This window comes from Heteronotia binoei, chromosome 6 (genome assembly GCF_032191835.1).
Source record: "Heteronotia binoei isolate CCM8104 ecotype False Entrance Well chromosome 6, APGP_CSIRO_Hbin_v1, whole genome shotgun sequence".
Taxonomy (NCBI): Eukaryota; Metazoa; Chordata; class Lepidosauria; order Squamata; family Gekkonidae; genus Heteronotia; species Heteronotia binoei.
Window position 1 is genome coordinate 60151400 of NC_083228.1, and position 288358 is coordinate 60439757.

The 288358-nt window shown below is 41.2% G+C and overlaps 2 protein-coding genes and 1 long non-coding RNA gene across 7 annotated transcripts; 1 reads left to right on the forward strand and 2 right to left on the reverse strand.

Moving 5' to 3' along the window:
* The first annotated feature begins 6973 nt into the window (after positions 1-6973).
* SHTN1 (shootin 1) lies at positions 6974-179320 on the forward strand. 3 transcript variants are annotated; one of them, XM_060241557.1, is made up of 18 exons: positions 6974-7193; positions 41157-41209; positions 55843-55903; positions 72684-72778; positions 77253-77421; positions 80131-80228; positions 82096-82177; positions 89172-89266; positions 116301-116447; positions 120894-121047; positions 123098-123200; positions 132175-132257; positions 136734-136840; positions 137789-137842; positions 146287-146407; positions 147396-147573; positions 175035-175280; positions 179246-179320. In XM_060241557.1, the coding sequence occupies exons 1-17, from the start codon at positions 7136-7138 to the stop codon at positions 175237-175239; spliced, it is 1863 nt and encodes a 620-aa protein (XP_060097540.1). In that variant the 5' UTR covers positions 6974-7135; the 3' UTR covers positions 175240-175280; positions 179246-179320. The 3 variants fall into 3 exon arrangements, with proteins under 3 accessions (XP_060097540.1, XP_060097538.1, XP_060097541.1); XM_060241555.1 differs by lacking the exon at positions 179246-179320 and having other exon boundaries at positions 175035-175691; XM_060241558.1 differs by lacking the exon at positions 179246-179320 and having other exon boundaries at positions 136737-136840; positions 175035-175691.
* A 4116-nt stretch (positions 179321-183436) lies between these two features.
* On the reverse strand, positions 183437-214913 carry ENO4 (enolase 4). 3 transcript variants are annotated; one of them, XM_060240844.1, is made up of 13 exons: positions 214733-214913; positions 210520-210648; positions 208243-208433; positions 206827-206972; positions 203411-203580; positions 200842-200961; positions 196392-196457; positions 192613-192780; positions 191986-192111; positions 190553-190748; positions 188978-189045; positions 187728-187845; positions 183437-183762 (listed from the first exon to the last, which is right to left on the reverse strand). In XM_060240844.1, the coding sequence occupies exons 1-13, from the start codon at positions 214904-214906 to the stop codon at positions 183650-183652; spliced, it is 1785 nt and encodes a 594-aa protein (XP_060096827.1). In that variant the 5' UTR covers positions 214907-214913; the 3' UTR covers positions 183437-183649. The 3 variants fall into 3 exon arrangements, with proteins under 3 accessions (XP_060096827.1, XP_060096824.1, XP_060096826.1); XM_060240841.1 differs by having other exon boundaries at positions 200842-200973; XM_060240843.1 differs by having other exon boundaries at positions 187728-187841; positions 188974-189045; positions 200842-200973.
* A 30869-nt stretch (positions 214914-245782) lies between these two features.
* LOC132573338 (uncharacterized) lies at positions 245783-276321 on the reverse strand. The gene is made up of 3 exons (XR_009555527.1): positions 276190-276321; positions 248904-248970; positions 245783-246216 (listed from the first exon to the last, which is right to left on the reverse strand). It is a non-coding gene; the product is annotated as an uncharacterized LOC132573338 (long non-coding RNA).
* Between the last annotated feature and the right edge of the window lie 12037 nt (positions 276322-288358).

The following is a 288358-nucleotide window of genomic DNA, read 5'->3' on the forward strand; positions in this document are numbered from 1 at the left end:
ATTGTATCTCACTACATCCACAGAGATGCATCCAGAATCTACTTGCTCGGCAAATGATAACACCTTTACACTTGGTCTGTTGTGTAATATCTCAAACACTGCACTTATGCTACTTGAATGGTTGTCTTCAAAAAAATCTTATTTAGTTTATGACATTTCAACTTTGTAATGGGAAATTAGGTTAAGTATTTTGTGGTACAATTCTTGCCCCTCATTTTGGGAGAGAAATGTAGAAGAGTCCTATTTTTAAATTATTAATTGTCAGGGCATTTTGGATTACTATTCACTTTCTAGATAGCATTGAACTAAGTTTATTAGTCACAGGTACATTCTTGTCCCCTTCCATTTTAAGGGGGCGATATGTCCCCACTCACATTTCTCTGGTAACGCGGATTATTTAGCACATGGGCTGAATGTAAACTAATTAGATGTCAGGAGATCTGTGAAGAGATCTTCCCAGTATTTTTTAAAAGTACATTTCAGATGCCCTGACCTGAATGGCTCAGGCTAGTCTGATCTTGTCAGAAGTGCTAAGAAAGATTGGCCCTGGTTAGTATTTGGATGGGAGACCACCAAGGAAGTCCAGGGTAACTATGCAGAGGCAGGCAATGGCAACCACCTCTGAACACCTCTTGCCTTGAAACCCCTACAGGGTTGCCATAAGCCAGCTTTGTGACGGAATGACTTTCTCTGTGATCCTCCCTAGATCTTTTTGCTTTAGGGAGAAATCTTAACTCAGTCTTCTTAGAATCCTACTGAGATTGATTTAGTGGGGCTTACTTTCAGGAAAATGTTTTTAGGATTGCACTTTTAACATAGAATACAGGCAAAGAGCAGGATCAAAACAGCCATGTCCCATGCGTGATCTACCAAATGGATAAGATCAACAGTTGCTAAGTCAGGCATTGTCTCTTGTGACTTCCACTGGAAGTAATTGCCTGCCTGAGGAGGTGAAGAAGGCTTTCACAATTCTATTGTTCTGCAGAACATATTCAAGAGGAAATTTTTATAAAGTAAAATGGCTTTTATAAAAGGAATAGGGTTGTAATTTATTACATGTATTATATTGTTTTTATTACATTGCATGGCCAACAATTTGGAAGGCTTTAAAAGGGGAGTGGACAAATTTATGGAGGAGTGGTCTGTCAATGGTTACTCATCATGATGGATATCTATTCCCTCCAATACCAGAGGTAGTATGCCTTTAAATCAGCTGCTGGAGAGCACCGAAGAAGAATAATCTTTCACTATCCAAAGGAGCCTCAGATCAGCTTACAATCACCTTCCCTTCCTCTCCTCACAACAGTCTCTCTGTGAAGTAGGCGGGGCTGACAGAGTTCTAAGAGAACTGTGACTGACCCAAAATCACCCAGTTGGCATTATGTGGAAGACTGGGGAATCAGATTAGAGTTTATCACTCTTAACCACTACACCAAACTGGCTGATTCAATGATACTAGAGAAGTAACACTTCTTTGGTGTTATCACCTTGTTTCATAGGTCTCCCAGTAAGCTCTGTAAAACACTTTTCAAATTCAATAACAATTTTCAACTAGTGTTGTTCTAGACATCTCCTGACCGTCTTTAGGACCTCTTTAGGTCATCAAGTTGTGTAGTAAACCGTGGGTCCAGGTTCTGCACAATTATTGGTGAGATTGATATGGAGGATGATAGCCATCTTTCCTCTCCACCCTCCAACAAGGGATTGATGAAGAACTGAATAACAGTGTTGAGTTAATTGAGACAGACATACCGTGTTGAGTTAATTGAGACAGACATACCACATCATTTATTTCAACCAGGTTTCAGTTACTCAAGTCAATTTTCTGTTCTTCCAACAATCTATATAGGAGTTCAGTTTTGCTTCTAACTGAGCTGGTATTGCACAATATTAAAGTGGAGGTGAAGGGAACAGCGACCCTTGCACCTGCATCTCTTGGAATTATATGGATTAGATAATACAAATTTCCAGTCTTTATCCCATCTCAAGGCTTGCTGGTAATGGGAACAGGAATGTGAACCTGTCTCTGACACTGATGTTGTGCAGCACCATTAATAATCCCCACTACACAGCGAAATTAGCACATAAAGTGGATCTAGTATGTGTGACTGAAATCAGGACAAGATAGAGCGAGACAGTTGCTTTGAAAGAACTATCCCCTCCAGGTTTCTCAGTCCTTCACCAGTTCCAGACAGTGGGTTGGGGAGGGGGAGATATTGCAGTCCTCATAAGGGCACTCCCTGTATCAAAGATCTCTGGCACTAACTGTGTTGGCCTGGTGTGCAATTTTCAGTATAGCATCCAGTGCCTCTCCCCAAAATACCCCCAAAGTTTCAAAAAGCTTGGACCAGGGGGTCCAGTTCTATGAGCCCCCAAAGAAAGTGCCCCTATCCTTCATTATTTCCTATGGAGGATGAAAAGGGAGCTCAGATGACTAGAGCAAGCTTGCCAGTGGATTTGGGACATCTTATAGAACATTTATGAAAGCCCATGAGATGGCAGTGAAGACAACAAAGAAGGAATTCTTCACGGCTTCCACTGCATCCACTAGCTCTCGCCCAGCACAATTGTTTAGGGTAATTTGGTCTTCACACACTTAGAGATCTCAAAATGTTAAGGATTTGGACATTAGCTGTGAGCAGGGGTCATTTCGTAGAAAAAAGAGCTGCTGGAGCTCATTAGCACAACACATTTGCATATGCCACACACTCCTGACATCACTAAAAGGTGTACTAAATTATATCAGCTCAGTATCTACCTTAAATTTTTTCTTGAATTATCATTGTCATAATAAAACCTTACTCCAATCCAATACTTCCTCTAAGCTGTGGAGTCTAGTGAGCAAAAATTCTTCTTCGTGAGCTACTGGCCTTAAAGTTGTGAGCTACTGCATAAATTGGTTTGCTCTGGGGCTATTTTTCCTGAGCTAAGACAAAAATGTGTGAGCCAGAGGCTGAAAAACTGTGAGCTAGCACACATTCAGCTTAGAGAGAACACTGCTCCCATCATATTAAATTACTTTTTCCTATGTGGCCACAGTAGTATAATGAAGATCTGTTTGTTTTATATGTTTTGGTTATTTTCCCATTTTTTGTAGGGGAAATATTTGAAAGTTTGTCAAATCTTAAGAGTTCAGCAAAATTCTCACAGGGCATTTAAACACAATAAAATGTAGAGGTCCTGCCCAAAATGAGTCCTGGCTGTGAGACATTTGTGAGCTATTTTGTGGATAGTCTTGTCACTCTGCCACAATCTGCTTGCTAATGTTAATGCAGTAAATGAACAAGAGGCCTCTTGGTCATTTTCAGGTCCAGTTTTGGACTAATTCAATTCATCCTGCTCTCAGAATGAATGCTGGATGCTGTGAAACCCAGCACTTGCCTCTCTTACCCATGTCCATCATGGCTAGTTAAAGTCAGCAGCAATGGAATGCAGGCTCCCTTGGTGGACACTGTAAACCTGTCCCTGAGTTTGGGGGTCTTCCCAGGGAGTTTGAAAGAGGAAGTGGTCAGGCCACTCTTGAAAAAGCCATTTTTAGAACTGAGTGATCTGGCCAACTACTGCCCCATGTTGAATTTGTAGTTTCTGGGAAAGGTAGTTGAGAGAGCGGTAGCGGTGCATCTCCAGGCTTTTTTGGATGAAACCTCAGCCTTAGATCCCTTCCAATCCAACTTCTGCCCTGGCCATGGGACAGAGATGGCTCTGGTCAGTGCTACTGATATTGCTTGACTTATCAGCAGTATTTTACATGGCTGATCATGACCTCTTGACCCACCATTTCACTGATAGGGATATCTGGGGGGGGGGGGCAGCCCTGAAGTGGTTTGCCTCCTTTCTCCAAGGTCAGGGACAAAGAGAGGGTTTAACTGTGATACCCAGTGGTATGCAGTTATTCAGGGGGCTATCCTCTCCTCAATGTTATTGAAAATCTTTATGCACCCCTTTATCTAGCTGGTGTGGGATTATGGGCTGGGGTGTCACCAGTCCTCTGAGGACACCCAGCTCTATTGATGAACCAGGGACCAGAGACTGCCCCAGAACATCTGGCCAGGGGTTTGGAGGCCGGATGGTTAAAACACAGCATAAAGTTGCTAAGTAGTGAGTTCAGCCAGCATAGTGATTCAGCATCTTTATTAATTTACCACATCCTACTTACAAGCACTCAGAACATGCAGCAATATATCCAGTTGGAGCCCCCATGCAGCAGAAAACACCCTGTGATTGCACCCTTTTTGAATCCTTCATTAGATTATGCATAGTCATTGGCAGATCCTAGGATTCCCTGATACTGCCTCCCAATTGGCCAGTTAGAATTATGCAGCCAATTGGAATACAGATCTTTGAATCCTCTCAGTCTACTGTGTTGCGCTTCAAGCTCAAGACAAAACAAAAGTAAAATACTGTGGCTAGGCTAGTGTGGGGCAAGGATGGGTTACCAGCTTCCCTCTCCTGACGGAGTGCTGTTAACAGCTGGGATATCCATAAAGAGTTTGGGAGTGATCCTAGATGCCTCGCTTTCAATGGAGGCCCAGGTCACAAAGGTGGTTCAACTGGTGGTTTATCATCTTTGCCAGGTTAAATGTGATGAATGGAGGAGAATGACTACGTTAGGTCCAAGGAAATAAAAAAATAAACATATTCCTCTTTGATCCTGGCTCTGTAATACTTTCCTGAGAGTAAATACTAGTACATTTGCTGAAACTTAGGAATCGGCTATATGAAGATTGCAATTAAAAACTATTTTATTTGAGCCTATCAAATAGATGAGACTAGGCTGTAAATCTTTCTCTGTTTCCTAGAAACTATGGTTGTTTTAAAAAAAACAGCTTCTGGTGAAAGTTTTTTTTTTGTATGTAGCTTGTGTGTCTTTGGAAATGCTGCAGAATATTTCAGCCAATGAATTTTGATGGAGTACATTAGCAACAGATGGATAAAATGTGGGACAGAAAAATCTTAATCGTAATTGGTCATTATCCACCTTTTTATCATCTGACAAAGGAAAGATGGGGAAGCCTGACAACATTAATTAAATGTGAGGGGTTCTTATAAGAGATTTAACTGCAAAGACACCTAATAAGTCAGTGACCAAAATATTTGTTACACTGTTTCTGACATGGGAGAAAAGCATCAATGAAAACCTTCTATGTTTATGCTGTGTAGGAGTAGACATTGGAACAATAAATCATTACTAAAAGAAACTATTTTTCTTCCAAATTGAACAAGGCATAGCTTTTCCCTGATACTTCTGAACCCCTGACTCGTTACCAATTTTTTTGAAAGAGGAGGGTATTACTATTAAGAAGTAACTCATACACAGTCATTAAAAACTTCCCTGAGGGAAAAAATGTGTGATGGTTGCTTAGCTCCATATTTAAAACTGCTTGTAGATTCAATCCCAGGCCTATAATGTTTATGAATGAAGAGTGATAGGCACCATGCTGCTATGCATTGATTCTTCAGTAGACCGTGTTGCTTAAACATTATCAATCCACTCTCTCTCCTGTGCTCAAGATCAATAAATCACATAACATGGTAAAATGTGTACAAATGACTTTCACTGTTGAATTTATATGAAGTCTGCCTTTTACTGCTCTCTCTGTACATTTTGTAGAAATTGCATTACTATCCATAATCAAGAAGACACAGCTGCAGGGTTATAGATTCCAGCGTCCATATATGCCATTTAATTGGGCTAGCCAATGTGATGAATGGAGAGCTGGATTTGGATCTCTGTCCAGTTTCCATTTTTTGCCAAGGGCTCATTCTATGCAGCACCCTGGGCAAGTCTCTCCTTTTATATGTATGTGTGCACATTTGTGTTAATATACATATAGAGGTGTGTTAATATACATATAGAGGTTTGCTGTGAATGCAAATAAGATTATTAAAACACATTTAAAATTACTGCTGTATAAATTATTAGCCATTAGGTGTTTATCTCCCGAAAATTCAGCTTTGATCAATCCTGATAAAATGAAATTTAATAAGCAGAGCTAGAAAAACAATCCCTGGTAACTGGCGCCTTATAGTAAAAACAATTTTTTTTATGATTACTAGTAGTTTTAAATATTTATTTTCCAGACTAGCTAGGAGGTATTGTGATTGGTGCTTTAATATCCACTGTTATGCTGTTATTAAAGAAGTGTCCCTTTCTTTGCAAATGCAAATGCCCTAAAACATCTTAAACCCTGACAGAAAACGATCCCCAGGGCTTTTTTTTCCCGAGCAGGAACACACAGGAACGCAGTTCTGGCTGGCTTGGTGTCAGGGGGTGTGACCTAATATGCAAATGATTCCAGCTAGGCTTTTCTACAAAAAATGCCTGTGAAACAATGGTGACATCAGGGGGTGTGGCCTAGTATGCAAATGAGTTTCTGCTGGGCCTTTTCTACCCCAAAAGCCCTGGCTACACCAGTTGACACAACTGCACTGTGGCTGAGTTAGGGGAGATTTTCTTTTCGATAAACATATGCAGGACTAGCCTGTACATCCTAAACCTGAACATTTTCGGTGTAACAAAGTACCTGTTTCCCACTACAGGATGCGGTTAGATGGAGAGTCTGTACTTGATAGTAGGATGACCTGCCTGTTTATAGAGATCTGAGTCCAGGAAGAAGCTCAGCGTTAGCACCTTACTTGAGAACAAAAACTTATATGTGAGGAAATGGAATCTTAGCACGCAAGACTCGAGTTTCAAAGGACTTGTTTCCAATATATCGTAGCAATGCTCGCAATTAACATTGCTTCTTCCTTGAAACCCTCCGCTGCTTTTTCCCTCCATGCCCTGGCTTGCGGTTCTCTCCCTCCCTACAATTCCTCCCATCTGCTCTGCTTCACGCCAGCAGCGAGCGTCTTTCCAGCAGCCCGGGCGCCAAGCAAGGCAAAAGCCTCCCCAGCATTACTTCTACTAAGGCGCACCTGCCTCTCTCCGCACATGCTCAGTCGACGCGTCCCAAGGAGGCCGGGCATGTGCAGAAAGCAGCATAACGCCTGCTGGGGGAATCTGCCCTGGCGGACGCCGAGTCCTCACACCTCCCCCTCCAGGTGAAACGGGCGCCTGCCTGACGTGACGCCATCAGAGGTCCTGTTTCCGGGTGGCGGTCCTGGGGCTGAGGCGCGGTGGCGTGGAGGCGTCATGAACAGCTCCGAAGAGCAGCAGCAGTTGGAGCGTCTCAGCAGCCTGAAAGATCAAGGTAAGAAATCAGAAGCAGTCGTCGCCGCCGCCGCCCTTCAGCAGTGCAAGTCTGGCAAGCGCCCGGCAGCGGAGAAGAAGCGAACCCGCGTGTACGGCTGGGAGCGGCTGCTGCTTGGCTCTCTCTTATTCGGAAGCCATTCAGTCCCAAGCAGACAGACAAAAGCATCGCACCAACTTGGAACTGCAGTTTGCCTTCCTGATGCAAACAGCCCTCCGCTAGGAACGGGGCTGGGGGTGCTGAAAGCCGAAGGGGGGGTGGGGGGGTGGGGTGGTAAACTATGAATGTCAAGACGCAGCCAGACGCCGGTGACACAATGTCTGGGGGTGTGGAGGGCACTGAGGCGTGGCCGGCTGTGGAGCTGATCTAAAGGGCCCTTGAGGAAATGTTTATAACAACCAAAGGGCTTGATCGCCGAGGCCTGGATCTTCTCCGTGCCTTGTTCCTTATTGCTTAAGACCCAGAAAGATCCCTGGCTTTCTCCCTCCACCCATACTGTAGGGAAATGTGTGGAATTCCCCCTTCCTTTGACCGACAAACCAGGAAATTAGACCGTTTTAATGATTTAATCAAGTTTCACCAGTCCTCCCATCAGCCACAATAGTATCAGTTGCTGCACCAGCGAGGTCAGCAGCTGGCACCAGAATAACAGAGCCCAGCCAATTTGTGGATTTCAGTGGCTGGGAGGATGAAACAGGGAGCATGTGCATGGATTTACCAAGCTTTCCCTCTCCTGCTTGCCTACAAAGGAGGCTTGTCTCTGTTGTGTGAAACAAATAAGCCTTCAGAGTGGAACCCAAGTAAATGTTTCCAAGAAAATAATTTAAGGGAAACACCCCTTGAACTTAGATACTTTGTCCAAACGGACAAAATAATTTGAAAAAGGAATATTCAACTAGTCAAGGAGCCAATTGGTTCTCAAATCTGGAGCTAACTGTTGTACACAATGTAAATAAAGGGATATGAGAGATTTTCAGCACCCCTGGCTCTACCACCTCTTCTGCTAGGCCTGTATGGACAACCAGATGAATGTTTAGTTACTCTAGTAGCTGGTTTCTGGACCAGGCCCCTGGTTTACTTCAAAATGTGTTACTGCGTAGGGCAGTGAGGAGGAGTCATTGGGAGAACACCAGACAAAACAACAAAGTGTTCACCTGTTTGCAGAAGACAGCAACAGAAGGGGACAGACAAATCTCCATGAGGGTAGAGTTCCATGCTTTTGATGCCGTGACCAAGAAGGCCCTGCTTTCAAGTTGCCTCTAGTCTTAACCTCAAAAAGCAAGGTTACTCACAACAAGATGACAGTTGTGGTTGGGTAGGTTTGTACAAGAGTAGGCAGTCTTGAAAATATTGCTGGCCATATAGTTCTTTTGAGACCATATAGGTTTTTAATGGTCAGTACTAGCACCTTGAATTGTGTGTGGAAACAAATGGGACCTATATAGATGGGCCAAGACTGAGTGATGTGATCGCTACAACCAACTCCAGTCAACCAACTGCTTGAACTGTTTACGAGAGGAGAGGGGTATAACTCAACAGAAATAAATAAACATCCTGACTGCAGCATTCTGTAGCATTGACAGTCTCCAAACACTCCTCAAGGGCAGCTTTACACAGAGTGCATTGCAGTAATCTTGTCTAGATGTTACCAGGGCATGCATCATGGTAGCCAGATATCTTCTGTTCAGGAAAGGCTGCAGCTGGCTAAGTCAAAGTTGGCCCAAGTCCCTCATTGTCACTGCCATCACCTGCATATTCAGCAGTATGGGTTAAGTTCAGCAGTATGGGTTAAGTTTCAGTTTAATATATCCATGTGTTATTATCAATAACTGATATAATCAATTTGGGCCTGTGGCAAATAATGCGTTGGAGATCTTGTCACTGACACATTGTATGAGAACTGGACTCTGGTGTACTTGAGTGAAACTGTGGCAGAGATTGGAAGGTTTAGAAAACTAAATGGGAAAAAATATTAAAACAAAACACCTTTAATGTATTTTCTTTCCTCAAGGTTCTATGGGAAGGGTGGGCTAAAATCAAATCAAATAAATAAAGGTCTGTAATGGATAAATTGACATTTTGGGGGCAGGGATTCTTCCATACATATTCCCTCGTTCAGAATAATGAGTGGGATATATTTTTAAGCAGTGTTTTAAAGTAATATTTTTTCAGCTGATTTACATTGCTTAGATCCACCTATTTCTGGGCACAATTCAAAGCACTGGTTCTTATCCTTATGTCCTTATCCAAATTTCCTGATGATCCCGTAGAAGTCCTAAACTGCTGTCTAGCTGCTGTGGTTGAATGGCTATGAGTAAGCAAACTGAAACTGAACCTGGAAGGACAGAAGTAATGCTGGCTGGGAAAAGCAGTGTCCTTATAGGACATTTGACTCCCCACTGTCAGTGAGGTTAAGCTGACCCTTGCTCACACAGATAAGAGTCTCAGCATTGTACTGGACCCAACATTATTGTCAGAGAAGTAAGTTAATGCAGTTGCAAAAAATTCCAATTCAGCCTAGCTCAAAAAATGTCCCCTTACCTTGAGAAGGCTGATCGGGCAACATGGATACATGTCATGGTAACATCAAGACAGGACTACTGCAGTACACTGTACATTGGTCTCCCCTCAAAATCAGTTTGGAAACTTCAGTTGGTGCAGAATGCTGCAGCTCAGTTATTGGGAGCTAGATGGAGCTTTTATTTTACTCCCATTCTACAATCACTCCACTGGTTGCCCCTCAGTTACTGGGCTCAATTTAAACTGCTGACTGTTACATACAAAGCCCTTCATGGCCCTTGACCTTCGTATCTGCAAGACCTCCTCTCCCCCTATGCCAGAGGTGTCAAACTCATTTATTCTGAGGATTGGAACTGACATAAATATCACTTTGTTGGGCTTGGGCCATGCATGCCATAAAATGTAATGTGAGTAACCTGAGATATAAACTTTATAAAGGTGATTTCAGATGCCAAATGGCAATAGCGGGTGAATGACAATAGCAGGCTGGATTGGATTAGGCGTGATATGCAGAGGGGCAGTGGGTATGGAGATACCAGCATTGGTAATGAGACAGGAAACCTGGGTCTCAGTTCTGTCCAGGAGGATGCAAAGAATAAATGGACATTAGAAATCTGACATTAGAAATCACCACATTCAGTTGGTGCCCTAAGAGCAGCAGTGCTTTTTCAAAGGAATTTCAAAGGGAGGTTAGAAAGAGAGGTTGCTGAACTGCAATTGACAACGAAGTTCAAGACAAGGCATCATCCTGAACTGTTTTCCTATCCCATTACCAGTGTGTGTTATTTTCATTTGGTATCTGAAATCACTCTACTCTCTAAGAACCAATCCAAGTGTTCTAGTTCCTCCAGGGTCTTTTTGAAAGAAAATGAATCCAAATAGGAACAGAAAAATCCATTTAAAACAAACTTTTCAGAACAAGCCAAAATAATTTTCTCATTGTATATTGTGCTTGTCAGAAGAATCCACCTATCCACCCATTCATCTTCCTCCAAAGTAGTGTGCTTGTGCACAAAAAGCTTATACCTGGAACAAAACATTGTTGGTCTTACAGCTGCTATTTCAACTTTGTTTTCACTCTTTCTTCCCCCTCCTTTTCTCCCCGAAAGAGAAGGAAGCCCCAGAGAAGGAAGCAGGAATGCTCTGTGTGTGTGTGTGTGAGAGAGAGAGGCTTGTCTTTGTATCTCTCCCACACCAAGCATACAGCAACCACAGAGCTCTATCTTTGTGTGTGTGTGAGAGAGAGGTTGGGGGGAGGAGGGAGGTAAGATTCAGGAAACAGGACGCAGAGAGCCACTGTGGAAGCTGGGGAAAAAGCAAGTAGGAGCAAGTAGGGGAGGGACGGTGGCTCAGTGGCAGAGCATCTGCTTGGGAAGCAGAAGGTCCCAGGTTCAATCCCTGGCATCTCCAAAAAAGGGTCCAGGCAAATAGGTGTGAAAAACCTCAGCTTGAGACCCTGGAGAGCCGCTGCCAGTCTGAGAAGACAATACTGACTTTGATGGACCAAGGGTCTGATTCAGTAGAAGGCAGCTTCATATGTTCATATGTTCATATGAGCAGCCCTGGAAAAGCAAGCAGGAAAAGGAAGTTGCTTGGGGGACGGATTTGAGCCTTGTGCGGGAGTATGGATATGTTCCACAGGCCACATGTTTGACCCTTGCCCTATGCTATGCCGGAACAGTTCCACTCATTTGAACAGGGTCTTCTTCATGCGTCAACCTGCAAATGGCAAAACCAACAACTGCCCATATGCATGCCTTCTCTGTTGTGGCCCCCATAAGATTGCCAAGTTCCTCTGCCACTGCGATGGGGGACTTGTTCTTCTTGCATGCAGTGTGATGACATCATCTTGCCAGGGACATCATGTTAGGGATACTCTAGGATGCACACTAAAAACTCTATGGTACCATAGAGTGTTTAGTGTGAATTCTAGAGCGTCCCCGGCATGATGACATCACTTCTGGGTGACGTTATCATGTCAGGGACAGTGCACGCCAACGGGGCTCTTTGGGTGTGGGGATTCCCTCAGTGACTTCATCCCTGCTGTCAGGTTGGAACTCTCCAGGGTGGGAGCTTGGCAGTCCTAGGTCCTTACTTTGTGAAATGGCCTACTTGCTGATATTGTGGAGACTTTCACTCTCCTGGCTTTTTGCAAACTATGCAAAATTCAAGAGGGTTTTTCTATGGAGACAATAGAGAGCACTGCATAAAAGGCATCATAAAGTTACTTGGATAAATTATTGAGAACCGCAGTCTGTAGTATTGTGTATAGTTTGCTGTGGGGTGGATCCTATTGTGTAATTTTGTATCATTTAATATGTCATATTAACACTTATGCCTTGCTTGACTTCTGTTTTTAAACTTCTGATTGTTCTGCATCCCAGATCCTGTTTATTGAATGTTTCATCTTGTTGATTGTATTGACTCCTTCTGTGTAGTCTACCTTGAGTCCAAGCAGCTTACAACATTCTCTTCTCCTCCATTTTATCCTCACAACAACACTGTGAGGTAGATTAACCTGAGGGTAGCAAGCCCAATGTCACCAAGCAAGCTTCCATAGTAGAGGGGAGATTTGAACCTGGGTCTCCCAAATCTTAGTTTGACACTCTTAACTGCTACACTACACTGACATTCAGCTTAACCTCCTTTGCTCTCCCTGGCAGCCTCTCCTTGGGAAAAGTCTGGCCAAGCTGCAAAAGTTCTGGCCAAATTGGCAAATTGTGTGAAGGCTTTCACTGGGCCAAGACGAGTTCTATAATATCATGTTGTAGCCACCACCCCACCAGGTGGAAATGGGCTGTTTAGTATGGTGGCCTAGTATGGCGTATATTTGTCATTGGTTTGTCATTCTCATTCATAGTATTTTGGGGTTATTTGGGAGCCATGGGACAGATTAACCTGAGGGTGACAAGCCCAGTGTCACCAAGCAAGCTTCCATAGTAGAAGGGATAATTGATTTAAATCTGTGGTTTAAAAAGGTTCTAATATAATCTGAAAGGCTAGGAAACCTCTGGACAAAGCAAAAACTTTTGAAGTCTAAAGTAGACTGGCAATTATTGGCATTCTTTCTTCTCTGACAAAATATTTTTCCATATTTCTGTATCTCAATATTTGGATTTGTGTTAAATTGGTCCTGAACATCTACAGTTTGCTTTCCGCTCACTGCAAAATAATCCCTTTTTCTTGTTGCATGAAATCTCTTTTCTCCTCCTGGAATTATGAGCAGAAAAAGTTGTCACTGTTATCGGGAAAAGTTATTTACCAAGGCATAATGGTTTACCTCAGAGGTGGCTAATGATAAATAGTGCCAAACACTTTCAGACTGGTAAATAAACATTTCTTTGGCCTCTTTTGTAGGTTGTATTTAGTGATATGATGGGGAAATGTGATGTAGGCCATAGTCCTCAATTAATTCCCAAATCAGTTTGTGTTACTGTTATGAGGAAAGTAGCACTGGGCTGAGTGTGGATTTTAGTGCCTGCATCTGCTGCCCAACCTGTCATAGATGCACTTGCAGCATTCTGGGCAGAAAAGATGGTTCAAAAGTGGTGAGACCCATGAATTACTTATGGTTGTCATTTATAGTGTGACAGGCCTGTTTTGCCAACTAATGTTTTAAGGTTTATTGTATTTATATCTCGCCCTCCCCGCTGAATCATAGAATCATAGAGTGGAAGGGACCTCTAGGGTCATCTAGTCCAACCCCCTGCACAATGCAGGAAACTCACAAACACCTCCCCCCTAAATTCACAGGATCTTCATTGCTGTCAGATGGCCATCTAGCCTCTGTTTAAAAACCTCCAAGGAAGGAGAATCCACCACCTCCCAAGGAAGCCTGTTCCACTAAGGAATCGCACTAAAAGTCAGGAAGTTCTTCCTAATGTTGAGCTGGAAACTCTTTGATTTAATTTCAACTCATTGGTTCTGGCCCTACCTTCCGGGGCCACAAAAAATAATTCCACACCATCCTCTATATGACAGCCTTTCAAGTACTTGAAGATGGTGATCATATCAGCTCTCAGCCATCTCCTTTCCAGGCTAAACATCCCCAGCTCCTTCAACCTTTCCTCATAGGACGTGGTCTCCAGATCCCTCACCATCTTCGTCGCCCTCCTGTGGACTTGTTCTAGCTTGTCTATATCCTTCTTAATATGTGGTGCCCAAAACTGAACACAATACTCCAGGTGAGGTCTTACCAGAGCAGAGTAAAGCGATACCATCACATCACGTGATCTGGACACTATACTTCTGTTGATACAGCCCAAAATTGCATTTGCCTTTTTAGCCCCCACATTACACTGTTGACACATGTTCATCGTATGATCCACTAAAACCCCGAGATCCTTTTCGCACATACTACTGCTAAGACAAGTCTCCCCCATCCTATAACCATGCATTGGATTTTTCCTACCTAAATGCAGAACTTTACATTTATCCCTGTTAAAATTCATTTTATTGATTTTAGCTCAGTTTTCCAGCCTGTCAAGCTCATCCTGTATCCTGTTTCTGTCTTCTTCTGTGTTTGCAACCCTTCCTAATTTAGTATCATCAGCAAATTTAATAAGCATTCCCTCTATTCCTTTATCCAAATCATTGATAAAGATGTTGAACAAAAGAGGTCCCAGGACAGATCCTTGAGTCACTCCACTTGTCACTCCTCTCCAAGAGGATGAGGAACCATTCACAAGCACTCTTTGGGTATGATCTGTCAGCCAGTTATAATCCACCTAACGGTAACAGGATCCAAACCACATTTTACCAACTTGTCAACAAGGATAGTATGTGGAACCTTATCAAAAGCCTTACTGAAATCAAGATAAACGATGTCTACAGCATTCCCCTAATCCAGCAAGGTAGTCACTTTCTAAAAAAAAAGATATCAGGTTACTCTGACATGACTTGTTCTTGAGAAAACCATGCTGGCTCTTAGTAATCACATCCATTCTTTCGAAATGTTCCAGGACTGACTGTTTGATGATTTGTTTTAAAACTTTTCCAGATATAGACGTCAAGCTGATGGGTCGGTAGTTACCCGGATCCTCTTTTTTCTCCTTCTTGAAGATGGGGACAACATTCACCCACCTCCAATCTTCTTTAGGCTTTTCCCATTTTTTTCTTCTCATAGGAATCTTCTGCAATTGCGTTTTCAGTATTTTGCTTTTAAGAAACTCCCACCCCTCCTGAACCCCCTTCCTCCTAAGTATTTCTGACCATGGGATTTTACCCAGCATAGTTCTAAGTTTATCAAAGTTTGCCTTTCTGAAGTTCAACCTATAAGTCTGACTACGTATAGCTTTTCCCTTCCCTAAGACTGTAAATTCCAAAATCACATGGTCACTACTGCCCAGAGTGCCCACTATTTCCACTTCTTCAATCAATTCTTCCTTGTTGGTGAGAATCAAATCCAACATAGCAGATTCCCTTGTTTCTTTCTTCACTTTCTGGAAAAGAAAGTTGTCAGCAAGACAAGTCAGAAATCTATTTGACTTTTCATTTTTAGCAGAGTTGGACTTCCAACAGATGTCCGGGTGATTGAAATCTCCCATTATCACTGTATCCCTTCTCTTGGAGACTTTGCAATCTGCTGTAGAAGTATCTCATCCAAGTCCTCTGACTGACTTGGTGGTCTATAGCAGACTCCCACAGTAATATCACTGTTATTGCTTACTCCTTTTATTTTTACCCAAAGACTCTCAACTGAGCTGCCATGCTCAGATTCACATATTTCCTCACAAAGATATACCTCCTTCACATATACTGCTATGCCTCCACCCTTTCTCATTTGCCTGTCCCTTTTAAATAAGTTGTACCCCTGAATCCTAATATTCCAGTTGTGAGTGTCATCCCACCAAGTTTCAGTAAGGCCTATTATGTCACAGTCTCCTTCTTTTATTAGGACTTCCAGTTCCTCCTGTTTGTTTCCCATACTCTGTGCATTAGTGTAGAGACGTCGGAATCCACATTTTATGCATCCCGAGGGTTTAGTTTCGGTACAAGCCTGCAAGTTAACATTACCTAGCGTATGCACCACTCTTTGCAAATCTTTAATGTTCTTATCCCCAGTTTCTGGCATCATACGAGACTTTGAATGATTGTCTCACTCCCCCATACAATTTAGTTTAAAGCATGCTCAGGGTGGCTCACAACCAGTAAAATCAAAACAATTCACTCACATTACTTACATCATAAATTAAAATTAACAATTAAACAGTTAAAACAGTCTGGTACTAATATAATTTGATATTGTTTCATTTCAGATGGTGTTCATTATATATTAGGTGTTATTCCCTACTACCATATCAGTCATTCCAGATCAACTAAAGGTCAGCTGGAATAGTGTTGTCTTACAGGCCTTGCGGAACTGGGTGAGGTCCCGCAAGGCCCTAACTTCTTCTGGCAGCTGGTTCCACCAATAGGGGGCAGCAATCAAGAAGGCTCTCTCTCTGGTGAACTTCAGTCTTCCTCCATTGGCCCAGGGATCACTAATAGATTTTGCATCCCAGATCTGGGGAACATGTGGGTAGAGACGGTCCCTAAGGTAAACAGGTCCTCAGCCATATAGGGCTTTAAAGGTGACAACCAGCACCTTGTAGCGAATCTGATATACTATTGGGAGCCAGTGCAGTTCCCGCAGCCCTGGCTGTATGTGCTCCCACTTGGGGAGCCCCAGTAGCAGCCTGGTCACTGCATTCTGCACTAGCTGCAGTCCAGATTCGAGACAGGGCAGCTCCGTGTAGAGGACGCTACAGTAGTCCAGTCTCAAAGTGACTGTTGCATGGATCACAGTTGCCAAGTCACAGTGCTTGAGGAAGGGAACCAACTGCCTCACTCGCCTAAGGTGGAAAAAGGCAGATTTGGCAGTGGCTGCTATCTGGGCCTACAGTGTCAGGGAAGGCTCCAGCAGCACCCCCAAGCTCCTGACCCTGGACGCCATTGTCAGTGGTGCCCCATCAAAAGCTGGTAAGAGAATTTCCCTGCCTGGACCACCACGACCCAGGCAAAGGACCTCTGTCTTTGTCGGATTTAGCTTCAGACGGCTCAGCCTAAGTTATCCTTCCACAGCTGGCAACGCCAGGTCCAGATTTTCTGGGACACAGCCAGACTGGTCATCCATCAGTAGATAGAGCTGGGTGTCCTCAGCATACTGATGGCAACCCAGCCCATACCTCCGGGCAATCTGAGCAAGGGGGCGCATATAGATGTTAACCAACATCGGAGAGATCATCACCCTCTGAGGCAAACAATTAATCGTCTCTGGGACGATTGTCCCCTGATTGCCACCCTTTGTCCCCGACCATAAAGGAAAGAGGAGAGCCATTGCAAGACCAACTCCTGAATCCCTGCGTCAACGAGACGGAAGGTCAGCAACCGATGGTCAACCATAACGAACATAGCCAATGGATCTAACAACATCAGTACTGCCGAAGCGCCTTGGTCCAGATGCCGCTGGAGGTCATCCACTAGGGTGACCAGTACTGTCTCCATCCCATGACCTGGGTGGAAACTGGACTGATGGGGATCTAGAATATAAGGGGACCCATACAACCTCCTGTGATTTTTGCGAACCAGGTTGGTTTTAAACTGTGAACCTTATCTTAAGTAACTAGAAGTTCTTAAGGTAGCAAGTGTAAAGGCTTTGTGTTTTCTACTGACTTGTGGTGAGCAAATGGAACATGGAGAGACAGGAGTTGTATATAAACCAAGACTCGATGTTCAAAGGACTTGTGAAAATACCTGTTTCCAATGTATCGTAGCAATGCTCGCAATTAATATTGCTTCTTCCTTGAAACCCTCTGCTCCGATTTTTCCCTCCTTGCGGTTCTCTCCCCCAATTCTCTCCTACAATTCCTCCCATCTGCTCTGCTTCACGCCAGCAGCGAGCATCTTTCCAGCAGCCCGAGCGCCAAGCAAGGCAAAAGCCCCCCAGCATTACTTCTCACAAAGGCAGAAGCCATGTTGATTTGATTTTAGCAGACCTTGTTCTTCTGTGTGCCTAATAATTCTATCTTTGATTTCCATTTCTACTAGTTTGCCTGGCATAGACATTACGCTAAATGGCCTGTAATTTCTGGAGTCTGAGTGAGGAGAGTGGGAGTGAAATAGGAAATGTTGATTCTGCAGCAAGAAGGAATGAGATGGGGGAGAAGTTGTAGTCCACTTTCCTCTCAAACATGACTAAGAAATGAAGCCCGGGGTGCAGACAGATGAGAGCTCCAGTCTACACTGGCTTTTCTGGTCTACAGTTTGCAGGAAGTTGAGGGCAGAAATTGAAAACCTTCCTTCATTTTAGACATTGGAGTCCTCAGCATGCCTTCAACGGTGTTTTTCAAAAGTTTTACTTGTTCTCTCCTGTTGGATTCTGTGGTGCTAAGTACACAAACTCAAAGGGCAGTACACTGGGTAATATCTGGGTAAGCACAGGAATTTTAGTGCAGTGTTGTACTCTGTTAACAGTGCATCCTTTTTGCACACTTCTGCCTTATTCATGTGACTGAATTGATGGAGACAATGTGCAACACAATGATGGGCATTTCACTAGCACTGCAATAAACTTCTTTACATCAGCAAAGCAAATTGCAGTAGTCTTGTTTAAAGCATGGTTGTATATTATATTGGGAATTACAGTATAACGGAGAAAAGCTGGAAGTCACAGGACTCAAGTATACAGGACCTAAAATGTTTAAAAAGGTAAAGGTAGTTCCCTGTGCAAGCACCAGTCATTTCTGACTCTGGGGTAATGTCACATCACAACGTTTTCACAGCAGACTTTTTATGGGGTGGTTTGTCATTGCCTTCCTCAATCATCTACAATTTACCCCCAGCAAGCTGGGTATTCATTTTACCAGCCTCGGAAGGATGAAAGGCTGAGTCAACCTTGAGCCAGCTACCTGAACCCAGTTTCTGCCGGGATCGAATCCAGGTTGTGAGCAGAGCTTAGACTGCACTACTGCAGCTTACCACTCTGCAGGGCTCTGTCCCAAGTTGTTTAAGGCACTGTTAATTAGAAGTATGCCCAGGAATCTATGAATTTCAGGTGTAGACAGATCATCATTGCTGTAATATACAGTATGTCACAGAAGTGAGTACACCCCCTCACATTTTGTAAATATTTAAGTATATCTTTTCATGTGACAACCCTGAAGAAATGACACTTGGCTACAATGTAAAGTAGTGAGTCTACAGCTTGTATAACAGTGTAAATGTGCTGTCCCCTCAAAATTACACAACACCAAGCCATTAATGTCTAAACTGCTGGCAACAAAAGTGAGTACACCTCTAAGTGATAATGCCAAATGGGGCCCAAAGTGTCAATATTTTGTGTGGCCACCATTATTTACCAGCACTGCCTTAACACTCTTGGGCATAGAGTTCACCAGAGCTTCACAGGTTGTCACTGGAGTCCTCTTCCACTCCTCCATGACAACGTCACGTAGCTGGTGGACCTTGCGCACCTCCACCTTCCATTTCAGGATGCCTCACAGATGCTCAATAGGATTTAGGTCTGGAGACATGCTTGGCCAGTCCATCACCTTTACCCTCAGCTTCTTTAGCAAGGCAGTGGTTGTTTTGGAGGTATGTTTGGGGTCATTATCATGTTGGAATACCGCCCTGGGCCCAGTCTCCAAAAGGAGGGGATCATGCTCTGTTTCAGTATGTCACAGTACATGTTGGCATTCATGATTCCCTCAAGGAACTGTAGCTCCCCAGTGCCGGCAGCACTCATGCAGCCCCAGACCATGACATTCCCACCACCATGCTTGACTGTAGGCAAGACACACTTGTCTTTGTAATCCTCACCTGGTTGCCGCCACACACGCTTGACACCATCTGAACCAAATAAGTTTATCTTGGTCTCATCGGACCACAGGACATGGTTACAGAAATCCATGTCCTTAGTCTGCTTGTCTGCAGCAAACCATTTGTGGGCTTTCTTGTGCATCATCTTTAGAAGAGGCTTCCTTCTGGGATGACAGCCCTGCAGACCAATTTGATGCAGCGTGCAGCGTATAGTCTGAGCACTGACAGGCTGACCTAGGGTTCCCAACCCTCCCGCCCTAGCGGGGGACCCCAGGTTTTCCAGCCTCTTCCCCCACTCCCCCAAAAAACGGAAGCGGGGGGAGAAACGGCACGAAGGAGCGTGGCGAGCCGCCCCTTCTCCGCTTCACCATGGCTGCTCCTCTGAGATGGGCTCAGGCTGGGCCCATCTCGGAGGAGCAGCTGGGATGGGGCAGGGAGGGGGCGGCGGCGGTGGGGGGCGGGCCGGGGGGGTGAGCCAGGAGCGTGGTGGGGGGGTGGGGGGGAGAGAGAGTGTGCCGCTCTAGGCTTCGCTGGGAAGTGCCTCCTCCTCTTCCTACTTGGTCTCGGGGGCAACCTAAGTCAGACGCCTTAGCTGCCCGCCCACCTTCTAGCGTGGCCTCCTGGGGTGGGTGGGGGGAGGAAAAGCAAGAGGGCCGCTCCAGGCTGCGTGCGGAAGTGCCTCCCCTTCCTGCTCGGTCTCTGGGGCAACGCCAAGCAGAGGCCTTTGCTACCCGCTCGCTCGCCCGCCACCCAGCAGCTGCTGGCTTGGCCTCCTAGGGGGTGGGAGCGTGGCTCCCAGGGAGGGCGGGTGGGGGTGGCTCCTTGCCTGCCCCCCAGGTCCACTTGGGGCGGGGGGGGAGCCGCTGGTGGGCGGGCTGCTGCCATGGCTGGTCCTGCCGCCACCGCCACCATCCGGATCGGGGACCAGCTCATCTTGGAGGAAGACTACGACGAGACCTACATCCCCAGCGAGCAAGGTATCCCCTCCTCGCCCTGCCCGGGGGGTGGGGATCGCCCGAGGGGGGTCTGGGCCCTCCTCCTCCTCCTGCTATAGGGTTGCCAATCCCCAGGTTTGGAGGCCCTCCCCCCACTTCAGGGTCATCAGAAAGTGGGGGGAGGGGAGGGGAATGTCTGCTGGGAACTTTATTATTCCCTATGGAGATGTATTCCCATAGGAAATAATGGAGAATTGATCCGTGCGTATCTGGGGCTCTGGGGGGGGGCTGTTTTTTGAGATAGAGGCACCAAATGTTCAGTACAGCATCTAATGCCTCTCCCCAAAATACCCCCCAAGTTTCAAAATGATTGGACCAGGGGGTCCAATTCTATGAGCTCCAAAAGAAGGTGCCCCTATCCTTCATTACTTCCTATGGGAGGAAGGAATTGAAAAGGTGTGCCGTCCCTTTAAATGTGATGGCCAGAACTCCCTTTGGAGTCCATGATGCTTGTCACAGCCTTGATCTTGGCTCCGCCCCAATGTCTCCTGGCTCCACCCCCAAAGTCCCCAGATATTTCTTAAATTGGACTTGGCAACCCTAGGCTGACCCCCCACACCTTCAACCTCTGTAGCAGTGCTGGCAGCACTCATACGTCTTTTTCCCAAAGCCAGCCTCTGGATATGACACTGAGCACGGGCACTCAACTTCTTTGGTCGACCATGGCGAGGCCTGTTCTGGGTGGAACCTGTCCTGTTAAACCGCTGTATGGTCTTGGCCACCATGCTGCAGCTCAGTTTCAGGGTCTTGGCAATCTTCTTATAGCCTAGCCTATCTTTATGTAGAGCAACAATTCGTTTTTTCAGATCCTCAGAGAGTTCATTGCCATGAGGTGCCATGTGGAACTTCCAGTGACCAGCTTGAGGGAGTGAGAGCGATAACGTGCTCCCCCTTCACACTGATACCTTGTATCACTAACGAGTCACATGACACCAGGGAGGGAAAAAGGCTACTTGGGCCCCATTTGGACACTACCACTTAGGGGTGTACTCACTTTTGTTGCCAGCAATTTAGATATTAATGGCTGTGTGTTGCATAATTTTGAGGGGACAGCACATTTACACTGCTATACAAGCTGTAGACACACTACTTTACATTGTAGCCAAGTGTCATTTCTTCAGTGTTGTCACATGAAAAGACATACTTCAATATTTACAAAATGTGAGGGGGTGTACTCACTTCTGTGACATACTGTAACTGACTTTCTGTACGCTACATCCTGTGGTCTTCATAGGCTGTAGCTTGTAGGATACATGCTGTGATATATGAAGGTAAAGTTGAACCAAACTTTAGTTAATTGTGCTTTGGATATTTTGCATAATTTTTAACCCAAGAGAGTTATATTTAACACATCTGGATGTCATTTGTTCAGATGTGGCATGTCCTCTAACTTGTCATTTTTTTGTTTTCCTTTTCCCTAGAAAACCCCCAAGTGGCTTTTATATAGAATCTGTGATTTTGGATTTATTTGCTATTTAACAAATTGAGAAAAAGCAAATAAGATGAAACCATCACTAGGAATCAAGCATGTAATTATCACTATTGCTCCTCTAGTAACTTTAAAAGCTCAAGTGATGCTTCTTTTCTCAATAGTTTTATTCTTCAAAGTTGGGAATATGGATTATCTAGATTACAAATTGGGAAACAACCATTTAAAGTTGAATGATAGATCCTGGAAATACACCTATCTGATTAATGTTATCCCTGTGTAGAAAAATGCATATTGATAGATGTTTACCATAGACTAGAACTAGTTATTTTATATATTTATGGCTGTATTCATAGGCAGCTGTCTTCCATTGCTTTGTTCTCTCTGTAACATGAAGTAATGCAAAATGTGAGATATCATGTCATTATCTTGTGAGTGTCCAGCCAGTGAACTGGAGTGAGGAAATTTGCAACACAATGGGATGACTTCACACAGTTTACTTTCTAGATGCTATATAGATGAAAGGTAGATGCTGTAGCTTCTGTTTGCAGCAGCCACACATGTGGCAACATTTCGCTTCAGTCATAGCATGCAGGGTCATCTCATGACGATGTGCCACTTTTCTTACCAACAATAAAATGCATGGTTTTTTCTAAGACTATGCAAATGTTAAGATTTCAACAGGCATATTATGCATTCAATTCATTTTGGTGCCCAAACACAAGAAACTTGGACAATTACTTAGAAGTGATTCAGATTCCCCTGTGTGTTAGTGGAGTGAATGTTCTTCAGGGATGGATGTTTTCCAGAAAATTATGAATTACAAAGCTATATGATGGACTGACATTGAATCCTGCGAAGACAGAGGTCCTTTGTTTGGGCCGTCGGGGGCCGGGGGGGGGGGAAATCCCCCTGCCAGCTTTTGGCGGTGTCCCGCTGAGGCCGGCGGACAGGGTCAAAAGCCTGGGGGTGCTGCTGGAGCCGTCCCTAAATATGGAGGCCCAGATAGCGACCACTGCCAAGTCCGCGTTTTTTCATCTTAGACGGGCAAGGCAGTTGGCCCCCTTCCTGGATCCCGACGACCTAGCAACAGTGATCCATGCTACGGTCACCTCGAGGTTGGATTACTGCAATGCCCTCTACATGGGGCTGCCCCTGTGCCGGACCCGGAAACTGCAGCTGGTGCAGAATGCCGCGGCCCGGCTGTTATTGGGCCTCCCAAGATGGGGGCACATTCGGCCGGGTCTTCGGGCTCTGCACTGGCTTCCAATAATATACCGAGTCCGGTACAAGGTGCTGGTCATTACCTTTAAAGCCCTATATGGCCTGGGACCTGCCTACCTGAGGGACCGTCTCTCCCCACACGTTCCCCAGAGAGTACTGAGGTCTGGGACTCAAAATCTTCTCACCATCCCCGGGCCCAAAAAAGTGCGCCTCAAAATAACTAGGGACAGGGCCTTTTCCACAACGGCCCCTATGTGGTGGAACCAGCTACCGGAAGAGGTGAGGGCCCTGCGGGATCTTACTCAGTTCCGCAGGGCCTGTAAGACGACCCTCTTCCGGTTAGCCTACGCCTGACTAGACAAATGTAGCTTTCTAGATCTTAGATCTTTGTGATTATACTGCACAGTTTTAATGTAAATTGTAAAATTTTAAGGTTTTTAGGTTTTAAATGTTTGAATTTAAATGTATTAATTTGTTCCGATTTTATTGTTTTATTATTTGTTGTAAGCCGCCCTGAGCCACTTGTGGGAAGGGCGGGATATAAGTTACGGAATAAATAAATACGGAATAAATAAATAAATTGTGATCTGATTTGGTATGTTTATTTGATTTTTTTTTAAGTTTGCTATTTTAATTTTATCTAAAAAGTTTTACTAGTAGCCACAAATATGAGTATTAATCATTAAACATAACATTCAAACACGTTTGAAGCTATGTGGAAATTACTTTTATTGAAATATTTGTAAAAGTTTAAAGACTGAATACATGACAGCAAGCATTTCACTTATGTTTAAATTTTAAAGAAGAAAAGTGAAGGCACAACCTATTAATTCCAGTTCACCCATGTGCATGGCATGGCATGTCCCATTTATCTGCATCAACAGAAGTTTCACTCACTCACTCACTGAGGACCTGTTCAGTTTCATGGTCAATTCCAGCAGAAGCATGTGCCGTGGCAAGTGGTTTTGTTAGTTCCTGTTAAAAATTGGGCAAATCTTGTTGAGAACAGCTAGAACTGCATTCTCTGTCATGAAAGGTTTAGGTCTACTAGTGAATCTATGGACAAGAGTGAATCTATCACACTCTTAGCTTTGTTAGGTTTGTGACTGATTCTCCAAGTACAACGGTCAGTGATATTCAAAAAAGGGTTCCTCATATGCATTTAAGCATTATGGCTACCTCAAGAGTATCCAGAAATACCAAAAAGGTAGCATGTTTAATGCAAACATTTCCATAATTTCCTAATTCAGCAAAATAAATGGGATACTCTCAGTGGTGGGATTCAAATAAATTAACAACAGGTTCTATGTCCTAATGACCATTTTAACTATATCAAAAGATATACCGAAAGGTAGTTTAATAATTCACGCATTAAATACTGCAATAAGAACAGTAAAAGAGGTAAAGACAACTAGATTATGTTTAAAGAAAGATTTATTGAAGATATTTCCATATTGGGAGTTCTGGCCCTCACATTTAAAGGGATGGCACACCTTTTCAATGCCTTCCTTTCACAGGAAATAATGAAGGATAAGGGCACCTTCTTTTGGGGCTCATAGAATTGGACCCCCTGGTCCAATCTTTTTGAAACTGGGAGGGTATTTGGGGGAGAGGCACTACCGTCCTCCACTGCGAAGACTGCCCATTTATACTCACTCTCTGTTTCCTATTACTCAGCCAGTTTTTGATCCACAAGAGGACCTGTCCTTTTACTCCATGACTCTCAAGCTTTCTAAGGAGCCTTTGATGAGGAACTTTATCAAAAGCTTTCTGGAAGTCAAGGTAAACAACATCTATTGGGTCCCCTTTGTCCATCCCCTCAAAGAACTGTAACAGGTTAGTGAGGCAAGATCTTCCCTTACAGAACCCATCCTGAGTCTTCCTCAATAACCCGTGTTCATCAATGTGCCTGCTCATTCTGTCCTTGATAATGGTTTCTAACAACTTTCTCGGTATTGAAGTCAGACTGACTGGCCTGTAATTTCCCGGAAATCCTCTGGAACCCTTTATAAAGATGGGGGTGACATTTGCTACCTTCCAGTTTTCAGAAACGGAGGCAGATTTCAATGAAAGATTACATATTTTTGTCAGAAGATCAACAAGTTCAACTTTGAGTTCTTTCAGAACTCTCGGATGTATGCCATCCGGACCTGGTGACTTATTAGTTTTTAATTTGTCTATCAGTTGTAGGACCTCCTCTCTTGTCACCTCAATCTGACTCAGGTCTTTCAACACCCTTTCCAAAATTAGTGGTTCTGGAGCGGGCAAACACTTCTCGTCTTCCACAGTGAAGGCAAAAAATGCATTCAACTTCTCAGCCATTTACCTACCCCTGATGTAGCCCATCTTTGTATTCAGGTACTCATGATGTTATACATGGTTTACTAGCCTTCCCCTTTAAATCCGCACAACCTTGTGCAGTAGGTGGGGCTGACAGACACAGCACCATCCTTAGGAGATCTAACTCAGACTCTCACGCAGGTCTATGCAACTGGGCTGCATAGGGAAATGGCTTTAGGATTGCTTGCACTGATAGTGACTGATTGAAATCAGCCTGTGAGTTTTGCAGGAATCTGACCTTCAGTCTTCCCAGTCCAGAATTCTGATTGCAACAAATCTTGGCTTCTTCTTCTGGCCAATTAAATAAAACACGATTGCTCCTAACCTTGAACAATTTGAACAATTGCTTTGAACAATTTTGAGGAAGAGAAGAAGAAGAAGAAAAAGAAGACCATAGATTTATACCCCACTCTTCTCTCTGAATCAGTCTCAGAGTGGCTTACAATTTCCATTATCTTCTTCCCCCACAACTGACTCCCTGTGAGGTAGGTGGAGCTGAGAGAGCTCTTCCAGAAGCTGCTCTTTCAAAGACAACCTCTGCAAGAACTATAGCTGATCCAAGGCCATTCCAGCAGCTGCAAGTGGAGGAGTGGGGAATAAAACCCAGTTCTTCCAGACAAGAGTCCGCACACTTCACCACCACAACAAACTGGCTCTTGATAGAAAGGATAAACAGGATAGAAACCTGGTAAACTAGTCACTAACTGCTGTTAATACACCTATGTCCTTAGTAATGTTTGATTTTTTCCCTCTTCAGTGTTGGATCCAACCATTTTCTCGCCATAAATACCAACAACTGTCCATAACAATATAATTCCCAGGGTCCTGGGTGGGACGTGCCAAAAAAGTACCTTTTCAGGTTCGGGTATATTGGAATATATTGGTAATTCCAATATTCCTGAATTCCAGATACCTGTATGGTAATTGGATTTGGAGGGTCCCCCCCATTTCCAGTTTTTTCAGGACCATTATTCTGCATGGGGAATGGCTGGGGAAATGGAACAGCTGTTTTGAAAGATTTCCAGGTGGCCGGGGGAGTTGTTTTTAGAAGAAGAAGAAGATATTGGATTTATATCCCGCCCTCCACTCCGAAGAGTCTCAGAGGGGCTTGCAATCTCCTTTCCCTTCCTCCCCCACAAAAAACACCCTGCGAGGTGGGTGGGGCTGGAGAGGGCTCTGCCAGCAGCTGCCCTTTCAAGGACAACCTCTGCCAGAGCTATGGCTGACTGAAGACCATTTCAGCAGGTGCAAGTGGAGGAGTGGGGAATCAAACCCGGTTCTCCCAGATAAGAGTCCGCACACTTAACCACTACACCAAACTGGCTTTTAGAGGCACAAGCACCACAATCGCAGGGAAGCTGCTGGTGCCTGTCCTTTCAATCAGTGGCTCCCAACCTTTTTGGCACCAGGGACCAGTTTTGTAGCAGACAATTTTTCCACGGACTGTGGGGGGTGGTGCAGGGGTTCTTGCTGCCCCAGGCCACCCTGCTCCCATGCCCCTGCCCCCATGGGGGTCTTTAAATACGGGGGAGACTGGGGCTGCTTCTGGCCACCTCCCCTGGAAGGGGAGGCAGCCTCAGAGCGAGGCCACACTGCCTCTTTCGTCCACCACCGTCTTTGGAGTGAGGCTGTGTGGGTGGGCAAAAGGGGTGGTGGAGCAAGCCTGCTCTCCTCTATGCCTGGGAAGCAGGGCTTGGAGGAGAGCACACGCCGCTGATCCATCCCACCGCTCTCAGCTTCCCAGATCTGTGACCCAGGAAGCCAAGAGTGCTGTCCCTGTGCAGCCTGGATGCTAACACACCACGGACCGGGACCGGTCCATGGCCTGGGGGTTGGGGACCCCTGCTTTAAATAACCCCCAAGTTTCAAGTCGATTGGACCAAGGAGTGAGTCCAATTTTATGGGCCTCTGAACATTATTTCCAGTGGAAGGGGGGACAGAAAACCCTGCAAGCTGCTTCCAGGGCAACCCCCCCCCCCCCATGTCTGCAAGTAGGAATCACTGACAGACAGCGAGTTCAGCAGAACTTCTACAGAACTCAGTAATCCCAGAGGAACCACAAGCCAATGTGTCAAGCCAGAGAACCAAAATCAAACCAGAGAATCTTGCAGTGGAACCTGAAGTGGGGTGGGGGTGGGAGGTTCAAGCCCGTTACAACCAGTGTACAGACTGCTATGGAAGTGTCAAACTCATTTTGTTATGAGGGCCGAATCCGACATAAAGGAGACCTTGTCTGGCTGGGCCATGTCAGGCTGGGCCATGTGTGTTCCTATTTAAAGATTAGGTAGCAAAGATACAAACTTTATAAATGACACAAACACAAATATATTTCCTAAAAAACTTAAAACATGCTAAAAGCATTAGCACTTGTTGGTCTTAAAGGTGCTTTCTTTGTATTTCTCCCACGGGATCCAGGGAACTGGGCAAAGGAAGCTCTGGCTCTTTCCTTCCTTCCCCAGGGGACTGGGGGGGGGGGAGCCTCAGCAAATAGAAGGAAGAGAGGCTTCACTCAGTATCTCTGCTGTGCGATTGAGGGAGCCTGGCAAAGCAAGCTATTCCTCCTCCTTCCTCCCCAAGGGAGGAGCCTCAGCCAATGGAGAAAATAGAAGTTTTGCTCTGCAGTTCCTGTGCAATTGAGGGAGCCTTGCAAAGCAAGCTGTTATACAGAAAGGAGAAAGAAGGAAGCAGATGACAGTCAGTTGCTCAGGGCCTGATAGGAGCCCTCCGAGGGCCTGATTCGCCCCCCAGGTCAGATGTTTGACACCCCGGCTTTGCAGAACGAAGTGTCACTCTGGCAATGTGAGCTTAAAAGGCTGGCCTCCCTAAAAAAGCAGTGTGCCAACCAAAGCTGGTTATACAAGCTTGAGCAAACACAGGTGGAGGACTCACATGTCCAGGCAGAGGTTTTTTTTTACCATCACCTGAAAGCTACTACAGTTGGGGCACCCAAACGCATGCCACAGAACCCATCTGAACAGATCAACCGTTGGCTGGGGAAAAGCCCGGCTATCAAGCCTTGTTTTGCATACATGGCAACACGCTCCAATATTTATCTCTCTGCAAAAAGAAAAATCTGTCACCTAATTTGACTGCCATTTGCAAAAAAACCAAACAAGCCCGATGCCCCCACAAGCGTTTGCAGCCCACAGACCTTCGCCTACTCATCCTTCCAGGAATGAAAGTGGGCGGGGCTTCCTGACTCCGCGAGCGCGCACGAGCGAGCGGAGCCCTTCTTTGCCGAGGGGCATGCCGGGTCTGGTAGTCTTTCGAGCCTCCTGCCTGCTGCGCTACCGAGCACAAGGACTACGAGTCCCAGAAGGCGCCGCGGTGGTTAGCTTGAGCTGCTTTTTCCTCGGCGCCTGGGTTTTAATCACACGTGGGAGTGGTGAAGCTGGAAGGGGCTGGAGGGAGTGAGACGCAATTCCTGGCAGGGCGCGCGTCTAACTTGTTCTCTTGGGCTTTTTTGCAGTCTGGTGGGGAAAAGAAACTGGTGAGTTTTAGGCACTTAGAGGGGAAAGTCCCCGTTGATCTGAGGGTGCCCAACCAACAAACGGTTCTATAGAACCGATAGCGCATTAGGTAACGGTTCCATAGAACTGGTGCGAACCTGCTGAATCCCACCACTGGATACTCTTCTCTGTGTTTGTAGGTAGTGAAATTCACTGCCTGTTTGGTTTTGGTTTGACTGGACATCTCAGCCATGTGAATTTATTACTTGATCCCCCCCCCACCCCAAATTTGGATTATAGATCAGTAGGGCTTTGCAAATGTGAGACAGACATGCATGCATGTGTGCATACCAGCAAGCCCTCTCCTCCGTAACTCTTATACTTCTCAGGAATTATTTTTAAAAAGCTAATTACAATTTCAGGCTGCCAAATTTGAATGATATTATATTGGTATCCACTCATTATGGTGCATTGGTTCATCTGTAATAAAGAACGGGTTGTACTTTTATATGTTTGTCCTTTCCACTGATTATCCCCTACTGCTGGATAGGCAGGTGGTGATATTGACTAGGACATCCTTTTACCAACTGCTAAGCCAGCTGCAGCCCTTCCTGGGCAGGAAAGATCCTGCCACCGTAGTGCATGATTTGGTAACATCTAGATTAGATTACTGTAGTGTGCTTTATGTGGGGCAGACCTTGAAAAGTGATTGGAAACTTCAGTTGCTACCAACTTCAGTTGGTATTGAGAGCCAGTTTGGTATAGTGGTTAAGTGTGTGGACTCTTGTCTGGGAGAACTGGATTTGATTCCCCACTCCTCCGCTTGCACCTGCTGGAATGGCCTTGGGTCAGCCATAGCTTTCACAAGAGTTGTCCTTGAAAGGGCAGCTTCTGTGAGAGCTCTCTCAGCCTCACCCACTTCACAGGGTGTTTGTTGTGGGGAAAGAAGATAAAGGAGATTGTAAACCGCTCTGATATTGGAGATAAAGGTGATTGTAAGCCACTCTGAGACTCTGATTCAGAGAGAAGGGTGGGGTATAAATCTACAGTCGTCTTCTTCTTCTTCTTCACTGCAGCCAGGATGTTGACTAGAGTGGGTGGGACCATATCACACTAGTCTTCTAAATACACTGACTCCCAAGGGATATCTGTTTATCACTATCTTCTGCTAGCAGCTGAAGGATTTCCCTCGATGATCCATTCTTCCTGACTTGTTTTAATTGCTGCCTCTGTTTTATATGTGTTTTACTTATGGTTTAAATGAGTTTATGATGTATTTTAATAATGTTTGTTTTAATTGCTAGCTGCCTTAATGGCCCTGATATGCCAGAAAGGTGGAATATAAAATCTGAAATAGTAAAAGAAACAGTAGACAGTGGAAGACAAAAAGCAAAACCAAGAGATATTATAAGTTCTCTGAAAGAAAGCACAATAGTTGCTTTATTAGTGATATGTATATCAATAGCTTCTTTTTTCCAACTTGCATTTTATGCTAAGGTTACACTTATAAATATTTTATAAGATCTGTAAATAATTAATAGGTGTTGTAATCATGAGGTGGATTAGACTGTGGCAGAAGGAGAAGTTTAATGTTTATAAAAAAGCATCAGTAGAAACATCCTTGTCAATCTCGTAAACTGCTGTAAGCATTCATAGAAAATGTTTCTATATAATTTAACAAACAGTATAACTAATATAAAAAGTATGTATCATTTGTAACAGAATATTATCCCATTTACGAGGGAAGTATTTATTTTAAAACAGACTTGCGAAAACCAAGTGTCTCTTTGTTCCAAAGTAGCACATTAACCACTAAACCACAGGGCTCTACTAAGGTGACTGTTCTTTCTGATAGGGGTGTCAAGAGAGAAACCATCTTCTGAGAAAATTCCATTTAACTTTTGTTGTTGTTGTTCTGGTCTGTTAGTAGCAGGTCCCCCCCCCCCCGGCTCCTGGACAATTAGATCCTCGAGGCTTGTTCTCAGGTATACTAATTAGCTCACCAGTTTCAGCTGGGTGAAGTGGGGAAGGAGGAGGGGAAAATCCTGTGTGCTTCTTCCAGAATCTTCCTCAGACAGTCCAGTAACTGGTTGGAGAGGTTCAGGAGATCTATGGCCTGCACTTCTATAATATATAGTATATATTGTTAGGCTGCATTCTTATCCTATCCCAATTCCCTTTTCTCATCCATGATGGCCCTGTTCACTTTCCTCCCTCAGAGGCAAGATTTTCCCTCTTATTTTTTTCTTTATTGAAGAACTCTGACTGTCCCTCCTTGTGATAGTATGATATTTTGACTATTGACTCAGCCCAGGAACCTGAAGGAAGGATCAGGAGCCCACTCTAAGCCCTTAAATGGCACTCAAGGTATTTTGCAATTCAAAAATAACAAAATATTTTATTTAACATAGAGAGGAAATGGCAGGTGAAATCAGGGGTTGAAATTTCTGAGGTACATGCACAGACTTTAGTTCTTATGTTTCAGGCTAATGAGAGTTTATTAAGATATTCACAGTTACTTAAAATCTTTATGTTTGGAGGCTGTTGTTCCAGTGTTTTCCCCAAACACTCCAGTATACTTTCTTTGAGTATTCTTTAACTCTTTTGGCTTTCAGAAGGCTGGTGCAGTTTTTCAGTACCCAAACTCCCTTCCCTTGACATACAGTATTCATCTTAATTTTTAACTAACTCTTAAGGTCTCTAAGGGCAGTTTCTAACCACACTTGACCAAGGATCTCTGCACGCTTCCAAGCTAACTCTGTTTGACCTACTTCCTAAACTTCCTTATCATTTTTCCTTCAGTTCTCCTATCAGTGTTAAGTTGCTCTCAGCTAAGGCTGAAATCAGACTAGTTTCTCAAGGTAGAAATATGACTGTTATCTCTCTTGAGCATGCAGCTCTCGTCTTTCTCTGCTCAGCTGATGCTAACCAATCAGATTGCTTGGAGCAGCCTATCACTCAAGGCTCTCTGTTTCTGTGAAAAAGTAACCTTTCACAGGACTTCAGCTGTTTGTACAGAATTTATAAGCTTTTAAAAAGTCCAGTCCATCATACCTGCTTTGCCTTATGCTGCATCTATATGGAGAGAATCTGGGCCTTTATTGGCATGGTGCAGAACTGAAGAGAATCCACTTGAACTAAGAGAAGTTAAGACCTACAATGCTAAGGCTTTGTAAGTGAATCTAGAGAGCTAGTTTTCTTATTTTCTGTGTACATAGAGTGGTCACTGGAATTGTATTGCCTTTAAAACCTTTTTATTTATGTTTCTTATATAAAGTTTTCTTTTGCTTTCTGGTGTTTTGCTTTGAATTGCTGCACCAACCAAGGATAAATTTGTCTATGTTAGAGGGCTTCACTCCAGGGACTCAGGTTGGAGACAGGGAAACAAATCTCTGAAAGACTGGATAGCCTTGACAACAATCCACTGGATGAAGAGAGGCCAAAGTATATTTATTCCAGGTTACAGGTGAAAACCTTGTGTCCCAGCCAAAGTTCAGTGTTCACTTTTACAATTTTTATTTAAAAGCAATCTAATCACTCTTGGAATGATTAATAATATCAAGGCTCATTTTTAAAAGTACTAAACAGCATACAACCCCCATTGAAATTGCACCATATCAACCCAACCATAGATCAACACTAAATCTTGGGGGAAAGCCTACAGGAGATGAAATATCTCTGGTTTGAGAGGGCTCATCTCAAAGAGATGAAGGGTTAGCTGTTACTTTTCTACTGGGTAATAGATCAGAGTTGTTCACTGAGATGGTGACAAACAGTATGGATTGTCTGCCAAAGTCTTGAGACAGCAGGAGGAAGGTTGCGGGCCTAACTTGCCTGGGAAATTATAGATGTTTGTATACAAGTGCTAGAAGTGTCCAAAGTAGAATTGGTGAGTTGGAATATTTAGTAGGGTTTGTAGAATCTTTCGGGCTCAAGTGCCGTGTTCTACTGGAGAAAGTTTCTCTTCCAGACATTTCGTTCTCAGCTGTGGAGAACATCCTCAGTGGCGTTGCAGCCGGATCAGGCGCTCTGACCTTCTTGGCTGCTGTGCATTGAGTGGGGCCAGGGCTGCTGGAGAGCTGCTATTTCCAGGCCGCAGGGGGTGTGGTGAAAGGGCAATTGGTTTGTGGATGTGTCCATTGTTTGGTGGGGCTTCCTGGAAGGGTAGTGATAAGGAAACTGGCTGTTGAATGTGACCATTGTTCTGTGTTAATTGCTGGGAGGGTTGGAAGGGGTGTGAAGATAAGGAAGATGGTTTTTGACTGTGCTGATTGTTCTGTGGAATGTACTGGTTGTTCTGTGACTTTCTGCAATTTATAGTCTGTAGGGTGTTTTGCAGAACTGGGTACCAAGATTGGTGGATGAAAATGCCTTAACTCACTGAAAATGTCAAGACAGTGCGCTATTGCAATAAAAAAGGCCAATGCCATGCTGGGAATTACGAGGAAGGGAATTTAGAACAAATCAGCCAGTATCATAATGCCCCTGTATAAATCGATGCTGTGGTCTCATTTGGAATACTGTGTGCAATTCTGGTCACGGCACCTCAAAAAGGATATTATAGCAATGGAAAAAGTGCAGAAAAGGGCAACTAGAATGATTAAAGATTTGGAACACTTTCCCTATGAAGAAAGGTTAAAATGCTTGGGGCTCTTTTGCTTGGAGAAACGTCGACTGCAGGGTGACATGATAGAGGTTTACAAGATTATGCATGGGATGGAGAGGGTAGAGAGAGAAGTACTTTTCTCCCTTTCTCACAATACAAGAATTTGTGGGCATTCAATGAAATTGCTGAGCAGTCAGGTTAAAATGGATAAAAGGAAGTACTTCACCCAGAGGGTGATTAACATATGGAATTCACTGCCACAGGAGGTGATGGTGGCTGATCCAACATGGCTTCTCTGTTGGAAGGGATGCTCATTGCTGGTGGAAGTGTCCAAAGAGCAAACTTTTTTGGAAACAAATACGAGAGGAAATAAAAAATTATTACTGGCATAGACATATCATTAAACCCTAAAATAATTCTACTTAATTTATGGGATGATGTTGATATTACAAAAATGAAGATTTAATTTTAGTTATGCTTGTAACTGCCATGACAGCATTTGCTCATCAATGAAAAAATGAAGGCTTACTTTCATTAAATTAATTGTTGATTAAATAATGGGAATCCCTTATTATGGAAAAATTAACTGAGTGTATACAGTGTGCTGATAATATATCAATCAGGGTTGTTGTTGTTTTTAAATAAAAATGGTTTCCATTTCTGAATTATACAAATGCAACAGAATTCCTGAGGCACTTGAAAGTTATAGCTTTATTTTACTATTTCAACCAATGCTGTTGTTATCCACTACTGCCCTATTTTTTAGTAATTATTGTTCGATGTTCATTGTTTATTGTTCATGTTATTGCCAAAATTAAAAAAGTTAAAAATAGAAGAATCACAGTGATATAAAGCACTAGACTATGTCATTGAAATTTGAAATAAAAAGCATATATGTCAACTCTTATTCTAACTAACTTAAATTTAAAAGATAAATTATAATTTGTAATGTGCTTTCAGAAAAGATAAGGTCTGAGGGATTAGGTGGTTTTTATTGTGTGCCTTCTTTATATAGGCCTAATTATGTGAACCTCACATAACTGTATTAAAATCATCTAATTCATTTCCTCTCAAGGTGTGACATAGATATCTCTGAGCATTGACCGAAACATATTCAAGAAATACTTGTTTCAAAACTATCTTCTGCTTGTTTTGCTTACTCTAAGATTTAGTCTGGGCATTAAACCCTTTATATAAACTACCTGTGTTTTCAAAGATGGAACATTAAGAACATTGCTGTAATGGTAAAAAGCATGTACATTTGCAAATTTGAAAACTAAAGGCAATTCTCAGGTTTACTGTTTGAGAATCTATACCAAGGGTGGCCAAACTGTGGCTCTTTCATGCATGTTGTGCAGCTCTCAAAGTCACCATTACCCAGTTGACTGGTTTGGAGAAGGCATTTGTCTCTTTAAATCCCTTCCCCAAGCTAAGGCAGCTTAGAAAACACATTTAAAGTTGCTTTCTTTCCATTTCTTCCTCCCCCTCCCTCCCTCTATTTGCTTTTTCCCACATCTTTCTGTTCACCTTTCTCTCTCTCTCTCTTTCTCCCTCCCTTCCATTCTTTCTTTCTCTGCCTTCTCTCCCTCTCTCTCCCCCATCTATTTTCCCTCTTTCTCTTGTTTCCAATTGAGGTAGCTAGAGAATGCTTGCCAAAATAGATCACTTTCAAGAAAAAAATCAGGGAACAAATAGTTCTAGTTATCTAGTAGTTCAGTTTATTACTCTCAAAGATCAGTTAAAATTGAAATAAATAAGATGTGCCAGCAGCTCAAGGCTGCTTTTATTCTTGCCTGATGTTCTCTCTCTGTGTATTTATAGATATGCACAGTAAATTGCACAGTAAATTGAATCGGGGCATGGTCAGCATCTTGGGATGACCACGTTCATGTTTTACAGCTCTCAAACATCTTATATTTATTCTATGTGGCTCTTACATTAATCCAGTTTGGCCACCACTGAGCTATACCATTAACAATCAGAGACTGTGACAATTGTTTCTGAATTTTTTCAAGATTGTACAAGGAAGGTTTCACACATGCATTTAAATAATTTGATTTCTCTCCGTGATGGCTCACAGCTAAAGATGTGAACTAATCAATTACAACAAAAGATCAGATCCTACCATTGTGTCAGTGGAAGGAAAGTGTACAATGATATCTCTCCGGTTTCCTCCACCCTCCAGCAGATTGACTGACTGATGTTAATTTATTTATGTTAATTTCTAGTCCACCCTATCCCGAGTGGGCTCAGGGTGGCTCACAACAGACTTAAATAATAACAATAGGCAATACAATTAGAAGTAAATAAACAATTAAAACAATCAATCAATCAATCAAAACAATAAAATTACCCCATTTCAGGTGGAAGACAACTAATCAGGCCATAGTGCAAACAAAGCTGGAACCAATGATGTTCCAATAGGCCTAATAGACAATGGAATGCTGTGACAGGGAGGCCAGACTCGATGTACTATGAGTGTCTGCTGCCTCACTTGAAGGCCTGGCAGAACAGATCGGTTTTACAGGCCCTACGAAAAGATAGTAAATCAGGTAGGGCCCTAATCTACAATGGAAGCATGTTCCACCAGGCCGGAGCCAGGGCAGAAAAAGCCCCGGCTCTAGTCAAGGCAAGACAGATGTCCTTCCGGCTGTGGACAACCAACAGATGTTTGCACTTTCAGGAAAGCTTCCTTTTGAGAACTGGGATCCTCATGGACAAAGTGCCATATATGACACTGGGAGTCTTAGCTAGGAGAGATAATTGGGAATATCACCTTCTTCTGCTCTTGTGTGAACACAGAAAAAGTTTATGCATTTGCTGCTTTAACTTAAGCAAAAAAAAAAAGCATTATTGTCCCATTTCCTCTTCTTCACTGCAAACTCCAGTGTTACATAGCGTGTTGTTTTATTTTAAAGCCCTATATGGCTTGGGGTCAGCATACCTTAAGGATTGCCTTCTCCTATATGAACGTACCTGTTCACTCAAGTCATCAGAGGCCCTGCTTTGTGTGTCCCCACCATTTCAGGCAAGATGGATGGCAACCTGAGAAAGGGCCTTCTTCGATATAGTGTCAAACTGTGGAAGGTCCCAAAGAAATTTGTCTTCTTCCTCTGTCATTGTCTTCTGCCAGTAGGTGAAGACTTTTTTTTGTTTTCTTTGGCATATCCACAACAAAATTAGTGAGCCCCCCTTCTTGGTTTTGTTGTTTAAGTATGTTTATATATTTTATTGAATTATTTAAATATTCACCAATTTATGTTCACTGCTTTTGGGACTCTAGTTGGGCAGAAAGGTGAAATGTTTTAAATAAATAATCCATGAAGATCCTCAACTCTCAAGAGAAAGTTTTCAGAGCATGCAATGGGCTACTTGACTGGGTGAGGAGAGGGAGTATGTTACTTAAGCTCCTTCTACCTGCACAGAATCTAACCCATTGTGTGAGATGATATGGAAGTTCTAACAAGTCACCACTAACTATTGCAGTGATCCAGTACACTGATGGAAGGTTCGTTTGGATCAGGGACTCTCAAAGCAATTATGGGATAAATGTATCTGAGAAACAGTCTTTGAGTAAGTGCCAAGTTATAAATTTGGAGTAGAAAAGGAGCATACAGGATTTAAAAATAGGCATAACTTTTACAAACAGCTGCTGAATTTTTAGACATGATGGTATACATGATGGTATACTGGTATACTGACACAATTATTGCCATGACTAGATGAGGGTAGTCAATTTGTTACTCATGGACTTGGAGAGTATATGATTTAGTTTCTAATACAGCACCATTACTAAACAAAAATATATACTCAACATTAGGCTTCCCAAACCCCCCGCCCTGCCGGGGGACCCCTGGATTAGCAGCCTCCTCCCCCGCTCTCCAAAAATGTGGAAGCGGGTGGGGGTGGGGAAACGGCATGGTGTCTCTTTCCCTGCCTCGCAGGCTTTAGGCTTCTCCCTTCCTCCGGGTCACAAAGACCCACCCACCGCTGGCCTGCTATTTGCTCCAGTCCGGCCTCCCTTTGCAAGGTGCATGCTGGGACTCGTAGTCCTTGCGTCCTCTCCGGCTGCCACAGGAGTCTCCTCGGGAAGTCTGGCTGGCGGAGGGGGGGGGAGCTTCGCCCCCAGAGGACCATGTGTGTTTCTACCTACGGAGGCCTCAGTCACTGATTGAAAGGATTCTCATAGGGTATAATGGGAATTGATCTGGAGGTTTCAGGGGCTCTGGGGGGGCTGTTTTTTGAGGTAGATGCACCAAATTTTCAGTATAGTATCTAGTGACTCTCCCCAAAGTATCCCCCAAGTTTCAAAACGATTGGACCATGAGATCCAATTATATGAGCCCCAAAAGAAGGTGACCCTATCCTTCATTATTTCCAATGGAAGGAAGACATTTAAAAAGGTGTGTGGTCCCTTTAAATGTGATGGCCAGAACTCCCTTGGAGTTCAATTATGCTTGTCACACCCTTGTTCCTGGCTCCGCCTCTCCTGGCTCCACCCCCAAAGTCTCTTGGCCCCACCCCCAAAGTCCCCAGATATTTCTTGAATTGGACTTGGCAACCCTACTCAACATAAATAGTATAATAGTATAATAGTGAAGTCTGTTCCCCACCTGTGGATAACTAAATTTACAGATTAGGGCAAGACCAATGCTAAGGAGATTTTTTAATGCAAACCTCTCTAAGAGGGAGAAGACCAAAGTTTTACAAATTTTACAAAAATATATTGGGGGGTTTAAATTGGCCCACAAATTAAAAAAAAGAAAAAGCATTGTCTGTGTATGTGCAGACAATGCTTGAACTCATATAGGCAGTGTCCACCTCAAATAGCTGCTGTGGACCTGACTGCTGCAGTGGGAGAACCTCAGAGAAGCTATGTGCCTGGCTACCATGGCAGGGGACAAACTCTGGGCCTGGCTCTGATGGCAGAGGATGTTGGGAGCAGGCCCAGTCCTAGCTGCAGTAACAAAGGACATTGGGAGATGCTTCAGGCTCTGCCACCATGGAAGAGGACAAACTCTGGTCCTGGCTGCCAGGTGGAAGATGTTGGGAGCTACTCCAGTCCTAGCTGCTACAGCAGAGAACACTGGGAGCTTCTCTGGGCCAAGCTACTATGGCAGAAGATGCCAGGAGAGGCTACCAGGCACCACGTCTGCTGTTGTTCTCAAAGGTGGATGGTAGGCTTGCCAATCCCCAGGTCCCAGTGGGGGTTCTTCTGCTTTCCCAGACTCCTTCCCACCCCCAGTCAACTGGCTGGCAGGGGAAAGCCCCGCCCCCAGAGGATCATGTGCCTTTGCACCTCTGGAGGCTTCAGTCTTCGATTGAAAGGCTTCCTCTTGGGATGGTGTGTGTGTGTTGCTGTGAGGAAGTTGGCAGCAACTCATGAGTAGAGAGACCAGTCCCTCGCTTCAGAGTTGCCAGAAACGGGGTGGTGGTAGGGGGAGGGAGACATCTGCTGAGCACTTCATTATTCCCTATGTGGAGATAGATTCTCATAGGGTATAATGGGGAATTGATCTGGAGGTTTCGGGGGCTCTGGGGGAGCTGTTTTTTGAGGTAGAGGCACCAAATTTTCAGTATTGTATTTAGTGCCTCTCACCAAAGTACTCCCCAAGTTTCAAAACAATTGGACCAGGGGGTCCAATTCTATGAGCCCCAAAAGAAGGTGCCCCTATCCATTATTTCCTATGGAAGGAAGACATTTAAAAAGGTGTGCTGTCCCTTTAAATGTGATGGCCAGAACTCTCTCGGAGTTCAATTGTCACACCCTTGTTCCTGGCTCCACCCCCAAAGTCTCCTGGCTCCACCCCCAGTCTCCTGGCTCCACCCCCAAAGTCCCCAGATATTTCTTGAATTGGACTTGGCAACCCTAGTGGGTGGTGGGGTCTGGAGCTGCCATCAAGCTAGACAGTGTGGGGGGTGGTGGTTAATAAATGTCCCTGTCTGTGTGCCCTTTGAAGTTCAGGAATAAGTTCCTAGTGGAACAAAGTACATATTGTTCATTATTTGTCTGTTCATTTGTTAAAATAATTTATATTCTGCCTGCAAGCGCTGAATTGGGATCAAAGAGCAGGACACACTTTTAAAACAGTATAAAGAAATAGCAATATTGGGAAAAGAAAAAACAGCTGGTGAAAAAACAAAGGCGCTAACAATTCCAGTCAGTAACAACAGGAGTCTCTATACTACTTAAAAACACATTTTGCCAACATCATAAGCAATTTTCCAAAGTAGCCTAGGGCACCGGCCTTCTGGGGGCAGCAAATTGGATGCCCTCCATGTGACTCAGTGACATTATCAGTGCAGGGGGGCACCAGAAGTTAGCCTTGCCTAGAGTGCCAGACAGTCTAGGGCTGGCCGTGGTGGCAGGCAGAATAATAGGGCAGAGCAGAGGTTTTCCATTCATCTCCTGGAAAAGATAAGTGGCAGTACAATCAGGAACCCAAAAGCCATCCTTGGTAGTGCAATGACTGGTAGAAACAGTGCACAGGAAACCTCTTAGTGCAATCCTCTTTGGTGGTAATACCGATACAGTCTGCTATTCAATATGTCTTGTCAGTTATATTATTTGCTGACATGTCTCTCCTCTCCCTGTCCTAATCCCACGGCTTTCATCAAACTGGAACACGATCAATGAGGTACTCAGAATGCTAAGGACTAAAGAGCTTCTCAGATTGTTTCTAAATGTTGTTAATATTTTTTAATCCAGGTTTGTAATTCTGATAAAAGTAGGGTTTATTTTGTTCATGTTCTAAGTATTGATTATCCAACTGTTGTTCTTATTGCTGATTCATAAGACAGTTTTGTTAATACGAAAAATATATAGGTTTAATTTTCAAATCATAGCTCAGAGACTGTAGTTAACCTTTGATCAAAAAGCTACTTTAGATCTTTTGGCTCCATGCAGGTTTTATACATTAACTGCTCTGGCTTCTCCCACAGAATACTAGTGGAAGCTGTAGTTTTGTTGGGGTTCAAAAAGACCACACTTAAAGATCTCCCCCTCTTCCCAGGCCCCCAGTTCCTTCATTTCTAGGATAGAGGGAAGGAGTGTTGAATGGACTTTTTTGTAGTAAGGTTATGCTCCTTGTTATGAATGCTAGAAGAATAAAGGATGTTTAAGTTCTAAAGACCTTTCCCCTCCCCCAAATGATATTTGTCTTCCTTCTTATTGAGTATCTTTTTTATTATCTATTCATTTGCATTTTCATCAGCTGCTTGTACAGTTCATTTCCTTTCGAAGGAAATTCTACTGAATTACTTCTACTGGGATTATTTTTAGCATCTATTTTTTTAATCTTTTAAATTACTTAAAATATATTTGACATTCTTTTAAACACATTGACATTCTGTATAAATGCTAAATATTAATATTACAGCAAACGTGTCATGAATATCAAATTGGGCAGGAAAGTCAGGTTAACTTCAGATACGGTTTGTTAGGTCTCACTGATGTGTTACCAATTGACTTCTATGATGATAATTATAGCTGACATAACAATTTGCAGATGATCCTGTGGGTGTAAAATTTACAAAGTGTGAAAATTAATAGGATTTTTTTTGCAAAGGACATTACTAAGTTAATTTTTAATTCTTTTGTAGTGATTGGTGAATATGAAGATTTAAGAACAGAAAATAAGAAAACAAAACAAGAGGTTGGTATTCCTTTTTTCACATATCCTATAAGATATATAGCCTGTAGTTTTTACATACCCTGTTGCAGTTGGTACAGTATTATTTTATACAATTCTGCCACTGGGTTTTCTCCATGTAAAAATATTTTTCAGCAGCTTTCATGAGAGCAGTGATGATGACTGTGGAAATTACTGAAGTGTGTCTCTGAACATAGCCTTTGTTTCCTACAAGGAGCTCAAGTTTGCAAACAAGGTTCTCCCTTCTGTAAGCCAAAATGCCCTCGAAATGAGGTTGGGGAATTGTCAGGTGGGCACCTGGCTTAGTCAGGATCTTTTACCTGTGCATACAGGATTCCTTGTCCAGAAATTAATGCTTAAAATATTAGGGACTCTAATTAATTAAAACAATTAAAATTTATTAAGAAAAATATAGGCTTCCATACAAGATAAAATACTCATAAAATCATACATACAGTCCTAAGAAAAATAGATAGAGAGATAGGGGAACACAAGGGTAGATGAACAGGGTGATATTTACCGATCGTAGTCTTCAAGGAAGGCTCCAATGGCGATGAGCGAGGAAGTAGGGGTCCTGAAACTCGGCCTTAGAATCGGTGATGGATCTAGGCAGCGGAAATTGGGATACTGCTAGACGCACACATATGGGTAGCTAGTCCACAGGTTATAAGGACTCTCTTGAGCCCTTAGGGTAGGGGAGGTACAAGGGAGGAGGAAGGTGGTCAACTGATGCATGACCTCCTCAAAAGGGGAAGTTTCGCAGTGACCATAAGGGCTGGACTAATACGATAGCCAATAGAAAGTTCATTGGTGGCACCTAATTGGGTGCCCATTGCTGACCAATGGACTTGCTTGGATCCTGGATACCAGAGTGAACTTTCAGGTTGAAATGGACCAGGGGGAGGCTCCAAAATGACAATTGGGGAGAAGAATAGGAAAGGTAGATTGCTTGCAGGCACAGGTGACATTTGGCGAGTATGTGAGCCGTCCGCTTCGCTGGAATGGAGTCAGGCCTGGTAGGAAGATGGCTGCCTGTGGTGTTAGACCTCCACGGTGGATTCCCTGGTCAGTGCTTCAAAACCGTTCGCCTGGACAGCTCCTGGTGGCGCAGTCTGCTCTGTTCCATGGCCAGGATGGACAGTTAATGAGAAGTATATGCAAATAGCGGCAACAGCAGGACAATCAAACTAAGCAAAACAGCAGCAAAATAGCTTGCTTAATCTTATTACTGCAGTCACAGTGGGAAAGGGATGTTCTTTTCAGCAGAGTGGAGACCCTACCTTTTGAGAACAATTCCAGAAAAATAGCCATATTACTCAGCAGTAGTAAAAAATAAACAGGAGTGTTGTGATACTTTAAAGAGCTTAACTGGTGGATCTTAATGTCAACATGACATAAATCGCTAAGCAAAAAGATCACTCTCAGTTAAACCTGCCATTTGTAGTGCACTCATTTCCAGAATAAGAATGTATACTAGTGAGTTGCTTTAACAATTAAAAGATATCGGTTTGTTATGAAATAAAACTTTTATGTTCCTTGATATAAAAAGTGATGCAGCCCACATGCATTTTCTACTGTGCAATTCTATTTGCTTTGAAATCAGGGAGGAACTTGCAACATTAATAGATTCCTGTTTGGTTTAGCATTATTGCATGTGAAAACAAAAGTAAGATCAGTTATTTAAACACATAGATGACTTGGGGTCCCATATTTGAATAGGTCTCTCCTGGTATGTACCTGTGCATCATCTCCTATACTCTTGGAGCTTTCTTCACATAATTTTCAGGGTGCCATAGGTCTGATTTGCCACAGTTCAAATGTTGCTACTTTGATTGTAGTACTTGCTCTTTTGAGCAGCTCCCCCCATTAGCTGGGATGGTTCCCATAAAGGCATTTTCAGAGGCATTGTAAAGCTTTTCTGCTTCAAATGGCATTTGATGGAGGCTAATGTCTCTCTTTCTGCTGCTGGTAGAGTTTGGAGGGTCTTGTGTATTGGATTGTGTATGTATGTGAGTGTTTAATTTTTTGTGACTTTCAAAAATTATTTTGAACAGTGGTTGTGCCACGCTATTTTGTATGCCACCATGAATGGTACAGAGGTGGGACTGTAATAAATAAAAGGAAGACACAGGCCACAGTCTTCAAAGTGTGAAATGTTCTAGATGGTGGGCCAAGGGCAGAGCACTTTCCAGTAGCAAAAAGAATTATTACTGTGCAAAACTGTTTTTGTGTGAGAGAAATTGTTTAGCCATAGTTTGGTTGATGGTCATAAATATTTCTTACTTGCCACAACAATTATTATAATATGTGATCCAGTATGCTTACTTTAGAAATAAAATATTTTCCCCATGATTCCCCCCCTTTTGCCTAAACAATCAGGCTTTAGTTCTATTTTGTGGGTGCAGGAGGTAGGGTTGCCAACCTCCAGGTCCCAGCAGAGGTTCCCCAGCTTTGGTGGGGGAACTCCAATCCACTGTCAACTAGCTAGCTGCTATGGGAAACCCCACCCCCAAACAGGGACATTGTCATGCAACATCCTTGGTGCGATGACATCACTCTGAAGAGACGTCATTGTGACGTGAATGTTGCATGATGACACTCTGGTTTTGGGGCAAACTGTCATTTTGTAGCAAAAACACCACAGTATTTGCTCAAAACCTAGAGCATTGGATGTGATGGTGCGATGATGTCACTTCTGGATGATGTTGTTGCCCCAGGTGCACTTTGAGTGCAACTGAAGACTCCCAGAGCGGCTCCAGGATCCCTTTACCAGCAGCCAGGTAGGATCTGGCAATCCTCGTTGTTTTAACCAGTTTGAGATTAATGTTCAATGTTAATCCAAGTCACTTTAAATTAGTTATATTTAATATGACTGAAATGTGATGTCCTTTCCCACCCTACTGCTAATGGAATGTTGAAATTGTAAATATATAATCTGATGTTATCCATGTTAATCTGATGTTATCCATGTTATCCATGTTACCTAGACCCTTGCCAGTCCAGCTTTCGCCCGGGCTATGGGACGGAGACAGTACTGGTCGCCCTGGTAGACGATCTCCAACGGCATCTGGATCGGGGCGGTGTGGCGGTGCTGATGTTGTTAGACCTGTCGGCCGCGTTCGACACGGTCGACCATCGGCTACTGACCCGCCGCCTCGCCGATATAGGGGTGAGGGGGTCTGCCTTACAATGGCTCTCCTCCTTCCTCGAGGATCGGGGACAAAGGGTGGCAATTGGTGGCGAGCGGTCCCGGAGGCGCACACTGGACTGTGGAGTGCCTCAGGGGGCAGTTCTCTCACCAATATTATTCAATATCTACATGCGCCCTCTTGCCCAGATTGCCAGGAGATACGGACTTGGGTGCCATCAATATGCAGATGACACCCAACTCTATCTGCTAATGGACGGCCGGCCTGACTGCGTCCCTGAGAATCTAGACCGGGCCCTGCAGGATATGGCAATGTGGTTGAGGAGGAGCGGGCTGAAATTGAACCCAGCGAAGACAGAAGTCCTTTGTCTGGGTCGGGGCGCCCGGGAAGGGGAAACACCTCTTCCGGTCTTCGACGGGGCGCCGCTGAAAGCGGCGCACCGGGTTAGGAGTCTGGGAGTTTTACTGGAGCCTTCATTATCAATGGAGGCCCAGATTGCAGCCACTGCCAAGTCAGCCTTCTTCCACCTGAGGCGGGCAAGGCAGTTGGCTCCCTTCCTAGAGCGCCAAGATCTGGCAACGGTACTTCACGCAACGGTCACCTCGAGACTGGATTACTGTAATGCCCTCTACATGGGGCTGCCTCTGTACCGAACCCGGAAGCTGCAGCTGGTGCAGAACGCAGCGGCCAGGCTACTGTTGGGGCTCCCTAAATGGGAGCACATACAGCCTGGGCTGCGCGAGCTGCACTGGCTGCCAGTTATATACCGGGTTCGTTACAAAGTGCTGGTCATTACCTTTAAAGCCCTATATGGTCGAGGACCTGTCTACCTTAGGGACCGTCTCTCCCTATATGAACCCCAGAGAGCACTGAGGTCAGCTGGAAAAAACTTGCTGACTATCCCCGGACCAAGAGAGGTGAAGTTGCAATGCACCCGCAATCGGGCCTTCTCCTCTGTGGCCCCGAGCTTATGGAACCAACTTCCAGAGGAAATGCGGGCCCTGCGGGATCTTGAACAATTCCGCAGGGCCTGCAAGACTTTCCTCTTCCGACTGGCTTTCGATGATGTAGAAAATTAAGTACTAATGATACCGCCATCATAATAAAGAACAAATAGCAATAGCATTAGCACTTTTATAACTGTAATTAATTTTAAATCTATTAGAATTTTAATGTTGAATGTAACCTTGTTTTTATACAATGGAATGTTACTGTTACTGTTAGCCGCCCTGAGCCTGCCCCGGCGGGGAGGGCGGGATATAAATAAAATTATCTAATCTAATCTAATCTAATCTATCTACTTATCAGTCCTCACTGAGAAGGTATTTGGTGATTTGTTCATATTAGGCTTCCCAATCCACAGGTCTGAGCAGGGGATCCCCCGTTTTTACAGGCTTCTCCCTGCCTCCAGCCAACTGGCCGGTGGGGGAAGCCTCCCCCCCCCCCCCCCGCAGCCACATGTAGTTTTAGAGCTCCTGCAGGTTCATTTTTAAAATATGTGCCTTTAAAGCTGAGCAGGAAGCAGGAAACAGGAAGGGCTTCAGAGAACGGCCCCTCCCTTTGTTTTGCTTTCGTTTTCAGATCAAGTAAAGTTCTGCAGGAACAAGACCCAGTAAGTATTTGTGTGTGAGAGAGAGGGAGGTGGCAGGGGATTCCCTGGTTTGGAGGCCCTCCCCCTGCTTTAGAAAGTGTGTGGGGGGGAGGGAAATGTCTACTGGGCACTCTATTATTCCCTATGGAGAACGATTCCCATAGGAAATAATGGGGAATTGATCCGTGGGTATTGGGGGCTCTGGGGGGGGATATATTTTGAGGTAGAGGCACCAAACCTTTAGTATATCATCTAGTGCCTCTCCCCAAAATACCTACCAAGTTTCAAAATGATTGGACCATGGGGTCCAATTCTATGAGCCCCAAAAGATGGTGCCCCTATCCTTCATTATTTCCTATGGAAGAAAGGCATTTAAAAAGGTGTGCTGTCCCTTTAAATGTGATGGCCAGAACTCCCTTGGAGTTCAGTTATGCTTGTCACACCCTTGTTCCTGGCTCCACCCCCAATGTCTCCTGGCTCCAGCCCCAAAGTCTCCTGGCTCTGCCCCCAAAGTCCCCAGATATTTCTTGAATTGGACTTGGCAACCCTAGTTCATATTGTTATGCTATCTATTCTCCATTAACAGGGGACATTCATAAGGAGAAAATAGGTCTTTTGCAAACTGTGTGGTCGCGTGCTGGTATTCCCATGTGCACTATTCAGGGTTAAGATAAAACATAATAAATTGAGTTTTCATCTAAGAGGCACATTGTATTGTTGCTTATAGTTTGAAATTACTGTGTAAATAGTGAAGTTCTGGTGCTACTAGCCATTCCCATAGTTTGTTTGACCAGATAAGCTTCTTATCAGAACTAAATAGTGCCAGGATCAGCTATAATTACAGAGGAAATAGTAGAAGTTTCTCCTCTTACCTTTATAAGCAGTCCAAGAGAAAAAGTACAAATATTCTCTAAGTCTGGGGCGGGGAGGGGGACAGCTTCTCCGTCCTATTGGCTTTCCTTGAAGCTTCAGTAGTGGAGGTGGTAAGCTGCTTTCCTGAAAGAAACTTCTACTGCTAGTAGCAAAATCTGTTCACGCACTAGGACTGTTTCGCTACTCACCCCAGAGAATGCTAAATGGCATATTATATTTAAATAGCAAATGATTTAAATATTTAAATAGCAAGTTATATAAATATTTAAACAGCAAATTATATATAAAAAGCAAATTACGTTGTATAACTTAAGTATTTCCAGAGGGGTAGCTATTTTAGTCTTCTATAGAAAATCTGAAAAGGAATCCAATACCACTTTAAAGACTATCAGACTTGTTATAGTGTGAGCTTTCATAGTTTAGGCCTGTTTAATCAGATGCCCTGTTGGTACAAAGGGGGAATATGATAAACAGTGCAGTGAAATGATGAACATGAAGTATAAATGGTACTGTTTGTAACTTCCTTGTGCAAAAGTCAAAAGAACAAGGTAAGTACATTGAACCTTTCATAATATGGGGACTCTCATCTCCTGCTTTTCCCCCTGGTCTGGGCGTCTAATCTCTGTTTGCACAATGAAAAGTTATTGTTCAGCGATGTCAGTAGGTGAGGCACAGTGGCTGGCACTTCCTCTTCACTTAACTGAAGTTTTCCTGTGTTGGATGTTTGAGGCTGTGCCCTGTTCCTTTCTGTACAGTGCATAATTACCCTCAGTCTTTGTGTGGTATACCCTGCTGCTTCTTGTTAAATGACAGATAATATGGAGAGTGTAGGAGAAGCTTTGTAACTGTAGGTGTCTCATTGCTTGTGGGGGGGCGGGGTGGATGAAAATGTGCAGAAGTCTTGCTTGGTTTTCCTTCATTGTGAACCTATCTCTTCTGCTTACCTGTGTAGAGTTCCTTGTTCTTGCAGCCTCTCAACTGCAGGAATGGAGTTGAGATTTTTGATGGGTGTTTATAATAATCCTGAGCAAATTTGAACAGTATCTTCTGAACAGATATTCTAAACATATTCTGCCATGGGACTGCAGCCATAAAGTTCTTAAAGTTTCTAAGACTAGTGTTGTTCATTTATTCTTTGCTTTACTTGTTCTCATTATATGCTTAATGTTTGTGTTGAGAATTCCAACAGAAGGTTCTCATTTCTGTGCCCCAAGTTCTCTAGACATGTGACTTAGCCCTTTTCATGTATCCTGATAATTGTACTTAGTGTTCCTTGTTGGAGTACAGGTACTTCTCCTGTTGTGCTGTGATACTCTCTAGTCAGAAACCCATTCTCTAGAGAAGCTGTTGAGAAGTAGCTGTATGGGCTTTCTGTTAATTCCAACCAGCAAGAATGTTTATTGAACAAGAGCAGAACTGAACACAAACAGGCAACACCACTCCTTATATCCATTTAGGCTGAGTTAAACACACCCCTTATGTGGGTGGCAATCCACCCTATTGGTGTCTCCAGGATCCTGATGTACAATGAAGTATGCTTCAAGGTCAACTAACAGACATAACAAACCAGCAGTCAAAACAACCAATACATAACACCAGGGCAGTTTTGATTTCACTGACTCTTCTACTACTAGAGTTGCCAGGTACTACTCAGGAAATATCTGACTTCAGGGAGAAGCCAGGAGACTCTGGGAGGTGGAGTTAGGAGCAAGGGTGTGACAAGCATGATTGAACTCTGAAGGGCATTCTGGCCATCACATTTAAAGGGACCATACTCCTTTTAAATACCTTCCTTTCATTGGAAATAATTGAGGATATAGGTGCCTTCTTTTGGGGCTCATAGAATTAGACCCCCGGTCCAATACTTTTGAAAATTGGAGGGCGGGGTTCGAGGATAGGCACCAGATGCTATGCTGAAAATTTGGTGCATCTAACTCAAAAAACAGCCTCTCCAGAGCCCCAGATACCTACAGATTATTATTAATTTAATTAATTAATTTTAAACTTAATCAGAATTTTAATGTTTAAATGTAATTTGTTTTCTTTGCCTTTCTTTGTATAGTTGGAATTTAAATGATGCTGTTAGCCGCCCTGAGCCTGCTCCGGCGGGGAGGGCAGGATACAAATAAAATTATCTATCTATCTATCTATCTATCTATCTATCTATCTATCTATCTATCTATCTATCTATCTATCTATCTATCATCTATCTATCAGATTGATTCTCCATTATACCTATGAAGACCATAGGGAATAATAGAGTGCCCATGGGACAATCCCACTCCCGCTTTCTGATAACCCTGAAGCGGGATGAGGGTTTTTTAAACAAGGGGATCACCTACTCCCAACTGGGGATTGGCAACCCTGTTTGCTACAATATCATTAGTATGTAAGTCCTGATCCTGCCCTCCCTTAATCTTTGTGTTTGTGATGTTTGTGTTCTGCTGGGCAGTCCTATTTAACAAATACTGCAGTGCTGGTATGGATTCAGTTGGAGAGCTTATGTTTGGGCTCTACCAGCTCACAGAGTTGAGGAATAATCTCATATCTGTCCAGGAGATACCGTTCAAGTTTGCTCAGGATCACTCATTATTTTTGGTAGAAAATGATTGCTGATTGGTCAAAGTTTAAACGTCTAGTAATGCCTTGGAAGACTAGGCATCAATTTACAAATAATAATAAGGTAATAGACAAAGAGTCTTATGTTATGGAATGCTGTTCATGCACAGATCTTAGGTTAGAAGTAACAGTTATGCCAGTTCACAAGAAGGTTGCATGAAATGCCCCCCAAAGTGCACAAATATTTATAAAGGTATTTAGTATTAATCTTGGTAGAAGCTATAGTGTGCATATTAAGGAGTGCTTAGTACTGATTATTATAGCAAAGCTACTTTTGTAGATCATTATGGCAGTTGATGAAAAGACAATTTGATACGATGCCTTACTTAAAAAGGTCTGTATGTATATAAAATGCTTCAGTACAATCTAGTTTTGCACTGTAAATATCCTTTATTACATGCTTTTTCACATGAAGCACTTTAATGTCCTGCGTCCACTGTCTCAAAATAGAGAGAGAAAGAGCCCAATTTGTAGTACAGTCAATATCAGATTTAAAGTGATTGGACTGTGATGCACTTAAGTGGCACAAAATTGCTTTGAAATCAGTGGCTCTCATTTCCATGTTTTAGAACCCGTGTGCTAATTCCAACACAAGTACTAATAAGCTGGTTGCAGTGAATATTGATATTTTATATTATAAATTTGTTGAAGGCCAAGGTGAGCTGTAACTTTGGGGGTAGTGTACATACACATTTTTTCTATTTCATATTACAAAAAAAGCAATTAAATTGGTTAGGGACGGGTAGTGTTCCCCTTCTTTTTTTGAATCCGTACGAAGGAAATGCAGCCCTTGTCATAGCCCTAACCTCAACTCATCAACCTCAAATAGATTGTCTTCTTCCTAGGTTGCTGTGGTGTGGTAGTTGAAGTGCTGAAGTTGGATCTGGATCAAATCTCTCGGTCAGCTATGGAAACTTGCCAAGTGACCTTTAGCCTATCATAATCTCTTTTCTTAACCTGCTCTCGCAAGATTGTTCTTGAAGAACAAAGTCTGAGTCCAGTGGCACCTTTAAGACCAACAAAGTCTCATTCTGGGTATAAGCTTTTGTGTGCATGCACATTTCTTCAGATTGTTGTTGTGAAGATTAAGTGGAAGAGGAGGGAATGATGTTGAAAGCAGCTTTGGGTCCACATTAGGGAGAAAAGTGGGATTTAAAATTTAAAAAAGGTTTTGAATGAGATGTTTCTTAGCTTCAACCAGAGGTGTAGCTAGACAATTTTGGAAGACAGGGCATTGGAAAAACCTGTGGGAGCCGGCGGGGGTGGGGTGGGGTGTGGGAACAGAGGGAGAGAGAGAGAGTTGGAAGCTGCCAACAGAATGGCTACCCCACCCACAGCCCTCATGAATCTACTGGCTTCCTCGTCTACATGAGTCAGGGAGAGAGCGTAGTTTCTGACTCTCTCTTTTGCATTTTATTTTATTTTGCATTTTAAAGACCTATTTATTTCCTGCCCAGAAAAAAAGAAAATGAGACTAAATTTTCCCTGACTGTGTCCGGGGTCATTTTGGGAACTCCACGTACATCTTTCATTTTTAACCTATTTTTTAAAATACAGGTAAAATATTTTTATTTCTTTGAATTTTTGTTTGTAGTGGCCAGCATTCCTCCATGGGGGCATTGCCCCCAAATGCTTCTACTCTCTTCTTGCTTCTTTACTCATATATCAGTAGACTCCCTGTTCTTCCCTCATTCTTTGACTCTTTTGTGTCTAAGCTTCCAGTATGTTTTGTCTCTCCTACCTTCTGGACTGTTCTATTCCATAGCCGGTGTGGTATAGTGGTTATAGCGTTACAGCAGGAAAGAGGAGATCTAGCTTTAAATCTCCACTCAGCCACAAACCTTGGGCTAGCCATTATATCTTATTCTAACCTATCAATGTTGCTGTGAAGGTAAAATATGAGAGAGGAGAGCCACTTAAGCTTTCCTGAACGCTTTGCTGTTTACTCCAGAGAGACTGATTTCTGTACTCTGGTGATCAATTGTAATTTTGGTTGCACTCTAGTACTGAAGCAAAATTCATTGACCTCAGTGGGCATCTTTTCTGGCATAAACATACTCTGGATTGACCAGGACTGCCAAGCCCCTGGTGAGGGTGCAGGATCCCCCCACCCCGATTTCATTGCCTGATGAGGTGCAGAGTAGCAAAAGGAGAAAAACTAAGAAAAATAAAAGCAGTCTCATGTACTTATCTGAAGTTTACAAGATGTGACAAGAGTAGCTCTAAGAATTGCTGGAGTTTTTACCAGGGGTGTCTCCTAGAGTTACCTTTGTAACTTCCTGTATCAACTTCTGGTAAATACATGAGGCAGTAGTTCTTTTTTTAAAAAAAAAAAATCTCCTATGTTGTTGTGCCCCCACCAACCCTAGCTAGTTACCAGGCACTGCCATGCAACCCTGGGACTGAAGAAGAAAAGCTGGTTTTTATCCCCAGCTTTTCTCTACCTTAAGGAGTCTCAAAGCACAATAAGCACTTTGTGAGGTAGGTTGGGCCGAGAGAATTCTGAGAAAACTGTGACTGACCCAAAGTCATCTAACATGCATCATGTGGAGGAGTGGGGAATCAAGCCCATTTCTCCAAATTGGAGTTAGGCTTCCCAATCCCCAGGTCCCAGCGGGGGATCCCCTGTTCTCACAGGCTTCTCCCCACCCCCAGCCAGCTGTCCGGCAGGGGAAGCCCCACGCCCCACAATCACCATGTAGTTTTAAAGCTCCTGCAGGTCCGTTTTTAAAATATGTGCCTTTAAAGCTGAGCAGGAAGCAGGAAACAGGAAGGGCTTCAGAGAACGGCCCCTCCCTTTGTTTTGCTTTTGTTTTCAGATCAAGTAAAGTTCTGCAGGAACAAGACCCAGTAAGTATTTGTGTGTGTGAGAGAGGGAGGTGGCAGGGGATTCCCTGGTTTGGAGGCCCTCCCCCCACTTTAGAAAGCGTGTGGTGGGGAGGGAAATGTCTACTGGGCACTCTATTATGCCCTATGGAAAATGATTCCCATAGGGAATAATGGGGAATTGATCTGTGGGTATTGGGGGCCCTGGGGGGGGCTATGTTTTGAGGTAGAGGCACCAAACCTTTAGTATAGCATCTAGTACCTCTCCCCAAAATACCCCCCAAGTTTCAAAACGATTGGACCAGGGGGCCCAATTCTATGAGCCCCAAAATATGGTGCCCCTATTCTTCATTATTTCCTATGGAAGAAAGGCATTTAAAAAGGTGTGCTGTCCCTTTAAATGTGATGGCCAGAACTCCCTTGGAGTTCAATTATGCTTGTCACACCCTTGTTCCTGGTTCCACCCCCCATGTCTCCTGGCTCCGCCCCCAAAGTCTCCTGGCTCCGCCACCAAAGTCCCCAGATATTTCTTGAATTGGACTTGGCAACCCTAATTAGAGTCCACCATTCTTAATGACTGCAACATTCTGACTCTCAGAGTTAAAGGTTGACAAAGTTAAGGCACTTGTCATTTTGTGTTGTATCTGTAAAAATTTAAATGTTACTGTCAGCTTCCCTAACTAATTGGACCTGTGAGGTTGGGGACAGGCCCCAGGTTTGTATGCTTCCTCCCTCATGCAGGGCAAATTCATCCTGCTGTTCCTTTGTTGGCCATGGTTCAGTCCTTTATAGTCACTGCTGCTAACTATAGTCAATTCTTTCCAGGATGCCTATTTTAATCAGCATATGAGGCCAAGGTTTGATATGGAATTGTAAACAATAGTTGGAGTGGATTTAACTATGGGTGGACTCAGTGCTGATATAACATTGAACCACAGTTAATATCAAAAAGAGGAAGGGGGAGGGAATTGCAGGTGAATGGGATGTATGAGCCTGGCACCATCCCCTAGTCTGTTAACCATGGTGGCAGGCTCTAAGAATGAAATTGATTTGTTTTTTTCTAATCTAGGTGTTATAAACTTTTTTTTTGCTTGTTATCAATTTTTATGATAAGATTGACTGTTAATTAGAGCCATTAATTTGTATTGAAGGTGGGAAAAAGCTGTGAAGAGTGTACTTCATTCTTAAAAAAAAAATGTTTACTTGATGGGAACATATTATTGATTTCTTTTGTTTATTTAATGGGAACATATTATTGATTTCCAGCATTCATACCTGTGAGGCTGACATGAATCTGCAGGATATTTTCTGGCATGTTTTGTACGTGGGAGGGAGACAGAAACAATATAGTTTAGGAGATTGGGCTGCTGGCAGTTCTAGCTTTGATGTCCTTGACCATTCATTTTCTGTAGACAACATCTGGGTTTGACAAAAACATGGTAGGGAACTCCTTTGTCATTCATTTCTTTGAATTAAACATTTTAACTCAAGATACAGTATGCAATTTAATTATTCTTTCATTTGGTTGAAAACATAGTTGTGTTTTTGCATGAAAGCTGTCTCATGGTTAACACTGCCTTGAAATGCTTCAGTCTTGTTTGCACATGCAAGCAGTCAGTCAAACACTGAAAAAGTGGATAAGAGCTTCTGGAGTAGTCTTTGATTCTTAACTGGGTTTATCACTGGGTAAAACAGAAATGACTTGTAAACAATAGCTGAGTGACTGTATGCAGAGGTGGGCCTGTAATACAGAGCTCCCTATAACTATGAATTCCAGTGAGGTGCTGAGTTAGTCTGCAGCATTAAAACAAAAAGGAGTCTTCCGACACCTAACAGATTTATTATAGCATAAATGCTTATGAACTAGAACCCACTTTATCAAATGTGGAAAGTGTATTCTGAGAAAAGAAAGTATTGGAACATCCAGGAATTTGCCTGTAAATATGCCATGTCATCTGGTTTTGAAGAAGTCCTGAGTAGGGATGGTCACAAACTGAATTGTGAACTGAAATTCATCATGAACTGTGCTGGGTTTATGGTTTGAGAACCTTAGTTTGTGCTATTCCATGGTTTGTGTCGGCAGACACAGTGGCACCAGTGGCAGGGTTTTTGCAAGCCAACCTGCATTATGAACCTCAGACTGCTTCATTTAACAGAAAAGTTCATGGAGTTTTGTGGTTTGTGAGACCCCATGAACCTTCATGAACCTCCACTTTCTTGGTTCATGCCCATCTGTAGTGTCTCTGATAGTGTAAAGGCCAGTAGCTGTTTGAGCTTATGTCATCAGAGTCATGGCCAGTGTTAAAAAAATGGGAAAACTACAGCTATCTAATTTTGCCTCTGTAGTTCATTCAGTGATCTCAAACAGAGATCGAAAGCAGCTATGGCCAGAAATATTATACCATGTATGTCTCTTTAGCTGGGCCTTAGTAGTCATAACCTCTTTGCATGAATACTGATGTTGCAGCTGGAGACACAGATTGGTTTACAATACATATTTCCAAAATGACACCTGGTATTCCAAATTCAGAGTGTCCTGACCCCTATATGAAACTGCAGTTAGTCTTGGAGAGACAGTGCACATACTTAATGGCAGTTTCAAGTTAACAGAGCCCTCAATTGTGGCCTAGTTTGGGTGAGTAAAAGTGGTTGACAGAAATTACAAGATGACATTTTCAAGTTATTTGGAATTAAACCTGAGGAACTAGCTATAGCCTATAGGAATAATTTGTGAACCCATATCATGAGGTTTGCTCATAACTATAAAAGTTTGGGCTAACAATGCAAGAAGTTTTAAGACAGGGTTGTGTCTGAAAACAAGCATTTCATAGCTTCTTTCTTCTAGTCTTTTTGTAAATGAATGAATAATATTTTTCCTGAATATTAATAAATATAAATGACTTATTTATATAATATTTTAGCCTTACGCAACCTGGGACCAACACACCTGCAGGACCATCTCCTTCCATATATGCCCAGGAGGTCATTATGTTCAGCATCCCAACATCTGTTGGCCATCCCCAGCCCAAGAGATGCCCACCTTGCCTCAACTAGGGCCAGGTCTTTTTCAGTCCTGGTACCGACCTGGTGGAATCAGCTCCGTACAGAGATCCGGGCCCTACCTGGCCTATTAGCCTTCTGTAGGGCCTGCAAAACGGAGCTGTAGTTTTCAGCCCAAAACTGATTAACGCTATACTATTAAAACTTGAGTATAATAACTACCCAAATTAAAAGAGCAAAATATGGATCAGTTGTGGAATGAACTTGGGCAGGTTTTCCATATTAGCCATAAAGGCAGTGATTGGGAAATAATTTCATATTTTTGCAAGCCATTTCATCCTGCTGTGAGCTGTGTTCAGAGTGTATGGCCTTTCATAGGTATTTTGCTGCTGTGACTTAGGTATGTCTTGCACTTGAACTTTAAAAATGTATGACTAGGCTGAATTATCTATTGCTGGCTTCATATTTAAGTTAATTTGCTCTTGTAGCAGTATCAGAATTCCCAATTGATGCTCTACTAATTAGATTATATGAAAACATCCATGATTTTTCATAGAATGTGTTGAATCTCTTTTCAGTGTGACAAAATCAAACAGGAGAGAGATGAAGCAGTCAAAAAACTGGAAGAGTTCCAAAAAAGTAAGTAGCCTTTTAAAAAGAAATACAGACTATATGCTGGCATATCAAATGAGCAAAAATCAATTAAACTTTTTAGAGGATAAATAATAACAGTTTTAAGGACTGCACTTAGCTTTGGGTCATCTGTGCAAATTTGTATAATGACTCTGGAGTTTTACCCACATGAATGAAAGGTAGATTTGGGGTGTCAGACATGAGTTTACAGATCCCTTCAGTAGGGATGATTGCTGTTTCTCCTCTCAAGACCACCCCTGCCTGATTTTCTCTCTTTGCATTCCAGGAATATTGAGAACTTGGAGGAAGAATAATATGGTCTTTGAAAGACCAACAATAGAAAAGAGCTTGGGGGCGAATCAGAGTAGGCCTCTCTCTTTCATTTAAGGGCCAGTTACATAAATCTGTAGCTTTCTGATTAGATCCCAGTGTTTTAGCTGCAAGAAGCTATTGGTCTTCAACCAGGTTGCTTTAAGTTCCGGGGTGGGGGGAAGTGACAGGCACCTGTTGTGCTGTTTGTTTGTTTTTTGTGAATAAACAATTTTTATTAGTAACATATGGTAGCAAAACTATATCTACATCTTATAAAGACTTAAAAAAGAAAAATTCTTCTAACCCATATCTTACTTTTCCCCCACCCCTCCCCCCGTTACTTGACCCCCGTAACAAGGTTAAGCGTAATTGATTACATCCTGGTTTCAGGGAACCTAGTGCCATGTGTTGACTCATTCAAGGTGGACACCTACTGTGGCAGTGATCACATTCCTCTTACCTTGAATATTGTAATCCCCAGTCTTTACCCCCGCATTGAGGATCGTTTCCTGAGGAATAACGAATTTGGGGGGCAACATGTTAGGATTAAATGGGACGACCAAAAGAAGAAATATATGCAGGAGTTTCTTGAGCAAGAGCACATATCTAAATTAGCAAATGACATCAGGCTTTTGGAGGAGGGGGGAGAGATCATCAAATTATATGAGGATCTCATTCGGCATCTCCAATCCCCATTAGAAAAGCAAATATCTAGTTCAGTAAGGAGGGGAGGGAAGAACAACGGTTGGTTTGATAAGGAATGCTTGATGGCAAAGAAGGAGCTTAGTAAAATCTATTTGAAATATAGGGCGGATCCAGAGGCAGTTAACAGAGAACAATTAAAACAACAGAAATCTAGATACTTGACCCCCGCCAGTGTTATTTACTTTAAAAAAACAAATATTAAAGGTAAATTTAACTATTAAAATTATACTTTTGTTTTTTAAAAAATAAAAAAATAAAAATAATTATCAAAAATTGTCCAATGTCCTTTTATTTTCCACTCTTTTTCTACGTATCTTCTGAACTTCTTCCAGTCCAATTTAAAAAGCTCCAAATCATAGTCTCTTAATTTTCTTGTTAATTTGTCCATTTCACTCCATGACATAACTTTTATAATCCAGTCCCATTTCTCTGGTATTTTTTCTTGCTTCCACAGCTGCGCATACAATGTCCTAGCAGCTGAGAGCAAGTACCATATCAAAGTTCTATCTTCTTTTGGAAATTTTTCCATTTGTAATCCCAGCAGAAAAATTCATATCCCAAAATCTTAGAAATCTCTTGCTGAATCATTTGCCAAAACATTTTAGCTCTTCCACAAGTCCACCATATATGGTAGAAAGAACCTTCATGTTTTTTATTTATTTATTTATTTAGTGGACTTATATCCCGCCCTTCTCACCAAAGTGTCTCTGGGCGGCTCACAGCATAATAATTCATACAATTCGATTTAAAACATTTACAAATACAATTAAAACCATAATTAATAAAACAAGATAAGATAAAACCAGCGGTCTATAGAAGCATTTTGTTCCATCCGGAGATGTTCTCATTATCAGTTAGGTGTTGTAGGCCTGCCGGAAGAGGGCTGTCTTACAGGCCCTGCGGAACTGCCCTAGGTCCCGCAGGGCCCGCACCTCCTCCGGCAGCTGGTTCCACCAATAAGGTGCCGCTATTGAGAAGGCCCGATCCCTAGTGGATTTTAGGCGGGCCTCCTTTGGCCCAGGGACTACCAGCAGGTTTTGTGAACCCGAGCGTAGTACTCTCTGGGGAACGTGTGGGGAGAGACGGTCCCTAAGGTAGACAGGTCCTAGGCCATATAGGGCTTTAAAGGTAATGACCAACACCTTGTACTGGACTCGGAATATTACTGGCAGCCAGTGCAGATCCCGGAGCCCCGGCCGAATGTGCTCCCATCTTGGGAGCCCTAGTAGCAGCCGGGCAGCAACGTTCTGCACTAACTGCAGTTTCCGGGTCCGGCACAAGGGTAGCCCCATGTAGAGGGCATTACAGTAGTCCAACCTCGAGGTGACCGTAGCATGAATCACTGTTGCTAGGTCGTCGCGTTCCAGGAAGGGGGCCAACTGCCTCGCCCGCCTAAGGTGAAAAAAAGCGGACTTGGCAGTGGCTGCTATCTGAGCCTCCATTGTCAGAGAAGGCTCCAATAGCACCCCCAGGCTCTTGACCCTGCCCGACGCTGTCAGCGGCGCGCCGTCAAAAACTGGCAGGGGGATTTCCCTTCCTGGGCCGCAGCGACCCAAGCAAAGGACCTCTGTCTTCGCCGGATTCAGCTTCAGCCCGCTCAGCCTAAGCCACCTAGCCACTGCCTGTAACGCCCGGTCCAGATTTTCTGGAGCGCAGGCGGGCCGGCCGTCCATAAGCAGATAGAGCTGGGTGTCATCAGCATATTGATGACAACCCAGCCCATATCTTCGGGCAATCTGGGCAAGGGGGTGCATATAGATGTTAAATAACATCGGGGAAAGTACCGCCCCTTGAGGCACCCCGCAATCAAGCGTGTGTCTCTGGGACAGTTCCTCCCCAATCGCCACCCTTTGTCCCCGACCGTCAAGGAAAGAGGAAAGCCATTGCAAGGCCAGCCCCTGAATCCCTGCGTCGGCAAGGCGGCACGCCAGAAGCCAATGGTCGACCGTATCGAACGCTGCTGATAGGTCCAACAACATCAGCACCGCCGAGCCGCCTTGATCCAGATGCCGCTGAAGGTCATCCACCAGGGCGACCAGCACCGTCTCCGTCCCATGGCCCGGGCGGAAACCAGACTGGTAGGGGTCATTTCCAACACCTGTCTGGCATCTTGTTGTTCATCTTTGATAATTTTTTTGGAATCATGTACCATCTATACATCATCTTAAAACAATTTTCTTTAATACTTTGACATGTTGCGAGTTTCATAGAGTTCTTCCACAAATATTCCCAAGATTCCATCTTTATTTCTTTATTTACATTAATTGCCCATTTTATCATTTGAGATTTCACTACTTCATCTTCTGTAGACCATTGTAAAAGTAATTTGTATGCTTTTGAAATTAATTTCTCATTATCTCCGAGCAGAACTCTTTCCATTTCTGTTTGTTCTTTCCTTATTCCTTTGGTTTTAATATAATTCTCCACCAAACTTTTTATTTGTTGCATTTGAAACCAGTCATATTTATAACTCAATTCTTCAGCAGTTTTCAGTTCTATTTTTCCACTTTGTATTTTTGATAGCTGATTATATGATAGCCGTTTTTCTTCGGCTGTTTTAGCCGTTATCTTTATCACTTCGGCTGGCACTATCCATAAAGGTCTTCTCTCATCACCATATTTCTTATACTTTATCCATGTATTTAGTAGACTACTTCTTATATAATGGTGAGAGAAAAGACCATCCATCCTCTTTTTTCCATAATACAAGTATGCATGCCAGCCAAATTTATTTCCATGGCCTTCCAGCACTAAAAGTTTTTTATTTAACAACGTTATCCATTCTTTCATCCATACTAAACAAACTGCTTCATGATACAATTTTAGATCTGGTAATTGGAATCCACCTCTCTCTTTTGCATCTGTCAAAATTTTCATTTTAATCCTTGGTTTCTTCCCAGCTCACACAAATTCTGAGATTTTCCCTCGCCATTTATCATACTGTTTAACATCTTTCACAATAGGGATAGTTTGAAACAGATACATTATCCTTGGTAGAATATTCATTTTTATTGCAGCTATTCTACCTAACAATGACAAATTGAGCTGTTCCATTTTAGCATATCTTCCTCCATTTTATGCCATAACTTCTCATAATTATTCTTAAACAAATCAATATTTTTCATTGTTATCTCCACCCCTAGGTACTTTACCTTGGAAGTGACTTCACAGCCTGTTAGTCTTTGTAATTCTTGTTGTCTATTCATCTGCATATTCTTGCACAGAATTTTAGATTTTTCTTTATTTATATAAAGTCCCGCCAACTCCCCAAACTCTTGTATTTTCATTAACAACAAAGGTGTAACTTGTATGGGGTTTTCATTTATAAACATATCGTCAGCAAATGCTCTATATTTGTAAGTACATCCTTTTATTTCTAATCCTTCTACATCTTTTTCTTCTTGAATCTGCATCAATAAAATTTCAAGAGTCATTATAAACAACAATGCTGAAAGCAGGCAACCTTGTCTAGTACATTTGTTAATTTTCATTTCTTCTGTAAGATCTGCATTAACACACAACCTTGCCCTTTGTTCAGAATATATTGCTTTTATCATTCTTTAAAGCTTTCTCCCAGCTCCATCTTGTCCATTACTGCAAACATAAAGTCCCAATTTAAATTGTCAAATGCTTTCTCTGCACCCACAAAGAATAATGCTACTTCTTTTTCTGGATGTCTTTCATAATATTCTACAATATTTACAACCTGTTGTGCTGTTTGTGACTTAAAGCTTCCAATTTTTTATTTGAAAAACAGTGCTGGCCTGAAGAATTAAACTCCAAGTATTTATTTATTTATTTTATTCAATTTATATCCCACCCTCTCCGTGAAAGCATGCTCGGTGCTGTAATTCTACTCCATACTGAGGGATCTCCCATGGTTGCATTTTGCAGCTGAAAGGCATGTATGGCAATCTGAATACTAATCCCTGGTTTCATGTGTAGTTTGGCCATTAGAAAGAAGCAGAAGCAGAGACCAATTCTATCTTCTCTAAAACCCACTGCAAATTAAGGCAAGACCAGCCTCATCCCCTAGATCTTTTTGCCAGAGAACTTGTAGGAGGATTTTTCCTCATGCTTTCCCCCCAAGAACATGGAGTTTCAGTTGTGATGCTTCAAAATAAGTGGAAATACATAGGAATTAATTCAAGCAGTGATAAAGGTAACAATTTGTTGCTGTGCTTTGAAATAATCATGTCCTCTACCACAAAAAAGCACAAATGGCAGTAGAAAGAGATGACATTCAATTTTCAAGCATAGTTCACACCTTTTTCTGTCACTGCGTTTGTGTTTTATAAATGCCTTATGGCAAGCAGAAATGCAGCAGACAGAAATGTACCAATGAGAGAGGTTTCTGTTGCTGAATACCTACGTGTCAGTTAAGCTTTAAGGCTTAGGCTACCCCTCATGCGTTTTTTGGACATAGCTTTTAAAGTGGCATGTCTTCTGTTTAAAAACAAAGCAGAAAACAATGTCATGTATGACTTAAAAATAAGGGGAGTGAGGAGTCCAGAGTCTTCAGATTTAATGGATATAGCCCTTCCATGTAAAGCTTCTTCGGTGGAGAAGGCTCAATCAATTGAATTTCTCCCATATAGCTTTTTAAAGGTGTAGACATTTTCTCAGCTGAATCCCAGCACTGTATATGTAATGTCAAATCATATGCCTTTAAGCATGCTCTCAGCCCATGGGTGGGCCATCACACCTTCATTTATTTATTTATTTATTTTATTTATTTACTTTAAATTTCTATCCCACTCTCTCCTCAAGCAGACTCAGGGCAGCTAACAACATTCATATTTACAAGTTAAAACTAATAAAACATAGTTACAATTTAAAACCATTTCGTGGTGCTGTACCACTGCAATATAAGTGAGTTCTTCTTTTCTGATGGTGATCACAGAGTAACTCTATAATGATGTGGGGTGGCAGTTCTCTCTCGGCTAGATATCAAAGGCCTGTTGGAACAATTTGGTCTTATAGGCCCTGCGGAAAGTAGAAAGATCCTGCAGGGCCCTTATGGCCTCCGGGAGAGCATTCCACACTTCTGGTGCTGCCACCGAGAAGGCCCTAGCCTGTGTCAAACGCAACCTAGCCTCCTTTGGTCCAGGGATGGACAGTAGATTTTTTGTCCCTGAACACAGTGCTCTCTGGGGAACATGTGGAGAAAGGCAGTCCCGCAGATAGACAGGGCCCTGACCATAGAGGGCTTTAAAGGTCAATACCAACACCTTGAAACAGACTCGGAACACAATAGGTAGCCAATGCAGCTTTTTCAGCACTAGCTGAATGTGCTCCCATCGAGGGAGCCCCATTAACAGCCGTGCTGCAAGGTTCTGCACTAGCTGTAGTTTCCGAGTCAATGTCAAGGGTAGCCCCATTTAGAGAGCATTACAGTGATCTATTCTTGAGGTGACCGTAGGATGGATCACTATTGCTAAGTCGTCATGCTTCAGGAAAGGGGCCAGCTGCTGCACCTGCCGAAAATGAAAAAAGGCGGATCTAGTAGTGGCTGCTACCTGGGCCTCCATTGTAAGAGAGGGCTCCAGGAGCACACCTAAGCTCTTGACCTTGGGGGCCGGTATTAGTGACACCCTGTCAAGAGCCAGCAGAGGGATCTCCCCCCCACCCGGACCAACCCGGCTCAGATAGAGAACCTCTGTCTTCGTCAGCTTCAGCTTCAATCGACTCAGCCTGAGCCAAGATGCTGCAGCTTGAAGAGCCAGGTCTAGATTTTCGGGGGTACAGTTGAACTGGCCACCCATCAGTAGATAGAGCTGGGTGTCATCTGCATATTGATGACTTCCCAGCCCCATACCTCTTGACCTCCAATGCTCCAATACTGACAATTTGGGCAAGGGAACGCATATAGATGTTAAATAAAATCAGGGACAAAACTGCACCCTGTGGCACACCGCATATAAGTGGGTGCCTTTGGGATGATTCCTCCCCTATCACCACCCTTTGTCCTCGACCTTGGAGAAAGGAGGCCAGCCACTGTAAGGCAGACCCCTGAATCCCCACGTCGGCAAGGCAGCTAGTCAATAGCTGGTGGTCAACTGTATCAAACGCAGCTGACCGCTGAGCCACCCCGATCCAGATGTCACATGAGGTCATCTATGAGGGCGACCAGAACCGTCTCCATCCCGTGACCTGGTCAAAAGCCAGACTGGAATGGATCCAGTGCGGAAGTATCATCCAGGAATCCCTGTAGCTGAGTTGCCACCGCCTGCTCTATAACCTTACCCAAAAAGGGAAGGTTTGATACCAGCCGATAGTTCGCCAGTATGGCTGGATCTGCAGATGGTTTTTCAAAAGGGGACGAACAACAGCCTCTTTAAGAGGTGCGGGAAAGATCTCTTCTACCAGGGATCTGTTGACAATACCCTGTAGTGGCTCACGTAGCAACGCCTGGCTAGCTTTTATAAGCCAGGACAGGCACGGGTCCAACCCACAGGTCGTAGGGTGTACAGCAAAAATGATCCTGTTGACCTCCTATTCCAGATCTCCACCAGCTCATCCAACAAGTCACCAGAGGGCCAGGGATCCCATAAAGCCATTTGAAGCCACAGAGGGTCCATCTGGCTTTGCGGGCAAGCCAAAACTTGCTCACTGCCTAAACGAGGTAGGGGTGGAATATCCAAACTGGCCCTCAGGGCATAGTGGTCAGACCATGGCACTGCCTTGGCAGAAATCTGATTCACTATGACTCCCACCGCAAAGATCAGGTCCAACGTGTGTCCGGCCCGATGCGTGGGCATTGTTATATATTGGGAGAGTCCCAGTGCTGCCATGGAAGACACTAGGTCTGTTGCCCAAGTGGAAGCCACGTCCTCAGCATGGACATTGAAGTCACCCAGGACTATAAGCTGAGGATGCTCCAATGCCCAGCCTGCTACGGCCTCCATCAAGGATGGTAAGGCACTGGCCAGTGCATTAGGTGGACGGTACACGGTGCGTTAGGCGGACGGTTCATGTGACGCATAGGTACAGGCATCATTTAGTTTCCTGAAGATGTTGTTCATTTGTAATTCTAAGTTTGTAAATATTCCTCCTTATTTTATACACGCTTATTCTTCTTGGATCTTTCTAATTTCCCAGTTACAACCTCGCAACGTACATCATTGACCGGCTCTCTGGAAAATAGCATAATCTGAACTGGACTGACGTGCAGTTTTTCAGTCAGCCAGTTGGATAACATTACTTGAGGGTTGTAAACAATGTTTTGTTTAAACTGAGTTAGTGTGAGCTAGCTCACAGATTTTTAGCTGCCAGCTCACACATTTTTGCCTTAGCTCAGGAAGGATGACCCCAGAGCACAATAATTTATGCAGTAGCTCACAAATTCAATGCCAGTAGCTCACAAAGTAGAATTTTTGCTCACAAGACTCTGCAGCTTACAGGAAACATTGGGTAAAGAAGCAGGACCATTCTATCTACAAAGCACTTATTCCTGTCACTATTATTTATTAATATAATGTCACATATGGAATTATAACTTCTTACTTCTCTTTTTCCTTCCCATAAGCACTAATAGCTCAATTGCATTTTTATTTTTAAAATCCCCAGAGCCTTATACACGTGCATCCAATAGGTAGAAGTGAAAATAGTGCATGGAAAGCTCTGTTTTATATCTCGCCATTGTCACCAATAAGGATGGGCATGAACTGAACAACAAATCATGATTTATGCTAAAAATGGCTTATTCTGAACTGGTTTGGCTGATCCCACAACATCTGAATATGAAAATGAACTGGCCTTTTTTCTTGACATGTTAGGTTCGTTTTCCCAGACTCTCTAGCATGATTCTCCAGCCTCTGCGCTTCTACTCAGTTTAATTAGAAACAGACTAGAAGCAGCAGCTAATGTCTCCCCAGCCCCATGTGCTTCCTGTCAGTTTCCAGTGACTAGATGGGGGGGTACCTGCTTTGAGGGGCTGTAGCTCAGCACCCTGAAACCAAATTTGCACCAAACTTGCAGGTAGATAAGTGTTTTCTGCAAGTTTGTTGTCTCTAGCTCATTCAGGAGCCATCCTGTGCCTTCCTGAACCAAACAAACCATAAATCACTTGGAAAAAATGGAAAAAAAACCACACACACTCAAAATGAACCAAACCACTGAATTAGGCAACCCAATGAACCACGAAATGAATTGAAACCACCATTTTCACATTCCTTGCCCATCCCTAGTCACCAATAGCTAAACAGAACATGGGATCCAAACTTATTTTGATACTATACTTCAGTGTATCCCAGTAGAATAGGAAATGAGTCAATTAAGGTTGGAAGACTGCCTTATTTAGAAGCAGGCTAATATCTTGCTGCAGATTTTTTGGATGGCATCAAACATACCTTTAGGGTGAATGCCTCGATAAATTCTGGTTGAAATTAGCTCCGTATAAGAATGTTCCAATGACAGAAAGTTTTCTCCCCACCTGGGTGTTCTAGTGTTTGCTTCTCTGTTCTTCCCTTTGTGTGAGGTAATCAAGTTTTGTCCAATGAAAAGAAATGCCATACTTTTTAATTGCAGGTTGTGTTCCTTTGCAACAACTAGGGTTGCAAATAACCAATTTTGAAGTCAGTATGCTGATGTCTTTCATTGGAACAGGGGATAAATATACTAACTCTCCTCTTCTACCAAATACCCAGTTTTTCACTTGTGTGATAATAGTTCTATTGATTCTGTGTGGTGTCTGCAGATAACAAAGCACAGCTAATGGGAGTGGAAAGGTTCCCATGAATAGCTTCTCAAGAGAGGAGATGACAACAGTGTTGTTGCCTGTTATGTTAGGTCTCTGTCACTATAGTATGTTTTGTTGGGAGTAATAGTGAGATTTTTTTTAAAAAAACCCACTGAACCCAAAACATTGTTGAGGAAAGAATTTACACAGCAGTGACTTCAAAGACACAATTAAGAGGACCTGCCTATAAAATAATTCCAAACTTTACATCACCTTGAAATGATCATGGCGTCACCCCTGTATAGCAGAAATTTTCTTAATAAGTCAAATTCCTGTGAAAGAGAAGGGGAAAGAAAAACAACACACATAAACACACGTACACCTTGTGGTCTGTTGGTGTTTATTATGATACTGGGAATTCAAGAGAGTCACAGAAAATGTCAAGTAGTTAAGTTTTAAAATTCAAAAGTAATATTTGCTCTTGTAAAATGTTGTAAGTTTCCTTTATATTCCTTTTCATGTTTTTTTAAAGGACATACCTTGTAAACATAGCGATAAAATGCCAGGAATATTAAGATTTTACAGCAATAATGGAGCCCATTATTTAAACGACAATATAAAAGGCAATTATATTGATGAAGAGCTACACAGGCTTTGTGTCTGTGAATAAACTTGGCCTGTGCTCAGCTTCTATTTGTTCTCCTGGCATAAACACATATTGTGCGTGATTCCTGTTTAATGGGGGCCCAGTTTGTATGCCAAGCAGCTGCATTTTAGGCCCTATAGCGTGATTTCATAGCTCTCTGAAAATTGGTTCTATTCAGCACAAGAGATAGAAGGTGGTGGTAGGGGGGGAAGCTTCAACACACAATCATTTCTTTTCAATTGGAGCCAGAAAGGTTGATGACAACATGACCATTGTGTGATAATGATAAGACCACTAAGGATCTGTACTTCTCATCAAGGCTTTCACACAACAGCAGATACAATTTAATTCACTGCTCTGTCAGCAGTGCTGATACCATTATGCCGTCTGTCTCCACAGTTATAATCACTGTCCTCCGAGAAATGCAGTTGAAATGATCTTGAGCAGTCAAAGAAACTCTCAATTAAGGCTGCCACTTCCAATGTGTCAGATTGTGTCTTATGCACTTGGTACAATTTTCACTTCCAATCCTGTTTATTTACAATGTCGGCCAGTAATTACGCTTAACGTGTCATTTAGTGAGGGTGCCCCTGCCAAGGAGATTGTTGGGTGCTGCAGTGCCATTGAGTGGGAGTTTCTTGCAGTCAATGCCATCAGCGGCTTTTAGTCCCTGATGGGATGCGGTAGTAATGTTGATAATGCAAGTATCACGCTCATCAAGTCATAATTAGATGCCACTCAAATGTGCCACTTGTAATAACAGTGTTGATTCATGTTTTCTCGGTGACTGCAACTACTAATTAGTTAAGTGGTTTTTGGTTGGCCTGCATTTGCTGCATATTATTATTACCCCTGAAAAAATGTCGAGGTTGGAGAGGTTTCTGGCCACTTAGTGCTGCTTTATGAATTTTAATATCAACATAATAAGAACTTTTAGCAGTCTTGGGGATTTTTTTTAATATTTCATTTTTCATAGATTTCCCCGTCTTTTCTGGAATGTAGTCATAATTGCAGGTTAACTAATCTTAAATGAATCATGAGTTATCTCTTTTAAGACAGGCCTCTCTTTTTTTCTTTGACTAGTTTATGTGAAATGTAAATTTTCTCCTATTATTTAATGTAAAGGGAGTCCATTTATTTATTTCTTGGCTGACCTTTTGACATCATAAAGCATTTTAAATGAGGAAAATGCAAGCCCTCTTCTCCCCCCACCCTCTGTTTATGTCAGTGAATTAGACCAAATATAACAACCTCATGTTATATCAGTGATAGATTCTTTTTTTCTCTCCCCCCACCCTGGTTTTTTGGCCATTGTATTTCTTATGACTGTTCACTAGAGGTGTGGCGTTTGGGTTTGGAAGAATTAGAAATTGGTGAATAATGTCATATTCAGAATATTTCCAAATCTTGTAATTCCAGTTATTTGAAATCACTGATGCTTATGGAAAGCAAATAGGCTGCTTGGGGCATGAAATGGAAACATACCTGGAGACAACCCAGGCTGAGCTGCTTGAGAAATGAAAGTGAAACCCCAACCAATGAGGCATCAAGAGAGATGGGGACAGGGAGCTGAGTGCCTGCTGGTTTGAGTTGCTATTGTTTTGCCAAGGGTCTAGAATGAGAGCAAATCCTGTGGTTGATGTCTGCCCACACTTACAGAATTCTGAACCAGGAATTGATAGCTGAAAGCACTCATATTGGTTCATTCCAAGGAAAGGTGAGCCTAGCTTTATAATCCCTCTTCTGCCCTCTGACCATTTGTTGTTGATTAAGTCTCTGCACGTGGAACTAGACTTTCCTGTTTCAGTTTACAAACATCTCATCCTGCATTTGCTTTCAACTCTACCCACTAGAGCAGAAGTGTCAAACTTATTTGTTACAAGGGCCAGACCTAACATAAATGTCACTTAATTGGGTTGGGCCATGCATGCCATAAAATGTAATATGATACACTGGAGATATAAACTTTATAAAGGTGATTTCAGATACCAAATGGCAATAGCAGGTGAATGATAATAGCAGGCTGGATTGGATTAGGTGTGTTATGCAGAGGGGTAGTAGGCGTGAAGATACCAGCACTGGTAATGAGAAAGGAAACCTAGGTCTCAATTCTGTCCAGGAGGATTAAAGAATAAATGGACATGAGTCTTACATTAGAAACCACAATATTCAGTCGCTGACATAAGAGTAGTGGTGCTCTTGCAAGGGAGTTTCAAAGGGAGATTTGAAAGAGAGACTGCTGAATTGCAATTGATAATGAAGCTTAAGACCATGCATCCTCCTGGACTGGACTGAGAGCTAATTTTACTGTCTCGTTTCCAATGTGTGCTATTATCATTTGGCATCTGAAACTACTCCACTCTCCAGGGTTGCCAGCCTCCAGGTGGAACCTGGAGATCTCCTGCTTTTACAACTGATCTCCAGCTGGCAAAGATCAGCTTCCCTGGAGAAAATGGCTGACTTGAAGGGTGGACTCTGTGGCATTGTACCATGCTGAGGCCCCTCCCCAAACCCTGGCTTCTCCAGGATCCACCCCCAAAATCTCCAGGTATTTTCCAACACAGACCTAGCAACCCTTCCACTCTCCAAGATAAAGGGGCCAATCCAATTCTTAATCAGGATCTTTTTGATTGAAAATAAAATCCAGATAGGAATAGAGACATCCAGTTAAAAAAAACTTTTAAGAATAAGCCAACATAATTTCCTAAGTGCAAATTGTGCTTTACAGAAGAATGCATCCATCCACCCAGTCACCCTCTCTCCCTCCCAACACACACACACACACGAACATACCCCCCCAAAAAAAGAAGAAAGAAAAGGAATCAGGAGAAGGAAGTTGCTTACAGTCCAGATCTGAGCCCTGTGGAGGCTGGATCTACCCCACAGGTCATATGTTTGACACCCTTGTAGTAGTATATAAACTTATTCATATTTAAGAATAAATTTTAGGATTACTATACTGATAGATTAATTAGACTGCATATTAATTGGCAGGGCTTTTTGTAGAAAAAAGCCTAGAAGGAACTCATTTGCATATTAGGCCAAACCCCCTGATAGCACCATTGTTTCACAAATGGCTTTTTTGTGGGAAAAGCCCAGCAGGAACTCATCTGCATATTAGGCTGCACCCCCTGACACCAAGCCAGCCGGGACTGTGTTCCTGTGCGTTCCTGCTCAAAAAAAGACCTGTTAATTGGAATATTTTATATTGGGCATAAGAATAAATTTTATTATATTAAAATTGCATTTAGATAATTTATAAATCTAATGAAGTGAGAGAAATAAAATTTAGTGAGATAGTTTCATTTGTGTGTGTGTGTATATGTGTTCCATTTTAAGCAAAGAATGTCTGTTGGGTTTTCTGAATTTCTAGTTTCTGATCTTGTTTTTTTAAGTCTTTAGCCTCCTTGCAAAGTTGTTCATTCCTCTATATACACAATGAAAGATGCTAGAGACTGAAAAAGAAAGAAAGCTGGAAAACTCTTTATTTAGTTAAAACATTTGTATGCCTCCTTTCTATCCAAATACCCAAATAGGGTTCCAGAGGTGGCAAAACATTATCAAAACATTAAAATGACATAAAATGAAGCATATATCGTTATAAAATATGTAAACACAAGTAACACCACAACTGGGAAGAGGAGCTGATAACAGTTCTGGAGGGGTGAATGCGAAACCAAACAAAAAAGGCTTTACTTGCTAGTGGAAGATAGAGGGAGACAGATAACTGACCCTGAGGAAAGAGTTCCAACATTCAGCGCCATGACCTAGAAGGCCCTCTTTTGAGTTGCCACCTGTCTATCCTCAGATAGTGAGGGCACTTGAAGCAGGGTCTCTAAAAACAAGCAGAGTGGACAGGTAGGTACATATGGGAGATCCTTGAGAGAACCTGGCTCACATATTGTTAGAATGTCATAGCAATATTCAATTGCTGATCTTTTTAAGAAAGGCCCTAGTGATGCCGGAAGGCTGTTGTTGGGAGACTGGGAGCAGGGGAAAATGGAGGAAACCTGACATGTGGAAACTTCATTGCCACTTTGCTGTATCAGTAAACACAACAACAATGGGGGAGCTGCACAATCTTGTCCTGTGTGGAAATCACTACAGGGAGTCTGTGAATATGCCAAGTAGCAGAATGATTCCCTCCCTTACAGCTCCCAGTGCAGTGAGTACTCCAAAAATTAAGCACTTGCTCTGTTGTCTTCGTAAGAAAGGTTTGGGGGCAAGGTTCCTCAAGAACCTTCTCCAATACAAATCTACCTGTAAGAGTAGCTAGTGAGGCCTTGATTGGTATCCTGCTACCCCCAAAATAAACGATCTGCCTACACAGTTCAGGGCATATGGAATTCCCTCCCCCTTTGATGCATATTTGGTACCTTCCCTGTTAACTTTTCATTTTAAAAGGCTTTGTTTAGTTAAATTAAACATTCTATAACACTGGTACCAATAAATGACACATGGGCCTGTGTGATTAACTTGTTACATTAAATTGTACTGTGTGCAATTCTGGTCACCTCACCTCAAAAAGGATATTATAGCATTGGAAAAAGTCCAGAAAAGGGCAACTAGAATGATTAAAGGTTTGGAACACTTTCCCTATGAAGAAAGGTTAAAACTCTTGGGGCTCTTTAGCTTAGAGAAACGTCGACTGCAGGGTTATATTGGTTTACAAAATTATGCATGGGATGGAGAAAGTAGAGAAAGAAGTCCTTTTCTCCCTTTCTCACAATACAGGAACTCATGGGCATTCAATGAAATTGCTGAGCAGTCAGGTTAAAACGGGTAAAAGGAAGTACTTCTTTACTCAAAGGGTGATTAACCTGTGGAATTCACTGCCACATGAGGTAGTGGCGGCTACAAGCATAGCCAGCTTCAAAAGGGGATTAGATAAAAATATGGAGCAGAGGTCCATCAGTGGCTATTAGCCACAGTGTGTGTGTGTGTGTGTGTATTAGCCACTGTGTGATACAGAGTGTTGGACTGGATGGGCCATTGGCCTGATCCAATATGGCTTCTCTTATGTTCTTACATAGTGGGCCTGTTCAGACACACAGTTTAATCAGTTGTCACTGCTGTTTCCTACCTGATTAAAAGTGGCTGGTCAGACAGCAACATCTGTCTCCCGGTAGTCAATCATTGTCGCCCCCCTCCAATCCTTCTCCAAACTGGATTATTTTGTTACCTGCTCCTTTGTGGTGTTTTTTTTTTAGTTGTCCAGTTTCACCTCATAGTTTTCTCCATCTGGATAGTTCTACTGTGATATTAACCAACTTCTGAATGTCTGAAGGCTGTCCCAGAGCAAAAGGAGCCTCAGACATCCGGTTTACAGTCGCCATTTTTTTTTACTGCTTAGTGATATGCACATAACCGCACAACCACACAATGTTTTACCTATGTGCATGCACATAATGTGCGCATGTGCATAATGTGTGCATGTGCATAATGCTCTTATGCACCTAATGGTGAAGGAAACAAAACAAAAAAAAGAACTGCATGGTGCCATCATGTGGATGGCAGAAGATGGTTTCACTGTGGAGTGGTTCGAATTGCAGTATGGCAGTCTGGTCGGTAATATCTGGAACAAAGGTATTTGGAACAGAACCTGGTCAGTTTAACACGGACTCAACACGCCGTGTGAACAGGGCCAGTGTGTTCTACTCTACCTCACAGAATAATGTTGTGAAGCTGCTTAGGGTCCCTGTTGGTGGAAAAGGAGGTGTATAAATGAAGTGAATTAATAAGTGTTGGTGGTAATAGTCACTCACTGTCCTGAACTAGTAAACTGGCTAGAACACAGGTACTCTATCGAATACTCACATGTAGTCTGAAGCAAATGGCAGAAGCCCCTTCGGTTCCCAAAATGTTACTTCTCAGCCTTGGTATTATTGCAAGATTTTTCTGCTTTGCTTCAGTTAAACTCTTCGCTAATGAATTGTTTTTAGGAAGCAGATTTTTAGAATGTTAGATATTCATGTGAAATAAAACATTTGGGCCTGATTTTAGTCCTTCCTGTTCCTTGTTGATTTAAATTATTTTTGTGTTTGCTATAATATAGAGTATAGAAAAGGGGGTAAGAGGCTTAAGGTTGGCAACATGTGATGCTATGAAAATGGATTGTATGAATTTTGGGAAAATATTATTGAGAGCAAGGAGGAAGCTTTTTTCTAGGAGTGATACAAGGAAAGTGAAGAAGAATTAAGATTAAAAGTTTGTAAATACAAGAGGCTGCACTGGGATGCAGATGTATATGTTAAATATAGGAAATAGATTTATATTTTGGTAAATCTTGTAGTACTGCTTTTAAAAACATAGTTGCTATGGAAGATTCAAGAAGATACTCATAGTCACAGGATAAATGAACTAACTAAAAAAGGGAGTAGAGGAAGGTCTGACTCAGATTAAGCTTCATATGAATCAAAAATATTTTTTTCCTAATGCTCTAGTTTCTCACATGGTCATTGAGGAAGTCAGTTGCATACAGAACCACCTTGAAATTGAGAAGACATGTCGTGAAAGTGCAGAAGCTCTGGCTACAAAGGTGAGAAGCCATTGATTTTTCTTGGAGGACAGAATTCAAAGATATATACTGCTCCTGGGTTTTGGGTTCTGGAAGTCTGATTCAACATTCCCAGTTTTCTGAAGACCTCTGACAAGAGTCACTGTATGTGAATAGCTCCTCAGAGTTTCAGGCAAAGAAAGTCCACCCCCCCCCCCGCCCCCCGCCAACCTGCTATCTAAGGTCCTTGAGCTGGACATGTGAAATGAACCATATGCTCTTCCTTTGAGCCATTGACTTATCTCTCCTGTTTTCTTCTGGTCTATTTGGCAGGCTGGAGAAACCTCCTATTCAGCATAGGTAACTGGCAGTGCAGTCCTATGCAGAGTCACTCTAGCCTTATCTAAACACAAGGAGGTTAAGCACAATCCTGCTCAACCTGATGCTTCCTGAATGTTGATATAGCCAACTCTTTTATGCTTGCAGTGTGGTTTGTGCTGCATCAGATGTGGCAGAATTACGACATTGAAATCTCTACTGTGTAGCAAATCATGAACAACTTGTGTGTAGCTAAATGGGCATGCATATGTTGTGCAACAATAATAAGCTAACAAACCTGGTATGTGACATTATTAATACTGGCTATTTTCTGTGTGAAAGAGCTTTTTATTTTATAATATTTCTGAAGCAGATCTGAGTTGTGATTCTTTGGACTGGGGAAGGAAGTAGGATGGGACAGTAACGGTGTACTTTTGAACTAAACAGCAATTATTTATTTGTAAATATATTGAACACCCAAAGAGAAAGATTTGCTTGAGTAGGTTTAAACAGCTCTTTAAAAAACAAAAACAAAAAAAAGTAAAGCGACACCAAACAGCACTAAGTGTGATTCAGGAAATCCAGCTTTATAGCTTCCCATTTTATGCATCTGCATTTTTATTATCTGTTAACTGATAAACAAATTAAGAAATGTCCTGTGAGTCTGTGATATGAAAGAATAATAAGCATTTCATGCCTGAATCAAACGGAAAAGTCATCCAGAATAGTTCAGGTGATTTGTTTATGAAAGCAAACCAAGGGGCAGGCAAAAGGTGACCTGTACTGTTCTGTTGATTGCAGCCAGGCTGATGAATTTACCAAGTATATAATTTTCTATGTTCCATCTCATCAGAAGTACATTATTATTATTAAAGGATGTTTTATCTCTTTGTGAGACTATATATATATATATATTTGGGAAAAACATATTTGAGCCACTTCATCATCAGAAAATGGATTGCTGCAAAATTTCATTAATAATGCTGGCTGGTCTATGTGCATTTGTGCATTTTCCCTGCCTAAAGTGTATCTTCAGAGGTAGCAGAAATCCCATCAGAAGAAAATGTCTTTTAATTTAGATGCATTAGCAATGTACTTTCTGGAGCTATTGATGTAATTGTTTGCATAATGATACTATATTAGAATTCGTAAGATAGTCAATCGGAATATAACTAAGAAAATGAATGTATGTAACTATCTTTTCTTTCCATTCTTTGTACATAGTGACACACTCTGACAGCAAAGAGACTAGCACATTTCTGTTGGTCTACCTTGTCAGAGCTGACTCATCTGCTTAATACATGTGTCCAAGCTATGCTGAGTTCCTCACATTTTCTGTTCAGATCTTAAAGGGAGTAAAATCCCTTCAACGAACTAGCAGTGTGAAGTTCTTGGAAAGATCTGCCACTTTGATAAACTGGGACTGAAAGTGGGGAGTGTGCATCAAGTTCTGTTTCTTGTTACTTGAAAATAAAGAAGGATTTAATGTCTTAGAGTGACTTTAGATGTTATTAAATGCAATGGGAACAGGAAGCACAGGTGCTCTGCATTCCTTTTATGGTTCTTAATAGACTCCAAAACACACCTTTTGTCTTCTCGTTTGCATCTTGTACAAGCCATGCTTGCATCTTGATGTCTCTTCATAGTGGTGGTGAATCAAAAGGAACACACACACACATATTCCGTAAGTTCAAAAGCTTCTGCTTGCTTTCAAGCAATCTATTAAAAACCTTATTTAATAGTTTTGCTTTAATAACTGTTACAATGCAGTTGCTCACTTATATTTCATGTCTGTGCCCTTTACCAGTTGCTCTGATATACAGTCAGCTCCATGTGCTCAAGAAGTGTTGCATTCTCCCTGTGTTATGGAAGTTTCCTCTGGTGTTTTCAAAAAACCCATAATGCACACATACTATTCCTAATTTGAAGGGAATGAGGCAGCAATTCTTCCCAGGAAGTTTACGTGAACTGTGCGTTCTGAGGACATCCCTATTGTAATGGTATAATTGTTCATTCCTCCCAAATGGATTGTAGTTTTTCACAGATTGTTGGGGTGATAGGGAGCATCCATTTTCAACCACCTGTCTGTTTGCTGAATCATAGTGATCTCTAGATTATTAGGCCTGTGGCAGCTATTAACATAGCTTACTTATCTCTGCGCCTTAGAACACAAAATAATTCAGAAGAAAGACCCAGAGGTACACCATGAGGGAATGATTCCAGTTGTCATCTCCCCATTACAGGTCTGCAATGCACATCTGTTTTACTCATGCCTATTTGAATACTCCTCCTTGAGTCTCAGTAAATAAATGAAAGAATCAGTGAGGTATATATTTTAGATTATGATGGTTTCAAATAGATGATAAGAAAGAGAGTGTTCATTCTGTTTTACCAGTTTTATTATGTATTTGAATTTAAACCTGTATTTTAAGTATCTCTCTCCTTGGGTAATCACATCTGCCTTAAAAACAAGGATAATGGCCTAACAATAAAAATGAATGTAAAGTGTTAAAATAAACATTGCGTTGTCTCATACTGCCTTGCTGTTCCGACCCATGTTGTATTGACTTGTTTTCAAAATAGATTTGCCTGGTTCCTTATAGCAGCCTTTTAATTTTTTTCTTTGAAATTCTGAGAATCCATTTAATTTTGCTGGGTATAGGTAACGTAATGAACAATATAATGTTAAAAGGCTGGTCAGGTAACCATGCTTAACATTCTTTGATAACTAACAAGGTAAATTCAGTTCCTTTCTGTGATCTTAACAAAATCTTCAGAAAACACATTGCTTGCTTTCCAAAGTGTATATCAAAAGAAGTTTTCAATACAAATTTTAAGAAGCCAGTTTGAATGGAAAGTTGCAAATCATGGTGGCAATGTACTGATGTAGTCTATGTTGCTTTTGCTAGGTAAGATTACAAAAAGCACATTGTCATCAATGCCTTCAGCCTGGTTAATTTTACTTTGTGGTACTCATCAGTGGTCGCCATTTTACAGTAAACTAAGCTACAGCTCTCCCTTAGCCATAGCTTTGAAGAGAATTGGAGCACTGCCGTATATAGAGAGCTCTCTGTGCTCATAGATCTCCCACTATTTAAATCAGTTAATGTAATTTCAGTAACTTTCTAAGGTTAGTCAATGTTATTGTAGATGGGGAACTGTGAGGTTGATGGTGGCTTCTCTGTAGCATCAGAATATAGGGTTGCCAAAAGACCTGGGGAAGCATGCCTTTCTCTTTAATAGAGGTTTAATGTGTGGAAATAGGCAGCTGAAGCTTTTCATGGCATGGAGATAAGTAACTCTGTGATTAATAACTCCCCACCAAGCTTCTGTTAAAGTGACAGGACATTTTCACCCCAGGCAGTTTACAACCTTATACAGAAAAGGGGGTTAGATTTCATGGTGTGTGTCTGTTTCTACTTTGCTGTATTTCAGAGTTTCTCATAGGCTCTTTTTCTGGATGCAGCATCCTTTCTAGATTCAGAAAGAAAGGGCATGGTTTAAGGATTTATATGCAGTCTTGCACACATTCCACCAAGGCTTCCAAGTACCTTCCTCCTTTGAACATCTTTGGAAAGCCCTCCTGTCAGAGGAACTCTATTGCACTTGGGCAGATGAAAGGTAGTTGAATAGTCATTAAGGCAGTGGCATTTTGTCCTTTCTCTGGCTTGCTGCTCAACTTAAAAAGTTGGTATGCTCCAGCTGGGAAAGAAATCAACAATTTTTATTTATGTTGATTATATCATTGAAAGCCATCAGGAGACTAGCCCACAGTTGGAGAAATTATGCTGCACTTTCACGGCTTGGAGTCAGCTGAAGATGTCTACCAATGAAAGGATTTCATTGCTGTAACTTTCATGTCTCCTCCATTCTGTTGCAGCACAAAAGGCCCCCAGAATTCAGGAAAGCTCCTGGAAGATAGGAACTCACAAGAACAGCATGGGGGGGATTGAAAATAAGGGGCGTTGATTAAAATTGCTCCTCGTCCCTCCACAGAAACCCTCTGTAGAATCCAAAAAACATAAGAAGCAGTGTCCCCCCCCCCACTCACCAAATGGCTCTACTAATGTCTTAGAGAAAATGGCTATATGAGTATTGTCTTTATGACTGGCATGTTTCTGTTCACTTAAGAAAAAAAAAGAACCATGCATGTTTTTAATGGCATTTTAGCAACAATATGAATGTTTTACATTTGTAGTTGAACAAAGAAAACAAGACTCTGAAAAGAATCAGTATGTTGTATATAGCAAAACTGGGGCCAGATATCATTACTGAAGAAATCAACATTGATGACGAAGAGTCATCCACAGATATAGAAGGTAGTCCTGTTGCATGTGATTCGGTGCAGTGTCAGCAGCTAATAAAAGGTGAGTGTTCCTGTGAATGCATTGGTTAGCCTTTTTATTTAACAAAGAGCATGAATAATGTAGAACAAGTTGTTTTGCAATAAGGAAGTGGTTCTGCAAAAGAAGTTGTTTTTATTAAGCCATCAGAGTGAGTAATCCCCTCTCCCAGAGCGTAGTGTGTTGGTACTTGGTTATTTTTTTTTTTATGATAAGGCAAGTTTCAAGTTTGCTTCACAAATAAGTAATCTTGCTGTATGGATGCTACTTCTGTGTACAAAATAATATGTGCCCTGTATGTGCATTGTAGCTTCTGACTAATGCACATGCGATTTATTTTACAGTGTGATTTATTTTGCAGTGTATACCAATTGCAGTTAAGTCCCGATGGGCAGCAACTTACTGATTTTTGTTGTTGTTTCTGAGCCCTACTGGCATAGCTTCTTAAAGAGGTAGTACACAACAGATATGTGTGTACACATTTCATATGTTTCTATTCAAAAGTGCAGACAAACTAGGGTTGCCAAGTCCAATTCAAGAAATATCTGGGGACTTTGGGGGTGGAGCCAGGAGACTTTGGGGATGGAGCCAGGATCAAGGGTGTGGCAAGCATAATTGAACTCCAAGGGAGTTCTGGCCATTACATTTAAACAGGCAGCACACCTTTTCAAATGCCTTTCTTCCATAGGAAATAATGAAGGATAGGGGCACCATCTTTTGGGGCTCATAGAATTGGACCCCATGGTCCAATCATTTTGAAACTTGGGGGGTATTTTGGGGAGAGGCACTAGATGCTATACTAAAAATTAGGTGCCTCTACCTCAAAAAATAACCCCCCAGAGCCCCCAATACCCGCGGATCAATTCCCCATTATTCCCTATGGGAATTGTTCTCCATAGGAAATAATACAGTGCCCTGTATACATTTCCCTCCCCCCTCACACTTTCTAAAGCGGGGGGAGGGCCTCCAAACCAGGGAATCCCCTGCCCCCTCCCTCTCTCTCGCACACAAATACTTACTGGGTCTTGTTCCTGCAGAACTTTACTTGCTCTGAAAACAAAACAAAAGAAAGGGAAGAGCCGTTCTCTGAGGAAACTGTTACTAATCCTTTCCCATGAAGCCCTTCCTGTTTCCTGCTCAGCCTTAAAGGCACACATTTTAAAAACTGTTTGCAGGTTTCTAAACCTGCAGGAGCTCTAAAACTACAGGATTACTGTGGGGGTGGGGCTTCCCCCACCAGCCAGCTGGCTGGGGGCAGGGAGAAGCCTGTCAAAATGGGGGATCCCCTGTTGGGACCTGGGGATTGGGAAGCCTAAGACAAACCCAGTCCTTTTACAGTTGTGTGCTGCAAATATTTTATGCATAAAAAGCAGGGCTTTTTTTGAGCAAGAATGCACAGGAACGCAGTTCCGGCTGGCTTTGTGTCAAACGGTGTGGCAAATGAGTTTCTGCTAGGCTTATTCTACAAAAAGGGTCCTGATAAAAAGTATATTTGAAAATATATGGGCTCTTCAATAACCAAATGTAATATGTACATGCTTTGTACTCAAGCTACCTGTATACATGTACAAAACATTTTGTGGGAAGAACCCCAGTATACATCATGAGTGTTTTTTAAATACAGATGCTACAGTATTAACCCAGGCCAATCCTGCATAGCTTCTGAGATCTGATGAGATTAGACTAGCCTGGACTACTCAGGTCAGGGCACATTCAGAGTGACTTTCCCTCCTCCTTCAAAGACAGGAATGTGATTTTAGGATTTATGATCCAATATAATATTCGTTATTTTCTATTTTGATAATCAAGAAATAGATACCACTACTGTTTACTGTTCTGCTAGTTGAGATAATGCCAGAAGGGCTATTATGTTGGCATGGACAACCATTTAATGGGCTGGATATCAGGATCCATCAGCTGAAAGCATGGACAGTTGTGGATCTTTCCCACTTCCATCCCCACTGCAATCCCATCTAAGTTGATTCTCGGGGTTTCAGGATCCACACACACTAGTAGCTTTATGAGTCAGATAGTTACTGTAAAGAGGGGAAAGGGAAAACATGCCCCTCCTGTTTCATCAGTGGAGTGATTTCATTCCTTGCTCTCTCCTTAGTGGAGTCTCTTAGCCTGTGTGATGTCTGTGCTGGTCTCACAAAATGCCAGTAACAAACTTTCTCAGGAATAGTTGGGACTTCTGCTGGGAGAAAGATACATCAAGAGATCCCTTATCCTTGCATTCACAGATTGTAAAATCCATCCCAGTATTTTCATCTCTTCCTTTTTCTCTTCCTGACTCTTGTGCCCATTGTTTTGTGGTTTTACCACAGGAATCTATGATGAAAAGGAGCATTTTATTGTTTTCAGGTTATTAAATTATGCCATGAATGCAGACCAAACTAGATGTGACTTTTTAACCAAAAGTTAGGTGAGGGTTCTGCAAAGAGAACATTCCTGCACAACAATATTTGGTCCTTAAGCCTATGAATTTGCTGTAAAAAAAAAGACAATGGACTAGACAAGGGAAAATAACTGATAAACTAGCCTGTAATGGTATCTGTCTCTAAGCCCAGTTAGATGACACTTCAGAAATGCACCTGCGCTTTTAATAATTTAAGAACTTATTGATGAGTGATACCTCTGCTTTTCTGCCAGTGTTTTTTATCTATGCTTACTGCGTATGTTTTGTCCCCAATGCAAAATGAACTCTGATCACTGCCACTTTTGAAAATGTAGATCTGCGAGATCAAATGATCTCTCTTCAGGAGGAAAAGAAAAACATAGTTATCGAGCTTGAAAACCTGAGAAGCAAATGTGCAGAAGACGCTGTAGAAGTAAGTATTGTGGCAGGATAGTAAAGAGGAAGTCTGGATTTTCCTGAGAAGTAAATGTGCAGAAGACACTGTAGAAGTAAGTATTGTGGCAGGATAGTAAAGAGGAAGTCTGGATTTTTTTTACCTGTGTTTTAGAGTACAATGATCCATGAGTGACTTTAACTGCTATCCAACAGAACAGATTTATGACCTCTGTGAACAACTTTTTAGTAGTTTTGTGTTGTTGTCTAAAAAAGAAACCATTTCTATATGACACTTAGTCTCTCAAATTTCTGTCCTCTCCAATTATATAATTATTTGCAGGTGTCTAGAACAGGGGTGTCAAACATGCAGCCCGAGGGCCAAGTCAGACCCCCAGAGGGCTCCTGTCAGACCTCTGAACAACTGGATGTCATCTACTTCCTTCTCCCTCTCTCTTGTGTTCTTCTCCATAGCAGCTTGCTTTGCCAGGCTTGCTCAATTACACAGAAGCTACCAAGCAAACCTCTATTTTCTCTGTTGGCTGAGGTTCCTCCCTTGGGAAGGAAGGAGGGGAGGGAGAGCTTGCTCTGCCATGCTCTTTCAATTGCACAGCCCAGCTACTGAGCCAAGCCACTCTTCCTTCTATTGGCTGAGGTTCCTCCCTCTCCTGGTCCCCTGGGGAAGGAAGCAAGAACCATAGCTTTCTTTGCCCAGTTCCTTGGATCTCATGGGACAAATACAAAGAAGGCACCTTTAAGACCAAGTGATAATGTTTTAAAGATGTTTTAAAGTTTTTTTAAAAAAATCTTTGTGTTTGTCTGTGTCCTTTATAAAGTTTCTATCTTTGCTACATAATCATAAATAGGTACACACATGGCCCAGCCCAACCCAACATGGCTTGGCCCAAGGAGGTCTCACTTATGTCTGATTCGGCCCTTATAACAAATGAGTTTGACACCCCTGGTCTAAAAAGTACAATATGGTAAGCATTAATTTGTCCTGAGGTTGGGAGATTCAGGTGGGTTGGTAATTAGCAAAGTGAAGTCATAGGCATATCCTAGTGCATGGGACTTCTTTAAAGATTGAGGGCAAATGCCACCCAACAAGATTCACCTCAGGCCTTTCTCCATGATTTTGGGGGCCTGAGCTGACCATTTAACCAGCAAGAGGAATGGAGGATAGAGGCCATGAACCCAAATAACACTTGCTTTGCAAAAAGATAGATGAACAGCTTCTACCTTCTCTACATGACGCCAATGTATCATGCTGAGAGAACTTATAGCCATGACCTTAGCATTACGTATATTTTGGGTATGCAAAAAAAGTCAGATTCAAATTGAAAAATCCCAATTAGCTGGAAAACCTCATATAACATTTATTTGTTTATTTAGGGAAATTGGGTGCTTCCTCTCCAAAATCTACTGACATCACAGCTGTTTCAGTGCAGTTTTGACTAGAATAATGTGCAAGTACATTGGGAAATAAGAGCCATTGAAATATATGGAACATATGTAAGAGTAAACAAATTTAGGACTGTGATGGGAAAAGCATGGTGTTTATGAGTTTCCTGCATTGTTCAGGGGATTGGACTAGATGACCCTAGAGGTCCCTTCCAACTCTGTGATTCTATGTGATGTTAGCTAGAACAAAGATCGTTCTATGTGATGTTAGCTAGAACAACAATATTTTCCAGGAAACTCACAGCTGGTGTCCTGCTGCAAATCCCCATCATGATCAGGTGGTAGGTGTAAAGTGTAGATCTAACTTCTACTGAAAAGTAAATTTTTGTATATCAGACTGGAAACTTGATAGAACTGTAGCTTTATCCCCGTTTCATTGTGTTTTGATTTTTTTTTGTCGATTGTGTCTATGTTGCTTGGCTCAGGTTTGCTTCCTGTTCGTCTAGGTGAATAAAGTAAAGGAAGAAAACGCAGCTCTAAAAGCTGAATTTCATAAACAGCAGAAAGTGCTAGAAAAATGTAATCGAGGTTTGTATATGTACTTTATAGGTTCCTTCTCTTGTTTTGTTTTCTTGCTGTTGGTTTATTTTTTAAAGTTATCTATCCTTAGATACAGTGAGACCCAACACTGGTAGCCAAAGTCAGGGAGCAACAGGATTGGCTTTGTACAGTACTCAACACTAACAGTAAGGCCAAGAACACATGTTGTACTTAACCATGTCGCTCCCAAAATACTACTGGCTGTAGTAAGTGATCATGCTTGAGCCATGGTCACTTCCCACATAAGTAGCTACTGCCATGTTGCAGACTGTGCCCCCACTCTGTGTTCCTGATGGCTGTTGGCAGCAGTATTTAGATATACAATGTGATGCTGTAATATATAATAATAATAATAATGTTTTTATTTATACCCCGCCCTCCCCGCCAAGGCAGGCTCAGGACGGCTTACAAAACATGATACAGTATCATGGTATAACAGTAACAGATAAAATCAATCAACAGTATAAATACAATATATAAATTAATATTAAAATTAAGCTAAAACAATACAGTGGTGCTACAATCTCTGCTTATCCAAGACAGCGTAATATTGGTTCTGGTTCCATCTTAAAGGGCTACTTGGAAGAGGGCAGTTTTGCAGGCCCTACGGAACTGATTAAGATCCTGTAGGGCCTGCACCTCTTCCAGCAGCTGATTCCACCATTGGGCCGCTTTTATAGAGAAGACCTGCTCCCTAGTTGTTTTAAGTTTGGCCTCCTTAGGCCCAGGGATTTCCAAAAGATTTTGTGAGCTGGAACGCAGTGCTCTCTGGGGAACATATGGAGAGAGGCGGTCCCTGAGGTAGGCAGGTCCTCGGTTAAATAAATATATGAGTTAAATAATTCCAGATGGGGGTCATTGGCTGCAGTTTTTGCATATTGAATGGTAAGCTCATAGCAAGTACAACTGGTGCTCTAGGCCTGAAGCTGTTGGAAAGATGCTGCTTTCATCTGGTACATGAAAGAGTTTTTCACCAAAATGTTTAAAATCAAATAGAAACTGAAACAAAACTAGACATTCAAATTTTGCCTTCTGAAATTTACCTTTAAAAAAGGTATATTTTATTATGAATGCTAGGATTCAATAGTAAGAAGACTGCTGCTGGCCCTTTAGTATGATTAAAAGGTACAGTAAATACAGTCCTAAACAGAGTTATACCTTTTAAAGCCCATTGACTCTAGTACAGGGTTTCCTAAACTTTTCTTTCTTGTGGCCCAGTTATTTTTACACTTCTCCTTCATGGCCCACTAAAAGGAGACTTTGGGGGTGGAGCTGGGAGACAGGAATTATGTCATTTTCTGTGGTGTCAAGGACCAAGTGATGTCACTTCCGGGGCACACTGAACCCAAACTCCACCTTTTCCCTGTGATGTCACTTCCAGGGCACTCCCCTAAACCTGCCTCTTCTTTGGAAGTAAATTGTTTTTCAGAAAAATCTCTCTGAAACTCATGCTGAGCCAAAATGAGGGGTGGAAAATGGGTCCTCTCTTTTCACCCCCACACCTGCATGCACCTATCTGTTTGTGTATTCTTCTTCAGCTTGCAAGCACTCCTAATGCCCATAATTGCCTGCACCACCTACACATCCCTTCCTCAACAGCACTGGCCAGTGTATGCAATTGGGAGTGCTGTGCCATTGCCCTCAGGAATGCCAGCACTATGTACCACCCACACTGGGCCCTGGCAGCTGCTCTACCTCAAAATATACTGATACATTTAGTAGGCCCTTCCTTCAGCTGCCACTACTGGAACTCTGCCTCAAGCTACAACCAAGCTTGCTTGGTTTTAAGAAAATCTTTCGACAGCTATTTTTCATACTTTTCTTTGGTTGAAACACTGAGAAATTGCTGTGAAAGGTAGCAGAGAATTGTACTGCAATTAATGAATTAATTTCAAGTTATATGAAGTTCATACAAGGTTTTCTGCAGTTATCCCAAAAAGGATATTTATGAGGGACTTTGCAGCTTTTTACTGGCTGTGTTTCCCATGTCTTTAAAGGTAATCTGTTGTGCAGATACTTAGCCAGTGAACTACTTTCATCCTTTTTAATATCTACAAGAAGAGTTTAATTTTGGTGTCAGATAGCTGTTAAAAGCAGGACCAGTAAAATGGTGCCAAGTTCATGGTACCATCTCTTCCAGTGCTGTTGAGATATATCGCAGTAATCTCCAATAATCTCTTTCTGCTCCACACCTCTTACTCTCACTCACTCACACAGAAATCTCATAGAAGGTCACCTGGCTACAACTGGGGATGCCAACTTTTCATTGGCAGAGCTCCTATGTCTGCAACAACAGTATGATGAACAGAAAAGTTTCATCCAGTAAAAATGGAAGGAAAGAAAGTGAAAGAATGAAATGGAATGAAAGGAAAGGAAAAGAAAAGAAAGACATGGGAAGAAAGAATATAAGCATAAGAGGAGCCATGTTGGATCAGGCCAGTGGACTATCCAGTCTAAAATTCCCTCATACAATGCCCAAAAAGCACCAGAATGTCCACCCGTGGGGCCAGGGCACTAGAAGCCTTCCCACTGTTGTTTCCCCCCCGCCTCCCAGCACCAAGAATACAGACAGAGCATCACTTGCAGGGAAAGAAAGAAGGAAGGGGAGGGGCAAATGAAAAAAAAGCCTTCCTCACCATCAGATGACCCCAGCCAGCAAAAATTCTGCCCAGGTGTCATTTGGTAAAAAAAAATAGCTACTGGAATGCCCAATCTCTGCCCCTCCTGGCTGAAAAAACACACACACACCTTTCTTCGCCACCCAGGCCTCCTGGGGAAATCTCTCCAAAAGAACATACTGCAAGGCACATGAAAGCTCATACCTTGAGGAACACTTCATGGATCTAAAGTGCCAGTGGATGCTAGCTTTTCTCTCAAACACTGGGAGTGGGGGAGAAGAAAGGAGAGGTAGTCCAGCTTCTCTCTGCACAACACAGAGACGGGGCGGGTCTAGCTTTGCTATGGGCAGGGCTGTCTTAGGCTTTTCTTGTGACCCGGTAGTGAGGCTTCCGTGGCCTGGTACCAGGTCATGACCCTGCAAATGGGAAACACTGCTCTAGTAGAATAATAAAATCACAGAGTTAAAAGAGGCCATACAGGCCATCTAGCTGAACCCTCTGCTCATTGCAGGATCACCCTAGAGCATCCCTGAAAAGTGTTTGTCTAGCTGCTGCTTAAAGACTGCTAGTGAATGAGAGCTACCACCTCCCTGTGTAGCTGATTCCACGGTTGAACAACTCTTACTATAAATTCCCCCCCCCCCCCTAATATCCAGCTGGTACCTTCCTACCCTTAATTTAGACTCATTATTGTGAATCCTATCCTCTGCTGACAACAGGAACAGCTCCCTGCCCTCCTCTAAGTAACAGCCCTTCAAATATGAGAGTGATCATGTCTGCCCCTCAAGCTCCTTTTCTCCAGAGTGAACATTCCCAAATCCCTCAGCTTTTCCTCATAGTGCTTGGTTGGTTTCCAAGTCCCTGATCATCCTTGTGGCTCTCCTCTGAACCCACTTCATTCTGTCCACATCCTTTTTAAAGTGAGGCCTTCAGAACTGCACATAAAACTTCAGGTGTGACCTGACTAATGCAGTGTAAAGCGGAACTATGACATCTTGTGATTTAGATGTTATGCCTCTGTTGATACACCTCATTAGCCTTTTGTGTTGCTGCATCACACCAGCTGCTCATATTTATCTTATGGTCTACCCGTACCCCCAAGATCTTGTTCACGCACACTGCTACCCAGAAGTGTATCCCGCATTCAGTATGCGTGTTCCTCATGTTTGTTACCCAGATGTAGAACTCAACACTTATCTTTGTTATATTGCATCTTGTTCACATCCACCCACTTTTCCAGTGTGTTCAGATCTCATTGAATTCTATCTCGTATCTTCTGGTGTGTTCACTGCTCCTCCCAATTTGGTGTCATCTGCAAATTTAATGATTAACCCATCCACACCCTCATCCAGTTCGTTTATAAAAATATTGAAAAGTAACGGGCCCAGAATCAAATCCTGTGGCACCCCACTGGAACCTCCATCCGTTCAGATGAAATATCATTGACAACTATTCTTTAAGTGGAGTCTTCCAACCCAACTAACTAGCCTCGAGTCCAGTCCATAGTCCTCTAGTTTATCCATCAGAACATCATGGGGAACCCTGTCAAAAGCTTTACTGAAATCTAGGTATCGACAGCATTTCCTTGATCATGTAAGCTAGTCACTCAATCAAAGAAGGAAACAAGGTTGGTCCAGCAAAACCTGTTGGGGATGAATCTGTGCTGACTTCCCCAGATTACCAAGTTGTCTTTTATATGCTCGCATATTGATCCCATTAAAATCTGCTCAAGTATCTTCCCAGGGACAGAGGTCAGGCTGACTGGCCTATAATTTCCTGGGACATCGCTCCTCCCTTTTTAAAAATTGGGATAACATCTGCAGACTTAGAAGGGTTTAACACTACTTTTAATTGCATTGTAAATCAACTAGCAGCAAATCTTTCAAGAAGCCAGGAAAACTGAATCAGCAGGCCTTTAGCCGCAGCTGGGCCTGTGAAGGCATTGCCCCCAGACTTCCAGGGGGCTCTCTGTGGTGCAGACTGCTTTTTTCCCCTTTCTTTTTGCCATGGCTGAGCTGGTGAAGCAACAGCAGCAGCCAGAGCCAGGAGAGCTGAGCAGAATACAATCCACTGCAGCAGCAAAAGCAGAAAGCAGGGAGGAGGGCGAAGAAGGAAGCTGCATGGAATGGGCTGGGGAGTGGAGATGGATAGAGCTGCTGGCTATCAAGTGCTGGGGTGGGGGAGAAAGAGGTGGAAGGAAACTTCAAAATTTTAGGGCTGACTGCCCCTCGACTTGGCCACATTCAGGGCCTCCAGATTTTGCCCCAACCGCAGAAAGTTCCTGAAAAGTGGCAAGCCCTGCAGTGGATGGGAAAGAGTGCCCCCTATCTTTTAAAAAGCCCCCTGACTTTTAAAATCCTGGCTGTGGCCCTGCAAATCAGTATCAGGTCAATAGGACAAGTTTTTGGAAGGAGTCCACTCATTTAATCATATTTTGGAAATGGAGGTATGATTAGACATTCTTACCACATCTCAGTGAACACGTTGGTGGCTTTCCTTATAAAATACAAATGAAAAACTGACTTGGTCTTCACAGTACACAAAGCTTGTAGCGCTTAGACAAAGTATAGATTTTTAAATTTTGTGTCATTACTATAAAAACATACTGCTACAGCTAAAGTGTATTGCAAAATCAGGAGCTGCAAACATTCATTTAGAAAGTTTATTGACAATATTTGCACCCCCAATTTAATTGCATGGTCAGTATGAGAAAGTGTGCTCATTGTCAGTTAACACTCAGGTTCATATTAGCCCGCAGAATCTACAAGGGGTGGGCATGGACTTCATCATGAACTTAAATTCATCATGAAAATTGCCTGGTTTGTGGTTTGCGAGCCGAGGGCCATGCCATGGTGCCTGCAGTGAACCTCCCACAAACCTCCATGGTTTCTATGCAGATTTGTTTGGTTCATGCGGTAGACATGCTGGTGCTGATCAATTAATTGTCAAAGCAATAGGGATGAAGTTCTACAGCCCTGGAAACATCAATAGTGGCCCACCAAACACACAAAAAAGTGCCCTTGTGGGACCTGGGGGCATGGATGAAAATGTGGAAGAGCCCAAGTCGGGGATGGAAAGAAATGAGGGAGAGGTAGTGGAAGGGTGCACGCCAGCAGTGGTGCAAGGGAGAGAGGAGGTGGATATCCAAGGTTCGGTGGAGAAAGGGGAAGGTGATCTCATTTTGCAGAAGCGGTGGGAACTTTGGGAAACTGGCCTGAGGGGCAGGCAGAGGGAAGCCAGCAGATGAAGCCAAGCCAAAAAGTTTGACCCAGAGGCCCAAAAGTCAAGGATCGCAGGGTTGGTGGTGGGTTTTTGATGGTGGTTATGACTCATTCTGTGTCTTGCTTACTCAAGGTCACTTCACAGATTAAGTTGTGGCAAATGTGTATATATTGCCATTTGTAGACATTATTGCAACCCATCCTGACTCCTTTGTGCACATATCAGTATTATAGTTGGAAACTTGTGCATTGCGTGCATGCATTTTCCCCAATGACGTTAGAGGCAAACATGCAAAAGCAAGGCTCCAAACATGTATTATTCTTATTGCATAAGGAATCCCAGAGCAAATATCACCTCTGGAGTTCCTAGCCATATTCACAACTGGAGCCCCTGCCAGATCATCAGTTTTAATCCCAGTATTCTTTCTGGGAGGGGATTATAGAGAGTGAGATTTAGTAGCTCACCACTTGTAGACAAATGACTGGCAGTGTCACCAGTTATATGGCAAGAACTATGAAGGAGCATCCCTGTGCATCTGTGCTTTTGGAACAGAGTTATGTTTTTAGATGTATAAATAATACATTTTAGGTTGCTATTTATGCTACTTGTATTGCATGATGGCCTGAAAGGGGATAAAAAGATCCAGTTTTTACAGTTTACAGAGTCTTCCCTGATTGATCCTCAGGAGACTGTTGTTTCTCACTGTAAGCTTTCTATATGCTTGCATGGAAATGGCTTAGTCCACAAGGCTGGAAGAAATTACCACATTGCAGCCCAGTGATAACTAGGATAGTGATAACAGTGATGGACTACTAGGATCTGGGAGATCCTGGTTTGTATCTCCACTCTGCCATGGGAACTCCCACTGAATACTGGATGACCACTTAAGAAAGCCTCCATCTGTCCTTTATTACATTTGCCTAGTTATTTAACTACAGAATGGGACTGGCATTACAGTTACCACAGCAGTACTGGCAGAGGGGAAATGACTTTGAATATATTATTGATACACCTAGCCCCAGTTTGCCTAATAAAAACAAAATCCTTTTTTATTTTCCTTCCTAATGTATTATTATTCATCTTTGCCTCTTGCTATGTGTGTTGTGGTGTGTTTGGGTGTTTGTATGTTTTGCTTTAAATAGTGTCTGTACTGGCAGTAGAAGAATATGAAGAACTACAAGTAAACTTTGAATTGGAAAAAAATCTGCGGAAGAGAGCAGAATCCTTTGCACAAGAGGTATGTAAATTGACAGTTTATATTGACTATATAAATATATTAGAAGTATTTGTAAATGACCTTAAGGCAAAGAGAAGAATGGTTTTCATAAAGGCAGCGTTAGTACTTCCCCTAGGTGCATTGTAACTTGAAGTGGTTGCCCCTGGACTTACTCAGGACCACTTTTACAGCTTTTGGTCTGGGGAGCCTGTGAAGTGGAAGGAATTCCTCTGTGGCTCCTTGGTGGCAGCAGGGGTCCATAGAGCTTGACCTTGCAAGGGAGGGGCAGAGATTCCAGAAGGAGTGGAAGGCAGAGCTTTGCTCTGGCCCATCCCTCCTTTGCTCAGAGAGCTGTGCCCAAGGGCAGCTGCATCAGTGGGCAGCTGCTTCCTAATTGCATTGTAATTTGAAATGTGTGGAGTTCACAGACAAGTCACAGAAGGATGGAGACAGATGTTTTTATAAACGAAGAAAATGCAAAGCACTTTAAATCTCCAGTGGCCTTTAGTACAGGAACTTATGCCAGTCAGATATTGTCAAACTACATATGTTTATTCTAATTGTGATAGAACTCAGATTTGTAAATTGTATATTTATTCAGTGTTGCTGATAGATCTTGGTGCTCTTAGTGAAACTGATCTTCAGGACTTGAAATATGAGTTTCCCTTTTTATGCTTAAAACTGTCTCTTAACTGTTTTCTTACTGCTTGTTTTGAGTGATGCAGACATGTAACCTTGAACACGTAGCTGTGAGTAGCTGTGACTCATTTTCTGATTTGTAAAAAGCCTGTTCAGGAATGCACAAAAGCTTATAGCATCAATTTCTGTTCGGAATTGAAAGCCGCTTCTGAAGTTCTCACAAGTTGTTTTTTATTTGGGGGGAGGGGGAGGGTCTCATCCAACATTATGGAAAAATGGGGCTATGAATCACCAGTGCCGATATGGAACACATGTGCCCACCAGTGCCTATATGTGTCTGCTAGTTTGTGTCTCCTGTATATAAAAGTTACATATTGCTACTGTTCTTCCTTGCTGATTTTTATGACTGAATCTGAGTTTGTCTTTGTGCCTGTGACAAAGATGTATATATTAAACCAATAACACTGCAGTTCTATGCAAAACTTCTCCAGTCTGAGCCCATTAATTTCAGTGTGATTAGACTGAAATGGTTCTATATAGGATTGCAGGGACAAGTTTGAATTCTCATTGATTAATTAATTTAGAACAATAAACCAGAAAATAGTTTATGGACATTTAAAGCTTGCCTGAGTGGTTAATACTTGGTGGCTTTATGGTGGGTGTCTGATCTCAGGAATACTAATTATATTAACTTGATTTCTTCTTTTTTGAACAGTGCAGTTTCTTCACGACTAAATCATATACATTCTGGAATATACAGCTGTATCAAATTTGCTGTGCATTGTACAGGATCTAATCCTAGTAGGGTGAATGTTTTTGTGTACTGAAGTGTGTCAGGGACAGAAAAGTCAAGAGTGTTGACACAATCAGAAATGTGCTTTTGCTCCGAGGCCTGGTTGAAGACCACTGGAAAAGCCTCTTCAGTTGGTTTCAAACATTAATAACTCTTAAAGTGTTTCATGGTTATTGTCTACAAAGTCAAAAGTTATTGGAAAAGAATGTCCTGTGTAGGAAATAGGTATGTGCCTTTATGCTACAGGAGAGGAAAAGATGTTTTAAAAAAACAACCCAGCATCTGATCTGTATCAGATTTCACATTTTATGCCCTTGAGAGAAAGTGCAGTGATTCTTTGTTGGACTGACAAGTTTTATCTCCATGTTGCAAAAGCATACTGTTCCAACACACAAAGGCATACTCTTCCAATTAACTTGAGCTACTGTCATTTTCATACTTGTGGCACAGGAGGAATAGAATGTTTCAGGACATATAGGATGCATATGATGCAGCCTCATGGTGATTCAGATTATTGGTCAGTATTTTCTGATTGATTGGCAGATTCCAGGTCTCATGTAGGGGTCCTTGCCCCACACAGCTCTTCATTCTCAGGTCTATTAGCTGGGTAAGATAGGCCTTGAACAAAGAACTTATGCATGCAAGCAACATGTTCTGTCAACAACCTATGGGCCCTTTCTGATGATACCTTCCTGTACTTTTGATTTGAGCTTTAACACTTGCTTGGCACTAAGCTTTTATTCCAAGGGCACTTTTGCAACAGCACTGGAAAAGCAGACTTTCTATTTGTTTGTTTGTTTGTTTATATTAAATTGGATTTTTTAAATTGCCCTTCCCCTGCGCAGGACTCAGGGTGATTCACAACAGTTTATTACAATACAATATAAAAACAAATTAAACCCTCAAATACACAATATTTAAAACATTTCAACATTTTAAAACAAGACGGCAGTACTAGCATTCAGTTGTGGGGGGAGAGTAGGCATGCCAATCCCCAGGTTCCAACGGGGGTTCTTCTGCTTTCCCAGACTCCTTCCCACCCCCAGTCAGCTGGCCGGCGGGGGGAAGCCCTGCCCCCAGAGGACTATGTGCTTTTCCTCCTCCGGAAGCTTCAGGCTCCTATTGGAAAGACTTCCTCTTGGGATGGTGTGTCTGTGTTACTTTGAAGAAGTTGGCAGCTACTCATGAGTAGAGACGCTAATCCCTCACTTCAGAGTTGCCAGAAAGGGGGGGGGGGAGTCTGCTGAGCACTTCATTATTCCCTATGTGGAGATCGATTCTCATAGGGTAAAATGGGGAATTTATCTGGAGGTTTCAAGGGCTCTGGGGGAGCTGTTTTTTGAGGTAGAGGCACCAGATTTTCCATAAAGTATCTAGTGCCTCTCCCTAAAGTACTCCCCAAGTTTCAAAACAATTGGACCAGGGGGTCCAATTCTATGAGCCCCAAAAGAAGGTGCCCCTATCTTTCATTATTTCTTATGGAAGGAAAACATTTTAAAAGGTGTGCTATCCCTTTAAATGTGATGGCCAGAACTCCCTTGGCGTTCAATTGTGCTTGTCACACCCTTGTTCCTGGCTCCTCCCCCAATGTCTCCTGGCTCCACCCCCAAAGTCTCCTGGCTCTACCCCCAAAGTCCCCAGATATTTCTTGAATTGGACTTGGCAACCCTAGGGGAGGGGGAGGGTGCGAGGCAGATACAACAAACCATTGCTGGCCTCAACCAAAGGTCTGGTGGAACATCTCTGCCTTACATGCCCTGTAAAACTTTAGCAGATCAGACAGGGCATGGATGTCACTCCACAGAGAATTCCACCAGGCTGGGACCAAGGCAGAGAAGGCCCTGCCCCTGGTTGAGTCCAGCCGGATATCTTTTTTGGCTGGGGACCACCAGGAGGTTCTTATCAGCTGATGTTAATGCCCCTTGGAGGAAATACAAGGAGAGGTGGTCCCACAGCACAGCACTGGATGAATATGTGTTCTCTGTGGAATCCCTGTAAGGACCCTGCTGCATTTTGTACCAGTAGGAGCTTCCAGATCACTTTCAAGGGTAGCCCAGAATTAGAAGTCTAAGGCCTGACAGCCATTTGGCTATGTTGGCTCTAAAGAAATTGATCCAGATGTGTTTATGTAGTTACAAGCATACACATTTATTTACATGAGAGAGACTGTTTCTTATGGTTTGACTGATTGCTTAACCCTTTCTGTCCAGTATTTATAAAGTAGTTGAACTGTGTGAGAAGTCTCTTTAAGCAAACCAACATCCATGTTGGTCAGAATCATATACAACTCTGTAGCTTACTTTGTACTGTGAGAACGGAGCACTTCTTTTAATTTCAAAGCAACTGCTATAGTACAGATCAGGGTTCCCCAGTATGATAACAGCAGATGCCGTGGTGCCTGTCAGTATTTTCCTTGGTACTCACTAAGCTTTTCAGAAAGTGGACTGTAAGGCAGTGCTTGTTATTGGCTTCCCTCATCCAAATGAAAGGATTTTCCTCTGGAAAATAAGGACTGGCAAGCAGCTGGGTTTTCCGGAGTCAATGTGTGGTTCCATTTCCCCTTCAGGATTTCCTTCTTCTCAGGAGATGTGAGGAGGTATTTAATCTGTCTCCACCCTTGGAGGCAGCCATTTGGGTTTGGGCTCCAACTTGTGTGGCATCATTTTGGGATGGTGCAAACCATACCCTCTCAGAATTCCAAAGGTTCCTGCAGCCTCAAAAAGGTTGGGGACCCTTGCCAAGTTCACAATTCTACTTCCTCTACAAACTACTTAATGGCCATATGAAACTTTCTATCATTACCTTAAACTCACCACCCTATTGACAATAATAATGAACAGAATTGTTAAAAGTAGGGATGCTTGTGGCATCCCATTATATCAGCTTCCACAAGCAAATCTAACTATCTTTCCATCATTCTGCGCTTTGAATCATAGCACAGTATATGAGAAATCTGATGAACAATCTAAGAAGGAATTGGTTATTTTACTTCTGCTGCAAACAGTGGACATTTTTTCTTTAATACTCTTTTTTCCATGCTATGGGACTTAGTCTCATGGGTGTTTGTGTCTACATGTCCAGAGAAAAAACACATACATCCATATCCTGCAGAAAAGATACAGAAGTCATGGAAAGAAATAACTATTAAAAACTACTTTATGTGAACATATGAACATATGAAGCTGCCTTATACTGAATCAGACCCTTGGTCCATCAAAGTCAGTATTGTCTTCTCAGACTGGCAGCGGCTCTCCAGGGTCTCAAGCTGAGGTTTTTCACACCTATTTGCCTGGACACTTTTTTGGAGATGCCAGGGATTGAATCTGGGACCTTTTGCTTCCCAAGCAGATGCTCTACCACTGAGCCACCGTCCCTCCCCACCGTGCTGGACCGTGCTGGACAATATATTTTAGTTTTTTAAAAAAAGGCAAGCACAGGTATAATGTTGATGGAGGTTAAATTATTCTTTTGTTTCCGTGTTGCAAACATGCACAAATTGCATTATTCTATATCATAAGAACAAAAATAGAAATTGAAACCAGCCCTTCCCATGTTGAAAATCTTAAAAAAAAAAGAATTTGGCACACAAAGTGCTGGTTTTAAATGGACTTCTTACTTTGTGATGTATAGGTGCTCTTGACTTTCTCCACATTCTTAGGGTTGTGGAAGGGCTCATCCAGAGGAATGATACACACACTTGTCTGTGGTTTCCACAGACACCAAAGTAATGAGAAGGAGCAACCTCTCTTTAATATTATGGTTCTGCTTCCCAAAGATCTGCTGCATTCAGCAGAAGAACACTGGAGTAAAATCCCTGGACTACAAAGAGAAGGATATGTAATCTGAGTGGAATTTGACAACTCCAGTCAGTTGTAAGACTTGTTGAAAGAAATTATGAAGCCATTTGAACATTAAAAAGTGCTTTATAAACAATAAAGGCATGATTCCAGGCAATATTTTATCCCTGTTGATTTTATTGGTAGAATTAAATATATATTCAGCTCTCTACTCTTTATGGATTTGTTGAATTAGTGCTAGATTTGTTGTAGATTTATAGATTATAGTTTGTTATAGATTTATAGATTAGTGCTAGATTTGTTGAATCATGCCCTAAGGATTGTCAATGTTATGTTATACAATACTCTCAGTTTTTTGTGCAGAACAGTTTTATGTTGCAAGAATATGCCATGAATTGTCTATCCAAGCCACAAATAAAAATCTTATTCCATTAAGTTTAACAATTTGTAGTAGAGGAGAAGGGAAGCAATAAACTAACTGTGGTGATGCTGAGATAAAGGCATCAGCTGCATAATCACTTGTCAGGGCCGCATCTGCACATAATTTTACATTGTGCCACCACTGCATTGTTGCAGTTATTAACAACTGAACTGGCTTGTTCACAGAAGAAAATCTGGTTAAGTATGATTGCTATAGGGCAATATCCAATAATGCATGGGTGCATCTGTGTATTGAGTTGTCCATAGAAAAGAAAGTTGAAGAGAACAGAGCATCCTGAGAAGGTCAGTTTTATTTGTATTTAAAAGGTAAGTTTCTACATTATAATGCTGCAACAGTGTGCTTGGAGGAATGTGGACAACACCTAGCGAAACCTTGGAGATGGATGGGGGAGGCTTCATTGTCCAGCCCAGCATTTTGCTCAGTTTTTTCTATGTAAGTGCAGCAACAATGGCTGTAACTACAATCTAATATGTGCATAATACATTTACTTTAAAAGTGCACTGTCTATATTTAACTTGGTTACTTAGCATGCCCTTCTCATTATGGGTCCTCATGCAAATACTTGGCAGACATTCTGTTTAAAACCCTGTATTGAACATTCACATGCAAAAAAGGTCAAATGCTGTTACCACTTTTTGTAACAGTAGATAAAAATGCTCATAATTCCAGACAGCCATGACCTCCTTGTATAGGAATTTTGCTCTTCTCATGAGATTGCATGCTATTGATTCAGCGAGATCAATGAGCTTTATTAATGATGAGCTCCAAAATACCTCTCATTTAGATGCATTAATGGCCTTTGGGTTATTTTGTAATAACAGTTCCATTAACATGTGACGTGTCTCTAAATGGATTGAAAAACCTGCACTTATGAAAAGATTCTTATGAGTAGCCGAGCTTGCGTTTCAAAAAAAAGGCTGTATAACTATAATTAATATAATGCCCCATAGCTCCAGCTGTCATCCTCAGGAACTGGGTGAGGTCAGGGGAGAAGCATCTTAGTCCTCAGAATCTTAAACTTGTCACCTGCAAGGCATAACTGAAGATTCAGGTTATTACAGAGAAAAAGACAAGGTAGACCCTTGTTGTAAGGTCAAGTTTGTCTTTAATGAAAAAGGCATCATCAGTTTATGTTTTCAGAATAAGCTACTCCTCAATCAAATCATCATTGAATGGTTTAAGTGGGCTGAAGTTCCTTTAAATTGTGAATGAATATAAATTATAATAATTCCCATCCATTTTCTTTGTGTAGAAGGAAAGACAGTTAGTAGATAGATAGCCTGACCTTCCTCTTTAATAAACTGGTTAGGGAAAATAGCTAATATTTTACAGACCCTAGCCAAGTCTCCAAAAGTCAAACATTGGTCACAGTAAGACAAACTGTTTGATCTGATGTCATTACTGTTACCCTGCAGATTTACAATGCATGATCATACAGCGTCATCCCTGTCCCATCCCACAGTCATCACCCCCCGCCCCATTGTCAGTACTCCCTGATGTGTGTTTTCCGGCACTAGGGAAAGTCTGAGGTTTAATGATGTCAGCAGTTTCACCCCGGATTTCCAGATGTCTGATCTCTCCATTGCAGTCTCAAGCCATATGGGAAGTCTGAACTTTCCCTTCCATTTTTACCCTTAAAAAAAAAAAAGCAACATGCACATCATCGGATCTTTGTGCAAGAGTTTTGAATCACTGCTTGCATGACAATATTTTGTTCTGATCTGGAGCCCACAGGGCGGCAACTTTAGAGCAACAAATTAAAGAAAAACGACCCTTTCTGCCTTTTCTTCGGATGGGACAGTGCTGGTAATAGTCCCAATTTAGGCTCCCATACTGGCAGTCAGGATTTCTTCAAGCCATTTAATAATTTTGGTATAGTGGGAAAATTCTATCGGGAAAGAAAAAGTTGCACGATGCATTTGGGCAGTGTCACAGAAATATATTCTCTCTCTCTCTCGGCTTGACTTCGCGAACGAAGATTTAAGAAGGGTGCAGTAGTCCACGTGTGCTGCAGGCTCGCTGGTGGCTGACAAGACCAATGCAGGACAGGCAGATCCGGCCACAGCGGCTGCAGGGAAAAGTCTGATTTGGGGTTGGTGCTGTAGCAGTGCGATTCTTCCTCAATCTCCTTTTGTCCTCAAGACCAGCTATGTGTGCATTCTCAAAGGAAGAGACAGCCTGATGGATGGTGTGCCTCCATGCTTTGCGATCTGAGGCTAGGTCAGACCACTGGTGATGGTTGATGCGACAGGTGCCAAGGGATTTCTTCAAGGAGTCCTTGTACCTCTTCTTTGGGGCACCTCTATTTCGATGGCCGGTGGAAAGTTCGCCATACAGAGCAATCTTGGGAAGGCGGTGGTTTTCCATCCTAGAAATATGCCCTGCTCAGCGCAGCTGCGTCCTCAACAGTAGTGCCTCGATGCTTGTAACCTCCACCCTCTTGAGGACTTCAGTGTTGGTCACAAAGTCACTCCAGTGGATGTTGAGGATGGTGCGAAGGCAGCGCTGATGAAAGCGCTCAAGGAGTCGCAGGTGATGACGGTATAAAACCCACGATTCAGAGCCGTAGATAAGGGTTGTCATCACAACCGCTTTGTAAACATTGATCTTCGTGCCTTTTTTCAGATGCTTGTTGCTCCACGCTCTTTTGTGCAGTCGGCCAAATGCATGGTTTGCCTTTGCCAGCCTGTTGTCAATCTCCTTGTCGATCTTGGCATCTGAGGAGATGATGCACCCCAGGTAGCTGAACTGCTGGACTGTCTTCAGAACTGATTCACCCACAGTGATGCAGGGAGGGTGATAATCTTCCTGGGGTGCAGGCTGGTGGAGAACTTCTGTCTTCTTCAGACTAACTTCTAGGTCGAATAGCTTGGCAGCCTCTGCAAAGCAGGACATCATATGCTGCAGAGCTGATACCGAGTGGGAGACGAGTGCAGCATCATCAGCAAACAGTAGCTCTCGGATAAGTTTTTCCATTGTTTTGGAGTGATCTTTAGTCGCCTCAGGTTGAACAGGCTGCCATCGGTGCGATAGCGGATGTAGACACCATCGTCATCATCTAGATCTACTGCGGCTCTTTGAAGCATCATGCTAAAGAAGATCGTAAAGATAGTTGGCGCAAGAACGCAGCCTTGCTTTACACCTGTGCCTATTGGGAAGGGCTCCGAGAGGTCGTTGCAGTGTCTGACTTGGCCTCGCTGGTCTTCATGTAGCTGGATGATCATGCTGAGGAACCTTGGGGGACATCCTAAACGTTCCAAGATTTGCCACAGGCCTTTCCTGCTAACGGAATCGAAAGCTTTGGTAAGGTCGACAAAAGTCACATATAGACCCTTGTTCTGTTCCCTGCATTTCTCTTGCAGCTGCCTGAGAACAAATACCATGTCAGTGGTGCTCCTGTTAGCTCTGAAGCCACACTGGCTCTCTGGGAGGAGTTCTTCTGCAATGGTGGGCACCAGTCTGTTCAGGAGTATTCTGGCAAGGATTTTGCCTGCGATGGAGAGCAGGGTTATCCCCCGGTAGTTGGAGCAGTCTGACTTTTCCCCTTTGTTCTTGTGTAGAGTGATGATGATTGCATCGCGAAAGTCCTGTGGTAGTTTGCCTTGTTCCCAGCAGGTGACAAGTACTTTGTGAAGTGTGCTATGTAGTACTGTGCCCCCATGCTTCCAGATCTCTGGTGGGATTCCATCAACTCCTGCTGCCTTGCCACTTTTCAGTTGCTTGATGGCTTTAACAGTCTCTTCTAGGGTGGGGATCTCATCCAACTCTGTTTTCACTGGTTGAAGTGGGGTGAGGTGGATTGCTGAATCTTGAACTACGCGGTTGGCACTGAAGAGAACCTGAAAATACTCCAACCACCGGTTCAGTATGGATGCCTTGTCTGTGAGGAGCACTTGGCCGTCTGCACTACGCAAGGGACTCTGAGCCTGATATGATGGGCCATATACTGCCTTCAGGGCTTTGTAGAACCCTCTTAAATCATTAGTGTCTGCACACAGCTGGGTTCTCTCTGCAAGCTTGGTCCACCACTCGTTCTGAATGTCTCGAAGCTTGCGCTGGAGGTTGCTCATGCAGCGCGAAAGATTGCTTTTTTCCCGGGACAGGAGGGCTGAGCAAGATGTACTTGGTAGGCAGATCTCTTTTTCGCTAGTAATTCTTGGATCTCTTGATTGTTCTCGTCAAACCAGTCCTTGTTCTTCCTTGTGGAGAACCCGAGGACTTCTTCAGAGATCAACAGGATGGTAGTTTTTAGGTGTTCCCAGAGTGCTTCTGGAGAAGGGTCTGTGGGGCAACTGGGGTCCTCAATTCTTGACTGGAGTTTTGCCTGGAAGGCAGCTTTAACTTCGGCTGACTGAAGGCTGCCAACCTGAAGCTTCCTCCGAGGGATACCTCCTCTTCTGGGTGGAGATTGCAGCGTACAAGACGATGATCCATATGACATTCGCACTGGGCATTACTCGGGTGTGTAAGACATCCCGAAGGTCTCTCTGGCGCACCAGAATGTAGTCGATAAGGTGCCAGTGCTTGGACCGTGGGTGCATCCAGGTTGTCTTCAGGCTGTTCTTCCGCTGAAAGATAGTATTGGTGATGGTGAGCTGGTGCTCCGTGCAGAATTCTAGCAGGAGGCGCCCGTTATCATTGCAGTTGCCAATGCCGTGTTTGCCAAGTACTCCTTTCCAGGCTTCCGAGTCTTTACCTACTCTGGCATTGAAGTCGCCAAGGATGATCACCTTGTCCTCTGTAGGGGTCTTCCGTACGAGGTTGCGTAGATCAGCATAGAACTTGTTCTTTTCTGCAGGATCTGCTTGAAGGGTTGAGGCATACACACTGAAGAGTGTTGCATGCTGCTTGTTTTGAAGTGGACATGATGCGATCTGAGTGACCTGTTGGCAGGTTTTCGAATTTGGAGGCAATGGAGTTCCTGACCATGAAGCCAACGCCAGAAAGGTGGCTCTCAGCCTTTGACTTACCCGACCAGTAGACGGTATAGCCAGCACCATGTTCTTGAAGACTACCTTCCTCAGGGAAACGGACCTCACCGAGAGCTGCTATGTCAATAGTCAACCTGAGAAGTTCATGGGCAACTAGAGCAGAGCGTCGTTCAGGGCGACCACTGTCTACTGTGTCAAGCATGGTTCTGATGTTCCAACACGCAAGCTTTAGTCTTTGCACACTTTGTGAGGCAGGTGCATGCCTTTTCTTTGTTGTTATTTTTTGACCGCAAGTAAGGATGCCCGTTGACCATGGCTAGCCAACTGGGGGGGGGGGGATGATCTTTGTTTAGGCCACCTTTTCTAGGCCCCTCTCCATGCGGAGCAAGCAGTGCTGTCCCTAAGTAAGGCTGCTTGGTCGTTCAGGGTGCTGCCAAAAGATGCTTTCGTCTCCGGGTCAGCATCAGGCAACCAATACCATGAACTGCCTACATGCAGGATCGGGACTGCGGCTTCCAGTGGCATCTTCCACCTGCCATTTCGCCCCTTGCCCATCGCTGCAGGACTTGGTGTGTTGTGGGTTGTGGATGTGGATATGCCCTTCAGGCCTGCGCAGAGGAATTTTTAGGTGAAGCACAGTGTGCGCGGTACTGGCTCTACCTTTTCACCTTGGGGTCATCTGCCATGGCCCAGTAAGCCGGGATGCCGGCAGCGAGTCCTCCAGATGGTAGGTGTTACATTAATGAACTCTATCTGCCCGGGTTTGATGTTAGAGTTTTCCTTCTCTTGGCTGGCGAGGTTGGTGAGCCTAGCCTGCCCATCCGGTTATTACCACCGGACATTCGGTCGCACCATGACGTGGCAAACTCTGTGAGAAATGGGGGGGGACCAGCAGGAAGGTGTTGCCACGGATGCAGTAATGCAGGAAAGGCCATTGCAGTGACCATCTGCCAGGCATAGCCGATCAGTGACCACGCGGCATTCACTACACCGGGAAAGGAGAGGCTATGTATTGCGCATACACTTTCCCTGGGGGGCAGGATACCCAAGAGGGAGCCCACTTACACCTCCCCCCACCCCTCCCCCCACAGAGAAATATATAGAGTCCTACAAAATGAGTAGGAAAAGGAGTAAGATCAGGTGGGTAAGGGAGTGATTTCTGGCAGAGAGATACAGTTGTATAGGAACCAATGATCCAAGAACATGCCGAAGGGATAATGGACCTATCAAAAAGGAGCCAGTGCCTTGGATATATGCTTATGTGTGTGTGTAAAAGACAAGCAACCAAAAGGATGCAGCCCGACCACTCACTTTCTGGTTAGCATGCAGCGATAATCTGAACAGCAACCACTGGGTGAGAACATGGAGCAGGGAGTTAAGGGTGGATGTTTAGACAAGTTCTCCAGCACAAAAAAATAGGGATCAGATTAGAGGCATGGCCAAAATGCACTAAGCCTATTATCTGACTGCAGCCACAGAAACCTAGTTTATGTATATGTAAATATTCTTCTCTGATTTGCTTTTCTTTTTTATGCCTATTATGTTTTTAAAAATACTATAATAGTAATGTGTTCTATTTTACATGTTGCAGGTGATGTAATTTTAATGGATGAAAGTACACAATTTTAGAGCAAGCATGCAGACAGAGCAAACATTACTTGAATTTTGTGTATGTTTGTGTAGAGGGAATATAAGAAAAAAGGAGAGTCTGGTTTCACCATACACCCTAATCCAAAGAACTATGCAGAGAAAACAGAAAGTTATACACTTGATACTTGAAGTGTGCACTGTTTCTGTAAGATGTGGTCAACACTGTGTTGGAAACACATCCTGTTTGGTAGAAGACCCTGTAGCCCAAACAGTGCAATCTTAAACAGAGCTACACCTTTCTAAGCCCATCAGTTTAGAAGGCTGTAACTCCATTTTGATTAGACTTCGGAGGATGGTGGAAGCCTGACGTGACTTTGTCCATGGGGTCGCAAAGAGTTGTACTCAACTGTGCGACTGAACAACAACAACTCCGTTTGTGCCCAGAGGAGGACCAGCCCATTGCAGGAGGTAGTGGAGAAGGATGACAGAGACACACCATGCTGGGGGGGGGGAATTTGCTGAATGCCAAGCACCTCTTCAGCCTGCTACTTTAAATCTGAGCTGTGTGCCAGGACAAGCCTGAAGGTCTTCATGACCCACTCATTCCATGATGGACCAACCTCTGAAGGCTGCATGAAGCTGCTTGAGAGCTGACTGGCTGACAGTCAGAGCTGGCCCCAAATCATTCTTGTTTCCCCCCCTCCACTCAGGCACAAATGACCACTCCAGCTTATGTCTGGGAGCCTGTTTTAGGAAGGCACTGTAAGTCTGCTAATGATGTATGTCTTTCCTCCTTCCCAAATAAGTAGTGAGTGATATAAGAATTGACAGCACTGATGAAGCCTTAATAAATATAGCAGTACAGACTGAACTGTTGAATGGGCTGTTTGTATAAATAAATAAATGTTCTGATATCTGATTTCATTTTTTAATTTAATGATATACTATTAAGTTGTATAAGGGATAGTAAGCATCTATCAGCCAACCTGCTGTTCCTGTAATTATCACAGGTAAATACACAGTTAGGGAGTGAGGCAAGAAAGATTGGGGCACTGAATTTCTACTTTTGTTGCACTGTGAATCAATTTCTTAGTGATTTCAAAATAACTATTGAGACTGTTCCCTCTATATACAATAGACCATGACTCTTGCACAGTAGGCAGTAGCTCTTTTGTATTTAGCATATTGATCAGAAATTCCCTCATCTACTGATTATTTTTTATGATGCCATATTAGGCCCAATATCTTCATATCCTGTGTTCATTTTAATATATATATTAGGATTAGAAAAAATATTGCTGGACCTGATGGTCCTATCGTTCCTTGGTAAGGTAGTTGAGAAGGCGGTGGCTGGGCAGCTTCAGGTTTTCTTGGATGACACCTCTGTCCTGGATCTATTCCAGTTCAGTTTCTTCCTTGGCCATAGGATGGAGACCGCATTGGATGCCCTCACAGATGACCTCCGGAGACATCTGGATCAGAGTGAGTTGGTGCTGATGTTGTTTTTGGACCGAACAGCAGCATTTGACACTGTCATTTACAATCTCCTGACCCACTGCCTCGCTGACATGAATTTGAGGAACTTCCTTACAATGGATCTCCCCATGGCACACACTTGAATGAGGTGTGCTGCAGGGAGCAGTCCTCTCACTGATGGTGTTTAACCATCAGTTTATGTGCTCCCTCACCTAACTGGTCCAGGGGGTTGGGCTGGGTTGTCACCAGTACACAGATGACACCACCCAGCTCTATCTGTGGATGGGTGGATGGCCAGATGCCACTCCAGAAATCTTGGACAGGGCTTTGGAGACTGTGGCTGGGTGGTTAAAACAGTGGCAGTTGTGATTAAATCCAATGAAGATGGAGGTCTTGTATCTGAGATGTGTGTGAGGGGATTGGGAATCAGGCTCCATACCCCTGTTGTTGGGGGTGGTCCTGTATGCCTCGCTTTCACTGGAGGCCCAGGTCACCATCACTGCCAGATTGGCCTTTTATAATCTTTGGCTAGTCAGGCAGCTGGTTCCTTATATCTCATCCTAGGATTTAGCTACAGTGATCCATGCAATGGTCACTTCCAGGTTGGATTACTGTAACATGCTCTATGCGGGTCTGCCCTTGAAACTGACCTGGAAACTGCAGCTAGTGCAAAATGTGGTGGTATGCCTGCTGACTGCAATGTCTGTGTGGGCATGTATTCAGCTGGTGCTAGGCCAGTTGCACTGGCTGCCAATCAAATACTGGATCTTGTTCAAGGTTATGGTATTAACTTTCAAAGCCCTATATGACCTGGGACCAACATATCTGCAGGACTGCCTCTCTCCCTATAAGCCCTGAAGACTGAGCTCTATTGAGCAACGTCTGCTGGTAGTCCCTGGCCCTAAAGATGACCACTTAGCCTCGACCAAAGTGAGAGCATTTTCTGCCTTGGCCCCAGCCTGGTGAAACATGCTCCCACTTGAAATCAGGGCCTATGGGATTTATTGCATTTGGTTTTGGTTGAGGCAACAGATGCTTGGAGACTTTGGCCACCCCTACCTGCATTGCTTACATTGACTGGGTGAATTGCTTTTAAAGATCTCTATGGCAGGAGTGGCCAACGGTAGTTCTCCAGATGTTTTTTTGCATACAACTCCCATCAACCCATCATTGGCATGCTGGCTGGGGCTGATGGGAGTTGTAGGCAAAAAACATCTGGAGAGCTACCGTTGGCCATCCCTGCTCCATGGCATCCATTGAATGGGTCCTAGTTTTAGTCATCATATGCCCTTCACTTGTGGGAGATGCTTGTGGATGCCAGAAATTGAGTCATTGCTGCTTTTGGTTTTAGATTTTTTAAATTCATGAATGGTATTTATTAGTATGTTGTGGGGAGAGTAGGATATATTAATTCAATAATTAATAAATAAAAATAGTGGCTGTTAGGGATGGGCACAGACCCAAACACCGAACAAAATCTGGCCTGGACTTTACCTTGTTCATGGCTCGAACAGTTCAGTTCGAAAGTCACATGTTCGGACCAGGAAGTCTCTGAACTTTCTGCCCGGTTCGGAACCTCTTGTGCATTCTTGGCAAAGAAACTCCACCCATGGAGTTTCATGCTGAAAAGTGGGAAAAAAATTTCCAGCTATCAAGGGACCAATAGTGACAGTCTGAAGCTGACAGGCAAGTCTGATTTCCAATGACAGGCATCTATCTGACTTCCTCAGATTGGGGGTGGGGGGAAATGTATATAATCAACAACATCAGAATGTTACTAGCACCAACTGTTTTTAAATTGTTTTAAATTTAATTGACTGTAATATGATGATTGCAGTAAGCTACCCTGAGCTTGCCTCAGTGAGGAGGGCGGGGTATAAATTTAATAAAACCTAAACCTAAAGCCGAAACCATATAATCACTGGAGACACATTCCTGTCCTCTGTTTGCATCTGGTTTTTGCAATTCTTGTTCTCCTTGCGTGTGAAAGAATATCTTTTGGTGGACTGAAGGGGGGGGGGAATTACTGGATTGGGTGGAGAAACCTGTTGAATCTCCTGGCCTCTATACAAACTGTCAGAGTAAAAGCATCACCTTCAGTTCACCAAAAGATATTAGAGCAATTCCTCAGTGGAACAGGCTTCCTCGGGAGGTGGTGGGCTCTTCTTCGTTGGAGGTTTTTAAACAGAGGCTAGATGGCCATCTGACAGCAATGAAGATCCTGTGAATTTGGGGTAGGTATTTATGGGTTTCCTGCATTGTGCAGGGCGTTGGACTAGATAACCCTGGAAGTCCCTTCCAACTCTATGATTTTACCTCTCTCTTTTTTCTCCTTTCTTTGCATTCAGAGCTAAATTTCTCCCCCCCCCCCCCTCGCTGCCTTTTTCTTTGCCGTGAGGAGTGGGAAAATGGATAGATTTTTTTTCTTTTAAAACATGTTTTTGATTTGATTTGGGGGTGGACTGTTCACTTTTGTGGGTTCTGAGAAGTGCCCTTTCTCTGCTTGCTGGCTGTGGGGTCACCTTTCTGCTGCTCCAAAAAGCACCCCGTTTCTTCCTGCATTGCTTGAGTCTCTGCCTGGAGGGGTTTCCTCTCCTCCCACTCAGGCACCCAGACTATCTACAGATTTCTGGGGGGGCTTGACCAACTGCCCTTTTCCCCGGCTGTGGGGTACCCTTTCTGCTCCTCCAAAAACATCCTTTCTCCTCTGCCACATATTCCCACACATTCCCTTAGCTAGTCCATCAATGCCCCCTCCCACAGCTGTGCAGTGAGTCCAGGTTGCCAGGCTTGGTTGTCCTTGTCACCTTCCCAGGTTGGATGGAAGGCTTGGCCCCAATCAGTCATCATGTCGCCAGGGCTGGGTGGCTGGTCCCAGGAAGACACAGCCACCTGCAGCCATGTGGGTGGTCCCTGAGGAGGTACTCAGAGTCTGATGCCTATAGCTTAACCAGGTCCACACTGTAGTGTCTCAAAATGGTGTAGGACAACTCCCCCAAAAACAGTTTCCAGGAGACACGTTGCTTGGTGGTCCGCTACTTGGATCCCCCCAAATCTGACATGTGTGTAACATGTGGGCCATGTGGAGGGTCATCTTAGGGAGAAATTGTGTGCGTTGAAGGCCTCTAGCTCACCCAGGTCAATTTTTGTCACTCCTGAACCAGCAGTGAAAAGCATTGCACTGAATGACCTTTTTTAGGGGTCTGTAACTCAGCCCCCCAAAGTCCAATGTGGACCAAACTTGGTGGGTACATTGAAGAGAGTGATCTGGAGACAACCTGCCATTTTGGAACCTCGAAGCCCTGTGTGGGGCTTTTTAAAAACCGAACCAGTTTGCAGACTGGTTTGCGAACCAAGCTGTGGTTCAGTTTGTGAACTGGTCTGGGAACTGGTCCAGTTTTGTTCGTGAACCGAACCAGTATTTTCTGGTCTGTGCCCATCCCTAGTGGCTATTAGGCATGGTGACTAAATAATCTTCATATTTAGAGGAAGTGAACCTCTGAATCTCAGTGCTAAATGGCACATCAGGGGAAGGCTTTTGCCTCCGTGCTCTATTGTTGTCCTTCAAGGGCAACTGGTCCACTGTGTGAAACAGGATGGTAGAACAGATGGACTACTGGCCCGATTCTGCAGGAGTCTGTTTACATTAAATTAAATTCTGATATGTTTCCTTCACTTAAGTTTGCATATCTGGAAAACTGAATACATGAGAAACATTTTAAAGGTATAAAAATGATAATATCTAGGAACCTTCATAGGAAAGAACTGATCCCTTTTAAGCATATGTTTGGTAAATCTTTTAGGGCTATGTCACACGTTCCACTTTACCTACGTACTGACTGATTAAGTTTTGAACTGGCAAATTCACAGATCATTCATTTGCATTATAGTTTTCACTGCAATGAATCCCTTAGTAATAGTGAATATTTAAAGTTTCTTTTTGTATGCAGTGTCTTGTATGAGCATACATTTGTATCAATTAAAAACCAGTCAGGCTAGAAATAGGATATGTATTTCTATATTTATCAGATACCATCCAACACTGCATTATGATGCAATCTGTGGTGTGCATTTGTATTTAGAGAAATTGCTATCTTCCCAGACAACAGAGAAAAAGAGGAAGTGATGCTTGTGCAGTAGTCTTCACAAAGTCCAGAAATTTTATAAGAGAAAAAAAATTCATAAGCAATCTGTGGTACCATAAGAAATCAATGTTGTTCTTTGGCGCAACTCTAATGGTCCATTCATCCACTTGTGGCATTATACACAGAGAGTTGGGCTGGCTGCACTTAGGTATCTTTGGCAGGCAGAGGAGGTAGAAAGATGCTAGCATGTTTATGTTGTTTCCTGTTGCCTGATGCAGGGGTGGTAAATGGTCAGTAAAATCAGTAAAAGTCAGTTTTTTCATCTTGTCATTAATTTGTGATGTTCTGTTGCTCAAGTGCCCTCTTATTTACAAAGTTCATTGGAATGTTCCAGAAAGAAGAGCCTTTGGTGCATGTGATGCCTAGTGAAGTAAAAACACTCACAAGAACCATAATGAATTGTGTTTGTAAGAATTCAGCACCATTGTCTCTTGAATTCTTCAGTGATGAACACTACATACCCATAAGAAAAGTAATCAGTGAAAGTAGAATCTGTGATGAACCAAAAAAACTTTCTGAAAAGGAACAGTTACTTCTGTTCTTTTTAAAAAACATTTCATAGCAGCCTGCAAACACCTTTTACTTCAGTCATCTTTGGACAGCTCCATCTTTAGAAATCTTCAATGTTTAGCTCCAGCACAATTTTTTTAGTTCAGTAGCACCTTTAAGACCAACAAAAGTTTATTCAAAGTATGAGCTTTTGTCTGCAAACAAAAGCTCCTATTTTGAATAAACGTTTGCTGGTCTTAAAGGTGTGATTGGACTCAAAATTTGTTCTGCTGCTTCCCACCAACATGGCTGCCCACCTGGATTTAGCTCCAGCACAGTGAGTCAAGGAAGGAACCTACAAGGATATAATGAAAGTTGCAGCAGCACTCTCAATGGATATTCCACTGGACATGATTGTGAATGAATATAAACTTTGTAGAATTGGAATTGCCAGTGAAACTTGCTACACAGATATATACTGGAATCAGTTCTTTGAAAAGACAAAACCATCTGGAGATTAAAAATATTAATTGGTTACCAAGGTGATGAAAGCAGCATTATCATTATTGCATGGTAGTGCAGACATAGAAAGAGGGTTTTCAAAATCTGGATGCATTTTGACCGGTGAAAGGGCTAGCATGTCAGAGAGAACTTTGAATGCCCACCTGATGGTCAAAGAAACTTTATATCATGTATATGAAAACAAGGTATACCATGTTAGTTAATATCACACAGAAGCTTTTACAGATTGCAAGAGCAGCTCATGTTCATTGCAAGCAGTATTGTGATGAACAGCATGCCAGTAAAGAGGTGTGAAAAGAAAAAGTAAAGAAAGGGAAAAGGCAGAGGAGTTAGAAAAGTTTAAGAAGGTACTGAAAAGAATACAAGAGAAGGAAGCAAAATTGGAAAAACTGAGACAACACAATGAGAAGACGATGATTGCTGGAACGCTGCTAAGTGATGCTATCAAACATGTAAAGGAGACTGCTGAGAAAAAAGGATATGGTGGGATTCAACATGGCTTAGCTCATGCTAGAAGAAATGGACAAAGTAATGGAAGAAAAGGATAAGGGAAAACATGCTTGCAGGATGTAGTGCTCAGAACTATTGAGAAACGAAAGAGTTCGTTAACTTCTTTTTTCCAGCAAAAAAAGAGATAAAAGTAAAAGCAAAGACAAGTCTTACCTTACTGTCAAGTGCCGATATTTCTCAATGACCAGTCTTTGGTTTTAAATCAAAGCTGTTTTATTGTTAGAAACTCAGGAGCTGTACCAAGGACACAAGCCTTGGGAGTAATGACATATACATAGTTACACAGTTGCTATTAGGATATCATCAAAGGTTACTATACAGATGCATACTTGAGTCACGGGTTCAAAGGCTACTAAACCACTATTTTATTACTAAGGAATGTAGGCTATTGGAAACATCAAACATTCTCACACTTTTCTGGGAGAAGATAAGAGTTGTCTGTGAACTTGTGGGAGAGGCGACTTGATGGTAATTCCAGCCAGGCTGTCACATAAACATCCTAGGACCAGATGGATTTATTACTTGCCCACTGTCCATAAAGAAGAGGGGAGCAATATAGAGCTGGTGGCTTGCTCTTTCTCTAGGAAAAGAAATACATTACAGAACTGAGGGTGCTTGACATACTTCCCCGCCTAAGCCCTCCTCCTAGGTTTTGAAGGATACTTAGCATAGAATTGTTTAATCAGTGCTGGCGCTCTCACATTTGAATTAATCAACCATTCATCATGTGCTGGTGAAAAATGCTTCCATCTGATTAGAAAATACAATACACCCCGTTTCAGCTTAGCATCTAAGATTTCTTTTACTGCATGGTGATTCTGATCTCCCACGGGAATAGTTTCTGGAGCTTTGGGTCTGGGGCGCCAGGGTGTCACTCCAGGATCTCTCCAAAGTAAACTGCAATGAAACATGGGATGTATCTTACTGAACAGTTTTGGTAATTCGAGTTCTACAGTCACTTTATTGATTACATGTTTAATATGGAACGATCCCAGAAACTTGTATGCCAGTTTTTTAGAAGCTTGTGGTAAGGGCAAGTTCTTTGTAGATAGGAACATGGTATCTCCTACTTTAAAATCCCAAGCAAGTGAATGGTGCTTGTTGTAATGTTTTTTGTATGTCTCTTACCAACTCTACATTTTCTTGAATGTTTCTCCAAGCCTTTCCCAACCTTCCCCACCATTGTTCAAAAGTCAATGGGGTTTCAAGCATTGCTCCTCCCGGTAATTGTGGGAAGGGCTTCTCTTCATAGCCATTCACTACCAGGAATGGAGATGATTTGGTGGAGCTATGCATGCTGTTATTATAGCCGTATTCTGCAAAAGGGAATAATTCTGCCCAATTCAACTACTGATAGTTCACAAAACATCTTAAATATTGCTCCAGCAGCACATTTACCCTCTCCGTCTGTCTGTCAGTCTGAGGGCGATATGTGGAGCTCAATCCTTGCTTGATCCCAATCAACTTATCAAACTCCCAACAGAAGTTGGCAACGAACTGTACTCCTCTGTTACTAATTAATTTATCCAGAAAAGAGTGTAATTTCACCACATGTTTGAAGAATAGTTGGGCTAGTTTTTTAGCCGTGGGTATTTGAGAGCATGGGATGAAGAGTGCTTGCTTAGAAAAGGTATCCACTACTACAAGAATTACATTCTTTCCCTCAGAAGGGGGAAGTTCTATGATAGAATCCAATGACACCACTGACCATGGTCTGGTTGCTGTCTCCAGTGGTTGTAACAACTCTGGGGGTCACCCACTCCTTTTAGCCATCAAACATGTCGGGCACGAGGCAACATAGTTAGATATGTCCTTTTTCATAAACGACCACCAAAATTGCCTATTCACTAGATGTAGAGTCTTGACATATCCAAAGTGACCGAATAATTTGTTGTCATGACAAAATTGCAGCACTTCCTTCCGGAGGCTCTTGCACATAAAATTTATTGTCCTTGTACCAGAAGCCCCCCTCTCCTTTTATTGCCCCCTCAGGTACTGTATCTCCTTTTTCCACCTCTTTAATCAGTCTTCCCCTCCCCCACTTCTCTTCTGATTTTTCACGCTTGGCTTGTGAGCGGGTGGTTACTGCTCCCCCCAAGTGGTTGGTGAATCAATCACCTCCTCCCTTTGGCTGTTATGCTGGGGGAGGCGAGATAGTGCATCAGCCAGAAAATTCTTAGATCCTGGGATGTGTTTCAATTTGAAATTGAATTTGGCGAAGAATCCTGCCCACCGGATCTGTTTCTCCATCAATTTTCTGCACCCTGTTAAGGCTTCCAGGTTCTTAAGGTCAGTCCATATTTCAAATGGGACCGTTGCTCCTTCTAACCAAGATCTCCATGTCTTTAATGTGAACGTCACAGCGAACGCTTCCTTGTCCCACACTGACCAATTCCTCTGATCTTGGGAGAACTTTTTAGAGATGTAAGTGCAGGGTTTTAGGGACCCCCCCCCTCATCTGGTTGCATCAAAATTGCCCCCACAGCAACATCGCTGGTGTCGCATTGGACCACAAAAGGTTTTAATTCATTGGGGTGAATCAGAATGGGTTCATTGGTGAACAATCTTTTTTAACTTGGTGAACGCCTCTTGACAGCTTTCTGTCCAATTTAGTTTTGCTCCGGGCTGCTTAGCTTCGAGACCTTTCCTTTTCGTTTTAAGTAGGTCCATCAGAGACAGCATGGTGTGGGCGAACCCTTGTATAAAATTACGGTAAAAAATTGTAAATCCGATAAAGGATTGGAGCTGTCCACGTGTCCTCGGAAGTTCCCAATCTAGCATGGCTTGTATTTAATGTGAACGTTACAGGAACGCTTCCTTGTCCCACACCGACCAATTCCTCTGATCTTGGGAGAACTTTTTAGAGATGTAATTTAGGCTCCCATATTGGCAGTCAGGATTCCTTCAAGTCATTTAATAATTTTGGTCTAGTGGGAAAACTCTATGGGGAGATAAAAAGTTGCACAATGTACTTGGACAGTGTCACAGAAATGTAGAGAGTCGTACAAAATGAGTGGGAAAGGGAGTAAGATCAGGTGGGAAAGGGAGTGATTTCTGGTGGAGAGATACAGTTGAATAGGAACCAATGATCCAAGTAGGTCCGTCAGGGGGAGCATGCTGTGGGCGAACCCTTGTATAAAATTAGGGTAAAAATTTGCAAATCTGATAAATGATTGGGGCTGTCCACATGTCCTCAGGGGATTCCCAATCTAGCACGGCTTGTATTTTGGCAGGGTCCATTGCCAAACCCCTCCCCGACACTTGGTAGCCTAGATAATCCAATTCCGTCTTATAGAACTCACACTTGGATAATTTCACATACCGTTGGTTCTCATAGAGAGGGTTGGTAAGACTTCCCTCACCAAATTCACACGTGAGGGGAGGTCATTGGAATAAATAATGATATCATCCAGATGCACCTCTACCCCTTGGTACAAATACTTTCGCAGGACTTCGTTTATGAAGTTCAGTAAAACTCCCGGGGCTCCTTGCAACCCAAATGGCATGACTAAGTATTCAAATTGCCCCATTGGCATGTTAAACACCGTTTTCTATTCATCTCCATCTTTTATGTGTTCCCAGAAGTAAGTGTCCCCACTTACTTCTGGGAACGCATAAAAGATGGAGATGAATGGAAAAAGGCGTTTAACATACCGATGGGGCAATTTGATGAAAATCTTTCCCTCCAACACGTTACTTAATAGATCCTTTATGAGGGGTATGGGGTACGCATTCGATGTCGACATCACATTGATTCCCCAAAAATCCGTACATAGCCTAAACCCTCTGTCCTTCTTTTTCCTAAAAAGTACTGGGGCGGCGTGTGGGGCCGTGGCTGGTCTAATGAACCCACGCTTTAGGTTCTTATCTAAAAACTTGAGGAGCTCTGCTTTTTCAGCCCACCCCATGGAGTATAGTTTAGCTCTGCCCCGGGATTAATTCTATGGCACAGTCAGTGTCCCGATGGGGGGGGGGGGAGCTTGTTAGCTTCTTCTTCACTAAATACTTGTTTTAAGTCTCTGTACTCTTTCAAGATCAATCTCACCTCTTCTTTAGTGAGGCATAGTTTTTCATTCAAAGGGGGTGGTTTTGGGCCCCACTCCATGTTCCATTTGTGAGGCTCGCACCCCCTGTCTCTAAAGTCTATGATTTGATCTCCTCATTTTATGTTTAGCCAACCATCCCACTCCCAGGACAATGTCAAATGACAATGAAGGGGCCACGACAAAAATCTCTGTGTCCCAGTGGTCTTCTATCCCCACTGGCACCCCTTGGGTTTGTTCTGTGCAGGGTTCCCCCTTCTTTACTGTCCCATCCATCTGTTCAAATTGTATGGGATGCTGTAGTGGACTTGTAGGGAGTCCAAGAGCTTCCACTAGTTTTGGTGTGATTATGTCTGGTGCACGCAGAATCTAGTAGCGCTTGGGCATGTATAAAACGCTTAAATTTAGGATTCAGTAAAGTTAGTGGGATGAAAAACAAAATCCCCGTAATTCTCATGCTCAGTGGTGCTGTTAGTTCCATGACCTGCTGCTCGGCAGCTCTCAGTGCAGGTTACTCTCGTTTCCCACCAGCTCGTCTTCCCAGGCATCTTCCCCCATTTCATCGATGACAATAATCTCTTTCTCCCATGGGGTTGCAGATGCCAAGCTGCTCTTCACTGATTCCTTTGCTTGTCCCTCCACCTTCGCTTTGCGTGTGCTGGTCTTCGGGGTGAGGGGGGCCCTCGAGGCTGCTCGAGGCAGTTTGCCACCATGTGGCTGGGGTCGCTGCATCGAAAGCAGTGTCGAGGGGTGGTTGATTTAGTTGTGCCCCCAGACTGGCCTGCTTTCCACCCTTCTGCTTTTACCCCTGGCCAAGACTCATGTCCCCCCTTGCCCCCTTGCTGCTGTTGAAGCTGGAGAGCCACTCTTTTCATGTTGGTTTTCACTTCCCCCACCAGTTGCACCTACCCTACCAGCATGGTAGGGCGAGCCTGTTGGAGGGCTCAATCCAGCACGCTAGCATTCAGACCCCTCTGGAACTAATCGATCTTCATCTGCTCATTCCGCACTTCAGCTGTGTTGGCCCAAAACTCAACTGCGTACTCTCTTACAGCTTTGGACCCCTATTGTAGGTCCTTTAGGGTCTCTTGCAGGGGATCTTCATATTGCGTCAATAGTGCTCGCAGGAACGCTGCCACCGTGTCCAATTCGGGGCTTTGGGTTTCGTACAGGCTCATGTACCATCTCTTGGCAGCTCCTTTTAGTTTGGAGCCTAAGTAATCCACTCTGCTACATTCATTGGGGAAGGTGTGCCCCCAATAGAACATGAAGCTGTTAGCTTGCATTGAAAAATACTCCACCTCTTTGGGGGTCTCCATTGAAGGTGGCATCCAGCTTGCGGCCCTGGCCATAATCCCTTGGCAGCAGCAGCAGTGGCTGGGGTAGTTGCAGCAGTGGGGGGGTTGTGGTGGTTGCCCCCCTCTCTGCGCTGGAGGTTGCAGTGCCCTGTCTAGTTGCCTTCTCACTTCTTGGATCATGAATGCGTTGTTTGCTCGCATTTCTTCTCTTAGACCTCTGGCCATCTCTGCCATCTCTAACCTCATCGTTTGGAGGAAGTCTCGTGGGTTGGGGTTTTGCTCTTCCTTCTCCTCCTTTTCTTGGATCGAATTGGGACCTCGTTCTTCTTGACCATCCCCTCCACTCGCCTCCGAGGTGCCATAATAATAGTAACATTTAATTTATATCCCGCCCTCCCTGCCAAAGCAGGCTCAGGGCGGCTCACAACATAATATAAAATACAAAGATTATATAATAAAACAACAATCTACAACATTATACAATTTCCTTAAAATTCCCTTAAAACATCTAATAAAAACCAACAATTTCATGCGATCGTAATCGGTGCTACATTTTCAAAAATTTCTGATCTTACTCATTTACAGATTTTCGTAACTGTGGCACAGCAGAATCCACATTAAGAAAAGGCTAGCTGAAAGAGGGTAGTCTTGCAGGCCCTGCGGAACTGAGCAAGACTCCGCAGGGCCCACACCTCCTCTGGTAATTGATTCCACCAGTGGGAAGCCATGATTGAGAAGGCCCTTTCTCTTGTAATTTTCAATTTGGCCTCCTTCGGCCCAGGGATTATCAGTGGATTTTGTGAACATGATCTCAGCAGGTAGCTGTCATCTCCCATCTGTGTGCGTTGGGAAGGGGGGGTAGCGCTAAGATTGCCTCTCTCTGAGTGGGTGCTTGATCCATTAGGCTAGTGGACCTTCTGGGGCCCCAATCCGATGGGGTTATGAATAGTTGCTGTATGTGCAGTGGAGACCCTCTCCCTGCCGGTCTCCTGGTGTCGAGTACGTGCCGTGGAGGTTGTCTCGGGGCTGTGTCGAGTCCTTGATCTTCACCAATCGGTCATTCTGGGTTTTCAGGGGCTTCTCCATTATCTAGAGCTTTCTCCACCATGGTGGTAGAAAGTTTTTTTTTTTTTTTAGGTAATTTTATTTATATCCCGCCCTCCCCGCCGAAGCAGGCTCAGGGCGGCTGACAACATCATTCAATTATACAAAAACAACAAAACAACAAAGTTACATTTAACGTTAAAATTCTAATAAGTTTAAAATTGATTAATTAATTAGTAATAAAAGTGCTAGTGCTGTTTGTTCTTTATATGATGGCGGTAATCCTTAGCAGTCACTTCCTTCATCAGCAATCACTTCCTTCATCAGCGAAAGCCAGTCGAAAGAGGAAAGTTTCCAATTCGGTTACGTCCCCAAGTGGGATTACTCCCAAAATATCAAGCGCTGATATTTCTCAATAACCAGTCTTTGGTTCTAAATCAAAGCTGTTTTATTGTTAGAAACTCAAGAGCTGTACCAAGGACACAAGCCATGGAAGTAATGATGTACACACAGTTACAATATAGGATATCATCAAAGGTTACTATACAGATGCATACTTGAGTCACAGGTTCAAAGGCTACTAAACCACTATCTATTTTATTACTAAGGAATGTAGGCTATTGGAAACATTCTCACACTTTTCTGGGAGAAGATAAGAGTTGTCTGTGTGAACCTGTGGGAGAGGCGACTTGATGGTAATTCCAGCCAGGCTGTCGCATAAACATCCTAGGACCAGATGGATTTATTACTTGCCTGCTGGCCGTAAAGAAGAGGGGAGCAATATAGAGCTGGTGGCTTGGGCTTTCTCTAGGAAGATAAATATATTACAGAATTGAGGGCTCTTGACACTTACTTATGTTTTATGTATGATTGTTAATATATTTTGCTGTTTTATTGCCTGCAGTACGCAATTATTTTAAAAAGGAATCTTTTTTGCCTTAAATTTTGTACAATAATAAAAATATCATCTTATCTTCATAAAAAAATTTTTTTTTTCAATAAAAAGGTGTGCGATGGCTGATTGTGGGGATGGTGGAGGCCAGATAGTAATTTTTAATGAAACCCTAGTTTAACTTTCAAAATGTAAATTTATCAATAGGCTGAAATGTAATTATTCAGTAATTTGTCAATTTTTTTGTCAGTATTTGGTCAGGTTTTTTTGGGGGGGATTTTGGTCAGTAAAATCAGTAATTTTGACCCTTTAACTAGTTTCCACTCCTGCTGGTACACCTCGGCATCTGGCTGCTCTAAAAAATAGACAAGACAACCATCTATTCTGTATATTCAGGTCAAATAAATACTGGAGTCTTTAATTATCTAAATATTGTTTTGGTAGATGTTTATTGAACAAAATAAGCTGAAAAGGCAAAGCCAGCTTCTGCTGCAAAGCTCAGTCCCCGATGAACAACTTTTGAAAGTTCTGGAAGAAAATGCAAAATTAAATGTAATGTTAGAGGAAGAGAGGTTACAACACAGGCAAAAGGTAAGAGTTGAACTTCTCAGGAACCTTGCATTTATTTGTTTTTGATAGTTAAGTGACAAAGGCTGCATTTAGATAGCCTGACATATCTGTAATGGGCACTGAATATGGCTTGTTATCATGCTTTTATCCTTCTCCTTTTCCCTGATCCCTGTGTAGAGTCATTGGGTAGTTTCTGGTTTTGGAAGTCTGCAATCCAGTTTGTTATACTGTATAAATAAAGTCACAGTGGCAAATCAGAGTTGTTTCCTTTCCACAAAAGGAATTCGAAATCATGACAACTGAACTCAGATGCTTCTGCAACTGTGGTATGGAATCCTGGTAGCTGGGATCCAGGTACCTGCCTATGGATGTCATAACAAACTGGAATTGGAAGGAAACCTTCCTTCTATGTCTGAATAATAACACATCACTGCATTGTCCTCAGAATCATAGGTCAAGTTTTCCAGTCTAATTCCATTGAATTCAGTGAACAACAGCATAGGATTGCACTGGCAGTCTTTGCTCACAAAGTTATTACTTTTGAAGGATGGAAAATTTATTAATGCAGTCTGGTAGGATCAACATTTGCTCTCAGAACCTTTGACTGGAGACTAGCCAACCCAAATGTAGTCTGCTTTGTTCATTAAGCTTCATGCTTTTTTTGAATGCTTTGAGCCAGAAAGATTGGTTGGTTTAAAACAAACAGCTGGTGGGTTGCAAGTTCAGCAGCCTTGTTCTGTATCAAGAACTGCACATGATAGTTAAGTTGTGTGTCCTGAAATGTGTGACAAGCTGTATATTTAGATAATGCCACCCCAAATAGCTGAAGGAGCAAGCAGGCTTAGTTACAGTGGGCATTTCTATTATGAGCACTGACCAGGCTAAGGCTGAACCTGCTTGGGTTCAACAAAGTAACAGTACTGCATGCCTTTTAGCTATTGTTTGGACTCTACAATGATGCAGGTAGTTTGCAGATGTGGAGAAATTGTTTTGAAACTTTGCAATGGATTGTCACCAAGGCACAACACTGTGGCCTTTGGAATCAGATGGTGTCTTTCAGTAATCTTTTGAAATGCACATTTAAAAGTATTCTTTTGGTTTCAGGGTTGCATGAAGCAAGATATATAATATACAGTAACAGCTCAGTGTTTAGCTGTCTGAGGTAATGGCAAGCCACTTTGCATCAGTTGAACGTAATAATAATAATAATCTAATCATGGCTGATGCCCCCATCCAGCAGCCAGAGGAAATAACACTTCTTACCTGTTTGTTGCCCCTGGTCTCTTGGCAGGCTATGTGTGCCTTAAGGGACTTTCTGAACTTCCATGAGATTAATTTCTGTACTGAGAGTTCCGTCACTGTTCTGGTTGTGCTGGCAATAGGAAACCAAAAATGGTGGCCGAACTATTATGAGAAGAAATAACCTAATGAAGATTTGGGAACTGGCACATGTAGCTTGTCATGCTGCTTTTAAAGATACTTACAGAATTGTGGTGACAGGCTGGCAGCAAGTGGAGTGGAGGTTGTCATACTTCAAAATCTGCCATCTAAAAAATAAATGACTTTGATCACCTCATTATGGAACCTGCTCTGTATGAGAATGAGTTAGGCAAGTAAGTAAATATTTCTCACTAACAGTGTAATTGAATGTTTCAAATGGGGACTTACAAAATGCATGGGGGAATTCCACCCCTCACTGGACCAACCACTTGCCAAGTAACTCATTATTCTCCCTCCTCACCCAGCTGGAGACTTTTAGAGAGGAATTTTGACCACAGCCCTCAGTTTGCAAGACCTGAGTAAGACTGTTTACAATAAAACATCTTGGACTTCATGACACAACACAAAATCATACATCCCCCTGGGACCAATGATAGAGGAGACATGGTGGGTGTAGCAGGGGGCTTCCTGGAAGCTCCACTTCCTCTGCACACATCTCCCCACACCCAGCACTATGGCCTTAGTAGTAGAGGCTTCACGTTCCTTCTCACCCGCCTACTAGCCTCCAGTGGTTCTGCCTATACAGCGGTTTTAGAAGAGGTGTTCCCTTCATCCTTGTTCAGCCACCCCCATGCCTTTTCCAGGCAGGCCACCTCAGCAGCAGGGCGGGGGGAGCTTCCAGGAAAAAGCTGTCGACAAAACATAACTACTCTATGTTTTGAGGGTTTGTTTGGAAACCAGCTCTGATTTGTGAATATATAAATATTCACAGATAGGGCCATGTTGACCATTAGATATAAGTGATAAATCCAGTATATTCATATTGATTTTAATCAGTAGTGGTGATTTTAGCAATATAATTTACTGGAGGTAACTAATTTCTTATTCCTGATTTTTTAAAAAATGATCATAATTGTTACAATGAAGCAACATTAATTTTCCCATTTCACAAAACAAAAGCAGCAAAAGCCAGTTTGGTGTAGTGGTTAAGTGTGCGGACTCTTATCTGGGAGAACCGGGTTTGATTCCCCACTCCTCCACTTGCACCTGCTAGCATGGCCTTGGGTCAGCCATAGCTCTGGCAGAGGTTGTCCTTGAAAGGGCAGCTGCTGTGAGAGCCATCTCCAGCCCCACCCACCTCACAGGGTGTCTGTTGTGGGGGAGGAAGGTAAAGGAGATTGTGAGCCGCTCTGAGACTCTTCGGAGTGCAGGCGGGATATAAATCCAATATCTTCTTTTTCATCTTCTTTTTCTAAAACATACTTATTTTACCAGCTTTTAAAATGTTCTTCTTTTTACAAATAGTTTTATGCTGCTTATATCTAATAGCTTTTTTATACTGTGGTTTTTTAATTGTAAGTCACCTCAAGCAAGACTCTGCAGAGGTGGCACAGAAGTATTCTAAATAAATAAATGTTTGTATGTACATGCTGGAAGTAATTGCCAGCTTCTGAGAAAGGACGATTTTTTAGATTTGACCAAATTGTGTATATTAAAAGGTAGATAAGTCTATTTTATTGTTTCTTAGCACTTCGGTTCAAGTGTTCTGTAATTCACCCATTGCAAGCAGCAGGGGTCAGGAAAAAAGTGTGTGTAAATAATAACCTTTAACAGATGCAGGCATTGAATAACTTACATTAGCATTTCATTGCTTGTGTGGTTTTTTTAAAGTAAAAACATGTGTTCTTTTAAAAATCTCCTTTAACACATTTAGGGACTTCAATTTTGGAAATGTTTTGTAAAACTGAAAACATTGTAATTTTCAGTAAAAACTAAATGATGAGAGCTCCATGACTCCAAACAGGGAATGTTTTTTTGAATTGTTTTTCTTATACTATAATTTACCATTTATGTTCAATGTCAGACTGTATTCTAAAAACAAGTGTAACTGGAACTAGCAGACATATCCAGTACTTAACTTGTTACTGTTTTCAGTAGTAAAGGTGGCCAAAATAACGAGAAAGCTGAAACATATAGCAGTTCATAGGGTTGGATATTAACCATAAACAAAACTAGCTCACAGAAGAGATATTTTGTCAGCTTTCTGGTTATCTTGGTTTTGTCAGCTTTCTTGCTGCAGTTTCCTGTGCACCTGTGCTACTCATGAGGTTCCGAGGACCTTTGGAGCATTGTAGGTTGAAGCTAGAAAGAGGAATTAATAGGCATCTCCTCCACCTCTTGCTTGAGTTCTGCCACAGCAATAGATTTCTGCCGATATTCTTTTCTGCCCACAGCCCCCTATGCAGCTCCCTGATCTCCCCCTGCCTCCAGTCTCACAAGTGGCTTTATGAGGACAGTGGTAAAAATCCTTTCCATGAATTCACTCTTTTCACAATTCTTTTGGAAATGCTTTAGCACAGAAAATGGTAACTTGTACGGAATTCCAAGAATGTGACCTTTCATTTGAAGACAACGACATTTTTAGTCCAGAATGAATAGGCAGTTTCTACAGGCTGGATCAGAATGAGGTTCTCTTCCTCACGGGCTCCCGTGGTCCCCAATTCTTTTTTGTTCTCTAATTACTGTTGCTGCATCCATGCTTTTAAAAAGAACATTTTTCCATTATGTATTTAAAAAACAAAGCCCAGAACATACAACCAGAGTAAAATAGAATACAGGTACTATCCTATCTAAGAAAACATTCAAATGTACAAAATACGCATATGGTATTATAACATGTGGAGATTCTAAACTTCTGGAGAGAATCTGAGATTCTATGAAGTGCCTGATGCTTCCATGAGTGAGAATATTGACAACTATTAAACTGAATGGCTTAGTCAATGCTGCTTTGTGTTTAGCATGTCCATTAACCTTGAACTGCAAGGCTCAAGGACTGAATAACACCAGAGTGCTCTATTACTGTAACATACACATTGTTAAGGATTTAGACCTTGCTACTATCAGAGAACCAAATACTGGGTTTTAAGAAGCCCTTGATTTAACCTAATATGGTTGTTCTTTTGTTACGTTGGTGCATAGGACAGTAAGTGATGTATTTCATTGTAATTGTATATTTCTGAATGACAGGTTAAAGAATTAGAGGAGCAACTAGAAAATGAAGGCTTGCACAAGGAAATCAAATCCCTTAAACAACAGCTTGAACTTCTAGAAGAAGATAAAAAGGAACTGGAGGGAAAATATCAGAATGCTGAAGAAAAAGTTAAAAACTTAAAACATTCAGGTAAAGTTCTTGTTGGCAGTTTCACTTTTACTCTTGGTATAATGGATACAGACTCAGTAGTGGATAATGGGTACAGACTTAAATCATGTATCTTTGAAATCCAGCCAGAAACATTCAATCATTGCATTAACTTTAATAGGCTTCCACATTATTTCACAATACGGAATTCTTGGATGCAGTTGGAATCTCCAGGCTACATCTTCAGTACATCCTTTATTTTTAAAAATGGAATTTCCGTGATAATTCCAAATTTCATGTAACAAAAAATGTATTTCTAGGACCAGTTAAATAAGATATTTCACAGTTTTGGAAATCAAAATTCATAGAACAATGATGTTTTGGGAAATATTTTGACATACAGTGGAGATTTATCATGCAACAATGACCAGCTAAAGGGAGAAATCTTTTGTACTTTCCTAAACAGGGGTGCTTCCAAATGTAGAAGTTGGGAAGGGATTAGAAAGATCCACACAGACATTCTAGATATAGCATTTATTAGTATATTCAAAGAAACGATTTAGCCCTTCACAGCAAGTCAGGAGGAAACAACTCCCACCATGTGAAGTTTTTTCTGCCTTGTGTTATTGGCCCTTATGTGATTGACATTTAAAAACTAAATGCTGTGTTGACAGCTATGCAGAAGGAATTAACGTTGCAACTCCCATGGGTGTTAATGGCTAAAATCCATGGGAGCTGTGTGGTTAATTCTCTGCACATCAGGCTAAACATTTACCCCTCACTATCTGACTGTAGAAACTGTCTGACTTGCTGGCTATTATTTGTCCAGTTTATAGGCTAAAGCAAGACATCAGGAACACTGACAAAATCACTTAGAGTACATACAGTATGAAGTAACTACTGTAATTTAGTTGTTACCAAAGACTTATTTGCCAGAATGGTGCCTGACCAGCTTACAGCATCGTACCTATTAAATGCTAAAAACTGTAATTTACCACTCTTTATCTAAGATTGCCATTTCTTAATAAATTCAAAATACAGTTACCAGCAGGGGAAGTACTGTTTAACTATCCTAAAGCAGCTGGATTATGTGGATGGAAAATGTCAAGAGAAAAACATACTAATGCCTTTGTGCAAGGTCCTAAAACTGTTTTACAGTGTTGTGTGTTAATTTAATCACAGGCTTGTAAAGTAACTGGAAAACCTATGGAACTTATCAAGGGGACTTGCTCAGGGACCACTGTAGGATCTGAAATGAATTACCTGAGTATGTGTTGACTGAATTTCAGCTTGATGACATCCTTTAATGTTTGGTTATTCAGCTGTTGCTTGAATGCTAACAAATAATGGATTGTTTACTTTATGAAAAAGTGATAAGAAAGATTTCACTAACAATTCTTCAGAGGTTTAGAAGCCACAATATGTTTACTGAAGCAGAAAATAAAATAAACAGGAGCCTTGTGATACTTTAAAGACTAACAAAAAGAATTCCAACATAAATCTTCATGGGCTAGATTCCACTTTTTCAGATGTAAAGATGGATCTGAAGAAATGGACTCCAATTAATGAAAGCATACACTGGATCAGAATTGTGTAGGTCTGTTGTTAACTGTATCATGCTTTCTCTGCATAGAAGAAAAGCTCCTATACTGTCCCTTAGTGTTTTTTAACTTTGCTACAAAATGTAAACAGATAATTCTTATTTTAAAAAGCAGTTTTAGATGCACATTGCTGGATGCATCAACTGTAAAAATGACAAATTTTGTTTTAGATTTCCCCTTCCAACCACTGGTGCGCACCTGATAACCAGTGTCATTCCTAGAGGAACCTGATTCCCTGGGAATGTGGGGTGGGAAGTGTTCTGTAAGTGGAGCAATTCTCATGATACTTTGGATAAGCCCATTTTAAATAAAAGTTGTTTTTCTGTACAGTAATTAGAAACAAAGTCGTAGAAGCAATCAAAAAGGGAATGCTAGCTGCATAGCACGTTAGTGAACAACAATTTTCATATAAAGAAATTGCTTAAACTCTCTTTACATTGAAGCAAGTGTATTTTAACTGGGACTAACAGTATTTTGGTTTCTTTATATAGTTGATGAACTTCAAAAAAGGATACACCAGTCAGAAAATCTAATCCCACCCCCCCCTCCTCCACTGCCACCTCCACTTCCTCCTCCTCCTCCAAATCCAATAAAGTAAGTAAGTGAGCACTGAAACTTAAGGCTCTTTGCTTAGGCAAAATATGTGCTGTTCAGATTTTAGCTGACTAAGGCCAGTGAATTCTAGCATTCAGTAAACTTGTGTCAAGGTGGGGGTCATGATGGCCAGATCCTAGGACCACCCATCTGTTGCCTTGCATTGAAGAATTTTCTTGTCACCGAGAATAACAGTGATGCCAGACTCACTAGTCTATACGCCAAAGTGCTTTTAATGCTGTTCAATAAGGCTGAAAGTTTAACTTCACTGCTAAAATTTTAGTTGTCAATTATATTTACAGTTTAATATGTGATCTGAAAATGCTTCATTTTTTAATTTTATAGTTTTATAACTATGCACATCATATAAAATAACTTGCAATAAAGCTGCAGTTCAACTAGGTTGGTCTGGCTGTTAGACAGTAAGAAACTGGAGATCTCATTGCCTTTCTGCTTGAATATAGTGAAAAAATGCTTTTAAGGAACTTTAAATTACTCTTTTCCTCAAGCCATCACCTTAATGGCCAGAGTTTATATTTTTAGCTTTTTGACTGAATTTTAAGTGTTCTGCACTGCTTTCCACTGAGGTCTAGTCATAAAGGACATGTGTCCATGGAGCCTGCTAAGATTTGAGCTCCTCATCTCATGTCACATCTTGGAAAATAACAATTCCAATCCTCCTAGTCCTTTTCCTCTCCTGGTCTTAGTTTGTGAAAGATTTCATAACTATCTGAACACTCAATGATTCTGAGAAGGCAACTAGTTTTAAATACTGGGGTGTGCCTCTTTACCATGGAAATTGTTTTCATCAGAAATTTTTCTGTAAGGATTCTCAAATCTGGACAAGTGAGTCCTCCTCGGATGGCCATCCTGATCTGGCCAAGATTCCCTCCTCCACCACTCAGAGTCTTCATAAATTTCAAACAGGTCATGGGGTAAGGTTATTTACTGTGCCACGTGTGAGATGGCAGCACATCTTGCCTGTTGCTTTATAGTCCTCAGGCCTGTACAGAAGCAGCATGTATTTTGTTTCTCTGATATCTTATGTAAAGTGAAGTGTCAAATGTGTTACTTCCTGAGTTCTGTGTGGATGTGCCTAAGGGGAGAATGCTGAATGGTGACTATAAATGTATAGCTTGTTTCTGACCCAAACAGAAATGTTATGGACCATTTTTATCCCTGCTGAAACAGCTGATTTGTTTTAATGGCAGTTCTTCCTCCATACCAGAAATGAATTTTTTGTCAAGTGTATTTCTGATACCAGAAATGAATTCTTTGTCAAGTGTATTTAAATCACAGTGTCTGTGCCTTCTAGACATTTACTTTAAGTAAACAAAAGTTCCATTTTAAGAACCATCATATTAAGTACAGATCAGGTTAGCAGACCTCAAAACCTACTATTTTTATCTGTGACTGGCTGGAAGGAAGCTGAAAGGAAAATCAAGAGAGTTACATCTATCTAGGATTCCTGGAAACTTATTAAAACCACATAAATTGAATCCCAAATAGAGTACATACCTCAGAAAAATTTCTATGTTCAGATGACATGCACCTATGAGTTCTTCAGGAACTTAAATGTAAACTTGATCTTCTAACCAGAATATGTTACTAGTGACTAAGTGTGGCCTTGGTACAGATTGACTGGAAAGTAACAAATGCTACATTGATTATTTAGACGATCAAAGGAGAATAGAATGAGTACTAGCCATGAGGAACAAAGGGAGGCTTAACATTTAGATGTAGCAAACCTCTGAATACCAGTGCTAACATGCAAAATCACAGTAAGACTATGGCCTCTGTGGCCTGTTTTTTTGGCTGAAGCAACTGTTTGGTTGCTGTGTGCAAGAGTACTGGGCTGAATGGACAATTGGTCTGATCCAGCAGGGTGTTGCTTATATTCTGGGCATGAGTGCAGGAGGAGGCAACAAGTGAGTTGATACCTATAGCTGCCACTACTGGCCAGATCTGACTTGAATACTCCATGTTGCAGGGGTCACACAGCCTGCCTTTCTCCTGGGTCATTTGAACATCCCATCCCAGCCTTCTTCTGCTGCCTGTAGAAGTTTAAAGAGACAGGTGATCCAGTCATAGATCTCCATTGTCTCCTCCATTATGCCCCTTAGATGTTTCAACATACAGGTACACACATAACAGTGATTTAATTTCTTTCAAAACTTATCAAATTAAAATTAAAATAGTATTTTCTTATATAGAGGTAGAAAACAGGCACGAAGAGTCGATATTTGGAATTTCTATAGGGTTGGGGATAGGTAGGACAAGACTCATGCATGGGACTTATTAGACCAGGTATTCACAAGGTGTTCTCTGCAGTTCATCCTCCATACCAGGTCCATGGCTGATTCAATCAAATGAATTTTTCAGCAATCCTATTTTATTTTGCCTTCTTTTATATTTATTTGGCTTGCTGGATCTATTTCTTCAGCCCAACCTCTGTATGTACTATCAGTACAATTTAGGCCTATTTGAGGAAAATAGTTACTCTGTTAATTCTTCTCATTTCATTCATCAACATACTCAATATTGTCCCTCTTAAAAACTTTTGTGTTGTATTGCAAAGTCATACAAATATATAATCCATTTAAAACCTGATAAAATCTTAATGGTTTCTGGTCCCTTGAATCACTGTATCCTCCCTCTCCTGCCTTTTTTCCCTCATGGTGGGGTGGGAGTGATGATTATATAGTGCATCAATGTGCATGGCACTTTAGAGACTGCAGTCAACTGGTCTCTTTTCTGCAGAACTTACAATCTAAAGTTTGCCACAAGGAATGCAACAAAAATAGTAGAAGGAAATAGAAGTGTAAATAACTAGGGAAAGAATGTTTGTAGGATTCTTCTTCCATTTTTTTCTTCGTTTAGGTCCCTTTTTCAGAGGGCCAGTGTATGTATATTTATTACCAGGAACAACTTTGCATATTAGGCAACACACCCCTGATGTAGACAATTTTCCAAGAGTTTACAGGGCTCTTAGTGCATCAGGTGGGTGTGGTCAAATATGCAAAGAAGTTCCTGCTACAAAAAAAGCCCTTTGTATCAACAAGTCTTTGTGACCCACATGGCCACCAAAGGACATTATTTGCCCTGTTGGGGAAAGCTTATATGTACTAATGGCTACATGTCAGTTTCACCAGGGAACAAATAGCTGTTCTCTGGGACTGCAGATATGGAAGCAGGCACAGGGGAAAGTATATGCTACTTCTCCCCATTCTTTGCAGTCCTTTTCTAAATTGGACATACATGCAACTGAGTGTTACATTCCAAGCAGACCACATCTGTCAACCAGACATGTAAGAGACACAAGGACTTCATAAGATTTGAGCTGGCCTTCAGTCTGTCACTCCCATGGTATTAGCCATAATGTTTCCTTGTGCCCTTTAACATACCACATGTCTAAAACCCTTGTCCAATTTAACTTCTGCTGTTTACTCCTTCTCAATAGTACACTGCTTCTCCCAACCTTAGGTCCTGTGTGAGGTTTTGCTGCCTGCCAAAATGGCCTTTTATGTGGTTACCCAACTCTGCAACTTTTGCTAACATTGCATCACTGAGACTTATCCACCTTACAGTAGCTCAGCTCACTATTTTGAGGGTGGTCACTAACAGGCCACCTGGCAATAGCTGGTTTTAATCCATTAAATATGTAAGAGAGTTTGAAGGCACTTTCCCTCACGACTAATGATGGTATGGTAAACAACATACTTGATATATAACAGTTGAGATAATAAGATGTATTAATTGACAATAGCATTTAGTTTGAGACATTGGAAATTATTGCTTTTATTAAATTAGCAGCCCATATTAATTAAGCTTGCATTGACAGACTGGTAATCTGAAAAAGAAAAGCAATAACATCATTATATGTAGACTTTACATCACAGCATTTGTGATTACACTTTAAAAATGCATATCTAATAAAGAATCAGTATTTTTCTTCTTCTTAATTACTGTTTCCATGGTAAAAGTCATAAACAGTGAGCCATAACACATTAAAGTGGAAGCCTAAGATTTGATAACAGAATTGTGTGATTTTACTACAGCTGCAAAAATTTAGCCACATGCAAAGTTACTTGTTATTTTCATCTCTTAGTAACCAAGAAGAGTTAGTTTCTAAAGAGACAAGAGTCCTGCTTAAGCAAAGAGGAAATCAATTTAGCTCTCAAATGTGAAAATTCCGAGCAATACAAAAGAATATGTTTTATACAGTCAATTTGGCTAATACCACATCCACAGAATTTATTTATTTATTTATTTTATGACTTCTATCCCGCCCTTCCCAACAAGTGGCTCAGGGCGGCTTACAACACAGGAATCTAACATAAATAGGCGTTAAACATAGAGCATTTAAATTTAAACATTAAACCATTTAAAACATTGAACCATTTAAAACATTTAAAGCATTGGGGGCAGCAGACATCCAGTATAACTACGCTCAGTTTCTTGTACCAGCTAGTCATAGGCCAGCCGGAAGAGGGTTGTCTTACAGGCCCTGCGGAACTGGGCGAGGTCCCGCAGGGCCCTCACCTCTTCTGGCAGCTGGTTCCACCAGGAGGGGGCCATAATAGAGAAGGCCCGGTCCCTTGTCGATTTTAAGCGGGCTTCCTTTGGCCCGGGGATATCTAGGAGATTTTGAGTTCCCGATCTCAGTACTCTCTGGGGAACATGCGGGGAGAGACGGTCCTTCAGGTAGGCAGGTCCTAGGCCATATAGGGCTTTAAAGGTAATAACCAGCACCTTGTACCGGATTCGGTAAGCTATCGGCAGCCAGTGCAGGTCCCAGAGCCCTGGCCGGATGTGCTCCCTTCTTGGGAGCCCTAACAACAGCCGGGCCGCGGCATTCTGCACTAGCTGCAGCTTTCGGGTTCGGCACAAAGGCAGCCCCATGTAGAAAGCATTGCAGTAGTCCAACCTCGAGGTGACCGTGGCATGGATCACTGTTGCTAGATCGTCACATTCCAGGAAGTGGGCCAACTGCCTTGCCCGCCTAAGGTGAAAAAACACGGACTTGGCAGTGGCTGCTATCTGAGCCTCCATCGTTATTGGAGTACAGGATTCTATTAAATCTTTCAAATAACAGTGTTGATGGCAAGGTATTCAAATGCACAAGCATCAATGTCCTTCTATACTTTGGAAGAGATAATTCAAACAGATAATTTGGCGTTTTTGTTGGTGGAAGAATACCAACTGAAAAGGGGGAACATACTCTGTAGGCATACTCTTATAATCAATGTCCCTCAAACATCTTTTAATTAACTGACTCAATTCACAACTACTCATAGTTTTAATCATACCACTGATAATGCAACGTTGTAATAATTTAAATAGCAAGTACCATATTTGTTCTAATCACTCATATGATCATCCAGCATAACTAAACCAAAAAGATCTGATTCTAAATTTGAGTTCAACATCCTGATTTTAAGATAAAACACTCTCCACTGAGCTTTTGCTTCAGAAGACATCTTCCCAATCTCAGTTTCCAAAGTTATTCCTGCCACACATCTCAGAGTTCCCAAGATTTTGTATAAAAATATTATGTTACCACACTAATTTAGACCCCTACAGCGTACGATATGCTCAGATACTTCTGCATTAAATGCTTTAACTGTTGCAGGGACATGTTGTCCACTAGAAGAATGATAAAATCTCAAAATAGCCTTCACAGTATTCATGGCTATTCTTATAAAAGAGTTCTAATGCACCTTCCAAGACAAATTTGCTTGAAATATAACTCCTCTAAGTATTTAAATTGCTCTACTTGCTTCATAGGCTGACCTGGTACTTCTATCTTATATTTCCTTGCCTGTCCTTTTTTACTAAAGAGAATCAGTACTCTGTGAAAATTATGTTTGCACAGATGTAGCTGCAAATCTTGGTCAGTCTAGGGCCAGTTTGGTGTAGCGGTGAAGTGCGCATACTCTTATCTGGGAGAACTGGGTTCAATTCCCCGCTTTTCCACTTGTAGCTGCTGGAATGTTCTTGGGTCAACCATAGCTCTGGCAGAAGTTGTTCTTGAAAGGGAAGCTGCTATGAAAGCCCTCTCGGCCCCACCCACCTCACAAGGTGCCTGTTGCAGGGGGCGAAGATATAGGCGATTGTAAGCTGCTCTGAGTCTCTGATTTAGAGAGAAGGGCAAGGTATAAATCTGCAGTCTTCTTCTTAAAGCAAGTCCAGCTTTTTTGGACAGCAGCAATCCAAGGTCTCCTGTCTTTCTTCAAAACTGTGCCTCTCAGAATCAAAACCAACTCCAGCATGCAGTGTGTGGGGCTCCTGGGTAAGATGTCCTATAGGGCCTTAAACCACTGGTGCCTCTGGCAGTGGCTCCTTTTCTTCCTTTCCACTGTGAAGGGTGTATGTGGTGGTAGCGGTGATAGCTGCTTTTTGCAGCTGTTGCCAATTGCTTACTTACCCACACAATTGTAGGAGAGAGGGCAGGTAAGTAATAGAAAGCAGCTGTTCTTTGCCACCCACTTGCCTAGTTTGGTGGTGATTCATTGGTAAGGAACAGCCATTTCTACCTGCTATAAATCCCCCTAAGTGATGGACAAAGGTGAATCATTGCCACGCTCTGTGATGGAAGGTGGGTGCTCAGAAGGGGAAACCCAGTTTTTATCATAACTTAGAGAAGTGCGGGTGCTGCTTCTGTTTCTCTGCAGCAGCAGATTAAGATCCAGTAGTGAACTCTTACAGATGCTAGATTTTTGGAAGATGCCTGGGAATGGCCATCCATTTGCTGGTGCCTCCACTGCCTAGAATGTGATTGTGTTGCTATGCAAACAGATATTGAATATTGCTTGTTGGATATTGCTATTGAATATTATATTTAATATTATTCTTGTCTCAGCCTTTGCTGTTTATAATTTTTTTTTTAAAAAAAAGTCTTAGTAATAGAGTTGCACTGTACTAAATAATATGCAAAGTTACTTGGAAAAATTATTAGGGACTGTGGGCTATACTGCTGTGTATAGCTTGCTGAAACTAGGATCCAGCTGTGGAATTCTGCATCATTTAATGTGTATAGCTTGCTGAAACTAGAATTCTACTGTGAAATGTTGTGTCATGTTTAATTGCGTCATGTTAATACTTTTGTTTTGCATCAGTTCTGTTTTTAAACTTTTGGTTGGTTCTAATCCTGGTACATTGTTTATTGAGTGTCCCATTCATTTCTTGTATTGACTCAGTCTGCATAATCCACCTTGAGTCCAAGTGAGAAGCGCAGATCATAGAGAACCTAAATAAAAAAAAAATGCTTTCTTTTGTGCAATTCCTGCACTGAAGCATCTAGATTTGTAATTTAGTAAGAACAAGCTAGGGGACTCTGAGAAAGTGTGGAAAGATTAAAGCAATTCTGAAATACCACATTCCCCTCTCCCAAATTTCCAGGTCTCAGAGACTTGAGAAATTGATTTCCTTTCCCTTTTTTGGCTCATAAAAATGATAAAAGTCACAGACCTACATATTACCCAAAGTATGCAATAAACATGACTGTAAACTAAATGAAATAAAAAGAAAACAAGATTTATAAAAATCCTGACAAGGACTGACTATGCTTCAGGAGGCACAGAATATTGGGGGGTGCAAAGAGAAAGATTGTTTCCTGGCTGAGAAACTGTTGCCAGCTGGAAGAGAATTGGTGTTTGAGTTTTTGTATAATTCATTCAGGCTATCCATGTGCCACTATTGATTAGCATAAATATATATGGAGGTGTCCCAGTGAACTTGGTGAGTTAGTAACTTCTGTGAACTTATTAGCAAGGCTGGGGGAAATTACTGAATTTAAAAGCAGGAGGGCTATCATTGCCCTGGCATTTTCATGCACTTTTTGCTTGTGGGAGAGGAGTTAAATCATTGGAAGCTGTGTATGTATATATAAACAAATGAGACTGCACTGTGGCTGTTCCTCCACATCCATTATATGTGGAACGGATATTCTGCTATTGTCACTGGATCAGGGCTTGAATGAGTATTGCACAAAGGCTAAAATATGGTTGGGGCACATTTTGTGCAGAAAGAGCCTTTAATGCAGAGAACAAAAATTGGTCAATTTCTATTTAATCAGCGTGTAACATCACACAGGTTAGCTTTTACACATTGGAAGAGTTCTTGCAATTCTAAAATATGCTTATCCTCTAACATTATAAGCAGTCATGGTGGTTGCTTCAAGATCACTGAATTTATTTATTCATTTGCCTGTTATTTTGCATTCTGAAAGGTACTCATGGCATCTTGGTACAAATACATAATAATAACTTTTTTCTTTTAGGCATTTTAAAAGCTTTTTATCAAAGAAAGAAATGACAACAATCCCCTCATATTTGGTCAAATATTGACTTGCCAGTGCCTGTTTAAAATTAATATCATGCTTTGTAGATTTATAGAAAGCATAGATACTGTGAGGGTTTTTTATTTTCCATTCTTGTTTTGTTTGTTTACCAGTAGCCCTATTCTACCAAATACATACTGTAGAAACCAGGGGACAATATAGAGGCACCCTGCTGCGTGGCATTGTTCTCTGGAGAGTAATGCGCCATGTTAACATTTCTAACCCTTCAATTTTTTATTGTGTGAAAAGGCTTTATTTTGTCACACATGTCATGGTGCTGTGTTACCTTTTAATATTCAGATCTTGAGTGTTTTGCACTGTGCCTTGTCAACTGCAATAGAGAAATAAATAATATGTTGGGTTGTTTTTTTAAAGGAGGTTTGACTTTTCTGTCTCTGCCTGGAAACGTTTGAATACTCTGTTATCAATAAGTGAATGAGCTGTTCATCAGTGAAATCTGGCTCCTTTTACAATAAGTATCATATGAACAGGTCCCAATCCTGTGTATGCTCTTGTGTTCCTTTCACATCAGTGGGCAACGTGGAATCTAAAGGTCTGAAGTATGGTCTGAAAATACAGTTGTTGTTCTCAAGAGGAAAAGTTAGTGATTGTCTCTTATGTTATTTGTGAAAGGTCCCTCATGTCAATGATTCGTAAGAAGTCTCATCCAAACAGCAGTACAACCAAGAAAGAAAAGGCACCTCTGCAAGAATCAGGTATGCCTCATTCTCTTTTCAGTGAAATGAATTCTTTGTCAAGTGTATTTAAATCACACAGTGTCTGTGCCTTCTAGACATTTACTTTATGTAAACAAAAGTTCCATTTTAAGAACCATCATATTAAGTACAGATCAGGTTAGCAGAACTCAAAAACTACTATTTTTATCTATGACTGGCTGGAAGGAAGCTGAAAGGAAAATCAAGAGAGTTACATCTATCTAGGATTCCCGGAAACTTATTAAAACCACATAAATTGAATCCCAAATAGAGTACATACCTCAGATAAATTTCTATGTTCAGATGACATGCACTTATGAGTTCTTCAGGAACTTAAATGTAAACTTGATCTTCTAACCAGACTATGTTACTAGTGACTAAGTGTGGCCTTGGTACAGATTGACTGGAAAGTAACAAATGCTACATTGATTATTTAGACGATCAAAGGAGAATAGAATGAGTACTAGCCATGAGGAACAAAGGGAGGCTTAACATTTAGATGTAGCAAACCTCTGAATACCAGTGCTAACATGCAAAATCACAGTAAGACTATGGCCTCTGTGGCCTGTTTTTTTGGCTGAAGCAACTGTTTGGTTGCTGTGTGAAAGAGTACTGGGCTGAATGGACAATTGGTCTGATCCAGCAGGGTGTTGCTTATATTCTGGGCATGAGGAGGCAACAAGTGAGTTGATACCTATAGCTGCCACTACTGGCCAGATCTGACTTGAATACTCCATGTTGCAGGGGTCACACAGCCTGCCTTTCTCCTGGGCCATTTGAACATCCCATCCCAGCCTTCTTCTGCTGCCTGTAGAAGTTTAAAGAGACAGGTGATCCAGTCATAGATCTCCATTGTCTCCTCCATTATGCCCCTTAGATGTTTCAACATACAGGTACACACATAACAGTGATTTAATTTCTTTCAAAACTTATCAAATTAAAATTAAAATAGTATTTTCTTATATAGAGGTAGGAAACAGGCACGAAGAGTCAATATTTGGAATTTCTATAGGGTGGGGATAGGTAGGACAAGACTCATGCATGGGCCTTATTAGACCAGTTATTCACAAGGTGCTCTCTGCCTTTAATAAAACTTGCAGTATGAGGCCTCAAAGGTGTAAATTTTGCCTGACAAGAAACCTGTCAGTTTTTTGCTCTGGGAATTCTTAGTCCTACTTCTGCCATTTTAGCTAAAAGTTCCATTGGTCCATCTATGCAGCCAGTCACCTCCCTTTTTACTGCAGTGTCTTCTCCATTGTAACCCCCTTCCATCATTATGATATATCATGTCTTAGAAAGTGTTTGTACCTTAGACATGTTTTTGTTTGTATTGTTTTCCAGTTCTGTAACCCTAGTCCTAGTCTATTATTTATTAGAGGCCCTTGTTTGATGATTGAATTGCTTTCCATATTTTGAAATATGTCTTTTTTCTCAGTGAAGGAGGTGGGCGATAAACAATATAACAATAAAAATAATAATAGTAAAATACTAAACAGGCTTTATGGCATATTATTTATTTCATTTATTTAGGATTTATATCCCGCCCTTCCCACGAGGTGGCTCAGGGCAGTATCATATTAGTTCTCTAAATAAGCCTAATGGTGGTGGGGCACATGTTTTTCTCTGTTGTTGTTTTGTTGGTTAGTGGGTTCTGTTGTAAAAAGTGACACCACACTCTAGTTGCATATTTAAGACATATAAATAACATGAAACTGAGTAGCTTGTCATATACCTGTCTGAACCAGTATCATGCAGACCATGCATATATTTACAGCTTCTGAGAAACTTCATTTCAGTTATCCAGTTGGATGACTTTTCTGCATAGCCTTGATAACTTTAAGGTATCATGAATGTGCATTGATTCAACTATATTTGAAAAAAAAAATTGGAGAGTTCCTGTGCAATCCTGAGAAAACTTTCCTGGAAGCAAGTCAAATTGAATAGTTCTGAGTAGACCTTTTTAGGATTGCTAGAATACAAACTGTACCCCACCCCCTTGCACTGTCATCCCCAGCTTGCAGCCCTCCATTGACCCTCCTGAAAATCTTATGTGAGTAGAGAGCATGGTGATTTTGTTGTTGTTGTTGTTAATGTCACTGACTGTTCTTTAATGTGTAGTTTTTAACAGCTCTGACCTTCCCTAACACTCACAGTAAACTGCTTGTTGTTAAATGTTGTTAAAATTACAACAGCTGTCTCTCACTCCAATTATTGTATACAGCTTCCGGCTTGGTGTGGATGCTCATTAAGGGCTTAAAATCCATAGTTTTTGTTCTTCATAGACAAAATAGATATTTATGTTTAAAACAGATTGTCTATATTGCACACCTATTTAAAGTCAGGCTTTAATTTTCCCAAGCAAACGCTTTCCTTTAGATCATCAATATTCTGAAAGAGATTGAGAGGGAGAGAGAGGTTTATGGTACATCAATCTGAATAATTGGGTCCAGAATTTTTTGTGTTGTATAATTAATTGCCATACTATAATTAACAGCTTTATCCCTCTTTCCTTAAACAGCTTTATCCCTCTTTCCTTAAAGCATATTCATATGAAGTTTTTTTGTCTTCATTGGAGAAAGGGCTTTTTAGTTTTACTTGTGGTATAAATGTTTACTTCTTTTTGGTGGGGGGGGGGGATGAAAAATAACAGATTGTTTCCTATGTATCAGTATGATATTTCTAGTGTGCAAGGCTCTCAGTCATTATTTGTGTTCATGCTCATAACTACCTTGTTCAGGATGATCATTTTAGAGCTGGACAACTGAACTCCAGAGATGGTATTTATTCCACAACTAACTTGTGAGTTTGTTGTTAATAGCAGAGATTTGAATCTGTGTTTCCTAGGTTATAGGGACCAGGGTAGCACTCCATTCATGGATTTACTTCATTTGTCCTCTTTCACAAATTAATTTAATGTGTTTGATTTTGTGACCATTTATACACCATGTGCATGCAGTTGGGACCTTAACTTGAATTTTGAAAAACAGCTGCTCACTGGTTCTGACTTAGGCCTACACCCATAGACCTACAATGAAACGATTGGAAGTTCCATGCTGTCCATACAACAAATTGGCAGAAGACAGTTATCGGGAACTGATCTGTGTTAAGTGATTTCTAATATACCTTCATTTTAGTTTCTTCTATCAGCCAGAAATTGTGTATTTCATCTGTGTGAATAATAATACACCATTTAGTGTGTTGCTCAACTGCAGATTGTACTTATTTTAGTGTTCTACCCAAATGTCTGCTGGAAGCATGGGCAGATTTTCCTACTGAGGTTTGCACTGGGCAGCGGCGTCACTGGGGCGGGGCCAAGGGGGCCATCGGCCCTCCCCCAGAGCATTCTCATTGGCCCCCCTCTCTGCCTTGCGCAAGCATCGACGGCCGCCTCTAGTTGCTGCCCGCCCGGAGCCCGCGCCTGGAGCAGTGAGTCACCCATGGAGTCAGAGGAGAGGGGGATGGCGCTGGGACGCGGCTGAGTCAAGGCCTGACACATGGTGGTTGGCTGGCGGGCGGCTCCTCCCGGGTGCTGGCGGGCCTGTGAAGGGAAGGGGGCTTTGCGGCGTCTACCAACCGGGACACATCCGCCCGCTCTGCCCCAGGCGCGGGCTCCGGGCGGGCAGCAACTAGAGGTGGCCGTCGATGCTTGCGCAAGGCGGAGAGGGCGCAGCTCCCTCCAAAACACGGGCGGGGAGGGAGAGGGGCTTCCTGCCTTCCCACGCTTTTGCGCAGCCAGCAGGGCGCACTTGGCCCCAGGGTGCAACCCACCCTAGTGATGCCTCTGGGGCGCACTTGGCCCCAGAGTGCAACCCACCCTAGTGATGCCTCTGGCACTGGGACCATTTTTCCTGAGCTAAGACAAAAATGTGTGAGGCAGGGGCTTAAAAACTGTAAGCTAGCTCACACTAACTCAGTTTAGAGGGAACACTGCCACCTTCCCACATACACACCTATTAACCCCCCGCTCCATGTCCTCCAGGGTCCCTGTCCAAACAGAAAACCTCCAGGGTCCCTGTCCAAACTGTCCTGGAGAAAATTGCTTTCTGACCCCAAAGTGGCAATCAGCATTTCCCTGGGCGTGTAAGAAAGGGTCACAAGAACTAAGCCCTTCCTGCCCTCCTTCTCATGATCTGCCTAGGTTCACAGAATCAGCATTGCTGTCAGGTGGCCATCTAGCCTCTGCTTAAAAATTTCCAAGGAAGGAAAGCCCACCACCTCCCAAGGAAGCCTGTGTGTGATTTTGCAGTCTGTGATTTTACAATATGTTGTAATGTTCCTGTGGCATATTTTGAAAATCAATGCTCTGAGAGACAAAGAAAGGGGTTTTAAAATCCAGGTTATGACATAAATAAGATGTAGTATTCATGTTCTTTGTATTCGCTGGCATTCTGATGAAAAACAAGTTAAAAGAAGTGGGATGCTCTGGCAATAGGAACTTTCACTGTTTTAATTTGACCTGTATTTGTTTGGAAACAGGAGAAATAACAGACCTGAAGAGACAAGCAGTGGAAGAAATGATGGATAGAATTAAAAAAGGGGTTCATCTTAGACCTGTTAATCAGGCCAGCCGTTCTAAGAGAAAGGTTTGTCATAGCAGCTCATGAAATTAAAATGTGTATATAGGGGGAAGGGGAATGGATTTTGTGGAGAAATAGTTGAACTGTGTATTTCTCTTCCATCTGGGGCCTTTGTTCCATGTTCTTCTCCAGTTGAGATGCCCTGAAGGTCATCAGGAGTAATCACCTGTTTTGGGACAGACTTATTTGTGTTTGATTATTAAAAACCATCATGGGCATGGTTCCAAGATTCCCTCTAGGGCCCTCCTTGAACCACTCAGACCCAAGCAGGTATGCCCAGCTTCCAGGCCCCTGGAATCTCCACCCTCACTTTGAAGCATGATGGAGGTGAAACCAGGGAAGCCCATGAGTATGGCAGAGAAGGAAATATCTTTATATTAAAAGTGACCACGGCCATATGTTGAAGAGGCTGTTTGATGGCCTGAAAAAGGCAATCTTTGTAAAAGGTGAAAAATTTATACGATCCCACCTCAAATAGCCTTTCACCGTTAAGATTCATTCCATTTATATTCCTCCAATCCAGTCTCTCACTAAGTACTTTGAAACAAAGTCATTTCCAAGAGTTTGGCATGGTCTACACAGGAATCAGAATGTGGTAGTGATGAGTGCTGAGGCAGGGGCAGTCAAATGGACTGCACTATTTTGTACTACGAGCGAAGGATTACATTTTTCAAAGCTTTCTTCCATTTATAAATATATTAAATGGGAAATTAGCATGGAAGGCAGAAAATAGAACATTTTACATAATGAAAGCATAAAAATAAAGCATAGCCCCATGTACCACCTTATTCTGCCCTTATGTGTAGACCAGAGCTTTGTAGTGGATATGTCACTGCTTGCTATTTCCCACTGGAATGTATTTTCCTACTTACATACTTATAAATACTTTGATCAGTGTCTGCAAAAACAGCAGCAAACAACCTAGATGAAAGTTTGTTTGTTTCATAATTACAGCCAGAAGTTTCTAAGGCCTCAGAGGGTGCAATGAAAGAGCTAAAGGGAATTATGGTAAGAAAAAGTTTGTTTTCTTTGCATATTTGGTAAAAAAGTTGCCTTATAAGAAAGCAGATAGATTTAGGTTGTCATTTGGAGCCACTGAATGAGATCCAGTGTGGTGTAGTGGGTTAAAATGCCAGACTAAGAACTGGAAGAACCAGGTTCAAATCCCCAGTAACCTAGAAAGTTTACTAGGTAACTTTAGGCCAGTCATGAACTCTTGACCTAGCCCAGGCATGTCCAACTTCGAACAGGTCGTGATCTATTTTTTCCAGACAAAAGTGCTGGTGATCTACCACCATGAAAATTAAGTTTCAAATTAGTTTTGAATTAGTTTTTAACCCACCAAAGTTGGGTTCCACTCCCCCTACCCATTTACAATGCACCTTCTGTCATTTACTGGTAAGCAAAATAAGCAAAAACAAAACAGAGAGACGAAGATCCAGAAAGAACCGCAAACAGTTTTTCTTAAATTTTTATTGTTATAACTTTCTTTAACTGTCTTAATAACTTTCTTTAACTTTTATTGAATAATTTGTGTTAAATGTAGGTCAAGTATTGATCCAAGCTGATCTTGCGCAATCTTTAAAACTTCACTCTTGCTAATTAGTGAGATGGCTGAGCCTGCATTTCATCCACCAGCTTTGTGAAGTTGGGTGAATATTTCATGAGGGCCAGTCTCAGGGAATCCTGGAGATGTTCATCTGTCATGTTGGAACGCTGTGTACTCTTTGACATTTTAGATGGGAAAACACAGATTCACACAAATAAGTTGAACTGAAACAGGAGTGTACAGCTTCACTGCATCTTCTCAAGTTGGGAAATTTGTCTCTAGGCACTAGCTTCCAAAACGATTCTTGCTCAGCACGAGTCTTGAGAAAAATGTCATTTTTAAGGGTTACTATTTCATTTTCAAGAGATGCCTTGTTCAATGAGTAATTTTTACTGATAGCAGCTGCAGTTTCGTTAATGTCCATATCTGCTTTGAATGGGTATGACAAGTACACCACAACTTTTTCAATTCTTTGGAAGTCACAGAATCTTTTTTCGAATTCCTGGATAACAGAGCAGATTTCTGTCACATACTTCTCGTTCTGAAAAACAAAATTTGGATATTGTCCCAGATGGTCCTGCATATTAGGGAAATGATCAAAAGTGTTGTTTGCAAGGTCAGTCATCATTAGCTCAAATTTGCTCTTGTAGGATGAAACTGTACTCATCATCTTGCCAATGCATTTTTTTACCTTGTAGTTCAATGTTCATATCACTTAGTTTGCCTGTAAAGTCAGCAAGAAATGCCAGATCACATAATCACTCCTCATCTTCCAACTCTGCTTTGTCATCTCCCCTCTCCTTCAAAAACCTTCTTATTTCATTCAACAAATCACGAAATCTTCGCAGAAATTGATGCCTACTTAGCCACCTTACAACTGTGTGCGAAATGATTTCCGCTGCCCCTTCATCAAGAGTAAGATTGAAAAGCCATCTTTGAAGTGATCTTCCATGAACTGAATTTACAATTTTGAAAGTGATGTCCATGACAGTCTTTGCATTGAGTAGCTTGCTTGCCAAAACTTGCTGGTGTATGATGCAGTGGTAAGATAGGAAATCTGGAAAGTCGCCATGCTGTCTACAGAGGCCTATGAAACCGTTAACTTCACCTGCCATTGCTCTTGCTCCATCAGTAGTGATGGAAGCAAGTTTATGCAATGGAAGATTACACTTTGTCACAAAAGAATGGAAAGAGCTGATATTTCTTTAAAAGGGTAGTTCTCCCTTTTAAAGAAATCATTCCAAGTAGTTCTTCTTTAACACTGAAGTCTTCAAAACCATCCGGATAAAGACTAGTAACTGGGCTATGTCTCTTATGTCTGTAGATTCATCCAGTTGGAGTGAAACAGCAACACAAACTGAAACATCCTCCAACAATTGTTCAGTTGTGTCTCCACACATCTTTTCTATTCGCCGCACGATGGTGTTTCTTGACAATTGTACATCTTGAACAGCAGCTATGATCTCTTTCTTATTCTTAAATCCTTCAAAAAGATTATCTTCTGCTTCAAGAAAACAATCTTTTACAAATTCTCCTTCATTGATAGGTTTGCATTTCTTTGCGATCAGTGTCACGGCTGGGGCCGGGTCAGGCAAAGTCCAGGGGCAGTCCGAGGTCTGTAGCCAGTAAGCAGGAGGGTCCAAGGCGCCAAATCCGAATCACTGTACAAGTATCGCAGGTCCGAGGTCCAGAAGCCGAGGTCAGGGAGTCCAGAAGTCACAAGCCAAAGTCAGGGAGTCCAGAAACCAAAGTCAAGCCGGAGTGGATGCTAGAACGTTAGGGAGATGACTAGTTGCTTCCACAAAGCCTCCTCTCAAAGCCTACAGCTATATAGCCCTCTGCTGGCTGTTGCCCATTTGGGCTAATTGCTGGCTCAGAGAGGCAGCCAGGATCCTGTTACAACTCAAGCATCTTTGCTCTTAGAAGGGCCAGAATTCTCTCAAAACTCAGGGCTCAGGGAGCGTCTTGCTTGTGAGCGTGCCGCCCTCCTCCGATCCCGGAGGTCCTGACGGAGGCGGTCACGCACACGCGCCACCCGAGAGGGCGAGGCAGGGGGGCTGGGATCTTCTCCAGCAGGAGGCAGGGGCACTGGTGCAGGTGGCAGGGGCACAGTTTCTTCTGCAGGCTCAACTTCCTCTGCAGGGTCCCCAGCACCCATGACAATCAGGTTGCTGACCTTGAAGGATGCTATGGTTGCCTTGGTTTCGTCATCAACTGTGCAGCCAATTTAGATTGAAATTCTTTGCGCTTCAGTTACGAATTTCACTTTTGGGTGGAAAATCAGCATCAAACTTATTGCTATGCAGAGCCTTATAATGAGGCTCCAGATTACCCTTTTTGGGCAAGGATACAGCGGTATTACAAAGTAGACAACAACACTTGTCTTTCACCGTGATGAAGTATTAGTCCATTTCCCATTCATCATGAAAGTGGAAGGTTTTGCTCTTCTTTGGAACACTCCTCTTCTCTATACTGGGGTGGCTGGGGTGCTAAGTTAACACTGGCTGAATTTGGTCCAAAACTGTCGCTGTCCCAAAGTATTAAAGATCAACAGGAACTGAAGACCTCTGGATGATGCCAAAACCACAGATGCAGTTCTAAAAGTAAAAATAAGAATTCATTATACTGTCACCAATAACCAAATACCACCACACCAAACAATCATCAAAAAAACCCAAACACCTGTTCAGCAAACCATGAGACAGTGGGGCTGGTGATCCACCTCTGATCCCTCCGTGATTTACTGGTAGATTACAATCTATCTGTTGGACATACCTGACCTGGCCTATCTTACAGTGTTGTTGGGAGGACAGTGTGGAGCAGGGAACAATATATGGCACCTTGAGTTTCTTAAAGAAAGGGTGGAATAAAAATAATAGAACAAATGTTTTTACTTACTGTGTTATATACTTTAGGATTATCAGCTCTGACTAGGGAAATTCCTGGATTTTGGGGTGGCTGTGCCTGGGGAGGGCATAGTTTGAGGAGGAGAGGGAGCTCAGCAGGGATGTGATGCTGTGCAGAGTCTGCATTCTGTCAGATTCTCTCTGCAGTCTGGACATAAGTTTTAATTCCTGGAGAACTCAAGGCTCCAGACTTATCTCCAGACTGCAGAGAGAATCTGACAGAGTGCAGACTCTGCACAGCATCACATCCCTGCTGAGCTTCCTGTAGGTTAGTAACCCCACTGAACTTGTACCAATTTCTCACTAGTGTTGCTCCACCTCTAGGCTTCTGTTTCCCCCATGCAAGCGATTGATTTCCCACCAGTTGCTCTGCGGGCACATCTTGACACATGGATCACTCCAGTTCCCCTTGTGGTTTTCTGATGTTGTCTTTTAAGGACTAAGAAACTGTGAGGGGAACTGGAGGGAGCCAAACGTCAAAATCTGCCTTCAGAGCAATTGATGGGAAATCTATCGCTTGCACCTGGGGGAGAAAAGAAGCCTGGGGCAGAGCAATGCTAGTGAGAAATCAGTATTGGATTGAATAATAATCAGAGCAAGTCCTAAATATCTACCATAATAAGAGTTAACTTGCTCCTTACAATTCTTTCGAGTATTAGAATTAAAAGAAGCACTTTATAAAACCAGCTTCTAATGTAGTCTCAAGACTAGTCATTAGCACAGTAAGACGGGAGAAATAGGATTGGGAGGCGTAAAACTACATGCTTATATGCATATTGTTACTGTGCTAATTATGCATTTCTTGTAGGCCTCCATATAATTGTTGTAAACAAAGTGATATTAATTTGTTCCATTTCAGACTTGATATAAGACAGCTTAGTTTATTTGCTCTACTAACAGATCTGTAGCATGAGTACAATGCCAAGGAGTTCCTTGTTAATAATATACACACAGTTAAATTCAGAATATTAACAAAATGCAGGATTTAACATAATTGAAAGAAACATTCAGAATTAAGTGCTGTTTTGTTGGAGCCTCAAAAGATGTGCCAATTTTTAAGAGTTGCATGCTGCATTTTCCATTCCCCCCCCCCCCCCCAGAGAGTTGATGTGTGCAGTCCTAGGAAATGCAGTTTGCACACATTCTCTGTCCTTATGCTGGGTATGTGGGAAATAAGGTGGAAACTTCTGACAGGTGGCAGCACCTGAAGGATCTGCCAAACCTCATGGAATCACTATATAATATTGTAGAGGCTTTAAGGAGCCTGAGTTGGAGTCAGAGAGTGAATTTGAACTAGGATCAATAAGTCCTACAGCCAGTGAATCTTGCAGGAGTTGGAAAGGTCACTTGCACTGCTTGTCACTCTGACTCTGTTACAACCTTATCAGAAGCTGGCGCTTAAAATCAAAAAGGTGGCAGAGCAGTTTTTAAACTAAATCTAGGGGGAAAGCCGACAGGAGATGAAATGTCTCTGGTTCAGGAAGACTCATCTCAAAGAGATGAAGGGTTAGCTGATACTTTTCTACCGGGTAATGGAACAGAGTTGTCCACTGAGACAGTGACAAACAGAATGAACTGCCTGTCAGAGTCTCGAGGCGGCAGGAGGAAGGTGGCGGGCCTAGCTTGCCTAGGAAATTATAGATGTTTGTATGCAAATGCTAGAAGTCTTCGAAGTAAAATTGGTTAGTTGGAATGTTTAGTGTTGAGAGAACATAGACATTGTGGGAATTTCAGAAACTTGGTGGAATGAGGAGAATCAGTGAGACACGGTGATTCCTGGATATAAGTTATACCGGAAGGATAGGGAGGGAAGGGTTGGAGGTTGGGTGGCTCTGTATGTCGGAGAGGGCATACGGTCCAATAAGACTGAGGTCAGAGAATTAGACTCCCTTATAGAAATGCTTTGGGTTGAAATAGAGGGCCCAAAAGGCAATTTAGCTATGGGAGTTTGCTATCACCCACCAAATCAAAATACAGAGGACGACTATAATATGATGGAAGGCTTAAAGATGGTGGCTAGACGAAAAAACTGTCGTCATAGGTGATTTTAACTACCCGCAGATTGATTGGGTCAATAGTTGTTCTGGTCGAGAGAAAGAGACTGAGTTTCTAGATGCTCTCAATGACTGTGCTATGGAGCAGATGGTCACAGAACCTACCAGGGGTGGGGCGATCCTGGATTTGGTCCTAAGTAATGCCCAAGACCTGGTGAGAGATGTAAAAGTGATCGCACTGCTTGGGAGCAGTGACCATAACGTTATTGATCTCACTATTTGTATAAATAGGGAGTTGCCCCAAAAGACCAGCACAACCACGTTTAACTTTAAAAGGGGTAAATTCTCTGAGATGCGGAGGCATGTGAAGAGGTAACTGAAAGGAAAAGTAAATACAGTCAAAACCCTTGGGGAAGCTTGGAGGCTATTTAAAACTACAATCCTAGAAGCACAGATAAAATATATATCACAAGTTAGGAAAAGTACAAACAGGTATAAGAGAAGACCTGCATGGTTAACAAACAAAGTAATGGAAGCTGTAAAAGGTAAGAAGGACTCCTTTAAGTGGTGGAAAGCTAGTCCAAGTGAAATTAATAAAAGGGAACACAGGCAATGGCAAATCAAATGCAAGACTGTGATCAGGCAGGCAAAAAAGGACTATGAGGAGCATATTGCAAAAAGCATAAAGACCAACAATAAAAATTTCTTCAAATATATTAGATTCAATTATATAGATTCTTGTGCAAGATGCCACATACTGAGTTGTAGCCGATGTGAAATTGCTGCTGGAGACGCTCTGCATCCCTCTTTTTTGAAAATTGTGTAAAGAATCTATATAATTGAATCAATATTGGTCCCAGGTCTGATGAAGACTGGAAAGAAACAAGTATTTAATCGATTGGCTTGTCACCACACTACTTTGGGACTTGATTATACATGTTTTGGACATTTGGACTGATTTCTATATACTTCTTAGTAAATTGGTCACTAGCTTGCATTTTTTGTTGTGTTATCCATTATAGTGACCTCTCGGATTGTAATCTACTATTTTTAACAATGCTGTTATTTTCCCGAATGATTTGGAATTATATTATTATTTTATAGTTTTATAACTTTAATCATGTTCATTCTCAAAAGTAAAAGCACAGTAAAGGAAATCATAATCATTTCTGTTTTAGAAGTCAGACTTAGAATCATAGAATTGGAAGGGATTTCCAGGGTCATCTAGTTCAACTCCCTGCGCAATGCAGGAAATTCACAAGTACTTCCCCCCATACATACCCATGACCCCTGCTCCATGCCCAGGTGATTTAAAGATGGCCTCCCAGGTGATTTAAAGGGCTTACTGATCAGCTGTTCTACTTTAGGAAAGGAAAGGTCCCCTGTGCAAGCACCAGTTGTTTCCAACTCTGGGGTGGCGCTGCTTTCACAACATTTTCACGGCAGACCTTTTTACGGGGTGATTTGCCATTGCCTTCCGCAGTAATTACACTTTCCCCCCAGCGAGCTGGGTACTCATTTTACCAACCTCGGAAAGATGGAAGGCTGAGTCAACCTCGAGCCGGCTACCTGAACCAGCTTCCGTTGGAATCGAACTCAGGTCGTGAGCAGAGGGCTCCAACTGAAGTACTGCAGCTTTACCACTCTGCGCCACGGGGCTCTAATACTTTAGGAAACACAGATTTTAATCACGAGGAGAGAAGGGAGGGAGGTGACAATGGCTGTGGCCCTCAAGCACTGGTTCTCCCTGCCACTGGTGCCCTTCCCCACATGATTAAAATTGTGAGGGAGGAGTAGTGGGAGCAGCCGCTAACCTCCTGGGCTGTTTAAAGGGCCCACCAATCAGCTGATCAGTGGGGCCTTTAACTGGTGCAGGGAAGGCCGGCAGTTGCTCCTGCTGCCCCTCCCTTGTGATTTTAAATGTGGGGGATTTAATTGTGGGGAAGGGAGGAAGGCAGTGGTGGCAATGGCCCCAGGCTGGAAGTCAGGGGCAGGGCCCCCATAGCCCCCCCATGTGGCTAAGGGCCTGGTTTGGTGTAGTAGTTAAGAGTGGCAGACTCTAATCTGGAGAACCAGGTTTGATTCCCACTCCTCCACATGAAGCCTGTTGGGTGACCTTGGGCCAGTCACAATTCTCTTAGAATTCTCTCAGCCCCTACCTCACAGAGTGTCTGTTGTGGGGAGGGGAAATAAAGATTATTGTAAGCTGCTCTGAGGGTCCTACAGGTGGTGAAGGGCTGGGTATGCAACCAACTATTCCTACTTGCCTCACTAGCAGGGGTGTTGAACTCATTTGTTATGAAGGCCAGATCTAACATAAATGAGACTTTGTTGGGCCAGGTCATATGTGTCATAAAATGTAATGCCAGGTAACAGAGATATAAGTTTTATAAAGGACACAGACAAGCATAAAGATTTTTTAAAAACTTAAAATATGCTTAAAAGATTAGCGCTCTCACAATATTTTGTTTATTTAACAATTTCTGATAACTGACACCTTTTGCTCTGAATTATTGCATCAAAATCTCGAGACAATGTCTGTGCTGTAGCAGTCTTAAGTATGCTGTTCAGGTGTTGTTCAGGTGTGTGTTTGTAAGTTGCAAACCTACTTTTGATTTATTGACATTCATTACAGAAATCTCACGGTCAATGCTTTGAACCTAAGATCCCGGGAGAAACATGAAATGGCTGGGCATTGTGATCTTTTGTACATAAGTTGCTTCATGTGCTTCATGAGAAAATAGAGGGGCTTTGCTTTGTAGCTCCTATGTGAGTGAGCAAGCCTAGCAAAACAAGCTACGATGCAGAGGGAAGCAAGCAAGATAGAAGGAAGCAGATGACACTGAGTTGTTTGCAGGTCTGATAGGAGCACTCTGGGCTGCACATTTCACACCCCTGTTCTAGAATATGATATGCCTTACATGCATTAGAGCAAATCTTGCTTTCTAGATCATAGCAACTGTTCTTGGCTGTCGCACTTTATCTTAATACATTTTGCTTTAGGAAACACTGAATACATCTACAAGCTCAAGGAGCCTGAAATCTCTTGACACAGACAGCAGTGAAACAGAATTAGAAAGAATCTTGCGGCTTAGGAAAGTGACGACTGAGCAAGATAGCAACAGTAAGTTACAGTGATCATTTAAAGACTGCACAACTGACTTGTATTATATCTACAAAGCTGCTTCAAAAGTCTAAAAGCTTTCCCTTTGAAATACTTAGCATTTCAGTCCTCATTAATTGGGGAAATTTTGATTGCTCTCTCAGTTGATCCATGTTCTCATAATAGCTACACTCTAGCATCATCTTGCATTGTTCAATGAAATCTTTCTTGGCAACCTTCTGCCCTGGAGTTTAAACAGTGACACTAAAGCCTTTGTTACCCTTTCAAATCAATACACTTTTTCTCTGAGATGTTTTCGCATCATATGAAGATCAATGGTGCATTTTTATGACTAGGTATCAAAAAAGCTGTGTATGAAAACAAAAAGATGATTCTAACTATTAAATGAATAGATTTTTATTTATAGTTCCTATAACAATTCTGGGTGCAAAACACACAATTTCCAGACTGAGCACTTCCACATAGTTCAAGTAAGAACCTTGTGTTAGATTTCACAATACCCCTATTAAAGCATGGCAGAGTATGAGAATGTACCTCCCACACTATCAATATGAGGTGTGTGTCCCACCTTCAGTACAACAGATATTTGTGCTTGGGTATAATGTTGAAAAAAGGCTTAGAACCAGATTGTGTTGATATCTTGGATAGAATTTGTAAGTTAACCCTGCAGCCTAGGCAAATGAGCATTTTTTAAAATGTATGTGACTTTTCTGACATTACACCCAGAAGTGGGTGTTCAGTAGCATCAGAAGCAAAACATGTGAACCAGCTTGGGTACACTCCTCATCATGTAGAGAGGAACAATCTAGGTAGGAGAATTGTCCCAACTGACCCCCTGCAAGATAAGTGAAGGCAAGTGTCTAAATGAGATGAATTTAAAACATCTTTTAAAGCAAAGTGATCAAAGATCCTCTTTGGGTTAATGTGCATAAATTAGCACAATGCCACTTACATAAATAATAAAAATGCTCCACTCTTCTGGTTTAAGGTCCAGTGGGAATATTGGCTACTTGTGAATCCAAATCTATGCCAGTGTTGGGTTCTGTTGGAACGCAGTCTGCACTGAACAAGGAAATTTTGGAGACGGAATTCAGATGCAAGTCTTCAGAGTCAGATGATGGATGTCATAAAATGGCTGAAAGCACAAGTACCAAAGATACTATTCGGTAAATATTTTTTGATGTCTGTTCATTCCAAAGTGCTACAGTAGTTGAACTGCTTTATTCGTAACAGTCAAAAGATACTTAAGTTCTCATTAGCTCTATAGTAGGCAATGGCAGGTCTCAACTGTGATTGTAGCGATAGGAAACCACAGGTTTAGATCAAGCACTTATAGTTACACAGAGACCAATTTGATATTTCTTGGAAGATGAGTGCCTTCTGCTGGTAAGAAAGTTGAAAAAAATGGGCATGGTTAGCTTCTTTGTATGTTTGCATTGTACAGAGCACTGTCTAGAACTGTTCATTTGAAAGGTGTCTGTCTGACATTGAATACATATTTCACCGTTATTCTTATAGGGTTTAATTTTATCCCATTATCATCTTATATCATATTCTCATTTCACTTGACAGATGAACACTAGTATTTATTAGCTTCACTAGTATTTATTTGCATGAGTTGTTAAGAGGAATGATGTTGTGTCTGTAAACATGCAGTAGACACACATAAGTGAGCCATGGCCTGATGTCCACTGTGTGTTCCTTTGTTCTTATAGGTGCACGCTTCACACTTTAGTGTGCTTGCATTTTGCAAGAATTGTCATGTTGAGGCAGACTGAGGTTACCAGAGTTAACTTTTACTTACCTTTGCTGAATCGAGTTTAGTAACTGCTTTTATGTGCAGCTGCCACAAAGTCAATGCATTGGTTAACTTTTGGGAGTTAACCAAGGAATAACATTATTTTTAAACCATATGTGTACATACAAAAATAGTATGGCCTCACTGACCCAACTCCCCCTACTGGTTCCAGTCTTTGCTGCCTAAAGTTGCTAGTTCCTGGTTGGGAAATACCTTTAGATTTTAGGGGTGAAACCACAGGAGGGTGGGATTTGAGTAGGGAAGGTTTTAGTAGAGACCATCTTTCAAAATGGCCATTTTCTCCAGGTGAACTGATTTCTGTTGCCTGGAGATCAATTATAATAGTGGGAGATCTCCAGCCACAACCTAGAGCCTGGCAACCATAGCACTTCCTCTGGCTGTTTCTCTCCTCCTGTCCCTTTGCTTCCAGTCCACAAACTCTGTTTTTCTTAATATATGCTCATGCACAGAGCAAATATCTTCATGGTTTTTTTAATGTCCAATTTTTAAAAATAAATTAAGTTGTTTCCCTGAATTTGTAGCCCAATAAAATCGGTTGTGTGCATGTGAGAGAGATATTCTTAGGTAACCAAGAGCTGAATGTATGTGCTAGGAAATGTAATAAACTCTAAAGGTAAAGGTGCAAGCACCAGTCATTTCCTACTCTGGGGTGACATTGCATCACGTTTTCATGGCAGACTTTTTATGAGGTAGTTCGTCATTGCCTTCCCCAGTCATCTAAACTTTACCCCCAGCAAGCTGGGTACTCATTTTACCAACCTCAGAAGGATGGAAAGCTGAGTCAACCTTGATCTGGCTATCTGAACCCAGCTTCCACTGGGATTGAACTCAGGTCATGACTCGTGAGCAGAGTTTGGACAGCAGTATTGCAGCTTACCACTCTGTGCCATGGGGCTCCTTGTGATAACTCTAAAGGCTTGCTATTATGTCAGGAGCTCCATGGACATATCTTTGTCTTTTAAACTGCAAGTAGCAGTTTCAGGAGGAATGTCCTACTTAGAATGGGGACCAATTTGGAGGCGTAACTATTTCCCTGTAACTATTTTTGCAATTTCAACCCTCTCCCCTGTTTTCATTTTTCCTACAGGGCTAACAGCAGCCCCAGAGGAATTACTGAGATCACAGAAATGACGTGTGTGGGGGGAGCCATTTCCTGACCCGATCCTTCTGCAGCTGCTAATTGCAGTTTTTAAAATAACAGGCAGACTATTCAGATACCTCCCAAGGTTACGTCTTGTCAAGCTCCACCTTTCGTCTGACAAGGGAAAAGATGCTCTGTCTATGTATCTTTAGCCCTGAGAGGAAAGAAGCAGCGGGGGCAGGCAATTTTGACTGGGAAAATGGCCCACTGGGAAAGGGTTAATTACCCTTTCTGCTGCTCCTATTAAATTTAAATGGCTACCGCCTTCACATGTCTCCAGTCCAAGTGTTTCCCTCATATCTAATTTGGCCACTGTTCATTTAGCAAAATTTAGCAACAAGTGGACTCAAGCACTCATGTATCTGGTCTCTGAGTATTGAAAATGTGTGTGTGGGGGGGGGATCCTTTGCTCGAAAGGAGCACTTCTTTTGGATATACCCTGAATTTTCCACTCAACTAGGATAACCTAAGCCACTTAGCTTTCTTAATTCAAAAAATTTAAAACCAGAAATATAATTTATCAGATGAATAATAGGTCCTATTTTATTTGTGTGAGGTTCTTCACATTCCCAATTTATTCCATGTGGGAGAGATGAAAACTGAGTTTAAAAGCAAAATGATAGCTGTGGCTATTAGAATGCTAGGATATTTTTGAACTGCAATTTATCAAACAAATTATAGAATTTTTCAAATAAGAGATTAACTGAAAATATATGTAATCAGTGTCAAAGGATCCCCCAATACAAATGTTCATGTTTTTCCAAGGCTAACATGCCACTGCAGGAAGCAACTTTTAATCAGACTTTGAAATTTTGAACTAGTTGGAGGTGCTGAGATGCAATATTTTAAAGCATTGGTCTGTTTGGTTGAATAAATCCTCAGTACAGTACATTTTCTTTCACTGTGCCTTTTAATCACCAAAGTTAATCCCGCTTCAGATGGATCCGGTTGATGATCAGTTTGTTTTATAACAATCCCCAAGCTTTTTTAGAAACTACCCTAAACCTTTCGTTCAGTTCTCATTCTAGGATGTCAGGCAGTTTATCACTTAAAGAAAAAGGGAAATAAGTGAGACAAATCAGATCAGCAAAATGTTATAATCATGGTTAATTAAACCTCTGATTTCCTGTTCCGTCAGGGAAAAGGGGAACACCTATTCTCAGAGGTCTGCGTCTCATAGTTCAAAGGGGTAAATCTTAACAAATGAAGCGGAAATTCAATTCACATCTATTTTTGCTGGCTACTTTATTTCCTTATGGGTGCTTTTATCATTAATAGAAAAGAAGTAGATTGATTTCCTCTCTTTCTTTCACCTTTATATTTTTATTTAATTCTTTGGCACATTTTTTAAAGAACAGATTCCTCTCTAATCATACTTTGTTTGCTCTCTCATGCTTACTCATTCACACATCCTTGACAAAAGATTATCTATACTTTTCTGTTTTCTAATTAAATTTCTTTAATTTGACATCATTATCATTGCTTTGTTTTTTATCCACTAGCAAGACAACAAAGGCAGTTTAGTTCAGAGATGAGTTGTTTCCCATGAAATGTAACATTGTTTGTCTGTGAATTTCCCCCCTCTTTTAATGGCTAATGTTAATCAGATGATTCTGCTACCTTTTTTTTTTTTTTGGTCTACCTTTTATTCTAGTAAACTAAGTGGAAATTGCATTTGCAAGGAAGGAAATGGAATAATTGCAAGCCCAAGGTCTCCCAGAATGTGTGGCGAATTGACCGTGAAAAGGATCTTGTATTGACAGTCACAGTTGTTAGGGGCTATAAAAGCATATTTGAAGCTCCATTTATTTTGCCGCTTGCTAATTCAGTGATGACCAAAAAAAGCATCTTTTGATTTAAAATTATCTGCTTACAAAATTAAAGTACATATCATGATCTATATTCATAGAAGCAGGACTAAGCAGTTGTTGTATGTAGTTACCTACCATACCATACAACCAACATAACAGCACAGGTTCTTTACAGGGTAGGGTTGAGCCTCTGCTTGTTGCTGGATTGACATACATCATATGAAACACCACTGGCAAAATTATGTATGGTCATGATGCTGTCGACTGGACTGTTCAGAAACAGATACCCAGAATAATTCAAACTGCCTTTCAGAATCTACTATGTCTTAGGGTTATAGCTCATGTAAGGCAGGGGTGGGGGTGGAACCACAGCTGAATATCAAAATTCACATTTCGTACATAAAACTCCCCATGTTTTTACCCTGGCATCTCTAATTAAAGGATCTCAGGGAGCACGGAACTTCTTTGTTTGAGACTCTGCTATTAACCAAGAAGAACAGAAGGCACTAAACTAGATAAATTAGGCAATTATTATGTATCTATACCTCATATCTTAAAGGTGTCTGTCAAATCCCTATCTGCAGTTTGGAATGCCAGATTGTCTTATTATTATGATTTAATTCAGTTTTTTACTCACCCTCCCCTTCTACTGCACACCTCAGATTTTATAATATAATCATAAACCATTTAAAACACAAATTGCAACTGTCAGATGGCCAATAAACAATGCAGTTTCAGTGGGGAGCTCTGACCATATCAAAAGTTTTTTGGGGGGAGTCCACAAGAGAAGAAGCAGGAGGATGGCTCAACAGGTGTTTTTCACCTCAGTCAGGAGCCTTAGCCATAGGCTGTAGCCATGGTTACTAACCTTATGTCTTTTTACTTTACATCATACAGAGCATCAGTTCTCTGGGCTACCCATGAACTTTTATGGTTGAAGTGGGTTAGGATCAGTTTTCCCTCTAAGCTGAGTTAGCATGAGCTAACTCAGTTTTTTAGCCTCCATCTCACACATTTTTGTCTTAGCTCAGGAAGGGTGACCCTAGAGCAAACTAATTTGTGCAGTAGCCAAAGCTTTCAACTTTAATGCCAGTAGCTCATGAAGTAGAATCTTTGCTCATAAGACTCCACAGCTTAGAGAAAGCATTGGTTAGGATAGATCTAGGGCAGGGGGTCTCCAATCTTTTTGAGTTTGCAATCATTTTTGGAATTTTAGTGTAGGGTGGCAGGCACAACCACAGAATGGCAGTTACAGGTAGTGGAGTTGTACACACAAAGGAAGTCCAGTGCTGGGGAGAAAAGGGGTACTTTGGAAAATACCATTGGGAACAAGAGGTGAGAGGGACTTAAACCAGCACTGTGGCAGCTGCAACTGAAACAGCAATATTTTAGTCTGCCCAGCTGAATGAATCTCCAGTGACTAGTCAGAAGTCCTGCTGGACAAGTGGTCCACTTGGCCCCACCCACTTTCTAAAAACACTTGGTTGGTAAAAGGGAAGGTGTTGGGGAACACTACAGGTACCACATTGGGGACCCAGTGGAAGACTCAAAGCAAATCAGACAGAATGCTATCCCAGCACAAGGGAGCCGGGTCCCTGCCCTATCTGGTGAACCCCACACTCCTCAACACTGCCCAATCCCAGATAAGTTGAAACAACGCACCAACAGAAGCTAATGAAGGAGATGTCGACAGTCTTGTCAGCCCCACAGCAGCAGGGTCGACCTCCACAGAGGCTCCAGTGAGAAGCAATGGTTGGATTGGACAAACTCAGCCAGGAATGTGCAGAAAGGGCACATTTGGGCAGGAAGCTGCCTGAAAGAGTTCCTCACGCAAGGGCTGGAGAGGCCAAATTGCTAAACACTAGGAGGTTAGCACACCAAATTGTGGAGACAAGTTCACCCTGCTGGGACCTCTTGGCATAGGTATGAGAGGGCAGTTGGCTGTGCAGGAAAAAGACATTCAGGCCCAAGGCTGGGTGTCAGTGGCTTTATTTGGGGCAGATCCACCAAGGAGGAGAGAGGGAGGAACAAGGAAGCAGGAATAAGGTTGGGAATAAAAGGAGGGTGGCTGGACAGGTTGGTGAGAAGCTGGCTGGAAACCAGTGGAATGTGACAGGCCATGAGAAAGTGGAAAAAAGATGGTTCTAGCTGGCAGAGAAGTAGGTGTGGTGACATAACCTTCCTCTCTGCCATTTTGAGACCTCCAGCATCCTCAGTAAAAGGGAAAGGAGTCATTTATAGTTACAGCAACCAGTCTTTATTCTTGGTGCTTGAGAGGGGCAACAGTGTGAGGAGTTCTAGTGTCCTGGCCCCACTGATGGACCTCCTGATGGCACCTGGGTTTTTTGGCCACTGTGTGACACAGAGTGTTGGCCTGGATGGGCCATTGGTCTGATCCAACATGGCTTCTCTTATGTTCTTATAAGGAAACGGGTCATGACAGCAACATAGACCCTAGTGGCAGACCAAAGACCTGGCAATGAAAATAGCAAAGAAGGCTTTCTCCTGCCTCAATTGATTCAGCTGAATATTAATATGGTGTAGTGGTTAAGAGCAGTGCACAGCCAGGTTTGATTCTCCACTCTTCCACATGAAGCCAGCTGTGTGACCTTGGGCTAGTCTCTCAGAACTCTTTCAGCCCCACCCTCATAAGATGCTTGTTGTGGGAAGAGGAAGGGAAGGCGATTGTAAGCTTCTTTGAGACTCCTTAGGGTATGAAAACCAACTCCTCTTCTTCAATTACCAGTGATTTTAAAACTGTTCAAGGGTTTTTGGTACTAGAGTAGTCACAAAAAAACAGAAAAGAAGAAGTATGGATAGCCCATTTCAAAACTTGATTCTTTGCTGATAAAATCAATTTTATCCATTTCAGATTGAATGATGATGATGATGGATTTATACCCTGCCTTTCACTCTGAATCTCAAAGTCTCAGAGACCCTGTGAGGTAGATGGGGCTGAGAGAGCTCTCACAGAAGCTGCCCCTTCAAGGATAACTCTGGAAGGCTATGACTGACCCAAGGCCATTCTAGCAGCTGCAAGTGGAGGAGTGGAGATTCAAACCTGGTTTTCCCAGATAAGAGTCTGTGCACTTAACTACTGCATCAAACTGCAGGTCCTGAGCTGAGCACCCACTTTTTAAATTGATTTTTTCAGGTTGCTCACCCTGACTGAAGAGGACAGGGTTCTTAGGATTATGAAAACCACCATCTGCAGATGTGCCCTTATTTCCCTTGATAAAAAGAGCTATCAGGAGAAAATAACTCCACTGACTAAAACTGATAATACTTTTCTGGTTGACAACCATCTGTCCAACAAATTATAAGGCAATCATGAGTTCTCTGCCCCCCTCTCCAAAAAAGCTTTGCTTGTTAAGGATAATTTTACAAACTTTAGACCCATGTCAATTTTGTCATATCTTGTTAAGGTATCTGAGCAGGTAGTGGCAGAATAATACTTCGCCCCTTTTCATCTGGCCTTGTTATAAAACAGACTGCTTTAATAGCACTGGTAAATGATCTTCAGTTGCTCTAGTGGATAGAGGCATCACAGTTGATTTTCTTACATTTCTTTGACCCAGTGGACCATGCTAATTTGCTAGCAGGCTGAAGCATGGCTTTAGTGTGACTCACACAGCTTTCCATTGCTTTCAGTCTTTTCCATCAGATTGATGGCAAAGAATTTCCTTTGGAGATGTTGTATCACTGCCTTGGAAAATGACCTGTGGAACCTTAGTCTGGTGCTCTCATCTATGCTATATATAAGTAACAGATAAGCAAAATCTTTACTGGTAGGATGGCAAAACCACCATGAGAAAAACCTGGGGCAGGCTTCCTGATATGAAGAATGCATAGTTATGTCTACATAAGTTTCATTTCTAATTTAGTGTGAGTGAAATGCACAAAGCCAACAGGCTCCATCAGGTTTATCTGCAGTCTGGTGCTCATTTATGTGCACTCAAGCCAAATAAGAGCAATGTGATCAGTATATATAACAGCACTGAACTACAACATGGAGCTGATGAAAAAGAAATATGATAACATTTTTCAAATTCAAGAAGGCTGCTATAGAGTCAAATATGAGCAACTTACTATATCCCTGATGGGAAGGACAAGATGCCATGGGTTAAATTTGAAACATTTTGTTTACATTATAGGAAATACTGTAAAAGTAGTGATGTGCTTGGTTAGATTATGTTCTTCTGAGTAGTTTAAAAAGACAAACTAGTTGAATATTGTTGTACATGGCTACCATCAGTTCCTTCAAAGGTCTTATTAGTGTGGTGACAATTTGAGAAAATATTGTCAAAATATATATGCCAACCAAGGTAATACATTTTTATCAAACCAGAGTGTATTACTGGAAGATAATATAAGGGGGACCCTGCTTTGGAGCAGAACAGAAAACAGCATAATAAGATACTGTACTCTTTCAAAGATTTTTATTTTGTTTTATAGGATACAGAAATTTTTAAAAAGAGAAGGGAAAAAGTAAATCAAGAAGTGATAAAAGACATATATATTTAAGCATCCGCCCCTTCTACAATTTCAAAGCAGCTTGTACATAACACTAGCAATACATAGTTATTATCATAACAATACAGATCAACTCCAATCTTCAAAGTCTTCAGTCTTCTACTACATTAATTTCTTTTGAACATTAATTTCCAACCTAACACATTAATTTCTATTATACACAGTTTCCCCTTGATTATTATCAAAATTTTCTTCTGCCATTACAGCAACAAGATAGTGTACTGAAATAGGCTTAGTACATGGTCATTGTCTATTACCAAACAGAAGCAAGGAGGAATTGTTCTTGCTCAGCCCCAGGTGAAAACTAAACACAGCAATTAATTCAACTTCCTCTTTAATAGAACTGGTGGGACAGAAACCTTATGCTCCTTTGTCAGCAACAGGTGTGAACAAATGGTTTACTGTGTCTGCTCTCTGTTCTCTCCAAGACCAATTGATTTATCTTTCCCCCTCCTTTTTTTTTTTTAACTATATCACTAAGCATCTGGCAAGGGTCATAGCCCTTTTATTTTGGTGGACTGATTGTTTTTGGTTCTGAGGAATAAATACAACAATAAAACAGAATTCTCTTGCTACCTGGTGATGCACTAATAGAACTAATCTCCCTCTGTGTGTGTCTGTGTGTAAAGGTTCCTTCATCCATTGTTCATACAAATTCTGTACAGTGTGCTAAATAGTTTATACTTTTCTGTTTTGAGCTATTGTCTGAAGTAAGTTAGGTCCCCCTTTTTTTTACAGTGCAGCCATCATCAGAATATGTAGTGCCACTTTCTACATAATACTCTCACTTTGTGTGTAAAAATTGCATGTTGTGTGGGCATATAAACCAACTGACACAGATTGCTTTGTGAATTTGTTAAAACAGGCTTTATATACCAACGTCTGTTGGACTTAAAATCAGAGAATCTATTTGTCTTCTAGGTATCATAAAGTCTGTAGAGATTTTTACTATAGTCCATTTCTGCCACTGTATGCACTTTGAAGATTAATGTTGAGAAAAAGCTGAAAAAGGGCCAAAGATGGATTTTAGCCAGAATGGCCAGATGTGAACATGGGACTTGTATCTTCCAAAGCTCTTAAGGATTCACTCATCTCTTACTTGTGTTGTCTAGTCCGCCATTACCAAGATAAGCATATCCATCCCCTTTTATGGACATTTCCTGCATTTCTTCTTCAAATAACATCTAGGCAGGGATTTTTTGGAGCAGGAACGCAGTTCTTGGGGGTGGGTGGGTGGGGCCTAATATGCAAATGAATTCCTGCTGGACTTTTTCTACCCAAAAAGCCCTGCATCTAGAAAAACTAATATCAAGAAGTAGTCCTTAGAGTGAATATTTATTTATGGGATTTCTATCCTGTCCTCTCCCACAAGTGGGCTCTGAGCAAGTTAGAGTAAACCAATAAAATAAAAACAATTTTCATATAATTCCTACCCTGAAAACCATACATAAGGATGAACCAGTTATTCAGTAAAGCCTCAGGTGTATGCTATATGTATGCCCCCAAAGGACCAGCTTATTAATCGTGGGTCAAAGCCACCACCTATGGCACATTAGTATAATACACATTAGTATAATTAGCATAGGCGAGTTAGAGCAGGAGAGGCCTGGTATAGTGAGGCATCTGCCTCCTCATCCAAAGGCCTAAGATTCAGTTTGGTGTAGTAGTTAAATGCACAGACACTTATCTGGGAGTTTTGATTCCCCACTCCTTCACATGCACCTGCTGATGTGACCTTGAATCAGTTGCAAGTTCTTATGCAGCTGTTCCTCTTGAGCAGTTTCTATCAGAGCTCTCTCAGCTCCACCTACCTCACAGGATGTCTGTTGTGGAGAGGAAAAGGGAAAGGAGATTGTGAGCCACTCTGAGACTCCTTCTAGTAGTAAGGGGCGGGGTATAAATCTAATCCTCCTCCTTGTGGCAAGGCTTTTTTTAAAAAAAAAGAGGTGCTGGAACTCTCAAGAGGGAAATAGGTGTCCCTCATGAACTTTTAAACATTTTTGTATAATTTTGTTTCCATGAAGAGGTTCCGCTGTGTTCTCCCAGAAAAAAAACCCTGTCTGGTGAAACAGCTTCGTTTTACAGGCCTTGTAGAATTGTAATAAGCCTTGCAGAGCCCTGATGTGTGCAGGTTCTAGAGTTCTTCTGAAACTTTATTTACTTAATTTACTCAATTTATACCCCTTCTTTCTCCCCAATGGGGATCCAAAGCAGTTTACATTGTTTTCCACTCTTCCATTTTATACTTACAACAACCTTGTGAGGTAGATTAGGCTGCGAGTACATGACTGGCCCAAAGTCACCAAACCCACATGGCAGAGTAGAAATTTGAATATGGGTTTCCCAGATGCAAGTCTGCCACTTTAACCATTCAGAGTATGGGGTATCTTTGAATGTGTTGACTTTTTGACTACCATCAAAGGTTTAGTTTTCTGGACTAGGAATTCAGGAAACTGAATTCAGAAGGAGTTTAAGAAAAAACTAGAAAAAAAATATAAACTAGAACTTTTATCTTGGATTTTTGGAAGCAGCTAATTTAGTTGTCCCCTTCCCCAAATATTTAACACAGTAGGAGTCTCATTTAGCAATTTTTCTGAGGAAACAAGGTGATATTTTGTTCAGTATGAAACCAAAGAGAATCCCCAAGGTTCCTGGGATCTGTTCACACTGAAGGGAAAGGCGTGTCCTCACTCTTCCTACCTTTTTGTCCTTAGTACACTAAGTACTTAGTAAACATTTGTTTTCAGGTAGTAGAGGATTCAATTAATAGAACAAGCCACATAGAGGGTAAAGCCTAATCTGACGATTTTATACAATTAAAGGATTTTCCCTCCTTCCTTCAGTTGTAATCTTAACACTACTGAATTGTCTACTGACACTGCAGGAAACAGCTCTGCCTCAAAGAGACACAACTACAAAGGTTTTCCATGCGCAGCTTGTGCATGGACAATTAAGCTTTAACAACAATTTGGGAAGAGCAACAGGATGTTCTGGAAGCTGAGAATCTCTTTCTGTTAAGAACATGCTCCATAGATGGTAAAAGAAGGAGCATGCAATTCAGGATGCATACAGCTGCAGTAGACAAGTCATTTAAGTTTGGTTTAGGTATGATATGGCCACTTAAGGAAACTGCATCTTAAAACTGAGCTATGGCACAAGGATGCCAGTGCTGCCATAATAGTACATACATACAACTAGTAACCCTATGTCATAGCTGAGACTAGACCAACTTTCAGCACCCAGGAACCATTGGCATTACTGCCGATTGTTTTCCTTCTGTGCCAAACAGCGTACACAAGTGCAGTTCAAGGGTGGTTATTTGATACTAGCAAGCCTGGAAGAAGTGACAACTTCATATATAGCTTTCAGATATCCATTTGAGCTGTTCTTTCAAACAGAAATATCTGAGGGGGGGGGTGTTGTAATCAAAAATAAGGTTTGTTAATATGATTGGGACAATTAATATGATTTAAGGGACAATTCAGGTGTTCTCCTCAGTGAATGAGTGTGAGTTTTCAAGTCCCCCCGTCCAGTGCCTTTAAAAAAGGAATGGCTCGCTTTCCAAGAATCCTGTAGAGGTAACAGCAGCTGGAGAAATCTGCAGCCAATAAATAATGTCTATGCTGGCTACACCTTTTCTTTTTTCAGCTCCAAAAAAGGCCAGTTCAGATAAATAATGTGTGAATCATCCTTACCTTTGAAGATGCTTTGGAAGCTTTACATGGTCCAGAACATAGCTGCCAGACTGTTGACAAGAGTGTCCTTGTCAACACATATAACACCCAACTATGGCAGCTACACTGGCTCACGGTTAATTTCCAGTGCCAAATCAAAGTGTTGGTATTTACTTTTAAAGCCTAAATGGCCTGGGATCCTCATACCTTCAGGACTGCCTCTCCCAGCATGATCCTCCTCCTCTTCTCTGATCATCTTGGAATTTATTGAAGGTCTCTTGTCCACAAACTGTCCACCTTGTCTCAATAGTGGCCCCTGTTCTGTGGAACCAACTGCCAGAAGAGGTGTGTGCCTTGCGGGACCTCCCTAGGTTCCACAGGGCATGCAAGGCTGTTCTTTTTCAGGTGACCTTTGGGTGATTGTGATTCACCAGGCAGCTGGATGTTGTCAGCTGTGTGTTTACCAGCCACACATCCTACCCTGCTTGATAGTGGATAGATTTTAATGTGGATAGATTTTTAACCATCTTATTTTAAAGATTATTTATTGTATCTTTGCATTGTTGTTATTGATGTATTTTAAATTATGTTAGCCACCCTGAGTCCCATTCAGGAGAGAGGGAGCAGGATATAAATTTGATAAATAAATTAATTAATATTATGGCAGTTGCCAGGCTTATGAAGTGAACCTCATTCCAGAATATAGAATCACACTTAACCTAGTGTAATCTGCATACATTTTAGATTTGAGACCAAGCAAGATGGTACTCACCTGGAACTATCCACATACATGTTACATCTGTGTTTTGAAGAGCCAAAATGCTGCCATTGATGGGAGAACATTACCATCTTATGTACCTTATTGTTTAAAGAGAGATTTCTTTTTATTAGATCCTTTGAAGATAGGAATGCTTAAACATACCAATGAAAGAATGCTTAAACATATCCAAATCACTTATAAAATCTCAGAAATATGAATTAATATTAATCCCCATTAAGCAGTAGCATAAATCAGTGAAAATTCCTTTTTGTTTTCAAATCATTTCAAGTTAACATACTGTTCTATAGATTCAGGTGGGTAGCTGAAATGATCTGAAGTAGCAGAACAAAGTTTGAGTTCAGTGGCACCTTTAAGACCAACCAAGTTTTATTCAAGGTATAAGCTTTTGTGTGCAAGCACACTTCTTCAGATACAGTGAAACACTTCTGCAACTATTTTATATAGAAAGAGAGAGGATTGGGGGTGCGGTTTAGTTGGCAGGAAGGGCCAATTAGAGTGAAACTTTGTTGGTCTTGAAGGTGCCACTGGACTCAAACTTTATACTGTTCTGTAGTTCTTTGTGTAGTACTATGATTGAATGTGAATACAATAAAAAAGGTAAAGGTAGTTCCCTATGCAAACACCAGTTGTTTCCAACTCTGGAGTGACGTCACATCATGACGTTTTTCACAGCAGACTTTTTATGGAGTGGTTTGCCATTGCTTTCCCCAGTCATCTACACTATCCCCCCAGCAAGCTGGGTACTCATTTTACTGACCTTGGAGGAATAGAAGGCTGAGTCAACCTTGAGCCAGTTACTTGAACCCAGCTTCTGCTGAGATCAAACTCAGGTCGTGAGTAGAGAGCTCGGACTGCAATACTGCAGCTTTACCACTCTGCACCACGGGGCTCTTGTGAATAAAATACAGGGTCATAAATCAATTGTTAAAAAACTCGCATAGCTGATGTAGAATTTGGATTTATTAATATACTGTATTTTGCAATTTTGTTTGTACTGCTTCTATAGATTATAAAAGGTAGCCTTTCTTTAGCCAAACATACTGTAAATCATTATTTTAAAAAGTGTTGTAAGATTATACTAAAACAAATTTTACGCTAAATTAAGAAGACTTTTAAGTATTGGTTGGATCCAGAGGCATCATTCTACTTAAAAGAAATCTTCTACTGGCAGCAGTTTTCTTCCATGAGCAGAAGAGTCACCTGCAAGTGGTAGAAGGCTACTGTTGGATCCAAGCTTTAGTATTAATATTTTAGTGTAGTCCCCACAGTCTTTTCTGTCCCATTGTTTATTTCTTGTTGGCTTAATGTTTTTCTTCATATGAGATTCCTTGGTAGACAAATAGTTGCATTAATTCACATGTAGAGTATTTTCTTATTGGTTTTTAATGTATAAGTGCAATAAGTATAATAATGTATAAGAAGTATAGTAAGTCTACACAGCCAGTTTGGTGTAGTGGTTAAGTACACAGACTCTTATCTGGGAGAACTGGGTTTGATTACCCACTCCTCTGCATGCACCTGCTGATGTGACCTTGGGTCAGCCACAAGTTCTCTCAAAACTGTTCTGCTCAAGAGCAGTTCTGGGAGAGTTCTCTCAGCCCCACCTACCTCACTGGGCGTCTGTTGTGGTGAAGGGAAGAGAAAGGAGATAGTAAGCTGCTCTGAGACTCCTTTGGGTAGTAAGGGGCAGGGTACAAATCCAAGCTCGCTCTCTCTCCCTCCTTTTCTTATTTTTAGATAGATGAGGGTATTAAAAAAATCTTGTCTGCCTGACATCATTACTAGAATGTGTGAGCATATAATAATATTTACTTCTGTTTCATCTTTATAAAGATGCCTTTAGGTTTAGATATTGTTGAAAATGTAAGGTCAGTGTTATTGTTATGTAAATACAGGTTACAGATGACCCCTTCAAAAATATTTGCTTTGTTTTAAATAGGGATGTGTACAACTATTTATTTGAATATTGATTTCCAGAATAATGTTCTTAATGGGAAGTTAGAAGTTTACACTCTCTTTACTTATATATTGATCATCAAAATAGTATTTAAATGCTATTCTGTACAAACTGGTTTATGGATCTTATGTTCTGAAAATTCCTTTATAACTGATCATACAATGTGCAATACATTGTTCAAGACTAAAAAGAGAATTGGGAATGTTTCTTCTTCAAATAAAAATGGGTTAGCTTACCTATTTTAATTTGGACTGCAATTTTTTTGAAGTGAAACAACAAGATTTCACTGAGAGTCTTCTGATGTGAATTCAAAGGACTGAGTGCTGCCTACCATGACCTGTTCCTTACTGTCTGCTGTTCATTGCAATGGAGCTTCAGTGGCAACTGCTTATGGTAGATGGTACCCATTTATAGAGAATCCAAAAATCTATTTTGCACTGTGGCAAATTTCAGCTCAGGGTACAAAGTAGTAAGTCAGCAGTAAACCCCCGAGACAGATTTTATGTTTTTTAACAACACTGCACCGTGAATAGCAGCAGTTGTGTAAAAACAACTTTGGTGGGGGAGAGAAAAGCTCCAAAGGAAGCATGAGCAGCAGTTTCTTGTTTGGTGCTGGAGTACTGGAACACACAGCAACATCTTAATCATTGGATTTCACCATTAAATTGTGTTATATTGACAGACTTTAATCTTCCATCTTTCTGTCCTTGAAGGTGATAAATATAATTGCTGTATTATCCATTTTTATTGTAAATGAAACAGGCCTCACACTATTTGGCTGTGCATCAGCCGTTGGATTGCTGCCATCCACTAATGCAGGTCCCCTGTGGAGAGCCCAGTGAAGAATTATACCAGATTGTGTTAAATAGTCCAGCTGTTGAGATTTGAAAGATAGTTACCTCTTAAGTGAAATAAAAAGGACCTTGGCATTTATGGCTTTGACCATTTTTATAGTGTTGGGGCAATCAGCTTTTAGGAGAGGTGGCATTTTCTAAAATAATTCCCTTTTTGGTATGTCATTTCCAAAGTTTTGTTCACCATCCTGTTCAAAATATTTCCATTTCCATTTTGCAGAAAATACTTAAGCCTTGAATAGTAGGCAGAATTTGCATAGAAGAGGCTCCCTGCCCCCCCCCCCGCCCAATCTCAGTGAACACTTACTCAACTGAATCACCATTTGGATCTGTCACAACCAATTTCTGAACTAATTAGCAGATTCTCAGAATCCAGTGTTAGATATTGTGTTAGTGCATATAATTTGAACTATGAATATCACAGAAAACAAACAGTGATTTCCTTATAAAATATCCATTTCTTGTTGATAAAATCTTTTCCTAGAACATAAGATTCCTGCCAGCATGACAATTTGCCATTTCTGTGACCCAGCTTCCATTCACTAAAGCCGCAGGATTTTATTGCTTTCCTGTCAGTCAAATATAAACCAATGAAATTGCACCATTTCTATTTTGCCTTGGCTTGCTGAGTAACCTTTCTTCCTGAACAATTGCCTGAGCAAGTCCCATAATAATTGGACCCATCACATCAATTTCCTTCTCCCCAAAAGATTCTACTTACTTTTTCCAATGCTTATAACTTATTGGCAGCTACATTGTGCCTTTGTATACCTACTTGTAGGCAAGATTACCAAATAACCTGTTCTTGGCTCTGCCAGCAAAGCATAGTTGCGAGCCCATTAGTGACTTAAAGATTTTTCTGCATATAGGCAGAGCCATATAGATAAAACCATAATAGAGCAGAACTGTAGGATCTATACTAACATAGCAAGAAATCATCTTCAATTCAGGTTAAGGTTAGGAAGTTAATGCTTTGATATATGTGAAACAATTAATTCTTTAGGCAATGTGCAATAAAGTATTTTAACAATTTATCATATATTATTAAACCATGAGAAAAATTTTCAGCAACCAGATTTTTTAAAAAGCTGCTCGTAGCCTAAAGGCTTTCAAGGCTAACAAGGAAGGTTTAGATCAGAGTGGTCAAACTCATTTGTTACAAGGGCTGGATCTGGTCACTTTGTTGGACCAGACCACGTGTGCCATACAATTTAATGCTAGGTACTGGAGATATAAGCTTTATAAAAGACACAGGCAAACCCAATTAACAATATTATTTACTCAAAATACAAACAAAAACAGTGGAAGCTATTAATTTACTTGGTAATCCACAAAATCTGCAATAAATATATTTAATTATATTTAAGACTAATTTTTCCCCAAGATTACCATAAGAGGGGAGGGGCATATTACATTTCCATACAAATCAGTTACTTTTTGTATCCATAGTTTTAGGAGACGAGTCATTTTCTTTGCAAGTGAATAAGGTAGATCTTCATTGTGGTCCCTGTGCAGTTCCACACATGGGTTCTGCACTGAGCCACACCCTCTACCTTGGAGAATTCAAAAGCTCACCTCAGGCATTTTGGTGCACTCCTCCTCCTGCCCTGGGAAGCAGGCATCCACTGCGCATGTCTGGAGCATGGGGAGGGGTGACCCACCCACTCAGTTTCTTCCTTACTACTGCTCCATCCACTCCTCGTTGAGTTCCCTCTTCGATCGCTTCAGGCCTTCCTCAACTTCAATGTATCATTCCAACTCTTCTTTTCTTCGTCTTCGACCTAAAACAATTAAATTCTTGCTTCCTTCATCCTTTTGGCTTCTCTCCCACCCACCCCCTTCCCCCCACAGCTTCTTTGGGTGAGCATATGGAAGGGAGAGACAATAAAATCACTTTTTAGAAGTGCCTCAGGTGCAGGGCGAAAGTCTCTTCAACTGATGGCCATTCTTTCTGCCTGTTTTGTTTGGGAGAACCCCAGCGTGTGGATAGTTGTACCTACTGTAGTCATTTTGGGAAGCAAACCAGAAAAAAACAGGATGTCAAGACTTAAAAGTTATCTTTTGGAATTGTCCCTGCACCCTACTATGTCCTGAGGGTCTACTGCCAATACTTCTCCCACCTCTTTAACAGTTAGAGCAGACTTGGCTTCGTCGGTTGCTTCAGTGGCCTTGGCTTCCAGGAAGCATAAATCCAACAAGCATTCTAAGCGTCTTGCAGATACTCTGTCAAAAAAATCCCATAAGCCATGAGATCGTACCAACTCTCATTCTCAGACTTCAATTTCGACAGCTACTTCTTCAACTTTGAATGCAACTCAAAGAACCTTCTCAGGTTCGACTTCAGCATCTACAGCTCCGACTCTGATCCTTGTCTACCATGGTCTCCATGTCCATAGTTCCAGCTGAACTCTCAGCTCCTACAGATGTGATCTAAGATGAGGAACCCATTCAGAACCTTACTGCAACCACTTCTTCCATAATTTGGATCCCTTCTAGATCTCCATTGGTTCATCAGGACATTCCTGATGAAATTCTCGAACCTATACCAGGGGAAATTCTCGAACCTATACCAGGGGAATCCTATGATACTCGAGGTCAAAACCCTAGGGCTAACCTCCTTGATGGCAGTAGTTTTCATGACGTGGCACTATCACCACTCTATACAGAAACTTCTGCTCAAATTTCTGATTACTTGCAACCTGATCGCTCTCAAAATGCATCTCCACACCGGAGATGTTCGCCATCTTATTGAGACATTGCTATGAATACTAACCATCATGGATGCTCTCGGTCTCGTTCCCAACTCCGTCACTCACCTTGTCTCGATCGCGTAGGCTACTTACCTTGTCGGTACCATTACTCACCCCAGCTTTGTCATGAACATTGGTACCCATGGGATAGCCCATCTCCATCAAGGTCTCCTTCTCCTAGAGCTTACCCTCATCGGTACCATTGCCTTTACTATTTACGTTCTCCATCCTCAGAAGAATACCACTCTTCTCGTTATTATTACCACATCTCCTCTTCGTACTGTCACAGCCCATCTCGAGCTTCTCCAACCAAGCAACTAGTGGCTTCTACTAATCCAACAACTGCAAATCCTCTTAGGCTCTCACCAGTTCAGCCTACCTTTCCTCTTGAAAAGCATCAGCCTGCTCTGCCTCTAGAAAAGCACCCTGATGACCAGGAATGAGTACTGGATCCTGCTCCCAGGGCTCCTCAGAGGGTTCCTGATGAATCCAACACTGACCAATCAGACACTACTTCAGAAGATAACACTGATGCTCCAGCTTCTCCTCCTTCTGATGTCAGTCCCCCTGTGGATCTATCTCCATCCAAGGAGTCCAAAGCCTATCTGGATCTCGTTTCAAATATGGTCAGTGCTCTCAACATAAAGCTATCCACTGATCTACCTAAAGTCTCAGATGTCATTTACGATCTTGTTCAAGCAGACCTTCCCGCTGGTACACATTTGCCCATGTTGCCTGTTCACTTGGAGGGCTTAAAAGAAGCTTGGGACAAACCTGCTTCAGTATCACCAGTCCCTCAACGCTTGGACTCTTTTTACAGGATTCACACACCGGAATCTGAATTTCTTTTCACTCATCCACCTCCAAACTTGGTGATTGTCCACTCTGCATCTAAGTCTAAACAGACAAGAAATTAGACACCCTAGGCCAAAAACTCTATTTTATCACCACTGTAACATCAAAAATCCACAACTATCTAGCTTATTTTTCGGCTTATACCTTCAATCTGGCTAGGCAACTCAACTCTCTTGTTCCGTCACTCCCTGATTCATCCCAGAAATCTGCTGTTCACCTTCTGACCAAACTATCTAGGGTCAGCAAACAACAGATTAATTCAGTTCACCACACTGTTGCTTGCTTTTCTCATTCTTTGGCCATAGCTGTTGCTCTGCATCGTCACACGTGGTTACGCAGCACCTCTTTGCAGTGAGACATTAAATACAAAATAGAAGACTTACCTTTCGATGGCCTTGGCCTCTTCAGTTCCACCACTGATAACATCCTTGCTTTTGTAGATGACGGCAGAAAGCGCACTTAAACATTTTGGGGTGACCCAACAGCCTTCCCAACAACCCTTCAGGTCTCACGCACGGAAGTCCTCTTATACTAAACGGCCTAGATCTCCCAAACAGTTGGAGTACTGGAAATGCAAAAGACCACCTACTAAACAGGCCTTTCAACAAAAACCTAGGTCTCAGTCAACAAAAAATTCTCTCAACCATCGAAGCAGCCTCTCCATACAAGACTGCACCCTTATCTGTGGAACTGGGAATCCATAACCTCAGATATGTGGGTTCTAAAGATTATAAAATTCAGCTATACCATAGAGTTCAATTCGCTTCCCCAATTTCATCGTTTCATTTGAACACCCCTACTTCTCCCTCATTGGACACAGAAATTCAGACTCTCTTGGACAAGGCAGCTATAGAGCCTAGTCACCACTCACCTTCACAAGACTTGGTTCTATTAAAGATACTTCCTTGTTTCAAAAAGAGACGGAGGTCTACATCCTCTTATGGACCTTCGACAACTCAACAAGTTCATTCCACACAAAATAGTTTGCATGATAACTTTGCATTCTATTCTTCCTCTCATTCCCCAAGGCGCTTGGCTTGCATCACTAGACCTCCTGAACACTTACTTCCACGTGACAATTTCTCATCGCCACAGGAGGTTCCTAAGGTTCACCATCGGTCCTTGACATTTCCAAGTTTGTGCACTTCCCTCCAGCCTCTCCACTGCTCCCCACGTTTTCACAAAGTGCATGTCTGTAGTCACTGCCTTCCTAGGTCAATGGGGGATTTCATTGTTCCCAGACACAGACGATTGGCTGCTGACCGTCCAATCTCCAGAGAGACATTTCATTCACCCTAACCCTCCTCCAGTCTTTGGGCCTACATGTGACTCTACTCAAATCAAAACTCATGCCATCTCAAGAACTTCCGTTCATAGGGGCTCGTCTACGTACGATTCCTCACCTAGCATTTCTTCCTGCCAACCGCAGCCTTCAGTTGAAATCTCTAGCACTGACTATCATTTCTGCTCCTCTCAAACCAGCTCTAACTATACAGAGAATGCTAAGACTTGTGGCAGCAACTACCTCTGTCCTCAAGTTTGCCAGACTTCACCCTCTTCAGCTGTGGTTTCTACGGTCCTTCCGCTTGCATCATCAGCATCAAATGTCGCTTCTGGAGGTTCCTCAGAATGTCCTAGACTCTCTCTGGTGGTGGACAGTAGATGCAACCTCTTATGAGGTAAATCCTTTCTCCTGTCCTCCCCAACAGCAATCATCACTACAGATGCCTCGAAGTGGGGATGGGGAGCCCACTTCGAAGATCTTTCTATTCAGGGTGTATTGTCAAACAAAGAACAGACACTACACATCAATTGTTTGATGGCAGTAGACGGAGCTCTCCGCTCTTTTCTCCCTTCACTCTGGGGTTTACACATTCACATAACCTCCGTCAATTTCACCACAGTCTTCTATATCAGCAAACAGGGAGGGACCACATCTACCAATCTTTGCAAGTTGGCCATGTCCATGTGGACTTGGTGCATCGAACACAACATTTTTCTTATTGCTATCCATCTACCTGGTGTCAGCAATGTTTGAGCAGATGCTTTGAGCCGCTTTCCCACAGACAAACATGAGTGGTCTCTGACTCAAGAATATCTCATTCCAGTATTTCAGAAATTCAGGACTCCACTCATAGATCTTTTTACTTCACTGTCCAATGTGAAATGGTGCAATCTTATATACCAGAGGACCTCGGACTCATCTTTCTCTGGGAGATGCATTTCTCCACGAATGGATGGGCCATCTACATTACATTTATCCTCCCATACAACGCATTACTAGGATACTCCAAAATATTGTTCACAACTGGACAGACTGTATTTTGATAATGCCATGGTAGCCTCAACAACCGTGGTTCACCAGACTGATTCTCCTATTATGCAACGTTCATTACTGGTTCCCTCTAACAAAGGATCTGGTGTCCCAACAGAACAGGAAAGTACTCCATCACAATCCAGCCACACTGCGGCTGACAGCCTGGAGGATCCACTTTTAGCACTTCTCTCACCGGTTAGAGACGTTATCACCAATGCAAGGAAGCCATCATTCTTACCTTTGTAAGTGGAAATGTTTTTCTATATATGCAACTCAGCATCAATTCCCACCCCAGTTTGCATCTATTTCAGATATCTTAACGTACATACTGACACTTCATGACTCTGGTCTTGGATTTTCTTCACTTAAAGTCCATCTTTCGGCCATATCAGCTTATTATTCTCTAATTGATGGTCGAACTGTGTTTCGCATTCCATCATTAAGTCCTTTTTAAAGGGATTATTGCACATGCATCCTCCCATAAGAAATTTCCTACCATCTTGGAGTTTGTCTCTGGTTCTTTCACAATTCATGCAGCCTCCATTTGAACCTATGGCCTTGATTTCCCTTCAACTACTTACGTGGAAGTCCGCACTTCTGGTAGCCCTGACTTCAGGGAAACACACCAGTGATATCTGTGCCTTCCGGGCAGACCCACCTTTTACTGTTTTTCATCGGGACAAAGTTGTTTTGTGTCCTGACCTCACTTTTCTCCCTAAAGTTGTTTAGTTGTTTCACCTATCATGTTCTACTGTTCTCCCTTGTTTCTTTCAAAACCCTAATGACGATGGCCAGAGGGCTTTACACAATCTGGATGTCAAGAGGGCTTTGGCTTTTTACCTATCCAGGACATGGTCTTTCCGTAAGGATCCTAGCCTCTTTGTTGCCTACAGAAAACTGAAACATGGGTCGAAAATATCAACACAACAACTTTCAAAATGGGTTTCTTCTGCAATCACATTGTGTTATGAGCTTGATAAACAGCCCTTACCTGAACTTCCCAGGGCTCGCTCTGCAAGGGCTGTAGCCACGTCATCAGTGCTTCTTCAAGGTGCATCCTCAGAGGACATCTGCGCAGCTGCTGTGTGGTCCTCTTCTTCCACTTTCATCTTCTACTGCACACTGCATGTCTGTGCAAGACAAGATGCTTCCTTCCGCCAGACAGTCCTCCATGCCATCTTCCATTAAGGCCTCTCCAGGTAGGTCCCTGCAGGTACAGTACGATTAATTTTGTTCATGCCAGCACCCTCCATCCTGCTACCATAGACTGCTTGCTAGTCACTCATGTGTGGAACTGCACAGAGAAGATAAACAGGTTGCTTACCTGTAACTGATGATCTTCGAGTGGTCATCTGTGCAGTCACACATGCCCACCCAGCCTTCCCCGTTGCTGGCAGTATTCTGTCTTACCTATGTTAAAATTCTTTTAAGTATCCTTGTCAGTAGCAGCTGGAAGAAACTGAATGGGTGGGTCACTCCCCCCCCCCCCACACACACACACTCCAGGCATGTGCAGTAGATGCCTGTTTCCCAGGGAGGGAGGAGGAGCGCACCAAAATGCCTAAGGCGAGCTTTTGACTTTTCCAAGGAAGGGGTCATGGCTCAGCGCAGAACCCATGTGTGGGACTGCACAGCTGACCACTTGAAGATACAGGTAAGCAACCTGTTTTTTTTCCAGCAGCCCCCAAATGCCCAGCCTCAGCAGCCGAGTATGGTGATGATCCATCTCTTAGTCTTTGTTTCCTTTCTCCCCTCCCCTACCTCTGAGGATCTCAAGGAGGCACACCAGAGTCCCACCCTCCTTCCATGCCCCATCCCCAACAATAACCCTAGAAAGTGAGCCAGGCTGAGCGACTGGCCCTGGGTGACCTAGACAGTAGAAGCAACAGGGCTGAGGGGAAGGCCTGATGGAGAAGAGATGGGATTTATAGCCCACCCTTCTTAACCCAAAGGAGTCTCAGAGTGGTTTACAATGTCCTTTCCCTTTCTCTCCCCACAACATACACCCTTTGAGGTAGGTGGAGCTGAGAGAGCTCTGACAGAAACTGCTCTTGAGAGAGGAACAGCTCTGCAAGAACTTGTGACTGACTAAAGGTCTTTTCTCTCCCTTGCTCTATTTACCTTATCTGTTCTTCCGTCTCCAGTTTCACCTTTTCTATCCCACCCCATTTTATATACCTTTTCTATCGCACCCCATCCCACTCCATCTTGTTCTCCATGTCTTTTTTGCTTGTTGCCCATTGCAAGCCAAGGAGTTGCTTGCATGCAGGGCCTTGCCAGCCCTTGCCAGCATTGGGCTTTTATGCTTACTGCTCCATTGCCCTATGTTCTGTGGGTTTCATCAGCAACTTGTGATCCTGTTACTTCTGTTACTTTCCAGCTCTCCAGTGGGAGTTGCCCAGTATTTGCTTGCTGGTGGATCGCCCAGACTGATGGGGCTGGTGGCTGTGTGTGTGGCTGGTGTATTGCATAGGGGCTGTCATAATTTTGGGTAAGGGCAATGAAAATCTGATTGGTTCTTCTGTGGTGTTGTCTTGACTGCCTTTTTGGCCAGTGTAATTTTTTTACTCGGTTTCGCCTATTTTGGATCCTGTCTGTTTTATCCCATTAAAGGGTTCCCCCCCCCCCAAGTTTAATCATGTCCCTCATTAAGTCCTTTTACTGTAAAATTTCATTCTTTTTTTTGTGTCTGTGATACTCAAGATTATTGTCCTTTTTATCCCCTTTATTATCAATTGGCGTTACAATTCGATGTATCTATATTGCTTTATCTTGACATATGGGCAGATTGTATGCTCATTCCTTTCTGCAAGCTATTGTTATGCCATTAAAGGTTATTGCAATGGAATGGACTAAAGGTCACATCAGCAGGTGCATGTGGAGTAGAGAATCAAGAATCTGAAAGTTGTTTAAAAATTGAAAAATTAAACTGTGATCATATGCAAGAAAGTTTCACCGGCTTTCACAGTTCTGATTCCCAAGCACATTTGTTAACTTTGGAATCTAATATTTATTTCTGTCTGCCTTTTGATTTGACATTTCTCACTTTGGGGGGGGGGGGAGATTGAAATTGGGGGGGGGGGGCTTTCTTATTAAAATGCTAAGAATGGAATTAATTAACTTTTGACTAATCAATTAGAGGGGAATATTAGGGTGGGCTTGATATTAATTAATTACTGAATAAATAAATAAATAAATAGTGAGTCGGATAATTAGGGGTTAAAGTGGATGCTGGGGTGAAAACCTAAACTGTGAGTTTAAGACAATTTAGGTGAGAAGGGGAGGTCGTCCTAATAATAGTAAGACCATACCGGGCATAGGTGTGGATGCTAGGCCAGGAGATTTCAGTGTTCCTGGGGAGGGGAAGGTATGACGGTGGGAATAGACAGAACTATAAAGGAAGGAGGCGGAGACAAGACAGCGCTCGGCCTCCTTCTAGTCTACTTCGCATCCCAACAGTGACAGGTAGTGGGGCCAAGAGGAATTGCCCGTCTCTGTCATTGGTGTTATGCAATGCCAGGTCCGTAAATAACAAGACCTCGATCCTTAGGGAATTCCTGCTTCGGCAGGACATGGACCTGGCTTGCGTGACCGAGACCTGGGTGCGAGATGGGGAGACGGTGGCTCTCACCCAGATGACCCTCCCGGGTTACTCGGTCTTTCACCAATTGCAGACTAGTGGGCGGGGGGGAGGGTTGGCGCTATTCATACGGGAGGGTTACTCCTTTCGGGCTCTCCCGGCCCCAACAATCGAAGGCATTGAATGTGCCGGTAGGTGTGGGATGTTGGAGAAGGATTGGCAATTTGGCTGGTTTACCGTCCGCCTAACGCACCAGCCAGCACCTTACCATCCCTGATGGAGGTGGTGGTGGGCTGGGCATTGGAATACCCAGGGCTTATGGTCCTGGGTAATTTCAATGTCCATGCCGATGATGCGGCCTCCAGTCAGGCGATGGACCTAGTGTCCTCCATGGCGACACTAGGACTTTCTCAATTTGTTACAACTCCTACGCACCAGGCTGGGCACATGTTAGACCTGGTCTTTGTGTCCGGGATTTTGATGACCGATATTGCGGCAGAAGCGGTGCCATGGTCGGATCACCTTGCCCTTAAGGCCCGTATGGAGATGCCGCCTCAACCCTGCGGCTAGGATTGCATCTGTAAATTGCGTCTGCAAATTCATGCCGGGCACAATTATTTAGAATAATTGGAAACCTTACTACTCTGCCTCAAGGCAGACCAAACGTGAGAGAATTAGAGATAGGCTGTGAGGCTTTTGCAATTTTTTTTGCAGATAAGATCGCGTCGCTCCGCCAGGACTTGCCTATCACATTAGATACAGTACATGAACTTGAGGCTCCGTGCCTGTCTTCTGATTTAGTTCTGGATCACTTCGACACACTCAGCCTGGAGGAAGTTGACAGAATTCTGTCGACGGCACGCCCAACAACTTGTGATTTGGACCCTTGCCCCTCCTGGCTGATTAAATCTTGCCAGAGGGAGCTTAGATGTCCTTTACGGGACATCATAAATAGATCCCTCTTGGAGGGGCGTTTTCCAGCACCCTTGAAAGAGGCTATGGTCCACCCCCTCCTGAAAAAGAGTACAGCAGACCCGGCCGAATTGGCAAATTACCGATCGGTCTCTAATTTACCGTTTTTAGGTAAAATTATAGAGAGGGCAGTGGCGTTGCAGTTGCAGGGCTTTCTGGATGATGCTTCCATCCTTGCCCCCTGCCAGTCTGGCTTTCGCCTGGGCCATGGGACAGAGACAGTGCTGGTCACCTTGGTAGATGATCTCCAGCGGCATCTGGATCAAGGTGGCGTAGCAGTGCTGATGCTGTTAGATCTGTCGACTGCGTTCGATATGGTTGACCATCAGCTACTTACCTGCTGCCTCGCCGACATAGGGGTTAGGGGGTCGGCCCTACAATGGCTTTTCTCCTTCCTCAAGGGACGGGGGGAAAGGGTGGCAGTTGGGAGTGAGCTGTTCCAGCGGCGCACATTAGATTGTGGGGTGCCGCAGGGAGCAGTTCTCTCCTCGATGTTATTTAACATCTACATGCGCCCCCTTGCCCAGATTGCCTGGAGGTATGGGCTTGGGTGCCATCAATACGCAGATGACACCCAGCTCTATCTGCTAATGGATGGCCGGCCTGACTGCGTCCCAGTTTGGCTTAGGCTGAGTGGGTTGAAGTTGAACCCGATGAAGACAGAGGTCCTTTGCGTGGGCCGCGGTGCTCTGGGGGGAAAAATTCCCCTCCCAGTTTTTGACGGTGCTCCCAGTCAGGAGCTTGGAACCTTCATTATCAATGGAGGCCCAAGTAGCAGCCACTGCCAAGTCGGCGTTTTTTCATCTGAAGCGGGCAAGGCAGTTGGCTCCCTTCCTAGAGCGTCGGGACCTAGCAACAGTGATCCATGCAATGGTCACCTCAAGATTGGATTACTGTAATGCCCTCTACATGGGGCTGCCTCTGTGCCAAACCCGGAAGCTGCAGCTGGTGCAGAACGCGGCGGCTAGGCTGTTATTAGGGCTCCCGAAATGGGAGCACATACAGCCAGGGCTACGCGGACTGCACTGGCTGCCAGTTATATACCGGGTTCATTACAAAGTGCTGGTTATTACCTTTAAAGCCCTATATGGTCAAAAACCTGCCTACCTGAAGCACCGTTTCTCCCCATATGAACTCCAGAGAGTACTGAGGTCAGCTGGGAAGAACCAGCTGACTATCCCCGGGCCGAAGAAGGCAAAATTAAAGAGCACCCGTACACGAGCCTTCTCCATTGCAGCTCCGCACCTATGGAACTAGCTCCCGGAAGAAGTGCAGGCCCTGCGGAGCCTCGAACAATTCCGCAAGGCCTGCAAGACCTTCCTTTTTGGGATGGCCTTCACCCAACTGAATGATTGATAATTCGCCTTAAGTGATTCCGCCATAGTGTTTACACCTAATAGAGTAGCACTAGGATTGTTAATTTTAATTGGAAAGTTTTTAAGTGAATGTGATTTTAAAACCTGTTGTATAAATTATTGTATGGATCGATGTTTTTAGCCGCCCTGAGCCTGCTTCAGCGGGGAGGGCAGGATATAAATAAAATATTATTATTATTATTATTATATTTACTTTTTGCTTTTCAGGTTACCAAGCAATGTAGAGCCTTCAGATAAAGTTGCTGATATGGAAAAACAAGCAGAATCCATTGTGGTACTGAATCCTGAGAAAGCAAAAGAACAGATGCCTGAAGATTTTAATCAAGGCAAGATGATAAAAGAAAAAGGTCAACAGTTTTGTAAAGATGTTAGTGTAGAGAAAACAAAAGAAACAGACAGCTCTCACTGCTAATTGATGTGCTAAAAGTCGTTGACTTCTGGAAGTCCCTTTCAGTGAGTGCAAGTTGTTTCATTTGTATGTACTGTTAAGGGCAATATTCTGTGCTGTCTAATGTACTTTATGATACTTTACTGAAATAGCCTTTTATATGCATTTTTCATTACGTACATTAGACTTTGTAATTAGACACAATCCAGAGTCACAGTTCTGGACTCCTTACAGCTGTAATCAATGGAGTTTCTTTTAAATCATTGCATTTGTTTCTTGAGTTATGCAAAATATCAAAGCGTATTTTAGTAATGTTATTGTGTTAATATGTTCTTTAAGGCTGATAAAATTAATTTATCAAAGTCTGAGAAAATGAATTGAAAGGACAAAACAGGCCCTAATTGCGTGACTGGATAAATGCATTTGTTAGATTATAGAATGATAAATGTGACCACAAATAAATTCTAATAGACACAGGACTCAGCATCAATGGACTTCTCTGCAAGACTCATAAAAATTGAGCTATCAGCTAATTAATGGTTAGAGCCAGTTTGGTGTAGTGGTTAAGTGTGTGGACTCTTATCTGGGAGAACAGGGTTTGATTCCCCACTCCTCCACTTGCACCTGCTGGAATGGTCTTGGGTTAGCCATAGCTCTTGCAGGAGTTGTCCTTGAAAGGGCAGCTGCTGTGAGAGTTCTCTCAGCCCCACCCACCTCACAGGGTGTCTGTTGTGGGAGGAGAAGACGTGGAAGATTGTGAGCCGCTCTGAGTCTCTGATTCAGAGAGAAGGGCGGGGTATAAATCTGCAATTCTTCTTCTTTAAGAGATGTCTTGAGGGTTTTTTTATTTGTTAAATCTTCAATCCTTTGCCTGTGAGTAAATATTATAATTTGGAAGATAAAGCACACTTTCTTGTTTTTTAGATGATCTATGCATATGTTGTAGCGAACACTGTCTTAAAAGAAGCGTGTCTTCCTGTGAAAGAAGGAGATGTCTCTCTGAGGAGTACAGCAATCACAGGGGTTTATTACAAGCATCTGTATTACAGCTGGGTTCATGTATTTTTAAATCTGCTGCCCAGTTAATTGATCAAAGTGTTTTTAATCATATAATTTAAGCAGTCAGTTACAGCTCTAAAATGAAAATTATGACTAGTCCAAGAGCTTTCTTCTGCAGATTTCCATTTCATTTTAAAAGGCTCAGAGTTTCCAATAGATTGCATTGGCAAGATATTAACACTGTGGCACAGTTCTATCCAGTATGATTATTGTTTTTGTTACTCATCCTTTGTACTTTTGAAAATGTAATAACAATCCACTTCTCTAATCTGAACAAGAAGCACGAACATTTGTTGGGGATATCATATTGATGTTAGCATCCTGCTTCCAAATCACAAAGAAAAAAGAGATTTGTTCCTCCTGAAATATACCCAGTGCTTTCAGTGAATTAAACTAATTCTCAAGTATACAACAGAGGATGAATTAGTTAACAAGGCTTGCTAACTTAGAATTTACTTGCCCAGAACACACCCTGCGATGCTCAGAATCAGAAAGAGGACTTTTCGTAATCCTCCTAGTATACATTGGTTGCATGAGGTTCTGAGAGGAGTGGCTCAGTCTGGATGAACTTGACCATTACTCTGGGCCAGGGCAAAAGGAGTCAATCTCCTAACAAGTGGCATCCAGACAAACAAGCATACCCTCAGAAAAGAAGAGAAGCCATGCTGTTCTGTGATAGCTCAAGAAAGCCTGACAACACCCTTATGTTAGAATTGGAGGCTTGTCCAGGCTTGGCGACCTCTGTGCCTGAGACGGGCTTGGCTCTCCCCACTGCCATCTCTGTCTCTGCCTGTGCTTCTTCTTCTTCCTCCTCCTTCTGGCAGAAGCCCATCCTTGTGACCAGATAGCGCTCTAGGCAATGCCCTATCTCGCTGACTCCCTAGCACCGGCCCTAGTTGTAAGCCACTCTGAGACTCCAAATGAAGGGCAGGGTATAAATCTAACTCTTCTTTTTGTTGTATATGCCCTTCAACTTCTCTCTCCCTCCCCCCCTCCTTGCTCTGAAGTTTGGTAAACATTTAGATTGAGCAGAGACAGCCTGTTTCTGGGGGTGGGGGTTTCAAGAAACTTCTTGAAAGTTCATGAAGTTTGTGCCAGTTGACCTGTCATGAACTTGAGTTCGTGAACCACAAACTGCTCAAAATTCATCATGAACTTTAGTTCGTGAGCCAGTTCATGTTCATCCATAGTGATTTCATTCAGTTCTACATGGTTGTCATTTCATGTTAAACAAATTCCACCCAATTATTCCTTAAGACAGATGGATCACAAAATAAATCATACTTCCAGTAACTCAAGAAAATATGAACTTTTTCCAAGTTTTAACTCTGTGCAACATGTGGATTGTATTATACTTTTGTGACACTAACAGGGAGTAGTAAAATCATGTGAACGATAACTTTCAGGTAAAAAACAAAATCATGATTACAAAGGTAAATATTGAGAGCAAAACACGTTGGATCTAAGGGAACACTCATCTCATGGAAAGGCATAATTTCAGACTTTGTCCTTAAAATACCTACTGAGTAGTTGAACTTCCTGACTTCTACTGCTCATTTTAAAAAGTGCCTTTAAAAAAAGTATTCCTAATGGTTACTTAACCCCCCACCCCCAGAAACAGAACATAACACAATGGTGTGGAAGGGGGTGTAACTCACAAAAATTGGAATAGAGTTGTGGACCCTTCCACCAGCCTTGACTGAGGAGAAATGCCTTCTGCTCTTGCAAGGGCTTTTCTGACTCATGCTAATATGTTCAGCTCTGCTAGTTATTAAACTTATAAATCATGGTTGTTAAGGGGTGACTCCTATCATAGACATCTACATTATATAATAGTAGCAGAATTGTTCCACAAATGTGACCACAAATTCTAATAGACACAGGACTCAGCATCCAGGTCCGCCAAGGATTTTTGAAACCTTAACCAAATACTATATTCCAATAATAGCAAAAGTCTGTCCAAACCCTCTCCCTCCCCCAGGCCAGTTGGACCCCTGTATGGGTAGCACACTGGCTAGCTACAGGATTGGAGCCTGAAAGGCAGGCATTCTAAGAAATCATCTGTGCTTCATGGTAAAATATTACTAACTAAATAAACAGCAATGATAAAATTCAAACTGCTTAATTAAACACAATGAACCAAACGGCCTTGCTATATTAAGAGTGGCCTTTTAGTCATGTTACTCCCAAGAGATCAGTCCTGAGTTCCACCTCTACAAATAGAAAAGTTTACCGTTTTAGCCTAACCAATTCCTAACTCTATGGTCATACAGAGTTGGCTTCTTTGATAGCTATATAAATTTCAAAATCGTAAAGTGTAATAGGACCACTAAGACAGAAAGTGTAGACAGACTAAATTCCAGGGGCCCTGGACACTCTTTGGTGGCTATGTAATTTGGCAAGTCATGTGAGTGGGTTTCATATGACTTTTGTCTTGGGTCTGATGTGAAGGAAATCACACAGAATTTTTGTGCAGCAGCCATAAAGGTTTTTGATCCCTGTAGTTGATAAATATTGTTCAGCAAAATGTTTGTTTTGCTAAGAGTGGGGAAAGGAACTTAGAGTTTCCAGTAAATTTAGCCATATTTTAATTATGTGCCACTAATGCCTACTTTCTTCAAATAAGCCTTCAAATAACCCTTTACTGTTGTCCCCTTCATCTGAGATAATTGTGGGTGTTATTCACAGAGCACTTCCTCCCCACCCCTTCCTACTCACCACTGTCTGCATCTCTGCTGCTTACGTGTATGGAACAGAGATGTCCAACTGTAACCATATTTCTTAACTTTCATGAGTGTTACTTTGCATATTTTAATGTCTGCACCTTTTCTGGTATTAATAATTTAATATATTTTACCATTTTGATACAATTCTGGCAAAAACATCTATCCCCAGTTCTTCTTTTCAGTTAAAGAGCCATGCTAAACATTCATATCCCTGTTAGAATTCAGTATCTTGCTTATTCTTTCAGACTGGGGCCAGCATACAACCAACATTCTACATCTCACACAGTATGCTACCATTCAGAGTTTGTACTAAATCATTTCATAAGGATTAAGAGTCTGGTTTTCAGTTCACTTTATCATGAGACTCTGTTTTCAGAATGGTTATAAGTGCCTGGATCTAATGCAGGCTGATTAGGCAATGTACTATTAAAATAGAAAAAGGCATAATTTCAGACTTTGTCCTCAAAATAGCTACTTAGTTGAACTTCATGAGGAGGGAAGGTGACATGGTACGGCTCAATCTCAGTAGGGTTGGCACTTGGATAGGAAGACACTGCAGTGGAGGGCAATAGCAAACCACCTCCTCACTTGTCTTGAAAGCCCCTTGCTGGGCTCACCATAAGTCAGTTATGACGTGATGGCACTTATGTACATAATTAAACTTGGGGTGGGGGAAATGGCATAACATTAGAAATTAACAAACTGGTTGTGCTGGCCATAGAATATTCACACGTACCCAAGAAGTAGTAGGTACATGCAACACTGGTCTGTGCAGTTGGGCTAACAGCACTTGCTGGAATAGTTATCCCAATACTATACCACTTACAAGGAATACAACCACACTGGTGCCATTTTCAGCAGCCCCTCCCTCCGGCAGGTATAACATATTAAATAGTTTTGGATTGGAGTTCTTTCTTGTATTTGATATGGACCAGAAGAATTAGCCACTTTTAAAATCCACTGGGGCTTTGAGAACCAATCTAACTCTGCAGAAGATCAGAATCATCCCCAGAAGAGTAAAAACATCATTTGTTGTTGGTACTATAACATGGTTCTTATAATTTGAAGCAGTAGACTCATAGCTTTTTAACCACATAGTAAAATAGCACCTTTGACGTTGCTTGTTTCCCTGAAGACAGTGACAAATATGCTATTTATTACTTTACCTGCAGATCCACGTTTCACTAGTTTCCAAAGTCAGCATTCCGTGTCTTAGTGTGTAATCAGGAATTTTTAAAAAACATATTTGCAATTTAATGTTTGTATTTGGTGATAATGTCCTTGAATGCACTATAAGATTTTTATGGCATGAGGCAATGATGTGTAGTTAGGATTAAAGGATGAATGTATTCATATGGTTTGATTGGCTCTGCAAGTAGTTGTTTTGTGCTTGTCTCCTAAAATGCAGATCATTTACATGGTGTAGTTGTGTGTAAATGCCTTTTTATTTTGCATGTTTGTTAAGCCAGTCTTGGGGCTGATTTAATCAGTAAACAGATTTCATAAATGTAGGGAAATATCAGTTATGAAAATATACTTCAGTAGATTTCTTTTCCTACTCATTTTTGCACTTGGATATTAGTGTGATTACACTGAATTTAATACAACATTTTCTAGCTGTATTTTTCCTTGACTTGTTCCTTCTTTTAGCTAAATTGTTTGTTATTCTGTGGTATAAATTACCTTTTCAATGCTGCTTATTAAAAAATTTCTGATTTTTTTCTCATACTTTGTGTTTTACTACTATTCCATACCCATTTGAAAGCCATCAGTTTTACTTACATTCAAAAACCATTAGTTTTACTTTCCACACTTTGATATATTGTCATGCATAAAAGATACCTGAAGGTACACAAAGCCAAGCCTGGCCCCAGAGAAATGTTGGGATAGTAATGACTAGTAATGAAATGTCAGCTCAGCCAATACCATAGATCAGGGTTTCCCAAACTTTTCTTTTCCATGGCCCAGTTATTTTTACACTTCTCCTTCGTGGCCCACTAAAATTTGGGGGTGGAGCCAGGAATTGTGTTATTTCCTATGGTGTCAAGGACCAAGTGATGTCACTTCTGGGGCACACTGAACCAAAACTCCAGCTTTTCCTGTGATGTCACTTCCAGGGCACTCCCCCAAACCTGCCTCTTCTTCGGAAGTAAATTGTTTTTCAGAAAAATCTCTCTGAAAAGTTTCATCCAGTAAAAATAAAAGGAAAGAAAGAAAAAGAAAGGGAAAGAATGAAATGGAAGGAAAGGAAAAGAAAAGAAAAGAAAGACACGGAAAGAAAAAACATAAACATAAGAGGAGCCATGTTGGATCAGGCCAGTAGACTATCCAGTCTAAAATTCCCTCATACAATGCCCAAAAAGCACCAGAATGTTCACCAGTGGGACCAGGGCACTAGAAGCCCTCCCACTGTTGCTTCCCCTCCTCCCAGCACCAAGAATACAGACAGAGCATCACTTGCAGAGAAAGAAAGAAAGAAAGAAAGAAAGAAAGAAAGAAAGAAAGAAAGAAAGAAAGAAAGAAAGAAAGAAAGGCAAAGTAAAAAAAAGCCTTCCTCACCATCAGATGACACTAGCCAGGAAAAATTCTGCTCAGGGGTCGTTTGGTAAAAAAAAAAATAGCTACTGGAATGCCCACTCCCCACCAAAAAAAAAACACACACACACCCTTCTTTGCCTCTCAGGCCTCCCGGGAAAATCTCCCTAAAAGAACATACTGCAAGGCACGTGGAAGCTCATACCTTGAAGAACACTTCATGGGTCTGAAGTGCCAGTGGATGCTAGCTTTTCACTCAAACACTGGGAGTGGGGAAGAAGGAAGGAGAGGCAGCCCAGCTCCTCTCTGCACAACACAGAGACGGGGTGGGGCTAGCTTTGCATGGGGCGGGGCTAGCTTTGGCTTTTCTTGTGACCTGGTAGTGAGGCTTCCGTGGCCTGGTACCGGATCACGGCTCTGCAAATGGGAAACACTGCCATAGATACATATGAATCTCTGGTATATGGAAGCTATTCATTTTTGTGGAGACAGCATATCAAACAAGCCATTCACATGAACAGAGTTCATACATTAAGAAGAATGAAAAGCTTTTGTGTGCATTTTCACCCCCCATTCCTTAAACAAACACTGGATCAAGGCAATTGACTTTGTAAGAGTAAGTAATAAGTCATGATTTTATATTTGATATTCCTAATTAAACTGAGATATTATAGCTTTTTAAGAGTGTATATCCATTAAAATATTCATAGAATTGTGATGATGGAGACACATTTTTAAAATGTCTGAAATGCCAGGAAATTAGTAATGTTACTAAGTTTATGATTTCCTAATTCAGAATATGAATTTCTTCAGGTCCTAATGGTCTGTTGCATAGTTTCTCCTAAAAGTTCTGTCTTCAAATGTATAAAATGAGCACTGTCCGAACAGTCAGCAGTCCACAGGCCATGAGCCCCAAGCCAACTGGTTTGTAGGTACTTAGGTTCATTAATGTTAATGCTTACTTTCAGAAAAACTCTGTTGGATTGCAGCAAATGATGCATTGCTCACATCCCCAGACAAAGCCATCTTTTGTCTGCTGGCTACCTGCTCTGTTGGGGTCAATAATCTGTTTTCCTCCTATTTTGTTTCTTGAAAACATTTTTGTGATTGCAGTCTGTCCTCCATCTGAATCCCTATCTGGTTCCTGGATAGGGGACCTTTATTTGGAAGAAAGGGCATTTGAATTTCCATGCAGTTCTTCATCATGACTGCTATTGCAAGCTACAATTACCATGACAGAATACAAAAAGGGACGTGGCACTATCCACATACATGCTGCAACAGCGAACTTTCAGAAAGCTGATGAGTTATTTCCAATTGCTCACCAAGAGTTTAGTCACTGAACCACTTCTGAACTGAGCTGACAGGAGTTAAGAACATAAGAGAAGCCATGTTGGATCAGGCCAATGGCCCATCCAGTCCAGCACTCTGTCACACAGTGGGGAAAAAATCAGGTGCCATCAGGAGGTCCATCAGTGGCCAGGACACTAGAAACCCTCTCACTATTGCCTCCCCAGGCACCAAGAATATAGAGCATCACCGCCTCACTGAGAGTTCCAACAATACGCTGTGGCTAATAGCCACTGGTGGACCTTTGCTCCATATGTCTATCCAGTCCCCTCTTGAAGTTGTCTATGCTTGTAGCCACCAACTCCTATGGCAGTTCCATGTGTTAATCATTCTTTGGGTGAAGAAGTACTTCCTTTTATCTGTTCTAACCTGAATGCTCAGCAATTTAATTGAGTGTCCATGAGTTCTTGTACTGTGAGAAAGGGAGAAAGGTACTTCTTTCTCTACCTTCTCTATCCCATGCATAATCTTGTAAACCTCTATCACTCCTCAGTTGACATTCACCCATCTCTATTGAAAACCAATGAACAATAAAGTAGGAGTTTCAAAAGAAATATTGTTATTATTTATTATGGAGTTTTGTTAAATCACCACATCCAGAAATGGATTTTCAGCCTTAAGTGATTCATGGCTTTAGTATATTCAATAATTTCATGTGACTATTCCTATGTATTCCCAAGGGTGACAAGGCAGCTGTTGTACCATGCAGTGTGCTCCCAACCAAAGAACTGTGCCAACAAATATAAAATATGAAGCATAACTTTCTATAGAGCAAGATGTACTGTCTCCCCAGCTGAATCACTGCAGTCAAATTCCTCTTCCTCCTCTTCTTGTTCATCTTCAGTAAAATCAATAAATTCATAGTCATCTCTTGCACCTGAAATAGAAAATATGTTCACAACATTTAAGCAACAATTCTATTGTTGAGCCATGCTGATAATGGTGCTCTGATAAATTTTCAAGGAAAATTAAAAAATCTAGAATTAGTTTAGGCTCTGTCCTGCAAAACTTTAAGTAGTATAAACAGTGCAACTTCAGTTGAGGTAACAAATAGGCTAAGAGGCTGTAAATCAGTACTAGCATCCTGGAACTAATTATTATCAGCTCTTGGAGGAGACTAGATTATGTCTATAGACCCTATTTCCAACTTCCATACGTGTGTAACTCCTTGAACAGAGAGTTCACAAGCATATAAACTGTACATGCATGGACTTGGTAGACTACAGGGTACAGATTGCACAGAAAGATCCTATGCACTTACAGTTTGTGTATACATTTGTAAGGGAATCATTTGATTGGGATCACATCTGGCCCTGTTCCCAAAATACATAAAAACAAGCAGGGAACTCTTAAGGAATTGTGTGGGATGGAAAATCACTTCTACTTTGCTGGTCTCCATTCATGTACTGTCTCTGCATTTCTCCTTTAGCTACCTCTTACCTGTTACCACATTTGTTTGCCCCTGCTTCCTTCCCCGCCCCCCCCACCTCTTGCCAAGAGTTGCTTAGCAACCAAAAACAGCAGCTGAGATCTCAGGCTATAGTCTCATGAAATTTTAGTTACCATTCAGAGTTTCCTGGACAACCCAAAATGGTTGCTGAGTTCCTATAAGACTACACTGCAAGATCTCAGCTGCCATTTGGGGTTGCTAGCCAACCTGTTACAAGATCACTGAGGCCCCAGCTTGGGATAGATGGTTCTGTGGAATTTTGCCTGATGCTTTGGAAGGGGCTGTAAAGCCTTCAGAAAACTGCAGAGAACAATCTACATAAGGTAGGGAGTTTCAGCAATGTTGTATGGGGTTGTCCAACAACTACAAATAGTGACCAATATCTTGCCCATTATTCTGCTCTGAACATTCTGCTATGTACATTATTCTGCTATGTATTGCCTGCATAATTTGAAGGGTTTTACCCTCCCCCCTTAATTTTTAGTTTCATTGTATTTAGAGTGCTCTAGGCTAGCACAGCATAGCCCTGCCTTGAGGATTTTTTTATTCATATGCTATGACCACAATTGGGAATTAAATATGATCTGCTACCCACCCTTGTCACCATGATATTAAAGAACATGATGCACAATTCAGCCAACATTAAGCACTTTCACATCTCATTCACTTCCATAGCAGGGTTAAGCATTTGCTAAAATTTCTCATAAAGCCAGTGAAATTTAAGTGTGTCATTTGGGCTGGGTTACAACTATGAGATTAAGCAGCTGAATATAAAATTGCTAAATCTTTCAACTGGATGTAAAACTAGGATTTCATGACTCAGAATTCACACTTCTTTGCTATTCTGTTGTAACACGCCCTGAGCCCACTAGCAGGGGAGGGCAGGATAGAAATATGATAAAATAAATTTTAAAAAACCACCAAAGGACATTGTAACAGCACACGTGAGGTGGTTTTTATTGCTCCAGGTGCACAAGAAAAATTTATTTCAATCCAGGGAATGCCTTTCTTTATTTTTATTTTTTATTTATTTAGAATTTATATCCCGCCCTTCCCACAAGTGGCTCAGGGCGGCTTCCAGCATTAGATCCAACATAAATTAAACAATATTTAAACATGTAAGGGAATAACTTTAAAACAGATAAAACAGATAAAACCATAAAATTAATAAATATTCCAATATATACAGAGATCTGGCAGGTTGCATTAAAATTCTCAAGCTAGGTGTAGGCTAACCGGAAGAGGGTTGTTTTACAGGCCCTGCGGAACTGAACAAGGTCCCGCAAGGCCCTCACCTCTTCCGGTAGCTGATTCCACCATGTAGGGGCCATAACAGAGAAGGCCCTTTCTCTTGTAGCTTTCAAGCGGGCTTCTTTCGGCCCAGGGACAATAAGGAAGTTTTGTGATCCCGACCTCAGTACTCTCTGGGGAACATGCGGGGAGAGACGGTCCTTCAGGTAGACAGGTCCCAAGCCATATAGGGCTTTAAAGGTGATGACCAGCATTTTGTACCGGACTCGGTATATCACTGGAAGCCAGTGCAGAGTCCGAAGACCCGGCTGAATGTGCTCCCACTTTGGGAGGCCCAATAACAGCCGGGCCGCGGCATTCTGCACCAGCTGCAATTTCCGAGTTCGGGACAGGGGCAGCCCCATGTAGAGGGCATTACAGTAGTCCAACCTCGAGGTGACCGTAGCATGGATCACTGTTGCTAGGTCGTCGTGCTCCAGGAAGGGGGCCAACTGCCTTGCCCGCCTAAGGTGAAAAAACGCGGACTTGGCAGCGGCTGCTATCTGAGCCTCCATCTTTAAGGAAGGCTCCAATAACACCCCCAAGCTCTTGACCTTGTCCGCCGCTATCAGCGGCACACCGTCAAAGGCTGGTAGGGGGATTCCCCCTCCCGGGCTGCGGCGACCCAAGCAAAGGACCTCTGTCTTCGCAGGGTTAAGCTTTCTGGGTATTCTGCTGTTAGGACCAAATTACATCTTGCCAAAACAATTAAATGTCAGGGCTCAGTGCGTACATCCTATATCAAGAGTCAATATGGTGTAGAAATTAGAATGTTGAAATAGGATCTGGGAGACCCAGGTTTGAATTCCCACTCTGCCATGGAAGCTGGCTGGGTGACTTTGGACCAAACATTCTCTCTCTTTCTCAGGGTTGTTGTATGAAGGAGAGGAGAACAATGTAAGTCATTTTGGGTCCCCACTGGGGAGAAAGAAAGGGTATAAATGAAATAACTATCCCCTACAGCCAAGGAAGATTACCGTCCTTGAAAAAAGAAGAAGATTTTTGATGATTTATGATGATGATATTGGATTTTGCCCCACCCTTCACTCTGAATCTCAGAGTCTCAGAGTAGCTTATAATCTCCTTTACCTTCTCTTCTCCACAACAGACAACTTGTGAAGTAGGTGAGGCTGACAGAGCTCTCACAGAAGTTGCCCTTTCAAGGGCAGTTACATACAGGAGTTACATATTGGATCTTTAAGCAGCTGTGCATGTACCCATCAAACTGGAGACAGAAAATTGGGCCTGCATGGAGAAGGGCTACACTCATGATGTTTAGTGTACTCCAGAAAACTTACAAAAATAAAATTCAAATGACATTTCACAGAAAAGCTGCAAGATCAGCTAAGAAAAAGAAACAGCACAAAATATAAACAACATCTTCAGACTCCTTTTCTTTTTGATAGATACTACTAGATTTATCAACAATGTAAAACTGACCTTGGGGTACATTACAGCCAACCTGTGGCATGTATGCAACCATCTATGAACTTTGCAGCATGGGCCTTTGCCAGTTCCTCAGCTTACAGTAGCCCACTGAGCCTTCCCCCCTACAAACTGGACAAGCAGATCCTCAATGGGAGCAAAATGGAAGATCAGCAGCAGGAGGAGTTAATGGATATATACCTCCCTCTTCTTAAGGCTTGTGCCATTAAGTCTCTGGGATTATATGAATGGTTACATGCTTCTATATTTAATAAGACTAATTTTCTAAACATTTTATATATTCTTTAAAGCAATCAATTGCAATGTCCCATATCATCTACAACATGCCTCCTTCTGGTTCATATTTAATGTGAAGAAACCCCTTTTTTATAAAAATGCTTTCCATCAGCATTGAAGATTTAAACCAATTAGTTTGATTGAAAAGTCTGTTGTAGCTTATTGCTAGAGAAATGCCGTATTGTAACATTCAAGTAAACAGACAACTAATTAGAACGACAATATACTTTGTGGCAAATGACATCCTTGTTTTCTGCAAATGCTTATTTATAGTCTTTTGATTCTCCTTCCCCCCTGCAGAGCAATTTCAATCACTCTTTCACCAGATTTTGATTCCATTCATTAAAACACTGAAAACAATGTAAGAAAGAGGTTTTTACATAGTATTCCATTCTTGGCCAGTTCTTCCTCTATAGCAAGAAGGCGGTTGTATTTGGTCACCCTCTCACCACGTGACAGACCTCCCAACTTGATAAACCTGGTTCCCAGTCCAACTGCCTAAGATTAAAAAAATGAACATTTTAATCCTCAGCCACTGAAGAAATGAAGACACTTCCTTGCTAGTTAACAAATGTAGTGCCTTAGAAGCCTCACTCTACATTATAAGTATACTTCAGCCTATGCATTAATTTCCTATAGCAGTAAATGTTAGGTTATAAGTTGCAGTTTAGTTTTTAATGCTGTAATTGCAGTAAATCCTATTCCTAAAATGTGGTGTCCTGCTTATCTTTTACCCATGGTTACCTGCATTCTACTAATAACTTTGTGAAGAGCTGTGACAATGCTGAAAGCAGCAAAATCACAGAATGTTGAACAGTGGTGAGATTCAGGTGGGTAGCCATGTTGGTCTGAATCAGCAGAACAAAGTTTGAGTGTGGGGGCCCCTTTAAGACCAACAAAATTTTATTCAAAGTATAAGCTGAAGAAGTGTGCATGCACATAAAAGCTTATACCTTAAATACAACTTCTTTGGTCTTAAAGGTGCCACTGCACTCAAATTTAGTTCAATTGTTATAAGAGAAAGGAAAACTTGGAACAAGGAATGCAGCTCACACATGACCTAGAGAAAGGAAATGCTATAATGGGAAAAATGGGGAGGAAGAGAATTGGGATGGGGGTGAAGGAGAGGGAGCCAGAAAGTGCTGCATATTGTGAACTGAAGGAGGAGCAGAAATCCATTATGAAGGCTCAAGAAGCTAGAGAGAGAGAGTAAGAACCTAGGCGAGATGATGTGTGTGTGGGGAGGGACTAAGTATACACTGATTCTAAATGTCACCATATTTTTAGAGACAACTCTCTTGTTCAACTATCCTTGAAACAGAAGGTGAGCAGCCTGAGTCTATTAAGGCTTGTTATATAAAACATACTATTAGTGCTCTGTTTTGAATAATGCACTTAGCGTTTACTTAAAATGTCAGATAGAAACAATACATATTTTCATTGTATTATCCTTGCCTGTTCTTGTTTTCCCTTAAAGTTCAAAGATTAACTTTCTTTAAAAGATTATTGTTTTGAACAAGCCAATTTCCTAAAAGGTAATGTATCTCTCAGCTACAACTGACATCTTGACTATGGGCCAGTTTAAGGTAAAAAGCAATATTTGAGCTAATGAGTGGATTCCACTACTTACAAGGTCCACAAGACTGTCATCAGAAGACTCTCCATCTGAGCTTCCGAATATAGAAACATGTTTCAGACCTGTACATAATGGACAAGGATGCTTGATTTGTTTTGTCTTCATTTCTCTTCTGTGCCCTGCTTCAGGACACTATCTTTTCTGACAGTAAGTAACTTTCCAACGGGGCAAGTACTATGTAACTATTTCTTCTTTCACTTTATTTAATGTACTAATTACAACCATGTACTAGTCGCTAAGCATATTCAGAATCCCTGATCTGAACTGAAGCATTTAGGTTACTACACTAGATTTTTCTATTACAATAACAGTTCAGTTCAGTTACCTTTATTGGCATAAGATACATTTCAGTCAGATGAACATTAATAAGGGTACTGTTATAGTTAAGACACTTAACTCAGTATAAAATACAACATCATAAAATCAGCCTGAAGTTAATTTAAGAATGTCACTATTTAAATAAACAGCTGCTTGAAGAAACCTAGCCACAGTTTCAGTGACATTTATTTCAGAATTATTGAGAAGAAATAATAGTTTGTAAGAAGCAGGTAAATCAGAGATGCCACTTAAAATCAAAGATAAAATACTCTGCTGAATGTTAGAATAATAGGCCATTCCATCAAGACATGTAAAACTGTTTCTATAGATCCACTTAGGCAAGGGCATTGTCTGTTGGAAAAGGGAATGCCACTAAACCTTCCAGTTAAAATTGCTGAGTGAAGGGCATTAAATCTGGCTAGTGAAAAAGGTTCTACAAAGTTTGGGGTCCTGCAGTTCATAAAAATAATTTGAAGGGTGTTCCGTAGAGGGCAATATACCATGACTAAGGAGGGAGTACATCTTGTTAGCTAGATTATACATTTTGAGAGATTCAGCCTCTATTAATTTATTCTTTATCAGTTGGAATGCCTTTAATTCTGATAATGAGACCAAAAGAGTCAAGGGAAATATTCAATGTGTTCAGCTTGTCCTCTATGGTTTTCAGCCAAGATGAAAGATCAGATTCTATTAAAAGATGGAAACAATAGCTAGAGGGATCAGTATATTACAATAACAGTAACTCTTGTCTTCCTGCAACTATGATAAATTGATTTGATAATATTTTCTAATATATTCTAGACTATGGATTAGGATTTGAGATATATAATTCTAAATTTTCTTTTTTGCATAGAAGCTAATTTTTCTTTGTAGATGAAAAATGCTCCTCCAGCTAAGTTAAATTCTGAAGCTTACTATTCAATTATTTCAGCAGTTTTGTTACATGCTGAAGACTTCTAAAATGTCCATGGAAATATATAACAGAAACTAATAGTACAAGAGACGCCCAGTCACTTAAGCAGTATGCAGCACTGAGCTGAAATACTCTATTAAGACTGCATTTCATATTTTTGGAATTTGAACCTCTAACTCTATTGTCAAGCCATGATGAAAGTCAATTTTGTCTAATAAGCACTTCTAACATTCTCAATTACTGTATTTAAATATAAAATGTTACATACTTTTACAGATTGCATAGACAAATCTACAGCATGCTCGGCATTTTAGAATTCAATTCTCTCTTCTACTCACCATCTAAAAGCTTGGTCATTTCTAAAAGGTCAGAAATGTTAGTTTCATTGATGTATTTCACAACAAGACCACTGCATTTTGGTGCATTCTTCTTTTGGCCATTCAAATGTTTAGAGATACTCCTACATGCATGTTCTGCAATAAGGTAGCATTTTGAACCCAGATTACTACATAAATTCTCCCACTGTTGAGTGTCCTATATAGATAGCAAAAGTAAGTTATTAATCTTTGAAATGTTTATGTCAGCAAGCAAAAAGAAGATAGTGACATGAATTTTAAAAAATAGGATAATTCTTCACAGAAAATATTACATATAATAGCGTATACATGGCAGCAGTGAGTTCTGTGGTAGAAAATGGTTCTGTTGGAACTGGATTTATAGATTGGACAAATTTTCAGTCATAGTTTCAGAGGAAAATGACCCATGCATTATAGATAAGCTATTTGATGCTTTGTCCTTTGTAAAATAACAAAAGTGATGATCCATACAATTAACGTAGTTGGAATGAAGCCAATTTATGCCTATTTACCAAAGTCACCTTTCATTAATCTTTTTCATTATAAGTGTTTGTTAAATATATTAATTAAAAGCCATACAATCAATTAAATATTTTAATTAGCAAACATTATTACATAGAAATGCTACTAAATTATAAACTTTGGTAGAGCTGCAGAGATTTAAGCATTCATGTGTAAATTATTTACAAATGAAGAAATACAGAGAGCATGGACTAGCTGAATTTCAAATTGTTTCGCTCTGATAAAATTCTCAGAATTTACATTTCTGAACTCTGAAATTCATGCATATTTTAAAAATAAGACTACAATATGATGTGAATTGAGCATAACCTTATGCATACAGGCCTCAATCAAAATAAAGTCAGGCATGCATAAGTGTCATTGAAACTCATGGAGCATAAATAAATGATTATCATTACACTCACATCCCAACCCTTACTTTCATCATGGACTGAAGACACCATACATAAGGTTTCCAGGACTATCATCAAGGCACTGAATAGATCCTGCCTTAGGTTCAGCAAGGTTGATCTATCATTATTCATTTAAAACATTTACATCCCACTTTGTCCTCACAAAAGAAGCCCCAAATGGCTTCTTTAAAAGTATATATTAGAATATAAAATACTTAAAATGCTATAACAACAAACACCTTGAAAGCAATGCCATCCCATACAAGCAAGACAAACCATACCATCTTGAGCTTTCCAACACACCCTGGTACCAGGTTAGTTACAGATTTCAATAGAACTACAAAGTTTAATTGGAGAAGCCATCCTGTTGACGATTAACTTCAATGTGGTTTTAGTCAGCTTATTATTTTATCTTACAAAGTATTACTCCTAAAGCATCTTCCAAGAGTCTTTCATTGTAAGGACTTAGGAACTATGGTTGTTTTTTTTAAAGGCTCTTACCTCTTTTCTCAAAGGATCAATTAATGCTACAACAGAAGGGAACTTATGAATCAGGTTCACATACATATCCACCATTTCATCAGGGTTCTTGAGTGTTCCAGACAATACTTCATATTTTCCCTTACTCTACAATAAACAAACCCACATGTATTAGGTAAAATACTATCAAATTTGAGACTAACCCACCCTGACCTAGAGAGCCCAGTCAAGCCTGATCTTGTCAGATCTCAGAAGCTAAGCAGGGCTGACCCTGGCAAGTACTTGGAAAGGCAACCTCCTTGGAATACCAGGAGTGAGACACAGAGATTGCCTATATCTAGTCACTTATATGCCCCAGTAGGGGTTGCTAGAAGTTGCCTTGACTTCCAGCCATGCACACACACAAATAAAAAAAAAAATACTCCCCAAGAAATCTGAGACTATCCCATCTTGTTTTTAAGAGTTAAGGATGAAACTCTGTGGAAGACAATGAGATCATGATGGCATCATGAGCTATTTGTGTGAATAAAATTATTTGTCTTCCTCATTATTCCTCCTGTTTACAGTGAACAGCCACCTCAGAAAAAAGAAAAGCAACTGATCAGAAGAAAGAGAATAAGATAACAAAATATTGAAAATAAGACTTACATAGTCCATTAGTTCATGAGCAGCACAATTTATTCCCAAATACAGATCTATTCCTAATTCCAAGCCAATGTTTGCGCAAGCCATTTGAATCAAGGTCAGTGGTTGTTCAAGAGTTTCATTCCCTGTTACTATGCAGCCTAAGTGAGACATTTTTTTAATAACGGGTGGCTGGAAATAAAAAATAATATTGCTAGAAATATACATGCATTCATGCACAAGAGAACTGCCAATTTCAATACAAATCCCAGCATTTTTCTGTCATCAGAATCCTCACCCATGTAATAGGTACCACATACACTACTAAACTGTCAGCTGGGGATTTATTCCCCAAATAATTTCTTTACAGATCATTTCATATTAAGATATAACTTTTTCTGTGCATCAATTGCATATAATTTATAATAGCTTGCATAAAGCTATTATAACTTTGTTAAAGTTCTCAGCTAGATATGATTGTGGAAGAAGCAATCACTGCATAAGGCTTGAACCTATAAGGAGAAGCTGTGGCTCAGTGGCAGAACATGTGTTTTGCATGAAGAAAGTCCCAGATTCAACCCATGGTATTTTCAGTTAAGAAAAGGATCAAGAAGTGAGTAACAAAAGATCTTGGAAAGCCACTGCCAATCAGAGTAGACAATACTTAATAGATCCATTGTCTGACTTGATATAAGGCAACTTCATGTGTGCCAGCTCATATTCATAGCTGCTAAAATACAACTTAATCTTTTATTTACTGAAATGTTTACATTCCACCTTTCTCATGCATGTACATGCACAAGAAGCAAAGTAAATTTATAATGCACTTCTTCCTAGCACTTTTCCATCTGTATATCTCCATGTCATATATGAAATATTAGTAATTAGAAACTCAGTACATAAATTGTCATGGATAGTCTGGTTTTGATGACATAACTGAACTTATGAACATATGAAGCTGCCTTATACTGAATCAGAGCCTCAGTCCATCAAAGTCAGTATTGTCTACTCAGACTGGCAGTGGCTCTCCAGGGTTTCAAGCTGAGGTTTTTCACGTCTATTTGCCTGGACTCTTTTTCATTGGAGATGCTAGGGATTGAACCTGAGACCTTCTGCTTACCAAGCAGATGCTCTACCACTAAGCCACCGCCCCTCCCCTTAGCTGACGTGTATCCCAGGCTCCACATCAACAGTCTCTAGAACATTACAGGCTATCTACACAAAGAAACAGAATCTAAAGAGCAAACCAGCACAACCACTTTAATCACTATGCTGGCTACCAAAACAGTTCTGGTTTCAGAGCATCCTACTACCCCATAAGAGTAGAAGCAGTGACAAGTGCAGCTTGAAGGTAATCAGGCCGACAAGACCACTTATTATTATTATTATTATTATTATTATTATTATTATTATTATTAGTTTATTTATATCCCGCCCATTCCCCCATAGGGGCTCAGGGTGGAGTACATCAAATATGCAATAATAAAACAATCAAGAACAGCTAAAATCATAATAAAATCAGTTACAGCATTGAGCTCAGAATCTAATCAGCACTTTACATATCATATATTATGGTTACATAACCCACTGGCCCACGTCAGTAACAAACAGTCCAAATAATGATGAAATAGCAATGCTATATTAATAGCATAATTTTTTTGGCACTGATGATGGTACAATCATTAATGGAATGAAGTACTGTTAATGATGCCAAACAGGGCCATAGTGTTTGTCTGAAGTCTGATGGAGCTCTCTTTCTTTTAGTTTCACCAATGCAATAATAATAACCCTGCTTCCTTTTCTCCTTCCCACCCAACAACCAACCTCCAGTTTCAGCTATATCTATTTATTTACTTTCTCCATAATGGGGATTCAAAGTGTCTTAAATAATTCTTCTGTCCTTCATTTTATCTTCACAACGATCCTGTGAGGTAGATTAGGCTGAGTGTGTGTGACTTGCCCAAGGTAACCAAGTGAGCTTCCATAGCAGTATGTGTGTCCCAGATCCTAATCTGAAGCTGTAATTACTACACTATGCTGGCTTGTGGGATGGCTGCTGTTGAACATCAGCAAGAGGTTTGGCATAGGTGGGTCATGCAAGTCACAAGATAGCAAGTTGGCTGGTGGCTGCTGCTGGGTATGGCCTCAATGTGTTCTTCCTCAGAGGCCAAAACAGCTCTGGAAAGTCCTGCCCCTCTCCCTGCCTTTTACTGACAGAAATCAAGCTTTGAAGGCTGGCAATACTGTTGTGATTGCCAAGTAACAGCCACTAAAAGAATTCACTTCTTAAAGCTACAGATGCTGCTTTTATTATTAGGTGGGGGGATTAATCCCCATTTTAAGTTTTTTAAGATTTCAGATTCTTATGCAAAACTGGGACTTTTTCTAGGTTTGTAGAAAGATCTGTCTTGTCTATTCATGGCTCATCTCTGGATTTAAGTTTCTACATATTACACCATGTTAAGAATTAGATACACTGATACATGCCAATATGTTACTTGGACAAAAATCTATCAGTTTATGATCCATTAACTGTCCTATGTGATGTGTTAGGTTTTGGCTTTTTTCCTTACTGAAGCTTTTTTCCCTGCATCTCGCGCAGCAGACTTTTTACTTTCCGCTGAAGGAGTAGGCTGCTGTAAAAGTTAAAGAAATGGTTAGAAAAACCATAAATATAGCTAACCATATTTTGGATGAAAAGCATTAGGAACATTATGTAAGATAGCTCTGAGAAAAATGCAGACATAATTATTTTATGTACAGTTCAACAGAAAACAGCAATAAACACATTTTAATTCTCAATATACAACAGATTTTCCCACTCTCAACATAAGACATAAAATTAATGATTTCGCAGAAATTATTCCCTGCATGTGTAATGAAGTACATGTATCATATAATATCACAAAAGCCAACTTCAAAAGCCTCTTTATACAGAACATCTAACATCACTCCTGCTAGTAAGCATACGACCATCAAGTTTTCTAGCAGAAAGATAGCAAAACAAGACTTTTTTTTTGTGAACTTCCCAGATATGCAGAAAAAATATTAGTTTGGAAATCAGAATAATGTTTTTTAAAAAAACAAACAGCTCAGCCATCACTGAATTGACCTTTAGGGACCATGGGATTTTGTAGGTATTTGAACACTGGTTAAAGTAAAGAAAAAAGGTAAACATAAGAGGGGAGAAAAAAGTGTATGTGCAGAAGGATTAATTAGGATCAGAGCAAAACAGTTCTTCTGATCCAAATTAGTTATCCTGCCCAGTTGCCCTTTAAACTGTGAAAGGAGCAAAGCAACTAATTTAAAGAGCATCATGGGACCAGGGTCAGGCGTGAAAATGCCATAAGGTGAGAGGTGAAATGCAGAATCCTTACCTCCAATTTTTACCCAGTAAGTGACCTATACAGCAAATGGAGCAAAAGCTAAAAGTTGCCCCATGTTATGCCTTGTACAGTTAATGTTGAGGGCTATATCAGGACAGTTGTACTACAGCAGAAAACTGTTATGAGTCAGAGTTGAGCAGCAAATTACATATATCTAAGCCCATGAGATCATCATTCTTATGCAAGTGTGATGTGCATATGGGAATTTCCCAAATGTTTATCCTTTTGGAATTTCTTGCAGGCCTCCAGCTTGTCTTTTAAACAAATGCCAACTAAGGCTGTTAGACCTCAAGGAATTCTATGGACTGGTAACAAGAAAAGGTTTGGATCTTCCAGATAACTAACTTAAAAAACAAACAGGGCCTCTTCAACAGATTGGTAGGGGTGTGTTAATCATTAATTTAAATATTATCTTACCCCTTTATTCACCGGTTCCAGCAACTTCATTATTTGTTTGTGAATATCCAGAGATCTTTCTACACTCTGTAAAATTAGAAAAATTCTTCAAGCCAGTGCTTTTTTTCCATTAAAGAGTTCATTAAAAAAAAGTTGACTTTATTTTTGCAAGTCACTACCATGCTTATTATACTGCAAATATTTACTATTAAGGATGTGCTCTATATTGTACAAGGAGTTGTAAAGAAGCAGATGTTCTGTGTTTGTGGAGGACATGGAGAATACCTTAAGTCCTATAAGTAAGTGGATTCAGATACTGAGAAGCATAAAACAAGAAGTGAACAAAGAGTTCCAGTCACCTTTCATGGATGGCAGGCAGGCAGGGCATCAGGACCATGGACAGAAGCACAAGAAGCTTAACAGGGAGCCATGCTAAGGCCAGCAAGTTGATAGTCTTTAAATACTGATCATATCTATGTTAATCTTTTTTTCAACTGACCTATTGCTTTATTTTTCTTGCTTGTTATACATCTTTAGAAAAACATCCAGGTTAACCTGCAGGGTGGCATAGAAGACTATGCATCTATAAAAATTCAATTTTCATTCAAAATTTGTTAGAGCATCAATTAATTCACAGATATTATTACTTCTAGACAGGCTTTTTTTGTAGCAGGAACTCCTTTGCATATTAGGCTACACCACCCCCCTCCGATGTAGCCAGTCCTCCAACAGCTTACAGGGCTCTTCTTACAGGGCCTACTGTAAGCTCTTGGAGGATTGGCTACATCAGGGGGGAGTAGCCTAATATTCAAAGGAGTTTCTGCTACAAAAAAAGCCCTGCTTCCAGAAGATGAATGCTTGGATTCCACAGTAAATTTCTGCTAATGGAAAGCACTTTCACTATCAGAACAGGACATCCTTCCCTACCACTGCATTCAAAAATGCTGCCTGAAATGCTGTTCTTGGAGGATAAGGAAACACCAGATAACCCAGGAATAGCATAAGGTTCAAGACAGAGGTCTGTTCAGTTCAGTTTTAATATTATTCCAGTTAAGCTCCAGTTGAAATAAAAATAGAAAATGTAGCAAAAAATTATATAAAATTACATAGTAGAACGAGAATAAAACATAAAATGCATAAAATAGCATCTTAGATAACCATAATTAAAATTTGAACCTGGAATCTAAAAATAGAGAACTATATAGTAGACCTTCTGATGAAATCTAATACTGTTTTCTCACTGGCATTGCTCTGCCCCCAGGCATCTGTTTACCCCTGGCTCAAGTGATCTATTTCCAACCAGTTGCTCCAAGGGTGCATTTTGATGTGGTGCTCCCTCCAGTTCCACACATGATATCTTAATCTTTAAAACTAGGGAAATCTTTGTGCTAGGGAAAACAGAAGCCTGAGGGTGGAGCAACACTAGTGAGAAATCAATCTCTGTCAAGGCTCAAAAGGGCAGGACTAAAATTTATTGCGCACTTTGATCACCTATGCACAGAATCTAGCAGTTAACTTGGTAATAACTGAAATTTCATCAGTTAAAAATTTACCTAAGCATATCTGGTCCACCTCTACCACAGGACTGTCAACAAGGGAAATAATTGTCTTATCCCAAATTTATTTATAGAGAGGGCCGTGGAAAAAGATGTGTCCCATTGTTTCCACCTCTGCTAGAGGGCAGAGGCAAATCCTCTCAGAGTATATATCTTGTTGTATCTTCCTTCCAAAGTCATGGATGGCATGGCATCACATGTGGCCAATGTAAAAGCCTTCCTGTAAGAGGAGAAATCTAAGGTTTTAAAATTTTAGGCCATTGACTTGATGTATTTCATCTTCTTGGGGGCTCTGAAACCAGGAGACTTCATTAAGTCTCGCTGGTGTTCCATGTCACAAATCCTTTGCCTAATTGTGAATTTGGCCAGATCAATGGTCTGCAACAAAAGGACACCAGGTGAATGGCCCATTCTTTCAAGGCTTTCCTCAACCCTGTGAAGCCAGCTCAGTTGGTAAGAATATTGCATTATGAGGTGAAGAAGTCCTTTTTGATTAATATGTATCTTAAGCCATTGGGAAGCAATGCCAACAGAATCCTCAGTCCTCATTTGACTTGTTTCTATACAGAGAAGCAAATTAGGAACAGTTGGAGGGAGCTGTAAAATGGCATGAAAGAATTTAGGTTGTGTCTTTTCAAATAAATTCAAACTTGTGGCTAAAATACCAGTAAGAATGCCATATAGAAAAGTTGGGCTATTCTTTAGCTTGAAAAAGCTTCAATACAGCAGGTATATAAAGGCCCCCCTTAGAACAAAATTTTTTAAATATTGCATACTTAGTTTTCTCAGCACTCTCTGCTCTCAGTTTACAGTGTGCAGTAGTAGATATGGTCTCCTGGAATACTAAAGACAGATGAATTTATTGACCTGCTCAATTTTATTTCCCTTCACTGACCATACTCTTTTTTTGGGGTGGGGGCTACCAAATACCTTATAATTGGTCTTATCATAATTGATGGTAAGATGTTATTTGTCACAATACATAGCAAAGCTGTCAAGTACCCTATGGAGTCCCAGCAATGTCCTTGATGAAAGAAGCATGTCGTCTGCATATAGTAAAACTGATATGTGACACAAGCCCAGTTTTGGAAGATGAGAATTAGAATTTGTCATATGCTTAACCACATCACTCAGATAAAGATTAAATAAAATAGAGGCTAGGAATCAGCCCTGTCTTACTCCCTTGAAAGTTTTAATAGGCTCTGTAAGAAGTCCCAATGGGCTTTATCTCACCCTTAGGGTGGAATCATCATGTAGAGCACTAAAAAGAAAAAGTAGCCTTTTATCTATATTAGTACTCCCTAGTTTTTCCCATAATCTTTGTCTGGACATAGAGTCAAAAGTCACCTTTAAATCGATAAAGGCAGCATATAAAGAGATAGGACCTCTGGTAGAGTATTTTCCTATTAGATGTCAAAAAATAAAACAGTGCTCTATAACAGGGGTGGCCAATGGTAGCTCTCCAGATGTTTTTTGCCTACAACTCGCATCAGCCTCAGCAATTAGCCATGCTGGCTGGGGCTCATGGGAGTTGTAGGCAAAAAACATCTGGAGAGCTACTGCTGGCCACCCCTGCTATATAGTTGATCTTTCTGCTCTAAAGCCAACTTGTTCTTTTGGTATAATCTCTTCTTATATCAGCCATATTTCCAACTTATCTAATAAATACCTTGTTTATAATTTACTGATAATATTTAAAAGACTAACGGCCCTATAATTAGCAGGTTCATTTTTAAAATCCTTTTTATAGATAGGGACTACAATTGCAGTTCTCCACTGTTTAGGAATATGACCAGAATTATCAATATATGTAAACAAGACCGCTAAAAACTGTGCCCACCACTCCAAGTTTTCTTTCAAGGCTTCAGATGGAATACCATCTGATCCTGGAGCCTTCCCATTTTTGAATCTCGCAATATATGTTTTTATTTCCTATGGGGTAACCAGAGGCCATGAGGGGAGGGTTTCAAAGGCTTCAGTAATGTTATCTTGGATATGGTCCCTGTACAACTTCGAAAAGAAAAAGGACTATCTAGGAGAAGGAGAAATGTGCAGATATAAAGGTGAAGAAAATTTAGGTTTTCTGTCAATGAATAAGCCTCCAGAAAAGGGTAGAGGGTGGGGGTTTTTGTCACTGCCAGAATAGGAGTCTTCCATAACTTCCTAGACTGTTTTATAGCAGTTTTTCTTATTTAAGGGCATAACCTGGGCCTCCACACTTCCCCCCCTGTTGTTACTTAAGGACAGTGTATATAAGGAATTCATCACTTTTTAAATAAGAGCACATTCTTTATCATAGTATGGTTTGGAGTTCCTACCAATTAGTCCAGGCTCATCCACCTGAGATACTGTCAGCATAGAAGTGATTTCCTGAATTAAGTTCTGATAAACATCTAATGGGACCTCATTGGTCAGAGATCTGCAGTAAGAAAGCCACTGATGAAAGTTACCCCCTCTTTCATTAGTAAAAATGTACTATGGGATCTTTCCAGAGTTTCTTCTGTATACTCAATACCATTCATCTACTTTGAATATGAAATCCCATTTGGTGTAAATAAAATTCACATTGTGAGACAAATTTGGTAAGTCTTTCTATTATTGTGATTATTTCCACATGTCACTTGGAACTTCCCATGTATCCACTCTGTTGAAATGGATGGAAATTGATTGTATATAAGAATGACTGCTTCTCTACTGTACTTGTGGATCAAAGATTTTGCAACAGAAACAGCCATGGTCCTATACCCAACTGTCCATTCTTACTTCAGCTGAAGCCAACAGGTATAAGTATACAGAACTTGGATATCAGTCTGTGGCCTAAATAAGCAATTGTTATTTCTTACAAGGTAGGTAAAATATGGATAAATGCTTTTTACTGTTGTATTTATTATGATGAAAACAGTAGCATACAGTACTTGTTTAACAGTTAACCAGGCTGGAGGTATAAACATCACTTCTTTCATTAGATTTAGTTTTCCAGGCGATGACTTTCCACTACTCAAAAGTGTTATCATTGGCAATGGCATAATGAGTTCCTTAGGCAGATGCTAAAATGGAAATAAAAGGTAGTATGTTTAATGTTAGGCTGTAAATTCACAAACTGAATGTAATATCCCACTGAGGTTTCTATCTTGGACAGACAAAATTTAATGATATTGTGGTAAGAGCCATTATCAGAATTTGGTACAAACTTAAGAAGAAATTAAACCCAGAGGATCTCCTTTCTGAATAAACTGAAGATATCTTTAGAGGAAGAAGATGATATTGGATTTATATCCCACCCTATACTCTGAATCTCAGAGTGGTTACAATCTCCTTTACCTCCCTCCCCTACAACAGACACCCTGTGAGGTAGGTGGGGCTGAGAGAGCTTTTTAAAGCAGCTGCTCTTTCAAGGACAACTCCTGTGAAAGCTATGCCTAACCCAAGGCCATTCCAGCAAGTGCAAATAGAGGAGTGGGGAATCAAACCTGGTTCTCCCAGATAAGAGTCCAGACGCTTAACCACTACACCAAACTGGCTCTTTGAGAATACAAAATTTACAACGACATGATTCAAACATTTAACAATGGGGAATTCCCCTGCATAATATCAAGACGTAACAGCAGGAGACCAGAAGTCATACCTTTTCAGAAATATTATAATTACGTTAATATGAAAGAGAAACAGATATTGGAAAGTGGCGATTATCTACATTTGGTGGATATGACCCCAAGCACATGGATGGCTAGAAACACACTGTACAGAAAATTAATGAAATAATGGGTCTTAATTTGATTATAGAGCCCTTCAGTAATTTCATTAGGTTGTTTTAAAGGAATAAGACCAGTTCCAACATTTGGAAGTATTTATTAATTGAAAACTAGCTATGAATTTGTAATACAGTTTTAGAAAAAAACTTCCCTTCCTCTCCCCACAACAGCCACCCTGGGAGATAGGTGGAGCTGAAAGAGCTCTTGAGAGAACAGCTCTGAAAGAACTGTGACTGATCCAAGGTCACCCAGCATCTGCATGTGGAGGAGTGGGGAATCAAACCTGGTTCCCCCAGATTAAAGTTTGTGCTCTTAATCAGGACTCAGGTTCATGACCTGGCTTGCGTTCCTTCTCCTGCTGATCTCCCATTCAACCTTCTTTATTAACAAATATACTCCAGCCTGTTGATTGTGATACTTGGCATCAACTACTGCAAGACGTGAGTGAAAGTTATTGCCTTGTACCGAGTCAGAGCACTGGTCCATCTGGCTCACTATTATCTGCTCTGCTTGGCAGAAACTGTCCAACTGTCTCAGGCAAAGAAAGGGCTCTTTCTCTTTCAGCATCTAAAGGTGAAGCATGTTATTTGCTGAGTAACAACTGACATCAAAGATGCCATCAAATTGTGTTGAAATGCTGGACATTGAGTTCCTTAAAGCTGGCAGAAATATTGAGATTCACTGGTATGACGAATAGCTATGGTTGCAACACTGATGGAACAGAGAATTCTTTTTCCACTGCCTAACTAGAATAAGGACACAGGTACCCCTTACTTGGACTAAAGTACTCCCTTATCAAGGTTAACTGGTTTTTAATATATTCAAAAAATTGCTTAAACACTAGTCACTGTCTTAATTAGTGTTCTTTGGTATACTTTCATACCTCCCATGTTAAAAAAAAAAATACTTGCATACCTATCTATTATTGCTGTCTCTTTTTATGTAATATTACCCAATCAGGATTTTTAGTACTGTTTTACAAACCTTCCAATAAGAAATCACTTTCTTTCTCTTAATTAAGAAATTGGGGCTCATATTTATAATTAATAGGGTTTTTTTGTATAACAAAATAGTTTTTCTATGTATTGTGTTGATATTAGTTTTTACTAGCAGTTTGTTTTAATCCCCCCCTAATTCTTACCTATTGAATTCAAAATTTTAGTCTGTAATTAAAGTCCCTGTCATTTAGATATGCTTTCACTAATGGTTTTAGGAATTATTGCATCATGAGGATAATAAAGGAAGGTTATTATATTCGTAGATAAATATGCATTTGTCACTAGCAAGCAGGGCACAAGGTCCACATTAGTCGGTATTCAAACACATATCACCTTCTTGACTATTAAATATTGCTGGCACAGGCAGCCACAACTGCCTAGAGGCCTAAAGGACCATAAGATGAAATCCAGACTGCCACACATCCCCACAATTCCATGGAAGCAACTCTAACATGGCAGGAACAAAGAGCATTTGCTTAAGGAACAGCTTGAAAGGATAGTGTTGAATCCTGTCTGTAGCATAAGGCCCTGACTAAAGCAAAAACTTAACTGAGCAAAGAAAAAACTGAACTGAGGTTGTTTAATACAATCACTAAAAGATGATACTGATCTAAAACACACTAAAAATAAAAATTCCTGCAAATTTTAAACTGATCTGTATGATATAATTCCCTTGAGTGGAAGTTTGGGACTGTGTGACAATCTGAGCAAAAGACCAAAATCTTGACACATACCTGATTGTGTTTTATTAAAGCAATCTGTAAGTACAAAGGCATGTCACTAGTAGTTGCAGCAGCCTTCACAACAGCAAGAGATACACACCCAATAGCCATGCTACCCTTAATAACTGGTTCAGTAGGTTCTGCAGGTGGGATTGGATTTTCTACAACAGAAATCTTTTTCCCTAAGAACAAGAAGAGCATTTTGCTTTAAAATTATCTTGTTACATTATCACAACAGGTACAAGTAAAATGTTGGCAATTTAATTCTTTATACTGTGAATTAAAAAGAAATTAAGAAATAATAATCTCTATATTCTGAAGAAATCCTGCTGGGGTTAAATAAATTATCCAGAAATAGATGTTTTGAGGATTTCTTTCTTAATTCTGTTTGAAAAGTCATATATGATACCACTTTCTTTAACGGCTTTTCTAACAGTAATGCCTTAAATTTCAGCTTTAACTTCTTATGATCATAAATGCAATAGTCTGATATATCAAACTATACTGAAGATATGTTCTAGCTAAGAACAAACTTTATTTCTGGTTTTTTGGCATTAAATTCTCTTTTAACAGCATCCTTAAATCCAGACTTTCCAAATTACTCTTTAAGTGCACAAAACTCAAAATCCAAGGTAGATTTTGAAAATTACTCTGTTCCCATTTAGCCACCTTTATAATGGCTAGATTTTTATAGCAAAGAACTTAGCAATCATCAGCTCTCACTGTGACATTTATGTCCTCAAATCCTTATCATCCATTGGTTTACTCTGATTCCCAAATAGGAGCCAGTATCTTTTGAAAATATGACACTAGTTGTGGGTGCTGAGCACCTTTGAAAATCTGACCTTTAATCCATGCACTTAACAGCACTCTTGAACAGAGCATAAATGTTGCCAAGTGCAACTATGGAACACTATCTAGAGACCCAACTAAAGATGGCTTTAATTTGAAGTATATCAGAGACATAACCTTCCTTAGGCTCAGAATGCACAGTTAAAGAGAAAAATGAATGATGAATCAAGTATAGAGCAAAGGAGTATGAACAGGATGCATTCTCCAAAGACCCTCAAAAATCAATTTAATTATCCATAAAATGGCAAGTTCTCCTCTTGGTAGATCAACACTTCTTGCTTCAACTGAGGCCATTCAATTGTAATACCCAAATGTGTTCACTTTTTGATTTGATTGTCATAAGTTGGCTGCGATATGACAGCATTCTCTATCTCCACCACAGGACATTAATTACTAAAATTAAACAACAGGATCATAATGTAAAGGCATCAATACAAGTTCCACTTTGGCAACATTGTCCCCTCACTTAGCGCTCCTGCACTAAATTGCACTGAACATAAAAGTATGAAAGTTAACATCAAGACATTACAAAAAGACAACATTTCTATGTACCAGAAACTACTGTGCAAGGCAACTGATCATGGAACAGCTTAGAAAGTAGGCAACCTTGGACATGGACCTGTGTTCTGACGGCTATGATATGACCATAGTGCTATTTTTCAATAATGTATAAATAGAAAGTTGTCCAATAAGTTCAATAGGGTAACATTTGATTTCAGAAAAGGAAACCTCAAAATGAGGTGATTCAGCAAAAGGAAGCTGAAAGAAAGAAAAAAATCAATTCAGAATGTTCTGAAAATATTTAAATCCACAAAAATAATAGCTCAGAAACCATTAAAATAAAAAAGACATCATTAGCACGGCTAATGAACCTAATCAAGTAAGCCTTAAGAGACTATAAGGCTTTCTTTAAGAAGTGGAAGTCTTGTCAAAATGAGAATAAGTAACACACGCTCTAGCAATTTTTACAAACAATAAGATTTTCTTTAATACATTAGAAGCAGGAAATTGCTAGGCAGTTGAGCTATTAGATAGATCACAGAGAAGCTGAATTAATTCTTTGCCTCTGCCTTCACAGTGATAGATGTGGAGCAGCTACCTTCACCAAAACCACTAGTTGCATGGAAGTTGTCTAATGAACTGAGCCAAACAGAGGCTACAAAAGATAAAATTTTATAGGGCTTACTAACAAATTAAAAACTGACAAATAATTCAGTTTAGATGACATACACTCAAGGATTCCTCAAGGTCATATGAAAATGTTGATCTCTTAACAACACTATGCAACATCACTAAAACTGGAATCCCTGCCAGAGGACCAGAAACTAGCTAACATAATGCTGGTCTTTACAAACCATTATTCTAATGTATGTTCTAAGTAAATTACTGAAGATAACATGATGCTTATTGCTTACAGCATTTTTATCTGCCCCATAATACTTTAACTCAGAGACATCCAATGAAGCTGATGGACAGTACACACTTCTTTTTCTCAATATTCAATAAACATGTGATACTCACTGCCATAGGATGCATTGAGAGACATTAGCTTTGATGGTTTTAAAAGTGTATTGGAAAAATATACTGATGATAGATATATGAATTGTTAGCTATATCCTTCAAAAGCTGTATAACTGTGAACTTCAGCTTTTTAAGAGTAACAGTGGTGGTAGGCTTTGGCTTCCAGGCTCTGTAGACTTTCCAAAGACATCTGGTCAGCCACTAGAGAAATAGGATGCTATACTAGATGGACCCTTTGTCTGATTCAGCAGAGATGTTCTTATGCCAGGAAGCCAAGAGTGTTTAATGCTGCCACTTCTGATAATTAATATTAACCTGGCAGAACTTGGTAATCTTTACGGTAGAAGTGGACAAGGAAATCACATGGCAAACATCCACATATTCCAACTGCAACATAAGAACAATATGAAGGTGCTCATGTGGTTGATATACCTATGTGATTCCTCTATTCACTCTCCATAGCTTCTTTAATTATTAAAAACAGAAGGGAAATATTGTGGTATCTTTAAGATTAGCACCTTTATTGTAGTAGCATCTGAAAAAGGAGGTTCAAGCCCACAAAACCTTATGTTACAATGAATATGATATGTGCCATCAGTCTACTTTTTGCACAGTAACAGTCTACTATCCCACAAGAATTTGTTTAACACCATCCTAAGAATGCTTCTCTGAGAGTAAGCACCACTAAATAGACCTATGGAGGAGTTTGAGTAGACCAATCTTATGTCAATTGGGCTTCTTCCCAGAAACGTGTTCTCAGGACTGCACTGCAAGATCCTTAAGTGCTACTGGCATAATCATTGCAGTCAAGACAAGTGGGGTGTGTGTGTTGAGAGCCTCTTCATATCAGACTATCTCATCTTGAGATCATGAAGTCCAGCTTGCAATATGATGTGAGACACAGCCATACAAGTGGAAGCAGAAGCAGGCTCTGGGCTGCTCAGATCTCTGTTTTTACCCTCTACAAACATGTTTTCAAAAGAGCAGGAAAAATATTGTGATATCATCTTCCTAAAAGAGACACATCTTTAATAGAACCAATTCTAACATCTAACCTAGCTTTGCTTGTTTCTTTTTTCCAGATGGTGCTGTAACAGGTGGTGGAGGAGGAAACATTATTTCTTGGGTTTCTTTCTCTTTTTCCCTTTCAGCTTCCCTTCTTTCTTCTTCTTCCTCCTCCACTTTCTTTGTGAAATATTCACTATGGAAAAAGGAAATGGCAGAATGACTGGTTGTTTCATAATATTACAAACCTCAGACTCTATACAGAAGGGCTCTTGGCCCGTAAAAGAGCTACTAGAAAATAACATTAGACTAATTGCACAATTGGTTTAACTTTATAGCTATAAATAATACGTTTCCATTACATGCTTAGCCCTGTTTTGAAGGTAACATGAAAATAGGAAATTTATTTTGTCTAAAGAAAGGATAATGGTTCCAGACCTGATGCATGAAAGAAAGGACAAATGAAAGTCCCAAGCAAAATTCAAGCACTTTCACTGGTGATGTCCTTGGTTTGACTAATTCTCGACAAACAATCTCAGCCCACCCCTACCACTGCCAGCTAAGCACCCACTTTTCCAGGTCACTGCGTTGGCTTCCTTGGTTGGCTGTACCATCAAGCTGCATTGATTTAAAAAATATGGTGAGGGGATAACAGTCAGGGATAAATTTTAGCCAATTAATGACCTAATTGATGCTCTTTAAGCAGACTCTTAAGCAGGGCCATAATTAGGCAGGGGCCATGGGAGCAGCACTGCCTCCTAAATCTGCCAGATACACCCTCTACTAGTCCCCTTTCCTATTGTTTATGCTTTGCTAATTAAATTAGCATCTCCCAACGCCCTCTCCAGAAAAAAATCCTGCTCTTAAGTTATGTTTGTTCAACCAACTCTGCAACAAATTGCGTGCAATGTTTTCTGAATTGTGATGTTAACGTGTCATATTATAAAGGAAGCTTGTGATGCTAAAGTTCTAAGCAAAATGACTAAAGTCTCAGGCAGCCACTCAGCATGATGTGATTGTGCAAGATGTAAATTGTGACTGAGACCTCTCTGTAAACACTTATAGGGATTGAACCAGCACATGCAGCCCCCAGACAAAGAAAATACCGTAATGCTCACAGACTGTTTCAGGCTGGGAAAACAATGGTGGAAGCAGGAGCCCGTCTTCACCCTGAGCCAAGGTTATGACCAGAATCCTCTATGGCTCTTCTAAATGGAGTTCCCACAGGGGATTTGCAGCTGTCATTTGGCTGCAAGTCCATGTGTTATGGTAGAAGTAATATGTAGTTTGGACCTCAGTTTTTTAGGATTACATCTTTTTTGCTATTTCTTTCCCCTGCTAAGACCACAGAATGCCAACTAGTTACCTTGATGCCATAGCAGTATCAATGTCAGGCTGGCATCTAAAGCTTAGGATTTGAAGCATGAAATCACGAGACAATAAGCAGAATAAATGTAAAGACATACCCTAGCAGCTCATCAACTTTATACTGGTCAGTAGGTTGAAGGCCTCTGAGCAATTCATTCAATGATTCATCTATCCATTCAATTGCTATATTTACTGATTCATGTCTTTCCTTTTCATCAGCATCCACTGCTTCTGGGGAAGCATTCTCAAGAACTTCAGCATGAGAAGAGATCATGCTGGAACAAATGCTCTGCAGAACAGTATTCAAAGATACACTCACCACTAAAAATTTCACACAATAAATACAGCGTTGAAATTATTTTATGCTAAAGGTTTATCGAAGCTTTGTTATTGATGTACTTCTTTTGCTTTTACTAACAAAAGTAATAAACTCTTTACACTTTCACCAAGATATTCAAGAAATTACTACAGTGAATCTAGCTACTTCACAATAATTTACTGTTTGAATTTTATTTAGCCCATCCTCTTTGTTGGCATAAACACTGATGTTTATGTAAACTTCTAAATAATGCAAATGTCCAAAACCTATACTGGATTATTTGTCTTTTTGTTTCATTCTTAAATAAACCTGAATACCTGTTTTCCAACAGGTGAAACACAGACACAAAAAGATAGCGCACCCTTAACTCTTCTATTCAGTCTCCCACTGCAAGGCATTAATTCTTACTGAGATGCACACCGTGCTGTCATATGAAATACATGAGGAATTTTATTAGGTAAAGTTACAGCAGGTAAAAGAGGAGAGTTTTCCTAACTTCAAAGGGTGGAAAGGAGGATACAAACAGTTCTGTAAATTCTGCCTTCTCTTTGTGAAGTTGTTGGATACAAGAAAATAATAATTTTGTTTTAAAATGCTTTTCTCTCTCTTTTGTACTATCAAACATCAGGAAAAGTACAGAAAAGAGGATAAAGGGTAAAAAAAGATTAGGGCAAGAGAAATATGGAAAAAGAAAGAAGCCAAAGAGAGATGGGACCATTCTAAAGAATGAAAACGGATGATTACTTTGATGTCTTCAGCAAAGTTGTGCTTGATGTTTTCACAAACTGGAGAAATGAGAATTTAAAACTTTTATCACATTAGGCTCATGACTAAATGCTTTTACAAACAATGGTCACCTGAATGATGGAAAGAGATAGTGTTTAATGTATGTAAATGACAGATACCTATTTTGAAAGACAGAATTAAAATCCAAAGTGATAAAATAAGGTCTAATTATCAAGAAACTGAGATGTATTCAATAAAAGGACACATTGTAAAGGAAAAAGGTACATGTATTGTGGTGGAAAGTGCCATAAATCAGCTTAGGGTTTTCAAGGCAAGAGATGTTCAGAGGTGGTTTGCTGTTGCCTGCCTCTGTATAGCAGTCCTAGAGACTTCCTTGGTGACTTCCCATCCAAGTACTAACCAGGGCTGACCTTGCTTAGCTTCCGTGATCTGATGAGATCTCACTATGCAGGCCATCATACATATATCAGTATAAAATAAAAATTAGACTTAGGCTGGATGCAGATTAAGATGCAGACTAGGATTCATGTGCTCAGACACAGTAAATGTGGGATTCTAATCTAAATGAAGAAATGTTATCAGTTGACAACATAAAACCAATGAAAGCCATTTTCCCATCCAGAAACAAGAATACAGTAGGAGATAGAAACTTTTGTAAAGTTTTCTAAATTGCTGATTCTCACACTCACGACTCAGAAGACAGGAGAAACACAGGAGATAAAGGGTTCACAGCCTGCAGCCCTGAGCGAGTCAGACCAGTGGACCCAAGAACAGCTTTAGATGTTGGAATGGTACTCTTTGCCTACATTATATATCTGTGATTCTTGTAAGCCCCTTTGAGTTCCCAGTTGGTAGCAAGATGGTATAGAAATACTAAATAATTAAAGTAAATAATTAAACATTCAATAATAATAAAGTTAATTAAATAAAATAAATAATTAAATAACCCAGATAATTAATACTTAATAATTGGGTTCTGGATCATTAAAAGTAATAATAGGGGTGTAAACCATTCTTCCACCATATTAACATCCACTGAAATGTGTACCAATCGAGAAAAAAATAAATTTAAGTCATTCTTTTTAATACTGCTGAAAAAAATGAACATTAAAAAAAATCAAAATGAAACATTTTAATTTATTTTTATCTAAGATAAATATTTTAGACAGCACTTTTCATACTTGGTTACAGCAATTCCTTTCAGTTCACATAGTCCACTGAATAATAATTTGTGAGGCTACCTATTCCATATAGGTCACCAGCTAATATCCCTGATTTAAACCATCATGACGCAAACTGCAGCTCATACCTTATCATAGTTCTTGACTTGGCAAAACACTTCCACTTCTAATGTTGGATGACCAGTCCCATCCAACACCTTCCTCCCAACTAATCTGCATATAACTGGAGGTTTTGACAACTTGGAAAAGTAGTTTGCCTGAAATACAACAATTATTACAATTAGTTTTGTATAAGCTTTCATGTGCACATTCTTCATAGGGAGGGAGGGACTTTTCTGACAAGCACAATTTACACTGAAATCACCCTGTGTTTACCTTGAGAACTGACCATATGTGTGCACATACACACACACACACATACATTAAAAGAAAGGAAGGGGGTGCAGGAAAGAGATACACTGAAATAAGGGGAAAGGGGAATTAAAAGGAAATTAAAAGGCTTATTTGGAAAAGGATTTTTAAAAATTAGATTTCTCTGTACCTATCTGGGAATTTATTTTCTTTCTAAAATACCCTGATTAAGAATTACAACACTTGGATTGGATTCCATTGTTTAAAGACTGGATGTAGATGGTTAAGTATTTAAAAATACATTTAGGGTTCCATATGTTCCAGTTCAACACATCTTCCTCTCTCCCCTCCCAGCTCCCTGGCTGCCTTTCTTCACATTAAACCCCACCCCTTGCTTTTTCAACTGTTTCATTATATTAGGACTGAATGGAGTTTGCAGTCTGAAATCAACACATTATTTGACTTGGAGACATCACCCCTCTCCATTTCTAACAGCTGGAGGTCGGGGGGAGGGGAGAGAGAAACCAAATAGCAAAGCTTACAAACTTTATAGTGGAAAAGAGCAAGAGTCTCTTAGCACATTAATGATTAACAACATTTATGGCAGGGCATGAGTTTTCATGAGTTGCTGCTGCCTTCTTCAGACACTTCTTCAGAATGTGAGTCCCTTGTATCTTGGAAAGTGAAGTGATTTCAGATGCTGAATGACAACAGCAGGCATTGGTCTCAATTCAGGGAGATCTAGGTCTCAATTCAGTCCAGGAGGATGCATTATTTTGAGCTTTATTATCAGTTGCAATTCATCAGTCTCTATTTCTAATTTCCCTCTGAAATTTCTTTGTAAGAGAACTGGTACTCTTAGGTCAGCAACTGAATGTCCTGGAAGGTTAAAATGTTCCCCACTGTTGTGGTTTCTAATGTCAGACTTATGTCTCTTTATTTTTTGTGTCCTTGACAGAATCCTCCTGGGCCAAACTGAGATCTAGGTCTCATTACCAATGCTGATATCTCCATACCTACTACTTCTCTGCATATCATACCTAATCCAATTAAGCCTGCTATTATCATTCATCTACTATTGCCATTCAGCATCTGAAATCATCTTTATAAAGTTTATCTCCAGTACCTGGAGCTACATTTAATGGCACACATTGCCCAGCCCAATAAAATGACATTTATGTCAGATCCAGCCCTTGTAACAAATAAGTTTGACACCTTTGTTCTTGCCTTTTTCTCTTCCTTTCCTTGCACCCAGCTCAGACAGATCTTGCAAAGCACTAGTTGGTGTGCTACAGCAAGTTAAAATAACCCTTCCTTCTCTTAATTTCTCTCTCTTTCCCACACATTTCTCCTTCATTTCTGCCTTATTTCACCTACTTTTTCTGTCTCTCCCCCCACCCCCAAGATCTCAGAAGTTAAGCAGGGCCAATGTGGAAGTGAGCAATGGCAAACCACCTTCAAACATCTCTTGTCTGAAAACCCTGTGGGGTCACCATACATGGGCTGTATTCTCACCAAGAAGGGCTACACATCTACTGTATTTTAATGTATTTTATTTTTGGAATGGAATAAAGTAAGAGTCAAGTAGCACCATTAAGACCAACGAAGTTTTATTCAAGGTTTAAGCTTCCATGTGTTATACACACACTTCTTCAGATACAATGAAATGGGAGAAAAGCATTCAGATTTATAAACAGAGCTGGAAAAAATGAATTAGCATATAACATGATGTAAACATTTTGAGACAAAGCAGGGACAACAAGCCAAGTGCACAGGGTCAAAAGCTGTATGGATCCAATTATGAAATCTTTCTCTTACACACTTATTTCCTATTTGATATATTTATTATGTCAAGTGTTGTTTCCCCTTAATTGGATCCATACAGCTTCAGACCAACACAGCTTCCCACTTGGATCTATTTTTTAGAATAATAATTGTAATGCAATGCAATATATTGGAATATATTCCTCTGACATAACACTGCACCCCACCTCTAAGAAAAGGATGCTGTTAACTCCATGCTTGAGAAGAGACAAATGGTGCACAACAGAGTCTCAGTTTATTACTCTGGACAATTAAGAAAGATACTTTTACACATCTGTCTCCTATTTTGACATATTTATTGCTACACAGTTTCCTCACCCCCAATTAAATCTATACAAATGGTGACCTGGTGACTGTATAAACTTCATCTGTTATTGCTGTTTGGCCTTTGCATATGTCAAAACATATTCATTAAGTTGTATGCTAATTTGCTGCTCACCTATGTAGTGGTGTCTGCCTGTATATATGAACTGTTAACTTCTATTTCAATGTTCCTGAGGAAGTGTGTGTGCACAGGAAAGCTCATACCTTGAATAAAACTTTGTTAGTCTTAAAGCTGCCACTGGATTCTAACTTTGTTCTAATGCTATGAAAAGCTGAAGGCAGCAGAAAAATAGGAAGACTCAGTCAAGGAAGCCATGGCCCTCAGTTTGCAAGACCTGAGCAAGGTTGTTAAAAGACAGGAAGTTATGGAGAACATTTAATTCACAGGGTTACCATAAATTGGAAGCAACTTAATGGTGCTTAACACACACACTTCAACTAATTTCAGTTCTATTTATGTTTCTGAACAAGGAGGCAGGCCTGTCACCTGCTCAAGCAATGTTTTAACAGCCTAACCCAGGGGTGGGGAACCTCCGACCCGAGGGCCATATACGGCCCTCAAGGTCACTTGGTGTGGCCCTCGGTGGATTGCTGGGCTGAACCGAGCCATGTGGCAGCCTCCCTGGGGCCTGGCTGGCCGGCCAGAATTGCTGCAGGGCCTGGAAGTTACTGCCACAGTTCAGTTTGCACTTGATTATCCCAGATGGTGTGGCTTAATATGCTAATAAGTGTGTGACCTAATATGCTAATATTAGGGGATGTGGTCTAAAATGCTACTGAGTTCCTGCTGGGCTTTTTCTACAAAAAAGTCCTGGGCCTATGCATTTGCCTCCTTGGGCCAGGTGTGTGTGTGTCCCAGATTAGACTCTCCCCACATGATTTCAAATAGAAAAACAATTATTTGCATTAATTTTGCTGGCCTGAATCATTCTCCCTCAGCAGAGCACTGTTTTTTAAGTTGATAATTTTTATGACCCTCGAATGATGTTATAAATATCCATATGGCCCTTGGCAGAAAAAAGGTTCCCCACCCCTGGCCTAACCCCGTGATTTAGGATTGCCAATCCCCAGGTGGGGGCAGGGAATGCTCTGGTTTGGAGGCCCTCCCCCTGCTTCAGGGTTAACAGAAAGCGGAGGGGGGATGGCTGAATGTCTGCTGGACACTCCATTATACCCTATGGAGACCAGTCCTGATAGGGTATAATGGAGAATCAATCTGTGGATATCTGGGGCTTGGGGTCTGTTTTGAGGCAGAGGCGCCAAATTTTCAGTTTACCAACTGGAGCATCTCCTTTAAAAAACCCCACAAATTTCAAAAAGATTGGACCAGGGGTCCAATTCTCTATGAGCCCCCAAATAAGGTACTCCTATCTTCCATGATTTCAAATGAAGCAAAGGCATCTAAAAAGAGCACAGTCCCTTTGGCCAGAACTCCCTTCAGATTTCAATCCTTGTTCCTGGCTCCACCCCCAAAGTCCCCAGATATTTCCTGAGTCAGACTCAACAACCCTACCCATGAGTGTTGACTCAAAAACCGAATGTGCATTCAATATAACTTATTTCAAGCATAGAATTCTGCCCACGACTGCTAAGATTCTGACAGCAAATCCTATTGAAGTCGCATTTGCTTCAGAACAGTTATGCATAGAACTGGCCAAGAAACTGTTTTGTTCACACAACTTCATATTCAAACAAAACGAATCCCACGTTCCCATAAAAGCAGTCCCAAACCCTTTTGACCCTAATTCTACTGACGCCTGCGTATTAGATAGCACATTGCGCCAAGATCGGATTTTTCCTACGGACGCATGCGTATTTTGGCGCCCTAAGCGGCGTACGTACCAGGTGCCCGTAGAAGTCTGGCGGGCGCAGGTAGAACATACTGTTCAGCACCTCCTCCAGGCGCTGCGGTACTTCATTGCTCCGGTAATATTCCGCAGCCTGATGCTTAAAATCGGTGAAGGTGCACCGATAGCGCTGTGGTTCGCTCTCGGAGCGTTTTTCCCTGAGATCCATAGCCAATCGAGAGGGCGTCAAAACCCGTTGCTAGGACACGGGGCCACGCGCTCTACTCAGTGCCGTGAGTTCCGTATTCTCGCGGTATCTGGCACCTCCGGCGTACTCTTCGGACCTCGCTGAGCCTTCCCTGAGGCAGATCAGATTGCTGCCTTTAGTCTACAAGTTTAGCCTCGGGGCACAGCTCAATTTCCGTAACTTCACTAGCATCGTTATTATTTTTCTGCATGAACTGGGTTGCAGTGGCCTTATTGCTTTTTCAGATGTGTCAGAGGAAACTGAAATACCCACCACCACCACTCACTCCTCGAAGAACCAGTTATTCTGGTTTGGCCTGAATTACGTTGAAACTCTAATTACCTGAATTATTAAAGTTCTAAATACATTGGAGCTACCAAAAATAACAAGTAGGAAAGAAATCTCCTCCAGATTAGTTTGCGCTGGAAGATGCTAATGGAATGTGCCATATGCAGAGAGTTGCTTTTTGATTGGAATGTAGAAAAGTGGTATCCTAGATTGGAGTTTGGGAGTTAATATACCTACTTCATTAAAAGCAAATGATGAAGCACATGTTGCCTGGCTTGCCTGGCTATTATACTTAACAGGTAAAGTGTTTCCATTGAGTTTATTTACTTTGTTATTTTGCTTGGGCCAAGTGCTGGCACGTCTGGTACCTCTGTAATTTCTTACTGTCAATATGGGAATAACCTTCTAAGCATCTTTGGCTGTAGTATGCAAGAAGGTCTGTGGAAATATTAATAAACATGCAGCAAACTCCATTTTATATCAATTGTACATCACAAAAAACTTTGGGCATGGTTTGGTTAGAGATGTGTAAGGCCTTTTTATTTCTGAACCTAGTGTGCATGCTGTTTCTCTCAGCTTCTCAGAGGCTGGTTATGATCTTTATTGCCAGAAATTTTCTAGCAAGCACCCTTTAGGATCAAAAAAAGAGTCTTTGAACAACAAAATTGCTGAAGATTACCATCTTGAAAGAGACACAGATTACAGCTTGCAAAATGTCTAGGGAGGATAAAGCATCCAAAAGCCCCTCCTGACTTTACTTCTGTATTTAAAAACCCTTTACTTTTGATGAAAAGAAACATTTCACAATCTAAATGATCACTTTTAGTCTGCAATTTCCCACAAAAAACTTTCACTTTGTTACTTTCTTTATTGGTAATTTTGTTGAACTAACTGAAAATGGATACACTTAAAATGCTGTTAGCTGTAGACTTTCTTAGATCTAAAATCAATGCACATGGACCTCCCTTATTGTACTTTCTCTTATGTGGGCTGGGAAGTAATGAAGAAAACCCTTCACAGGAATCATTTTCTTTTCCTTTCACCTCCATTATGAAATATCACAGCATCTCTCTAGGGAGTTAACCCTTCCGCATGTCTCTGCATTCACCCAAGAAGTTTCTAACTGAAGACTGAACTATATGCAATTGAGTTGTATGACTGGAGCTCCGGGTGCATTATTTGGCTCAAAAAAAGCAGCTGTAGGGAGAGGGATATGGATTGGGGCTGTGGAATAAGCATTCTTCCTTCTATGTTTTCTAAGTTTCTTAATTACTCTCCATGGTCTGTTTTAAGCTCTTGTAAAATGCAGGGGGGGGGGGGGGAAAGCAGCCCGGGAGAGGAGTTTAAGTCAAGTACCGGAATGCATTCCTAAATAGATAAATATGCATTTATAAATATTATTTTATCTTTTTCTCTTGAATAAAATGAATACTGAAATTGCTTCTTGCTTGAAAAAGTACACAGTATGGTTTTCTTTAATATATGGTTTTAACTATGGAACAGGTGTCTATCTCTAGCTCAAATTATGGGGTTCTTACCAGTTATCCCCCCTTTACTGAACCTGGTAGGAATGGGAGTCCTGGAAAGGTTTCTATACTCCAAAATTCCCTAACACTAGTACTTTCTTTCCCCTTTTAAAAAACAGCAATGCATCATACACAAATACACACACAGTGTGGCTGTTATTTTAGTTTAGCTTTTATGGTCCAGAGCCAGTTTCTTCAAAGGGTATGTGTGGATTTTCACTGTCCCATTATATGATGGTCCTTTCATAGCATCAAAAGAGGTGGGCTGGTACTTGAAAACTTAAGTTGGAATAAAATCTTGTTAGTCTTTGGCTGAATTCAGACCGGCAGTTTAACACAGCACAGGGACAGGACCTGGGAGGATCAAAAAAGCGCATCCAAACACTCACTTCTGGTTCCTGTCCTGCCTGCATCCTCAACCTGTCCCTACCTGCAGGCTGGCCAGCTCAAAAAAGGTACCACTACCAAAGTGGTGCCAAATCTCGATGGGCAGGAAGCACCCTGGAAACACCTGGGGAGCAGTGGACAGGCGCACAAGAGGTCTGGAAGCTCCTCCAAGGCACTGGCGGCCCATTCCCATTCTGGCATTCAGGATGCTCCTGTTTCTGATGGCTCACTTCCAGGTCAGCATACTGCCGCCGTAAGCCAGCGGTTTGGACACAGCCTTTAAGGTTAAAACTTGGATAGGAGATCTCCAAGGAAGATTGGGATTGCTGTGCAGAGGCAGGCAATGGCAAACTACCTCTGCTTATCTCTTGCCTTGAACAGTCCTTGAGGGGTTGCATAAGCTGGTTGCAAGTGCAACTTGATGACTACTACTGCTTCTTCTGTTTCTTCAAAAGACTCATGTTTATTTTTGCTTCAACAGCTGAACATGTAGGCTGTCCTTCAAGAATCATTGTATAGGAAGTATTATCTCAATTGCAGAGCACTGCTACAGCCCCTAAATTTTGATTACATTGCAAAAAATTATCTGGTAAATTCTGTTTTGTTTCCACACATATTCTGATATACACAGCACAGCTCCATGTACATTCCATACATATTGCCATAATCTTATGGTAAGTTCTTATTTAGTGATATGTGTTTAAATTGCCTCAATTTGAAGGGAAATATTAAGATGATAACTGTGTGATGTCACCAGTTTCCTTGGAGCCAATAGAAAATTCCATTCCAAACTGTTTTATGATCATTGTTCAATTAGCATTGGGAGGATTGCTGACTTTTGAATTTTAGTGAACATTATTTTGTTGTTGTTGTTTATGGCAAGAGAACAACTAGAAGTTGCAGGCAACTGGTGAACCCTGATGGAAATGTGCATCCACCCATCTCCCTTGCAGCTTTGGGGTGAGTGTGTTTATCTTCTGTGGGCTCCTTGTTGCTATATCTTAATGTGTATTCATTCCAATCTGTTTCTTAGCTAAAATACTGATATTGCAGATTTTCCCCTTAATTCAGACTGAAATATATTAAACTAGTGTGTCTATAACTGTATCCGTAAAAATGTTTATGAATATTTAGTCATTTGCCATCTGTCGTCTTTCCAGCAATCATTGGCTTGTCTTTGCCAAGAGAATATAGCTAATTTTTCAGAATGAATTCCTTTATGTGCTTATGCTAAGTAGGCACAAGTTTAACTTTGTATTGATTTGCCAATTAATTATGTATAATTTTGCTACTAATTTGTGCCTTGCTAGATAATCAATATTTGTGCAAGGCAACATAAATTATGGATATTGATTGATGATAACATTATTACTTCTATCATTATCTGTAATTTCAGTGCATATTTGCTATAATTATTTGTACCTAACGTCTGATATTGAAAGGCAACGTAAAATATTTTGGCATTAAGCTTTCCATTTCACTGCCACATAGAACATTTTTCATTGTCCGTTTAATTATTATCTTTTCTTCCAGGATATTTCTGATTGTTTTCATTTTTTGGTTTTGCATCTTTAAATATCTTAAGATGGAAAGAATTAAGGTTTAGTTAATCAGTGTGTTCATTTTATGTTGTTGTTTGAATTACTGCATTTTTGGATGTATCACAATGTTTTGGTAAATTTAAAAGTTGGTAATTGCTCTTTCCCAATATTGGGATCACCTTACTACCCTTATGGAAGATCTGGAAGAGAAATTTCCTTTGGCCAAAATAATTATAGTAGAGAACTTCAATCTGAGAATGGGCTATGACAACTCAATTCTTTTTAAGGCTTTAGAAATTAATCAGAATAACACTCTTCCTCCTGTTTTTTTCATACATAATGCATTCTAAAGATAGTCACACCAATTCAGCAGGTACCTATTTTGCTAAAATTCTGTTTTCAGTTTAATAGAATTTGGATTAATAGGCTCTCTACTTTTCCTAATTCTGACAAGTTTACATTTATTTCAACAAAGTATTGTAGTGTAATTGACTACTTTTTAGTCTCCCTCATTTGAAATCTTATGTGTCTAACTTTATGGTAGGTGATTTCACTATTAGTGATCATCTCCCACTTATTTTGTCTCTTGACATTAGTGCCATCAATAGAGCTCCTTGTTTTTTGTCCCAGTCCACTGAGTCAGACTTACTCCCTAGAATTTTGTGGAATGATTACGGTATATCATACAAAAAACTCAACAACTATTTAAAACAAGTCCTCTCCTTGAGTACAAAGCTTCCCTAACTGGTGCAATTGAACCTTTATCAGTGTTAGTAACATACAATGCATTAATCTTATATATTTATAAGTCACTGTGCATAAATCCTGCTTATATAAATGATACAGCAAATCTTTACATCTGTGGTTTGACAGGGAATATAGAGAGCTGAAAACTTAACTACGCAGTGTTTATAGTAAATATTGTGACTCTAGTGACCCAACTCTTTCCATAGAATCCTTTAAACTTAAGAGACAGCTAGAAACATGTCTTAAACCAAGAGGAATGACCACATCAGTAACCAATGGGAACATCAATATCAAGCTATGATTTCAAACAACTCTAAAAAATTGTGGGTTATTCTTTCGGGTGCCTGTCGAGAGGAGACTTCTATGTCTGATATCTCTGCATATTCCTGGTTTCTCCTTGTTTTATCAAGTCCCATCTTGTGCTGCTGAAGCTTCAGATTGTATTCCAGAAGACCTATCTGAGTGGCCCCCAGTGATCCTGGATAAAATAGTAGATTTAATTAGTCGATTGAAAACAGGAAAGGCCTCTGCCCCAGATACAAACATCCCTGAAATTTTAAAAGTGGACCCTGATTGGACCCTTGCTTCATTATTTATTTATTTTATTCGATTTTGGTGAATTGGAATGTTTAGTGTTGGGAGAAAACATAGACATTGTGGGAATTTCAGAAACTTGGTGGAATAAGGAGAATCAGTGGGACTAAATTATATCGGAAGGATAGGGCGGGAAGGGTTGTAGGTGGGGTGGCTCTGTATGTTATACAGGGTATACGGTCCAGTAAGACTGAGGTCAGAGAATTAGATTCCCTTCTAGAAATGGGGTCAAAATAGAGGGCCCAAAAAGAAATTTAACTATGGGAGTTTGTTATCGCCTACCAAATCAAAAGATAGAGGATGATTATAATATGATGGAAGGATTAAAGATAGTGGCTAAACATAAACACTGTGTCGTAATAGGTAATTTTAACTACCCACAGATTGATTGGGTCAATATGTGTTCTGGTCGAGAGAAAGAGATTGAGTTTCTTGATGCTCTCAATGACTGTGCTATGGAGCAGATGGTCTCAGAACCTACCAGGGGTGGGGCGTTCCAGGATTTGGTCCTAAGTAATGCCCAAGACTTGGTGAGAGATGTAACAGTGATCGCACCACTTGGGAGCAGTGACCATAATGTTATTGATTTCACCATTTGTATAAATAGAGAGTTGCCCTAAAAGACCAGCACAACCACATTTAACTTTAAAAGGGGTAAATTCTCTGAGATGAGGAGGCATGTGAAGAGGAAACTGAAAGGAAAGGTAAATACAGTCAAAACCCTTGGGGAAGCTTGGACACTATTTAAAACTACAATCCTAGAAGCTCAGATAAAATATATACCACAAGTTAGGAAAGGCACAAACAGGTATAAGAAAAGGCCTGCATGGTTAACAAACAAAGTAATGGAAGCTGTAAAAGGTAAGAAGGACTCCTTTAGGTGGTGGAAAGCTAGTCCAAGTGAGATTAATAAAAGGGAAGAGAGGTTATGGCAAATCAAATGCAAGACTATGATCAGGCAGGCAAAAAGGGACTATGAGGAGCATATTGCAAAAAACTTACTTACTTACTTACTTTATTCGATTTATATCCCGCCCTACCCCACCGAGGCGGGCTCAGGGCGGCTTACAACAATAAAAGCTAACAAAGGTTGATTTAAATACAATTAAAATTATACAATAAAATACATAAAAGCCTAAAAATACATAAAACTCACATCGATATACACTATGCTACTATTCCTTAAATCAGTCCTTCAAATTTCCAATATTCAGTAAACTGATGTTTAAGATTTAATATTCAGGCATTCTGCTCACAGTTAATTATATGCCAACCGGAAGAGGGTTGTTTTACAGGCCCTGCGGAACTGTTCAAGGTTCTGTTCAAGGTTCTGCGGAACTGTTCAAGGGTTGTTTTACAGGCCCTGGCAGCTGCTCTACCTCAAAACATAAAGACCAACAATAAAAATTTCTTCAAATATGTTAGGAGCAGGAAGCAGCCAGGGAGGCAGTGGGGCCCTTGGATGATCAAGGGATAAAAGGATTACTGAAGTAGGATAGGGAAATGGCTGAGAAGCTGAATGCATTTTTTGCTTCCATCTTCACTATGGAAGACGAGAAGTGTTTGCCCGCTCCAGAACCACTAATTTTGGAAGGGGTGTTGAAAGACCTGAGTCAGATTGAGGTGGCAAGAGAGGAGGTCCTACAACTGATAGACGAATTAAAATCTAATAAGTCACCAGGTCCGGATGGCATACATCCAAGAGTTGTGAAAGAACTCAAAGTTGAACTTGTGGATCTCCTGAAAAAAATATGTAATCTTTCATTGAAATCTGCCTCCGTTCCTGAGGACTGGAAGGTAGCAAATGTCACCACTATCTTTAAAAAGGGTTCCAGAGGAGATCCGGGAAATTACAGGCCAGTCAGTCTGACTTCAATACCGGGAAAGTTGGTAGAAACCATTGTATGGTAGAAACCATTTGACCAGTGTATGCAATTGGGAGTGCTGTTGCCATTGCCATCAGGAATGCCAGCACTATGTACCACCCACACTGGGCCCTGGCAGCTGCTCTACCTCAAAATATGCTAACACATTAAGTAGGCCCTTCCTTCAGCTGCTACTACTGAAACCCTGCCTCAAGCTACAACCAAGCTTGCATGGTTTCAAGAAAATTTATTTTTCATATTTTTCTTTTGTTGAAACACGGGGAAATTGCTGTGAAAGGTAGCAGAGAATTGTAGTGCAATTAATGAATTAATTTCAAGTTGTATGAAGTTCATACAAGCTTTTCTGCAGTTAGCCCAAAAAGGATATTTATGAGGGGCTTGCAGCTTTTTACGGACTGCGTTTCCCATGCCTTGAAAAGCAACCTGTTGTGCAGATACTTAGCCAGTGAACTACTTTAATCCTTTTTAATATCTACAGGAGTTTAATTTTGGTGTCAGACAGCTGTTAAAAGCAGGACCAGTAAAATGGTGCCAGGTTTATAGTGCCATCTCTTCCAGTGCTGTTGAGATATACCACAGTAATCTCCAATAATCTCTTTCTGCCCACACCTCTTACTCTCACTCACTCACACAGAAATCTCATAGAAGGCCACCTGGCTACAACTGCAGGTGCCAACTTTTCATTGGCAGAGCTCCTATGTCTGCAACAACAGTATGATGAACAGAAAAGTTTCATCCAGTAAAAATGGAAGGAAAGAAAGAAAGAGAAAGGGAAAGAATGGAAGGAAAGGAAAGGAAAGGAAAGGAAAAGAAAGACATAGAAAGAAAAAACATAAACATAAGAAGAGCCATGTTGGATTAGGCCACTGGACTATTCAGTCTAAAATTCCCTCATACAATGCCCAAAAAGCACCAGAATGTCCTCATACAATGTCCACCGTTGCCTTCCCCCCCACTCCCAGCACCAAGAATATAGATAGAGCATTACTTGCAGGGAAAGAAAGAAAGAAAGAAAGAAAGAAAGAAAGAAAGAAAGAAAGAAAGAAAGAAAGAAAGAAAGAAAGAAAGAAAGAAAGAAAGAAAGAAAGAAAGAAAGGGGGTAAAGAAAAAAAAAAGCCTTCCTCACCATCAGATGACCCCAGCCAGCAAAAATTCTGCGCAGGGGTCGTTTGGTAAAAAAAATAGCTACTGGAATGCCCACTCCCCGCCCCTCCCGGCTGAAAAACACACACACACACACACCCTTCTTTGCCTCCCAGGCCTCCCGGGGAAATCTCTCCAAAAGAACATACCACAAGGCACATGAAAGCTCATACCTTGAGGAACACTTCATGGATCTAAAGTGCCAGTGGATGCTAGCTTTTCTCTCAAACACTGGGAGCGGGGTAGAAGGAAGGAGAGGCAGCCCAGCTCCTCTCTGCACAACACAGAGACGGGGCAGGGCTAGCTTTGCAGGGGGCGGGGCTAGCTTTGGTTTTTCTTGTGACCTGATAGTGAGGCTTCCGTGGCCTGGTACCGGGTCACGACCCTGTAAATGGGAAACGCTGCTGTAATCTATTTGGAGATTGTATTGTGTAAATTCTTATGTGCCACATAACATAGGTTATTTACATAGTAAAGAGAATGATTTCAGGGCTTGCTAAGAGATTCCAGTGTGCTCACATTATAAAGGAGGTGTTATAAGCTATCATGTCAAGGCTTACTTAAAGACTTATTAGTTCAAGGATCATTGACACAATATACCATAATGACTCTCTTGGCAGTGTTGTCATTTGTTGTGTTAATGCACTTTCAGACAATGAGCACAAAGTTCTGTATCTTTTGCATGCTTGTATGTTTGAGCATTGGTAAATTAACACTAAGCTCTGATGCAAGCAAGCCATGTTACTATTTCGGAATGGAAAATCCAAGAGCATCTTAATAGAAGGTAAAATCTTGTTGAAGATATTACCAAAATAAAAATAGTAAGAAATTAAATAAATCCACCATCATATGTTTAGTTCCCTAATATGAAAACAATTACGTATACCCCTGAATTTGGAAGTATTGGTATGGGCTGTTGATTTTTTAAAAATTATTACTTAAAAGGTTTAGATATACCTAATCCTTTCACAGAACATTTGACAGCAGTGCAAACTGGCTGTTTTCATATTAACTCAAGTCATAGATAAGGATAATAAAACATTTTGCATTCTAAATTGTTCATACTTCTGTTTTGAACCAGATTAATAAGTATCTTTAAAGGGATTTTAAAATAAAAATAAATCAATTGGCCTGCATCCTATTCTACCAGTTGGTAAATTGTAATGCCTGCCTCCAACAAAAGTGTGTTTTAAATATGCTTGTTGTGTCTTAGTTATGTTAACATTGTAACTGGTGTTAGAAGTGACACAGGTTTTAGCATAAAATTGTCCAGTGTGTACTGCTGTGCTGTATGTATTCACATAGTCTTGAATCCAAGGATATCCTTCCACCAGTGTAATAGTCAGGCGAATTCTCCCCACTGCAGATCTCCACTGTGATGGCTGGGTTCTTTTTTAACCCTTCCACTAGTGTAATAGGCAAATTCTCCCTTCCCACTGCAGACTTCCACTGTGATGGCTGGGTTCCTTTAACCCCCTATTACCACCCTCAATGTCTGTGGCAGATTTTTCTTTCCCAGTTGTGAGGGCTTCTCAAGGACTGAGCTTGGAGTGAGGGGGTGATCCAGGATAATCCAACATTAGATCCCAAACAGCTGCCCATAAACTTTCCCCTTGGGTCTTCACTGTCTGACTAGCACTGATTGGTTGCAACTGATATGTTAAGGCTTAATGTAATTATTGAGTAACTAGTGGATCTGAGGTAACTAGTGGGCAGCACCATTTTCTGAGGTGATCACTACTTCTTTGCTTTCTTTTTGAACTCACACCTACATCTTCTTTTAATGAAACAATAAGCTTATCATCTCTTTCACAGAAAGGTTAAAAGGCTTATTTTTGTAAGTGAGTAAGATAGTGTAAAAGTCCACCTCTTTTTCCTTTAGAACTGTTACTGTGTCACCCATACCCACAATGGTACAGAACTGATTGGCTGTTTTTCTTGGTGTGAGAGGTAGATTGGGATATACTCACTAAACCCTGGGGTATGTGGACCCTTTACTACTGCCTTTACCACATTGACAGAAATAGTTAAAGTATGAATTTCATCTGTTCAGTTACCGTATTTCCCCAGTCCAGTCATCCTTGAGCTCGGACCAGCTCTGGGATTGGGAAGCTGGAGTGATGCAGCCATGCTGTTGGGCAGCAGCATGCTATGAGGCACAAGAGCTGGGCTGTGCTGCTGGGCTTGCTGTTTCCCTTGCTGCAGAGGCACGGGTGAGGTGGAGGGCCCAGCCCAACATCCCCTTCCCTGGGCCATGTCCCAGGTAGCTGCCTCAGGCTGCCTAATGGGTGCGCTGGCCCTGGCTCAGACTCTGCAGGGTTAGCTGATCTCCCGATTCTATCTTGATCCTCTCATGTATTTCCAGCCTTCTATGTCCCTGAAAAAGAATAACCTTCCTAGTGTAGAATAGCTAAACCCTGTCTAAGGAGTTGATCACCTTTCTCCTCTTCTTTTTCTCACCCCCCCCTCAAGGTCCATGGCCTCTCATTGGCTGGAGTCTGTAGGAATTTGCATACACCTCCTGGGAGCAGGGAATTGTGGTGATGTCTGGAAGGCTGAACTGCAAGTCATCCACCATAACCACTGGCTGAATCTCCTCCCCCTCCTCATCCCCTTATTTTGCCCAGTTCTTTCAATTGTATGGGAGAGATACAAAGCACCTTTAAGACAAAGTTTTATTTAAAGTATGAGTTTTTTGCTTTGCTGCATAGAGCAAGTTTGTATGTGTGTGTGTTTTGTTGGACTTGTTATGCCAGTGCTCTCCTGGGTGCAGTTGGGTTTGCCTCCCCTTTATCACTGTATTCATGCCCTCATGAGCCAGTCTTTCTCAGTAGGAAAGCATGTGAACTACTTAGATGAGGAATAATAATAAGCTATTGAGGTGGATTAAGACCAGGTTCACCCAGCACATTTGGACTAGTTGACCCTGGAGGTCCCTTCCAACTCTGTGATTTCCTTTGATGTTTCTTTGACATGTCACACTTTCCTTTGATCTTCATTGATTGATTGGGGATTTTGAACTTAGACTTCCCAGACAGTAGGCTGAGACTGATCACTTTCACTCTATTCTTGTAGTGCCTCATAGGAGTTATGGTTTTTACTCTGGGGAAGACTGAAGTTTTGTAGACAAACACATAGCCTTCAGTCTGTGCAATGGTGCCTTCACATGTTCTTAATGAGTACATAAAGCAACATAATATACAAGAGCTCACAATGTCCAGCTATGTCATGATTCCCCCTTGGGTCTTAAGCTCAGAGCACTGACCATGAGATTTCTGTAATGACTGTCAGTAAATGAAAAGTTGGTTTGCAACTCAAAGATACACACTTGAACAACACCTGAACAGCATATTCAAGATTGCTACAGCACAGACATGGTCTCCAGATTATGATGCAATAATTCAGGACAAGAGGTGTCAGTTATCAGCTATTAAATAAAGTATTGCAAGAGTGCTAATGTTTTAAGCATGTTTTATTTTACATTTTAAAAAAATTGATTGTTGTGTTTGTTGCTGTCCTTTATAAAGTTTACGTCTTTGATACCTGGCATTACATTTAGTGACACACATGGTCTCATTTATGTCAGGTCTGGCCTTTATGACAAATGAGTTCAGCACACCTGATTTACATAGTTCTTGCAGTGTTCACAAGGCTCCCATACAAAGCTTGCTGAAATCCTTGCAAAAGCCCTATAAATTAGGCTAGTGTGATTAACTGTAAAACCTAAGTCTGAGAGAAAACAGCTTGTCTAACTGTTCTATGCAGAGTATTCCAGTCTAAGCTCATATCTACTGGTCCTCTTTAGGGGCCCTGCCTTTGGTGCCCCTACTGTCTGTGGCTAGACAAGTAGCAACCCAGAAAGATTCGTCTGTCTCCCTCAATCAGTGTCTTTCACAAGTGGGTGAAGAACCTCCCTAGTTCTGATATTATTCGTTTATGTGTTTTTATTGAACTATCATTTTAAATGTTCATTTTAACTCAAGTGTTTTAATGATTTTATATTCACCACCTTGGAGACACTGATCAGGTGGAAAGGCAGCATAACAATGTTTTAAATGAATAAACAAGCCCATTTAAATGAGAGGACATAGACTGGAGTGGTTTGGTTGCACTGTTAAACTGGTTTAATTAGTTTGAATTGCAGCTCATTGTGCTCTGCCAACACACAATAAGCCAATGTATGTAATAACGTGTTAATATTGTAGGGTTTCTTTTTATTTCTTTATTTCTGTTATTTGTAGTCCACCCTTCTCACAGGGACTCAAGGCAGATTACACATTGTGATTCAGTACAGTCAACAAAATTAGATGTTTAGTAAACAATGCATTAGGATTGTAGAAGTCTGAAACCATTCAGAAAGAACTGGAGCATAAAGTAATTATTAACACATTATATGGTGCAATAATTCCTTCATAGGATCCAACTTACAGAAAGCTATACACAGCAGTATAGAGCACAGTTGCTAATAACTTGTTCAAGTAAGTTCGTAAATAATTTTGCACAGTGGAGCCCTGTTACCTGTGCAGAAAAGCCCCCTTAAATAATTCAGGTTTTCATAGTGTGCAGAAAGCCAGGAGAGCGGGAACCTTCCTGACGTTCTCGGGCAGATCATTCCATAAGGTGGGAGCCACAACAGAGAAAGCACGTGTACAAGCAGTTTTTGATTGTGCCCATTTGCAGATTAGCACCTGCAGAAGGCCGTTCAGATGAGCAAAGTTGTCCTAGTGGAGCCTAGGGGGAGAGGCGGTCCTGGAGAAAAGAGGGACCAAAGCCATGAAGAGCTTTGTATGTTATAAAGGTAAAGTAGTCCCCTGTACAAGCACCAGTCGTTTTCGACTCTGGGGTGACATTGCTTTCACAACGTTTTCACGGCAGACTTTTTACGGGGTGGTTTGCCATTGCCTTCCCCAGTCATCTACACTTTCCCCCCAGAAAGCTGGGTACTCATTTTACTGACCTTGGAGGGATAGAAGGTTGAGTCAACCTGAGCTGGCTACCTGAACCAGCTTCCACTGGGATCGAACTCAGGCTGTGAGCAGAGGGCTGTGACTGCAGTACTGCAGCTTTACCACTCTGAACCACGGGGCTCTTCTTGTATGTGATAGCCAATACCTTAAATTAAGACTGGTAACAAATGGGTAAGCAAGGGATTTTCTGCAGAATGGGAGTGATATGCATGCTCTTATCTGATGCCCAATAATAGCCTATCTGGACCAGTTGGAGTTTCCAAGCTGATTTTGAAGGGAGACCAATATACAGTGCATTAAAGAGGTTTAGTCTTGATGTTACTATGGCATGGATCCAAGTGGTCAGATCAGCAGTATCAAAGTAAGGGGCCATGTTAAGAGCTAGACTGAGTTGGAAGAAAGCCTTTTTGCAGCTGCATTAACTTGCTTTTCCAATAATAAAGTTGGATCAAGTATAACTCCAAGGCTTTTCGCTGTGTCAGCAAAGGCCAGATGAACTCCATCATAAGTGGGGAGAACAATAACCTGCAAGATCTTCACCTTCTTGACCAGCATTATTGTGGTCTTTTTAAGGGTTTAGTTTCAATTTGTTCACTCTTAGCCAGTTAATGACACAGCCAAGCTGCTATTTAGGACCTCTGCTACATCTCCAGGAGATTTGCATAAGGATATATAGAGCTGGGTATTGTCAGCACATTGATGACTAACCAACGAAACTGCAAACGATTTGACCTAAGTTCTTTACATAGTGATTGAAAAGCATAGAGGATAGAATAGTGCCCTGTGGAATGCCACAAAATAGGTTCCACACTGATGATAACTGGTTTCCAATAGCAACCAATCTGTGAGGAATGATTTGAACCAATTCAAGGCACATCCCCTGAAACATACTTCTGCTTCCAAGCATCTCTACAGATGGCGTGATCTACTGTACCAAAGGGTGCGGATAAATCCAGAAAGAGCAACAGAGAGTCATGGCCCTTGTCTACACTCAGGCAGAGGTGATCAACTAAAATTAGCTGAATTGTCTCTGTCCCATAGCCTGGCCTGAAGCCAGACTGAAAAGGGTCTAGAGCAGATGAGTTATTCGAGACGACTTGGAATTGGTCTGCTCCCTTAATCATTTAGCTCAAAAAAAAGGGTAGATTAGAGACTGGCAGGGCTTTTTTTTTTTTTTTTTTTTGAGCAGGAACGCACAGGAACACAGTTCCCACTGGTTTGGCATTAGGGAGTGTGGCCTAATAGGCAAATAAGTCCCTGGAGACTGGGTAAACAAAAACGCCCTGGAGACTGGGTAATAATTTGCTGCATAATTTTTCTGTAGAGATTTTTTTTTTTTAAGTAACAGATAGATAACCCCTTTGAGTAACCAAGGGAAGGTACCCCGAGTTAGTGACTGATTTATAATACATAAGAGTTTGTTGATGATCTGTACATAGGCCAAGCAATGCACTAGGCATTTCTACTGACGGTTTGGGAGCCAGGATCAGTGTTCACTCCACAATGTGTCCAAAGGAGGGATGTGGAGTTAAAGGATTGTAACTTTAGGATAGGAATAGCTTGTGCTTTTCCCTTTTTGTTTTCCTAAATCTACTATAGCCTATTGTAGGATGGTCATTTTTTCTTGTAATATTGTCTAGTTGCTTACAATCTCCTTCCCTTCCTCTCCCCACAACTGACACCCTGTGAGGTAGGTAAGGCTGAGAGAGCACTGAGAAAACTGCTCTTAAGAAAACAGCTTTGAGAGAACTGTGACTGACCCAAGGTCACCCAGCTTGGCTGCATGTGGAGAAGTGAAGAATCAAATCCAGTTCTCCAGATTAGAGTCCACTGATCTTGATCACTACACCAAACTGGCACTTTCCTGTGTAAGAAAGCAGACTGTGTTCAAAGGGTGCTAGGAAAAAAGCCCAAAGAAAAAACTCCACAGACATAAATGCTCACAGGAAAAAATCCACATGGAAACATGCCCACATGGAAAAATAGCCACATGGACAAGTATGTAAAAGATAAATTTAATCCACAGCTCTGCTTTGCGTCAGAAAATGGAAGAACTTTACTAGTGGAAATTACAGTGGAGGGCAGGAAAATTTTGTTAGTAAATATCTATGCCCCAAATGATCACCAACAATTTTTTTTTAATGAACTACATCTTAAATTAGCGAGCTTAGACTACTCAGAATACTGTGTACTAGGAGATTTTAATGCAGTTTTTGACAGACAATTGGGCAGGAAGACACATAGGCAAATTAAATCTGAAGGATTACAGTTGCCAACAAGTTTTCTTAAACTAGCTGAAAAACGAACTAGTTGATGCATGGAGGACAAGATACCCAAAATCAAGAGACTTTACATACTATTCATCTAGCCATCAGTCATGGTCAAGGATTGATATGTGTTGGCTGTCTACAAGTTTGATGAAAGAGCTGGCGGAGGTGTGGTATACTGACCGTAGTCCAGTAACTATGAAACTTAAAGGAATACAAAGAAGAAGAAACTGGAGGTTAAATACACAAATACTAAAAGATGAAAATTTTCTTCAAGAAGCGAAAGAAGATATGGAATTTTTCTTTAAACAAAATGTAACGCAGGAGGTGAAGATGCAGGTGGTATGGGACACAGCTAAAGCATATTTCAGGGGGCTGACAATTAGATTCAATACCAAGAAAAAGGAAAGATTTGAGAATTTCCAAAAGTTAAAGATGCAAGCAGAACAAGCTGATAAAAATCTAAAATTACAACCAACAAAACAAGAACTTCAGGATAAAATAAAAAAGATACAACATCAACTCAATTTATTACTGGTGGAAGAAGTAGAGAGAAAACTTAAATATGCAAAACAAAATTATTTTGAACATGCCAATAAACCTGGGAGATGGCTGGCGTATAGATTGAAAAAAGAAAATGCGAAGAGAATAATAATAACTTTGAGAGACGAAAACAATATAGAGAAATTTCAAAGACAGGAGATACTTCAAATTGTGGAACAATTTTTCAAAAAGTTATACGAAGATAAACAAGTTGCAAAGGAAGGCCTAGAAGACTATCTTAAACAGAACAGCCTTAACAAGCTCACAGATGACCAGCGGAAAATTTTAAATGAATCAATAACGATAAAAGAAGTGTGTGAAGCAATAACCTCTCAAAAAATGGTAAATCACCTGGCCCAGATGGCTTACCTGCAGAATTTTATAAAGCCTTTGAAGATTGTCTATCAGTCCCATTTAAGCATTTTATAGAAACAATCCAAAGGGAGGCTGAAATTCCATTGATATGGCAAGAAACTACAATATCTTTAATTCCAAAGGAGGGCACAGATTTGAAAGATGTAAAGAACTGTAGACCAATTTCTCTTTTGAATGTGGGCTACAAAATTTTTGCTTCTATCCTGGCACAGTGTTTGAAGAAGATTTTATTGGCTATTATACATAGGGACCAAACATGATATCTGCCAGGAAGATATCTGAAAGATAATGTTAGGACTATATGTAACATAATGAAGTATTATGAAAGTCATCCAGAGAAACAGCTAGCCTTAATCTGTTTAGACGCAGATAAGGCCTTTGACAACGTTTGTTGGCAATTTATGATACAACAATTGAGAGACATGGAATGTGGTGAGAATTTTTAAAAATGATACAATTAATATAATCATCTCAAAGTGCTTAGGTGATGGTGAAAGGCAAATTATCAGTATCAGTTGTTATCCAGAAGGATACAAGACAAGGCTGTCCATTGTCACCACTTTTATTTATTTTATACTTGGAGATTTTGAACAAACAAATAAGAGAAGATCCTAATATTAAAGGTGTGTTGGTTAAGGGGGAGCAATATAAACTGAGGGTATTTGCAGATGATTTGGTCTTCATATTACAGCAACCACTTAATTCAATTGATTGCTTGACAAATAAGATTATTCAATTTAGTTACTGGGCAGGATTGAAGATAAATTATGGCAAAATGAAATTTTTGGCCAAGTATATGACAATAGAACAAATTCAATCTTTTCCAAATCCAAATCACTTTATTGGCATAGAAATCAAAAGTACAGCATAGCAAATTTACATGGAGTTTCAGCTATAAAAACCAGTCAAACATCAAGAAGGGGAGCTAGTATTTTGCTCCCTGATTGCTATGGCAGCCAAAAGGTACTTTGCAACCAGGCTTGTGATATGGGAACATTGGTCAGATAGCAGAAAAAAAAAACTAACTGCTTCAGGTAATCCATAAGAATTAGACAGAATAAATTTGATTATGCAGTCCCTCACTTCCCCCATAAAAATCACAGTAGACATGGGGGACCGTTTCAAGGTGCCTTCCATTACATGGGCAGACTCTATCCTGATAAGGGATATTGGCAAACCTCCCAGACAATACCGCTGAGGGTAGAACATTGCTAACATAAAAGAGCGGCGTAACTGGGGTGAAGTAATCTGGGAAAGGTAGGCAGCAGGCAGCCCATGATCTGGGAAGATACCAAATACTAAAGCGGAACAAGTTTTATGTCCAGAAGAACAAAGGTACTGTTTCTCAATATCTAAGATCCTCTGTTTCAGGATTCTGAATGCCTTCGTTTCACTTAGCATACAGAGGTTGTCCAAGGGTACACCTACGGAATGTATTTTCTTCTGGATCTGATGATCCACCATGTATTTACATTTTTCTTTAAAAGAACATGGACATCTATAATAAAATGTTTGAAATAATGAAGCTATTGATTCCAGATCTGTCACCTCAAAAAGTTTTATTGGATTTTGAGAAGGCTTGTATGAATGCAGTGAGGATTGCCTTTCCACACGCTGAGGTCAAAGGGTGTTATTTTCACCTGTGTCAGAGTCTCATTAGGAAAATCAACAGTGTTGGCTTGAAGACTGAATATGAAACCAATATGAACATAAAAATTACACTGAAATCTTTTGATGCATTAGCCTTTGTTCAAATCAATGATGTGAGAACTGTTTTTGATGAGCTTGCTGCCACATTTCCAGATGAAGACATCTACAATGCAGTGCTCATATACCTCTTTTCAACATATATTGAGGGTGCAGCAGGTAGAGATCCTCAGTTTCCTATAAGAATATGGAATCATCATGATACAGTCCTGTAACGGTTACCAAAGACTATACACTGTTGTGAGGGATTTCACAATGCTCTTAATTTCTTGTTCCATTGCAGTCACACCAGTGTGTGGTCTCTATTCGATGGACTGCAGAGGGACCTGGCTTGTCACAAACTAATGTTGGCTAATGCACAGGCAGGTCGCCTAGTGGTGTAAAAGAGGAAATATGAGGCACTACATGACATGGTTGCCACTTCTGTACAGCAATATGAGCAGGTGAAAGATAAACTTAGTTACTTAGACAGATTGGCTAATTTGCAATGAAGAATTATATCTGAGTTATTATTGTTATTAAATAATTGTTGCTTTTACTATTATGGTTAGATAGTCCTTTGTGGTGGTCACTGGATGTACCACATAGTTGGAATTAATTAAAAATGGTATATTGGAGAACTGATCTACAGGTATCTGGGGCTCTGGGGAGGCTGTTTTTTGAGGTAGATGCACCAAATTTGCAGCATAGCATCCAGTGCTTCTCCCCAAAATACCCTCTCAATGCACAGCAGCCAAGAAGGTCTGAGCGCCTGCTCCGGCTACAATGCCACTGAGGATGTTCTCCGCAGCTGAGAACGAAACGTCTGGAAGGAAAACTTTCTCCAGTAGAACACGGCACTTGATCCCAAAAGATTCTACAAACCCTAACCCTCCAGATTGTTCATGATACCAGCATGAAACTTATGTTTTACAAAATCCAGTTTCCACAAAAAGACTTGGCTAAGAAAGACTCATCTGTGTATGTTTTATCAAGATTATTCTTTGTAACTGTAAAAAAAACCCCTTCATACATCTAATTCCACTTACCCAAGCTTCCTTTGCATTTTTTTAATTTCCTGAATAGTGCATGCACACAAACAGAAATACATAAACTACTACATGATGATGAAAGAGTTTTGAACTTGAGGAGAGTTATAAAAGTCATTGGTGATATGGCAGTGGAGATGGGGAATTCCCTGTTCAAATAAAGGAAAATGAAGAGTCCCACTACTGAAGAAGAATTATCTTCATCTAAAATATGTAGCTCTGTGGGAATCCACCATTGTGGAAAAATTCTAAGTTAGCCCCTTTATGAAAACAACCCTTAAAATTTGCAGGTTATTCATACATTGTTTGAAACACTTAAAAACACTTCTTGCTTATAAGCTTGTAGAAGTTAGCTGTTAGAGGAGACTTTAGGGCAGTAGGGCTTATCTGAGGAGAATCTCAGACGAGAAAGAAGCAAATTGGCGAGAAAGATGTTTTGTTTAACTGAAGATGGGAAACTAGATAGCAAAAATTTCTCACTGAACTTTATCTGAGCCTAGTTTGAGATCTAAGGGAGATGGACATTAGCCAATGTGGGAGTCCATCTGCATTAGCAGGTGGTGAGAAAGATGTCAAATTGACATTAGTAGGCAAGATATTTATCAGAGATAAGCATGTGGAAAGAGAGAGGTTTTCATGAGAAGTGAAGAGTTCTCATAAAACAGAAGCTATATAAGCTCTAAGTTTTTCCCAGTTTCTTGCTGTCATGTCAGAGAGCTGAACTGCTCCCTGGGGTGTCAGTCAAGAAAAAATTGATATGAGTTGATAACATTTAGAAAATTTGAGAACCTTGAGAATTAGCTTCTGAAATGCTTAGATTCTAGCAGGTATAGAAAAAAAGGATTATAAGAGCTTTTCTAGCTTCTAACGATAACTGGAAATTGTTCTAACTATAAAAGCATAGTGTGTAATTTTTGTTATCTATAACTGGAAATTGTTTTGCTTCTTATATACAGCCTGAATACACTGAAAAATAAAGCCTTATCAGTTGTATGTGGAACAGCGACTCTGTGTTTCAAGTATTAGACACTGGGAGAAAGTTTTGTTTTGAGAAACAGTGGTAAGGGATAGTGTCTGTGTAATTATAAGAGAATATAGAAAGCAATTCCCCATGGCATAATTCTAGATTAGAAGGCTCATTTTTAAAGATATAAAGAACTGTAAAATCTGACTCACAGTCAATAGGGCACCTACCACCAGTGTCATTTCTGCAGTCAAAGGAATGTGACACAGTGATCACACAAACTCTCAACTGAAAACAGTTCAACGTATCATCAACAACTTACAACCTCTATTGGACAATGACAGCTCTCTTTCAAAAGTACCGGGGGGTAAACCTTTCCTTGCACACAAACAGCACCCCAATCTCAAACAACTCCTCACCCACAATACAATATCACATCTGAGCATGAACACCGGTACCAGAGCTTGCAATAAACCCAAGTGCCAACTTTGCTGCCACATACACCCAGACAGTCACTGGACCTAACAGCATTAACTACACCATCTCAGGCTCATTCACTTGTTCATCTTCCAACATCATATATGCCATTAAATGCCAACAATGCCCTTCAGTTCTCTACATAGGGCAAACAGGACAAACCTTACACCAAAGTATAAATGGACACAAATCTGACATCAGGAATTACAGAACTGAGAAACCTGTCAGAGAACACTTTAACCTTCCTGAGCATTCAATGGGTGACCTCAGAGTAGCTGTTTTACTGCAAAGGAACTTCAAGAAGAGAATGGAGAGAGAAATTGCTGAATTACAAATTATTATGAAACTTGGAATAAACACCTCCCCAGGACTGAACAGGGATATTGGGTTTTTTATCTCATTACATATGTTAAACCAATTCTCACTGAGTATAGCTATACATCCACAGTATTCCAATGTATTTCTCTTTTAGAACAGTGTATCAGAATAATTTTTTTTTGTATTGACATACTCAAATAAGGGATATGGGCTTTTTATCTCATTACATATTCTAACCCACCTTCCACTATATTTTAATGTACCCTGTTTTTCTAATGGGTAACTAATAAGTATTTCTCTTTTAGAACAGTATATCAGAATATTGGAGGGGGGGTTGTATTGACATACTGAAATAAGGGATATTGACTGTTTATCTTATTACATATACTAACCCATCCTCCACTGTATTTTAATGTATTCTTTTTTTCTAATGGCAAACTATAATGATGTTATAGCCTCTTGAGTAACTATGCCCTCAATTTAAACCCAAAACTAACAAAACCAGAATGTTGCCCAGATTTATGGCACTTCACACCTACGACATCAATCTGCTTTTTATCACCCTCCAATGTTTTTTCAGCCCAGTTAACAACATTAACTAACAAACACAGACCCCAATTTGTGATTCTTTTAATGTGCTAAAAACATTCCCATGATTCTACATACCAACTCACTGCCCACTTACATTAAGAACTGCTGCTTGCCATTCCCATTTTGAGAGAGCCAGTTTGGTGTAGTGGTTAAATGTGCGGACTCTTATCTGGGAGAACCAGGTCTGATTCACTACTCCTCCACTTTGCACCTGCTGGAATGGCCTTGGGTTAGCCATCACTATCGCAGGAGTTGTCCTTGAAAGGGCAGCTGCTGAGAGAATCCTCTTGGCCCCACCCACCTCACAGGGTGTCTGTTGCAGGGGGGGGAGAAGATATAGGAGATTGTAAGCTGATCTGAATCTCTGATTCAGAGAGAAGGGCAGGGTATAAATCTGCAGTCATCTTCTTTGTCTGATGAAGTCTGCTTAAAGCATACAAAAGCATACATTCTGAGTAAAAGTTAGTTGGTCTTAAAGGTGCAAGTTGTCTACTGCTTTGTTCAGTCACCCCTAAGCACCTTCTCTCTCCAGACAGAACTGGTTTACTAGAGAACTGATAGTGATGAAATGGGAGGGATTACAGCTAGAGCACTGCTGGTAGAAAAGTTGGATTGAGATTGATTGAACATAGGGCAATGATGGTGGCAATTGCATCTGCACATAGTTGTCCAGCTGAGCTGTTTCATGTGGTCTAGGGGCTTTTACATCATAGCTCCAGGTAGTTTGATTCTGACCATATGATGGCCCACTGTGATCAGTTTGCTACTTTGCAGACAAAATGGCCTAGATCTACTCTGGTTTAAATGCTGGAATGGATGCATATCCAGGTGATGTACCTTTGGCACTGGCTTGCCCAGTTTGTATGGATACGTTTTAGCTTGTGCAACCTGTGGATATGGACAAGATCCTTGAAGAGGTAAGACGTATCACCCATGTTCTTGACCCTTTCCCTTCCTGGCTGGTAAAAGTTGCCAGAGGGGGGATGGCTGATTGAGGAGGGGGAGTGGTAAATGCTTTCTTGAGGGCAGGGGGTAGGTAATCCATGCTTAAGAAGGCAATGATTAGACCTGTTGTTGTTGTTTTTTTTTTGGGGGGGGGGAGCTTTGCTAAGCCCTATTATGTTGGAGAACTTCTAGCCAGTCTCCAATCTTACATTCTTGGGCAAGTTGCCTGAGTAAGTGATTGCTTCTCAGTTCCAGGGACTCTTGTAAAAGATTAATCTTCTGGACCCATTTCAGTCTGGTTTCAGGCCAGAGTTTGCAACAGAGACTGCTTTGGTCACTTTGATTGATGACCAAGAACTAGACAGGGGAAGTGTGGCCCTTCTAGTTCTGGTGGATCTCTCAGGTTTCTTTGATATTATCAACCACAGTATCCTACTGAGCCGCCTCTTGGCACCTGGACCGGGGAGCACTGTATTACAGTGGTTTGAGTGACTTGAGTCTTATTTGGGGAGGCAGTCTCAGATGGTGATGTTGGGGGATTCCTGCTCTTCCCCATGGCCATTAACCTGTGGGATTTGTCAAGGTTTGATCTTATTCCCTATTTAATATCTATGTGAAGCTGCAGGAAGACATCATCAGGAGGTTTGGGCTGTGATTTCACCAATATGTGGATGATACCCAGTTTTACTTTTCTTTCCCGCCTAATTCCAAGGATGCTGTTGATGTTCTGAACTGGTTGGGGTCAGCAATGGGCTGGATGAGGTTGAATGAGATGAAACTCAGTCCTGACAAGACAGATGTTCTCTAGGTTGGTAGAACTGGGCCTTGAGATCTCTCCCGTCGTAGATGGAGTTTTGCTGCCCTTGAAGAGCCAGGTTCACAGCTTGGAAGTGCTGCTGGAAAACCAGGTGGTTGAAGTGGCATGGAGTATTTTTGCCCATATTCAGCTGATGTCTTGACTGTCCCATCAATCAAAGAAGCTCATTTGGTGGGTACACAAAATAGGGTCTTTTCTGTGGCAGCCCCATGATTATGAAACAACCTCCCCAGGGAGGTGCACCTGGCCCCCTCACTTTTGATCAGTATGAGGCAGTTGAAGATGGTGTTACTTAAGATTGCATTTGGTTAAATTTATTCACTATCTTGAATTGTGACTTTAGATTATCATTATTTGTTTTTAATGTATTTTATTTCATGTGTTTTTTCTATGCTGTAAACCACCTTAAGCTCCATAAGAAAGAAAAGCAGCTGTTTTAAAATGAATGTTTTAAAATCAATCAATAGCTTATTATTTTAAAAAAATTCAAAGCTATATAAGTAAAAACTGCATGCCACTTTTCTCATCTTTTAAATTGCCAGCCATAGTTTGAAAGAAATAACTACATATAGATTTCAGATCCTGAAAATATATGCAAGTTAATTTTTTTAGGAAATTATTATATTATATTATTATTATGTTTATTATAAGTTACCATAGTTCTGTCAAAGATACAAATAACTCAAAGCCATTGAAAATTCCTAGCCGAAATCAAAGAGAATATGAACTTGAATATTAAACAGGAAAATAATAGCAAACAGTTTCTTCTGGTTTAAGTTCTATAACTTCAAGTGCATCTCTTATAAAAAAGAGATGGATATGCACTTGAGGTTACAGAACTGAAATCAGCGGAAATAGTTTGCCATTATTTTCTTTTGAAAATTCAAGTTCATATTGTTTTTCTTGTAGAAAAATGTGTGTGTGTGTTTTCTTCTAAAGTGACCTTTCCCTCTCCTCATGGCATAGCCCTGATATTTACAGCATTAATTACAGTTGGGGGCACACCTTGAACTTTAAACCTCTTGCTCATGTCTTGATACTATGGACATTGGACTTCTACTGCTTAGCAGATGACTAGAGTTCACAAATCTATTGCCAAATGGATAACCTAGCCACAGTATCACCAGGTGCAACAGACTATATAAACTATCATGTTAGAAAGTGATATATTCATTGTTGATTTGATTTACTCTATGCCACCCCATTTGGCTAGTTAGCTTGGAAAGCTATATTATTTCTTAACCCTTCTTATAATTTTATGCAATGCATGAAAATAATGGCACCATTATTTATTGACCTCAAAACAATGTGAAACCAATTACCATTAGCACTGAGGCGTTTGTAGAGCTATAGGTGCCAAATTATCCTGATTTGTCTCCCTAGCATTTCCTCTTGCCAGTTCTTTTTAGTGTTTTGAGTGTTTTACCACAAGTATAATTATTACTAAGTTTTTAACAAGACTTGAGTGAAAAAATTCACAAAGCCGTTTACAAAATTAAAACAAAACCAACAACTTAAAATATTAAGTTAAATATTAAACCAAACAAACAACTCAACCTGACAACAACATAATCTTTGTAACGGAAGTGTTGTTTTTTGTAAAAAATTGATAACCCAATAGAAATTTAAAATGGATTTTTAAAACTGCCTTTAAAAGGACTGCAGATAGGGAGCTAAAGAAACCTCTGGAGAAAAAGTATATAAACAGCTCTGGAGCTGCATTTTTTGGCCTCTCATAGTGATAAAAGAGAAACACTGCTGCAGTATAAACCGGTTAACTCCAATGGCTTCAGAAAATGCAGAATATTTAAAAGGTGACATTTGAGTTAGCTTGAATGTTAATCTCAAGCAGTTTAATGTTTGGATATGTACGTTACTTAAATGAGAGCTTGATAGCAATTGTTAAGCAATTGATATAAGTATTACATTTCAATATTACCTGTATATTGCTCAGAAATGTTTTTGTATTTGCAACATGTTCACAATCATTGTTCTTGTACATATAATACGGGTTTTTTATGCATTAGTCAAAGATAGCACCATGGGAATATTGCACATTGCTACATATAATATATTAGCCATCCCAATGGCCTCTGGATAAAACCTAAGCAAGTAGAATGAATTTGCACAAGAAAATTATTAGAGAACTGACAAGCTTCCATTTATAGGTAAACTTTCTCTTAAAAGACATCTAGCTTTTTTTATAGAGAAGACTATAATCATACCTCATCTAAATATGATGGATTGTATTTATAGATAACTACAGTAGTCCATATCCTGTGTTTCTTAATGTAATATTTATGTCTGAGGTGTTATAAGTCTGTTAAACTGAAGTATAAAAGTAATCAGGGCTTTTTTTAGTAGAAAAGGCCCAGCAGGAACTCATTTGCATATTAGGCCACACACACCCTGATGCCACCACGGTTTCACTTAGGGCTTTTTGTAGAAAAAGCCCAGCAGGGATTCATTTGCATATTAGGCCACACCTCCTGACACCAAGCCAGCTGGAATTGCATTCCTGTGCGTTCCTGCTCAACAAAAGCCCTGAAGGTAATAATTTGATTAGTCGCTAACTTTAGTTTCTATGGCAAAAGTCCAAAGAAGCAGAATGTAGATGTTTTCTTTGTGTTTGGTTGTTGATTTGTTCTTTAGACAATCTAAAAGGCACCTTGTTTTTTTGGATGTGCCATACATATGTAGTGTTGAATTTTCTCTACAATCAAAAGTTTTAAAAGGCACCAGAAACAATGGGTTGGGTCCAAAGGATGACAAGAAGACACTTGGGCATCAAAAACATCTTCCCCACCTCTTTCTTTATGTTGTAATTCCCTGAAAAGTAGCTCCTGGGAATCAGGGGATCCCACACAACAGCATGTGTTCTGACATAGGGCTCTGCAAAAAATGGAAAGAGGAATCAGCAAAAATCACTTGTGTATAAACAGATATATAAACAGATAAACAGATATATCTTTCTGCTTGCCAAAGAGGGTGTAGGATCCAACCCAGTATTTTCATACTGTGAAACAATTTTTTGGCAAAGTAATGAAAATGCAATTATTTAAGTCTTTGGTAATATGGGACTGACAGGTATCATTTTAGTATTGTGACAGGAGTGGAAGCCAGCAGGGCTCGAGGAAGGACTTTTACATGGAAGGCCAATTATATATTCTAACACATCTGGAAAGAAAAAGCTGGTGGTAGTTACTGTCACTGCTGCCAGTCTTGAAACTCAGTGGCATTTGCAGAACAATATTTGAAAGGTTTAAGCAATATTTTATACAGTTACTTAAATAAGGGGGATAAAAGTACATGAGGCCAACTACTTACTACACTTAACATTAAAAAAATCAAGACATATACAATGATGAACAGGGAATAAAAATGGCAAAAAAGGATTCATAGAATATAGCCTTATTTGTGATGCTTTCATATAAATAAATATGGACCTTTGAGAAAGTCTTTGAATCTGAAATTAGATAATTAGGGTTATAAGTATAATACAAACACATAAATATCCATTAAGGAACAAACATTCAAATATTTCAAACATTAAAAAGTGTTTAAAATACAAACATATATAAAATATTTAAAACAAATAGACATAACTACACAAAATTATAAAAACATAAAAACACATGAGCAATAAGGGGGCTAATAAGAGTTACTGAGAAACAAAACAAAAAGTCTTCAACCACCAGCAGAAGACATAATAGAGGGAGACAGCCAAATCCCGGTGGGGAGGGAGTTCCAAAGTTTGGCTGCCATGTCCAAGAAGGCCCATAGGTTGCCACCAGTTGGAGGGTCACCAGTTTTGGACCATTTCAGCCTGCTCTTCCAGGATGAAGTTGACAAGACACTGGCTGCTGTGAAACCCACCACTCGCCCCCTTGATCCTTGTCCGTCATGGCTGATTAAAGCCTGCAGTGACGGCATACAAACTCCCCTGAGGGAGATTATCAACTTAAGAACATAAGAGAAGCCATGTTAGATCAGGCCAATGGCCCATCCAGTCCAACATTCTGTGTCACACAGCGGCCATATATATACACACACACACACACACTGTGGCTAATAGCCACTGATGGACCTCTGCTCCATATTTTTATCTAACCTCCTCTTGAAGGTGGCTATGCTTGTGGCCGCCACCACCTCCTGTGGCAGTGAATTCCACATGTTAATCACCCTTTGGGTGAAGAAGTACTTCCTTTTATCCGTTTTAACCTTTCTGCTCAGCAATTTCATCGAATGCCCACGAGTTCTTGTATTGTGAGAAAGGGAGAAAAGTACTTCTTTCTCTACTTTCTCCATCCCATGCATTATCTTGTAAACCTCTATCATGTCACCCCGCAGTCGACATTTCTCCAAGCTAAAGAGCCCTAAGCATTTCAACCTTTCTTCATAGGGGGCATGAATGAAGCATTGGTTCATCCTCTCCTGAAGAAACCATCTCTGGACCCTACGGTCCTAGCAAACTACCGCCCAGTTTCGAACTTGCCGTTCCTGGGCAAGGTAGTGGAATGGGCAGTGGCAACACAGCTTCAGGCTTTCTTGGAGGACACTCTTGTCCTGGATCCCTTCCAGTCCAGCTTTCACCCTGCCCATGGGGTGGAGATGGTGTTGGTCGCCTTGGTGGATGATCTCCAGAGGCATCTGAATCGAGGTGGTTAGGCGCTGCTGATCCTTCTTGATCTGTCAGCAGTGTTTGATACGGTCAACCATGAAGTGTTGCCCCAGTGCCTTGCTGACGCAGGAATATGGGGACTGGCCTTACAATGGCTGGTCTCCTTTCTCCAAGGTCAGGGACAGAGGGTGGTGCTTGGGAGTGAACTATCCCAGCGATATTCATTACAATGTAGTGTGCCGCAAGGAGCAATTCTCTCTCCAATGTTATTCAACATTTACATGCGCACCCTTGCCCAGATCATCTGGAGGTATGGGCTGGGGTGTCATCAATATGCAGGTGATACCGAGCTCTGTCTGCTGATGGATGGCCACCCGGATTCAGCCCCAGAAGAATTAGGTAGGGCATTGCAAGCTGTGGCTGGTTGGTTGCAACAGATCCAGCTGAAACTGAATCCATCGAAGACGGAGGTGCTGTGTCTAGGTTATAGGGGGCTGGGATCAGAGATCAGGCTCCCATCCTTTGATGGGGCTCCATTGATGCCCACATTGAGGATGAAGAGCTTGGGGATATTTCTGGATGCCTCTCTAACTATGGATGCCCAGGTTACCACCACTGCCAGATTGGCCTTTTTCCATCTGAGGCGGGTCAGACAGTTGGTCCCTTATCTTGACCCTCATGATCTAGCCACAGTAACCCATGCAATGGTCACTTCTAGGCTAGATTATTGTAAATCTCTCTATGTGGGGCTGCCCTTGACCCTCCTCTGAAAATTTCAGCTGGTGCAGAACGCTGCTGCATGGATGTTGACTTTGTCGCCTGTACAGACACAGATCCATCCTGTGCTGTGTGAACTGCACTGGCTACCCATTGAGTACTGGATCCAGTTCAAGTTGTTGGTACTTGCCTTTAAAGCCATATACGGCAAGGGGCCGGCATACCTTTTGGACCTCCTCTCCCTGTATGAGCCCCATAGGTCCTTACGATCAGCATACCAACAACTTTTGGTAATACCTGGCCCCAGAGACATCCATCTGGCCTCAATGAGGGCCAGGGCTTTTTCGGCTCTGGCCCCTGCCTGGTGGAATGAGTTCCCCCTGGAGATCTGGGCCCTGCAGGATCTGTTTCAATTCTGCAGGGCCTGTAAAACAGAGCTCTTTCACCAGGCTTTCAGCTGAGGCATCAGGTGTCACTTGTTATTGGCCTCCCCCCCATTCCATTCTTCATTCAATCCCACCTCTACAAGATCTGCTGGACCTGAACAATAGGTCACATCTGTGAGGCAGAATTCTGCCATCTTAGTCTTTGTAATCTTAGATTTTATATTTTTTAAATTGTTTTTATTGCTTTTACTGTTGACTGTTTTTATGATGTTACCCACCCTGAGCCTGTTCTATGGGAAAGCCGGGCTAAAAATCAAATCAAATAAATAAATAAAAAGGCAAGACCTCTGAAGATTGCTGTGTTCCACTTTGCAGCATCTTCTGACCGTCCCTGGCCCAAAGGATGTTCGACTTGACTTAACCAGGGCCAGGGCCTTTTTGACTTTGACCCCAGCCTGGTGGAATCAGCTCCCTGTGGAGATCCGGGCCCTACCTGATTTGATGCCATTTTGTAGGGCCTGCAAGACGGAGCTGTTCTGCTTGGCCTTCCTTGCCTGTCATGATGCTGTATTATTTTACCTTAATTTATTATTCCATCTCTGGTCCAATTGCTGTACTGATATATAGAATGCACCCAATGGAAACCACCGCCCGTGACATATGTGCTATTTGTTGTATTGTATTTTGTAGTTTTAGCTTGTAGTTTTTAATTGTTTAAACTTTTGTTGTTATCTGCCCTGAGCTCGCTTGCGGGAAAGGGAGGAATGCAAATTAACATAAATAAATAAATAAGATGGCTGGAGTTCATATTAGAGTAGGCAGTCCTTCAGATATGCAGGCCCCATGCCATATAGGGCTTTAATGTTCAATACCAGTACTTTGAATTGGTCTTGGAAGCAAACTAGAAGCCATTGTAGATGGAACTGGACCAGAGTGATATGGTTCCTGTGACCCACTAATCAGTATTTTGGCCACAGCATTCTGTACCAACTGTAGCTTCCCGACAGTCTTCAAGGGCAGCTCAACATAAAGCACATTGCAGTAATCTAATCTAGGTATTACCAGGGCATACAGCACAGTGGCAAGAGCTGTCCTTCCCTGGAATGGCCACAACTAGCTCACCAGCCAAAGCTGCTGAAAGGTGCCTTGGCTGCTGCTGCCACCTCTTTACCCAGCATGGGGCCCAGGTCCAGCAGTAGCAAAACCCAGCTGCCTGTTCTCCTTAAATTGGAGCTACTGCCCTGACTTCATGGAACATAGTAAAAGCTTGGCTCTTCCCCTGCCAGTTGCACCATTACCACCACATTCTCTTATAAATAAGGATCTTCATCCTCATATAAATGAGGGTCCTTCTGCCTCTCCTCCCTTTTTTCTCGCAGTGGAGTTGTTGCAGTAGAAAAAATAGTTTCAAGCAAACACACTCACTGGTGAAGGCAGAGCCAAGCCACAAGCTGACATGCCTGTTATCCTTTAAACTGCAACTACTATTAAGCTACAAATCACAGAATATATTCAAGCACTTTAGTGGGACCCAGATAAGTCTTCTAATGAAAAACGAGTTGCTCCACATCTCCCTGCTTTGTGAATCAGGGCAAATCTATCTCTCAGGGTTGAAGATGCCAAATTAATAGTGCGGGCAAATTTTTATTATTATTATTAATTTTTTTTAAACAAACAACATCAAAGCCACGTGTCTAGGTTTGAGTTCATAATCTAAGGAAATTGAACATTAGCAATTGTATATGTGCTAAATGAATCAGTACTGAAGCCATTCATTATTCTTTCCAAGAATCAGTTCACAAACTTTTGTACTGACATTGAGTCAAAATAGCATTCTGAAGGTTTAAGAAGTCAAAAAATTATCTATTAAGGACCAGGAACTTCCAGAGCATTAAAGTAAATTCTCTTAGGGAATCTACTAATATTTTAAAATGCATTATTTCAGATACTTCCATCGATAGAAGATAATTGATATTCTAGCATCTCTCAGCAATTCAGCTAAAAAGTCTTCATAGCACAAGCATCACCACCATAACATTCTTTATTTTAATAATCTTGATCTGGGAATCATATTTTTTAAAAGTACAATCACTAATTTAATTTTGTAAAAAACTCTTTTTTGCTAAATCTCTTTGATTTGGAGAAAGGTTTAAGGGCAAAACAGTTCTAGCCATTTCTGTTCCTTTTCATGCTTTTAGTGTAATAATTAGCTATCAGCAGGGTGGAATTCGATTCAAATAACTTGTTGGCTCACATCATATTATTCCAGAAATGATTGTTGCCTGTAGCTACTCCAGGAAATCTCTGAAAACTGGACACTTGCTGTGGGATTTGAGCATCTGATGTGTCACTGCTGCCGCCAAGTGACAGACAGTGAGGCATTTATAGAATCTTAACAGTTCAGAGCAGCAGTATCCAAAACCTCTTGTCTGAGCCCTTCAGAGTAATAACTCTTACCTGTAGTGAAGATGAAAAATAAAAACGAACAGAGATGAGAATTTGAAGAAACATTGGCATTGGCATCTTTTTGTCCATGTGTTTTATTCTCATTATAGTTGCTCTCCAAGCATGGCGACCTAGTAAGTAACACCTCATCCTTATTTTATTATATATAATATGAAAAATGAAGCTAACAGTGCCACAGTTCATAGCCAAAGGTGCTCAGATATTATTAGAGAGGGACAGAAATATATATATAGACAGTTTGATGATTAATTTCCTTGAGCTTAATTCAGAATTGGCTTTTGTTACTTTTCTTAGCCAGAATTCTTTTCCACATTGTTATGTTGGTGCATGCATACTAAAAAGCCTACCATGGATATGGGACAGGAACCATACAGTAGCAAGGGGAAAAAAGAGACAATTCGCCCAAACAGTAGGTTTGTTTTCACTTTTATTATTGTCCAAAAGCATCTGCATTTTTTTTCAGTTATTTTTTTCTTAAAGAGGTAATTATGAATTTTTGCTTTTTTACTAAGCCAGTTACCAATGGTGGTAACACTCCCAAAATATGACAATACAATTGTTGCAGTTTGTATATATTGAAAGCTTTTTTACTACAACCATGTTTGGTTGCCAAGGATATAATGAACTACAAGCAGAATAGCATCAGGGCTCCCAGGACATACTCTGAGATAGGATAGAAGGGAGAAGTTCAGCTGTCTGATGGAGAAAGGCTGACCCATGTTCACTACTACAGGAAGCATTATGCCAGTAAAGGTTATTGAACTTGAACTACTACAGAAAGCATTGGATGGCTTACACAGGCTGTGATATGTTATGAGGAAGCCTTGATAATTGTTGACTGTGTCAGGTAGGGTTAGAGTATTTAGCCTTCTAAGAACAAGCAAGACCAATTAAAGATAGGAAATAATCTTTTGTTACCATGGCAGTCATCACATGTAGTAAACTCAGAGGGAATTATACTGTAGCTGCATGTATGTGCGTAGAGTTTCTCCCCTTGGTTATCCTAAAATTAAGGATAATACTGGTTTACTGGGCTCTGAAAAGATGGGTGGTGTTACATAAACTGCTCCTTGCACATAAGTATAACCTTAAGTGCACCTAAAGCAATCTTTATTTCTTTTGTAACCTTTAAGCCTGTGTATACATGGGTCAGACCTGGTACCGTATTTCCATAAATAGACAAAGGCCAAAACATTTAAATAATACACTTTTAGTTAGAATAAAAAGGACAGCATAAAGAAAAGAGAGTGAGAGCCAATCTAAAACTTAGCAATTGGTCCAGCAGAATATCATATACACCTTGAGGAAGCTAGTGCACAATCTAGTTCTATATATACTGGGAGGAGAGGATGTTGCTATCTGAATGAGGGAAGAATGTAAAATATACATTGTCCAACAAGAAGATGAGGGGGCATGGTCTAGGATTCCTTGGATATAATGGGGAAAGACAGTCCTGGCCTGGTTTGGTTCAAAGTTGATGTCTGAGTCCCAATGGTGGTCAAATCCAAATTACTGGGCAAAGGACTTCCTTCCTTCCTTCCTTCCTTCCTTCCTTCCTTCCTTCCTTCCTTCCTTCCTTCCTTCCTTCCTTCCTTAATTAAGGTAAAATAATATAGCATCATGACAGATGATTTTGACAGCACCTTAAGGGGCTGCTGAGAGGTTGGCAGAGTGCGTACAGGACTTGATAGATTCAAAATGTAAAAGACAAAGGATTAGCTTGGTTGACAGAAAGTGCCGTCGATAATATCCTGCCTCTCTGGACACGGCAGGACACCTGCTTTCATTCTGGGTGCCACTGATTAATTTTTATTTATTATTCTGGGAGGGGAATGCATCTTTCAGGTGGAGCTAAAGTAAATATCCAGCATCCATGACAGGTTTTTAACAATAGGTGCCTTGAGGGTCTCCTGCGCTTGGTTGGCATAGTATTTCCCCTGTATGTATGACAAGTTTTAACTTTCTCTTTTATGTCAGAAAATATGCTTTCCAAATTGGAGGGATATAGTGGGATTTTTGTCCTTATCTGATACATCAAAGGTACAAGATTCCAAAGATTTAGAGTTGATTTCTGAGTCCCTGGGTAGCTCTTTCCTAGTGGGGGGATTTGTCTTCTGGCAACAGTGGGCTATTTTTGGTTTTGCTCCTGTTTCTGGTAATACAGGCATCTGTCAGGATTCATGCCATCTGTCATGGGAATGTAAATTAAAACAAAAACATCCCCATTTATGAGCGTGTCTCCTTAATTAACAACTTTCTGTTCCATGATGTCTTATTTGGAAAGATTCCCCTGAGAAATCTGGAAGCAGCTCCACAGTTATTTAAAGAAAAATGGAAATATCCATATGCAAAATCTGCTTATATATATATATATATTTTGCAAACTTGCCCTAATGGCTTTTCAGTTGCTATGACATTTTAGCCAAGGAAAGAATAGTTGTTGCAGAGCAATGTTTTACAAGCAATTACTCTATCTGGTCATTGGAGGAATTCTGTCCTCCATTCGCTTTTATTTTCACCGAAGAAAGGAACCAAAGTGATCAAGTTGAATCATTACACAGCCATCATGGATATACACAGTAAGAAAAAGAGCTCATCTTGTTAGCAGGTGCCTAAGCTGTAGGACTCAGGGTCACATATAACAAGGCTGGCTCTTTAAGACAATGCTGTGGGCTTACCTCCTGCAGCTGTTGACAGGTTTGATTCCTCTCTCCCAGAGCCCATTGAGGTCACAGTGGGAGGCACCTGCAGAAAATGTGCCAAAGTAAGGCAGGGAACAAGAGCATTTCAGTGAACTTCCCAGCTGGAGAGGAGCCCAACTAAATTGCTGGGCTGTGTCAGTGCAGGGCATGTGATGGAGAAGGGTTACACTGGGGCACATGAACACGGTTGACTTTCAAGTGCTCTTTACTTAAGGTTTCTGGCATCTCTTAACTGGCTTCTTCCCTGCTTAAAATGTTTTAGGTATTTAGCTTAAAAGCACCAAGTGTCCTATAATGTTAGCTGTCTCTCCTCCTCCTCTCTCCTCATCAGTACCTTTACTAACAGGAAGTGTGTCTTGCAGAATTTCAATTTATAGTTCTGCCCTGAGTAAGCCAATGGGAATTTTATCTGTTTCAGCCTGTCATTTGGGTGTATTATAATAAATCAATTTAAACTACCCCTCTGATTACAAAGCCCAGACATAAGAAGCCGGTCTGGGATTATTTTGAGAAAGAGGTTTACGGGAAGTTGCTTTTTTAATGTATTGTTCAGATTCACTGAAAGCTTGAAAGCTGGGATATGCCAAGACTTTTTAGAAAATATTTAAGACAGGCCTGCAACATTTTGTTGTTCAATCAGATAAATTAAAAACTTCTTAAAATTAACCAAAAAGTTGCCCCAATTAAATGATTTTTTAAAAAAAGGCTTTGAAAAACTGTGTGGCAAACACCCTCTTTGGGAAACATCTGCCATGTTTTTACCCATCTTTCCCCTAGTGCACTGCAACACTTCACACGATTTTCTTCCCCCTTTCCATTTTATTAACACAACAACCATCTGTAAAAGTTTAACTGAAAGAGATCAACTCACCCAAGATGACTCAGTGAACCAAGGTTGAATGGGAAAAAAGCCAGATCTCCCAAGTCCTCATTAGCCACTTTAAGCAATGCCTTCTCTAAGATGGTGTCCATTGCACATCAAAATAGCAAGTAGCCAGGGTTGTCAACTCTCACTTGGGAAATACTTGAGAAATACCTAGAGTTTTTTTGGGGGGGGAGAGGTGGGACTGGACCCTGGGAATGGCTGGGTTTGGAGTGGTGAGGGATCTTAGAAGTATGTAACGCCATGCATAGAAACCAAAACAACCATTTTCTTCTGGGGAACTGATCTTCTGTCATCTGGAGAACAATTGTAATCCCAGAAGACCAAAGTGGCATATACATTGTAAATCCCAAGAAGTAGGGCTTTTTTGGTAGCAGGAACTCCCTGATGTAGCCAGTCCTCCAGGAGCTTACAGTAGGCCCTGTAAGCACTTGGAGGAATGGCTGCATCAGGGTTGTGTGGCCTAATATGCCAAAGAAAAAATATGCTATGGAGAAAGCCCTGCCAAGAACTTCCTGCACAGTAGAAATTCATTCAGAAATCTGAATAAAGGGCATTGACGTTAAAATTGTATTTCTATATTTTGTTTTATACATCTGTACACCAACAGCTGCAGAGAAGTGAAAAACAAATTGAGTGGCATGTTAATTTTGTCATGCTCCAATTTGGTTTTGTACTGATTTTTGTGTGTATTATGTATGAGAATCAAGGTTATGTTGCTGTATGTGGACTCAACTGAAGACCTGGTGTTCCTGCCTGGCTCACTGGAGCCATATGGACTGAGCTTGGGGACTTGGAAACAATGGACAGCAGGATCCAAATCTCTGCTGCCCTGGACCAATCACAAGGCCCCGCCAGTTTGAATGACCCAATAATGTGCTTGCGTGGGAACCAGAGATGTATAAAATTGTTGTGCCATTGGCCCAGTTCTCAGTCTTATTAGTGCAGCCCTAACATGCTATACTCAATAAAGAGCTTGTTATCACTTCCACCTCACCTCTTCAATGCCTAAGAACCCACTATATTATAGTGTGTTTGCAGATTTACAAAGGGTATAACAAGAATTACTTTTGAAGAGAGCTGCCTCACTGAATCACTGACTCATAAGTATTTCTTATATCAGAGAAGGGCTCTGTCTGCTTGAGTAACCTACAGCCCTCCTTTGCAAACAAGGAAGCCCTTTCTTTGGATATAAGACTATAAAAGGATTGTGATAGTAACCATAATAAGCAATTCCCATACAGCATGTCATGAAGCCTTATAACCATCCTGTAATGTAGGCCAATATAACTGTCCACTTGTTGTAGATAGAGGATCCAAAGCTGAGATATTAAGAAAAAACTTTTTTTACAGTAAGGGTTGTTCAACAGTGGAATCAGCTACTGAGGGAGGTGGTGAACTCCCCCTCAGTGGCAGTCTTTAATCAGCAGTTGGACAAGCACTTGCCAGGGATGTTCTAGGCTGATTCTGCATTAAGCAGGGGGTTGGACTAGATGGCTTGTATGGCCCCTTCCAACTCTGTGATTCTATGAGAGATGGTGACTTGCTGTAAGTCACCCATTAATGCAGAATCATAGAATAGAATCATAGAAGTTGGAAGAAGCCATACAGGCCATCTTGTCCTATCTCCTGGTCAATGCGTGATCAGACTAAAGCAGCCCTGACAAGTGTGCATTCAGCTGTCCAGTGAGGAGGAGCTCACCATCTCCCTCTGCAGCCAATTCTACCGCTGAACTATTTTTACTGTAAAAAGTTTTTTCCTAATATCTCAGCCTTGAGTCCCCTATCTACCACAAGTGGGGGAAAAATTAAAAACTGTGTGTGGTAAAAAAAATAATTTTCCAATTAAAAAATCCCCCTCTCCCCAATATCTGGCCAGTATATTTCCATTCATTATTTAAACCCATTATTCTAAGTCTTATCCTCTGCTGCCAACAGGAACAGCTTCCTGCCATCCTCTCAATGACAGCCTTTCCAATACATAAAGAGAGCGATCATGCCCCCCCTCAACCTCCTCTTGGCCAGCCTGAACATTCCCAGGTCCTTCAGTCTTTCCTCATAGCACTTGGTCTCCAGGCCCCTGATCATCTTTGTCACTCTCTTCTGCACCCACTCCATTCTATTCACATCCTTTGTTGAAGTGAGGCCTCCAGAACTACACACAGTACTCCAGGTGTGGCCTGACCAATGCAGTGTACAGTGGGACTTCAACCTCTTGCAATTTGGATGTCATACCTCTGTTGATATATATATATATATATCCTCTCTCTGTGTGTGTATGTGTATATATATATATATATATATATATATATATATATATAGAGAGAGAGAGAGAGAGAGAGAGAGAGAGAGAGAGAGAGAGAGAGAGAGAGACTGTCTTTTTTGCTGCTGCATCACATTGACTTCTGATATTTAGCTTACAGTCCACCCATAGCCCAAGATCTTGTTCACACACACTGCTACCCAGAACTGTGTCCCGCATCCAGTATGTGTGCTCCTTATTTTTGTTACCCAGATGTAGAACTCTGCACTTATCTTGTTGAATTGCATCTTATTTGTATCCATCCACTTTTCCAGTGTGCTCAAATCTCATTGAATTTTTAATCTTGTGATGTGTTCACTACTCCTCTAAATGTGGTGTCATCTGAAAATTTAATCATTCCCTCCACCCCTGTTATCCAGATCATTTATTTAAAAAATATTGAAAAGTACTGGGCCCAGAACCAAGCTCTGTGGCACCCCACTGCATACCTCAGACGAAATGCCACTGACTACTACTCTTTGGGTGTGGTTTTTCTGCCTAACTATTCTAAAGTCTAGTTCACAGTAAACTGGAGTACCCTTCAGATCATTATGGGGAACCTTGTCAAAAGCTTTACTGAAATCGAGTTAAATAACATCAATGGCATTCCCATAATCCAGTAAGTTTATCACTCAAAGTGGGAAATAAGGTTAGTCCAGCAAGACCTATTGGGAACGAATCTATGACTTCCCTGGATTACTAAATTGTTCTCAGGCTGAGGACTGGGGAGACAAATGGAGTGAAAGTCCAAGGAGACATACTCTAAGCTCATGTATGAACATTCTCACAATGTAAATATGCACATCTGAGCCAATTTTCAACACTTGCGCACAGTCTCATAATCTTTAAGAAATACAGCATAACAAGCAGCCTTCATAGACAGATAATATTACTCTCAGCCAGACATCCAAACAGGAGAAGTTAATCAGAAACCAACAAAAAGCCTGTGACAATGTATTTTAATGTATTTAAGCATATTAGCTCAAGTGTATGTAGGTGAGCCATATACTTTGATAGCAAACATGTTACATGCTTTTAAAGCAACAGAGATCAGTAGATTAAACACACACACATAAATAAGCAGAATGGATAGTATACTTTCTTTTTATGCAGCTTTCTTCCTACTGTGAAGGTAGTCCTCCACTGTGGAGCACATTTCTTTGGTGCTAGCACTTTCTGCTGGTTGAGTAAGTGGAACACACCTAATGTTAAAGGAGGGCAGCACTATGCAAGTAGAAGCAATGTATAGGATCGTAGCCATTGTCTGTGTTGCTACTGCTCTTCAGAACTTGATTTTTAGACCAGGTGGGCTTCGGCTAGAAGAGGGTGTCTTAAATAGCACCTTCCTCATAGCATCATTTTAAAAACTTGCCATTAGTCTAATATTCTATCAACTAGGCTTCCCAATCCCCAGATCCCAGCAGGGGATCCCCAGATTTTACAGGCTTCCCCCGCCCCCAGCCAGCTGGCCGGCAGGGGAAGCCCCACCCCCACAGCCACCATGCAGCTCTAGATCTCCAGCAGGTTTAGAAACCTGCAAACAGGCTCGTTTCAAAATGTGTGTGTGTCTGTGTTCCTTTAAAGTTGAGCAAGAAGTACTTCATGGGAAGAGTCAGCAATACAGTCCCTTGGTTTGTTTTGCTTTCGTTTCAGAGAGGAACTAAGTGTGAGTGTGTGTGTGTGTGTGTGAGAGAGAGAGAGAGAGGGGAACCAACCGGTAAGTGTTTGTGTGTGTGTGTGTGTGAGAGAGAGAGGGTTGCCAATCCCCAAGTTTGGAGGCCCCCCCCCCCAGTCTTAGGGTAATCAGAAAGCATTGGGGGAGGGGGGAGGGAAATGTCTACTGGGCAATTATTCCCTATGGAGAATGATTCCTATAGGGAATAATGGGGAATTGATCCCTGAGTATCAGGAGCTCGGGTGAGGGGCTGTTTTTTGAGGTAGATGCACCAAATTTTCAGTATAGCATCTATTGCCTCCCCCCGAAATACCCCCCAAGTTTTAAAATGATTGAACCAGGGGGTCCAGTTCTATGAGCCCCAAAAGAAGGTGCCCCATCCTTCATTATTTCCGATGGAAGGAAGGCATTTAAAAGGTGTGTGGTCCCTTTAAATGTGATGGCCAGAACTCCTTTGGAGCTCAATGATGTTTGTCACACCCTTGCTCCTAGCTCTGCCTCTAATGTCTCCTGGCTCCGCCCCCAAAGTCCCCAGATATTTCTTGAATTGGACTTGGCAACCCTACTACCAGCTGGCAGAACTGATGCTAATGACAGATCTACCCCCCAAAAATTAGAATTCAGTTGTGGAGGATACAACCACAGATGTGCATAATTTATCTGGGAACTGTATGTGCAGACACACACAAAAATGGTCAGCTATTCAAAATAAAGCTAAATTCTCCCTTTTGGGTTTTGACAGAACTATCCTTTTTGTACGTAAGAAATCATTACAGAATAAAATTCCAGGAAGTGAGGCTACCCCCTTTTTTTGTCTTGGGGGTTTGTGTTTTCTTTTAGTGTTTCCTACTGAAAACACATGCCTAGACTCCCATTCTCTTTGTTTCCACATGTAATTCAGTGTGTGATGAGCAGAAAGCTATTGGAAAGCAGAAAGCTGCTTTTTGGCTTATTGAGACCCAGGTAGGCTTTGTTTTAGCTGTTTCAGAGATCCACCCCTTGCCTGTCATGTCAGAATAGCAGAGAGGTTATCCTTCCTTATGTCTGGCCTCCTTTATGCTTTGCATCTGTCTAGCTTTGCTGGAGCATCTGCCTCTGTTGCACACATATGCCCCATCCCCCTTTTGCACGTACAAGCAAAGTATTCATGCAAAAAAAAAAAAAAGCCTGTGTGAGGCGGGGGAATGATGCCACTAGCATCTCCTATTGAAATACCCTGGCTGTTCATTTACATTCACACTTTTTAAAAAAGTTAACTAATGATGTTAAATGCTTTGCCAAAGGTCCTAGCAGGTCAGTTGCAGAAGTACCATTTCTGCCTAATTAGAGCTCTTGGGGTAGGCTTGGGGCCTCCTGAAATAGCGGATGACAAGCTGGGAGCTGACAGCTTCAATTGGCTGCAACAGGAAAGTTGGGCCAGTCGTGTTTTCTAACTTAGCCAGGTGTTAGTTGAATGAGGGGGAGGAGGGAGCAGAGACTGGGCTGGTCTCAAGCTCTTGTTTGATCTCTCTTTTATTGGCTCTGTTTTGAGTCCTTCCCTTCGCCTGTCCCGTCTTGTGTCAAGGTCAAGAATGGCCTTCACTAAATCAGCAATTTCACTTAGTCCTGGGAGGTCATTAGCAGCAATCATCCTCCTTCACCAATAAACCCAGAGGTGTTGGTGCAGAAACAATGCCAAAGCTCCAGAAAGCCACCCACTTCACATTGTGAATCTAATGCCAGAGGAGATGAATGAGTACAGAGGAGCACAGAATCCAGCCACCACATGAGCTCTGTTTAAGCTGCATTAGAAATTAACAATACTGTTACTCATACCTGCACTTAGCAAATGCCTTCAGCCACAGTAGCCTTGATTGAGGCAAAAGAAAACTATGTTCATATAGGCAAGTCTGGGTTATTGTTTTTCCTTATAACCTTGCATTAACATAATGCTTTTATTTTCTAGAATGCTGTGTGCAAGTCTGAGAGGGTGCTGTAAGTCAGGCACCTGTCACTTCTATGTACCCACTGACTGCATGACCACACATAATCACTGCGGATGAACCACCCTCTCCCCTCTCAGGGAGATGGTGCCATAGCAATGTAGAACCAGGGGTCAGTCATTGTAAACAATGCCCTTTATAATGAAATAATTGTATATCTGAAGTAATTAATTGAGAGTGAGTGATACATTACCCTAATATTATGCTATATATTTTGAAACTAGGATGATACTGCATTCCCTGCACAAACTGTAATACTGATTACTGATAATACTGCTGCTTCTTATGTAAGTAGAGCTGGCAGACAAAAATTGCAGGTCTGCTTGTGGCTAGATAGCTGTCATTCAGTTAAAGAAATGCTGGTTGATTAATCATAAGGATGTTAATCAATACTGAAAGGAAGAACATTCTTTCTTTGGTTTTACATGATGCAAGCAACATGTCACAGCAGACTTTGTCTGCGAAAAGGTATCGCTGTGTGAGAAAGAAAGAATGTCTCTTCTAAGAAGACACTGTCAGCCAAGAAGATGGAAATACTCAATAGAAATAATTAATATTGTTTTTAAATGCTGTTCAGGTAACCAGGGGCACCTTTTAAAGTGATCAAAACATTTTTGATTACTTCATCTAATCAGCTAATTGTTTCCATTGTGCACACAGATCCCATGTTCATGGTGTTTGCGCATTTTTGTAGTACTTCCAGAGCTGGAGGTGACTGTGGGACAAAATAAACCAGTGTGTCCAGAAGGGTGATGAGGCCTCTGTCATACTCTTAAAATGTGAATATAGATTCAGGTGGGGTAGCTGTGTTGGTCTGAAGCAGCAGAGCAACGTTTGAGTCCACTGACACTTTTAAGACCAACAAAGTTTTATTCAAGATGTAAGCTTTTGTGTGCAAGCACTTACACACTTCAGATATGAGGAAATGTGCTTGCACACAAAAACTTATAACTTAAATAAAACCTTGTTGGTCTTAAAGGTGCCACTGGCCTCAAACTTTGTTCTAAAAACTGTGGTGTATCTGAAGAGAAAAACAGCCACAACATTGTGGTGTAATGATTAATAGTTTCAGACTAGGACTGGAAAACTCTGGGTTCAAAGCATCATTAAGCCACAAAATAGGGTTGCCAACTTCCAGGTGGGACCTGGAGTTCTCCCAGAATTATAACTAATTACCAGATGAAAGATCAGTTCCTGTGGAAAATAGCTGGTTAAAATGGCAAACTCTGTGATCACCATAGATTCTAGTGAAATCCCTCCCCAAACCAGAGCCAGTTTGGTATAGTGGTTAAGATTGGTGGACTCTAATCTGGAGAACCATGTTCGATTCCTCACTCCTCCACATGCAGCTGCTAGGTGATCTTGGGCCAGTCACAGTTCTCTCAGAGCTATTCTCTCAAAAGCAATTTTCTCAGAACTCTCTCAGCCCCATCTGCTTCACGAGGTATAGAGAAAGCCACTCTGAGTGAAGGGTAGGCTATAAATCCAATCTCCTCCTCCTCCCACCATCCCTGAATTTTCCAGGCCAGAGCTGGCAACCATAGGCTGACTGGGCCGATAACTGTTAGCCTAACTTACTGCACAGGATTGCTGCAAGGGAAGAATTTATTTATTCTATTTATTTATTTAATTTATACCCCTCCTTTCTGCCCAATAGGAACTAAAAGCAGCTTATGTCATTTTCTTCTCCATTTTATTCTCACAACAACTAAGTATGGCTAAGAAGTAAGTTAGGCTAAGAGAATGTGAGACTGCTCTGGCGAGGAGGACAGGATATAAATCTAAATAAATAAATAAATACTGCCTTGATATCGTTCCAGGAAGATACATAGAGAGAGCAGGCTTGTGCAGATATGGGGCAGTTCCTATTCAGGGCTGGCTTGAATTTTGGTTTTTGATTCAAGTAAGCTCAAATTTTCACTTGAAGCACTTTCTTTTTGATGTCATCCAGCACCTTTTCCCCATGTCTTGTTCCTCTTCCTTCAAGAACACCAGAAATACAATGTTAACTCCCCCCCCCCCCGCTGTGATTTTTCCCCAGTGAGATTTACAGCATTTTGTGGTAATGCTTTTCTTTTCTGTTCTATTATTCCCACCTAAAGATGTACAATATCTCCAAACAGTTTTGAAAAATTGTGTAGAAAATAAAACGATTAAGAGCAAAGAGAAAAATCATTGAATGCTTTAAGAAAAATAAAATACCATATATGTATGTGAGGACTAAAGCTGCCTTTAAACTCCCTGCCGGTTTAATGAGAGTGCCCATTAAATTTTCTGGATATAGAAGGATAATTTGCTGTGCCTGTTCGGTGGATTTAAACACACACACACAACTTCAAAAATAAATGAAAAATTGATCTGTATAGCTACTAAGATATGAAATTGTCTTATCTGTCACTTGTTCAGCAGTGCTTTTTAGAAGGGAAAACAACAATCACAATCAAAGGTGCTTCACTGCCTGGAAGAAAATAGATGCTGTAAATGGGCAGATGAATTATGCGTTTCCCACAGATTTCTCAAAGGAAGCATTTACTGAAGAAGAAAATTGTGTTTATCTTATAACGACGGAGAAATAGAGTTTTGTAAATACATGGAACACCTACAAAGACACTTAATTTTTTGTTGCATAGGAACACAAACCAAATAGCTTTCAACAAATTTGGGTGGGAAATGGGGATTTCCCCCCTCTCTGCTGTTCATTTCCTTATAGCTAGATCCTTAACAAATCTTAGTGAAATGGCTGGGAGATCTAAATGCACTGGAGTTCAGGCCATTACCACAGCCAAAGAAAGCACAGTACTTGCAGAGTATCTTGCTAAAATAGGAATAACAAATCTAAATGGTAGATTGAGGGAGTTTAAATTTTACTTCATTGTTCTGGAAAGCTGTAGCCTGGAATCAGGCTTCAGCAGCAACTGCTGTGTAGCATTTGTTCAGGAGTGTTGTATACACAACAGGCTTGCTTAGGCTAGAGGTAAGTTGAAACTGATCTAGCAGGAACCTGGACTGAAACATCTATGCTGAAAATATGAGAATTGTGGAGACACCAGAGGGATTTGTGCTTACGCAGTCCAGTATTTACAGATTTGAAGAATGGCAAATGTTGGTGGGCAGCACATAAATGCAAGACAATGCCTTCTTGAGTATCACAGTTGCCAAATGAGGTATCAACTGGTCTGTCCTTTGCCTGCATTTTTCCATTTCAACTAGCACAAAAGGTATTTTTTCCTATGTTTCATGGCACTTTGTTTATGTAGGTTGTGTTTGAACAACTGGACAAGGCCAAAAAGAGTGGGGGGAACCAACCCAATACAGGACAGGTAACCCAAAAGGTTGAGATGGAAACAATGATCAAATATGGCTAAACATGCTGTACTAATATAAAAATATTCAATATATTTTAATTATGCATACGGAATATTAAAATTACAATAAAAACCACACATTTATGGTTCTGTATATAAATACCTATACCGAATGTCAGGAGTCAGGACAAATGTCAGAAATATATAAATACAAGTTAAAAGGTTCAAAATGTATCCAAATGCAAGAATCAAATGTGTTTTGGCTAAAAACCCTTCCTCAGTGGTAAAATACAAGCTGAGCACTCCATAAATTAGACATCAGCATATTTCAAAGTCATCATGTATAGAATGGAATTAAAAAACAACAATTATCAAATACAGTGTAGACCTTACTCGCACAGAGATGTTCACCTGTGGAGTAAGTGGGAAGAAATATTCTAAAGATGCAACATGGGCCACTCATCCAAGTGTGTTTTATTTGATAGACCCATGGATCAGTTTAGGCCCAATCTACAGTATTCAAAATCCAGATAGAGTGCTCCACTATAATGTACAATTGGGCTGCCTCAGCATATTAAGGGTATGCCATTGCATATTTAATTATGAAACCTGAAAAACTCTGTCATAATGCATATTTGTAGATCTATCTTTCAACATGCATAGGAGAGACAGCATTAGGAAGCTTAGAGGGCAAGAAGTTAATAATTTGGGTTTCCAAATACCTCTTGCAGGGATCCCTGGATCATTCTCCTGTTTCCTGTGGGAGGGGCTTTGACACCTGGGGAGGCAGTACAGCATAGCTTTTCACTTTTCTTTTGTGCTTGTTAGCATTGAGGGGATTTGAAGTAGTGTGAAAAAAGTGAGCACCCAGAGGCAAAGAACAGCGGTGTCATCCAGGCCAAATATCTGCTTTACTATTTGCCCAGTTGCTCTCCTGAGCAGCATTCCCTCTTCTTCCTCCCTCGCCCTCTTGTCTGAAATCTCTTGGCTGCCATAACTGCTCAGAAGTGAATAAGTGGGTAAAGTACATTAGGAGATTATGATGACTGAGTCCATAGAATGGCTGGTTCAGTCATTGCCACAAGCCTAGGGAAGAGGTTAGCATAGGGAACTATCGAAATAAGCAGTGAGGCACATTTTGTCTTGGCATGTGTTGGAGTGCAGGGACAGTGGTGTCCATCTAATCACTGAATGGTAGTGCTCCCTGCAGAGTGAGGCTGGCTAATCAGTGCTGTCCAATTTTTCATGCTTCCCTTTCCTTTGTGTAGTTTTTTGCCTGATAACATAATCAATTCTGACTCTGTTCCCCTTCAACATCTGGTGAACACACTCTCCCCACACGTTCCCCAGAGAGCACTTAGATCTGGATCCCAAAACCTACTAGTGATCCCTGGGCCGAGAGAGACAAGACTAAAATCTACCAGAGAGAGGGCCTTCTTGGTAGCAGCCCCCTACTGGTGGAACCAGCTACCAGAGGAAATAAGGGCCTTGTGGGACCTCGCCCGACCTTGTCCAGTTCCACAAGGCCTGTAAAACCACACTCCTCCGGTTAGCCTTTAACTGATCTAGAGTTACCATCATCGTGGGAGAAAATGTAAGAATACTGATGCCATCAAATGCGAAACAACTACATATGATATCAGCACCAGATTGTTTTAATTATTGAATTTAAAATTAATGTATGCAATTTTTAAATTGATTGTTTTCATTTTATTGTTGTGAGCCACCCTGAGCCTGCTCCGGCGGAGAGGGCGGGATATAAATCAAATCAAATCAAAATAGATCCAGCATGATCCAGTAGCTAGACAGACTAAGATCTGGGAGACACAGGGTCGACTCCTTACTTTACCATGGGAGCTTGTTGGGTGACCTGGGCCAGTCACACTCTCTCACCCTGATCAACCTCATAGGGTTGCTGTGAGGATATAATGGAAGAGAGAGCAGTGCAAGTAATTTTGGTCCCTACTGGGGAGAAAGGTAGGGTACAAGTAAAGTAAATAATAATAAAATAAAAATAATTGAAATACAGATTTTAAAGGGGGAGGGGGAGAATTTATAAGTGCATGTAGGAGTCAAATATTAGGTAAAATGTCAGTGTTCACTAACTATGAATTCATTCATAGTGTTGCTTGTTATATTAAAGGTACACTGTTTTGACCATAAAAGTAATTTTCTAAAGAAATGCATATCTTCAAAAAGTAATAAGCTTTTGTGCGTGCACACACATGCTTTTTCAGGTACACTGATATGAAAGTTACCACTCCTTGTTAACTTCCATTTCAATGTCTTTGAATAAGTGTGCATGCACACAAAAGTTTATATCTTGAATAAAACTTGCTTCAGACCAACATGGCTATCTGTGTTCAAAAAGTAAGCACACAGGAAGTGACAACTAGAAAAGGCTATGATATTACAACGGTATTAAAATACTGAGGACTACATAGATTAGCTTGGAGTAATTAACTTTTTTCTGCCATTAGAACCCAATGACTCCTTGCTGCTAAGTTTTCCCAGTAGCAGTAGCCATTTTCCATCAAGGGAAGATTTAATGGGAGGGAGACCTTGAACATACAGCACACAGATAAGCCACAGTTGTGCTTTAGGACACTAGAAGTGTCAGAAATGCCTGCAACTATCTAATCCAGAGATGAGCAAATTATGGCCTGGAGGTCCACCATTGGCCCATTTTATCTGGCTCTTGAGCTGCTTAATAGTTCATTAAGAGTACTGGCCTGCCAGACAATACCAGGAATGATGCACCCTAATATTGTCAAGCACCTCACCAGCCAAGTGTTGTTAAGAGCAGCAGAGTGGCGGAGAGGCAACATTTTAATCTCCATTCTCTTTTGAGAGATCCAAGGTGGATGCTGGCTCTTGTGTTTCTAGATCTTATGGAGGCCCAGATGTAGCTCTCAGGCTAAAAAAATGTGTCTACCATGACTTAAAACCTGGTAAAAGACTGGGATCTTTGCAGTGTAGGCCATAGGCCATTTTTTTTTAAAAAGCTGTCCAAAATAAATAACAAAATAATATTGCTTATTTTAGGAATGATCTTTACTGCCAGAGTTAATTTCAGTATAAAGCATGCTGGTCTAGGAAAATGGCCCATCACTAATTTATTCTGTTGTGAGGGGAGGGAGATAGTTAAGTGTTCTAAAATTCTGAGTCAATATATAATATTCTCAAAGGCTTCATGTTTTGACAGCTCATCACTTCTGTGTCTGCGTATGGAAAAGATCTTTATGTGCCTGTATCTCAGAAGTGTAAATTGCATGGAGAAAATTATGAATCATGAAGTGCTCTTCTTAGATGACATGTCTCTGCTCAGACTACTGTGGGACAGCCTCCACTGGCACATGCATATTTCCATACAAATTACAGTATACTGCAGCCAAAAGATCAATTAGAATGTCTGAGACCACAGCCTGTCATTCAAGTAATACATGCATTTGGAAAGGATTGTAATTCTTTCAAGCTCTTTGTAGAAACCCTCGGACACTGGTATTCCCTGCAGAGTGAGGCTTCCAGAATCACTGAGACCCAGCAGAGCATTTTAAGGATTCTGCAACTTAAAACTTTGCTTCCAGCCGAGAGACAAAAAATACAGATGTTTCTGAATCTAATAGAAAGTCTGATGCTGTAGTCAAATGAGGCACTTTGTGACTCCAAAGGTCTCCATCACTCACATAGATGGACTAAGCAGAATACTGTTTACTGAAGAAAAGTCCTGCACCAATCTAAGAGTGGTGGGACTTGGGCATCATCTTTGCTACAGGAAAAAAATCCCAGAACTTCTTAGAAGAGTAATAGCCAAAGATGTCATGGACAATCCATGTTTAGTGTAGAGTTTCATCAGTAAGCTTAGAGACAGAGGAAAGAAAGTTTCTGGGCATACTGATGAATCCTTCTATAAACTAGATGGTGGTGAAAAGTACTGTCAGGTCACATCTGACGTATGGCAACCCCGTAGGGTTTTCAAAGCAAGAGAGGAACAGAGGTGGTTTGCCATTGCTTGCCTCTGCAGAGTGACCCTGGACTTCCTTGCTGGTCTCCCATCCAAGAACTAAAGAGGGCTGACCCTTCCTAGCTTCTGAGATCTGACGTGACTGGGATGTCCTGGGCCATCCAAGTCAGGTAACTAGACACCACTTTCTTCATGCTTCCAAAAAAGTAGTGCCTCAGAATGCATCAAAATATTCTGCTGCGAAGAACTTTCTATTTTACCTGGTATAACTTCTATAATAATCAATTCATTTATCAGTTGCATCTTTGAATATTTTTCTTCTTCCTTTTCTGTGAGTTTGTACATCTTGCTTGTATTTGTACAACATCTATGCTATTAGGGAGCTGTCCCAGGTCCTGAAGACTCCATTTCTGATTTAGATACAATGATTTTTAATTAGCTGTAATCATAGTAATTGTGAAGGTCTGTGTTCTTTTAACAAAAACTAAGTGAAGAAAATTAAACAGCATTTAATATGAATGTCAATAACTTGGTTTTCTTTCTAATCAGGTGTGTGTGTGTCATAATATATCATGTTCTTATGCCAACATTCTTCCTAGGATCTCAAAGTGGTGTACATGTAGTCCCCCTTCCTCTTTTTCTTTCCAAGGGTACCCAATATGACTCCAAGTACAATGGGAACTTGAAACTGGGTATCAGATGTTAGTCTGTTATAATCACTATGCTAGATTTCCCATGACGTAAGTAAAATACACGTGATAAAGCAATGTTAAAATAAGTAAATGGAAAAAAATAGAAGCTTTCATAATTTATCATAATAAGCGTGGGGATATTAATACTGAAGCACTTAAGTTGTTCAGCAATTCATATCTCACAGTCATGGGTGTGTGTGTCTGGTATAAATTGAACTAATAAATACCCCCCCCCCAATACCTTATTGGTATTTTTCAGATGTTTATTAAACTAAATACAGACAAATATGGCTCAGCCAGAAAAAAAGACTGTTTTTCAGCTTTCATTCTGATAAGCTAGCCTCAGCAGAAGCAACATGGAGCCATCAGCTCCACACCACCTTGGCTAATCCTCTTTTGCAGCTCTGAGTTGCAAGAGAGTATCAGCTGGAGTGGTATGGATCTGACAGCTTCATGCTGCCTTGGCTGGGACTGGCTGGCTCCTCTTGCACCTTGGTTTAAACCAAGCTACAAGAGGAGCCAACCCAGGATTGCAAGCTTCCAGCTGACAGCTCCACACCACCGCAGCTGATCCTTCCTTACCTGCAGGCTCTGCTGGGCAGTCTGGTTCAAGCTGGACTGCCCAACAGAGCTTGCAAAGGAGCCAGTCCTGCAGGGAGAAATCTCCTTGCAGGCTCTGCTGGGGTTCTGCTGGACTGCTTGGTTGAAAACAGACTGCCTAACACAGCCCTCCCAGGAGCTGATCCTGTGGGGAGACCTCTCCCCAAGGCCAGCAAAAAGGAACTGGCTCCCAGAAGCCTGCAAAATGGAGGGGGGTGGGAGACCTGAGATCTTCTCTCTCTCCATTCTAACGGTGGGCTACCCAGCACAGCACCAGCCAAGCCTGCAGAAAACTCATGCCACTTCAAGTACACTTGAGTGCAACTGGCTTGAAAAAGCCATTTAAAATGAACTTTCCCTTTAAAGGGTTTTTGCAAGTTGTGCTGTGTGTGAGTGAACCCAGGAGTGGTGTGAATTCACCCACCCACTTCTCCATTGTGCCCCATGGTTAGGGTCCCATAGGGTATAGTGGAACTGAATAAATTTGGCAATCCCAATTAGTTCCTGAATCCCAATATCATACCAATATCATACAAATATCGGGATTCAGGAATATTGGGAAATATTGATTATTCAGGTTCAGTACACCCAAATCCCAAAAAATACCATTTTGAGATGCTTGTAGCTCCCACTGACTGAGCTAGTAAAATCAAGCTAATGACATTCAATTCAATCTTGAAGCAGGCTGCTGTACTTTCAGGAGAAGCTAGCATAACTCTGTGATATGCCAGCATAGCACTTAGTCCTCTAAGCACTTTTGCCTCAAGGTTGGAGGTTGTGGATATTAGAGACATTCACCATCACCCTGGTTTAGTTAACTGTGAATAAGGCTATCCTGGCTAATTATTAGGAAGGGAATTGAAAACAAGAGAGGAGGTCCTACAACTGACAGATGAATTAAAATCTAATAAGTCACCAGGTCCAGATGGCATACATCCAAGAGTTCTGAAAGAACTCAAAGTTGAACTTGTGGCTCTCCTGACAAAAATATGTAATCTTTCATTGAAATCTGCCTCCATTCATGAGGACTGGAAGGTAGCAAATGTCACCTCCATCTTTAAAAAGGCTTCCAGAGGAGATCCAGGAAATTACAGGCCAGTCAGTCTGACTTCAATACCGGGAAAGTTGATAGAAACCATTATCAAGGACAGAATGAGTAGGCACATTGATGAACACGAGTTATTGAGGAAGACTCAGCATGGGTTCTGTAAGGGAAGATCTTGCCTCACTAACCTGTTACATTTCTTTGAGGCAATGAACAAACATGTGGACGAAGGAGACCCAATAGATGTTGTTTACCTTGACTTCCAGAAAGCTTTTGATAAAGTTCCTCATCAAAGGCTCCTTAGTAAGCTCGAGAGTCATGAAGTAAAAGGACAGGTCCTCTTGTAGATCAAAAACTGGCTAATTAATAGGAAGCGGAGAGTGAGTATAAACGGGCAGTCTTCGCAGTGGAGGACGGTAAGCAGTGGGGTGCCGCAGGACTCAGTACTGGGTCCCATGCTCTTTAACTTGTTCATAAATGATTTGGAGATGGGAGTAAGCAGTGAAGTGCCAAGTTTGGAGATGACACTAAATTGTTCAGGGTGGTGAGAACCAGAGAGGATTGTGAGGCACTCCAAAGGGATCTGTTGAGGCTGGGTGAGTGGCGTCAACATGGCAAATGAGGTTCAATGTGGCCAAGTGCAAAGTAATGCACATTGGGGCCAAGAATCCCAACTACAAATACAAGTTGATGGGGTGTGAACTGGTAGAGACTGACCAAGAGAGAGCTCTTGGGGTCGTGGTAGATAACTCACTGAAAATGTCAAGACAGTGTGCGATTGAATAAAAAAGGCCAACACCATGCTGGGAATTATTAGGAAGGGACTTGAAAACAAATCAGCCAGTATCATAATGCCCCTGTATAAATCGATGGTGCGGTCTCATTTGGAATACTGTGTACAATTCTGGTCACCACACCTCAAAAAGGATATTATAGCATTGGGAAAAGTCCAGAAAAGGGCAACTAGAATGATTATAGGTTTGGAACACTTTCCCTATGAAGAAAGGTTAAAATGCTTGGGGCTTTTTAGCTTGGAGAAACATCGACTGTGGGGTGACATGATAGAGGTTTACAAGATTATGCAGAGGATGGAGAAAGTAGAGAAAGAAGTACTTTTCTCCCTTTCTCACAATACAAGAACTCGTGGGCATTCAATGAAATTGCTGAGCAGCCAGGTTAAAAGGGATAGAAGAAAGTACTTCTTCACCCAAAGAGTGATTAACATGTGGAATTCACTGCCACAGGAGGTGGTGGCGGCTACAAGCATGGACAGCTTCAAGAGGAGGTTAGATAAAAATATGGAGCAGAGGTCCATCAGTGGCTATTAGTCACAGTGTGTGTGTGTGTGTGTGTGTGTGTATATATATATATATATATATATATATATATATATATATATATGTGTGTGTGTGTGTGTGTGTGTGTGTGTGTGTGTGTGTGTGTTTGGCCACTGTGTGACACAGAGTGTTGGACTGGATGGGCCATTGGCCTGATCCAACATGGCTTTTCTTATGTTCTTATGGCCAATTTGTCTGTGGTACTTTCATTCACCAAAGAAATTCCAACAAACAGAATTCTATCTTGGTTAGGCGACCTCAGGATGTCATCTATACTGTGACTGTAGCACAAGGGTCTCAAACTTACAGCCTGTGGACCACAACCGGCCTGACCAGGACTTTAATCAGGCCTGCAGCCCTTTTCTCCCCCTCCGAGGCTGCCAAAGTTCCCAGCTCCTTGTTTTTGCCTGCTTCAGCAGGAAGCTCTTCTGGGCTTGCAAAGCTGCAAAGAAAAGGTGGAATGGATTTTCCATTAAGGTCTCTGCACTTAGATAGACTACTCAGAAACCTTAATGGAAAATCCATTTCACAGTTTCCTTGCAATTTGTCTGTGTTACAATATACTTCAGTGGTGTGGAGTTCTAGGAGTTTCACTTTCCAGCATTTGTATGGCCAGTTGAAGCTGTCGCTTGTGTGAGTTGTCTTCTTGCAAATAAAAGGTTGATTATTTGTGCCAGCTTGTCTCTATTGAATGGGCCTGAGAACTGGTGTCTAGTGTGGGGGGGGAGGCGCTGTGGAGGAGAGCGGGGGGGGGGGGCTCCACCTAAAATTTTATTCCTTCCCCCCCACCACCACCACTTAAGATTTTCTGGCTATGGCTCTATTGGTATCTAATACCAACTTTTGTTTTTGTGATGGTATCCAATTTTTATTAACTGAAGCATGGGTAAAGGGGTTTACTATAAAATTTTATCACATCAACAGTGATGTTGATCCAGTTTTGTTTGATGAGCCTCATTTTATCTGAAGTCAAATTAAGGGAAAATGTAGAATTACTATCTTTAGAGATGGTGTTATGTTTCTAGGAATCCGCTATAATGCTTCCTCTAGGAGCTATTGCTTGAAAGCACTTTCTGGTGCCTGTGCTACATACTGTTGTGAAGAATGGAAGGCTGTTTGAGGGTCCAGTGAATGGGGCATGTTGTCTCTCAACACAGGGCAGCACATCTCCTTTCTAGACCAGCACTCCTCAAACATTCTAAGCTTTGTACACAAACTGGTCCAGTGAAGCCGTTGCAAAACCAGGACCGATTCCCACTAGCCTTATGCTCCTCTTCTCCACGGGGCTTCCGTTGAATTTCACACTATCTGTCCCGGGGCTGCAACTAGCTTCGCCTTTTTCACATGGTAAACAGAAATTGGTTTTTAGAGGTGTATGTGTGTGTGTGTGTGTGTGTGTGTGTATCTTGTTTGCTGCGCAAAATAGGCAGAATGAGTTGCAGCCTCAGGGCAGATAGTGTGAAATCCAACAGAAGCCCTGCAGAGGAGAGTGAGAGCAGCATAAGGCTAGTGGAAATCAGTCCAGGTTTCCTGAATTTATATTATTTATTTCTCATTTAACCCTCTTTTCTCAGATCTTTAGCACTGTATATTCAGATTTCACACACACCCAGACACACACATAGAACTTGTTTGTCTTGCTCCCACAGTTGGCAGTAAATACATGTTGATTAATATTAATTAATGTGTATTAATTAGCTGTATTCTTCACTGTTGATCAGGTGCTATTGAGTCAAAGGCTTTTAGTTTTGCCTAGTAGACTGAGAATCCCTTGGGTCTCATGAATATTACCACCTTCATTTCTCCAACCCCATCTCTGAACACTTTGTAGTTTGGTATAGCAGTTAAGTGTAGTTAAGCCAGTTTGGTGCAGTGGTTAAGTGCGCGGACTCTTATCTGGGAGAACCGGGTTTGATTCCCCACTCCTCCACTTGCATGTGCTGAAATGGCCTTGAGTTAGCCATAGCTCTGGCAGAGGTTGTCCTTGAAAGGGCAGCTGCTGTGAGAGCCCTCTCAGCCCCACCCACCTCACAGGGTGTCTGTTGTGGGGGGAGAAGATATAGGAGATTGTAAACCACTCTGAGTCTCTGATTCAGAGAGAAGGGTGAGGTATAAATCTGTAATTCTTCTTCTTAATGAAAAACTCTCACATTCATTCCCTAGTCTTTGTCTTTTGCTATCTTTAGCACCTGTTGTTGTGGTCAGGTTCCTTACTCTTCTGACTTCTGCCTGCCTTACATACCATTATCTGGAACTTTAGTGAGCCTATTCTTGCCTGCCCTTGTACCAACAATTAAGAAGTCTCTTCTTCTTAGCATCTTATATCATTGCTGTTCCCCAGATTCTGAACACCATCCATCCCCTTACTAAACCTTTATCTGACACCTTGGTTGGACTGTGTTTCTGACTGATCTGGCTGGAGTTCCTAATCCTACTTCCATTTGCCAGTCACATTGGCTAGCAATGACTGAAATGAACTCTATAATAGGTACACTATTAAATATTCATTTATGCTCTGCCTTTCTCTTCATTGGCAACACAAAGCAACTTACTCCTCCATTTTATCTATCCTAGCTGGTTCAGCTTGAATATTGTCACTTTAATTTTTCCTTCTTTTTCCCAAATTGAACCCATGATTCTTTATTTGTGAACCATTTTGTTTCCTCATTTTGCCTATAAAATGTGCTTACCCTTCAAAACCATTTGTGCATTTATTTATTCAGACATTTATACCCTGCTTTTCTCCATAGCTCAAGAACGTTTACAAATCCAAAATATAATTGAAACCCAAACAACTCCTTTAAAAAAAATTGCTTTCTGTTTCCCTTTAAAATCTCTAGCAAATAAAACAGTCCTCCATCACCTAATTTTTTTTTGAGATGGCATCCACCTCACTATCACTGTCTCTTTAGGCAACCTGTTCCATCAGTTGTGAGCTATGATCTTCAGTGGGTAGGTGTTAGTCTGAGGATTATAGTTGGTACCATGGTCGTAAATGGCACATAAATGACATACAAGAAACACAAATTTGAATCACCAACAATGGAAATGAGTGGAACAACAGGATTCACAACAACCACATGTGAAAACAAAAAGAAATAGAAAAAGGCATATGTCTCCAAGCATATTTGTCTATGTGGACTTGCCTATAAAATGGTTGAACCAGTGCTAATGATGCTTCCTGCCTCTAAATGAATGGGTGTTTGGGATCATTATCAGCATTTGAGCATTCACCAGTGTGTTTTGGATCCAATTCAATCTGTTAGATTTTCAACAAACCTTAGTAAAGAGATCTAGTTCTGCACTGTGCTAAAAATAATTATGAACATGATAGCCATGATCAAATCCTGCTCTCAGATTTTGACACTTTTTCTGATTTTTTTATCATTATTATTGAAATACTGATATTTTCATCCAGTGACAGAACATTCATGAATGGCTGTGGTGTGCATGGTTCATACACTAGGAGCAGCTCTTAACTGTTATGAAAGTGGTCATTGCTACATTGAACCACACGATGGCAGTGCATTGTAAGCAAAGTACCAGCACCCTTACTCATTCATCGTCTGGAGACTGTGCACTGTTTTAATTTATAAGACTTTGAAATTTGTATTTCTGGTTTTGGAAAGCTACACATTTGCATAAAAATGCAAATATATTTAAATTAGGAACTAGCCACTTTCTAAAAAGACACTTTGGTCAGAGGAAGTTGATGATCTAAATAATCCATTGAGAGGAAGGATCCTCTTCCTGAAAGAGCATACTGGTCTTCCCCACTCTCCATCTTCTTAACAGTGCTTAACTGAGAAATAACAGAATATGAACATAATATTTTCTGACAATGAATGCCCTTCTGCTTTGGTTTCAGGGTAACCATTCAATGCGCCCTCCACCCATCCACAGATACTCTTCTTACTGCTCCCTCTAAAAACTAAATAATTGGTAATGCCCTGGCCTAGATAGCCCAGGCTAGCCTGATCTTGTCAGACCTTGGAAATTAAACAGAGTTGGTCCTTGTTAGTATTTGGATGAGAGTCCACCACAGAATATTGGAGGTGCTATGCAGAGGCAGGCAATGGCAAACGTCCTCTGAATGTCTCTTGCCTTGAAATCCCTATGGGATCACTGTAAATTGGCTGCGGCTTGACAGCAGAAAGGGGAGGGGGGAAGCACTTCACATACATTATCATGCTGTAAAGCATCCCAACCACCTTGTAAGGAATACCAGTATCATTATCCCATAACAGATGGGGGACTAAGGTAAAAGAGAGTAATTTGCCAGAGACCACCCTATGAGATTATGACTGTGATGAGATTTGAACTGGCAGCCTCTCAGATCAGTTTATTTAAAACATTTTTATCCCACCTTTCTCCAGAAGGGACAGACTACACTAGATCCTGCTGCTGTTCCTTCTTCAGCTTTTCCAGAAAAGCACCAGTATTGAAAGAGGTTCTGAAACTAGGATTCTGTTTCTCATATTTGTTTCGAGGGATGAAAACTGGGCACGGGTGGGGGAAGAGGAAGGGACCTTTATAAAAGAAGAATATACAAGGGAAAAACTGAAATACAAAAGGTTAAAAAAAGAGAGAGAAGGAAGGATTAATGACTGAGAAAATATTGAGCGGAAATTGTCAAGGGAGACATTATTCTTCATTAGAAATGTATGAGGTAGTTCACAACACTGAAAAACAGCATATCCAGAGCTAAAACATCAAACAACTTTTAATGAGCGGCAGAATGAATACATTTGCATTTTTAAACGTAACTAACCCAATGTTTGGGCAAATAAAAACACACTCAGCACACACGACATTCAAAGCACCAGAGGAACTACTATGAGAATTGCATTAAAGGCTTTTTTTGAACAGGAATGCACAGGAACACAGTTCTTGCTGGCTTTGCATCAGGAGTTGTGGCCTAATATGCAAATGAGTTCCTGCTGGGCCTTTTCTTTAAAAAAAGCCTGACATTCCATACTCAAGGCCCACCACAGAAAAGGCTCTATCTCTAGCTGTGCCATAGACCAGAGTACGAACTCCTCAACAATGGATGGGCCATTGGCCTGATCCAACATAGCTTCTCTTATGTAACAGACATGAAACCAAGGATGCAAATGAAAAGGGGACTGAGTACTTGGCACCACCACAGAAGGAGACAGCTGAGACTCCTCCAGAAATCTCCTTTGATGCACCAGAGGAGCCCCAGGAGCTTGGGGCTGGGATACAGCCCTGTCTCCTAACTCATGCTTTGATTCTGAACCCTCCACTCCAGGGCCCACTGCAGTACTTGAGGTCTCTCGCCAACTGGCCCCTCAAGCCTAACAAAGCCTGAGCTACCTCAGCTGCAGTGGAGTACCTCCACTATAACTAGGCATGGCATCTTTTATGAACCAGTAGCCTGTTCCTGGAAGAAGGGAGGGGCTTGCATATCCACTACTCTGCAGGAGTATTTAAGGCCTCAGTTCACCCTTAGCCTTTGCTGGAACAAAATCTAATCTTTAGTATTTCTTGATGTCTATTGTTGAAGGACTGCACTCAAACTGTAGTTGACCAAGACAGTCTTTAAGCAGCAGCTGGACAAATACTTGTTAGGGATGCTCTAGGCTGATCCTGCATTGAGTAGGGGGTTGGACTAGATGGCCTGTATGGCCCCTTACAACTCTGTGATTCTATGAGTCTGTATTGCAGCCTCAAGCAGGACAAGTGACTGCCCAATTTACCTTTAAAGCTGGGAGGTTGCACATTGAATGGGGCCAAGTTTAACTGATGGACAGACTCATGCAGGAGTAGGAGGTCTTTCAAATATTCTGTTCCAGGACTCTTCAAGGTTCTAAAGATAAGAACCCTCAATTTGGAATGTGCCCCAAAACAAAGTGGCAATTAATACATTTTACTGGCAGGATTCATTCTCTGTCACCCAGATCTACCAACAATCCTGCTGCCATGATTTGCACCATCTGTAGTTTTCTGACCTGTCTTCCAAAACATGACCCTCTTAAGTATGAAGGACAGACCCATGTATTGTGTGGCACATGTCCATTTAAAATACTTGGGAGGCAGATCTTTTCCATATGGCCACATTCAAGAAATTTAGAGGGCACATTTTCCGTCCACATGTACTTCTCAAACTTAACAAGAGACTTGTGTGATTTTCACAAAGTATTCACAGTGGCACAAACATGTGAACTGAGAATCCATCCTGTGGCATACAATGATGTAACTTGGGCACACCTTAGTGTCCAAATGAGTTCTCAGAAATTCTGTTAATGCTGGAAATAACCTTGATATTGGCATTTTTTAAAATTAATCTTAACAAGAAAAAGAGGAAATATTTATTATTCAGGATGCTTAGCAATTTTGGGCAACATTTTGACATTCAGGTGGTCTTTAAACGCTGGGGAGATGGCATATGTTTAATAGGATTCATTATCAAGCTGCTCTTCACATGAGCTCATGCAGCTGCCTTATACTGAATCAGACTCTTGATCTATCAAGGTCCAGCCCCATAGCCAGAAATTTTAGAGCAGGGGTGGGGCCCAGGGAATAAAACTGGGGGGGGGGAGGGCGTCGGGCTTGGCTGGTTCTTCCAGCAGCCAGCCGCCTGGCTCCAGCTCTCTCTTGCATGCTCTCTCTCTCGCTTTTGCTGTCACTTTCTCCTCTGACACTTTCTCTCTTGCTGTTGCTCTCTCGTGCTCTCTCGCTTTTGCTGCCTCCTCTCTCTCTCGTTCTCTCTCCCCTCTTGGTCTCTCGTGTGATCTCGCATGGGGGGGGAGAGAGAAATAGCCTGGGAAAGGAGTTGCCTTACAGAGGGGAGGGAGGTTTACATAGGGCGACCTTCCCTCCCTCCCCCCCCCCCTAGCTCCAGACCTGTCAAGGTCAGTATTGTCTGCTTAGACTGGCAGTGGGTCTCCAGAGTCTTGGGCAGAAATCTTTCACATCAACTGCTATCTGCTTCTTTTAATTGGAGATGCCAGGGACTTGCTTGATTCAAAGCAATGCTCTGCCATTGAGCCATGGCCCAACCCAACCCTGTAAGCTATTGTACTATCTATCTGCTCTGCAGAGCTGTGAAATAAGGGACATGCATTATACGTAACTCATTTCCTAGATTAACTTAAAGTCTCTTAAAATAAAGATCAGCCATCTGTGATGACACAATGTCTGTGCACTGATAGCACTTAGTTCTCAATAAAAAAAATTAATAAATTGCTGACAGAAGCAGGAGAGTGTTAGAAAAGGAATGTGTGAGTGCTTGAAAACTTTAAAAGCATTAATTAATAATATAACCCCGGGTGGAGGAGTTCATTTCCTGACCGTTAATGTCTAGAAGATGACCTTTTGTCCTCAGCACCAGCTGCCAGGAAGTGCTTTCCCTTCTAGTCACTAAACTGGAAGTGTAATATAAATATTTGAAGAGGAAAAAGTGAAGCATACAAGTAAAAATATCATTCCTGTGTCCTGGAACATTGTTGATGCAATGGACAGAGCAGTTGAGTCACACTTCTTGACAAACCATTCCCTCATATTCAGGATCTGTACAGATGCTTATGGATATTGATTTTTAAATCTTCATGCCCTTCTCTGGGAGCAGTATGGGAAAGGATATATATCAAACAGTTTAATCTTTCCTCTCCAGTGATTTCCTTAGGGAATCTTAATATCTTTATGGTTTCTAGTCTACAGGCCATAAAATTTCCTGCTAGGGCTTGTTAACAGTATGAAAAGTTAGCAACCAGGCTGTGCTACTTCTTTGTTATAAAAGACTGGAGTTGTTCTGGTTAAACAAAGAAAAATAATGTAAAGAACCATCTGAACTTGTGAACTACAAATGCAACATTCAGACTTTTCAGTGGTGTTGCCAGCTCTGGTTTGGGAAATTCTTAGAGATTTGGGGAGTGGAGCCTGGAGAGGGGAGGGTTTGGGGAGGGGAGGGACCTCAGCATTGTATAATGCCATAGAGTTCACCCTCCAAAGCAGCTATGTTCTCCAGGAGAACTGATCTCTGTAGTCTGGAGATGAGATGTAATTCCAAGAAATCTCCAGGCCCCATCTGGAAGTTGTCAACCATATGTCTTCACAGTTGTGCAATGTCCTCAGCATTGGAACCAAGAAAAATTGTTTTAGAGTCATGAAGACATCTGGATAAAAAGTTAGTTCCCAACAATTCATTTCTCACTGCCAATATTATATTGCACCCCAGAGTGACCAACTTATAGAATGGCTTACAGAGAAGGGATTTTTCTTGATCCTCAGTATCTCCCGTTGGATTCTATGTGGGAAGAAGCAGTGGCCTCAATAATGGGGAAAATGGCTGAGAAAAAGATTTGAACTCTCCATTCCTCAGTTATATGACCTGCTCATGTGTACATGCTCTAAACCAGGAGGTACTTAGATCTTGCCAGGGCCGGCCCTAGACTGTCTGGCATCCTAGGCAAGGCTAACTTGTGGCACACAGCCCCTGCACTGATAACGTCACTGAATTGTGGGGGTGCACAAGTCAGCTCTCCCAGAAGGCCAGTGCCCTAGGCAATTGCCTAGTTTGCCTAGCGGCAGGGCCAGCCCTAGATCTTGCAATGGTCTTTCTCCCAGATTTAGTGCTTCTAGCAAGATCAATTTATTGGTTTCTTCCAGAAAGCCACTCAGAACTGAATGGGTCACAGCTGATGGCAGTATTCCTCACTTCCTTTCCACTGGTTGCAGTTTGTTAAACAATCTATCCCTGTAAAGAAACAGTTCAAATTACTCTTTCCTAAGTGCTTTGAATTGTACTTGTTTATGTAAAGAATTGATCAGGCCTTTTATTACAGTTTGTGCTAAATTAGCGTAAAGTTATCTCCCAGACAAACTGCACTGCTTGCTGCTTCTGCCATGGTATCATTTATAGTAGTGACAACTTTAGGAAGATGCTCATGTGTACAAGTTTCTCTTAGGTATCCTCATCAATGTTACATGTTCTTCTTTTTGGCTGTCTTGAATTATCTTTCAAAGGGCAACAGAGATCCGTCAATAAAGACCCCTAGATCCCTTCCAGTTTGGCTTCTGCCCTGGCCACAGAATGGCAATCATGCTAGTTGCCCTGTATCAAGAACCACAGGTGTTGTTGTTATTAACACCCAGCTGCTGACATGTCATAACCAACATCCAGGTCCAGGGAATATATGCCACATCCTACAGGCCTGCTAAAGGGAAGGGAGAAAGGAAATAAAATAACTTGGGAAAACTTAAAAGAATACCATGTAGGTTCTTTCAGTCAATGTGTTATCAGGTCCTAGGTCTACCTAATAAATGGACAAAACTTATAGAAAAATATATATACTTTGTTACAAGATAACGGAAAAGGGAAACATAAAATAGGATATAAAAAAAAATAAATACACTGTGCCCAGAGGAACACTTAAGAAAATCCTGAGGCAATTTACCTCCTTCCCTACACTGGACTGTGTAGTCAATTCAGCTAATTACCTAAGCTATACTCACAGACGCTCATGAAGTCAGGCCCACAACACCAGAAGACATCTCAGAGTCCCATCCTCCTTGACTTTGTTGTGATGATACCTTCTTCTTGATGTCTTGAAGAAAGCTTCTGTCTTGAAGAAGTAGAAGCTCTCTTGTTGGTGGGCACCTAGCCTGATTATATCCTGGCTAGTCAATTGGTTAGCCAATCACAGACACGATCTAATCTAAGAGCTGTCATCTAGCCTTGACTTAGATGCTAACCTGTCAAGGCTAGATCTGAATGATCTATCTGTCACTGTGGGCTGATTTCACAGGTGTGACAAATTACCTTTCACCTTAATTGGGTAAGTGCCTGTTATCTTAGCCAATGCTGATGCAAATCCTGGGAAACTTACATACACATACAGACATTGAGTCACACAAACACTTAGATGTTCTACAGTTTCTTGACACCCTGACAGAGGATCTCCACAGACAGATGGATCAAGGTGGGTCGGCGCTGCTGTTATTACTTGATCTAACAGCAACTCAGCATGGTCAACCATGATTTGTTGGCCCACTGTCTCCTTGAAGTAGGATTCTGTAGGGTGTCCTTGAAGTGGTTTAACTCATTCCTGCTAGGAGAGAGGACATTACCTCAGTACCCCTTGGTTGTTAAACATCTACATGTGCCCCCCTCATCCAGCTGGTGCGGAGTTTCAGGCTGGAAAGCCATCAATATGCTGATGATACCCAGCTGTATCTGTTAATGGCCAGACACTGCCCCAAAAAATCTGGCTGAAGGCCTGGAGGTCATGGTTGTGGCTTGGGGGGGGGGGGGATTCAGGATTGGGATGCCAACTCCTGGCCCTGGATGGTGTGCCATTAACACTGGCACCCCCCCCCCCCCCAATAAGAGCCTGGGAGTGTTTCTGAATGCCTTTGTAACAATGGAGGCCCAGATCATGAATGTGCCAGGCTGGTGTTTCTCCAACATTGCCAGGTCAGCTGATTGCCCCGCTTCTTGTCTCGCTCTGACCTAGCCACAGTAATTCATGCAAATGGCACATCAGATTGAAGTGGGCATAGGGTAATTTTAATTTCATTGTCACACACATATTGGAGCCATACTGATATCCTGAGCTCAACATTCTCTTTCATATACATTTATATATTTTACTTATGTCCTTCTTATAATACCTTTTTTAAAAGTACAGCCCATCATGGCCAACCATAGCCTTTCAGGTTATGCACAGTCAAAAGCTTTGCTGTAATTTATGAACCACAAACTGATTTTCTTCTAAAAATTTTCTCACATGCCCCAGTAATCATCATAAATTTGCAATATCTCTAGTGCCTCTTCCTGAACATCTGGCATTTCTCATCCATATATGGTAACAATCTTTCTTTTAAGATTTTAAGCATCACTTGACTTGTGTGAGAAATTAATATAATGGTCTGATAGTTGCTGCAGTCTTTGACATCTCCTTTTTCATAACTGAATGTAAATTGACCATGTCCAGTGTATAGGCCATTGTTTTATTTTCCATATTTGTTGGCACAATCTTGTTAAGATTTTGATGGCCTACATTTCTGTGATTTGAAATAGCTCTATTAAATAAATAGCCCATCAACTCCTGGTGTTTCTTCCAATAGTTCTCAGTGCACTTTACTTTCAAAATGTGCAGTTTTTTTCTTCAAAAAAATCTTTGAAAGAATCTTACATCCTTTCAACTCTTCTGTATAGTTCTCCAGTGCATTATTCTCATCGTTTCTCCATTTTGTCCTGTTCAGTTTTAGTTTTGTCCTGTTTCCATTGTTGAGCTTTCAGGATGCCTAGGCATGCTTTAAATTTCCCTTTGATTTCTTAGATCTTGTGGATCTCTTATTCTCCTTCTTTCTTCTTTGTCTTTTTTATCCTCTTCTATTTCTTTGCACTGGCTATTGTAATAGTTTTCTTTGTCTCTACATGCTAGTCTCTAGGATACTGCATTTAGATCTTTCTTTCTTTCTTTCTTTCTTTCTTTCTTTCTTTCTTTCTTTCTTTCTTTCTTTCTTTCTTTCTCTCTCTCTCTCTATCTATCTATCACCGTCAGTGACTAGATCCAACTGACAAAAACATTATCAGACAGACAGATATTCAAATTCAGTTAAAATTAAAACATAAAATTTAGTACAAATCTATATAAAATTACATAATAGAATAAAATATAAAATTCATAAACTAACATCTTAGTTGACCATATTTAAAATTTGAACCTGGAATCTAAAAACTGAGAACTTTATAGCAGACCTATGTGATGAAGCCTAAGACAAGGCTCAAAAGGGCAGGAATGAAATTTATTGCACATTTGTCTGTGCACAGAATCTAGCAGTTAGCTTGCTAATAACTGAGACTTCATCAGTTAATAATTTATCTAAGCATATCTGGATCACTCCTACCACAGGACTGTGGTAATTGTCTTATCTTGAATTTGTTTATAGAATCATAGAATCTTAGAGTTGGAAGGGACCTTCAGGCTCATCTAGTCCAACCCCCTGCACAATACAGGAAACTCACAAATACCTTCCCCTAAATTCACAGGATCTTCATTGCTGTCACATGGCCATCTAACTGTTTAAAAACCTCCAAGGAAGGAGAGGGGACAGTGTAAAAAAACCTTCTGATTCTATTTCTGTCACTTTTTACTTTTGCTTCTCATCTATCTTTATCAACTTTAAGGGTTTTGTCAGTCATTCATTGAGGATTTTCTTTTTCTTTTTCTGGCTACAGAAATAGTCTTTGCACATTCTTTCTTGATAACATCTCTGGTTTCTACCCATAGTTGCCCCAGTTCCTGTTCACTTGAACTTAGTGATGCAAATCTGTTCTTCACATAGTCTTTAAACTCTTCATGGAAGTTTTTAGATTGTATTTTGGCACTATGAATGTTTTAGTGTTTTTCTTCAGCTTTACTGTAATTTTTTATATTAGCAATTCATGGTTCTATACCACAATCATCTCCTGATCTTGTTTTAGCAGAGAGAATTGAACTCCGTTTTCTGCTTCTGACTATGTAATTGATTTAATCATCTGTTTGATGTCCACATATAGTCATCTGTTTGTGTTTGCAATGAACAACTTGTTGTCTTCACAGAATTGTATGAGTAACTCTCCTGCTTCATTTCATGCTTCTAGCCCAAATTTCCCAACAATATTTGATTCTGTTTGTTTCCCACTTTTGCATTCCAGTCACCTATGATATCAGTTCATCTTGTTTATGTGTTTGATCAATTTCTTCCTGAAGACTTGCATAAAAGCTTTTAATTTTTTCCTCTTCAGCATTTGGAGTTGGGGCATAAACAGATTAAAACACTTTGTAATTTTCTGTCTAAAAATGTCCTAATCCAGTCCGCTGTAGTCCCATTTCTCATTTTATGGTCTCAAGCCTCCCATGATTCATACTTCTCATGTTCCATGTCCCTATATGTGTCAAACAGCTTTGGATTTTCTTTGTGCTTCCATTCACATCAACAACTGAACATCCTTTTGGCTTTAATCCAGTGCTGTCATTAATAATATGCTACTTGTATTTGTCCTCTGCTCTTCCCTAGTAGCTGATTGAGTGTATTCAACCTGGAATTCTGCAGAGACTAATGGGCTGTGAAGTTACCTCCAAGGTAAAATATTTGGGTGTGGAGATAACAATGAAGAATATTGATTTGTTCAAAAATAATTATGAGAAGCTATGGCGTAAAACGGATGAAGTTATGTTAAAGTGGAATAAACTTAATTTGTCACTGTTGGGTAGAATAGCCGCAATTAAAGTGAATAATGTATTTGTTTCAAACTATTCCGATTGTGAAAGACAGTAAACAATTTAATAAATGGCAAAGAAAAATTTCAGAGTTTGTGTGGGCGGGGAAGAAACCAAGAATCAAAATGAAAATTTTAACAGATGCAAAAGAGAGAGGCGGATTTCAATTAACAGACAAAATTATATCATGAAGCAGTTTGCTTAGTATGGATAAAAGAATGGATAATGTTGTTAAACAAAAAACTCTTTAGTGTTGGAAGGTCATGGAAATAAATTTGGCTGGCACACTTATATGTATTATGGGGGAAAAAAGATAGACGGCTTTTTCTCTCACCATTATATAAGGAACAGCTTGCTAAATACATGGATGAAATATAAGAAATATGGAGATGAGAGAAAACCATTATGGATAGTGCCAGCTGAAGTGATAAAAATAACAGCTGAGACGGGTGAAGAAAAGTGGTTGTCATATAATCAACTATTAAAAATACAAAGTGGCAAAATAGAATTGAAAACTGCTGAAGAGCTGAATAATAAATATGATTGGTTTCAAATGCAACAAATAAAGAGCTTGGTGAAAAATGACATTAAAACTGAAGGAATAAGAAAAGAGCAAACAGAAATGGAAAAAGTTCTCCTTGGAGACAATGAAAAATTAATTTCAAAATTATATAAATTACTTTTAAAATGGTCTACGGAAGATGAAGTAGTGAAATCTCAAATGATTAAGTGGGCAATAAATGTAAATAAAGAAATACAGATGGAAACTTGGGAATATTTGTGGAAGAACTCTATGAAGCTTTCAACATGTCATAGTATTAAAGAGAACTGTTTTAAAATGATGTATAGATGGTATATAACTCCTAAGAAATTGACAAAGATGAATAATAAGATGCCAGACAGATGTTGGAAATGTAAAAAACATGAAGGTTCTTTCTTTCTACCATATGTGGTGGACTTGTGAAAGAGCAAAAAAGTATTGGCAGATGATTCAACAAGAAATTTCTAGGATCTTGGGATATGAATTTAAGAAAGTTGCAGAGACTTTTCTGTTGGGATTACAAATGGAAAAATTTCCAAAAGAAGATAGAACTATAATTTGGTACTTGCTTTCAGCTGCTAGGATATTATATGCGCAGTTGTGGAAGCAAGAAAAAATACCAGAGAAACGGGATTGGATTGTAAAAGTTATGACATGGAGTGAAATGGACAAATTAATAAGAATATTAAGAGATTATGTTTTAGAAGTTTTTAAGATGGAGTGGAAAAAGTTCAGAAGATATGTAGAAAAAGAGTGGAAAATAAAAGGACATTGGACAATTTTTGAAAATGATTAAGTCTTAGAAAAAAGAATATTAATTTTTGTTTTTATTAGTTAAGGGTACCTTTAAACATTAGTACTTTAAGTAAATAACACCAGCGGGGGTCAAGTAATGGGGGGAGGGGTGGATAGAAAGTAATATATGGGATAGATAAAAGAAGTTATTAATGATGCAAGAAATATAATTTGTTACCATATGTTACCAAATAAAATTGTTTTAACTAAGAGTGTATTCAACCTGGTGGGGTCCTGTCTTCCAGCACAATATCATTTTTTGTTTTGAATTGTCTCATCATAGTGTTTTCAAGGTAAGACATGATCAGAAGTGGTTTACCAATGCCTTTTTCTGCGCAGTACTAACCAGGGTTAGCTGAAGTGTTACTGCCATTTTTTATGCTAGATATTCCACCAGTATCACCTTCCACAAGAAAAGCTCTACATTACAACAAATACTGGGCATTTTAAAAATCTCTGTATAGTTCATTCACAACGATTTTTGACATACACTGTAGAGATCTAGTATGATGTATTAGTGTTGGACTAGGCCTGGGAAGACCCAGATTCAAAACCCTGCTTACTGTGAATTTTAGTGGGTGACTTCAGTGTTTGTCTAGACAGAAGCTCTCCAGGCATTTGGCATTGTCCTGCACTCTTCTTTGCTGCTCTCTTTATGTGCTACATTATAACTTGAAATGATCATTTATCAGCTGGTATTATAGGTAATTGTTTCTGGTCAGATTTATTCTTTATTTATGCTTTATACATTTATATTTTATCTAACTCTTCTCTTCAGTCTTAATTGAAGCTTTCATACTGTTTTATTTCATCTCATCAAAAGCAATTTATATGGATGCCACCATAATCACCCGTGCCAGCTTGGGAAGGAGTTTGTGTAAGGGGACTAGGAAAGTGTGTGCTGGGAGGTTGGCAGGGAAGAAAGAAAGCACACATTGGGAAGTCTGTTAGGAAAAGAAGTGGAATTACACCACCTCATGGGTCATTGCGGAGTCTCATAGTTTGTATAATGAAGTGTAGTCAAAATAATGTTTGTCCATAGCAGATAAAGGACAAAAACAGTAGGGACCTAACGGAAGCAGAAGAGATTAGGAAGGGGTGGCAAGAATACACAGAAGAATTATACAAGAAGGATCTCAATGTCCTTGACAACCATGATGGTGAAATCGCTGACCTCACATTCTGGAGTGTGAAGTCAAATGGGCCTTAGAAAGCATTACTAACAACAAAGCAAGCAGAGATGACGGTATACCAGTTGAGCTATTCAAAGTCCTAAAAGACAATGCTGTTAAAGTGATGCACACATTGTGTCAGCAAATTGGAAAACACAACAGTGGCCACGGGATTAGAAAAGGTCAGTTTATATTCCAGTTCCAAAGAAGGGTAATGCCAAGGAATGTTCAAACTATCACACCATTGCACTCATTTCACTTGCCACAAGGTCATGTTAAAGATTCTACAAGCTAGGCTTCAGCAGTATGTAGATCAGGAGCTACCAGAAGTTCAAGCTGGGTTTCAGAGAGGTAGAGGAACTAGAGATCAAATTGCCAACATTCGCTGGATTATGGAGAAAGCATGGGAGTATCAGAAAAATGTCTATTTCTGCTTCATTGATTATGTTAAAGCCTTTGATTGTGTGGATCACAACAAACTGTGGCAAGTTCTTAAAGAGATGGGAGTACCAGCCCACTTCACATGTCTCCTGAGAAACCTATATAAGGGTCAAGAAGCAACTGTCAGAATGGGATATGGAGCAACTGATTGGTTTAGAATAGGAAAAGGGGTTTGACAAGGATGTATATTGTCACCCTGCTTATTTAATTTATATGCAGAGTACATCATGCAGAATGCTGGCCTGGATGAAGCACAAACTGGAATTAAGATAGCTGGGGAAATCATCAACAACCTCAGATATGCAGATGACACCACTCTAAAAAAAATGTTGTTGCCTAATGGCAGAAAGTGAGGAGGACCTAAAGAACCCTTTGTTGAGGGTGAAAGAGAAGAGCACAAAAGTAGGCTTGAAACTCAACATCAAAAAAACTAAGATCATGGCATCTGGCCCCATCACACCTTGGCAAATAGAAGAGGAAGACACGTAAGTAGTGACAGACTTCACATTTCTGGGATCCAATATCTGCAGATGGTGACTGTAGCCATGAAATTAAAAGACGTTTGTTCCTATGGTGAACCTGGTTAGTATAATAAAAAGTAGAGACATCGCCCTGCAAACAAAAGTCTGTATAGTCAAAGTGATGGTATTCCCAGTAGTAATGCATGGCTTTGAGAGCTGGACCACAAGGAAGGCTGAGTGCAAAAGAATAGATGCTTTTGAGATGTGGTGCTGGAGAATACTCTTGAGAGTCCCTTGGACTGCAAGAAGATCAGATCAGTCAGTCCTAAGCAAAATCAACCCAGACTGTTCCCTGGAAGGTCAGATGCTGAAGATGAAGCTCAAATATTTTGGCCACCAAATGAGAAGGGAGCACTTACTGGAGAAGACCCTGATGCTGGAAAAGACAGAAGGCAAAAGAAGAAGAGGATGGCAAAAGATGAGATGGCTAGACAGCGTTACTGATGTAACAAACACACATTTGAGCGGACTTCGGAGGATGGTGGAAGACAGGAGGACCTGGCATGACTGGTTCATGGGTCACAAAGAGTCAGACTTGACTGTGCGACTGGACAACAAAAATAGCAGAAATAAAGCTTTAGAATGCCTTAGGAGTTCTCTTCTTGGACTTTCTTTCATCCACAACATCCCAGTTCCTCTGAAGTGGTCTGCATCATAAGACACAAGGAATCACCTTGCCATTAGAGGGAATGCTGTTTATTTGCCCAACATGAAGAATTTTGAAATGATTTCATCTTCAGGCACTTCTTTATTCCTCTTGCTCAAGCACTGAATGACAGTTGTGGAGGATTTTATCCACATCACCTTTTAAATATAACATCCCTAATTTTAATGTATTTATTGAAAATAAGTCATTCACAGTAGAATTTTAAATAGATTTTGAACTCAGCTTAGAAAACTGAGTGATCAGGATTGCACTGTGTTTTAAGGATTTTCTCAGCAACTAGATTTCTGACAAATGCATTTCCTGCTGGTACTGTATTAATGGAATTGTATGATTTTGAAGCACTTTCAAATTAACTATGGAACAGATCACATGCTGAGGTATGTGCTAAAACCTTAGTTTGTAACTGCATGCATTTATTTTGGTATGGTACTTAGTTTTAAAGAACAGATCCAATGTTTCAGGAGACTGTATTTATGGTTTTGTAGGCACATATTTCAAGATTACTATTATAATTTGAAAAGTGTGTTGCAAAGTATTATGTAACTCTTCCCAGTGACTAATGCATGATTTTAATAGGTGAGCTGTATTTGGTGTCAGCTTTGCATTTTAAGTATTCAAGCACATGAATTAAAACTGGCATGTCTGCTGCAAAGGGCAGCATATATAAGCTTAATTAGACTGCAGAGACAACCCACTGATCAATCCTGCAGGCAAAGTCATCCCACATATTCCATTAAAACCACACATTCTTTCATGCCATTGATTATATAAGTAGGTTTTGGAAATATGTTCCTCTTCTTTTTCAACAAACCTGTGATAGTCTGATGCTATTAATAAAACTAAGTAATATAATCAGATTGCCTGGCATATGGCATAGTCCTTATGGCCATGCAAAAGTACCCTAAAATTATTTATTTTAGTATATTTCTATTTCGCCCATTCAACATAGGACTGTATTTTGGACTTTTCCTGGGACTTTTCCAACTATATTATAGACTTTTCCTGGGAGCAATGAGAGGAGGGGAGAAACATCCTAGAGAGAGTATCTATTTATATGTTAATGTCATTAAATTTTAAAACTGAATTGAATTAAAACTGAGTTAGTTCTTCTAGAATTATACTGCCAGATCAGCTGGTACAGGAAAATATCCAACAAAAACTTTAAAAGAATCTTGCTGGATCAGACCAGTGGTCCATCTAGTCCAGCATCCTATCTCATACAGTGGCTAACCATTTAGTCTGAAGGGCCAAAATCTGGGCACAGATGCTGAGGCCTCTCCTAATGTTGCCTCCTGGCACAGGGATTCAGAGATTTACTGCCTCTGAGTGTGGAGTTGGTATAGTCACCATGGCTAGTAGCCACTGATAGACCTATCCTCCATTCATCTGTCCAATCCCCTTTAAAGTCATCTATACCAGTGGCTCTCACTACATCTTCTGGCAGAGACTTTCACATTTTAATTAATCTTTATTCATTATGATCACAGATCAATTAAAACTGACATCAATACATCTACGTAGAATAAAATTTCAAGGCCACATTTTAATCACCAGTTGGGTCAATAAGAATTTCCTTTTGTCTGTCCTGATAGGGTTGGCTAATACCTCGAGACTTTAGGGGTGTTGCCGGAAGAGGGTGAAGTTTGGGGAGGGGCGGGATTTCCATGGGGTACAATGCCATAAAGCACTTTCCAAAGCAGACTTTTCTCTAGATTAACTGATCTGAGTCGCCTGGAAATAAATTGTAATCCCAGGAGTACTCCAGCACTACCTGGAGGTTGACAGTCCTAGTGCTGAACTTCATTGGATGTCCTTGAGTTCTAGTATACCCCAAGAATAAGTTTATAAATCTCTATCATGATCCCTCTTATCCATATCTCCTCTAACTCCTTAGCCTTTCCTCATAGGAGAGGAGTTCCAGACCTTAATCTTCTTGGTTGCCATCTCTGTACCTGTAAGGTCTGATGAAGAACTTCCAGAGCTCAGGATCTCTTTGAGTTTCTATGCCAGTACTGTTTAGAACAGGGGTGTCGAACTCATTTGTTATGAGGGCCAGAATGACACCTTGTTGGGCTGGGCCATGTGTGTCATAAATGTAACGGCAGGTAGCAGAGACATAAACTTTATAAAGGACACGAACACAATTAAAGATTTAAAAAAACTTTAAATAAAACATGTTTAAAAGATTAGCACTCTTGCAGTATTTTGTCTAACAGTCTCTGACAATTGAAGGAAGCAAGAGAGAAGGAAGCAGACTTGCTTGTGGGCCTGATAGGAGTCCTCCGGGGGCCTGATTCACCCTTTGGGCCATATGTTTGACTCCCCTGGTTTAGAACATAGAAGATTAACTGAATTTGCTTTTGTAACATTGAGCATAATTTAAAGCATTAATATTCCCCATTCAAGTATTTTCAGCTAATGGTTACTTACTCAGTTAGGCCTCATGTTGGCAAGCAGAAAAAACAAAACAAGCTCGCCACCATTCCCCTTTCATTCCATGCCTTTCTACTTGATCAAAATAAATACCACCACACTGAAGCTTTGACAGAGAAGCACTTGGGTGAGGCAGAAAATAACAAGAGAAAATGTACTTTTGCCAGCTCTTGGGACAGCTTGTCATGAATAGATATATACATAGGCTGGAATCTGAAACCTTTTGCAGTAGTGACCTTGTTTTTGCAAACTCTATTCTTATCTTCCAGGATTCATTGTTGTCTGTGCTGTCATTCCTTGCTGCATAGTTCTCTGCATGTACATCTACTTTAAAAGGCCAATATTTTTTTACTTAGTTTTGCTGGACATTTGCCTTCACGCTTCAAAGCAGGCTGAATACTTTTTCCCCTGGCAGAAGAATCATGCTTGCAAAAGGTTTTTTTTTAAAATAATAATAATAACAACAACATGGGGATATATGTGCTAGCTGTCAAAAGCAAGATGGTCTGGCCTGTTCCTATGCTTTTTAGAGCAGCTTGATTTCCATGAACTATGAGATGAAAATTTTTATGGAACAGAGATATAAAATGGATCATGCTAGTCTTAAAGATGCAAGGTCTGCTTTTGTTTAACCCCCCCCCCCCCTGAAATCTACTTGGTGACTGAAATGTGGCAACAATAAAAGCATCCATGTCCAAGATGCACATGTGGGGAACTTGTTAAAAAAACATGGCAGATTAGCAAAGAAGTTTCAGAGTAGGATTCTGAATTACCATATCTGAATTCTAGTTTGTAGATTTGATAGTAAGTCTACTGAAGTCAGGAATAAAATTGTTGGTTAGTTTTTATAGCTGAAATGAGGTTACATGTAATTGTGGATAACTTCCTCCTTTTAGAACAAAGTTTGAGTTGTGGCACCGTTAAGACTTTTATTCAAGATACGATCTTTTGTGTGCAAGCACACTTCTTCAGATACAGAAGTGTGCTTGCATATAGAATCAAAGAATCACAGAGTTGGAAGGGCCATACAGATCATCTAGTCCAACCTCCTACTCCATGCAGGATCAACCTAAAGCATCTCTGACAAATAATAATCCAGCCACATTTTGAAGACTGCCAATGAAAGGTGAAAGCTCATACCCTGAATAAGACTCTCAGTCTTAGAGGTGCCACAGTGAACTCAAACTTTGTTCTACCGGTTCAGACCAGCATGGCTGCTCCCCTTGGATCTTGCTCCCTTTTTAGTTTAAGAAAAATAACAGAGGAAGGATGCTTCACTTTGTTTCTCTATCTGCTTGAAAATCAGCATAATCAGATATCAGATGTAAACCTAAGTTCTGCACTTTTCCCTTCAGTTTTTCCATACTGAAGAAACATGGCACTTTGGTGCCTAGAAGTCCTCAGATTCAGTGGAAGCTCACAGCAGCACAGCTCCTGAACCTTTCTTAGAGTTCCACCTCCTCCTTCTGAGAGTTGCACCTTCTTGTCCATTGAATAGTTGGTGCAGCTGCGTAACAATTCCTGGATGAGCTCCACCACCTATTTTTCTTCAAAACGACCTCTGGTCTCCTGTATTTCCATCCCATCCATATATGAATTAGGTCTTCCTTTCCCCCCTATTCTTTCTTTACACCATTTTTGGAAACAAAGATTTATGCTCACAACTAAAACGTGTATTTTGAAAACAGTGAGACATTGTATGGGTGGAGAAAGTTCAGGAAGTCCAAGTATAAAGTTCTGTGCATTCAAATTGTTTGGGTTTCCAAGTGTCCTTGCTGACATCAGCTGCTAACACAGGCATACAAAGTCAACCTTGTCTCCTTTTCAGCTTACAGTTCCTTTTA

Coding starts and splice junctions, on each gene's coding strand:
- SHTN1 (XM_060241557.1), top strand. CDS start 7,136: ATGAACAGCTCCGAAGAGCAGCAGCAGTTGGAGCGTCTCAGCAGCCTG. Junction 121,048..123,097: donor TAAAAACTTAAAACATTCAG/GTAAAGTTCTTG, acceptor TTCTTTATATAG/TTGATGAACTTCAAAAAAGG. Junction 137,843..146,286: donor AAGAGCTAAAGGGAATTATG/GTAAGAAAAAGT, acceptor ATTTTGCTTTAG/GAAACACTGAATACATCTAC.
- ENO4 (XM_060240841.1), bottom strand. CDS start 214,906: ATGGATCTCAGGGAAAAACGCTCCGAGAGCGAACCACAGCGCTATCGG. Junction 208,434..210,519: donor AAGTCAAGAACTATGATAAG/GTATGAGCTGCA, acceptor ACTGTTCTGCAG/AGCATTTGTTCCAGCATGAT. Junction 196,458..200,841: donor CCTGGTTAACTGTTAAACAA/GTACTGTATGCT, acceptor CTAATTTTACAG/AGTGTAGAAAGATCTCTGGA.